The sequence below is a fragment of the Brienomyrus brachyistius genome, chromosome 19 (genome assembly GCF_023856365.1).
Source record: "Brienomyrus brachyistius isolate T26 chromosome 19, BBRACH_0.4, whole genome shotgun sequence".
NCBI classification, from domain to species: domain Eukaryota; kingdom Metazoa; phylum Chordata; class Actinopteri; order Osteoglossiformes; family Mormyridae; genus Brienomyrus; species Brienomyrus brachyistius.
In genome coordinates, this window is record NC_064551.1 from 20295238 (window position 1) to 20563964 (window position 268727).

General features: G+C 43.5%; 4 protein-coding genes and 2 long non-coding RNA genes across 13 annotated transcripts; 3 read left to right on the forward strand and 3 right to left on the reverse strand.

Annotated features, from left to right (window-relative positions):
- Positions 1-6615: 6615 nt before the first annotated feature.
- LOC125714683 (uncharacterized) lies at positions 6616-22842 on the reverse strand. Its single transcript, XR_007383823.1, has 3 exons — positions 22692-22842; positions 22309-22435; positions 6616-6875 (listed from the first exon to the last, which is right to left on the reverse strand). It is a non-coding gene; the product is annotated as an uncharacterized LOC125714683 (long non-coding RNA).
- Positions 21583-134294, forward strand: LOC125714682 (estrogen-related receptor gamma). Of its 3 annotated transcripts, XM_048985518.1 has the most exons (8): positions 21583-21846; positions 23578-23718; positions 96735-97150; positions 99569-99685; positions 114762-114872; positions 116402-116563; positions 128218-128487; positions 130552-134294. In XM_048985518.1, exons 3-8 carry the CDS (start codon positions 96748-96750, stop codon positions 130794-130796), a joined length of 1308 nt encoding a protein of 435 aa, XP_048841475.1. In that variant the 5' UTR covers positions 21583-21846; positions 23578-23718; positions 96735-96747; the 3' UTR covers positions 130797-134294. The 3 variants fall into 3 exon arrangements, with proteins under 3 accessions (XP_048841475.1, XP_048841476.1, XP_048841474.1); XM_048985519.1 differs by lacking the exon at positions 21583-21846 and having other exon boundaries at positions 23328-23718; XM_048985517.1 differs by lacking the exons at positions 21583-21846; positions 23578-23718 and adding an exon at positions 78869-79211.
- Positions 134295-185317: 51023 nt separating this feature from the next.
- Positions 185318-189677, reverse strand: LOC125714826 (uncharacterized). The gene is made up of 3 exons (XR_007383862.1): positions 188161-189677; positions 186643-186821; positions 185318-185895 (listed from the first exon to the last, which is right to left on the reverse strand). It is a non-coding gene; the product is annotated as an uncharacterized LOC125714826 (long non-coding RNA).
- Positions 189678-234806: 45129 nt separating this feature from the next.
- On the forward strand, positions 234807-237975 carry si:ch211-57i17.5 (usherin). The gene is made up of 4 exons (XM_048986222.1): positions 234807-234966; positions 236213-236284; positions 236939-237166; positions 237626-237975. Exons 1-4 carry the CDS (start codon positions 234808-234810, stop codon positions 237713-237715), a joined length of 549 nt encoding a protein of 182 aa, XP_048842179.1. The 5' UTR covers position 234807; the 3' UTR covers positions 237716-237975.
- A 3469-nt stretch (positions 237976-241444) lies between these two features.
- LOC125714856 (nuclear receptor-binding protein-like) lies at positions 241445-252122 on the forward strand. Its single transcript, XM_048985878.1, has 18 exons — positions 241445-242067; positions 243027-243304; positions 243785-243907; positions 246027-246128; positions 246240-246329; positions 246739-246779; positions 247159-247253; positions 247369-247452; positions 247544-247602; positions 247852-247950; positions 248291-248423; positions 248529-248619; positions 248863-248913; positions 249020-249155; positions 249369-249422; positions 249603-249666; positions 250441-250496; positions 251161-252122. The coding sequence occupies exons 2-18, from the start codon at positions 243083-243085 to the stop codon at positions 251254-251256; spliced, it is 1596 nt and encodes a 531-aa protein (XP_048841835.1). The 5' UTR covers positions 241445-242067; positions 243027-243082; the 3' UTR covers positions 251257-252122.
- Positions 252123-252144: 22 nt separating this feature from the next.
- fbxo16 (F-box protein 16) lies at positions 252145-266107 on the reverse strand. Of its 6 annotated transcripts, XM_048985882.1 has the most exons (12): positions 265786-266107; positions 265205-265284; positions 263190-263384; positions 261547-261604; positions 257267-257369; positions 257018-257053; positions 256630-256836; positions 255210-255374; positions 254469-254707; positions 254117-254219; positions 253660-253885; positions 252145-253543 (listed from the first exon to the last, which is right to left on the reverse strand). In XM_048985882.1, exons 5-12 carry the CDS (start codon positions 257360-257362, stop codon positions 253515-253517), a joined length of 1101 nt encoding a protein of 366 aa, XP_048841839.1. In that variant the 5' UTR covers positions 257363-257369; positions 261547-261604; positions 263190-263384; positions 265205-265284; positions 265786-266107; the 3' UTR covers positions 252145-253514. The 6 variants fall into 6 exon arrangements, with proteins under 6 accessions (XP_048841839.1, XP_048841840.1, XP_048841842.1 ...); XM_048985883.1 differs by lacking the exon at positions 265786-266107 and having other exon boundaries at positions 265205-265291; XM_048985885.1 differs by lacking the exons at positions 261547-261604; positions 263190-263384; positions 265205-265284; positions 265786-266107 and adding an exon at positions 257571-258696 and having other exon boundaries at positions 253660-253882.
- Between the last annotated feature and the right edge of the window lie 2620 nt (positions 266108-268727).

Here is a 268727-nt window from a genome sequence, read left to right on the forward strand (position 1 = left end):
AGCAGCGCCCCCCTGCTGCCCAGTAGCGACCCCAAAGGTGCCGGCAGATGTTTCTGCCGTCCCTGCGTCTCCGTGAGACGGGAACACCGGGCCCCCCTCGCAGCCGTCATCCCGCCCTCCTCCTCCTCCTGGCCCCGCCTCCCCCGCCCCCGTGCTCCCCACGGTGAACACACCTGCCACCCTGTTCCCGTGCTCTCAGCGCCGCCACACTGTCCCAAGCGCAAGCTATTTTAGCTCCGAGCCGCACCATAACATCATTACCCCGCGGCTTAATATTTATACCAAACGAGCGGCTTATCAGCAATGTGGGTGTCAAAATCAACCATGCAGCATAATGCCTGGAGGCCTCAGCCATATTTAAACCCTTCCAGCAGGTTGCGTGAGTGCATTTGATATTCTTTGACATTAACATCCGAACGCAGGTTCCGAATGTGTTAAATCTCCCACTATGCTTTGCGTCCGTCAGACTTACACCAGGCTTCTGATTGTGGCAGTTGGGCGGTGTGTCTGTGAGGAGACAGCGGTCCAGCCCACAAGCCGGTTAGCACGTTCCTGCCGACTTTCACAGCTTTTTAGGTGGGAAACCCCAGCTAATAATGCGGGTAACGGGCCAGGGAGAGACTTTATAGACCAGGATGGTAGAGGGTGGGGTTTGACAGTAGAGGTGGTTCCTTTATAAATAGGTGTCAACAATCGGGCATCTGGGTATGCAGGAAAACAGCAGTGTGTGTGTATGTGTGTGTGTGTGTGTGTGTGTTTTGGGGGGGAGGGTCCCGTGGGAGCTGATCTGGGTGCCTGCTGGTCAGCATGGTCCTTCGTCTGCCCGCCCGCCTGTGTGTGCGTGCACTGGCAGAAGGTCTGTGCATAAATAAAGCAACAGCAAATATAGAGGACTGCTGACAAAAATAAATGGCTTCTTAAATAAGACCCCATATATATAAATATGGTGATGAGACTCTGGTCACCCTGTTGTCACCCCTGTTATAAAAAAAAAAAAAAAAACCGACAGTGAAGGCTGCTGGTAGATTTATTACAGACACGTCTTGGCAACGATCCTCAGATTGTCATGGTGGGATGGGGGTGTCGGGGTGTTGGGGGGGGACATAGCCTGGCTGCAGATGGTGGGGGAGGTGGTTATACATTCTTGGGGGGGTCATGCAGGGGTCACAATACAAGGACAGTGAAGATGGCACATTCCTGAGGAGGGAGGCACTCAGCGATCACCGTCCCCTTTTTGCTATTTTTTTGCGACGTGAAATGCTTCTACGGCCAGTCAAAAAAGAGAACATTTTCAAATGAGTTTGGTCTCAGTGCTCTATTTTCACCAGTGTCTCCAAAACACTCTGGGAGTCAGTAGGACACACACACACTGAATGTGATAGACCCAAAGTTTCCTCTACGGGGCACATCGGTTCCCTATTGCTCTTTGCAGAACCTTCCGGAAATTTAGAAAAGACGCATGGACGTTAATCACAAGGGAGTGTCCAGGCGAAAGGCTGTATAGAGCCGTTTTCTGTGGGCTGTGTTTTTCACACTTACTGACGGCTTCCCATCCTCCCTGGCTCGCCACTGTCGCCGCCGTACCCTTGACTCTTCTCGTCCCGCCCCTTGCGTCACTCTCCCCCGAGCATGCTCAGAGCGGCAGACGCGAGACACCGACATTATGTAACGCTCGCACGGCGCCTGAAACCCGATCGGGGGAGGGGCATTGGGGGTGGCGCCATTCGATAACTGTCAGGAGGACTTGGCAAAGTCACGCAGCCGTTTCGCACATCTCACCTTGAGTCCAGACAGGTAACGTGCGGGTGGGGTTGGGCTTGGTCACTACGGTTTCTTCTCCTCAAACCCAGAGCGGCCCCCACCCCTTCCTCTTCCTGGACCCAAAGCTTCTTTAATTGCTCCTGATGTACGTGGGCCAGCACTTGCAAAGCACAGACGCGACGCAGTTTTGTCTGACGGGTGAGGGATGTGATTCACTGTCACCGGGTGGATTGGGAGGAGGAGCAGGAAAGAAAAGGAACCTGACTTTAAGGAACCGCTTCTCCCCCGTTGCTGGCGATCTCTGGACTCAGATGTTGACACCTGGCTAATTCACACACAGTCGGCAGAAACCCCGCAGTCACAGACATGTCTGTCCACAAGCGAACGCTGGTCTGCCTCTCGAACACGGCCGTCTTCCAGCCCGAGGGTTAGTGGGCATTCGTACAAAGTCATTCACACGCTTGCTTTTATTTCGCATGTTTTAACACGTTCTAATTTGGGAGGTTTTATGAATAATTGTATTACTGCCCTGTCGGCTAGCCAGTGGGCCTTGGATGATTTGACGTCTCAATAACTCACCTCTTGCGTTTTGTGCCAGTAAGTGATGCACACCTGCCCCTCCCACTACCGTGTTTAAATAGGCTGTTCTGTTTGTCCTTGTCTCTCAGATGTAATTGCATAGCATATTGAGATTGCACGTATGTTTAACTCTTTCGTTTAAAGCACCAGAATACTATTTTGTGGGGGTTGGGGGGGGTTACTTCTGAAGATTTCAGTTTCACGTGGAAAATAGCATGACATTAATGTATTCATATGTCATTATATTTAACTCATTCATGTGACAGGGGAAAGAAGGGCCTTGAAGATTTTAAAGCTTACAGTATGAGACTTTCTTTGGGAGGGACAGTGAGATAGGGGGATGCAATGGTGATTGTCTTTGGGTTTAGGAAAACGGTGGACATGGATAATAGGAACATGCTGTCAATTTTGAATCAGCAGCTGGGAAATGCAGGCAATGGAAGCAGGAATTGTTGTGAAGGGTCTACAACTGGGTGCAGGATGACAGAAAACATTCTAATATTTCATTGGCAGTTAGGGGCAGGTGACTGAATGGACTCACCACCTGACATCCATGCCCTCTACCTCCAGTGGATGGTTTATTGACCTTTACTTTCACTGAGAAGAGAGGAAAAATAACTGTACCAAAACTAACTGCATCAGGTTGAAGAAAAGTTTGAGAAGCTGTTTCAGCCTTCTGTCTCGTTGGTCCGTCTCTGACTATAAGATTTCCTCCTTTCTTGCAAAAAGCAGTTTTTGACTGAACAAATTCCCTAACGCTCCTCTTTGGTGGGGTTATACCTCAATACTAAATTTCCTCATCCAGAGCCCCACGCCGTGTTGCTTTGGGCATTGTGGGGAAGCCTGGTCCCGTGTAGAGTTGGCACTGTCGATTTCCTGCTATCGATGTTTGTACATCACTCATCCTGTGATGGAAACCACAGGTGCTCCCGATCTCTCCCATCAGCTGAGGTCTATAGAGAACATCACCATCAAGCTACTCAAATTAGACCTCTCTACCTATCAAATGACTCACCATGACCAGCTGTACGAGATGGTGCTTGGGTTGCATCCGGTTTTTAAGTGGGATTGTTATTTTAACTGCATGATGTCTTCTGGGCCTACTAGATATCTCTTGGTCTAATTGGTAGAATAGGGGTCACACAGGGATCATTCATAGCGCCATGGGGAATGTAACATGAGCTTTAATTTGGATGCTAACACAAGGCTCTCTGACCAAGATGCAAAGCAACATGTGGGTAGCTGTAGACCAGTCTCCTCCTTTCGTTTCGCTTTGTCAGTTGTACATAACAAGATTCCTCCTGGTTCTTTGTTACCTTTCTGCTGGTCTCTGTCCAGAGGAACCTGAGAGTCACATCCCAGTACCGATGGTCCATCTCGAGGACCTCCCTGAGGGCACTGGGTTTGCCAAGCTGTAAATATGTTGCATATTAGGGCTACTTTTATAATGCCGCACTGTATTCCCCTTGCATGGGTTTGCTTGTTATAAAATACTGCTTTGTAGTATGACCCCTTAGCAGGTTTCACAGTGACTAGGTAAGTATATTCTGAAGATTCTTCTCTCAAAGATTTTTGGACAATGATTTTTAGAACATTTCCCATCATTTCTTAAATATGAGAGTTGAGTAAGTAATCTGGGACACATTTTAACCTGATCCACATTTCCCACAGTCTATTCTCATTGGCTCCTCAGGCCTGGACAGACCAGCACTGGGAAAAGCTTCACCTTGATATGGGAACGAGGTGACCAGAGAACCAGGAAAAAAAATCGCTATGAGGCAAAATAATAAGGCTATTTTGTTCTGCCTCTGTGTGACCACTGGTGTGTTTGGAGATGCAAGCCATCTATCCTTTAAAAGATTCTCTTCTGCAAATGACTCAAGCTTGGGTGATCCAGCTGGAGATGGCTGGAGTCAGATCTGGAAGCCATTGGAAACTGCAGTGGTTTCATGCTAGAGAACTGGGGACGCATCTGGCGGTATCCCCACCATCGAACACATATTGGGCACCGATGTTGCTCGGTGCGGGGGCACTGTAGTTGCCTTGACCACACGCTGGCACCTGCCTGACAGAAGACAAATAGGCAGGACGAGCCTCACCCCTGGACAGGACCTGCTGGAGAGCCTTAAGCTCCACCATGCCTAGACAGACGGCAGGCAAGCATCAGAGAGCCAAAGACTCATTACAAAGGGCGCATATTAGCATTATAATCAATTTATTCAATTGTTAGCAACTGAAAATGTGCGATATAATGCCTTCGAAATTATTTTAGTATAACAGCATTACAATAACTACTGTTATGATGTGTACTAATACAATTATAATGTGAAAGTGGTTCCACAACTGCCATGATGCTAAACCTCCCAGCCAGCAACGGGCAACTACAGCAGCTGCTAGCTTTACAGATAGTATCTATATCAATAGTAATTTCAGTGATACAGATCATCCATTAATTCCACACAATTCATTTCAGCCTTTGGACTGATCCTGGAATTCTTCTGCATGGTGATCGATTGACGTTCTCCCACCATGATACTGTGTCATTACACCGTTAAAATCTTCCCGTTTGAAGCTCGCCATGGGTATGTAGCGTTCACTGGAATGCCATGCACAATTAAAGCTCCCCTTTTTTGAAGATGCTAGGAGTGAGTGTTTCTTTTCTTTTGTCTGGTGAAGGAGCAGAGGCGACGCGAATTTCACGATGCCGGCAAGCAGCCGGCGGCCCATGACCCGATCGGCTGGAGTGAAAGTTGACAGGGATGTGGAGGGGGGCGGAGCGAGAGTCACGTGGTCCTCACGCTTCCATGCACTGGTGGTCAGCTGTGATCAAGAGCAATTAAGCCCCAGAGCCTTGGCACCCCAGCCAGCCCACAGTGTTCCAGCAAGATCAACCCCAGGGGTCATTTGACTCTGTTTAAATTTGGGACATTCATTGGATTGGACGTTGATGACAGACACGTTTTTGACATTCCCCCTTGTTCTTTTGCTTATTGTCTGACAGCCCACTAATTCACATTGCCCACCCCACCCCCTCCCCCCCATCAATGTCAGCAGTTAGCATTCAGAATACACTTTCAAAAATCCATACGTAGCATAACCGGATCCAAAGTTAGGGCTGGACCTTCATTCTGATGACCACTTTAGACCTTCAAGGGGAATGAATAACTGTTATTCCTTTTGAATACATCCATCAGTCTTCCATCCATCTTATGCAGTACAGGGTCACTGTGGGGCCTGGAGCCTATCCCAGGGAACAAGGCAGTAGGCACCTTTGGCGGGATGCCAGTCCATTACAGGGGACACACTCACCCACATACAGAGATTTTTTTTCTCCCTACTTGGAAGTTCTTGGGTCCTCTTCTCCGTTGTTCTCCGGTGTTCCTTTCTTTCATTTTTTTGTCTTCCCTTTTCCCTGTTTTCGAATTATTCTGTATTACTTATGTAGTACACACAGATGCACATCAATGTAAAGTGCCTTAGGGTGACTCTATTGTGAAAGGCGCTATATAAAAATGCACATCGCACATACAGAGCCAGCGGTGGGATTCAAACCAACCCTGAGGTCCCCTTTGTAATATGCATGTATTGGATGGGCTGGCATCTCATGCAGGGAGTTCCCTAGCCGTGTGCCCTCTTTGTTTGGGATAGGCTACAGGCCCCCTGACCCTGACCAGAAAGAGTGCTTAGAAAATTTGCTGAATTACTAGAGGTGTTTCTTGACTTCCGCATCATAACAGAGTGTCTTTGATATAACAGGAATCTCTTCTGCTACTTCCTTGATCATTTGACACGTTGCATCTTCTATGATCCAGACAATGTTCTCACTTTTCCTCACTTTCTGCTCCCTCATGCCTGCCTCCCCATGTCCTCCTCAGCCCTCTTTTCGCCTTCTGACTTCTCACAAGCCACCCAACTCCCGTGGACAGAAATGGGATGTGACAGGCAGGGGGGGGGGGGCACTAGAGTTTTTGGGCCCCATGAAAGCATATCACATCGGACCCACAATCCAGACCAATCCAATTATGTTCCAAATTTCTTTAGGGCCCCTGCCTCTCAGAGGCCCATGAGATTGTCCTAACTCCCCCCCCCCACCCTCTTACGGCACCCCTGCTGACAGGAACTGAGTTTCTGCTGTGACTGCCACCCAGCTTAGTCCTCCCCTTCACCACTGCCTCCACCTCCTCCCTCCCTGCCCCCCTTGTTGGCATCCACAACCCCCCCCCCCCAACATTTGCCCCAGCTCTGCCAGGGCACTCAAATGTGACTGCACTCCTGGCTTGGGGCATGTTGATTGCAGCACATATATATCACTGTAATTTCTCACGAAGGGACACTTTGCCAAGAGTATTAATTAGAGGGCGACCTTTTTTTTTTTAGGGCTGCGGTGGGGCTGCTTTGTTTCTGCAGCCTCTTTATTATGCCCAGCTGGAGCTGGGGTGCAGCGGCGCAGCACATGACTTCTGTGTCGATTCCAGGGGTGGAGGACAAGCGGCGTTTCTGCGCCTCGACGCCTCAGTCCTCCCTTCTTCTGGGTCCTAATGAGAGAAGAATTCAAGACCCAGGTTTCACTGCTCCAAGGAGCTCTTAGTAATTAACTAATTACAACTGTACAGCCCATTGTGCTACACGATTTATTTCAGAGCTGCGACTACGGTATTCCCCTGACATGCTTTGCACTGTTACTGTTTATTGTTGTTTATTATTTATTGTTACAGTCTATTAATGTCTGAGTTTCTTTTTTACTATGTGTATTGTGCGACTGTAAACCTGCAAGTATCTATCTATCTATCTATCTATCTATCTATCTATCTATCTATCTATCTATCTATCTATCTATCTATCTATCTATCTATCTTGGCTGCTTCGGATAGAGAGAGCTGTCATTCTCGATGCAGTCCAGAAACTGAATAGAAACAGTCCCCCTCCCAGTGCTTCATCTTCTTGGGAGTGGGAAGGAAGGAGTGAGATTCTGTCCTGTGATGCCTGGGACTAAGAATTCCAAATAAAAATGTTTATGTTGATCACTTTCAGTCTGTTTGTTGCCTGTAGCATCGGGCACAGGTACAACCAGTATATACCCCTGGAGGAAGCCCCGCCCACTCTCTCTGTCATGTGACAGTGGCAGAACACGTGTCACTTTCCCATTTAATCCACTAACAACCAGCACATTTACATAATCTGAGTGATGTGTGATACCTTTCAGTCGTGAATAATAAAGGTATATCATCAAATGTATTTTCCGTGATTTCCTCAGCTTGCAAGCTTGTCTTTACGTGAGACGTAGTAATTTTCATGGTTATTATTCAAAGTAAATAACTGTGAATTCATGCAGTACTAAATACCCAGTACATTCAAACTCTAACAATACAATTCACGTGTTACAGTAGGTTAGACATTCAGAGAATGTTTATTATTATCCATCAGCAAGCAAATCATGTGTCAAAAGTAGTATTCTGAGGGATGCTATGTTTAAACTGAACACAATGGGTCTCATCGGCAGTATTCCTTGCGACCTGCTTGATTTAGCTAAGAATGCAGTTCACAGCTTGGGCTCAGGTGTGGTGACTGCGGACACAGCCGTGAGGGGTTAGAGCCCTGAAGAGTTAAGACTGTCAGCTGACATCTCTACCTGCTGACACGGGCCAAGGGAGCTTGTTTCAGAATCAGCCCCTAAAACAACAGGCTCCCTTCACTCGTAAACAGGTTACAGGCACACGGGCGGTTCTTGCAGAGAGCCGCTGAACCGTCTGTTAGCCTGTTAGCCTAGTGTGACTCCGCGGCTAATTCCGTGCCCATGCCCCCCTCTGTTTTCCTTGTTATCGTTCATCCTGAAAACCAAATAGGAAGCTTGGGGGGTGGCGGGGCAGGGTGGGGGAGCCACTGACTCAGAGCCAGGGACCCGGCGCGTGCCGTGGAGCCGTCGTCCTCGAGCGCAGCATTCGCTGCCCTCGTTAGCGCAGCTCTTTGCATCTCGGCGCTCCGGGGGAAGAGGGATCACTGCGATCACGGATGAGGGGTTTGGCAGACCCTGGCAGACCGGGTGCTGGTGGCAGGCAGGAGCTAACGGCCTCCATCGCTGCTCTTCAAGGAATCTGTTCCCAGCCTGCTTCGGAGGTCCGGGAGGGAGGCACGCATGCGGAAACTGGGTACGCACCCAGGTATTGCGTCCCTCGCGGTAGCAGCCTGAAGCGTTTTGACTGACGCTGTGTTGTTTGATCTGACGCTACAGTTTATCTGAGGTTTAGAGGAACAAACATTTTTATTGTCAGTATTTCACTGGTACACATTACGGGGGGTGGGGCATTACATTACAGGGTTACTCAGGAAGATTTGACTGATGTGAAAACTGCATAGCGCAATGGTGCCTAATCACCTCTATAGGGTTTTAGGGTTTAAAATTCCATCTGTCTAATTGTTTGTAACTCTGTGGATTAAGGAATGTAGGCATATGTCTGGAAGGTTGCTGGTTCAAATCCTGCAGCTAAGAGAGTAATGATATCACTGTCATTATAATGATATCCCTAAAAACGGCCCCAGGGCTGCTCAGACGCCAAGGTGCATTCTTACATGTATCTCATGGAGAGTAAGATATGCAAAAAAAAGCCAAAGAATAAGTATGTAATTGTACTCATACTTTTACAAAAAACAGTGTCACTCAACTGTTATGATTTCTGAAAATAAATATAGCACGTTGTATTCTGAATATAAACTGAAACAGTGAGCATCAGGCCTGCAGCACATAGTCCCAGGGCCCCCATGATGTATGACCCCCTCCTACCTGGACCCTCTCCTACCATAATCCATGTCTGGTTCACTGAGACTCATCAGTTGTGTCCCCTTGTAACACAGCTCTTTCACTAACCCACCCCCCCCCCCCCACCAGGAACAGCCCACCCTCCTCCTCTAATGGACCAATGACTGAATACGCCAAGGTGCTGAAAGTTAGGCTCACAAAGTTAGACAGATGGGCCACCAGGCCACCTCCAAACATGATGCCCTTCATGTATCTAAAACAGTCTTCATTTATCCCGACACCCCCCCCCCCCCCCCCACCCCGCACACACACCCAGCTGACATAGTTATGGGTTGATCCCGTGAATCCCTCCACTAGTCCTCACCTGTTCTTTCCACTCGTCTTATTCTGTGCCAGCTGCCGCTAAGGTCCCCCCCCCCCCACGCTGGAACCGTGTAAACATACAAATGCTGCTGCGTAGTGACTCAGAGGTTCCCTTTCAGGAAGTATTTAAGATCCAAGGAAAGGTCGATGGGCCCGTGAGCAGCGGCTCTGTCTATTTATGAGGCGGGAATGGGTGGGCCAGCGATGCTGGGGGATGTAATGAAATCCATCCCGAAATAAAATGATCCACAGACCTCACTTACTCTTACCAAACAAGATGAGATAAGCGCTAAAGCCAATATCCTTAAATAGGGCTATACTGCATGCTTAATGCAAAGTTATCTATAAACCCAACTGAAAAATGCATAATGTTTATCCGTAGTTTGAAACTAAGTATATATTTTTATTTTAACAACAAAATTTCTGCTCCTGTTGTACTTGATGGATCATTTCTAGTAAATCCCCTCTCAATGTCAATCAACAGGTGTACCTCAGGGAACAGTCTTCAGTTCAATGCCTATCTATCCAAACACCAAGGGCTTTCCTGATTATGTTTTTATTTTATGTTCCTTTAACAGGATATCAATATGCCTGGCTAATAATTAAGAGGCTTACGCATGCTAATAACTTGGCCTCCTCTCACCGTCCTCTAAAGGCTTGTGGCTGGTCCTATTATCGGCACTTAGATGTTTCCCGGCCTTGTGTCCTACAGTCTACTCTAAGCTCACACCTACCTTCAAAACTTTGGCTAATTTTGAAATCCTACCTCTAGTGTTTCCTACTGTTTAGCATCTTCAGACATTCCAATACCATTTTCATGGCTTATCTTTGTTTAACCTGTGGTCCAGTGGCTACCTGTTGATTTCCCCTATATGCTGGTGAATACTGGCCCAAGTCTTAATGCTCTCTGGGCACAAGGACGATCACACAGCTGCACATTACCCAGATCCTCAGGACATTTTCCACATCTTTGTTAATTAAGAACTTCAGATTTAATCTCGATTTATGCAAGCAAACGTATTAACGAAAACCGTAAGTCATGTAAGTAGAATTTATTAATGACAGCTGTGTTGAGTATATCTTTCAGGCTTTAAGCATTTTAATGTTTTGATTTAACTGTGTTAATTTATCATTATAATAGACTGTGTAGATGGTAGAGATATCTCGTTGGTCTATAGAAGGGAGATAGCCTTGACCTAACTGAACTGACCATCTGTGACAGCCCAGTGTGTCGATATTAATTTGTCTGATCAGCACTGTATCGATGTTACTCCCCTGGAACGGGCCCAGCTTCCTGTCGGGGTAGCTGCTAGCGAGCCGCTGTTCTCCCAGTCACATGCTCAGAGTCAGGGTATTACTTTCAGTGACATTTCTTACTGCCATAGAGTAACATGCTTTTTGCGTATGGCAATGTGAGATACTCAGAGGAGACACAAATGAGACACTTATCAATAATAAATTCTTTTTTAAAAAATAGTTTTATGAACATTAACTATGTTAGTAATGTATTATTTCCTTAATATATATATAGGCCTGCAAATTTAAATTCAAACATCACGCGATATAAATGTATAATATTGTGTAAACAAAATATTTTGCTTTTGTTTTTAAGTTGGTTAAGGTTACCTTAATTTGCTCTCTCTCTCTCTCTCTCTCTCTCTCTATATATATATATATATATATATATATATATAGAGAGAGAGAGAGAGAGAGAGAGAGATACATTAGGATTCTGAATTAACACCGTCTATATGGTGGCCTGTAGTAAACAGCTGATGACACCTACTAATTAAGGGTGAGTTTCCCAATACCTTCTTATCGCTACGTATAGTTCGTAAGTTCTATGTTAAAAGATATAACTTACGAACAACGTAGCGTTAAGGAGACTTCGGAAAACTCATCGTATTATTATCATAAAAGATGAGTTTGTTTCCAAATGTACACTGAGTAGGAGAATGAGTACTTGGGCAGAATGATTCATGTTTGTGAGAGACTTCTGCGGTTCGAGCATTTATTTTTTAATAAATTTATTTTTGTGTTTCACCTCCCTGTATAAGACAAAAGATTTCACTGTACAGAATAATAATATGTACCGCATTACATTAAACATTACTACCATAATTTTTACGTTGAAATTCTGGCAACCACAGCTATAATTTAACGGATTTTTTTTTTACAGTGTACAATAAACTGACCAGGTCTCCGCGTTGTTACTGGGCAGCGTTTGTGAATATTTCTGTAGAATTTTAAGTTGAGTTGTTCTACAAAACGTTACATGCCTTTACCAGAGACATTTAAATTTAAACTCCCCCAACTCTCAGGACAGATTACAGTGCTGGGTATAACTATCAGAAAGTGTTATGTACTCTATATTAAAGTTTTTTTTCTCGCAAACTAAAACCCACCCCGCTTCTAGTTATTATTATGGATAGCAACAAAACATGGAAATATAACTTGAATTAAGTCTTCACTGTACAAAAACATGGCTTTGCAAGTGGTTTCTATTCCAACAGCCCGATAACAAAGTGTACGTTTCTTTGCCCTTATGCCTTTGCAAATATATATTCTGTTTAATGACGTGGAATGTCGTAATACACCGCACATGGCACATGTCCCGTCGCGTTTTGTTGTCGCTCTAGTCAGAATTACTTCATGAAGGTCACCCAGGCTGATTCAGCGTAGTAAGGTTATACACAGTAATGTTATGCACATTTTAAAGTATTAAGAACACTCAATGATTAGACGAATACGTATTTCTGTGTGTATTCAGATACAAAGGCCAATAGACGTCATTGTTTTTAGATCAAATGATGCACCTCTTTTGGGGGAACTCGTTGACAGACAGTCCGAATCCATGTTCACAGAGCACGACAAACAGTATGCAGGTGTTTTTTTTTACTAGTTTGCGATAGTTTTACAAACTGAAACAGACTTAAATTTATAATGCATTAGAATAAGGAACATGGACACAAATAAACCGGTATCAGCTCTAAATTGGTCTCGTTGTCCTGAGGACCGTAATGATAATTCTGTAGATTTCTTACGGTGTGTTTTAAAATGAACGGAAACAAACAACCAATGTGAACATACAAATAAGTTTTAAAAGCACCTCTGTATATACATGACTACCAATTTAAGCCGCCATCTCAAAACCTATTTAGATTTTTGTTATTCGTCATACAACTTTCGTATTTCTCCCTTATTTCCCTTAGCAGCGTAACCTTTTCATGAACACCTCCATTTTAACAAGCAACTTTCGTTTAGTAACAATAATTATAAAATAACGCTTAGTAGAAAATCTTCTTACAAATATTAAATAAGCCTAAGCTGTTTTAGTTTCGATATTAATTACGTTTTCATTGGAGTTAACAATAAAAAAAAGATGTTTTTTTTAAGATTAAAGTCAGGAAATCATCTAAATTATACATGCAGATTGCCAACAAAAGCAATGCAGCTTCTTTGAACATTTTAAAGCCTGATCATGCCACAATACAACTTGAATTGTGCTGTCAACACCTTGCAGAATTCAATTGTTCAACTTGCAACACTCTGTCCCCCCAAAATATCAACGATCGAAATAACAGCCTTCCTTTGGAATATTTATTGTAGCAGCTGTATTGTATACTGTGGTTACTTCGTGCGTAAATATGCAGTTTTATTTAAATGTCCCACTATAACTTGTCAGTTGATCTGACTTTAGTTCTTTTACGCGATGCACTGACCAATCAAAGCCGATTTTGTAAAAGGGATCCACGGAAAACTGTAAGCATATTGTTCACTGGACAAGGTGCCTAAACTAAATTTTAAAGTCTTTTTAGTCTGACTATAAATTCCCGGATAATAGTTGTTTGACTATGAATTTAAATGAAAGCGGATTATTAATCAACAATTGTGCAATACGGTGAAGTGTAAGCTGAACTTTCTTCTTCCCGTCATTTCCTCGCTTTGACATACTGCTTCCAAAATGAAGACAGTTAACATGCATCCAAAGAACACCTCTGCTGATTTTTATCGAGAGTGTCTGGACTCTTCCCCCTTCTTTTTAACCTTTATTGGAATATTTTAAAGGCATTGCCATTTAGGTCTGGCGGGTTATAGGAAGAAAACAACCGAATTGATAGTTCATGAGTAGCAATTCGACGTGTCTTCTCTTATCATACATTAATATACATCATAAAAATGCATATTTATAGGTCGCTTATCTAATTAAGCCCCTTAAATGTTCTCGTAACGGTTGAAGTTTCAAAGTGATTGAGCCCGGAGGTGATCAGTATGCGAAATGCGAACAGAAGAAAAGGATCGCGGTCGCCAGTCAGGAAGTCTACCGCGCCGGGACCGACAATCGCCGGCCACCTGAGTCCGGGAGTAATTACTAATCGGGGGGCGGGGGGACGGACCGTTGATTAATTTACGAATGCTATGAAAGATCACAAAGTTGAACATTCCTTCGTTTGATACATAATAATAATAATAATAATAATAATAATAATAATAATAATAACGACCTCAATAATAATGCATAGTCGTTATTTATGTTTTCAGTAGCCTACATCCGAGTTTAACATTTGACTGCTTATATGATAGATACTGCTTATCTGATAGATACAGAACCGCCTTGACTTTCTTTGCGAAAACTGCTTTGCTGATAGATTTATGCGACAAAGGGAATTTCATAACACGCATTCAAAGCGATGACTAATCACACAACTCACCTCAAATAAAGGACTCAGCATGTAAACTAAGTCAATATAGTCTCTGCTTTGTTAAATATATACCTTTTAAGATTAACAATATCAGTAAAATATGACGCGAGATGGATTTTTTAAAATATATATTATCATTCCAGTTGTACAATATGGCAGTCATTCAAAGGAGTTGGTGTTCCTTGCTCCTTAACACTGGATGATACTTATTTGGGGACATTACCAACATACGTGTCCGCTTTATTTGTCTCTATATATTGTAATTCTAACACGTATGATATTTTAACCTTTTTTCCGTGGAACAAACATTAAAAAACTTTTTTTTCGTTTGTTTAAAACATACATCATCTGGTGAACTATATACTATATATATAGTATATATATATATAACTATATATATATTGGATATAACTGAATGTAACTCAACCAATATTTTTTCCTTTTACCTGCAATTGTACCAGAGGTATTAATATAGATTTTGTCATAAGGTACTCACGGACAGTGTGGCTTCGGAGATTTAATATGCATGCCCTAATTGTTCGGGCTAATTGTTTCTAGGCCTGTTACCTTTATTATCTTTTTACAATAAGCTGACAATCAGTCCTTTATTGAAAGTGTATAGGAGAGCTTCTGAAAATGGCACCGCTATTTTGAATGTTTAGTGAAATATGTGAAATGTTGAAAACGATTAAATAAACATACAATAAATACAATTTGTCTAAAACCTCCTATCTCTTCATTAAGTTTTACAGTCCTCAAAACAAAACCCCTTTCTAACTGCGAAGTTAAAAACACGGGGTGTGAATACATCTGCAATAGGTGGCAGTAAAGAGAGACTTTGGCCTCACGGTCTTCGGAGACTATTTTGATATCGCCAGTCTCTCATTTTACTGGAGCTGTGTCTTCGTACTGATTTCATGGGATGGTTAGTGATCTTTTAATAATAGCACAGAGACCAGTATTTCGTCAACGGAGTGATATTTCGGTGAAGTATTTCAAAATAGGGCTACCAATGATTGTAAAATTAAATAGGCCTATATACCACGAATTATTAGCTGAATAGCCTATTAGTGCAGTAAACGTTACGACTCGTCCCCAGTTATTAGTGAATATCATTTTTTAAAACAACTATATTTTAAATAAACAGGTCTACAATTAAGAAATTGAGTGTGACATAGTAGTACCAAAAAAATGTAAATTCAAAAAGGTTTTTTTAAAATTTTTTTATGTTAAATTGTAGAACATCCCTTCAGTATGTCTAAAAAGACAAAGGAAGCGTAAAAATCAGACCAAAAAAAAAAAAAAAATCTGGTTGTTTTGCTGAAAATCAAGGTATAAATAAAATAAAATAAAGTATTAAAATAAAATCCGTGGCAGGGAATGTAACTTAGATGTTTTTGTGTAATTCAGGTATTTGAATGTCTCCTCTCTGACATGGCATAGCTCGCAGAGGTGAGGAGGGACACAGTTGGACTTAGAGGTACACCCAGTGTAACCCCACGAGGCCTACAGCCAACATCTCCTCACCGGCCAGCCAGAATGTGTGAGACCACGCAGAGCAGGACCCGGCTGCCTTTGCTGCGCCCCTCCGTCACCAGTGACGCATGTCATGTTCAGACCCAGGTAAAACCTGTTTTGCTGAAACCTACTTCAGAAGTTATTTTAATATAGAGCTGTCCAAGGTCCTGAAATGTCCCTAGTTGCGTGGAACAAGAAAACAAACTAAAATCAAATATATGAAATCTCATATTTAGAACATCACAGATGTATGTGCATATAAATTACAAAACCCTCCACAGTCTTTGTGAACACTCTGAGGAAATTTGTTGGAAAGGCACTATATAAAAATATTTGAATTAGTTTAAATGAATGTCTTGTATTACTATTTTATGGAAGCGTTAAATGTGTTAGGTATTATGGTGACCCAATGGATAGCATATTGCCTTCACCGTGGTTGGTTGGGGTTCCACCATATTCTCTCCTCCATCTGTGTAGAATTTTTATGTTCTCCTGAAGTCACATGTATTTCATACCGCAGTCCAAAGACAGCCAACCAACTTCATTGGCCTTGGTAAATTACCCTGCGATGGACTGGCATCCACTCCAGGGTCTACCCCTGTCTTGTGCCCTATGCTTGCTGGGATGGACTCAACGATTGGTTAAGAGATAGTTGGATGGATGCTGAATATGTCCAGGAACTGATACTACTCTTTTAATGACACAAAAGGTTAACATCAAAAATAGTGCAGCCGGCAATGTAAGCCATGTGGACAGGCTTGTGGGATTCTGTACGTCAGCACATGTGAAGGGTATGGCGTGGATCCACGCGTTCCGCTTTATGAGCTCAACACAGGCTTGACAGTCCTGGGAAAAGTAGCCACATCTCCATGCTTTTATGCAGTAATAATAAGTTAACACTTTTCCTTACAGCCCCCAAGCTTTTCCAAATAATCAAAAAACTTACTGCAGATATTTTACAAGGGAGAGGTGTTAACAAACACTAAATGGTTATTTTCATTTGCTTTTGGGTGTCCTAATGGATAGATTCAGGCTGAGGTATTCTCTCTGTGTCTGAGTGACAGCCTCCCTGTGAATGTCACCACCATGGTTGTGTAACTGGGTTTTTCCCAGTCGTTCACATTTGCGTCACCTAATGCCACAGTCTGAACTCAAAGGTGAGAATCTGTTCCTTCCTGCTCAGAGCTCAGCTTTGTGTTCTCAGCCAATCAGAACAGAGGGGACTGTGGTATCTGAAAGGGCTGCACAGCCAATCAGAACGGAGAGGACACAGGTATCTGAAAAATCCACTCGGCGTCATCTCATCTTATGCAGGGCTGATCCTTTGCAGACAAAAAGCAGCCATTATACAGAGATCTGCTTCTATGTTTATCCTCTGTATGAGTTTAAATCAGGTACTTTAATACACGCGGCTGCTTCTCGGGGCTGAAGCCCAAGAGTCTCCACTAAAAAAGAGACCCAGCTACCCTTGTTTAATAAAATTTGAACCACTTCCCCTCCCCATCAACAACTTTGCCTGCTGCCACTACCCCCCCCCCCCCCCCCATCTCTGGTTGACAGTTCTACCAATATAATTGTATCGGGGTCTCTCACCATATTAATGTGCCTCTGGTTTAAATACTAAAGCAAACTCAGTGAAGGTATTGAATCACCCAGATCTGTTTCTTTATTTACTGAAGTGCAGTGGCTGATCTTGGTGTGGCTGATCTTGCAGTGGCTGATCTTGCAGTGGCTGTCTTCTATGTCCTGTTTTGCATGTGATGCTTGCTTCAGCTCTATGTACGTGCAGCTTGCATGTATACCGACAATTATAACGCATTATGTATCACAGCTGTAAGTGTTACCTTTTCATTTTTATGGAAAAATGTCAAGGAATTTGACTACTTTTAAGATTTTAAGTTTTTAGTGTTTCATACTAGAATCTCCTAATAAAAAAAGGATTCAAAACATTTAAATGATTAAAATCCAGAGTAGTTTTCAAAAGTGTAACTCTAACTGCTCAGCCTGAAGGAAAAAAAATTTGTTTTGAAAAAGTTGCTACAAACTTTGCATACTAGACTGACATGATTCCCTGCCCGATTTTCTTAACACATTTGTCACAAGTGCTTAAGGAATAAGGCAGAGTTTTTGAAGCTGTGTGTTCAATTCCAGGTGTTGTTTTATTATTATTATTATTGTTATTATTATTATTATTATTATTATTAATAATAATAATAATAATAATAATAATAATAATAATAATAATAATAATAATAATATTGTTTTTATTGTCCTTGATAAACTGCTAATGTCGTTTTTTTCTGTTCTGGAGAAAGTAAAACACTCAATGGAAGTATATAGCGTTTTGGTTCAGGTTTTCTCTACTTTTATTCAGTGATCACCAGTATTTTCCCCACCATTCGAGAGGTACTGCTTGGTTGTCAGGGTGTTTGATGGTAGGACACACTTTTCCTTTTATGAAGAATAAGTGCTCTCAGGTTGCGAAGGTGGGGGGGGGGGGGGGGGGGGGCAAGGCCACAGAGTGAGGTGAAGAGTTACACGAATTGTCATCCTCACAAGTAAGTACCACATGTCATTTAATACTGGTCACCAGTCTCAGGAAGGGTTGATCTGTGCAGGAATATTCAGAATTTTTAAAGTATTTCTGTATCTCCGGATCTCTGCATTTCAATAACTCCAACTGTCTTTGACAGCCCTTAATCTCCATGCCTGGGTCTTTGTTTGAAATCGACTACCAGGGAAGCCTACAGAGATTTATGCCTAGAGATTTTTTCAAATAAAGAAAACCACTATTATTCCACATTAGCAGAATCTATTACAATAACAATGTGCCCGGTTGAAGCACCCATTTTTTTGTGCACCCAGTTTAGGTTTATCAGCAATGGGGTTTAATTCCATATATATTGATTTTATTTACTGCGCTAATGTAAAAATTGTGAGAAAGCACATTTTCCCGCTGATTTATAATGGGCACATCAGAGGTCACGCTGATCAAAAGCGACGCTGCTAAGCTAATGAATCACATAGGCAACAAGCAAGGTACAAGACGCAAGATGGCGGGAGGTCAAAGGGCACATCACACGATAATGATGCTGGTTTTTCACTCTCAGCTGGAAGGAAACACTTTGCAGTTCAAACTGACCACTGATGTAACTCTTACGCGCTCCTACAATAATTATGTTACTATGAGGAAAGCCTGACATGTGCCTTTGGGGTCAATGTGACCCCGGGGTGTGAGAGAGTTGTAGTGATGTCATTGTCGGGCCCCTGAGCGCCGGCCCTTAACCCCAACTGCTGTCCAACTCTGCACTCGGATTCTCACTTGTACGTCTCTTTGGAGAAAGATATGTGCTAAATAAATGCAGTGTTAAATAAACTGTGGATATTATAGTAGACTGCACTGTCTCGCCTGCTCCTTTGCAGTTTGTTGCGCCATGTTATTGCATTGCCAGCTGTAAATGTTACTACATTCCCACTTTTTGTGGGCTCCGTGACCCCCCCCCCCCCCCCCCCGTAAACACTTTCCATGTCACTGTGCTCTCACTCAAGTTGAAATGATGATGAAAATTGACGTGAACTGAATTGTTCCCTGATGAAATCCCAAGGCTGTAGATCAGTGGTGTAGTTAGACAGTCTTCGTCCCCTGAGAAGATCTAGCAGGGCAGCGCCCTTCTGTCGATTTTGGGGCCCCAACACAGTACAGGGTCTGCAAGGGAATCTGCAAGGGTATTGATACCCCCCTGACACCCTTGTAGTGGCCTCAGTGACCCCTCCTCGGCTGCAGTGTTTCCAGTGAGCCGACACACCGCTGCAGAGGTGTATTCACTGCTGGCAGTGTCAGTTTTCTGGGCTTAGGGGTGCAGTGCCATTGTTATTTGGCACCTCTTCGGTCATTGTTCTTCTTGCTATAGGCTCCAAATATAGGGGCTTTGGCTCCAGAGTGTATTATCTTGAAGAGAATTATGGGACAGTCTTTGACAATGAGAATAAGTTACTCTTACCAGCAAAGCACTTGGATACAATAGGCACGTAGCCGCGTCTTTTGGGGACTGGAGCTTAGTGACTGCTCCACCCTTCCTGAAGATGGGTTTTAATCATAAGTAAATAACATTTCCCCCATCCATCCAAATTTGCTGCCTTTCACTGCGCTGATATGCTGTATCAATATGTAGCTTTGTAGGTGATTATTGAGTAAATTTAGGTTTTATAAGAATATAAACAGTATTAATAATTTAACTACCTTTCAGCTAATAATTTTCTTTAGGATGGGGGGGGGGGAGGGGGGTTCCCCAAGGATATCTATTCTAGTATTTTTTCATCTTTCTACATGAAAAGGTTGCTCTAATGTTTTCTTTTTCATAAGCAGCATATAGTTTTTGAAAATTGATTTAATCACTTAAAATAGTTGGATTTAAACTGCACAGAAAGGGGAGGTATCAATACCCTAGGAGATTCAGGAGACCCTATACTCTACTGGGTGATAGAATTGACAGCAGCGTGCCCCCTGGCCGTGGGTCGCGAGGTCGCCTCACTCCTCCACAGGATGAGATTTGAATCCTGCATGTATGGAGCCTGCAGCTTCTCCCAGGCTGTACAGGTTTGCTCTTGTTACTTTCATCTTCCGCTGCCGTGTAAAGACACATGATTTGGTAAATAGGTGTCTCCACCCCTGATTTGGCTTCTTGTCCAGAGTGTCCTGTGCTGCCTGAGACAGACACCAGCCCGAGACCCTCTTAGAGGACAGGTAACATCTTACTGCCTCCTCTGTCAGTTTTTACTCACAATTATAATGAAGATGTGCTCTTCTGTGTTGGTGTGGTGCCTGAGAAGGGTGCACTGCTGCCTCATAACTCCACTGTTGGAGTTTTGAGTCCCAAGTCCCACCTTTGCTGCAGCCTAAAGAGAGACAACTAGACTGCCTGGGGTTGGCTTAACCCCCCCCCCCCCCCCCCCCCCCCCACACACACACACACACACACACGTACACCTCTAACCAGGATAAGCAGCTGTAAGATGGATTGATGATGTAGTACACTATACCTGATGTGTTGTGACACTGTTCCTGTAGCCTGTCCTCTGTACTCAGCCGGGCTTGTCTAACACTTAGCTGCTTGGTTGATCACTTCCTCTGAAAGTGACTTAGCACATTCAGCAGCTACATATTCCAGTTAGCTTTCCCACTCATGGCTGCTATAGGAGGTCCCTGCACGAGGTCCTGGACAGGCAGCTTTCAAGATATGAGACCCCATCTTTAACCACCACACTGCCTTGACTAGGACACCAAAACCCTCATTGGCTCATCCAGCTATGCAGGACATTAAGTGCAGTTCTTATTTTCTGAAACTACACAACAATTTGCAATTTCACTTATTTATACTACCATTTGTACCAAAATATTTCAAGTTAAGGACCTTTTCAAAGTTACTATCAAAATGTGATTTTTCATTAATCATCCTGTATGTATTATCATATGGTCAAAAAAGGATGATTAAGGGAGGAATTCAAATATGCTGCAGTTTTGGGGTTAACTTTGGGGGAAGTTTACCTGTATGAAGAACTACTAAGGTGGTGTTGTTCTGATCTGGTGCAAAAGTAAAATGGTTCTCATTGCACGTTTTCCAGTAAATATGTCATGTTAGTCTTTCTCAAATGTGAAGAAATAAATATTTGCATTAAATCTTACAGTAAGTGAAACTAGTTTGAGTTTATCTATTGAATGGCTTATTAACGTTTTTAGTTTCGCAAGTAAATATATTTCGGCTGAATTGGCTATAGTAGCATTCAAATGTTTTGATACGTTTTAAGAAGAGCGGGTAAATAAGACTGGCGTGGACCGCCGCACTGTAAAAAAGAAGAAAAAAAAGGTATTAACAAGAAGAAACTCGCTCTCTCCCCTTCATCGGCCGTGGTAAATCCTCCAGGATCTGTTTCAAAGCCCGTTAGAGGAGCCGGCTTTTAACGCAAGCCTAGCCGACACAGCGCTTCAACCTGGTTGTCTTTCCGTCAAAACCCTCGTGTGCGCTAAGTGCGGCCGTCCATTTTAAGGAGCTGTGTATAAGATCGGAAAGCCCTGCATGGTGCGAACCCCATAATAAGAGGAACCCGACCTCTGCACCTTTTGACTCTCATGTTTTTACCTGGACAAGCGACAGAGGTCTGAATCACAAGGTAACCGAAACCGTTCTCTCTAAAGTAGGTTAGAATCGCATTGCGTATCCCGTTCAGGTATATGTATCTCGCTGGTTTCGCGCATTTTAAAGGACTAACCCGTTAAAACATCAAACAACGTCAAACTGGGTTAGTAAACAGTTTCGCGTACGTCCCGATTTGTAATATGCTGAGTGGTCTGGATGCTCTGACATGTACAGCTTCGCAGCCATACACATAATGTGGACACATAATCTCTCCCTATGTGTATTACTACTTAGAAAGCATTTTTTTTGGAAACGAAACAATCCCGGCTCTTTCCCACTGGAACACTTATAACTTGGTCGTTTGGCGTTTATTAAGGGGATGCGTATTGCTTTTGCGATCAGCGGGACTTGTCCTTGAGATGTTAGTAACTCCGATGTGTTGGCAGAAACGGCCCACAGAGAAATAGCTTCGGTTCCGATTCGGTTTTATTCTTACCTTGGACATTGCGGAGCACTCCGGGTTGCACGTTGCCGGTACTGTTATCTGCGAGGTCGGGTATCACCTTCTCGAATGTGACACGGTGTGCAGTCCCCCGCTGCGCAGCCGGAATGATTCACTCATTCTTAAGTGAACGCAAATCAGTGCACAAACGATGCATGCATGAGCCCGATTAACAATCGTGTTTCGGAGTTTATATTTATAGAAAATACAACGACAGCAGTTTTTCCGCATATTTCATTTTTAAGGCACTGCTGTAATGAAGTCGCAGAGCCTTGGGTCAATAAACGTTTGATTTTGAAGAGCTGTTTGCGTAGGTTGACACAGTTTGTGATGTCTTTATTTGTGGAAATAAACAAATTGTGGGAAATAGCAGTTACCTGAGAGAGCGAGTGCTGTGATATTGTCCTTCCTTAAACAGACGTTTTTATTCTGAGCGCATCACTGAAGCGATACTCTTTTGGGGATCGTGTCCTTTGCATCTAAGTCAGGTGAAAAACAGTCCTGTACCTAACTGGATTCCACAACACAGCTGAAGAGAACAAGAGTAAATTGATTTACACGCATGGCAGTCACATGTAATGTTAGACATACTGTTTTGAAATGTGAACTTAGTTCAGAAGTACCTCTTCATTTGAAGGTATTGCAATAAATGATTTTAAAACTGATGTTTTTTTTTTATGAAAGCAACGTTCAAAATTAAATAAAGCACACTGCAGTAGGCTAACAAGAGGTAATTTCCCCACATTTCCCCTGTAATACGATACTTTGTAATATTGGTAGAAATGTTACTTGTGAGGTGTGTAAAATACGCGTTAAGGGCATTTTGATGCTTAAAAGGGGACAGCAGTTTGCATCTCCAGCAGGGACCGAGGACGCCTGTCCTCTTTAAATAGATGTATGTTTGTTTGTTTACTCAAGCTGTTCCAGAATTCAATCAGGGCATTTTTCACGTGAGACAGGAAAGCCTTTGGGAACCGTGAGGGGGAAGAGTTGAGACTCCCGCCTCGTTAAAGACAGCTCCTGTCTCTGAATCCGGTTGCGACTTGCCTGAAATGCGATGCCATCGCTTTTCCGTATAGCCGTTCTCTCCTGCAGGGCTGCAATCGGAGCCGAGCCGGTACCGCGTGCTAGTGCCCGAGCAAGGAACGATCCCAGTCTAGCCGCCCCTCGCTCCTCTCCCTCCGGTCCCTCCTTCCTCTGAGCCCGGCTTGCCCAGACCGGTGCCGCTTAGTGATTTTCCCTCCCGTGTTTAATCTTGCGAAGGGAGAAATCAGCCCCTGATCAGAGGAGCGGAGAGGAGGACTGAGGACCGCCGCATCGCTGCTCCGGAGGAAGGAGAGGCAGCCGGCGGACGTTTGTCCTTGAAACTGCACCAAAACTCTTGGAAGACGCCAGGAACCAGGCGTAAGTAGTGTGCTCTCAGACGGCTGCACTGACAGTAGGGAGTTCGGGTGGACCTGCTGCTTGGCAGTGACTTGCCAAGCAGAGAGATAGGTCTCGTTGTCAGATGTATCCTGAAATCTCGTGGTTCTGTTTAAATGCCTAATGCTTTGTGACAGGGGATTATACAATAGGCAAAGTGCCGTATGTTTCACGAAGGAATGCCAAAGTGGCACAAAACTCTGATTCTCGTTGTCTCTCCCGGCCGCGGCTGTTTCCGGACTGCATGACAGCCAGCTTGTTTAGTTAGTGTTGGCTCCACTGCATGAAAAGCATTTTTTAAAAAAGGTTTTTCAGTTATGTGCAGAATGCAGTTTTGTTACTTGTTTATTTATTTTAATAAGTCTGCCAATAACCTGACAGTGTGCATGTGTAACAGTACCTGGCCTGACAGGCCGTGTAATTAAAATGCCTCTTGCCTGTATTTTGAAGACAGAGGGATGAGTTTGACCTCTCTTGCATTTTCCAGCACATTCATGTCCCCGACCACGCGCTTCGGCAACCGTCCCACGCTGTGATGGGAAAAAAAAGCAAAGCGCCCTTCATCTACCCGAAGTGCACGTATAAATGTGTAAAATTACGATCATGCAATTCAAAGTGACATTATGCATTTAAGCGTGATGTTGGGGCATTTGTATAATCCCGGCCAGCGTCTTGTAGATATCTACCAGGCAGTGCAGGCCACATGCTCCCATATTAAACCAGTGAGCGGTGATGTGCTGTGGAAAAGGCAGCATTTTGTGGTTTTTAGATATTAATTTGAAAACTCAGGGTGAAATATAAGAAAGAGCAGCCCTTTGAGAGCGATTTAGTGGTGGTGACTTAGGGCTGGCAGATTCAGCCCTGCTCTTCCTGTGTCTCTCCGACCTGGGAACGCAGCGAGGGAGCCGCGCTTTTCAGAGGAAGCCCGCCCTCCCCCAGCCCCGTTTACAAGCGTGATGGACACAGTGTTCCGGGGCTTCAGGCGAGGTAATCGTCGTGGATCCCGCTCCAAGGTCAATAGCGTGACTTGGAAACGGCACAGACTAGGAGTCTGGGAGTAGTGGCCCGACGTGGAATCATATTTTTTCGATATTTTTTTCCCCGATCCACAAAGAGACCCAGTGTTGACGTATGGCCCTTAGTTCTCCTCCCGATAGGCCCGTTTGGAGGAAAAATCCAGTTTGATCCGTGTTTTAGTATCTGCTGTAGGCCACCTTTACTCAACAATTTTTCCACATTTCTTTAAAGCATACTGCTGCGATGGTCATACCCCTCATGTCTAAGATGCTTAGATCTCATTTCATTGCCGTGCAGCATCTAAATGTTCAGATCATCAAATTTGTTCAATCATCAAAATGATTTTCGTGATGCTGCCCATCACAATAGCTTTATCGTGGAGATATTTTCGTAACATTGACATGCAGGTCGGAAGACTTTTTAAAGATCCTAAATTATCTTTAAGGAAAGAGGGTCAGGTTGTGTAATGCTTCTGGAGGTAGAAATTTGACCAGTGGGGTTTATGTTCGGATCCATATTACAGTACTGCTGCACCCCAGAGTATTGATAGTAATGACATCATGGCTGCTTTGTGGGACACCCAGAGATATAAACGGACCAAAGCGTTTCCTTTTTTAACACTGAGGTCTGAGTTTTCCTGTTTTTGTTTTGGTTTCAGATTCCTGGATTCCTTCCTCGTCTCTCTGTCGATCACACGGTTCTCGGGCGCATTTCGTCGTGCAGGTGTGCCTAAATCGAGAGTGGATTAATAGCATCCAAAGTCCGCGGTCCTGTAGCGTCTCATTCAAACACAGGTGATTTTCTGGGCTCGGATGGATTGGGCCAGTTATATGAAATCAGCTTCAGTACCAGAATTGTGGAGTCATGTCATTTTCAATGAATTATATCCAGTTCAATCACAAACAAAACTTGCATTCTTTGTTTGTTAGGCTGTTTCATGCTTCTGCAAAAATGTACATGTCGGACAAGTCAGATATACTTAATGTTAAGCTTTGTATTCTCAGAAGTCTGTTAGTTGCTGTAACATTATGTTAGTGGGAAGGATAGGGAACTGGGATGTTTTTACCGTAGCTATTAATGGTTAAACTCCGTCTCAAAATTTTACCAAATACTGACTCATCTTTTGCACATGGTAATTTGAATGGCTCCATTGGACGACTCCTAGATGATCTATGGATATCAGGAAGTACCAAGAGGAAGATGGTGAACTTGCCGCTTACATTTATGTTCTGGAAATACAGACGGTATTCCTAAATCTGAAACAAGGGACGACGTGCCGTTCTTAAGGTCCAAACCGCCTTTATTCTGTCTTTTTTTTTTTTAGAACATTAATTTAGGTTTGATATCTCGACTTTCCGAACGCCTCTCAGAAAAGCAGGGATTCACGTGGACGACACAGGCATACCGATACCGAAATGTCTCCCCGTTCGCCCTGCTGTCCGGCACCATTCCCAAAGCCATGCCTCATCCCTCCAAGTGCAGCGGGATCAATAACTGAGATATTCATTTACTTCTGGCCCTATAAGGGTAGCTATTATTTATAATCGCACAGATATTTTGGGCTAAGTGTTGCGCACCGTTTTGGTTTTTCTGTACTGCCTGCCATAGCCACCGGCTTCCCTGAGCTGATCCTGTGTCTCGGCACCTGGCAGGATCTGGAGTCTTGCTTCATTACTTATAAGATCACAGCTGCTTCATCTGGAAGTGAGTCTGCAGTGTGACAGCACTGCTTGGACGTGGGTCGTCTCAGGTTGGGTGTGTAACAGGATCCTGTTGTTGGGGGGGGGGGGGGGGGGTTGGTGTACGGCTGTGTGCTGCTTTAGTATCTGTTGTAAAATGTGTAGCTGCAGTGAGGCAGCTCTGGCTGCAGATGAAAAGGTTCAGATGCGAAGGCGGCCATGTTTGCTCGCCTGCGGATATGTGAACAGCACTCGGAATTCTTATTTCGTGGCTTTAATGTTGGTCGTTATGATGTTTGTATTTGTTAGACTTCATGTTGTAATTACTGTATGAACGTAACAGATTTTGAAAAAACGGTAAACATCACAAATGAGGATTAAATGCGTGTTACCTGATCTTACTTTATGCCCTGAATCTTGGTGGATTTTTTTCTCTTAACATTCCATCCATCCAACTATCCATCCATCCATCCATCCATCCATCCATCCATCCATCCAATCATGTGTCCTTTTAGTAAAATCACAATAATGGAAGTTTAGCACATAAGAATTCTATTGTTTGTATGTCACTACCTTGAAGTAATGTTGGGATTTACCCGTCCATATTACAAAAAATTGAGCACTTGGCGTCGTACCTTGACCCGCGCTCACATCCGCCGAATCACTGCCGGCGGCGCGCCGAATCACTGCCGGGCGGCGGTGGACGTGGGCCTTGGTGGGGTTTTTATTTGGCCGGGATTCCCGTCAAGTGGTGGCAGCCGGGTATGCAGAGCAGGTTTTGTTTAGCCGTGTAAATGGAAATTGCTAATCAATTTTTCCCGCTTATTCATGGCCCGTGGTTTCTTCCCCACCCCTCCAGCTGGTTAATCATGCACAAGCTGAACACTTCATTACCCAGGACATGTTTGCCCTCAGCGCTTTTCCCGCTGGTAAATTACTTCTCTCTATTTATACAGGTACGGTGGGTCAGAGGTCCCTGGGTTTGGGAAGGTGGAGGTGATGATATTAATATAGGACCAGGTTCCCCTGGATCTCAGACCCACAAACGTCCCCTAACTTATAATCTCATGAGGGACGGATGATAATTACTGCCACCAGAGAGGGGGGTGTTTAGCTGCGCACTTCACGGGATGCTATGGCAGGTCCGCGCACGAGCCTCGAACCGGCACTGGAAACCTGTCCCTCGTGACGCTCCATTCTCCTTGCAGCACTGCTTTGTTTGGAGATTGATTGGTTTTCCTATCTTCCACCCAATCTCTGGAAGCCATCATCACCCCCCGGGGTCTGTCTGTCAATAAGCGCTCCCCAGCGGCTCGGAGGACCCTTCATTTCTGAGCGGTGCCACCTGGCCCCATCCATGAGTCTCATTTTTGTTTTTACATAAAATGTTACGTTATAGTTTCAGGCAGGTGCCAAAGATATGTGTGAGGTTCATCAGAACTGGGGTTTCGATTCTTATGTAGCCTTCGAGGTGTAAGTAACCTCCCCACCCAAATTCGGTAACTATAACTGAAAGAGTTTGTCACCTGCACTCAGATGCCGATATCTTTTCACCAGCTCTCCTTCTGCGATGGAAGAGGGACAAGACATTGGAGCTTGGTGTCACCCAGTATTAGATACTAGTGAAGAAGAAGTGCCCAGTCCATAGTGGGCGCTTGAGCAGGCCTACTGCACTGTCTGTCTGCTCGGCAGGGCAGTGGGTGGTGACCCCGAGGGCACGCAGCTGCTCCACAGATGGCAGCTCCACTCGTCGGCCCCGGCCGGCATCGCTGCTCCGCCACGCCCGTTCGGTCCCTCTCCCGAGATCAGCATCCCCGCATCCTAAAAATACCCCGTGCCCTCATCCTATTACCCCGATCCTGTGGCATCTGATTTCGAGCAGGAGGGACGGGGCATTTTTGGGCTAAGACATTCCTGCCTTAATTCAATAACGTCTTGGGCGGCGCGGTGACCCGTGTCACATTTTCCGTCCGTCCGCCCGCCCATGGAGGCGGGGAGTGGAGGGACAGCATCTGTTTGGTCTTGCCCCCGCCTCTGTATCGCATCACAGCGGAGCATTTTCATTGAAACAGGAGCACGTCCGTCACGTGTCTGCGGGTATATATATCCCACACGGTACCCGAAAGTCTGCCTGACACTCCCACCCCCTGTTTTTTTCCATCCCATTCCCAGGGTCATAATGTCTTGACACGGTTAATAGATGATTATCTCATCTTAAAAGGCTTAGCCCCCACCCTCCGTCCCACCACCCCCCCCCCCCCTCCCCGCAACATGCTTGACAACATTCAGGCACACTGTGTGAGGAATGAGATGGAAAGGGGGTGGGGGGCTTGGATTGACAGCGCTATTTGGGGGAGGCGACTCGTGCGGACAGACACTCGCATCTAGGGGTCCTCCGCTCTTCCCCGACGGTCCAGCAGGGTTTTTCCTTCTCCCATTCCAAGCCGTTTTTCTTGCTGGTCCTGCTGCTTTGCCGCTGACCTGATTTCAGGAGCCGCTCTCTTTACAGCCAAGGGCTCCTGTTTAACCTGCAACGTGGCTAAATCCACAAGTCCGGGCCTCAAATCATCGGCGGGACCGGAGGCGGGAAAACCTGCCGCAGTGATTCTGCACACGCTCCCCTTTTTCCATTGTAAATTTCTTAATTTCATTTTCAGAGTGTAAACACTGTCAACATGGTAGCTGTATTAAAATACTTAGTGAGGCAACATTCGCTAAAACAACAAACAATACATGCGGGATGGTGGGTAGTTTATACTGCACAGAATAATGATGGTTAAATGATGTGAAAAATGGAAATATAAGAGTGGAACAATTAGAAATCAAATCGATACTATTGACCATTTCATTCGTAGTGTGATACAGTATAATATAAATGATGGTAGCAGAACTTATTGTAGTTCATGGGGGTGACTGTTTCATCATGTGGAGCTGAAAGTGAGCCGCGTCTTTGGAAGAAGTAGAGACTGAATTCATAAGAGTTGGTGACTGGACTGATCAGCTGGGTAGATGGGTAATTAAGTGGACGGTGAATCAGTGGCAGAATCAAATGGCTTGGCATTGCAGTGATAATTGCCTGTACGGTTTACTCTCTGTAAGCCTGTGTTGTTCATTATTGCTGCCTGTCATGTGAAATTCAGGAGTTCCATGCCTGGGGGGTCCTCGGCGTCTGGTGACCCTTCCCTGGCTCCTGGGGGTGGGTGTGTTTGCTCCCTGTCACCCCTGAGCTACAGTCAGGTAGAAAGTGATAAAACTATAAATCGAACCGGTTAAGCAATTAAACGTATGACAGCCCAATGAAATATTGAGCTGAAGACAAATTAAGATAAAAAATCTATAGGGAGAATGACAACTCTTTTTCTTTGTGTCTAAACAGATGCAACCAATTGCATGCGAGTAAGTGCGTACGGTGGGAAACAGGCCTTAAACGCAGATGGTGGGGAAGGAGACACTGAAGTGGTTATTCCTTCTGAGGTGGTTTTATGAGAGTGAAGCAGCGTGGCTGGGGGCTGTGGGGACACACACAGGGATAGGAGGCACTGTAAAATCGTACGTGATTCAGGTAAAAATGTTGGCCTCTGTAAAGAACAGCGCTCCTCGGTGGGATGGATGGGAAGAACAGGTGTGGAAAGTCAGGAATGGCGGTCGGTTTGAAGTTCGGCGCGATTAATTCAACCGCAGTCTTCAGTGTTTTTAGGGAGGGGTGGGGATATTAGGGAGATAAATTCATTAGACTGATTGTTCTGCATATTGAGGGCTGTCTGTGTGCCCCCCCAGTCTTCCCCTCTCTGTAAGGTGACTGCAGAATGGTCTGCGCCTGTGTTAGCCGCTGATTTGGACATGCCTCCATTGGGCCGCCCGCACCCCTTTTACGATTATCGTTTCGGGGTGGGTTTGATGGGGGGGGGGGAGTCTGTGAGCGTTGCTAATCCTTTCAGGCTGCCCGAGCAGAAAGGGCAAGCAATATTATAGCAAACTGAATCAGTCTGCAACAAATGCACAACAAGCTTTTGCCGTGCTATTTCAATGCTCTGAAGTACAATCACAGCAAAGGAGCATGCAAATTAGGCTCTAAGTCACCCGGGTTTGGTACTGCAGCGCTCTCCTCTCGCTGGTGCTTTTCCACGTTGGGATTGGGGGGGGGGGGGGCAGAAGGAACAGGTGGCCGAAAAATGCTAAAGGACCTGTTTTGGTGGCTCAGATCCAGCTGCCAGCGTTCCTCTTTGTGTCAGCTGAGCCGCGCTGTAGTTTTCAGAGATGAAGTCGTCAAGCTCGCTTCCACTCACTGAATCCAGTGTTTCGTTATTGTTGCATGTCTGTTTGATTGTTTGTTTGTTTGCCTGCTTGTTTGTTTGCTGGGCCAGGGTCAGTGATGCCTGGCAACTGGATTAGGAACCGCTTGCTGTACAAATGCCAGAAAATTGCTTGAGATATGTTAGAGGTGTAAGCACCTGGAAGTGTGGGACACCCAACACAGCAAATGAGATTCACGGTGTACTTTCTTATGTTACGTGTACAACCTGCCCTCAGTGGTACAAAGAGCAGTTTGTCAGCCCAAATGGGTCCCGCTTACCCCCACTGCCTCCACCTCCGATGTTTTACGTCTCTTCTCTCAGTTCTGCCCTGTGAGGATTATTATTATTATTATTATTATTATTATTATTATTATTATCTTGTATTTTGTTTGGTTACTTATGGTTAAGGTTAGGGCTGGGTAGGGGTTAAGGTCGTCATGTTGGGATTAGAGTTTTCCACATAGAAATTAATGGAGAGTCCCCACAAAGATATAATTACAAACCTGTGTGAGTGTGTGTGTGTGTGTATTTGAGTGTGAGTTTTTGTGTGTACACGCTGTCATGGACTGGAATTCATCCTGGGAAAAATGAGGCCCTGGACTTGCTAGGCAGTTAGGGATGATGGATGGAATATTATTATTTTCTTTTTTACAAATGCGTGCAGATTAGGAATTTTGAAATGTAAAAGCTGGAAACTGCCACATTAGAAAAGTTTGCTTGCTGTTACTTAGGTGAGTTTTTTTTTTTTTGGTCAAGGGAACCTCCTTTAGACTTGCCGTCCAATTTTAGAAGAAATCCAGTCAGCAACATTTATGATTGCTCTGCCTTTTTCGGTCTGAATCTCGTAATTGTTATTTTTCATAAGTGCAGCGCGGTCACGCAGGTCGGTCACATGGCCTGATAATTTCCCCTGATGGAAACACCAGCATGTGGCGCAGGATTCGCCGTCTCGGAGATGTTTATCTGTTGCTCCAGCGAAAACAACATTGCGTTCACATCCACTCGCTGCCGCTGTTTTTAGAAATGCACTGCAGGAAAACCTGACTTCACTTCCAGATTTGCGTGCAGACAAGATCAATTTTATTTATATGAGCTTGATTAAACATCTCCCAGAGGAAGAAAACAGAGACAGAACTGAAGAAGCATGAACCTTCTTCTTATTTAATTACAAATTACCAGTAAGAAAACGAAAGCCTGCTATGATTTTCTGCATTTGAAATGTCAGTTTTCCTTGGCACTGAAGTTTTTATAAATATTTATAGCCGCAGCTAATGATGCTTTGATAGCATTTCTGTTCTGATGATTGCATCGATTCATCTGAACACAAAATATCATTCCGCACGTCATTAACTCGGCGACATTTTAATCCGCTGCTGATTGAGGACTAGAATCCTGTGCTTTTATTTGCCTGAAGTGTGGTGTACCGCAAGGGCCAGCGAGATTCCATGGAGGGTAAAGGGGGGCTTGTGGTCCTTCGGTTTAGCGTGCGATTGTCGTGTCACACTCCTGTAAATCTTTTTTTTTTTTACTGTATTCAAAACATGGGATCCGTTGAGGTCCGAGCTGCAGATTTCAGATTTTCCGCTGGTCCAGTTCAAACCAGTCATGCCGGGCTTTGACACCTCAGCTGTTTGTGTTGCTTTCTGATCTCTTCTTCACATCAGCAGTTGTGCTCCGCAGAAGTGCTTACAGCCTGTTTTTTTATCACCCCACCCACCTCCACCCCCCCCCCCCCACCCCCAGCACTGGCTGGTCGGCACGGCAACGGCGACTCTGTGGAGCCTGCGAGAGGGCCGCGGCAATGGGAACGTTGGGGCAGCGGCTCACCGGGGCGGGAACCTGGAGATAACGGTCGGACATGTGAGATGCGGGATTACAGGACGATAAAGCTGTCACCATGCAGCGGGCTGCTCTGCGAGATTCCCGGGGAAAAAGAGGCACCTGGACTCGTTCCCGGAGTCGCCACATGGAAAAGGCTCTATATTTATAGTATGAGGTTTACATTTTGAACCAATGGATATTTTAAGTATTTTGACACTCTGTTATTGCACTATACTGTCAATTTATGCCTTGTCCAGCAAAAATGCTTAAATATATCTTTTATTTACGTTTTTACTGATTCTTAGTCAGACTGCTGAATATTTCATTGCCGTTTGGCTGTGGGTGTGTACGTCTAAACTGAGCGTGCTCAGTGTTTGAGCTAATAACTCGTAGCTTAAGTTTCATCTCCTTAAGAGACCCATCTATGCACAGAAAATAATACCTGTGTTTGGTGTAAATATTTCACGCATACCCTTCGGGGTATTCCGGTTGAGTCGAGCGCTCGCTGTGCATATCAGAAGGCTGGAAAAACTCACTTCGGTCCCCTTCTCTCCTTCTGTCTAGCCACGTTTCTCTCTGTGTATATAAAACTTTACAATGATATGGGTTTTGTTAGTACTTGGGGTCCCTGGCCAGAAGCTATTCAAACAGAAAGCGTCCGGTATAGCGCTGTCTGGCCCCCACAAACTGGCAGCTTCCAGACTCTCACTTTTTTTTCTAAGCAATTTGGATGACTTATAATGCAATGGCACACACACCTGACACACTGCAGTTAGAATAAATACGCAAATAGGTTTCCTGTCTGCCCCACTTCTCAGTTTTTTTCAGAGCCGTTTATTTTGAAAAATGTTTACCATTTTCAATAGGAATGACCCTCATTTGATTTCACACATGCAGCAATACAAGCAGCCTTTTTAATTGCTGTTGTCCTTTTTAATTTAGTTTTTCTGGCCTAACTGGCCGCCAATTGTGACTTGAAAGGCCGAGCCGGTTTCCCTCAGTAAGCACTCGTTAGCGCTGGCGGACCGTCGACGGAATGCACCGCCGCCTGCTGTCGGCCCGTGCGGCGTTCCCGCGTCCGCTCCTTTGGACCGCATCTCTGGGGAGAACATTCCTCGGGAAGCCGAGCTGGCTCGCCGCAGCAGCAGCTTCTAAAATAGCCGGAGTCGAGTGTCACCTGTGCGCCGCCAGTATCATGAATATTCATTCCCGAACTTCAAGCACTCTGTCACAGTCTGCCTGCAACAGTAAAAGGAATTAAATGCAATCCCACACTCTTTGTTCATCTGTTACTTCTTCCCCATGTCCTACCACTTTCCGGACCGGTCGAATTTGCCAGAACAAACACAGTAGCCCATGGAGGGGAAAAAAAAAACATGATTAGTTATCTTCAAAGAATAGCATAAAGCTAACACATCTACGATAAGAGTGTGACATCAAACTGCAAAAACTAGTCATGCCGTTGATGCGTTGTGGACGGTATATCTATCAATTGACTCTTAGGCGGCAGAACGTTAACAGGAAACCTGATTCTGATGCTATTTTGCATCCTTTAAGCTGAGCAGGCATGGCAAGTACCTGTTTGGAAGAGTATTACTACAAGAGCATGATGAATCTAGCGGAATTATAGAGATTAAATCCATCAGGGTTCGGTGGGTGTGTGACCAGGCTGCTCTTTACTGCCGATTGTGTTCTTCTTGCAGGCATCAAAGTGTTTACTGTAGTCAGCTGAGGCTTAGTCGACAGTGATGTTATTTTTGGTGGAACTTTTTTCAAAAACATATGTTATTAAATATTCCAAATAGTTTAGGAATATGATCAGATACTGAAGTAATGGAAATGTTGATATATTATACAGATCTGCCTAATTCTGGGAGGTGTAACTGACGTCTTACTTGGAAGCTATGCAGACAGGTTCTGGGATCTCATATGGTCCCGGCAGCCTGGCTCGACTCAGCGTCCCTGCTGTAGTGTTTGAGGGAGGCAGATGGGCCCGGCAAAAGGCGCGTGAGCATGGGGCTCTGACACTGCGCAGGGATGGAGGCTTGGGGGCCAGATCCAGGCCAGCAGAGGGCCTCAGGACCTATCCAGTCAGCGGGAACTCCAGAAAACGGCACGCGCTCAAGAGTGGTGCAGGGAATGAGCTTGTGAAAGCTGCACTAGTGGTGAAAGGATCATCAAGATTTCCCTCAGAGAAGAGCCGGAGCTGCGCTTGGTTGGCCCCGGTCAGCTGTCCAGCTCCGAGTGCCTGGGGCCCCCTGTTCTTTAGCTGGATGATGGTCAGAAACAGCAATCGCATTCGGAGGACTTTCCAGTGGATGCAGAGAGCCTTAAAGTAAATGCACGTTTGATAGCGTCATAGCTAATTTATGCAAAACTTTGGCCATTCGAGGGTGTGGGATAACATCCCTCAGCAGAGCTTTTGAGTTAAAATCTGGAGCCGTTTAAAATTGAGGCATCCTCCCTGAGTAATATGTATTCTAAAAATACTTCATTCTAAAACATGCTATGTAGTTTTCATCTTTGCATCGAGTGAGGTAAGGTAAGGTACGTAGTAATAAATATATAAGAAATAAGTAAATAAAGGAAAGATGCTAATGGATATCTGGGAAAGGGCATAGACTTAACAGAAGGAAGGTTGCTAACAGCTAGTGGGGTAAGATCTAGATAGCTTTCAGGGTAATATAATAGACTTAAAGAATATGCTAAAGATGCTAATAGCTATGAGGATAAGGGCATAGGCAATGCTAAAAGCTATCACACTTGCACGTCTCCTGCTTCAAACATAGCCTGTCAATATAGTATATGTTTCAGAATCTAATTCTTGAATTACAATCATTACACAGTACAATGTTTAAATTTTTTCTTTTAAGCTGTTAAGAATATTACGATAGTGCATAATCATCAGAGATAGCATTCTTTGGTCAGGAATCCCAGAGTCAGCACATCACAGACACTGGAAAAACACCACGAACCTGTGATTTAAACAATCAGCAGTGAATAAGGGGCATTACCTCATCATGACACCGACGGTTACTGAGTCAATCTCCTCGTTTCTCAAACGAAGCATGCGGTCTCTTAGCATGTTTACATCAAATTCATTAGTAACAGAGTACAAATTATTCGTTGAAAAAATATATATCTGTCAGATCTAACATTACTATAATGAAAGGAGACTTTTAATTTCTTCCCCCCAGGTCTAAAAATGAATTGAAATCAATTAAAGCAGCTCTAGTTTTAGATAATGAGACTGACACTACCTGATATTTTGCAGGTGTGGAGTGCTCCACGGAATAGCTGTATTTTACCTGAATGCGTGGGCCAATGATTGAAAAGAGTGGTGCGTCAGAAGGCAGCCCATTGTCCTCTCTCCTAATTACAGGCAAACGACCTGCTGTAAAGTGGCTCTCAGTTGATGGCGTAACCTCTGGAGTGAGAGCGCGTGCGAAAACATGGGGCAGAGAGGTTGCCGCGGCACATGAGTGGTCGCTAATGAGCCCGCTAACAGCATAGTAGCTCCTCGACTGGACGGGCTGCTCTTTTGGGGATAGAGGAGTCCTCAACTTTGTTCATCTTGTCACCAAATCGATGGCCCTCAGCTCTTCAGAATCCTCCAGCATGTGGATGATGCCGTGTGGAAGACCCAGCCTCACACCTTGTAGGACAGGCTGCAGATGTCTTATCATCCGCGTTTTGTTCGCTCAAACCATCCCTACTCATTTGAGGAGATGAAGCGCTGATGGATTGTAGCTTTGTAAGGTGTTTTTGGCTGGTCAGTGTTGACTGGGCTTGGTGGTTTTTGAGCGACATTATGTAAGGTGTTAGATTGTGAATTGTCACCTGAAATTCACTACCTTACTGGGAACCTTCATATTAGTCCATAATGGCTTTGAATCTTGTTGTATGGGCTTGACTAGAGTGAGAAAATTGCATCATTGTGAATTTTGCAGGATCAATTAGAACAAGATCAATGAAAACTTGTTACGTATGCAGAACATCTGACCCCCCCCCCCCCCTTGACCATCCATGACCTTCCCATCATCTCTTTTTCCTCTCATCACTTCCTGTCTCCCTCTTTTTCCCTTTACCTTCCTCTTCTTCTTCTTATCACGGCTACTGTTAGTGTTACATACAGATGCTTGATTAATTTTGCTTTTTAGCTTTATAATATTTTGTAGCTGGAGGCAGAGAATGGATTTTCCCACTGGTCCTTTGCCAATCTAGAGCCATGAAAATTTGCCTGTTAAAGTTTGCCAGTTGGTTCTTGTTATCAGGGCTGTTTAAACCAGGTAGGATGACACACAATGTGAGGAAAGAGAAAATTGAGGACACGGCCTTGCTCAAGGGCGGAACTTATACCCATAAGAGTAACAAGCTGTTTTCTCTTATAGTGAAATATCGTTTAAATGCCTTTTTAGATTTTGCTTGCTGTTTGTTTTTCCTTTAAGGGTCAGTGCATATTTTGTGTTCAGTGTTTTCGTTAATAAGGCTTTTTTGTCGATGCACACTTTGTCCCACACCCAGTCCCTCTGCTTTGAACCTGCTACCTTTTGAATTTCATTTGGATTCATTCATGTCCAGAGATACCGTTCTCATGTTGTCATGCATGCTTGGTTTGGTTTTTAGAGGTCCTGTTTTGAGAAACACAGGCCCGGTGAGTTTTCCATGACAGTGTAGTTCAGATGTAGTTGAAACAATAATGTGCCAGAATGCGTGTGTTTGACAGCAGCCTCCCTCTCCTACGCTGCATGTCGACACTGGAGGCTGATATTAGCTTGTCGGCCCTTTGTTGCTGGAACCCCTAGATAGCCCCAGGCTCAGGCCATTTGGACGGATTGCCTAGGGTCCCACGTTCGCCATTTGGCCCCCTTGACGTGTCCCAACGCGTCGATTTCTGGAATCCTGCTGGGGGCAGCGACGCAGCGGCCAAATCCCCGAAAGGCCTCGAGCTGGCCCTGGTGGAAACCATCTGATCACTGTGCTCCGCGTTCCTCAGCACAACGGCCAGGGTGTGTCCTACGGGGGACCAGAACTGACCCCAGTGAGTGTTCCGAACCAGTATGCAGAGTTTGTCCCTGCAGATATCTAATGTGGACCATAGCGGCTTCACATTCTTTTTAAGTCCTACTCAAGGGCAGACATATTGCTTGGGCAGCAATGTCAAATATTAGAGTATTAGGGTGAAACGTGCAGTCTGCGATCTCACATGGATGTTCCGTATAATGTTACGTATAGCATTACAGTGCAATTTGTTGCTATGGTGCTTAGTGGAACCTTTACTAGAGAAGTCTTGGAGCAAATTTTTCTCAGTATGGAAGAGGTGTCAATGTATTTTTGTATCCGGTAGTTAATCTCCTCTTGACAGCTTGGAAGCCAGCGTCGCTTCACAAGGCTCCACGTAAGGCTTGTTAGCCTCCATTGACACAAGGGCGTCATCTCCTTAGGTTGTCTCCTTTTGGAACATCTGTCCCGCCTCTAACTGTCCCCGTCTCTTACAGCTTCAAAGTGGACTCAGTGCAGGTGGTCAAAGCTCGGTCAGAACTCTGCTGCAAACAGCTACTGTCGGGGGCATTTACAGGGGACCACAGGTGCTCTGGCTCCAGCTGAAAGCTGATTGGCCTCCGGAGTGCCCCATCCCCTGGTACTAACTGATTCAAATCATATCATTGGCTAATGATAAGGTTGGCACCTCTTATATCACCAAATTTATTATTACTTTTTCTATTCTATTTTCTATATTATTATTATTATTCGCATATGAGGAGTAATGTCGTTTGGAGCGTGAATGATTATTATTATTATTATTATTATTATAAAAGAGCTTTTTTATTGAAAAAGAGACAAAAAGGCTCTGGGAAAAAAGTGGAAGACGTTCTTAATGATTCCTTCAAGGCCTGTGAAGTCTTTGATCAGTTTTGATGTTTAGGGTGTTTTAGCATTTTGAGCCAAGCTGGCCCAGGTGGCCTTTTATCCTCCATACTTAAATCGTGTGTTTTTCCTCAAACAAACATGAATTACGCTGCCCTCCATCCATTCACAGCTCTCTCCTGGGAGCGGCTCATGCATCCTTCCCACAAGAAGGTCTGGCAGCTCTTCCCCACTTGATTTCTCACCTGTTTTGCTTCGCGGCATAAATGTGGCGGAAAAAATAAAATAGAAGCTCGTACTTTTTCATTAATGAACACGAAGCCTTCAGCTGTCAGGTAAGAAAAGGGGGACTGGGCTAATTTTGTGCTCTGCTGCGATTAGTGCCCCGTGCAGCTCTGCTCGGCTATGATTTTTAGCGCACCATTGTGGAGTGTGTCTGTCCTGATCCTGCTGACTCGCTAATCGCGCGGTGTAATCCACGTGCGAAAATCCAGTGGTGAAAACGTGTGACCGGAAGCTGTCTGGTTCAAGTACAAAGAGGAAGCCTGCTGGTCTATATTTGGAGTATAAAATCATAAAAATAGCAAGTTACATAGGCAATTCAGATAGGCAATAAATTATGGTGATGATTATTATTGTTATTATTTAGCATGGGTTAATAACAAGCCCACAGGTTTCATTATTTTTATGAGGGTTAAAAAAACTCCTCTAATACGCATAAATGGCTCTTTAATTCTGACTATTTTCACAGTCCAGTCAAACTGAGCTCTTTCACTTGCATTTTGTGTGCATTGCGGTTCCTATTAAATGCATGCATTGCGGTTCTCATATGAAATGGGCCCAGTCGGCAAGCTGACTGCTCCGGTATCCAGGGCAAGTCTGCACTTTACGGCGGTGTGAGAGGGGCGGTGTTAAGTTATCAACGCGCCGGGGTAACGTTTCCGGCAGGACGAGCGCTTTCTGGGCCCGGGCCCACAGGAAAGGGGCAGAAGCACAGTGAGAGGAGGCAGTGATCCCCCTTGCTGTTCAGCCTGTTATATTTCCTGTGGGTCTCTTTATGAGGCCTCTTTGCCAGGCCCTGGGTTTCCTTTCTCTCAGGGTCTTGAACCTGCTAACCTGACCAACCAATCAGATGTGCTCAGCACCCTAGGGCTGCCCCCCCCCTCCATCTTCCAAGCTAATTCGCAGCCAGGGGCTTCGCCCGGGGGGGGGGAGCACATGGTTTTCTGGCCGTTTGAGTGACCTGTGGAAGCTGAATCATGGGACAGGGGCACAGAGGGGATACTGGTGTAGACAAACACTTATTGAATAATTTAAATCTGCAAATTACTTTTCTTGGTCAGGGGGTGTCCCAGGCAACATACAGCACAATTTTTCTTTTCTCAGTTTATACATGTATTTTCATTTCTGTGACATTCTACTTTAACCTGCCACATGTACAGCTCTGGTTACGATTTCAGACATTTTAAAAAATGCTAATTTGATTGTTTTTAACAGAAAATGCTTTGCTCACTTCCGCGAACCTGCTGACTCCCTTATTATGCAAAGAGTTGAGAGGAACTCAAATCCCTTCGGAAAACAGGGATGTAGGCGACGCCACGGCCAGAATCACTTACAGGAATTCTGCCATTCCAGGACTGTGGTCTGTGGATTTCAAAGCAACGAATATTCCATGGAATCACGTTAGTGTGTGAGTCTCGGTAGGTACTTCTCAGCTCCTGGGAAACATTTCATTGGGATTCGCCGATTGTCAGAGTAAGTTTAACGATGAACGTTACGCGATAGACTGCAATCAGAATAACAGTCTGAAGCGTATCTGTTCCACATGCCCCGGAAAACAGACCAAACGTACTGCCCGGGGCTCCCTCGGAAGGTGCAGGTGCCACCCCCCATTTTTTTAGTTCTGACCGATAGCTCAGCTTTCAGCCCGTTTGAGCTCGAGTTCAATCGCTCTGAGCTGTGCTCTGCTAGAGAAAGGGGCCAAGCGTTTGGAGAGCAGATACCACTGTGGGTCAAGGAACGTGGAGGAGGTCTGCTGGCAGGGCTTATAGGGTCCTGGCGGGAGACTGGCTTCTTGGCTTTGAGGGGTGATTGGGGGTGGGGCTGGGGGGTGTTTGGGAAAGGGGATATACAGACCCACAAGTAAGCAAAAGCGCAGAGAAACGAGGATGGTTGGGTCCGTGGTGAAACTTAGTCACCCGGACACAAATATTTGCTTGCCTTTGTTTGCTCTGACTTTGATAGATACTGTAGATCCTTGGCAATCACATTAAAGTGGAAACCTTCCGAGACGGGTTCCGGAAACAATCTGCGCTCATGTATCTTTGGCAGCAACGATCAACGTCACTGTCAGAGTCAACTGACGTGCCGGTTACCCCGGTGAGAGACTTTTCTGAGGAATTTTGAGTTCCTCTAGGTTTAATGGTTTAGAGGGAGCTCCTGCAGTGCATGGAACCCTCTTTCACTGAGGTGTTTGTGGGTCGGGTCTAGAGCACCAGCTGGACATTGATCACACGCTACTAAAAATTGATTGCAGTGGAGAACTGAATGCCAAGAGTCTGTTGGTGGTCCAGGGTTCTCCGCTTTGGCTGTGAATAGATTGGAACCTGTGACATCTGGACCCTCACTTCCACACAGTCCAGCCCCTGAACCACTGGAGACCAACCTCCTCACCTCATCATCTTCAACAGCCTTTAATTCTCTCATCCGCTCATCTCTTTCTCCTCATATTTGTATCATTTCTGTCATCTGACCACCCTTTCTCCATTTTCTCCTTCACTTTTCTCCATCGCTCGCTCTCTTCCCTCACACCTACCTCCTCTGATGACACACACATACCTGTACAGCTTAAATGTTTGGGGTGAGACGGACGCCCATATCGGGAGAGGACAGTGAGGGCGGGGCAGCGAAGCACCTGTGTTGATTTTAACAAATTACCAGCCACTGTTGCCAAAATAAATATAATCTGGGTTTTGGATTAGTTGTCACACCCAATTTTACCGACTAACTGTGATTAAAGAGGGGGATGAGCAGGCTGCCGCTGTGATGTTCCCCAGCTAGAATGGCGATAGATCCTGGATAACAAATAGAGAAGGAGCTGGTCTGGTAATAAACTGTGACATGCCATACAGTACATAGGGGCCGTTTCACTGAACAGCTTGTTCACACTCATGACCGCTGTGTTGCATGCTAACAGAGCTGAAGGTCCCTATATGTTTGTGGACGTCATTTTATTTATCTGTTTATTTTAATTATTTTTGGCACCTCTGTATTCAGAATGGATGCGTGTATCAGGATCAGGGCTGTAGAGTTTGGGGGCTGTGAGGAGGCACAGTGCTTAAAATCATTGGCTCTGGTAGCGGAAGGACATCGGCTCAAATCTCAGGGGAGCAGACAGGGACTGTGCTCCGTGCATCTTCAATAACCATCCAGCACTATAAATGCCTGCAGGATCTTGACTTGTCCAAAAACTTGTACTTAATCTCATTGCACAAAAAAACGCAGCCAAACTCCCACATTGATCATCACTGCATGGGTATTACAGCTCTGATTGTGTGAGTCTTGATACTGAGATCTGACAATGAAAACCCCGAAATATACAAAGACACAGGCAGCCTCGGAACTAGTCTCTGGAAGGTTCTGGATGCCACTTCCCTTTGAAGGTTAACGATGGGATGGGCCATCTCTCCCACAGTCTATTCTTCTGCATTTTTGATGCGTGCTTCTCTGCAAATTCCTTCTGCCAGTTGCAGTTACCACCAATGAGTACTGCAACCACCAGTGTTCAGCGCAGGGCCACCATGTAACAGGACGGTTTTGAGTGTCGCATTTGGGACTGTTGTGTCGGCTGTGTTTAATGCCATGTGACCCCCTTGCATCAACGGCAGAGCTTCCACTAGAGGGCACTTCCAGGTAAAATATGTAAAAATAGTGATTCAGGGTGATGCGGTTTGCTAAGGCTGTGCTTAGATTGAAGGAGCGATTTGTTTTGATTAGTTTCAGTTTTTCTCAGAAGGACTATTAAGCTCTGACACGTCTATTAATGGCCCCAAACAAGAAAAATGCTCATACCTTATTTTAGAAGTCCCCAGTAGCCTTTTGCCACATTTTGACGATCAAGGGAGCAATAGTTATTATCTGGGTAAGCACATGAACAAGGGCAACGCTGTGTGGGGCTACCAAACCATGTGAGTTTTCTTACCTGTTCACATGGCTTGTGCATATTTTGCAGCTCTGCCTTGCCCTGTCCCACTCTTTGGCCCATCAGTTACAGAGGAGATGGGGGAATTTTTCCAGAACTTTCTCCCCCAGCGCCACAGCAGCCCAGCACTACTGTCAGCTTGTTCTCGGTTTCGCTGTACCCCCCCCCATCACCGCCCTTCCTGTCCAGGTTGATGAAAACAGTTGCCAAAGCAGTAGCCCCTTAGAAATTATTAATTATCCGGTTAATGTGCCCCAGGCTGTGTCTTAACTGATTAATCACAGAAATTGAGGACAGGAGCTGAGAAGCGTTTCCTCCTCAGTCCTTTTCACTGCTCCTCCTCGTTCTCCATCAGCTGTCCTCCTTAGCCTGTGTGTCTTATGTTCACCATCTTTGATCTGATTGGTCAAACGCACCTTCAACTGTGGCTCTACTCATCAATCCTAACACCCAAAAAACCCCCTACCTTTTGTCCAGGGTGTAAGTGAACTCCAGCAAATTAATGAAATTAACTGCCTTTTGAGATCTTTATATTAATTTTTAGATAGCAATATCACACCAAGGTCAAGCACAGGGATAATCTGGCACTAGGATAAAACAAAACGTAGTAAATGATTAAAGAAATTAATTAAGCTCCAGGTCTTGCTATCATGGTGGTATATTGATGGTGTTTAAATCAAACCATCAAGGACCCTTGGATTGGCTGTAAAACATAACGGCGACAGAGGACCCCATCCCAAAATCGTCTCCTTCCGTAGCTGCTTACCTACTGTCGTGAGGAAGAAGGGAGAGAGCAAGAAGGAGGGGACACTCTGATTAGGAAGCCAGTGCTTTGCAGGACACAGACAATAACATGCTATTGGCAAATTAGCGATACTGTTTCAGCTGACGAGCCAAGATTTGGTGTTTATCTGGAGGCTGAAGCAGAGGAGCATTGCGGAGGCTGGAAGGGGCTGGTGAGTCCATTCTTAGGACCAAGCACCCTGCGTTACAATGTTTCCGTTAAAATCAAGTGTGCTTTATTGTCACGTCCTCCACACACAGGTATATAATGGCACGAAATAACACGCCCCCCAGCATGGAAGGAAGGTACAATATGTAAAGTGCAAAACATAAGACTATGCGGAATAAGGGGGCTGGACACGAAGGCTTATATACGCAGTTCCCATTGGGAAGACTCTGATGTGCACGGAAGATCCCAAATGCTTGACTCGATAGCTTATGTTTTATTTCACTATATAATGTAATGCAGTAGATGCAAGGACTCTCTCCTCTGTCGCATGACCTCCATCTTAAAATGAGATCTTGCGTGCTCCGCTGGTTTTGTCCTAAAGCCTTTTAGCTAGTTTCGCGTACCAGTGCAATGGCAGTCCTCCAAAACAACCCTACTAATGATGGGGGGAGGGCGGGGGGTGTTCAGGCGACTAAAAATAAAAGGTTCTATTTCAGGTTCTTCAGTGATTTTCCCATTGACTAGTCACAGTGCTAAACATGTGCTTTGTCTTTAATGGTCCACACTAGTTTATCGTTCCTTTTTTTCCCCCGCAACTCTAGTTCCTGAATTTATCCCTTTATTCTGTTTTTTTCCCCCTGTTTCCTAATTCTTTCAGCCTTGCATCTCTTATAATTACTGTCACTCTTAAAGGCATATTTCAAAGTGGGTGTTCGAAGTGGGTATCCTTATATGTAATGTGTATTGCGTGCCTTTACTGGTCCAAACACCAAAGGTGGCTTTCCGAAGTCTCCATTTGGTCTTTGAACAAGCCCCTTAGCCCCAATGGCTACCCATGATCCTCACTTGTATATCGTTTCTGACAAAAGCGTCTGCTAAAATTAAAACCGTTGAAATCTTATTCTTAGAAACCATTGCAACAGCTGATCCGAAACTAGAGCAGATTTGGGGAGATCTGTTGGAGGATCATGGTGTCTCAAATGCTACCTGTTTTTATGTTATTTGATGCATACGTGTCATACATTCCATTTCAATTCAATTCTCTTCAACTTTATTTGTATAGCGCATTATCACAACATTACATTGCCTCAAAGTGCTTTACATTTTCCCTGCCCAAAACTCCCAGTGAGCAAAACCAGAGGAGACAGTGGCAAGAAAAAACTCCCTATAAGGATGAAACCCTGGGAGGAACCAGACTCAAAGAGGAAGTCAAACGAGTCCCAAGTCACACTCTCCAAATTTTAAGATTTGAGTCTCGAAGCAGGGGGCAGGCAGGTGATGGCAGGCATCTGCTTCTGATATTCTGATAGCACATATTGTGATGTTTTTGATATCTTACATGTATAGACTTACAGTATTTGCAGCAGATCTGAAGACATTTCTCAAAATGACTGAACTAAAAAGTAATCAGCTGAATCATCACCTCTGCTTTATGCTGGAAGTATAAGGTGGAGAGGAGTGGTTTCAATGAATTGGTGTCTGTAGAGTGTGTACTTGTGTATGAGTGTGTGTGTATGTATGTCTCTGTGTGTGTGTGTGTGTGTCAGTCCTTTAATGGCTTGGCATCCGGTCCAGATTGTCCTCCGGGACGGGCTCCAGGCTCACGGTGACCTAGCATTCGATAGGTGGGTTTGAAAAATGGCTGGATTTAAGGCGTGCGAGCAAACAAGCGTAAGCTTATTAATGACAAGCAGCGGCATAACGGAGAGAGGACTAATGGCACGGTGACCGTTCAGGCCCCTGTGAGGCAAGAAGCTCACAGACGTCCGCTATCCCCTTGGCGCTGTAGTGTTGCTAGGGTTCCACACAAAAAAAAAAAAAATAAAAATAAGAGTATTTCGTCTTGAACTCCATCCAGCTTGACTGTCGGCTGTGCCATCTACACCTGTGAGGGTGCCGCAGACTGTGAAGGAAGGTGATTATTACTTAGGGAACTAAATATAAAAGATCTATTGTTTATTTTTAGCTTTGCTTGTTTTTTTTGTCTTTTAAATAAGCAGTTATATAAGTTGTAAGTGCCGATTTTTTTTGTTGTATTGAACCATTTAATACAATACTATTTGCTTACTTAATTGCTTTTGGGGGGGGGGGGAGTAAAGTTTTCAGAATAGAGATGAATATCACCACCACCAACACCATCATCATCATCATCATCATCATCATCATCATCATCATGGATGAGGACCCTGTGATAGGGCAAGCCTCTTTTGCTCTGGGTCAGGTTACATTGAATACCGTGACTTGTATTAAGACAATTGACAGCAGTAGTGATCCATACCTTACGGTGTTACAAAAGGTTTTATTCTTCCTGCTCTCCCTAGGGTATTGCCCTGTACCAGAAACCCCTGACGCACGGGTTTCGGAAGCGTTCGAGGAAGCACATTGTCCTATCTTGGCTGCACTTAGGCTGGGATTATATTCTCATCAATGTACCGCCCAGGTTCCACTAGAGTTACCCTTGCATGCTCCTTCATTGACTGGCCGTCTAATGGCCCATCCCCACCCCCCGACTCTCTCCAAGATCTGCATTGACTGTGCTTCCAATCGATAGCTACTTCCGTCCAGCGGTCGCAGGTGCCAAACAGTGGGAGAATCCCTTGGAAGTGAGGGATGTTCGGGAAGTCTCCCGGTAGATGTCGATGACCTTCTGCTGTGGACTCTGTAGTGGTGCTCAGTCAGTGCTGTTGTGTGGTTTGGTCCTGCTCCTCCACATGCACTCCAAGACCAGATAATAACGGCCTTACAAATCAGCTGAAAACGTGGAATGTGGACTGTTGGAATAAACTAAGAACCGTTCAGTGACAAAGAGCAAGAATTTCTCTGTAAATTGCAAAGAAATTCATGAACGATTACAAAACAACAGCACTTCTATTTCATGTGGTAGATGTGATATGTATCGGATGCCAAAGGATCACAAAGTAACGTTGGAAATCATGAATCATCCTCCCATGTTTCATGGACGCAAACACTGATCTTGTCATTCTTTCCTCTCAGTGGCGTGAATCGTGCCCTTTTTCTATGAAGGCCTCCAAGCTCCTAATGTCTCATAGAGGAGTTTGCTTATGGGTTATTAAAAGCTCACCTTGTTTAATTAGATTTTTTTTAACCACCTTATCCACATCCACAGGCATGGTTCCTCCAGTACTGGAATCTTTGTATCATTATACCATTTGAATCATTGTACGTTAAGTAAGAATCACATCTAACCAATACTTAGCGACAGAGTAACGAGCTCCCTGGAGAACGCTCCATTGATCTGCCTTATTTCTACCTCTCTGTTCCTCTTTTTGTCTTTGGGGGGGGGGTTAAATTTCCCCGGTAAGAGTTTATGCCAGAGATACGCCTGTACGTTTATTTCTTTTGTGACGTTTAATGTGTTTGATTGAAAACCCTTTCGTCCTTCCATGCTTTATGTTTATTAGTGTAACAATGGCCCAGATGGATGATGTACGGCAAACGGCATCGGAAAGCTGATCAGCCAGATTTCGTAATGTCAGCCAAGAAAATTTCCAGTCGATAACGCCTGCTGTTTTCCATAAGTTATTTACGAAGCGCGCATGCTTGCATATGTTTGACTGTCTGTTTGGCGGATATGTCTGGAAATAAATTTGCATTCACATTTAGATGATGTCTTGGGTGTTAAAAAATCAGCAAACCTTCTTTGTAGATCCTGCTGTGACCTTTTTTTTGTTATAAGAGTCGGAGTTCTCCAGGATGACTTTTATCGAAATTGTGTTCAGAACTGTGCACACATCATCCCAAAAATGTCGGAAACGGTTTGAAATTCTGTTGAATTCCTGTTTTTAGTTGCCGCTAAGGACAGGATTTTTGGAGAATCATTTATTGCATCATATGCAAAGGAATGGTGTGTGTGTGTGTGTGGGGGGGGGGGGGTTTGCCAAGGATTCAAATACGCAACAAAATTAGCCCGATAGCATTTAGCTGATAGCATTTAACCCGATAGCATTTAACTGTTAGTTCACTTTCCCATATTTATCAGTGATATAACATCCATAATATCCATTTTGGACTTTCAGCATCATGGTCTCAAGTATATTTTTTAACGTTTGACTACTTATTCGTTGAGATTTCTTCTTCCATGCCTCTTTGCCCCTGTGTTCTACAACCTCCGCTGAAGGTTGCTGTTTGGAAAACTGGGTGAACCTTCCTTTACTGGAAGATTCACGGTAAGCCTTGGCTAACTAGGATTATGAGACCCCAGATGATTTCCGGGCCTTATGGCATGCTTTGACCCTACCTGTCAGTCTAACAAAGTCTTGTTCTTTCTCTCTGATATTCAATCCATCTCCACCGCCAACACATGCACGCTCACACATGTATGGTTATTTCTGTAAGAACTTCACACTGACTCTCTCATCGATATCAACACTGTGTTGTAATCAACCCTAAAGCACCAGAACTCAGACACATATGAAAATCGATATGGAAAAAAACATTTTTTTCCGAAGGTTTTTTCTTCAGAAGTGAAGACCCATAAAAGGGCATCAACAGAAGCACCTCATCTTTTCCAGCTCTGGTTTCTCTATTTCTACCAGATGGATAAATTTATCCCCAGAAGATAGCGGAACCTGTCCGGCGTGCGGACACACGTGAACACCTGCGAGCCTCCATCCGGCTGTTCTGTTCCTTCCCGTTCTTCACATTTCAGATGCCTTCGTCCCTGACATTTTTCCCTAGTGCATCATGGACTACGAACTTCCGGGCCTTAAAGGTGGCTGCAACTGGCACCAGTCAGATTTATAAATTCAGGAACAGAGGCACGTAAATCAGTGATGGGTGCATCGGGAGCAGCCGCCCCCCCCCCCCCCAGCACTCTTTCAGAAAGGGGCCCTGCGGAGAATCAGTGCCTATCAGTCAGGAAGATGGAGACGGGAGTGCTCACGACACCCAGGGCTAGCTGGCTGGCAGATATGTCATATTTGGGGCTGATGTTCCTGGGCCTAATTGTCTTTCATGTGAAGAATGGGGGCGGATCTCTGCTAAGCAGCGCTGCCCAGAGAACGGGGGGCAGCTCTTGCATAGCAATGGCCTTTTCATTATTAGCTTGTGAAATTAGCAGGCTGGAAATCATTATATCCCCCCTCTCTGTCTCTCTCTCTCTCTCTCTGCCCCTTCCCGCAGCACGCCGCTAATTGTAATGCTGGCTGAAAGTGTTTGCTGAGCTATACCCCGAGACAACGGCACCAGTTACACAAAGTTAATAGACTTTTACTTATTGGGGTCTTAATAAGGTGGCTGTCGCCGGGCAGAATTTGTTTGGGATGTGCGGCTATTGATGTGTTTTGTGGCCAGGCGTGAGAGCCGGGCTTTGAGCTGATTAAGGTCTGAGTGTGCTTTTTAAAGTGGCTTAAGGGGCTTCTTAAAGGGATCTTGGGAGACGGACGCATACCCAACTGTAAACTGTCTGGTTTCTAGTGTAAAGCGTACTTGACAATCACTGTTGGCTCAGGGGAGCTTGGCACGCCTCCTCCCCTGATCAGAGGAAACCGAAGTAATACAGTTTTTCGTCAATAATTGCAGTGCTTAAAATCTTACAAAAGGATTTTTTACGGCATTCCCCAGAGGGGAAACTGACTTAGATTCAGTTTCATCCAAAAAGAAAAGAAATCATGGACCTCTGGAAGGAACGCATCCGAAGAAAGGAAGAAAACAAAATGAATCGGTAGCCCAGTGTTGCCAAACGGCCAGTGCTATGTCATGTTATAAATTTTAAATTAAGAAAACCTTTTTCGAGATCATTATGGCTCACTGCAGTTACAAAAGTGTCTGGGTGGGTGGTGGGAGGGTCAGTTTCTAAGTGACGGGTACAAGTGTTGACGAGAAAATGATTACAACAAACAAACAACATACAAATTTATTTTTGTATAGCGAATTATCACAACATTACCACCCAAAGCCCCCAGTAAGCCATAGGCGACAGTGGCAAGGAAAAACTCCCAAGAAGGAAGAAACCTTGGGAGGAACCAGACTCAAAGGGGGAGCCCATCCTCCAGGGGCCGGCAGGGAGAGTCAAATAGGAGAGATGGTTAAGTGCCGAGTCATACTGTCCAAATGATAAGATTTGAGACACAACCAGGGAGCAGGGATGTGATGACAAGCTGGTGCCGACACTCCCTCCAATCGCCAGGCAACCAGAAGTAAGGCAGCGGGTCATACATGGAAGATCACACAGGCAGAACGGCGAGCTGGATGCAGGGACGTCACTGGTAGTGGCGACGTCACATGTAGCAGGGTGTGCTGGACATCTTGATAGGTTGAGATCTCAAGGCAGCACCCCCCAGGAGGAGTAGGGGAAATAAAATGCGCAATTAGTCAAAGTAGGGGAGACAATAGGCAGTGCTAACAGTTAGGTGAGTGCAATGTGCAAGCTCTGGCAGATATGGCTGTGGATTCCTTTTCCCCCCACAAAAGTAAATTATAATATTTGTCTCTTAATGAGAACTGTTTGTTTTCCCTGCTAGTGTGGTGTATGTGGCATAAATTCCACTATTAATATTTATTCCCTGATAGCTGCCTTTACTCTCAATATTTTGATGCCTGAATAAGAAATCCTGACGTGTTGAGTGTCTGCTTGTTTAGCAAGCCATGAGATGATGAGGTGATTAATACATTTTCACTAACATATAAAACAGTAGTAACAGTTTTCATGCATGTGGTATAATCACCTACCAACTGTTGTTTTTCGCCATTTATATGAGCTACCTATCTAACAGAAAAATTTAGTTTTTTTATCCGTTTATTAGTTATCTGACTTCATAATAGAAAATCTTTTGGTAATTAAAACTAAAAGCCATGAAACAAAAAAGAATTTAAAAAGTTTTATTAGTTTTTTTTTCTTACAGTGTTATTCTTAAATGGTTTATTGAAGATAATTTGACTTTGTAAAAAGTGTTAGTTTTGTTTGCATACGTGATAAGAGCCTTTAAGGTGCGTACGGGGCCTGGCAACTCAGCAGTTTCCTAATCAGTGTGTTTGTTTATTCCCCAAATTAAACAGGAGCAGATAGAACTACTGTGGCCTTTGTAGAATTAAAGGAAATGTCTCCTGAGGTGCGTAAATGGCGAATTAGCTTTCCGATAAGGGGCACTTGTGGGAGACAGGTGTCTGGCTGCTATCAGGAGGGAGATCAGGTGCGTAATACTTTACACTGTTAAAAAGCGCGACCTGGAGCGCCTTGTGCTGAGCTGCCCACCGTTACTCAAACTGTGTACGAAGAAAGAACACAAGCAATGTGCTTTTCAATGCAAAAAAGCAGGGAAACATTGAACCTTATAGTAACATTTTGCTTAAGTTTAGTTTTGTTGCCATTAAGCAGCAACAAAAGAATATTTATGGCTGTTGAAGAATTTAGTGGCCCTTAAATAGTATTTTCCATCCATCTATCCATCCATCTATCCATCCATCCATCCATCCATCCATCCATCCATCCATCCATCCAACCATTTTGTAAACCACTTATCCTATGCAGGGTTGCAGGGGTCAGGAGCGGGGAATAACCCAGGATGGGGCACTAAAGAGTATTATAAATTCACTTTATTTACTAAAATTTAAATAAATTTACAATTTTTTTTAAAAACATGGTGAAGATCTATTTGTTAAATGTATTTTTCTGATATTAAACTAAGTGAACAGTAAAGTAATACGCCATAAACATTCGCAGGAGTCTGGGAAGCTTTATAGTACAGTAAGCTGTTTTCTTTCTTTCCATATAGCTTTTCTCTGAATCAGCGCTCAGTTTAAGTATAATCCATTTAGAGTGTAATACGAGGTCCCCTTTTCCTCGTCTCCCGGTGCTTCCCGCGGTTCTCCGTGCGTCCCATATTAGACAGTGTTGTGACTTCTGGGGTGTGTTTTGATACCAGCAATTGGCCACGCGGTACGGATGCGTAAGGAAGGATGACGAACGGGGCCCGGGTGATGTGCCGGGTCGATCGGGACGTCCGCACACATGGCGGATTAAACGCAGAGCTGATTATGGGGGTGGCATCGGGTGGTGGTGGACGGTGGCATGAAGTCTGCTCCTCCCCCCGGTTAGCTTATCAGCCGTCAGCCATTCTGTTAATTATGTAGCTACCAAGAGTCAAAATAACACTGGGTGATATGGTCAGAGAAACCGTAACCTGTTAAATTAATAGCAATGAAAATGATAAAATGTTAGTGGAAAGAAAAGAAACTCACTTTCATAGTTGTGCTGTTACCTGGATAGGTGCTAAATATGGCAGGAAATGAGTTTTAAGTGGTATTTGTAACGCTTTAAAAGCACTTCGAGGAATTGATGTTAGTGCCTCATGATTATTAGCGGCCTAACCATCTGCCTCATGGTGGAGGACCTCCCCTGTCATTTTCAATCATCGGAGTGTGATTGGAGGCGTGGCCTCTGGATTATTTAAGCCTGGTTTTGGTCATACCGGCCCTGGAAGGCTGACCTTTGCAGTGGCCCTGAAGCAGCAGAAAAAATTTGATTTGAAACAATCAGGAATCTGTAAACATCTAAGTGCATCTTTATGTGTCCGTAGCTCATCGGCATGTCTGTATGATTTAACAACCTTTTGATATCTTTTTTTAATCACTATGTCCCAGAAATTTACCATGGACTGGCACCCACTGCAGGGTGTCCCCTGCTATTGCATTCTGTGCTTCCTGCGATAGGAGTAAGGATTGCCATGGTACTGTACTGGATATGAGATTACGGAAATGAATGGATGATTTATTCCATAAATATAATTGGAAAATTATATGTTTTATAAGTTTGTGATTATACTTGCAATTACATGTTTAGTGAGACCAAATTTTAGAGACGCAGTACAAGTGCCACATATATAATGGATTGTAAACACTTGGTTGTACATAATTAGAAAAGGATTTAAATATAAATTAAATGCATGCCTTTTGCAGATTCATGGCTTTATAGCTGTGACATGATGAGGACAGTGGGGGGAGGGGGGGTAGAATATGACCCCAGCACCTTTGAAGACCATCAGACAGTGTGAAAGAGAATCATTACTGTAAATGGCCTCACATTTGTGATCTGTGTCAGGCTTAGTCGCGCTCGAGTGAGCGGCACAGGCCCAGCCCATGAACGGTGGTCTGGTTTGGCAGCTACGGTGTGAAGTGGCCACTAACGCCATCCTCTCAAACGCACCGAGCCCAGCTGAGCCCGCCACCAGAATTTTGACTGGGCTCTTTTTTCCCAGGGTTTTGTTTCAGGGTATTTGGTCCAGAGCCTGACCTAGCAGACGCACCTGTCTGCCTCTCTTTTCCTCTCTTGATTATATCAACAATCTGTGTCAAGAAGCAGGGGCGGTAAATTTTGCTCCCAGTCAGTTTTGACGATCTCAGCAATGGGCTTCCTCTCCACCCCCATGAGAAACACTAGGAGCTCAATGTCATGGGGGTGAAACATGACCCCCCCACCCCCCCACCCCCGGCCATCCCCTGTCTCTGCAGTGAAAGACAAAGCATCGCTACTCTATGGAAGAGTCCTCACGCCCTTCTGCATGCCGACCCCCACGCACCAACCCCCGCTACATGAATGCCTACCGCACGTTACGTGAACCTGACGACCCGCTGTCATGTTTCAGAATGGGATCGCGGAAGCTGCTGTGTGACAGCCTGTTTTAAGCATGTGCGTGCTCATGTGTGGCACGTCCCACGCATGCTGAGGGTTTAGAAACCGGATGATACGGGACCTATAAACAGGACTGGGCTGCCCGAGTCCGGGAGGGAGGGATGAACAACAGGGAAGCTGCTAACTGGGCTAAATGGGCTGGGGCATCCCCAGGGTCCTACTGGACCCCATAGGCCCTGGAAAGATCAAATCTGATTGGTAAATCAGCTGCCCAGCTGTCTCACCCCCCTGTCCTGCCTAAAGGGCCTTTTCAGGTGCACTGATGCGGAGACTGATGTTAACTGAACTCTCCCCAGTATATTCACTCCTGTTCCCCTCGAACATTTATGGCAGCGATAGGAAGCAAATGGGTTTGAATAAACCCCGATATGACAGGTGTCTGCCCCCTGTGATTGGGGAACCCGCCCCATCTGTCTGTCTGTCTGCCTGCCTGTCTGTCTTGTGGGGAAGATGGTGGTGCGGGGGGGTAGTGCCGTTGTTCAGCAACTGGAGGGTTGCAGCTTCGAGCCCTGGTTCCTCCTGACTCCATCAAAAGTGTCCTTGAGCAAGACACTGAAGCCCAAATTGCTCTCGTTGCGCAGGTTGGCACCTTGCACGGCAGCCTCCGCCACCGGTGTATGAATGTGTGAATGTGAGGCCTGAAATGTAAAGTGCTTTTAGTACTGGTAAGAGTAGAAAAGTGCCATATAAATGCAGTCCATTTACCATTTCTGCCATCTTCACTTACTCTCGTGCCATTTCTAACAGCACTTGTCCCCAAATAGCTCCCTCACCGGTCAGTCACCTCCACAATGAGGGCCCTCATTACACTGCTTTCCCTCACCTTTGTATGTGCTTGGCCTGGCGGTGTCAGCTCCCTCTCACAAAGGTAAATACAGTGCGCTGATAAGCACTTAGCTTGGCTTGTGGCTATAGCCAACTTAAAGCGAGAAAAACTACCCAGGACCCACTGACTACTCTTCAAAAGAACTTGGCTTTCAAGATCTCTGTGTCTTTTATCATATTAGCAAGATATGGATGGTTTAATTGTTAACAGCTTTTCTTAAATCAGTTTCCTATTTACTTTGCCGTTTGAAAAAAATAAAATCCATTGAGACTGTTGAAAAATCCGCCACCTTTGTCTTCACAAATCTTCCCCTATTGTTCTCTTCTGTAATTCCCTTGTTAGGCTTCTAGCGCCACACGCTAAAACCACGTAGACCGTAATCTTTTGCACTGGGCATAAATTATTCCCATAGAGTGAATTCCGTATTAGCACACACCAGTTATGGATTGCTATGTTCTGGACTTGACAGGAACATAATTACAGCGCTTGATGGAATCTACAAAATAGTTCCTCCATGTATCCATATTTTTCACAAGGCGATTCAAGGACCAGTTAGCAGGCGGAGGAAGTGCTTTTATTAATTTATTCTTTAATCTGGGGAGAGTCTACAAGGAGTCACTGGGGCAAATAGAGAGGGGGCTGATGGGTGGAAAAGAACTTCAATGAAAAGAAAACATCTTAATTTCACCTCTGCTTGGTGGTGAATGTTGCATTTTCAAAATCTTGCAAGGTTGAAATTGTTATGGTAAATTGTTACTTTGTTCCTTCTTTCTTGTTCTCATTAGATCCAGCCACATTCTTTTAATATAAAGTCTGTGGATATTTTGTATATAAAAATCTTTGGCCACAGGTCATTAAATTGGATACAAGTTCAAAAGCAAGGTTCAGTTAGTCAAACATATCATCTTTTTTATGTCACTGGGCAATAGTAGTAGAACAGAAATATATAACATATACTATGAGACAGTAATGGAAAAATAATATAAAAAATATGGCAAATTATATGTATGAAACAGTAGTTGAAATCCATAATAAGAGAGTAACACTCATCTCTGAACTTATACTTTGTGTGTGTCCAGACATTCCCTACAATGTAATAAAACCCTTTTTTATATATATATTGTGGGGACCATTTTTCCGGTCCCCACAAAGATCTGTGAATGCAATTAAAAAACTAAAAATGCTGAAAATCTCGTATTTTGTTTGGTTACTTATAATTAAGGTCAGGGCTGGATGGAGAGTCCCCACAAAGATAATTCCAAACGTGTATGTGTGTGTGTGTGTGTGTGTGTGTGTGTTTTATATAAATAACATTAGCGTCTCATACATAGTGTGTGCCATGGTGTTGTGTATATTATGATGTTATTTTATTATATTTTGTTCACACATTTTTAGTTTTTGATTAATATATTCTGTTCAAGTGCAATTTGAAAAATCGTAAAATTGTTCCTGTAATTTTCTGCGTCTACAGATAATGCTGGCAAATAATCTGCATAATGAGGTGAAATATATAACCATGTTATTCATTTGTGCCATAGCTTTACGCATATCAAACATACTATACAAGTGTTCAGAAGTCCAGTGCAGTATGGATGCCCTGATTAGAGATTAAACTGAAGAGAGCCAGTGATGACTTGTCAGTGGATCACTTGATCTCGCGATGCATAATTTATTAGAATTCAAGGGAGAAACACTGATTTTGCAACACGATTCTCTCAGAATCTGAGGATATTTAATTAACGCGGTTCTGTCCAGACTGCTTGTTGATGAGTGTGTAATTTTATTTGGGTCGCTCTCAGCTTGGCACAGGAGTGCAGTCACCCCTGTGTATACGAAAAGAAGGGGGTGAGCCGTAGCTTTTGGTGGGAATGGGGACTGAATGCACTGAGGACATAAGGGGAACCAGGAGACCTAGGGGCTGAAGATCCGACTGGATTTGAGGATACGTATTAAGTTATTTCTGTCCCCTTTCCACTGATCGGAGCTTTAGTGCACATTGCTAGACAAGAACTCATAAAATGCTTTAAATGAAAGGACTGGTGTAGGTTTTGACTTCCTCTGTCATGGTCCACCTGTTGGGAGAGAATATTTTTGTGAGCCTTTTGGACTTATTGTGATATCTGTGTCAATGGCACCTAACCTGTGATCTTCATCTGAGTAATAATAATTACTGAAGTCTTATTTAACAAATATCATTGCCACATTTTTGTTGATCAAATGGTATAAACATTCAAGGTCAGGGATGGTAAAAAATATGTAAATGTCTGGGATTGCTGAACTCCTGAAATGAGTTTTTGGTGTTTGTGGTATCATGGTTAGTTCCTTTACACCTTCAGGGTTGGGGTTGGGGAGCCTCCCTCTGCTCTGAGTCTGAGGATTGTGCATGTTCTCCCTGTATCACGCAGATTTGCTCTGCCATTTCTACTTCTCTCCCATAGTACATGCTAATTGGTGTCCCTAAATTGCTCATGAGTGTGTGTCACGTGACCATCTGGCGTCCGATCCGGGGTGTACCCCCGCCCTTGGGTTCTGTGCTGCATCGAATGGGCACCTGCCCCTCCCCCCAAAGCCTAACTGGGATAAACAGTGAGAACATGGCTTGTAATGGACGTGGGACACGAGGCAGGCAGGAAAAAAGGTGACTGGCACTGCCACTGGCAGCTCCGAGAAAAGACGGAACCAACACACACGGTGAAACTGCAAAAGGGCAGGAAGGATCAGAAAATAAACAGGGAAACACACAAGCATTAACTAAAACCATGAAATAAAGCACAACTAAGAACCTAAGCGAAACCACAGGGAGCCTTGAACCCATGACACAAATGAACAGAATCTGAGCTTCGCGCTCAGCCCACTGACCTATGTGGCAGCCTGGGGAACAGAGCAAACACACTAGGGACTGGGCATACTGGGGATGAAGGACAAGAGACGGAGAAGAGGACAGGATGGCCAGCAGCACCTGCTGGCCAAAATGGGAAGGGGACATTTTGGTCTGTTTTTTTATTTGATTTGGTCTGTTTTTCACAACAGAATTCTGTTCAAGTGTAATAAGGGCTGATGAAGAGAGACCCTCAGAAGAACAGTTGATCGCATTTGTTATACTGGAATGGCCAGAAAAGGATTTCTGAAGACTTGGGCCTCTGTCAGTGCAAAGTCAGGCAGATAGTTTATAAACTGAAGAAATGCAGCTCAGTTGCCACTCTCCGCAGGAGTGGATGTCCTGAGGAGATCAGTGTGAGGAGACATCAGAGAATCGTCACAGCGAAGGAGTTACAAGCATCTCTTGGATTTAATGACATCTTTTTCAATGATTGAATATAAGAAGAACACTGAACAAATGTAGTGTCCGTGGGAGATAAACACTGCTCTCTAAAATAAAAAAGACAGTTGCCTGTTTCCATATTCTGTGGACAGATCAGACAGATGTTGAACTTATTGCTAAATGGCGTAGTTTGTGTGGAAAAGACAACAATGCATCACAACACCAGAACCTTATCTCTGCAGCTTAGTGAAGGGAGTATGGTGGTGTGACATCGCTTTGCTGCCTCAGGACCCGGATGGTTCTTGGTCACTGAGTGCCTAGTGGAAGTACATTGGAACATCAGGCTATCTGTCCATGATCTCGGATCATGTCAACCACAGAGGAACTCAAACAGCAGAAATCCCATGTATAGTAATGGACAAGTCAGTATGCTGACCGTAGTTCCACTGAAATGCTGTGGTGCACTCTGAAGCAGTCCATTCAAGCAAGACATCCCAAAATATGTATTCAAAATATGCATCTGAAACTGTTTTTATTAAATAATCAGTCAAAATGCCTCCCAACCACTGAGCAGGTCTGATTCAGTTGAGGTTATTGCCAACAACTGAGGTTCATCTAGTTACTAAAGATAAGGGTTTCCATAATTTTTTCATTAATGACCTTGATTGCGTTAAACTATTTGTTAAATATTGACATACCATAATATGATGTATGTGTTTTTCAAATAAGAACCATGTTTATGCAGCTTCCTTTATCTACTTTTATGACTTGGATGAACATGAGAATACATTTTATGAGCCATTCATGTGTAAATCCAGATAATCCCAAGCTTTTTCTCACAATAGCAAACAACGTTTTTCCTGTTTAATTTGTTCATGCCTTTTGAGTCTAGTAGGAAAAAAAATTTAAAGTAGCACCACTGAAGATATCTGAACGGAAGGCGTGTTAATGGAGGTTCGACAAAGGAAGAATACATTAGTAAATGTTTCTTGTTATTGTACTCAAACTCCAGCCCTGAGCTGCCAAGTCTTTTTGAATTAACCTGAACTTTGAAGTATCCTGCTGGCGATCCTGTTAGCTAACTTGCTGGCTGACAGTGAACATGCCTTGCACACACATCATGGCTCAGAGGTCACAGAGATGCATATCTTCCACATCCAGCTAAAACCTGGAGGACAAAGTGCATCAGTCGGTAATCTGAGAGATCCCAGACAGCTGTGACCGACTGCGTTATTTAATGTGGCCCTAGCTGCCTTCTGCTCTGAGTGTATCACGTGAAAAGAGGTTTCCATCATTCATGAAGTTTTCAGGTTTAGCAAGCATGGTTTAGCATCTGTCATTTGTTTTCTTACCCTTATTTACTTGTATCTGTACAGACAGACTCTACTTTGCAAATGTTAATATACGTAACAGATATGTTGAGGTGAATTTTTACAGCTCTGTAGTAATAGGTTCATAAAGAATTCAAGAATAACATTTGTAATCAACATAATTTTGGTTTAGAACATTATCAACATCTTTGCGGCTATAGAAATGCATGAATTTCGTGTCATACCCAATAGCAGTTTTAAGCATTTGGAGGCTATAAAGATGAAAATATCGAAACACAAAAAGATTAGTTCTGATACGTATTTAGCTAGTTTGTTCAAGTATCTTTGTGTCTGACCATGGGGCCGTCGGTGGGCTAGATTCTTGGTTATGATCAAGTCTCAGTTTCCATTTTTATTTTGTTTATAAACTATAAATGTGGCTGGAACGAAAGCATCATTTTCACAAGAACTCCTGTGAGATTTTTCAAGGTCAGCACATTGAAACAAACCACACACGACTGTCTAAAATTGTCATCATGGTAGGTGGCTTGTCACTGCTTACAGCCTATCCGTTCATGTTTATTTAACAAATAGCAGTGAATTAGGAGTCTAAAATGAATCAGTTCCGCTGGAGTTTGAACAGCATCAGAAGCCCCCCCCGCCCCCCTCCCCCCGTATCCCTTCTCACTGTCCATATTGCGAAATGATTCATTTCTTGCTTTATCCGTAGCAACATCTGTCACAATTACAGAGCAAAACTCCTTCACTGGCATCCAGTTGTCCAAACTCCACCTTCTCTTCAGTGACTGTGGACAGGGGCAGATTAACTTATCTGGGGGCCCTAGGCTGACATAAGCATGGACACTCAGGTGTTGCCAATTTAATTAACTGTACCATTTTTCCCAGAGTGTGGCCCTAATGTTTGCTGGGGGCCTAGCTATAGCCTAGGATAGCCTGTGCTTTAATCTGCCCCTGACTGTGGATATATTTGATGCTGTTAATACTAGGATCAAACCAAACTGGACTGTGTTTCTGCAAACACGACACACAGCAGTGATAATGCGCTCTCACGGCGTCCTTGTAATCGCTGAGCTCTTGCTCCATCTTAGTTTTCATTCATTTTCGGATTTGACCTGAATTCATCACATAATATCATACTGAATATCATGTAAAAATATCATTCCAAAAGAAATATCCTCATTGTCTCTTTGGTTTTAAAGTCTAAAACAATAGGAATTCCTTATTTGGTATTTATTGAATTTTCCTGATTTTCGTGAAATTTAAAGAAACTGGTTTCATTAAAATGGAGCCTTAGTGGCAGATGTGGTGATGGCTGTAGCGTGATAAGCTATGATGGGAGATTCCTGCCCTGAAATGTCCTTCCTTGGCTAAAACCTAAAAAACCTTGAAAGGCAGAGATTTTCTTGGCATAGATTAGCATTTTACCCCCAGGCTACGTGACAGTGGGGTGCTAATTTAGCCCCCTGTTAACAGAGTATTAGTTGTTGGCATCGCTATCCGCTCTCCCACAATTACAAGCCACGGTGCTTTCATGTGAACCCAAGTGAAGAAATGCGCTTTTCTCTCAGATTCCTGCCCCCCCACGATAAATCACCCCTCTCTTTACCTCCCTCAGTCATATCTCTCCATCTCCCCCCTCCCCTGCTCCCGCGTCCGATCTTCCATCCTCAACTGGCTCATCCTGTTAAGACCGAGGGCTTCTTGACTTCTGACCATAAGAGAAAGAAGGAAAGACGGAGATAAGGAGGGCAAACTAGATGGGGCAAGAAGCATAGAAGGTGCAGAAGAGACTCATTTGGGGGTGGGGCTCGCCTGCAGTACTCCATCGTCCCTCCTGCTATCCTCTCCACGTGCTCCATCATGGCGGTCATACTGGGAGTGTAAGACTAGTGTACGTTCCGCAGATGCCGTTAATCAAGCTGTTGATGGCGATAGATCTGTGTACCTTCCGCCACGATAAAAACAACTCAACCTCTGTATACGCTCTGGTCTTGCTACCAGATCTGTGCCAGGGTGCCAACACCCATGCCGGCCGTTCAGTTTACAGTTGGTGTCAGTTTTTGTGTGCGCCCACACACCTCGTCCATGATAGTGTTTATTTGTGAGGGGAACCGACCCGGGGAGCCCAGTTACCAGCGTGTTTGACATTGCACTGGTGTTAGTGTAATGGATGCCTGTGTTTAATTACTGCTGGTGACCTTACTGCCCCTGGCTCTGTGTGTGAGGAGTTTGCATATTCTACATATTATTTGTGTCCTGAAACTCCAGTTTTTCATTGAAGTCCAAAATATTTCGGTAAACCGGCAAATTGCCTTTATTGTATGCTTGTGTGTCCTGCAATGGACTGGTTTCCCATTCAACGTGTCCCGCTGCTTTCTGCTTGTGCTTCCATGGATAGGTTCTAGGATTATTGTCACCCTATATGACAATGTTTCCCAGTCCGGTCCTCGAGGATCCGCATCCGTCCATGTTTTTGCTCCCTCCCAGCTTCCATGGGTCCCCGAGGATGGGATTGGGAAACACTGCTGTATGGGATATATGGTTATGGGAAACTGAAGGATGGATGGATCAACTGATGATAGTGTGTCATACATAAGACCAGGGAAGCAGAAGCAGGGAGATGGACAGTTGTGGAATGAGAGTTTATTAGGAAAAACACCAAGGATCATCACAAGACAGACATTAGACGTCAAAGACCGGACTGTGGAAAACATACCTAACGCAGACTTAAATACATTGAACTAATGACAGAAACAGGAAACAGCTGGTAAACACGGGGAATCCACATGAGGTTAACGAGGGGGCGTGGCATACGGAAGGAGCGGACAATCGGGTGCGTCTAAGGGGAGCAAAGGGGCAGCACAAGGGGTGCAGGGCACAACAGGACAGCAGCTGGGGAAATAAAAGCGAGAACATCAATGGGACACAGGGAACAGCAAGTGCACAAAGGACAAACAAGACAAGAAGCCAGACAACTGCGCAAACGCAGACACCAAAGATGGGAACAACAGAGGAACAACACGAGGGGGCACATAGGGACCAGTTGGGAATGAAGGCACAGAGGGACAGGAAAGAAGCACAGGGGGCACAAAGGGACCAGAAGGGAACAAAGGCACAGAGAGATGGGGAGCAAACACAGGGGGCACAAAGGAACTAGAAGGGAATGGTGGAGCAGGACGGGGAGTGAACACAAGGGGCAAGGAAGCAAAGGGCGAGGGGAAACGAGGAGCTGGAGGGACCCCCAGCGGGGGTGAGGTGGAAGCTGCAGGGGCACTGACGGTGATGCTGAGGGGGATGAAACTGAATCCTGGGGAACCGATGGCAACTGCTGATCAGGAACCAAAGGACCCGCAGGAGACCATAGAGCCAAAGCCAAGGGGAGTGAAGTCGTCCCTGATGTTGGTGTCCTGTCCCTCTCCGGGAGACTGATAGACAGGAGCCTGGCCAAGATCCATCACGATGAGGCGACAGTCAGGGTGCTCTGTCGGAGGGGCATTATGGGGCAGTCAAGGTTATCCCTGAAGGGTCCCACTCGAGCTCCTCCTCCAGTTCCACTAAGGAGGGAAAAGCGATGGTCAGGCCATTTGGGACCTCCTTGGGGACAGGTACTGGGTCCATGGAAGCCAGGGACATGGGAGCAGGGTCAAGAACAAGGGAGATTGGAACCTGGGGGACTAGAACCGGATGGTCAGGAACCATGGGAGCTGTGTTCGAGGGGTCAGGGACTGGGGGGGCTGCAGCTGTAGGTTCAGGAACCAGGGAAGGTGGAGCAGGCACCTCAGGTGCAGGGACCTTGGGCGCCGGAACAGAAACCTCGGTCGTGGGGGCTTTAGACGCTGGAACAGGAACCTCGGGCATGGGGACCTCGGGTTTCGGAGCAGGAATCTCAGGGGCTAGACCGTCAGGTGCCAGCGTGGGAACCTTGAGGCTGCCGGGACTGGAACCACAGAGGGCAGCGTGTCGGCCGCCGGGACTGGTCCCTCGTGGGCGGTGCGTCGGCCTGGCGGCACTGATGCCTCACAGGGCTGCGTGTTGGCCGCCGGGACTGGAGCATCAAGAGTGGGGACTGGAACCTCAGGAACGGGCACCACAGGGACTGGAACCTCAGAAGGCAGTACAGGAGTCGCCGGGTCAGGAACCATGGAGGGGTGGTACAGGAGCCACCAGGACTGGAATCATGGAGGGCGCTGCAGGAACCCCCGGGACGGGAACCTCGGAGGACAGCACAGTGGAGCAGCCTCCTCAGGATCTCCTCCACGTTCTCCAGCAGCTGGGATGGAGACGCTGGAGTGACAGCAGCAAGCTCCCTCTGCAGCTGTTCCAGGAGCAGAGCAGCCCCTCATTACCTGGCAGTAAAGACCATGGAGGGCAAAAAGCCGTCTGGCCAGGGTCTCAGGAGTAGACGACGGCGAAGCTGCGGGAAGACGAGCCCTGGGCGCAGACGAAGCCACAGGCAGACGGTCTTCTGGCGCAGGTGAGGGAGGATTGGAGGCTGGAGGTCTAGGGGCGAAGAACATCACCAGGTCGAGTACCATGGGGTAAGCCCCTTTAAGGGCCACGGGGAAGAAAGCGGCAGAGGGGAATTCCCCGAGGGATCCTCCCTCCTGCATTTCTTACATTTATTCTTGTTCCCCTCCGCTTTTATTGGAGTCGAGGCTGGGCCAGCTGGTGAAGCAGGAGGTAAACCGGATTCCACGGTGATCTGACCCAGCATTACTTCGCCCATTCCGCTCCACAGCTGCCGCAATGTTTGCCGAACTCCCTCGGCAAGGTGCGAATCTTTAAACGGGATGATCGCTTCCAGGATCTCACGTGTGTCGACTGCCAGGGCGAGGTCCTGCTGGACCTTGGACTGTGTCAGCCAGTAAATTACCTCGTCTGCTTGGTCGAGGTATTCTGCCTCGCTCAGCCGAGGCATCTTGTTTCCGAGTCCGGTCATTCTGTGATACATAAGACCGGGGAAGCAGGAGCAGAGAGACGGAGAGTCGGGGAATGAGAGTTTATTAGGAAAAACACCAAGGATCATCACAAGATGGGCGTTAGACGTCAATGGCCGGACTGGCGAAAACATACCTAATGCAGACTGAAATACATTGAACTAATGACAGCAACAGGAAACAGCTGGTAAACACGGGGAATCCACACGAGGTTAATGAGGGGGTGTGGCACATGGAAGGAGCAGACAAGCGGGGCATGACATGGTGGATGGTTGCCTTCCTATAAACATAAAACAAAATGTCAAAATGAACATTTACAGCATATGAAAATTGGCCCAATTGTTTAGACTGAAAAGGTAAGTTCAGTTGACCAGACTCAACGGGATAGTTTATCTGAACAAGGCCCGGATCTCCCCGATGTCATGCCGAGCAGAGGTGTGGTTGAAAATGTGACAGGAAACCCGGTATTCCGGGTGTCCGAGGCCGAGGGCAGCGAGGGGAGGGGCCACACTGCTTCAGGAGGTCACGCACTAAGCGAGCCTTTAATTACACAGGCCCGGGCACTGAGTGCCTCTCATTAAACTGCAGGACTGAAGCGAATATCCTTGGGAAAACCTGGAAAAAATTAATTGGAAGGATTAATGAGGAATGTGCAGTAATAGCAGAGGAGGGAGACGGTTTGAAGGAGTGAGAGGATGGATTTCTCATGGGGAGCACCTAACCAAATCCGGCATGTAGCAAAAAAATCCTGCACTGTGATCTGTGGGAGGCTTACAGGAGTGTCTTAATCAAGAGGTGTCCATACATTTTCTGCAGTTTTCCATGTTTGAAGATTTATGACATACATCTTTTTCTAGACCTGAAAGGGTATTTTTGAAATTTACATTTACCTGGTTAATTACCGGTCATAGTGCCATCATTTGAACCAGCAATTAAGCTCACTAAAGCAATTCAGCACTTTTTGTATTGTTTTTTCTGCTTGCAACATCAACTTACATGGCGATTAACTGTGGCACTTAATTCCTTTAAGAAAGAAAAAAATTCCTGATTCTACAGTTGCCCCACACCTTTCAGAATGTGCAGACAGAAGACTTGATTCAGATATGTTTAGTAGGTTTCCTCCTCTCATACATCTCTGTCGAACAGATTATTTTTTTCTCCAAATAGAGTTAATTATCACCTCTAAGAAAGTGTATGAAAATCTTTAACTTTAACCCAGCTGGTGAACTTATCTGAATTATATCCATCCTCAGACGAGGACTGCCTGTTGCAGCAAACAAACAAAAAAAAAGAAAATGAAACCTTGTCCATTTTGTGACTGATCTATTCAGTATTTTATTTCTATGATGTGACTTCAGCTGAGCTGCCAAAGGTGGTCATGTGACTTCACTTAGTCCTCTTGTTCTTGAGAGCACGGTTGAATGAGGCTCATTTGGTCACATCACCCCAGTAAAAGAAACACATCGGCGTATCAAATGCGAGCAGTAACCGCCGTCATTTTAGATGAAGATGTCTGCTAAGCAAACAGCTAATGTAATGTGCTGTAATGTAATATTCTGTGACAGTGTCCGCCTGCCAGGGTGTATAGAATGTTGCTGAAAATTACAATTTGCTCTTTTTTTTTACTTTTAAATGAGAGGGAAAGTGGCTGGAACTCGATACTGTGCTCTGTTTTGAAATTGTATTCTGGGGGGGGTTTGATATCGGCGGGTACAGTGATGTACAAGCAGATCAAGGCAGCACAACTTTCTATTCTTTATATTATGAGCGAAGTCGCTCATTAAAATGGGGCAGAACTTTAGACCGAAGAGGGGCCCCCTATCTGATCAGATTTTGTCGTCACCTTCCAAGTAGCGACTTGCGGGAACATGGAAGTACAGCCCTTTGTGGCGGCCCGAGGGGACTGCCATCCAGATCGTTCCGGCATCTTCTGGTGCTTGCTGTACATGCTGTTTCTCCCCAGCATCCGTGAGATTGGGAGGGACTGACGCGAGTTGTACTGACGCGGCCTGCTGAAAAGTAATTCCGGGAGCTATAGGAGTCCAGACCGGGTTGTAAAAACTCGTTATTTTGCTGGTCTATGGTCACTAAGCCCCGTTTGAGCATCACGATCAGGGAGTGAAGGTGTGCATGTGTTGTTGTGAGATGATTCCACCATGAAGGCTCGTGACGACGTTTAATCGTTATTTATAAAACTGGTTCTCTGAGTTTTTTTTTAGATTAGGGACCGTCTAAAAACTCTGTTCAACCACCCATCCTTCACAATCAGTCCAGGGTTATTGTGAGCCAGAGGTCTATCCCTGGAAGCACAGGGCATGAGGTAGGGGACATGCTGGATGCCCCTGTTGTGGGTTGTGCCTGACAACTTCCTTCCAGAATTTTTAAATTCTAAAATGTTTTTAAGTTCTAAAATGGCTAATACACCCTGAAAACACTGTTGAATTTTTCACTGTTCAGCATCAGCTGATACTTAACCAGCCACGCTTGGCGATTTGCTAACGTGCCGAAGATGACGGCTGTACAGCTCGTGTTGCTTCCGATGTCACGGCGCATGGAGGCGGCGACGAGTCTTCGGCTTCGGCGGTCAGCGGTGGGGATAACAAGGCCCGGGGCCCCAGGCGGCAGCCGGAAGTTGCCTTCAACGTCAGGAAATCCACACCGATGAAGCTGTAGCTGTCACGCCGTCATGGTTCGAGGTCTCATACCCCGGCGATCAAGGGAACCTTCTGGATAGCCTCCGGCAGGCTTTTCGGCTTCAGCGCTCACGTAATGATCCGACAGGAGTTCCGATGCTGCTGAACGGCAAATAGGGTTAGCGTCAGTGAGGGAGCAGCGCCAAGCTTCCCTGAATGTAGCCTGATGGACGGAAGGAGTCGAGCAGCGGGGAGAAAGGAATGAGCGGCGCGGCCGTGCGCCGGGCCCGCGGGGATCGCGGTAGATTAGCCTCTCTTTCCTGCGGGCGTGGAAGAGGCGCCACGGCACTCTGCAAGCGCTATATCTGGGGCCTCTGCGGAGTGGGGGGGGGGGGGGGGGGGTCAGCAGAGCCTGAAGAAACTGGGGGTGGGGGGGCCAACTCAGAGCCTAGGGGACATTTCACTTTTTTGCTCATGAGTCAGACCAGTTCTAGGTTACTTTTTTTGCTGCCTTCTGCCCCCCTTTCATTTTTTCCTTGTTCTTTTTATGTCTGACACATTTATTTGTCGCGTTCTTCTGTTTTCTTGTGCTGTCACTTTCTATGACCGGTTTTCGTAGGAAGTTCTTTTTTGTATTTGTGCATTTTAAAAGGCTATATTTATAAATATGGCTCCGGAGTCATAGCTGGACCAGGTGTTTCTGTTTTCCAAGGTGTGTTGTACTGGAGCCTGTATTTTTTTGTGAATCATGTCGTTTCCTGTTTTCATAGTGTTGGAGCACTTCAGTTATTATAAGGCAGGCACACAAATTACACGCATGCGTGCGTCTGTATATGTGAACACACTATTCACTTTTTTTTTCATATTTTCTTATTCCCTTAATGGGAAAATATCTGGGAATGTGGCCGTTCCATTTTTATATTGAGATTTGTTTATCCACATTGGTTTTTATTGATGTGGCAATTATCCCCTGAATATCTGAAATCGGACATCAGAGATCTCATAAAGCACATTCTAATTATTACAGCTCCAGAATTAAAACAAAGTTGCCCGGGTAACAGTGTCATTTCCTGGGCCCGTCGTGGAATTATGTTTCAATCAGCGCCACAGACAATAATTACTTTTTAACATTGAAGCGTGCACATTCGCCAAACGACGTGGATTTACAGCAAGCTAGTGCTGTGAAGCAATCAGCCAGGCGCTCATAAATTTCTGGGTGAGGTGCGGATTGCCTGTGTTTGTCTACGCCAGAGCACTGCCAGTGATTCCCTTTCCGCGAGAGCCATTGCTGCAGAGAATCTCCCCTCCACCTCTCAGCTGCAGAGTAGCCCTCTTGTGACACTGTGCCACGTAGTACTTTGGTTTTCCCTTTCGTCCATCCATTTATCCATTTTCCTTCCTGCTTATCTAGTGCAGGATCTTGATGGGCCTGGAGCTCTGGAAGTGCTGGGAATGAGGTAGGGGATGCTCTGGACGGGATGCCAGTCCGTTGCCGGGCATACACTATGGGCAATACTATGGGCAATTTATGAAGACTATTACACTTGAGAACATACAGGGCTCCCACCTGTTCTGGAAAAACTGGAAACCTGGATTTTTTAAATGCATTTTTCAGTCATGGAAAAGTCATGAAGAAAAAAAGTAAAAAATGAGCTGTCCTGAGCTTTTACATGCATGCTAAAATTATAATATAAGTGTTTTCAGTAGTAGAAATGTCAAATCTGAATCCTGCATTTGATTAGATTTGCAAGTGTAGCAGGACTTGCTATATTTATATTTGCTTGAATACGAGAAGAGGCAAAAAATTCCTTAATTTTTTTGTGCAAAAAAAGTTTAGTTCCTTCTTTGACAGTGGCCTGCTTTTGCAAAATTTCAAACTTAAAGGTGACTTCACTGGAAGTCTGCTGTCAAGCATCATGTAAAAATGAATGTGGGTCATAAAAATGTCCTGGAAAATTCCTGGAAAATGATGTCCAGGAAGGAATAGGAACCCTAACATGTTTTGGGAGTACTGGAGAAAAACTGTGATATCATGTATTATTTTAAAATTAATTATTATTACTTAGGGCGCTTTCCCACTGCACCCGGTATCATACTTTTGGTACTTCAAAAAAGTACCAAAAATACGGTACTTCAATGTATTGGTTCTCCACTGATGTAAAAACTAGTACCTGCGTGGTGGAAAAGCACCCTTAGTTTGCTAACGATGTCGTTCACATCATATTTTAAGATAGATATTTAACCACTTAACTTAATATAATAAACCAAGACCACCGCTGCATTCTGCTTTATCATTTAATCTTCATGAGCTTTCCTTCCCCTGACAAGTAAGGTCCATATATGGTGAGAATGTTCTAGAAGTGAACGTTCTATAGCCACACAGCCTGGGAATCAGGGGTTTTGACTGATCCCATTCCAGATAAACAATTACTGTGCCATCCAGAGCTGCACGCTGGCAGCGCGACAGGACCTGGCCATAGCTGCAAGAACCGCCGCACGGAGCAGTGGTGTGGCGTCCCGCAACACGGCCCGCAGTGAACGCAGCCTCCGGCACACACGAGACAGCCTCACTCGTACTGGCCTTTAAGGGCGAACTTTACAGCCAAGTTCAGATCCCCACCCTGTATTTTTTGTTTGTTTATGCATCCACTTGCTCGTTCAGTTACTCGTTCTGGTCGCACAGCGGGTCTGGTGCTCTTTCTGCCCCAGGAAGGACCAAGTAAGAGGCAGGGAGACTAAACCCCCAGGGCAAATTGTAGTCGTGCTTCTGATGCATCTGTGTGAGTGTTTCATGTCGGAAGTGGGGGCGTATGCTTTGTCATTGGAGAGGTCATGTGACTATTTACATTTAGCATTTTAGCTTCTATCCAAAGTTACGCACAACCAAGAAACCACGACTGGACAATTCTTGGAGTATTGAGGGCCTCAAGCACCCAGCAGGATTTGAACCAGCAACCTTTTGATCAGGGTCATCGAATCCTAGCCTACTGAGCCACACACCACTCTCGGGGGAGGGGATGGAGGCTGGTAGAGATCTGATGGTGAGGAGTGATTAACCCAGCTGTGAACTGGGGAGAGGAGGCAATATATGGACAGCTTGAAGTAAAGCAGCTAGTGAGCGACATGTTTCTGCAGTTTGTTCTATGTGCACGTAGTTTGTTCTGTATGATTCAGGTTTTAATGCCGGCCAGCCCAGCGACGCCGTCTCTGCACACAGGGGCACGCGAGCATGTCTGTGCGTTTCACTGCGGAGACCCTCCACACTGCGCCCAAGGTGCATGTCAGCGATAAAGGAATAAGAGGAGGTTTGTTATTCCAGAGCGACCAAGTTGACAGCGAGTGCTGCTTGGATTTACACATGAGGATGGACCTTTCTAGGGAGCGGGGGTCCATTTGCGGGGTTCTGGGGGGCTGTTTTTCATTCCCCTCATTCTCCGTCCAGTCATGTGGACTTGGGGGGATCTGGGGGGAGTTTCCTTATATCCGGACACGGTAATGTTTCGGCGGGTATGTCCCGATCTCATTTTGGTTCCGGTGAGGTAATCACGCCTGGAATGCATGTGCTTGCTTTCTAGCGGGACAGGGCGGGGCCTCTGGGTGATAAAAACAGAACGGCCTGGATGTTTGGGGAGAGGATTCGTCTCCAATGGCCATCTGCTACCCGCCTTCTGCCGCCTCTGCCCGCCGTGGTCCCCGCACTGCCCAAGGCGGTGAGGCGGGTCAGCCCCACACGGCGTGGGCTCGTGGGGGCGATCCGTGGGATGCTCCGTCAGTGTTTCCATGACGCTGGTGTCATCCCCATTGTGCCGTCAGAACGTCAAGGTTCTGGTGCCGGCGTGGATGATGGCTCTATCTAAATGGACCCCTTCCATAGTTCTTAGTTATCACTAGGGTCATAATCCCAGTGGTTTGCGCCATTATGCTGTGTTCCGTCAGAAGGTTGTCATCTCGAGTTTTTAGGCTCTGGGTTCAGTCTTAAATGGCCCACTATCACATTAAGTGAATGGAGAGGTCATGTGATTATTTAACTTTAGCATTTAAGAAATAGCTCCTGTGGATTAAAAAAGTAGTTAAAATAAAGTAGCAGTCAGCTTCAAAGCCAGAAAAAAATAACAATTGCATAAATAAAAATCTTGAATCTTGAATATGCACATAACTGTTGTATCCCTTTAAGATGAACTGTACCTGCAGATGGCTGTAGTATCCCTTTAAGATGAACTGTACCTGCACATGTAGTATCCTTTTTAGATGAAGTATGCATACAGATGGTGGCCTGGTAGCTCAGTGGGTAGCACTGTTGCTTCATACCTCCAGGCTTGAGCCTTTCAATTGCTCCCGTACCTTATGTGTGTGTGCGTATGTGGATTTTGCCTGTTCTTCCCTTATCAGATGTGTTTCCTGCAGGTACTCCTCTTACCTCCCACAGCCCAAAGACATACAGTTAGGTGAACCTCTAAATCGTACATAGCGAGTGAGCTGTGCGTGTGCACCCTGTAATGGACAAGCATCCTTCCAGGGTTTGTTCCTTTATGCCTTATGCTACCAGAGATATGCCGCAGGCCTGTACCTCCAGTGACCCTGTCCAGGACAAGAGGATATATGGGTCCATGCTGATGGCTTACTGTCCCTTTAAAAGTATGCATATATCATATGGCTGAGAATCTCTTTGAGGTGAGGTATGAATGCAGGCTTCATTATTATTATTATTATTATTATTATTATTATTATTATTATATTGTCGTCTCATCATTAGTCATTGTGATGGCTAATGTATTTTATTATGCATACAATAAAATGTGATGGCCTTTAAAATGGGGTATGTATGCAGATGGTTGCAGTATGTCTATAAGATGGAGTATGTATATAGATGGTTGTAGTATCCATTTAAGATGGGTTACATGTGTAGATGGCTATAGTATCTCTATAAGTTGGGGTATGTATGTAGATGGTTGTAATATCCCTTTAAGATGGAGTATGTATGTAGATGGTTGTAGTATCCCTTTAAGATGGAGTATGTATGCAGATGTTTGTAGTATCTCTTTGAGATGGAGTATGTATGCAGATGGTTGTAGTATCCCTTTAAGATGGAGTAATTATGCAGATGGTTGTAGTATCCCTTTAAGATGAAGTATGTATGCAGATTGTTGTAGTATCCCTTTAAGATGGAGTATTTATGCAGATGGTTGTAGTATCTGCATACTTTAAGATGAAGTATGTATGCAGATTGTTGTAGTGTCCCTTTAAAGTGGAGTATGTATGTAGATGGCTACGGCATCCCTTTAATGTCAGGTATGTATGCAGACGACTGTAGTTCAGAGCTACTTAAAAGTTGTCCCGTGCTGTGGAAAAACACACACCTTTGTTATGTTGCCGGGAAACTGCGATAAGCCTTCACCGCAGGTGATGATTTCTTGGGCGACGGCAAGCCGTCCTTTGCAGCCACTGGCACCCATAATGCAATGGGGTGTGTCCATTCTCAGCCAGGTCATGGCTGAACACGACCCTACTTTGAAGCCTGGGCCAGAGCAGAAGCTCTGAGCAGCTGTGTCCTAGCTGCAGAACATTGGCGGGGGAAAGGGCATCTCTGCACACTGGCTTCATTATTATTATTATTAGTATTATTGTTATTATTATTATTATTATTATTATTATTATTATTATATTGTCGTCTCATCATTGGTCATTGTGATGGCTAATGTATTTTATTATGCATACAATCTGATGTTATTTTTAAATGTATTATTAAATTATAATCCAATACGTATGGCTCTTATACAGAAATTTAAAATGAGTTATTTAAAAAACATGAGCAATTAATCAGAAATACCCATAAATACCTGTGACATTTACTCATAACATGGTGCTCCTGGGGCTTCCATCATTATTTTAACATTATTAGCTTAATTAACACCCTGGCTCTGTAGCTAGATATAATTTTATCTTGAAAACATTGGAAGTATTTTTCTTTCTGAGACCAGTCATGCTGGGCAAGCGGAGTCATGTATCCAGCAAACGGAGGATGATGGATGCGCTGAGATGGTCCTGCCTCCTCAGCTGGTCCACAAAAGCCCAGACCTCCTGACGATACAGAAGGACATTCGGCAGATGCGGTTCACGTGAGCGCCAACGTGAGCTGGGGGGGGGGGGGGAGGGAGGGGGAGAATGTCCAGCCTAATGACAGACGGGGGGGGCTAAGAGGCAGCTGCCGTGGCTCACAGGCCGGAGGGGAGGGTGTCCGAAACCGGGCAACCAGCTTTGGACAGGGCAGACCAGGGTTCGAGACGCTACTGGCGGAGACCTGAGAACAGGTGCCGGCATTTAACCCGATGTGCTGCGTCTTTTCTAGACGAAACATTTGCTAAGAGATGATATCTCCGTTACGGATGTTCTCACCGTGGCATTCAGACGACGGGCCCAGGGTGACCTTTTCTGAACCACATGCCGCCATCTGCGAGTAGATACGAGAATAAATTTATACATGTAAACAAATTAATGGTACACGTCATTTTGGAATAATGTATCAGTTTGAATGTTACTGTATGGCCCTGTCTTTAAGTTGGAAAAAGACAATTTCCAGTACTTTTTCCTGTGAGGAGCAAAAGGCGGTACTGGGTAAAACGTTCAGGGATTTATGGTCCCACACAGAGAGCAGGATGCTTTTCTTAACTGGTAAAAAATTGCAAAATCGACTAAACAAAGGATAAAGATGTCTCAGTCATGGCAATGAGGCACACACGTGTCGTGGAAACAAGCCGGCGAGTCCTACTTCAGGTACATGCCAGTGCAGGCTCAGCACTTGTGAGCCAGAATCGCAATCCCTGCGAGCCAGAGCCCCGTGAAGCACTTATCTCTCAATCGGCTCTAAAAAGGTAAATTTGAAGAGAGCAGGTTTCATGTGGACAAAGGAAAACGTTTGTTTAGCATCACTTATTTACTCTTTCTAGTGTTTACATTACTTTATCTCGGGCCCGGGGCTCTGCGTCGAAGCCTGAATAGCGTTTAACATTTTCCAAGCGTAACTTCTGTACCCTCTGGCCCCCACATATGCATTCAGTCAGCCGGCAGCAAAAAGTCAAACAAATGTATCGATAAACAGCCACTTGGACGTCAGCCGCCACATTTAAAGGCTAATTTGACATTAGTTCTCTTGTGGGGAGGGCGTCAGTGTAACAGAGGGCTATCGAGAACCACAAATTATTAATTGCAATCTCTGATAAGACATGAAGCCCCCCTCCCCTTCTTTTCATACAGAACAGTCAAAAATACCTGAAATGTTCTCAAGTAGTGGAAAGCTCTAAAGAATCAGGATATTATTAAGGCTGTAGTGTCGAGAAACATCAGGCCTTTTTACTGTGGTAATTTTTTTTTTATTCATGAGATTCTTGTGCAATATACAATGCAGCGTTTTACTTTTGGGGAGAAACTAGTTCTTTACACATATTTCACTGAAGGGAAGGAGGTTAAAAAGATAGATGTGTCAAACAGAACAGGAGTCAGGTTTTATGGACAGTGATTTGGACAAGCAGAGAGAGTGAGAGTGAAAGAAGAGAGGAAAGACCTCGTTCTGTTGTTTTTTCCTCCGTGAATCAAATGAAATATTAGTTCAGTCTAAAGCATTATTTCATTCATGTTTTAATTTAGTTAGTAACAATAACTTTATCAGTTTAAACCTGCACACACTTTGCATATGCTGAACGCTGTTAAGCAAAGAAAGGCCGTCTTTTACGGAAAACACGGATTTCAGGCAAGGTCTTCACTTCTCTGAGTCAGAGACCAAGAGCTTGCCGTTCAGGACGCTAAGCGGGGAGTCTGAAGGGGAGTATCTAAGCTGATGGGGGGTCGCACCCGCTTCCCGGCGTGCGTCGAGCGTTTCTCATTGCCGGCTATTTGCTGATGCTGATTTCATGAATAAATGTCAGCACGCCGCCCCAGAGACTGTCGATTCTGCATTGTGACAGGAGAAGATCCTTTTTATATATTAATCTGCTGACTGGACACAATTTTATACATTTCAGCCGGTTCACACAGCTGGATGTTTGCAGGAGCCATACAGGTTAAGCTGTTTCCGTCGTGTGCCCCTGTGAACCCGTGACTCCCACCGCAACCAGCATGCCACCCGCCGCCCTTATGTTACGGTGTGAAATAGCAAATAATAAAGCATAATAATGTTTTTTTTTCCAGTGTAACTGATGACAAGCATAGGGAAAAACAGCCCTGCCGGCTTAGAGTCCAGTCACCCTACACAGTGACTCGGTGACCAGATGACAGCCAGTAGCTCCCCCTGTTGACCACAGCGGAATTACAACACTAGATCACTTTTTCATTATCATCCTAGGGGAAGCATCACAACACAACAGCTTCTTTTTTTCCCCTTTTTTTATAAAATATATTAATATACAATTGTTTTAAGTATATAATTTAATGATCCAAGTTTTTCTGCTTGAGTTTTCTTTATAATCTGCCTGCCACTAAGTTTGTCTTTTTGTGGCAGGGATATTTTTTATTCTGTATTGTATTGACATTTAGTTGAAATCTACAGAAGACAGAATGTTCTGGAAGAATGCCATCTCTTTGATTTCCAGCTGCCGGTATGATATAGAGGTATATTCAGGCATTAAAAATACAGCAGAAAGTGAATTAAAAAGATGAAACGTCCCTGTTCCCCGTCAGTTGTGTGTAATTTGCTGCGGAAATCGAGCTCTGCAAGAAGCAGGAGAGGCCGACGTGGAGCCCTGCGAGATGGGCAAGCGATGAGCTGACCTCCAGCGCGGGTGCTTGCGTTGGGCCCACGTGTGGCCTGCCGGGTAGGGGGATTGGCACACTGTCCCTTCGCATTGAACCCTCCCCCCCCCGACACCCCCTGCACACACACACACACACACACACACACACAAACACCACTGCATTCCCTGTCGGGTAGGGCCGGCGAATGCGAAGGGCATCCCATCACTCTGAGGCTTACGTAAATGCACAGTAATGCATCGGCGTGCAATAAACACCCCGGGCTTCACAGGAAAACAACTTGTAAAAATCATTCTAATTTCAATTTTCAACCGTGGTTTTTACTCCTGTAATGCTGTAATCTTAATTAGTCGACTAAATCAAATCTAATAGGTGATGGCAGCTCAATTGTGAAATGATTGTTGTGATGTATTTTTAGCAGGCAGCATTAGCCTTAGCTAATCAATTCTGTATCTACAAACACAATTTTGCTAGCTTTTAGCTATCAGACGCATGGGATGGCATCACACCCATGGGTGTGTAGGACAGAGGTAAATATACAAGCGAAAGAAAGAGCACTGAATTTATTAGCGCTTAATTCTGACAAGCTGATTTTAAACAACTGCGGGGTGACGGCAGTGACAGGCCCCTGGCTCCCAGGCCGGAGCCGCTGACACATGACCTAAATGAACTCACTGTTCTATTGACCCACCGTGATTGATGCCGCCCGGAGCGTGCCAGTTCCTGCGGGAATGATGGCGGTGGCAGTGAGGGGTCGCTTGTGGGGTCAACGCAGGCTGCTTGAAGCCTGGTGTGTGGCACTCTGGTGCTCCGAAATTCACTCGGGAATTCATGGTGCTGCCGTTATTTATTGGTGCAGATAAATTGTTTTCGTTTTGATAAAAAAAATTTCCCCCAAATGCTGCATCACGTTAAACTTTAGCTGACAGATTATCCGTTGGTCATAAATTTGCTGTAGGTGTAACGGGTGTTCCCTACTGAAAGCTGGCTTTTTCACTCAGACGCCATGTTTAGATGATAGCTAGACGTGGAATTACCGATTGTAATAATCACATTGAATGATTTTCCCTGTTTACCCCAGACTCCCTTCCCCCATTAGATTGATTATATTTCATCCATCCATCCATTTTCCAAACCGCTTATCCTATTGGGTCACGGGGGGTCCGGAGCCTATCCCGGAAGCAATGGGCACGAGGCAGGGAACAACCCAGGATGGGGGGCCAGCCCATCGCAGGGCACACTCACACACCATTCACTCACACATGCACTCCTATGGGCGATTTATCAACTCCAATTAGCCTCAGCATGTCTTTGGGGGGAAACCGGAGTACCCGGAGGAAACCCCACGATAACATGGGGAGAACATGCAAACTCCGCACACATGTGACCCAGGCAGAGACTCGAACCCGGGTCTCAGAGGTGTGAGGCAACAGTGCTAACCACTGCACCACCATGCCGCCCCTTGATTATATTTCAATACACCTATTTTCCTTATTTTCAGCAACAACTCATGATGCGAACATGCCGAGGAGAGGGGTGGACATAAAATAAGCACTGGCATCCACGCACATCGACAATGGCCTTGACGCATCGTACATAGCTAATTCAGCATGTATTCATTGGGATGTCAGGATTAGCGGCTAGTGCTAGCGGAACGATGCATTAATAATGCAGGTCTTTTCAGTCCGATTTGCAAGTTTGTGTTAGCGGCAGCATGGAGGGGAATGGAGTGCCAGGTGTTAGTGTAGCTTCTGGGAGTTAGATTGTATTGTAGCAGGCCCATCTGGTATTATTAGAAACAGCAAGGTCATATTGGCTGCTTCTGCTGCAGGTGGAGTCGAGGTGTGGTGTGTTTGTTTTTACAGCCCCTGTTACCTTCCCAGAGGAATAATCACATTGCGAGGGACGTCTCCCCTTCTGGTCCGGCCTTTTTGGTCCACAGTGAGAAAGATGGAGGCGTATTCTCCTTAAAATTCCTCCCCCATACATTCGCAAAGCGGAGTGAGAAGGAGTTTCCTGTCTGTCCCGATGTGGCGGGATAAGGGAACGTTGAACTTCGATGGGCCTCGAAAGGCCAACATTCTCGGCAAACACATTATACACATGACTGTTACCATGGCAGCGTTGTCTTGTCAGGAGACCACGCGTGTTGATGAGTGTTGTTTCAGATTGTCAATTAATCCATTAAAATATATATATTGCTATTGCTTTATTGGCAAAAATAACAAAGCATTTAATCCTGTATCCATGAATGTATAAAAGTTGACATAAATTTTTTTTTAAATCATCAATAACCTCTACAGCAGTAAGTAAAGTGATAGAAGAAAATTTCTCAATAAACACATTTTCTAAATATAAAGTGATGATACTGATTGAGATATAACATTTCATTACTCTCAGTAAGTAAAATTAAAAATAAAAGCTAAAAATAGCTAAACCAATAACTAAAAATAAACCATTCCATTAATGTTTCAGTATGAGTGTTTTTTTTTGTATTTTTGAAATCTGGAATTTTGTGTTTGCCCATTAATTTTATTTTGTTGTACAGAAAATGTCTCACTGTTAGTGTGTCAGCACTTTACATTACTAAGTACTAAAAGGAATAATGTGGTTTTACAGTACAATTTGCAAAAAAGTAAAAAACATAGTGCAAAAATATTTTTAAATGAAAGTGACTCACTGTTTTTTATTTGTGCACGTCATAATTTAACGTCGATTAGCGGGACGCAGATTAAAATCTGTGTCCATTCGGCGAAGCTGCAGCCCCATGACGCCCCGTGCGTTACCCTGCAGTGGGTCGCAACCTGCAGACACTCGCGGTTTCTGTAGCACGTCCAGAGAAATTAACCCGCCTGTCAGGCCTACCGTTCCCAACTCGGAAGATTATGCATTCGAGGAACACCGATTACCATACTGAGAAGGGCATTTTAAGGGGTGGGGGTGGTGGGTGAAAGGGAAATAAAATGCAAGGAAGAATTACGACTATTTATCAACGGGGCTGACGACACGCGGGCCGGGAGACAGGTGTGTTTCCTTTCCTATGGGGAATTCCGTTGCGGCGGGACACGGGAACGCATTCCCACTGCTAGCGGGAACCCAGCTGGCTGGATCGGCGCTCGCAGGAGAAAAACATGGAACAATGTGGGTCAGGACAGTTGGATCGCGGAGGCCTCTTGCTGGTTAAGCTCTGTAAAAGTGACCGTTTATTTTTAAATAAGTTAATGGAGTGCCGTTGCTAAACTCCGTTACCATTCATTTTGATGGGAAGCAACTAGTTTAATTCCAGAATATCCAGCTTTGTGATTATCTTGGCCCATCGGCTGCTGTGAACCGGAATGATGTTAAAGTCTCGCACAAAATTTATCGTCAGTTTGTCTAGACTCTCGGAAATGGCACACGTGCAATTCTTCTGCATGCTTATTGTTTTCATTCAAGGAAACATATCTTATTTTCCTGTTTCTCCTTTGTGTCAGGGTCCCGCTATGTATGTGGTGCGGCACAACATCCCGCTACTTGAAATAATAGCGATGATGAGAATGTGCCCTGAAACTCCCGTTCAAGAGGCAGCTGAAGCTGTTTCTGCCAACTGGTACGTTAATGAGAAAAAGACAATGATGGACAGGAATGAACAATGACTCTCCTGTGAATGAATAGTTCATTCTGTTTTTACATCGCTATTGCTGTGGCCTTTGTGTTTTGTATCAATAAGAGTTTATCTGCACCCCTCACACTGATTACTGATAACCATCGCCTTACGGGGGGGTGAGGGGGGAGAGATGTGTACTGGTTCTTTAAGCTTTCCCTCCTGGTATTCTCTCTCTCTCTCTCTCTCTCTCTCTCTCTCTCTCCCTCCCTCTTTGTCTCTGCCCGCCCTCTCCACCTGCTCAGTTTCTCTGAGCGCATGCAGACACCGTCTACCTCCAATTGGCTGGGAGGAGACCGGGCTGCCACCCCGATAGGCCAGCGCTCTCGCATATTCTGAGGGCTGATTCATATTAATGAGCTACATTTGTGGCTTTAAGTCCCCGGTTTGAAGACCGCGGGAGCTTTTGGTCCCAACTCGCTGCGGCCGTCGGCTCGCCACTGGGAGAGCGGCTCTGACAGTCGCGCTGCTTTTGCCCCGTTGACAGAAGAGGAGGGAAAGGAAGGAAGAGAAAACTTTGATTTACTGAGAGGGTTTGTCCAAATTATGGTCGCTGAGTGCACATGGATTCCGTAGAACTTGTTCTTCCAGAGTACTTCTCCTGTCACTCTGAACAAGAGTAGGTACCTTTCTCATTATTCATGTCTACATGTCTAACGTAACCGTGGCGATGTCCGAGCGCTGTTGTTGACTCTTCATGCGTGTGTATGTCTGTGTATGAATGGTCTGTTGGGTAGCCGGTGGTGTCGGGAGCCGGGAGAAAGCAGGACCTCAGCAAGAGAGAGCCGCGCGCCGCGCTCAGATAGGGGCACCCTTAGCCTGACCTGAATGACCCCCCCCCTCCTTTCCCTAACCCGCACCCTTAACTCCCCAAGCGCAATTCAGGAAATGTGGTGGGGGGGTGAGAGTGCCATGTCTTTTCGTCATGGAGATGCCGGGGGGGGGGGGTGTTGACTTGCCGTCCATCCCTCGAGGACGTGGGCCCCCCCGGGGCAGCCTGAAGGTGTGACAGGACCTTTGCTTGGGGCCACCTGTCCTTTAGATATCGGAGCAGGAGGAGCAACAGTCCTCTGGGGAAGCCTTTCGGAGTGCCGGTGGAGAATCTGTGTAAGACGGACTGAGCAGCGCAGACGGGGCAGGGCGGGCCGGGCAGGGCGGGCCGGGGAGGGTGGACCGGGCAGGGCGGGCCGGGCAGGGTGGACCGGGCAGGGTGGACCGGGCAGGGCGGACCGGGGAGATAGGGTGACGCCTGTGCTCAGTGCTGACTTTACTTCCCTCTGGGCTCCGAACTCATCGTCAGTGTTTATAGAGGTGCTGATGTCGCTGCACTGGCTGTCTGGTTTTTATATAAAATCCTCGCAGTAAGACGCCTCTGTAAAGTGTCTCTGTGTAATATTAGTTCCCGAGAGCACAATTATAGGGATTTCTGTACGGGATAACTATTACTCACCGGTGAAGGACAGTTTAGCGTTTATGGAAATGCATCCACGCCTTTGCATGCCAATCTGTATTTTTTCCAGTAAAGCTAAGAACGTATATTCTAGTCTAATATCTTGTGATTTCAGATGATACTGAGATCGTAGCACTTTTTAAACCTTCTAGCTGCATGTTCGGAATGCGACAAAATAATGGACTCTTGACCCGTCTCTGTAACTTTAATTAAAAATTAAAATCTGTTTGGCTGGGTGGTGGATTTAATAGGGTCCAGTGCCTTCACATTTTCCAGTTTTCAACTGGTTTGTTTTACCTGCTAAGGTTATGTCTGCTATTCCACGCCTTTTGGGGGACGATCACTCTCAAGCTGAAGTCCCTCTTGTGGTTTTTGCTGGTGTGGTTCAATCTTAGATAATCATGCTTAGTTTAGTAATCGGCAAATACTTAACTTTCATTTAAAAAACGCTTTGTTACAAATTTCACTTTGCTTGTTTCTTGCATTTGTTGTTTATTGTGCAAACACAGTGTGCTGTCAAATTTTTTTGTTTTTTAAAACATCAAACAAGAAGGAAAACTTAAGATGTATCATAATTTTCTTCTGCTTGTAATGCATAAACACATACACCTCTTATTATTTAAAGAATGTATAAGTTAATAGACAATTTAAATGTATAATTTATAAATGAAATTTGTGTTTGATATATAATTCACCATACATCTTATACTTTATTGCATATCAAATGAACCTATGAAACAAAAATGTACATTAGGTACACAATGCATAAATATTTTGTATTTTACCTGCGTTACAAGCAGTTCAGCTATAAGCCTGTAATATCTCATAGCCTGCAATATCGTTCCCTGTGTGTGTTGTAAACCTCTGAGAATATTATTGCAAGTGGACCTCTTAAAATGTATTAATGCTGCATGTTTTACTTTAATTTTGGATGTTGTCACTGTTTATTTGTGATTGCATTTCTGAAGACAGAAATTTCAGCCTCGTAATGCCTTGTCTGGGGAATGCCCGAAACTTGCTTTTGAAAAAGAGCGTCCACATAAATTAAAATCTACTTAATCTCCTTACAAAACAGTTCACTTAATATATCCCTCAAAGCGACTCTTTTTGGTTTTTCATTTCCGTGGAGAGCCACCCTCGTTCCCTTTGAACACCGACTCTCTTGGGTCGAGACGAGCTTCTGCGTCCGTTTACACTCCCCCCGTACCCACCACCCGTGTCTGGTCCCCAATTGCTGTCTGGCTGTGAGCTGCCTTTATAGCCCTGTGTCCCATTCGAGCACACCTTCCGCTGCTCGCTTTCCTCCCCGTGGTCTTTGACGGTCTCTGACGCTCGTTAGCTTCATGAAAGGGTAAGGGGGAGACCCCAGTGAGCAGCCAGTCACTCGGGCCATTGTGGCGGTGTAGGGGAGGCAGCGTGGGGGGAGGGTGGAGTGTGTGTTGGTGTCCCAGTATAAACACATAGGATGCACACGCCGGTGCAGGGGCAGTGTAGATAGCAGAGCGTGTTCTGGCGATATGAATCATTAACTTTTCTCGTTTTGTACCCAGTCCCTTGAGCCTTCCTTGGCAGAGATGTAGACATCTGATATGCTTTTTACCAGTGGATTTTTGGACCACACTAACCAAGGGGTTAACCCGGTTAACGTTCACCCCCCTGCCACCATGTCATGACGGCACTCCGATTGTTTGTACAAAGCACCTGTTTTAAACTCTGAATAATTGTGGCATAATCTTATTGTTTGTCGGAGAGCTTCTAATTAATTTTTAGCTCATCTTAGGTCTTAGACCATTCCTCAGCATGTTTAGACCATTCCTCCAGTGCCTGGAGCTCCCAGTTCCACCAGCCATACCCCCCCCCCCCCCCCGACGTTCATGTGCGGCTTTAGCTCCGCCTCTGCGTCCGTTGCACCTGCCAGGCGATTCCTGGGCCCGCATGGATTTCCCTGCGCGTCTGGCCCCTCGGGTTTAATTGCCAGGAACGTCTTTATTCAAACGAAAGCCGTCAGCATCGACTATTTTGCAGGGCTGTGCAAACAGACGTGCGCCATGGGGATGCCCCCCCAACCCCCCACCCACCCATGTAGATTTGTTAGGGTGACGCCAAAAGGTCAGGCGATGTTTGCATGTCAAATCAGGACAGACCCTGTTTGCATGGCAGCCAAAGAGGTCATCCACCAAAGGCCGATGTCCCCTGCCGGCTGCTGTCCCTAATCAGGCTACTGTCCCCAACTTGGCCTCTGTCCCCTGCCTTACGTTGTTCCCCACCAGCCACTGTCCCTCTGAGCCTCTGTCACCCACTGGTTGCTGTTCCCCATTGGGCACTGTCCCCTCGGGCCTCAATGCCCTGCTGGCCGCTGTCCCCCCACTAGATGCTGTCCTTCAGGTCCTCAGTTTCCCACTGGACGCTGTCCTTCAGGTCCTCAGTCTCCCACTGGACGCTGTCCTTCAGGTCCTCAGTCTCCCACTGGATGCTGTCCTTCAGGTCCTCAGTCTCCCACTGGACGCTGTCCTTCAGGTCCTCAGTCCCCCGCTGGACGCTGTCCCTAGCAGACTGCTACGTTTTTGCTGATTCATTGGATGTGACATAACATATGTAAGGAGTCTTCTGGTGCTGGATGCATTCTATCGTTTTCGCTTGTTTTTCCCCTGCATTTCTTTATGCATTTCTCCCCCATAGTACGAACCGTGTAGCGCATTCCAGCACAGGTTTTGGAAGATGACAATATGGCAGTATAGGATGTGCAGTATCGTGAGATGAGCTTTGTGTTTACAAAAGTTTTTACCATCTTTGTGTTAAATTGCCGTGGTCAATAAAGTACAAAGGTGAAATAATTGTCACCCCCCACCCCAGCCATTGAGTGACAGCTGAGTATTTGATCCGCCCCCCACCCTGTTTTTCAGGGTTAGTCTGAGATTGATGCTCAGTCCCTCCTCCTTCCGGACATCCTTCTCCGTCTAGCCGACCTCTGTGATCCTGTCTAGCCCAATCAGCTGTAAAGTCTGCCAATTATCACGGCTGTGGCTGCATCTTCCTTCAGTGCAAACTTGACTTAAACCAGAATAAAACCATAGTCAGGTTTTGGTCCGTGAACTTGGCCCTTGTTGAGTTTGTACTCATGACCAGTCAGACCCGATGAAGTACGCTTAACCTTTGTCATAATTGTGCTCTTTTTATTTTTAAGATAGAATTGATTTTCAGTTAAAGGACAAAACCACTCGTTAAGAAAAAAACATTTCACTTAAAGGATTAACTTTTAAGTAATGAGTAACGCCTTCGCCAATTCTCATATTTGCCGGGATCTTCCGCTTCTAACCCCTTCGTTCGCTCCTAAGGTCTACCCACATCTGACTGCTAGCCTTAACGGTAACATAAAAGTCTGTATAAAAGTCTGTTTATTACTCATTTCTTGTCATGTCCTATCAAGACCTTTTTAAATAACATACAAGCCATCTAAATTATGCCCCTGTATTTTCAATGTTACTACTGTACACACTGGGAGTGCTACATATTGGACCCATTACTAAAAATGTAAAATTAATGGCGCCAATAAGTTACTGCGAGAAACGTGAGATTCACAGACAGCCGATGTTTGCCGAGACAAAGATGCAACCAAGACCAAGACTTGTAATATTAAAGATACAGTATGCACTTCCATTAACAAATATTATGCATCATCTATATTTATACATAATTTTATGCAATCCTGATCATTTTCAGTATTGCTTTTGGCCTATGAATCGTTTGCTTATGCATCGTGTGAAATATCTTTTGGCATGCTTCAAAAATATTCTAGTTTAACTGTTCATGGCCAAATTACGAATAACCAAAACCCCTAATATCATATGTGAGAATGTGAAGGGGCTACTGTATATGTTTTATCACCCACATAGTGTTATAATCTTTAGGATTATAGGAAAGACGCAGTTACAGTGGGGTGGGCTTGCAGTGAACCCCCAGAAGGAGCAGACGGACATGGGCGGATCCCCGACACGCACAGGTCCGCTGTGGAGACGCCTCTTCGCGTCCAGTCCCTGTGGTGAAATAATCCTGACTTCGCTCACAGAACCTTTCGGAAGAAATCACCTTGGGAACATCCATGTGTCATATATTTGCATTGCTCAGTTTTTTCACGCCATGAATTAATGTTCGTTTATTAACCCTTATACTCACTTTTTCGCTGTGTTAATTTCCCTGGGTAAGCACGGCTAATTGCTGAAGACTCCCATTTTGATTCGTAACGACTGCAGAATCGGTTGTCCTGCTGAGATTTTTACTTAGGTTAAAGCCCATAGTTTCCACTTCGAAAGCTCTTTAATTTCATTGCATAATAAAAAGTTGGCTAGGCAGAAAAGAGAATAGATTGTAAAATTATAAATTATCTAGCTAAAAAAAGAGAATATACACGATAGATTACACAGTATGTCCGTTTTCTGTTTTTGAAATTGTCTTGTTTTTTCTCTCCGTCTTCCCCTGAGTCTCCCTCGGCGATAAGGAGCTGACGGAAGCCTCAGTGTTGGCCTGTCGTGTTGGCGAGGGCCACGTCACGTTAAACACTCCATCTGCCGTGCGGCGCCGGCGGCCGCAGTGACAGGAGAGCCAGATATCCAGGCCTTCCCATTAATCATGGGGAACGCAAGAGGTTAAAGTGGAGGCTCCTGTCGACTGGAAACACCGAGACCTGTGCTATTGTCTGTGTTCCTGAACGGGGGCAGAAACACGGCGGGGGAGGGGGGTGATTCCTCACCGATGTGGAACTTAGTCTTCGTTTTCCTTTGCTGGCCATTTAAAAGTCATCCGTTAGCTGTGGCTAACCGAGTTCAGTTTGGGGTCCTGATCAGCTGTCCAACTTTAGACCGCACCCATAGTCATACCAGACAAAACAGCCAGACCGGCCCATCAGAAAATGCGCTGTCACCACTCTGCTGGTGTGATGCGGAGAAGCAGAGTGACTCGCCTTCGCTATGTGCTGCACTCCATCTAAATGAGCTTATTATCGTCTCTGCTAATACTCGACCAGCCTCTGCCAAAACGCATTAAATGAGCTCAGGTAGCACAGGACAGGTTTATAGGTTATCCCGTCTGTCATCCTCCTCATTTCCCATCGTCCTCGATTCCCCCTTTCAGCCGGGTAAATAAACTTCGAAGCCTTTTGTTTTTTCCAACAAATTTAAGTCGCTCCTTACTTCCTCCTTGAAGAAGTACATTTCAGTCTCACAGGTAAAATTCTCAGCCCTTTCCGGAGGGAGAAAAAGCACTGGGAAATAAAATAGAGAAAACAGCAGCGGCCCGGAAGTAGCAGTTTGGTCGGATGTCCTTTCTTGAAGTGTCAAAAATGACATGGCAGTGTGATGGCCAGGGGCCTGGCGAGCTGTGTCGCTGCTTAGGGAAGGACATTACAGCCTGTCTGTCCCTTTCTGCCCCCCAGCCCCCGCCACTCTTACCGTGGCTTGTAAGCCGCGGAACAGACCACCCCACAAAAGGCAGGCACTAGCCCAGGGGCCTGTCCGACGCTCACAAACCACACATCGGATGGGAATTAACAGCTGATGAGAGGGGTGCGAACATGGGGGATGCCAGATGTTTAGAAAGGGGGGGGGAGAGCCAAAGCGGTCGGGTAAAAGGCGTGACCGTGATGTTTACGGTCGTGCGAGGCAATAGATACCGTCCCAAGACTGGCCAAATTCAGGGCTACAAATGACAACCGGAGTCATTCATACATCTCAGATTATATTTTACCGTATTTATATGAAAAATACGGACCTTTTAAAGTTCACCCTATACTTACATATTATATATAAGTATACGCCAATTATTATATCTCTGCAGCATTTCCTCCCCTATTCCACTTGTTTTTTTAAGCTAATGATGAAGTCATTACCGAATTCTCATCTCCTTTGTTAAAAATGCTGAACTGTGGAACAAATAGGCGAACTCTGTGTCAGCCGGTGATAAAATGTTGTCATTTAAAAGCTCATTAATATCTCTCAGTGTTAATATACTTATGATTAAACTACCAAGTGGTGTGAAGTGGATTTATTCTTGAATAAATGGAACAGGGAATATTTAATTCCGTTCAATTAACTGTGTTTTGTGTAGAATCTTTCCCACGGTTTCCCCAAAGCACTTTGCAAAAAAATATAATACCTAAATTATTATTATCTTATTAAGCATTACAAGCATCTGTAGCAAATAAATTAAGAACTGGATCATGGATAGCAGTTACCGTTGCACAACTGTAATTCTGAATTCTGTGTGGAAATATCGTACAATTACTATAGAAATGCTATTATTATATATAGGCCCATTGTACTGCTACACACACACGCGCATATATATATATATATATATATATATATATATATATATATATATATATATATATATGCAATATGTATATATATGCAAAAAAACAACCTTTTGAACTTTTCAAACTTAAGCATAGCTGAGCAAATAAACAATTTTCTTTGTATAACTATACGAAGTTAGGAAATGAAATCAGATTTATCTCTTCTGATAAAAGCTTTCTTATTTGTTTTCTGAAAATGTCAATAAAATCTACCGTATATGCTACCTTAAGTATACATTAAGAGTTAAACTATCAAATAAAATAAATCAAAACAGGAGGTTGGCTCCGCTCTTATCGCGGTGCCGGGGGTGCAAACATTTTAAACGTCTGTCTTGCGGCAACAGTTCAAACTTGAGCCGCATCAGAAAATGTGTCAAACAAGAGGTATAATAGCCGGCTTGTTCACAGAGCATTTGATAAGATGTTGGCACGGTGAAAATTTACAGTGGCGCTTTTCACCTTCCTTTCAACCTTGAGGAGAATAGCACAACATGGCAATGATAACGGGAATAAAAGGATAACTTTCCCTTTCAGATTCCGCGCGAGTTTTATATACTTAGACACTTCGTTCACGTTTTTTGCTTTTTTCACGACAGTATCTCCTTAAAAAAAGCCACTTTTACTTAAAGCATTTTTATTTTGTCGCTGGCTTTACCCACCCGAAGCTGTGTGTTTTGTTACGCAGAGACGCTCCGAAGGGGAGCGAGACGCACTTTCACCTTTGCATATCTTTTCCTCGGTCTTTAACATTCAGCATATTGTATTACTTCGCTCTGTTGTACTTTCTTTAGTGCGAGGGGCTTCCGTTTTGTCACAGAAATAAGACGCGCGTGATATTTTTGTGTCTAGTATGGAAACAGAAATTCATGAGCAATGAAACCAGAAGGTTATTAATTACAGATATTTTTGTTAATCTATGTGTGTATACTTATTAATCATAGTGCTTCACATTTATAACCGTTTCCAAAGCATGTGCACATATATAGGTTGATTGTTTACAAAAACTGCAATAAATAACAGCTCACTTAGTGATAACTGTATTCACACAGCTGCTATGGAGATCTAGCCTGTTGTCTTTTTGCTCCATCAAATGTCTTCACCCTAAACACAAGACCCTGTGTACACACTAAATACACGGACAGCCTTCCCTAAACCAGATTCTGTTTGTGTACTAAATGTTTCACCTGGTTTAAGACAAAGGAATTATGTAGAACCATCCTCCATATACAAACATTCAGCAGTTTGGTAGAATGTCTCAAAAAATGAATTCATCTTCTTATACATAAACATTGCAATAATATGTTTATCAGGGTGCATACTTACAATAGGTTACATGTTTCAGAACATTTCAAAACATATTTTATAGCTCTGTACTGGTGATGCAATATATTTACAGTAGTTAAATGTTTAATGGGTTGGAGTTTCCTACCGAAAAAGTCAAGGAAACTGAATCACCGAAGAAACTCTAGCTATAGTTCTAGAAAATTCCGGTTGACATCAGCATCTGCTATTGAGCGTACGTGAATCGCATATCAAGGATGTTTTTTATGTAAATAAAGTCTGCCGTCCCTCTGCGGTTTTATTACATTTGAATAAAATCTACATTGCGTTCAGTAGTTTTATGGTATTACAATCAGCGCTGTGAGGAAGCTTCATCAATAACGGCGGCTGTTTAAAGTGCCTCTGTCTTCTTTGATGACTGTATACATTTGTTATTACAAGAATAGGAGTATTTCCCAAAACAGGAAGTATTAATTTAGAGTGTTTAGTGTGGCTCATTCTCTTTCGGCTTGGCTCTCCGCAGTGTTTGCATTAACAAACCTCGCCTACTATATGTCTTGTTGTTTGCGATAACCAAAAAAAAAAAAACATTTTAAAATGCATAACATTTTTTAACAAATAATCTGAATGTTTTATGCATCTGTAGCAATTGGTATCTGCAACGTGCATGTGTGTGTGTGTGTGAGAGAGAGAGAGAGAGAGAGAGAAAGAGAGAGAGACAGACAGATAGACAGACAGACAGAGAAGGAAAAGTAAAAAGTAAGATATTCTGCAGTTATGGTGTATTGAGGCCAAAATTAGGAGGACATTTAAGGAGACACTTTATGCGGCAGAGGATAGGCAAGGAGGTTCACATGGAAGAAGACAGAGGACACAAAAAAAGATCTTCAGCTCAAAGACGTTGCAAGACGGACAGGTCAAGCAGAGTATCATCAGAAAGATTAGCTGCGTCACCTGAAGAGCGGCCGGCGATGGGGACTGGCTAATGGCATTTAATGTTTCCGCTGAGATGCAACGGATGGGGGAATTAGGGAGCCTGCTTCCTTAATTAGGAGGACGGTAGGAGTACGATGTGCAACCAGGATTAAAACATGGCCTGCTGCTTGGAGGAAGCCTGCAAAGTTACTCCGGGCAACAAAGTCTGTGGCCCGAATCCCCCGTAAGCAAACTCTTGCTCGCTGAGCTTCTGCTACCTATATTACAGCAGAGTCTGAGATTACAAATGAATCTTTTTTAATGTTGAATTTAACGTTAAATGTTGAACTGATATTTGAATTGTTCTTCATCATATAATTTTCATTATATTTTGTCATTGTTATTATGATAATTGAAAAAACAGCAGTTTTTGTGTGTCCGTTTTAATTGCTCTACCGTAAATATGTAAGTGCATCAGTGTCTGCAGACCCACTCCTGAGACAATCCCTCTTAGTTATGGTGCTTTACTATGTCCCTTTGAGGATTTTGTTGATGAATGGACAGGAAAGATGTAAAATGAGGTGCCGTCGCCTCTTTTCCGGACCCGATCCCTGTCCGCCTGTTACATTGTAGCATTTTCTTCGGTGACGGCTGTGTGGCTCTTGATGTCTGGTCACGTTAGTCTTGTTCCTTGATCACGAGGCCCAGCTTGTATTGAACTCTACAAAGTCGAGCAACGAGCCTCTTTTCTCGTTATTTTGACTTATTAGTTAAGATTGGCATCATCTTTGCTCTCTTCAAAGCTTACTGGGTGACTCTGTGGAGCGGAATTAATAAGCCTAATTGATGTCATCAACAGTTAGGCCCAAAATACCCAGTGTACAAGCATCCCCATGAAAATGCCCCCCTGGTGTCATGGCTATACTCTGTACTGGCTGTTGTTTGTACTGACTGATTAATACCCGCACTTCAAGCAATTGCGTTTCAAAGGATTCAAGTTCAGAACAAGATTGTGGTTTGCATAAGCGTGAGGTAATTACAGCTTCGGTTCCTCACAGTACATCCAAAGGTCGATGGACATACCCACTGTCATTCATAGAACTGTAATCAATAGTCACCAATCTGATACATTTTTACTTGTATTAAAGGATGTATTCATGCTTTAGGGTTACAATTTACCATTGCGAAAAGTAAAGGACTTTACATGGACTCTGTGCACCATTAACCAAAAATTTCCCGAAGATACTGAAATGAGTCGTCGGTAACCGGGTGCTGGAATCTGTCACTGGAAGGACTGAAATTGAGCCCCTGTGGGGAGGCGAAGGTGGGTTCGGGTTCAGACATGTGGCGTTCGGCGGGGTCACCGCGAGGTCGGCAGCTGCACCGCATGCGCCGACCCGCGTCCTGTGGGACCCGCGCCACGCCAGCGGCACCGGCGTTTAGCTTCGTGGCAGCCTGAGGCACCCGCTGGCGGGCGGGCGGGGCCAGACCCGGCCCGAGGCTCGGCGAGAGAGCGGGCGGCCATCTGCCTCACCTGCCGCACGCAGGTGTCCATCTGCTGTGCTCCAGGACAGCGCGCGTGGTGGGGGGAGCATCAGGGAGCCGCTGAGACGGACAGCGAGCCACCTAAATTATTCAGCCTGCCAAAGCAAATAAGAAGGCATGGGTAGAGATGGGGGGGGGGTAGTGAGAGAGCTGAGTGTGCAAGAAAGAGGGTTGGAGAAAACGGACCTGCAGAATATGGGGGGGGTGCATGAGGAGCTGACAGCATTTGCCCCCACAGATGCGGCTGGATCCGTTAAATACTTGAAGGGCTCTGATTAGCATATAAATTTAGATGTTTGAAGATCATTGCCCTGATCACGACTCAGTGAGTTTTATCTAGATTTCTTCCGAGGCTGATTTGCGTATAAAACACAGCCAGATGTGACCAGTTAAGGGTCTCCCCCCTCATCGGGGGTTGCTGCCTGGGCTCGCGGTTTCATCTGGGCCCGACTGGCCACAGCAGTGCAGGTCTGTGTGCTGTCTTCTGTTCTGTCTGTCCGCCATAATGCTACTTTTGCTGTTTTTTTCTTTTACGACAGCTGGTGCAACGAATGAAAGAGCACATGGTCATATTTACTTTTGAAAGAAATCTCTCTTTTTCAAAGCAAAGCCACAAATCTGAAGGAATTTCAGACCTGTCACCCAACAGTAGCTGAGATGATGATCAGCCTTCCTGGGCTTTCCGGGATGACATAACTTCCTTCATTTTTGTTTACCATGTACCAATGAGCTGACCCCTAGAGATCAGACGTGTTTATGTAAGCATGTAACATGTTTAGCCATCATCACACATGAGGGAGCGTACCATCAACAAGGCCTGCTGTCATGCATACAGCCAGACTCGATCATGCCTCCCCTTACCTTTTCTGAATCTGGTCTTGCTGGGGCTATTCCACCAAATAACAGCACATAATCGGGCCTGGAACACACCTAGTTACACTGCTAACAAGCTGCCACGCAAGGATTGGTCAGCTTTTCTTGTGTAGTTTATGTTAGTTGGCCAGCTGGGCAGATAACACAGGCTGGTAGGTAGTAACACATGATCAAAGCAGAAAAAAGCGGAAAGCTTTACATACCACGTGTGCGATATCTGGCTTCTCCTTTGTCTACTGTCAATAGGGTCAACATTACCCCTACAGGCATGTTGGTGGAGGCTTTTGTGCAGTGGTTTGGGTTTGCCGGCTGTTCCTGTTAAAGCATTTGAGAACAGAAACGAAACCTTTCAGGAGGGGGTGGTCACTTTAACTGCAAAAATTCAAAGAGTATTATATCAATTGGATTTTGCAGAGTTGGTCTGGGTTAAACCCATCACACTCAAGGCCGTGGCAACAAGCATATATTTACAGTACTTTAAGCCAGTCAAGCACATGTTTGTGCTGTCATGTTCTCTGGTATCTCATGGTGAAGAGGCTGTTTTCTTAGGCTTTCTGGTCTGTTGGTCAGTGTCAATCAAGTGATTTTACTTCTTGAACTTATTTGTTAACATTTCTTTTACAGTAAACTTCTCATTGAGTTGATTTTACTTTCATCCACCAGGATCCATAAATGCTTTCCTTAGGAGTTAGCAGTGTAGGCTTCAGACTTTAGCTTAGGACTAAGCAGGCAACATATTTTCCTTCTGCCACAATTTCTTCAGTGAGCCTGGGGACTCAGCTTGGCAATTTGGGTCCCTTTGTAGTTGAGAACGGAAACCGTAAAAATAGGGTTTGGAGCAGACCTGAGGAAAATCCAAAGCGAAGGCTGTCCACCGACGTTTCTGATTGTGATGTCATAATTTAGACTTCAAAGGATGTAGGTAACAAAGGAATGTGGATTCACACCCACTTGCATGAGCATGGCGGGGTCACGTCTGCACTCCCGAATTCCGCGTGAGCAATAATCTTCACAGGAAACCGTAGATAGTAAATTGTAGAAGATAACTGCAAATTATATAGTCATTTTGCATGCATTAACCCGACGCAAGAGGAAAAAATTACGTTCTTTTTTTACACACGTATTTCATGGACTCTTACGATCTTCATGGTCATGATATCAGATACTGTATCAGTTCCTGGCTTATCTGGAATCCTAACATGAAGCGGTGCTCCCTAAGTTAGTCTGTTCTTCCTCTAAGCTAGTGATGCTTTTTGACCCCGCTAGTCAGCAGGTTAGGCGGCACTCGCAGTGGCTGGTGCAGGAGCAGGAGACACCTGGAAGCGTGTCTTAGGAGTAACCAGGCCAGAGCTGCCCAGGCCGGACCCCGGGAGCCTTAGCCTGCAGCTGTGTGGGAGAACAGCCTGTGCTGCACATAGACATACATGCTCAAAACACACACACATACATGCTCACAACACACACACGTAGGTGCGCACACACACACACACAAAGGGTCTACTTTCTCCATGGTTTTAGTGGATCTCTGGCTGTATTTGAGGTCATCTAAACAGACCACCGGCCATGTTTCACTCCTTATGTTAAGTATAAATCACCCTCATCTGGACAGAACTTAGTGATAGACAAGTGCTCATAAGTAACAACAACGGTGATAATAAATTAATATTATGCTTTGTTTTATTATAATCTAGCCTTTCACTAAGAACATAAAGAACATAAAGACTCTTAAGAACATAAAGATCTCCTTATAAGAAAAAGATTGTGGAAAATGCTGTATGAATGATATAAATTTGTCCTCAAGTATTATTTTGATTTAGGAATGGTAAATTTAAGGCCTTCATAATGTGTCTTTATTAGCTGCACAGAATCCATGATTTAATACTTGTTGGCCAAGACATATTTACATGGTACCTGTTCCTAAGTGCTTCATGTTTAAGATTTAGTGACAGAAATACCTAGTTTGCCACAGCTTAAGAGGCAGGGATAACAGTCACTAATGTTACACGGCATGAGATGACAGAAAGGAGAGCGAACAGAAGTTCTCTGTTCAGTACGGAACAAATGAAACCTCTGGGGGCCTGAAGCTAACTGGGACCCCCCCCACTCACACACACACACACATGCTGACATACGAGTATATGCTGATGGCTATATTTTGCTCATTGTGCAAATGTTACTTGGACAAGTACAAACGATTCCCAGTCTGCATATATGCCTGTGCTGTACTTTACATATATGTGTTGTGTTTGCCTCCGCATTCATTATAGTTATTTAATTGGGAGGGTTGCCTGTTGGTGCTGGTCACGGGGGTCCGGTTGGCGGGCTGGATCTGCTCTGAGCAAGGCTAGGTATTACAGGAGAAAACCCGATTACGGGGGGGGATGTGAATTAGATTTGGTAACAGATGGCGGTGTTGAAATTTTAAGATGCTTCGCGGTGAAATGCGGCGGCAGGTTGATGCGGCTCCTCGGGGCTGACGGACGCGTATAAATCACAGCCGTCGCCGCCTGACAGCCAATTTCCAGGATCTGATCTGGTTAAAGACACGGTTTTCCCGCTTCACTCTCGCCACACAACAGTGTCTTTTTCGTTTGCTCTTTTTCCCTCGAAGGCAAAAACACATCTCGTATCCGTTTAATAAAACGTGTTGTTAATCCACACTTTCCCATTATCCGGTATTAATTTAATCAGAAACGCGACTCCTTCGCCTCCCCCTGTGGTCCTGCGCCGTCCTCCACCGTGCTCTTTTCCACTTGCTGCTTACGGGGTCGCGTCTAATCCTCTTTCTTTGTTTCACCGGGGAAAGCTGCTGACCGGAGACTGCCTTCGATAGCTCTGTATTATCTCCGCAAATTTTATTCATGCTCCAGATCCCAGCAGTTCATTTGCGCCATTGTTTTTTTCCGTAACTCTAACTAGTATCACTGGGATATTTGCTTAGCCTCCCTACAACAGATTTCATGTTGTCTGACAATATTGTGCCAACATATTGCCACCCAGAAAAAGCTAATATAATGATGCAGTTTTATGGTTACCGTATTCGCTATGCATGTGCATGCATCACCAGCGCCTTCTGAGAGCTTGCTGCGCACTTATAAACTCCCGGTTCCTCCAGCTGTGCGCTTAATCTCCACAAGCCTCATTAGAATCAGTAGTATTAAAACTGCAAAATAAAACGGCATTCTAAAAAATCTCATTCAGTATATTTCTTCATATCTCTTAATTGATCACGGCAGTCATAGGCTGCTTCGTGCATTAATGGGAAGTTTGTGGATGCAGGTGTCCCCCCCCCCACCTGCACGGGGGATATTCCCCCATTCCCACTGTCCGCCTGCATTTCTGCCCCCGATGCATCGATTTCCGTGTAATCGCAGGCGCTCTTTTACAGGCATCCATCAGCACTGAAGTGATTTATGAATTTCTCGCCCGGCGACGTCGCAGCGATTGATTTCATCCCACCGCTGGAATGGAATTTAGATGTAATTTTAGATGCGGAAACAACTGCAATGATTCAGCAGCTAATCTGTGTTTGGGGGGGGGGGTAGGGTGGAGCTAGACTGGGATTGTCCGATCTCACGGAAGAGGGCAAGTCATAAAAAAATTCCTTCAGTGTTTTGCATATGGTTGTATGTGTTTTTAATGACAGGCTTGTCCCTGTTGCTGGCCACGATTTCATATATGGCTCGCACTTGTCATCGGACCGAATCAATGGAACGCTAACAGGTTTCGTCAAAAGTATGATTTTCTTTAAGATGGGTTTTTTTCCTATTTTCCGTCATGCCGTGCTGATATGTATAAATTATAAAGAAAAATATGTTTATGACTGTCACAGTATCTTTTCATTCAGCATTCAAGCTGAGAATCATTAAAATATCTTACGGTATTTTTAAACCGTAAATTTTAAATTCATTTTCAAGAAATGAATGTTTTCTGTCACCTAAACTACTTGGAATATGTATAACTAGGCTTATATAGATTGTTGGACTTTTCGGTTATCTGAGGAATATTACGATAAAAGAACGATTGTAAAATTATATAGCAGTTTGGAAGAACAAATTTTGTGCGACTTAATTAAGTTCATAAATGATTAATTAGTAAGCAGGAAAAATTATGTCAACAGACTCTGAAGCACTTGAACAGGCTTGCCTAATAATAGATAGTATCTAGATCCGACATAGACTTTGCCAAACAGTTCATGGAGTGACCTAAAGTATTTGGGCAAATTGGTTGTAAATAAAACCGAATTAAAAAAAATAATTTCTTTATGTTGAAGGCGAGGCAGCTAAGGATCAGACTCAGAGAAGCTAAATCTTGTTTTCATTGACTTAGCATTTTTCCTAAGACAAAGAAGATATATCTCTTAATTACTGGTCCCATTAATGAAGACTCACTTGGGAACCTGTGAAAGATCGAGGTTTATGTATCGGTTCAGCCAGATTGACAAAAGCAGAATTAACCTAATTTGTCAGTCGTGTGTTTATCTTCGTGCTGTATTTGAGTTTGATTTTGCTGGATTGCTGTCTAAGATCCTGACAAATCTCCATGCCAAGTGTGCGCCTATCACCTTCTTGTTGACCAGCTCGGTATTGACAGGCTGTAGCCTGATGACCTCAGTCTCTGCGCCTGTTCACTCTCGGTTTTATAGCTCTCTCCATAATAGTTTGAGTTGCTCCACCAAACACCACAAAGCCACCTCTGTGGTTTATTAAAGTTTTCAATCTCGTTTTTTTTACCCTGTTATGGGCCTTCACCATGTATTTCTTTGTTTTATATATAACATGCTTTTCAGCAATAAAGATGAAACAATTTTGAACATCAGCACATGACATCATGCAAAGGAGTGGTACATTTTAAACATGTAAATGTACAGTGAGAGAACGCGGCTCTGAAACAATCACAATATGCTCATAATTATCTGTCCTTTAAGCAGAGATCTGGTTCATGAGGTCGTGGGTTCCCTGTCTGCCATCAGGGCTTCCCTAGCAGTGGTTCCTTCTCCTCCTCCTGCAGCTTCAATCGTATGGAAAACACAGCCACCCAGGGTCTTCGGGAAGGATCCTGGGACACAACGGCATTTTATCAGTGTCTCCCCGGTTCGTCATTCCTCGCACATTTGAAGTAGAGACGTTTTATTTCACGGTGTCAGCGATGGGCAGTTTTGACGTTCGGCAGCGCGTGGCAGACGGGATAAGATCGGCCGGCGAGGGGCTGCAGCCCGGCGCGGGGGCTAAACAGCAGCTGATCCGGCACTAGCGCGAGGGAGTTTGTAGTGAAAATAGAAATGACATGGGCTTCGTGCCATGTGAAAAGTAATACCCACGGCTTTTATAAAAGGTCCTCGTTGTCTCTGCTGGGCACCAAGCCACACTAAAAGGTAACGAGACTGACAAGTGGCTTATCCTGGATGGATGGTTCTTTCATGACAAGGGTCTCTGGGAATTTGCTTCCCGAGACATTTAGACCTGGTGTTTGCCGGGGAGCTGACCGGGATTTCTCACTGCATTGACGGTGTACTGGGGTACGCCAGAGAGGGCTGACAAAGACGACGCAGATGTAGACCCCTAGCACGTCTGGACGTCTACGTCGTCTTTGAGAGCACTCTTTGGTGACGATGCACATGTACCCCAGCACATCAGCATCTGTCTCATGTTATTCAGCGACACCTCGATAAAGAGATTGTTGGATTATTACTGTTTAATTTAAAATTTGCTATTCCTCTACTTCCTCAGGCTGCTCTGCAGGATGTCAAGCAAGGAACGGCGCATCGAGTCCAGTTGCCCCTCCTACATCAAGACCGAGCCCTCCAGCCCCGCCTCCCTGGCAGACAGCATCAACCACCACAGCCCCGGGGGCTGCTCAGATGCCAGTGGAAGCTACAGCTCCACCATGAACGGGCACCAGAACGGCCTGGACTCTCCCACACTGTACGGGCCAGCGGGAGGCCTGGGGCCCAATGGCGCTGCCAGCAAGCGCTATGAGGACTGCTCCAGCACCATCGCCGAGGACACGCAGATCAAGTGCGAGTACATGCTCAACTCCATGCCCAAGAGGCTGTGCCTGGTGTGCGGCGACATCGCGTCTGGCTATCACTATGGCGTGGCCTCCTGCGAGGCCTGCAAGGCCTTCTTCAAGAGGACCATCCAAGGTGGGCTTTCACTCTCCTGCAGGGGAATGGTCAAGGGAGGGGGGTAGATCCGTTCTCTGGCATTGTACAGTCCATAAACTGAAGAACACAAGTCTTTGGTACTGGGGATCTGTAGCCAGGCCTATGGGAAGCCCTAGGCATAGTCCACTCCCGGCGTCTCCACCCAGCTCCATCCGTAAACTTCTCTGCCTGGTTTATCTTTGTCTCAGATGGTGTACTGGTAACTTACTAAGTCAACCCAGAAGATGACACCTCAGGCAATCGCCTATGTCTTCAAAAACAATGTTTCTCAAACCAGTCCACGGGGGCCCCCAGCTGGTCCACATTTTTGCTCTCTCCCAACTCCCTGGGAACTGGGAGGGAGCAAAAACATGTGTTGGTTTGAGAGACACTGACCTATTGAGTCGACTGGCACTGTCTGTAGCATTAGGACTTGGTTCCTTATGCATCTTCAGATTCCACCTACAGCTACTTCTTGAAGATTGGACCACCGGAGTGAGCTAATGTGTTTGAGAGTGCGCCCCGCCCTTTGATGATTAAGAGCCAACATATTGGTGTGTACCATCCCATTAGCTAACAAAAGCGCCAGTTATCAGTGGGAGAAAACGGCGATCCGCAGGTGGCTGTGCGTTGCATCCTTGATCAAATGAGTTTGTGGGGATCAGGGGAGAAAACTTTGGGACCTGCTCCCCGTAGGATCATAGGGACAGAGGAAGTACATCTCAGAGATGGCTTTATCACTGAAGCAAGGAGAAAAAGTTGATTTTCAAAAAAAAAAAAACTTACCCAAACCAAAAGTGTGTGGTGAGCAGAGCTGATGCTTTTTATTCACCGGTCAGCCTTTCATGACTCGTCTTTTTAGTTGTCAACGGTTAATCAGTGTAATACGCTTAATAAAGCAACAATTCCCCAATTTACAGTGTAATATTTAAGTTCAACATTAAATGTTATCCTTTTCAGCTTTCCCTGAGGCCTTGGTAACACGAAAGGTAACAAAACTAAATGAATTTGCTGATTCTGTAGACAGAAAATCCAAGGGTGACTCGGATCACTGTAGACCTTTCGCCAGTGTCCCCTGAAATCATGTTTTTTTCTGGTGCGAGTGAGCACTGTATTAACATGGCGGGATATCACAGCCAGTTAAAATTTCCCTAGAATTCCCAGCTCCCTCACATGGCGTCCCACATCAAATGAAGAAGCCGGGCCCTCGTAACTCGAAAGCCCCGGGCGCCTCGAGGAGATTACCCCGCTAATGAAGATCGGACCCCCGTTTAAGGGACATGCATAATTAAAATATTGTTTCGTGCTGAATTAGCGGGCTTTAGTGGCCAGCCTCCCCACATTCCCGTTAATCTGCCTCTTTAATGAGGAGACATCGGCGCGCGGAGGGGAAGTCAATACGGATCAGTGTTTACAGAGTCTGATTAACTGTGAAATATTGCATCGGCACGTGGGTCCAAGGCAGGCCCCACTTTTAATTGCGTGGGTCGGGGGCTGTATCTCAAAGGCCCCCCGAAAGCCAAAGAGAAATACCAGCGAAGAAGATTTATTCATTATCCATGCCATACCCCCCACCTCATATCCCCATGTTTCCCGTTATATTGTAAACTAGCAATGGCATTAGTTAGCCTAAATGGAGGTCTTCTGCGAGAGGTCAGCTTTCATTTTCTTTTATTTTGATTACGGACTGCATCAATCCATTAAAACATTTGTGATGTTCGTAAAAGAATTTCAGATACGCTCTGAATAACAAAAGGACCCGAACGGTTTTCCCACAAGGTCATGTTTTCCTCGCTCGGTGCATTTAAATTCCTCGCCGACGTAGCTGGACGTCTCCTTTCCCAATGCCGCCGCTGGGTTAATTGACTTTGGCATCCAAAGTTCAGTTATCAGATTATGACTTAACCTCCAACATGCTGCTCTTTCTGTCTCTGGGAAGATCTCCGGATGACTGTTTGGGTGAACGCGGATGGACCTGCCAATCAGGAATGAGGAATTTTTTGGATGTTAACTCACAGGGAAGCGTCGCAAGGCAGAATTAACAAATTCTTAAGAAAACTTTAGCAGCGCATTATAATTGCCATATTCTCGTATGATCAAATACCATAAGACTTCAAACTTTACCAGTATTGGTTTTCAGATCTTTTTGAAATTATTATCTGTCAAGTGGTTTATTGTATGTTCCAACCTTAATTTGATCTTCACCTAAAATCTTTAGTTGGAGTTAGATCTTTCTGGAAGCACTGAGATACGTGCACAAAATAATTAAGGAAGGAGATTAATCACCACATGGTGAATCTAATGCCTGACTTGTCGGCCATGAGTCACAGATGCCCCCCCCCCAACTAACCTAAATAAAGTATGACCACAAAAAAAACACAAATCTGGAGTCCTTTCTCTTGGCGTCTCTTGCCACAGGAAACATCGAGTACAGCTGCCCGGCCACCAACGAGTGCGAGATCACCAAACGCCGGCGGAAGTCTTGCCAGGCGTGCCGCTTTATGAAGTGTCTGACTGTGGGCATGATGCGAGAAGGTAAGGTGCAGCCTGCCGCCACCATATCGTCCTTGTCACACTCACAGCTTTCTCATCATGCGCTTCTGTCTGGAAGGACAAACTTGAAAAATGCTGGAGAAAGCTCAGAACTTTCTAGGACATCATTTCAGACCAGGAATTGTAGAGGAAGCTGGTGGACCCAGCTTGTGTAGAATTTTCTGGAGTGAAAAAAGCCGACAGGAGCCATACCGTATACCCCAGTCATCTCCAGTAGGGTTTGAGTGCTGGGATTCCCCAACCAGATGCTCCTTAAGGAAGCTTCCACGTCCCAACAATATTACATGCGACATACAGTATCAGGGATGATTAAACCGGCACAATAACCAGGACTCTGCTGCTTTTGCAGCTCTCCCCGCCCTCCCACCTTTGCTGTTTCCCAGAATAACAGTTTCCGTCGTGACCTTGCGTTCTTGATGCCAGGAGAGACGAGTGGAGCAGGCTCTGTTTGTATTTGGCCGGGATGTACTGGTCACGACAGGGAGCATGTCAGCGATGGGCCTTGTCGTCTCGCAGAGCCCATCCTCATGCTATGCTGCGCATTCATTCTACTTACTTCCTGCTTCCTCTTCTGTTTCCTCCCTCTGAGTCGCTCTTTGGGTTGATAACAGCGTTTCCACAACAAAACTCTCCCTCCCTCCAGCCAGGTGGATGCAGACCTCTCAGGTCACGTTAGATTAGATGAAACTGACGCAGCTGGGACCAAACTGTAAACGGAAAAAACAGCCAGCTTGTGTGTGTGTGTGTGTGTGTGTGTGTTATGGTATCTTTGTGGGAACAAATTTTGAGAAAATCTTCCCACAAATATAGTAATCCCTGGACAAAACAGAAGCTTTGTGAGGATTGTCCCACACAAAATACACATTATATTACATTCAGTCATTTACTTCTTTGCTTCTGAGTTTGGATAGAACTTTGGTTTGGTTTTGCACAAAAATGAGCTGCGGTCTCACGAAGACATTAACATGAATGTGTGCATGTATATTTGTAGCTATCTTCTGGGAACAAATCCGACCATCTTGAGAGCATGCTGACACTCAGCACAAAATTGTATGAGAATTAACAGCAAAGAAGCCTCAAGCTACCTTCAGGAAACTGAATATCAGGTATGCGTGTCACGGTTCAGCATGTGGGCTCCTCACGTGTGATTTAGCTGTGCGTCTGCTAGTGTGACAAGCCAGCAACTGACCAGGGGGGTTAGGGCAGCACCTCGTCCCCTGAGCTCCCAGACAAATGGAAACCCTTTGTTCCTGTTCGGAGCAGACGGTACACACATACATCATCATGGTGCTGGCATTTGTCGCGAAGCTTTGGAATTTAATAGACATGTCCAGTCAGGCTCGTGAGCGTAGGGCATTCCATAAATGGATTCATTCATCCCCCCACCCCCCCCGATATTAATGCTGATGGTCTCTCTTAATAAAAAGAGAGGTCGTCACTATGGTTTAACCTTCAGAGTGGCTATTTTGAAGTGTCCATATTCGGCCTCAGCAGCCTAGCCTGAAGGACGGTCGCGTTTATGTCCCCACCGGAAGACATCCGGGGAATGTTAGTCAGCCACCCGGTTTGGTGCTGCATCAGGCAGAGTCGGCAATCGCATGTATCATCGTTGAGGTTTGTTAATTACGGCCACATCGCCATGGGTTCTGTGGGCGCTAACTCGCATTGACGGTGACGATGCTGAACACACACATCGTTACGCCGCTGGGGGCGGCCATCTTGTGGCTCGATATGCGAGTGTATCAGCCCCTTATCCTCAGGGAGTGCTTTAATAATGTGCAGATGAATTTAGATCCATCTGTTGCCTGTTGCCCCCCCCCCCACCCACACACACACACACACACACACATATACCAGCACATCTGAATTTGGGCTGTTACAGGTTGCCCGTGGGGTAATAGCAGACTAAAACAAGATGATATCATCATCGCATCCCATCACCTCCTGGCACCCCCTCCCTCCCGGATTTCTCCGCTAACTGACTGACCCTTGACAGTCCGTCATGCACAGACAAAGACACACTCCACTGCAAACGCACATGGTCAGATGTTACACGGACCCCTGCCTCGCAACTCCGTTCTTCCGCCTTGGGGGGGAAAGTCGCTCGCCGTCCTCGTGTTTGGGGCCATCCAGCTGTAAAATCTCACGCGACGTAGCCCAAGTGGGGGACCAGCAGCTGCCTGGGAGGGGCCAGCTTACCCCGATGCCAATCCATCCTGCAGAGAATCCCACCCCATCGTCTTATGGAACGCCCACTTTCCTCCCGGTCCCCTCAACGAAATCTAACGACAAAATGGATTCGCCGAGTTTTACATCTGCCATTATGTTTACTGCACCGTTTATTTTGTCTGATAAACACATTTGGGGATTCAGCCATCAGTGACAAGCTTGTGTAAATTCACACTGTTTAAACACTTGTAAATTCACGCCCTTACAGATTTACACTGTTTACCTAAAACTTGATTGTGTGCAGCATAAATAGTGCATGTTTAAAGTGCCAGGAAGTCATGATTCGGATTTGCACTGTGACACAGAGCATCAGGACGTAGTCATATGTTGGGGAAGATCGTTTTGGACCTGCGATTTTCTCGAGGACAGTCCAGTGTAGTTCTACGATCTTTCCTTCAGAGGAAAAAAATCATAAAAATGTAAGAAGACAAGGTTGTAAAGGTCACCGTCCGTTGGCTTGGTGGGGCAAAAGTGATCTGTCTAATGCTGTGATGCTGATGTCTGATTCCACGCGGGATCGGACTCAAAAGTCCCTATCCGGACTCCTTTGTTCATGCCATCGTAACCTCCATGAATACAAGCAAGGTCTACGAAGACGCACCTTGGCAAATGCCGTGTGGAGAACGTCGAGCTGCTAGCGCTCAGTTGTCCCAGTAACAGTATCACTCTCACAAATAAATAATGCCGCAGTTTTATGGAAGGGGGGTATGAGGCTTCTACCCTTATCAACACTTCTCAGAGTAGTAAATTCCTAGAGGCAAGAGGAGGCGAGGAAGACTTCCAGCTCAATGTAAAGGCGGTGGGCATCAAAATACAAGGGGCTTCCAATATACTGTAGCAAAACTGGCTTCTGCACTGTTCAGCAGAGGAAAAACCCCAAACACCAGGTGTTATAGTGGTTAAAGTGTCTTTTGGTAAGACTGCAGGGAAACAGCCAGCCACAGAAATGGATAAAAAAGGCTAAGTCATTTTGGATAAAACTATTAGCTGAAGAACGCAACTACAGCGTTAAATTAGTAAAGGCAGTTCATACTGTACACATTGGCATGTCATCCAAGCCTCAAACATCAACGAACTGACTTAAACAGAAGAGCCTAACTTTAAATATCGATTCAAAGCTGGATCCTTTCCTATTAGCCTGCAGGAGAAAATGAAAAAGAAAGGCTTCCGGTGGGGGTGGGGGGGGGGGGGGGGGGATTTGCCGTTTGTAGCATCTGCGGCTTACAGATGCTCTCACCTTGTCTCGCCTAATCCCCAGCGAAGGTAACTGAAGCGGTACAGTTACCGCGTGTGGGATGAAGCAAGAGGCCCTGATGAAGATGACCACAGGGATTCTGCTGGGAGTGACTCTCTGGGGAGGAGTGACTCTCTGGGGAGGAGTGACTCGCCTGAATGGGAGACGTGCTCTGCTTTCGGTTGTCTCTGCCTCAGACACACACACACACACACACACACAGCATAATGTTAGAGTGCTGGGGGCATAAAACACACAGACAGAGGTGGGGTCCGATTCACTTTCTCCCTGGCTTCCTCTTCCTCTCACACACACACACAGACGTATTCACGCCTGCGTCACCCCCCCCCTCACGCTCTCCTCTCCTCAGACGCTCCCCCACCGCCTCTGACAGGGAGCATAAATCATCCCGCTGTCGAGAGAGAGCCAAGGCCTGCTGCATTACGCTCCACCACTGTTTGTCTGAAGCCGCACGCGGAACCGGAACGGGTGCGAGGCGCACGCGGGATCACCAGACTGTGCCCGCCGCCCGCTCGCCCACGTCCCCCCCCCCCCCCCCACATCTAAATTAGAGAGACCCCGTCTTTACAGAAACTCTCTGGAGGATGGTATGGCCGAGCGGCACCCATTTTCTTTCTCTGTTGCCCTAGTTTATTCCCAGAAATACTGGGAAAAAGTGAGTGGCTGTGAAGCAGACAGCAGCCATGCTGTAAATAGACCGTGGATCTAAGAGATTCGCACAGGTTCTGTATGGAGCGGCTTTGCGTTTCTTCGGTGTGGCTCAATCTTGTCAAGCACACCGCTAAATAATTCTGAAATAATTCTGAAATCCGTTTGGATGGCCTGTCAGCGTTGCCAAAGAAACAAAAAAATATATATCTCTTAAGAAAGCTTAAGTCTGCCAGCACCCTCTTATAAATGATACTATTATTTGATGTAGGAGCAGCAGCGTGCAGAGTGATGCAGCCAATCCCCCTGTCTGAAGGCCTCGGTGATCTGCTCCTCAGCCCAGGGTCATGGCGTGGGTCATGTGACCATGTTCTTCATTATGTGCAGGACTGCCCTATTGGCTTCGCCAACAAAAATATGTGTAATTGGGGCATTAAGTATTCACAATACGGAGGTGCTAGGGGGTGGGGTGGACAAATGCTCTTATGCTGAATGCTCTTCACTTTGACACTTTGGTGCTGTGGTGCCGCTCATCCCCCACCCTAGCAAATAGGCGGGGGGGGGGGGGGGGGGGGGGGCTGGCCTCCATCTTGGAGCCTGTGACGTCTTCAGGTGTTGCAGTCCCCGGATGGGGGTGGTCTGGTTCCAGCTGGAGAGGCGGTCGCCCTGCTGTGTCTCGACTGATTTTGGGGAACCACAGGCTGTCACGTATTGAAATCAGCCCCCCCAGAACACCTCCATGCAGGAGTACTTCTGTGGATGAGGTCACCACATCAGATCTCCACCAGTTTTTCCACTGGCTGGCATAATTTGCCTTTTCCACCAATCAGCTGATCCCCAGATTAACCAATGTATTCTGGGAAATTAAAATTTTTTTAATCAATATCTTTCCCTAAAAGCGTGGGACGGCTTTATGCTGCCATTGCTGGAGGCGTGGAAGAAAAAAAATGCCCTAGAACCTTCAGAGTCAATGTGTGACATGCTGATGGTTAGAAATGCTGCTGTCGCGTTCCTGTAACTCCTGTGCTGGAGTACTGGCCAGGTCTTCAGAAAATGCCCCAACCCCAGTAATGTGGAAAACAACCCCCTGAAATCTGTCCCCTCGATAAACATCTTCCTGCCAGTCTGCAGAAAGGCATTGTGTACCTGAAACTGCTGGTCTGAAATGCCTTTTTGTGGTTCACTAGACGTCCAAAGAGCTTACAGCACAATTTGCAGTTTCCATGTGAAATCGTCAGTTTCCTGTTTCACTGCGTAGGGAAAGCTCCCTGTACCTGGCTGTTCCCAGAGTTTAAACAGAACCCTCGCCTGCTCTTCGACATTATGGGTCTCCTCCGTGCACATAGCCGCCCTATCGTTGCAGTGGGCCTGACGCCCGACCCTCCCGGAACATTTTGGAGTCTAATTCTGGCAGTTTCCTGGGGCATCTCGAGAGCTAAGATAACAGAAATCTCTGAGCGGGAAGGGCTGGTGCGGGCTGAGCGATGAAGCCTTGAATTCCTGTCATCGGGAAATTGTCACGACCCGCGGACGCGGCTCCTCCCCCCCCACACCGTCTCTGCCACCGCCCGTGCTTTGCAAAGCATACAGGGCCAGTTAGCATTTAGCTGCTGCTAACAACAGACATTTTAAAATGGGACGATGCTGATGATACAGTATAGATTTTTTTTTTTTTATTCAGACATTCGTGCATCTGACATTGACGGACTCAGTAAGGGGGCAATGCGATCACAGTCAGCGGTTCTGCATTAAAAAGAGACATAATGGGAAATATGAAATATGCACAAATATGACAAACTATTGACCTCTGCCACACTAACATCTGAATGCAGTACTTGCACTGACCCAGTAAGCCAGTTTCTGAGAAAAGTGTTTGTCCATAGTAATAATAATAATAAAAACATGTGACCGCAAATTTACATACACGTGATTTTGGGTGTGAGGTCATCGGCTCGCCAGGGCTGTGTGCGGTTCCCCGCTCTGCCTGCCGGCCCATCTGGCTTGTGTCTTCTGGTCCGTGGTGAGACAGACCCCACCCCCGACCCCCCCCCTCCTCCCTGCATCTGCCAATCTATAAATGTTTCTCGGGTGTGTCGTAATGGGTTGTTAACGATGCCATTTCCCCAAAGTCCTGTTCCAGAAGAACTTCTGCATTCCTTGACAGCAGAACACCTCATATCGCTGAAACTGAAGGTGTTTAACGGTCATCACTGGAAAACCAGACACAAATGCGGCCTACTTAGAATTTCCTGATTATTGTTCCATCCTTTCTCTCTCTGAAGTCTTTTTTCCCCAAAATATATTAGTCCCTTGACATGCTATTTAATGTACTAGAGCATGTTAGATTAATTCTCTTTCATAGATTTTTTTTTAGCTTAAAATTGATTGAGCTTCACTCAGAGAAGCTTTTCTTGAACTGTGGAATAATTTGCGGAAAAACCATGGACCACGCTACAGCCGTGCCGGGCGATGTCACGTGACTCCTGTCAGACATTCTGCAGCTGACATTATGTTTGAAGAACTGTGCAGTTGAAGTCTGAAGACCTTTCAGAATGAAAATGTCAGCAGCAGTGGGCAGAGCACAGGAGCAACGAGGGTTTAATTAGTACTTTTTGGAAGTAAGGATAACAGAGGCAGGGAGTGTCCTTGAATGAGTGGTTATGAGCCTGCTTTTGTCCCCCAGAACCAGGTTCCTTTGGGTTTTAAGCGTTTTCATAACTGGTCACTTACGGTCAGGATTAACATAAGTTTATGCTGCAGTAAGCGCATCTTTACTAATCAAAAGGATTCTGGCCCCATGTCACATCCTGGAGGCCTATAGGACCTGCATTGGGGTGTCACTTCCTGTCACAGGCATGTCACTTCCTCTTGCAGGAGGAGAGAGGCGTCTGGGGATGTCAGAACCTTGACTTAGCCACTCCAACTCAATAAACTACAGAGCATTTGGAGAAGGGACCGAAAGAGGCAGCTGCCTTCTTGTTTTTGGTTTTACAGTTCTCCTTTTACGGGGCAGGACGTTTTCCTGTTCATGGCTGTTAAGGAGCATTCCGGCTGCAGCGGCTAGAGGAGGAGCCTTGCCATGTTCAGACAGTAAAGCAGTAGATATGGGACCAGACAGGGGGCGCCACCTCACATTACAGGTTTATGGGATCACAGCCAGCCTTCTCATCCTTTAATGTTTGATTAGGGCGCGCAGTTGGCTAAGATAGAGCCCCCCCATCTAGCCTGCAGACTGACAGCTCTGAGGCGAATTCCACCTGCTTTCCAACGGCTCCATCAGTCTCCTTCAGCCTGATTACGCCTCATTTAGGCCAGAAGTGCAAAGCTCCTCCCCCTACATGCCACGGCTTCTGTCTCAGGCTTTCTTATAGCTCTGAATACTGTGAAATAATAGAGTTGCAACTGTATACAACCAGGGCTGTTCTCCAGGAGCTAACCTGAGTATCTAGCTTAGGAATAACTGCAAAGTTCTGGGGTGCCTCACCACTGGCTGAAAACGCCTTGTGTGTTACTGTAACCGATACCAGCCACCCATCTTCCATAGCCCAGTGTAGGGTGACTGTCAACCTGGAACCAATCCCAAGAAGCATGGGAAACAAGGTGGATGGAGCCTATCGCAGGGCATTCAGACTGATTCATGCTCACACACTACGGGCAATTCGGAGATGCCAGTTCAGTTGACGGCATGTTTTTGGTCTGGAGGGGTGAGGGAGCTGGGGGGAGGTGTGAGTCCACTTTGCTATTTAATCAGCTGCTCTACCCCCAATTCCCAAACCGGCAATATCATCCTATATATTAGTAATAATAATTTATTAATCAATATGTGAATCTAAATTAAGTAAATGCCCCGTTAAGCAGGTGCTCCTATGTGTCAGTAAAGCCAGACAGAGCAGGCTGCCGGCCGCTGACGGCGATCTTTATGGGGGGAGCACCCTGGAAACACTGCGTCCCAATAACACGGTCTCATTTGTCATAAAACCACAACAGTCCTGAAAGAATAGTCTGTCTCTGCATAGAGACGTGGGTGGGGGGGGGGGGGGGGGGGGGTGTTCACCAGCCACTGATTTATTTTCTACTTCCCCTCTGTCTTTTTTCGAAAACAATTCTGTAGCCTCAGCCATTCAAGACCCACAGTACTTTTAAATGACGTTAATCTAATCGCATACTAATTGCCCCTTGTTCTTGGTAACACACTAACACCTTTGATTCACGTTCCTTGTTCTTTCCTTTCCATATTTGGATATTTTGCCATTTGAGTGACTTGATTTATATTAATTAGTCTCAGTAGCTATATGAAACCGTTAACGTTGGCTGTAATTTAAGCACCAATAGAATGCCACAATAAAATTCATTTGAAATTTAATGTATTGCATTATTTTAATTGGTATAATTTTTAATAATTATTTATTTCATGTTTTTAAATTACAACATTTTCTAACCGATATAGTGTCAGGTAAAATGTCTGCTTCAATGTTTTGATTTTCGGGGACTGAATCCAAGAGAAATCAGTTCCTGTCTGTTCAATAATGATACAATATGGGGAGATCGCATTACTTTTGTCAGCTGATCTATCACTATAAAGGAAACACCCAATCGATATTTATTAGGCCTGTAACACGTTTGGCAAGCTGGGCTACAATCTGGCAGAGGCGTCCAAATCCCCTGGCGGCTGTCAGTGCCCATCCTGCTGTCCCGTGTTCCCGAGTCTGCTATCCATTTCCTTTCATTTCCTCTCCTCTTTCTTTCTCCCTCCATTGGCTTGGCCTCACTTTCACAAAAGACCATACATAGGTGTAGCGTGGCTCAGCGCTAACCAGATAACACTGAAGTTTCTAAAGAATTCCTAGAGAGACAGTCATAACGATGGTGTATGAGTTCATCCAGCCCCCCTCGTTATTCTAAGTGGACACATTTCACTAGGGTCATCTTTTAATATTTGAAGGATAATTTCTTAATGGTAATTTTTTTTTTCCTGGTTGCTCTGTGGGCTCTGAAAATATGATTTTCAATTTCTAATTTGATTCATTTAGATTAAACTCATTAATCAGGGTAAAAAGTGAGTTAATTGTCTGGGATATAAATGAGGTCGTTAAAAGAGCCGCATTGAGTCTTTATTGATCTTTGTAGGGGAGAGAGAACCGAAAACGTCACTCCTTACCAACGTGTAGGTTCCTCCTTCCACAGCAGTTCTGCCATTATATTTATATTATTGTTTATATGTAATTAAAAACAATGCAAGCAAATGCAAATGCATTACTGCGTATCATTCTCTGTTAATTTTAGCCCAGTGCATTCTGGGAAGACACAGAGCACAAAGTTTGGAATAAGAAGGACGGTGTACCGGGCTTAATCCTGAGATGCGAGGCAGTAATCAAATTCTGTGGGAGCTCTATACCTGGTGCTCTGTCAGAGGCCAAGCTTGAGCTGCACTTCCTTCGAGATACCCACCCACAGCAGCAATCGCTAATTCAATCCTTTTGTTTCTCAGATACAGATATGCGGTAAAGGTTTTTTTTTCCTTAAAAAAATGAAACTCAAGCTGGGCTTTCCACAATGGGAAAAAACAGGGGAAAATACTTGGCTGGTGTCCACGGAGGTACAGCTGAACCCCTCCAGTGAAAACAACTCCAGTGTAAACAAAACCCATTAACTCATGACTCCGGGAGACGTGGAGTCCCCAGCCTACACCGGCGTCACTCAGCATACTTCCTTCTATGTGTTTGACCGTTAGGCATTAAACATAATTGTTCTGGAAATTTGACAGGAACCTCCTGGGGTTGTAGGGTCTGTAATCATTTAATTCCTCCTCAATTTCCTCTCCATATATATGTTTTTTTTTTCAGCCGTCCCTTTAAGGCACTGGGAGGGTCACTTCGTTTAAGGATCTTCTTGGAGCGCGGCGGCCGCAGGGAACCGTAAACTCCTCCGCGCGACAGCCTCGCGGGGCGCCTTCCCTAGCGCGCAACATCGGGGACCCCGCATGTCGTCTGTCTCCTCCAGCCGAGCTCCCGGCTCGCTGCCTCTTTACCCCACGGCGGTTCGGCGTATTTGCAGGATGCAAATTCTCCTGTGCCGAGCGACACCGGGTGGGACGGAAGTGTCCGACCGCGAGATCAGAAATTTAAAGCGTCCGCTGCTGTCTGGCTTTCTGCTTGGCCGGTAATTGCCCAACAGGAATGCAAAGAAAGTTTAATGAGTTTTTTTTTTTTTTTTTTTTAATTATTCGATCAAAATAATAAACGCGTTTTCTCGCTTTTGCAGTTACGGACGATGTAAGCGATATCGAAATGGCTATTAAGAATGGAATGGTTATTAACGTTAGAAGTTTTGTGCAGAGATAACTGAGAATGTTTTTGTAATGTGCTTTTTTATGGATTTAATGATTGCAGCAGTTATGCCAATGTTAACATCTAGATTGGATCATAATCACAGAGACTTTTAGGTATTGGGCTGGGATCATTAACCTACCCTGTCCCAGGAGTTGTGCAAAGCAGTAGTCCTGCCAGCTATGGTAACAATGGTGTCCCTGCACCTTACATTACTCCCTTCTGTGGAATCATAACTCAGCCATCCCCCATACCCTTCACTTGTGTCTTCAAAGCACAAAGCCTGAATCATATTTGTTTACCTTATGCCCCCCCTACCCAGACACAGCAGTTTCCCAGTCCTGTAGTAGATGGACAAAACTATCGACAAAGCATTTTCTAATGAGACTTGTTCAAGAACTTGTTTCTGCATGAGCGTGACTCGTTTGTGTGCCACATGGGAAGCACAGAAAATAAAATGTTTACCAGAAGGGCAGGAGCCTAGTGCATATCAGTACAGGGCTCATGCATGTCTACGATTACCCTACAACAGTCTAGTCCCTTACTGTCGATCAGACAGAGCGACCGGGCAGCTTCTGATGAGATACTTTGGACAAACAGGGCAGGATTTTCATTAAAAAACAACTTCAAAGGAGAATAAAGTTGATCGATAACCTGTTTGGGAAGAATCCCTGTCAATGTAAAAACGCAGACAGTGCTTATCAAGGAAAATAAACATATTTTTGAATATGTAGATTCCATTCATCCGGAAATCAGAAGTCTGCCAGTTCAAATCCCATGGTTGGCAGAATAGTCACATCGTTGTTGGGCCTTTGAGTAAAGCCCTTAACCCCCATGGAAAATGCTGCAGGTGCAATGGATAAATGTGAGGACTAAAGAATTCCATTGTACCTGTACTCATTCTGGTGCAAATGGTAAAGAAAACGTAATTTCACCTTGTAACCTCTCATTCTGGTCAAGGTTGCGGAGTGGGGCATGGAGCCTGTCCCAAGCAATGTAGAACAGGTTGAGGTACACCCTAGATGGAACGCCAGTCCATCACACACCATATAAATAAAAAATAAATCTGTTAGCATAGCATATAGGTTTCTTCTTTCCTGTCATAATCAGATGATTTGCAGATCATTCACGGAGAAGTTATCAATGCATGCTGCATTCCGGCCCCACCCTCATGTGTATGGGCGAAACACTGTGCACTTCGGATGTAAACAGCAAGCAGGCGTTCAGAGTGTAATCTGTTGAGGTAATATTTAGCATGTAAATAAGGATGAGGCCATACCGTGACTGAGCCAGGCAGATAAAGGGTTAGCGACTGCTCGGCCCCACTGACCCTGTCCTGTTTTAAGCGCCTTCGCAGCCAGCTGACTCACGCATTTCCTTCTGCATGGGCCGGTAATCTCCAGACTTAGCACGCGGTTTGATGGAAATCCCACTTCAACATCCAGGTAGGACTTCGGAGGCGGTTTCGATGCCCCCGGAGACCTCTGCTCTGTCTCTTTTTTAGAGGGTGATCTCACACACTGGTGTTATTCTTGCCTTACTGGGGGGTGGGGGGGGGATGGTGAAGTCTCTACTTCAGTAGTGGAACATGTGTTTGGGGGTCTAGGATGCACATACCCCCCGCAGTCCCCCATCACCCACCCCTCAGCATGCATAAAACAAGCTGAAGCGTCAGAAAGAGCCAGGAAGGAGGCAGCAGTGAATCCTATTTCCTGGTCCTTTAAACTTTTGGTGCTTTCTGCTTCTCTCTCTCTCTCTCTCTCTCTCTCTACCCAAGTGGGGAGATCTGGGTCCTGTGAAGATATTGGCGGGAGTAGGAGGGGATTGTGCCGCGTGGCAGGGCGGAGAGAATAACCCGAGAGCACTCAGTCCGGGCCGGCTTCAGTTATCGATCCCTCTGATGTTTTAAAATAGAAGTGTTTATTTGGTGAGAGCGTGGGACACTACGTGGCTTTGCCAGCTGGTCCCTGGAGTTATTTACACATACGTTTTTACGCAGTTTGCGATGCTTTGGGTAGAGTGCGGTTTTGTAGCATGGAGTGTTTTTCATAGTGTTCATTTCACTGGGTTCTTTGTACCTGTTTGAAGTAAGCGATTATAATTGGGAATAATAATAATGAAAATAATAATGATAATCATACTGTATTAATGACTGACTTAAGTGAAGGATTCCATTAATTAGCATCAGATTCCTTAATTTTACACCCCCCCCCCCCCAACCCGCAAGATGTTGATGCTGCCGTGGAAGTAGTCCGAAGGGAATGCCCAGTTGGATCAGTATACTTCCTTGTTGGTGGGGACCGAATGTTGTTACGTGGGTCTCATAAAGCCCACCTGCCGAGACCACCCCCCCACACTCACACACCCGTGAAATTCAGAACAAGCACCTTCAGCAGTTGTCTGGTCATCTGTCGGTTCCTCGTAAACTGTTTTTAAGGAGAGCGAGGTGAAGAATTTTGCGATCCACGGCGCGGGTAATGTGCACAGGCAGGTCGGCAGGCAGGAAACAGGCAGGGCAAGCGCAATGGGGGGAAAACTGGGGTTTAATTGGGGAATAGGGCAGGACAGAACATTGACGCACAGCAACATCAATGACAGACCCGGGATACAGGCAAGACTTGGACTTAAATACACAAGACGAAGCAAAATAACTAGACACAGCTGGGTACGATCAGGGAAGCACACGTGGATGATCAGGGGGGCGTGGCACACACGAGGATCGTACGAGCCGGGCATCACAAAGAAAAGATCCAGCATCGAGCAAGAGAGCGGCGGGTGTGCAGGCTGCACTGATACCTGCAGCTTCTGCTTTTTGGAAACATGTTTCTGGTCATCTGGTCATTGCCTGAATCCTCCTGAATAAATATCTGGAGCCAGAAAAAAGCTCATGGCATTGTGATGCAAAGCTGTGCTTTATTCTACATTTTTTCCAAAAAAAACAAGTTGTTGACCCCTTTCTCACTGATAGCGCGTTCATTAGACGCCTTGGAATAGAAAAAACACGTGTTCATTTTCATCCCTCATATCTTTGCCTGAAGCTTTGAGGGTTGGATGAACGTAACGAGGCAGACGAGGCCAAGCGAACGCCCCTTCCTGTATCGCCTTGCCTGTAATACTACTCGCTTTTGGTTGGGAATGCGTTTCATGTCCCGGTGCAAATGGTGCTCTGCTGACAGGGGGAGAAACCACACGACGTCACGTTATTAGCAGGACCATTTGCTCTGATGCAGCTACAGCACCTTTTATATATTTTTTTTTGGGGCGGCGCCAATCCCTTCTTAGAACCTCACATGACAGTCATGCTGCCTGACGCATCTGCCGCGTAGCCATCCTGCGAGCTGCTTTTAGCGTCCCCCTCTGGAGAGCTTTCAGATGGCGCTGTCCCGCTGAATGCCGAAGGTGTCCTGCCATATTCTGCTGCTATTTCAGGCCCGGGTGAATCCAGCCTCCTCAGATGTTTTTGTCTTACACTCGTGCCGCCCCATCCCCCGTCCTGATGCAGGCCGCCATGTGTCAAAGCACCAGGACCCCTTTATAGCATCCGTTAACTCATCTGCTAATCCGGTTTTCTTTGCCGTGCATTGTTAAAGGTATTGACTTCATGCAAGTCCCAGGAACGCTGTAATTCTTCCGCGGCCTCTCGTCACCTCCATCCTCTCTCCTTCTAGCTCATTCTATGTTTCAACACTACATTCATATTTTTTTGACCTTTTGGATACCAGGAGATCTTTGCGCCATTGTATTGTAGTTGAATAGTGGAACCTCTAAGACAATCGTACAGATCATCAGTTATCTGGAGAGGTGACTGAGAAGGCATGAAACAGTGTATAAAATAAGAAAGCATGCTACTGAATCCACTCCTCCATGAGGATGGGCTAAGCCAGCAGTAGATTAAACATTGCCTTTGTATCAAGGTTGTGACCTTTAAGACTTGGTTTGGGTGCAAAGCATGTCTTCGTATATCAATCATAGACAAACTGCTCTGCCCTTCCTCTGTGGATGCAAGTTAATATCAATACATAACACCAATATACGTGCTGGTTAACCAGAGAGTCGGTTAACTTTGAAAGCTATTTAATGCCGCATAGCCAACAGTTACCAGCTAACCAGTAGTCAGTTCATCCCTTCCCTACAAATGTGTTAGCATTTAGCTGTAGATCTCTGTAGTGCAGGTCATGTACTGCTGGAGCAGCCTTTGATGCTCTGTGATGCATTGCTACTTGAGGGTCCATGCATTTTCTGCGTCTCTGCACACCCAAGTATAAAGGGGACCCTCAGAAAGCTTCAGGAATTGGCTACTTCTGAAAGCTCCCACAGATGTCTTCAGCCATATAATGCTCAGATAAGAAAGCCAGGGCTAACTATAAAAATGTTACACTAACAAAGTAAAACATGAACCAATTCAGCTAAAAATAGGAATGATTAACTCAAACGTTATGATAGCACTCAATTTAGAGATGCCAATCAACATATTCTGCATTTGGAAACTGAAAGTTCCTGTAGGAAATCCACACAAACATGGGGTAGGAAATGCAAACCCCACACGCAGCTCTGGCTCACTCATCAATATGATCCTTTCTTTGTTGGTTTTTCCTCGCAGGTGTGCGCCTTGACCGAGTGCGTGGCGGACGACAGAAGTACAAGCGCCGGATAGATGCCGAGAACAGTCCCTACTTGAACCCACAGCTGGCCCTACCCCCCAAGAAGCCATGTAAGGCTGTTCTTCTCCATCGCTTTCCCTCCATGCCATCGGTGGATAGTGCCGGGGCCCGTGTCAGCCCGTATCTCTCCCCAGAACGGGCCGACACCAGCAGCTGTGTGGCAGGCTAAAATTAATCTGTCGATGTTAGCATTTCTGGGTTCGGTTCCCACGCTGTCGCTGTTAAACCTGCTGCATCACGAGCACAAATACATTTGCTTACAGTACACTTGCACTAGTAAAATTAAAAAGAAACTGTTTGTTATGTATATGTGTAGTAAAATAAAACTCCTTTCTCTCCCAGGACTTGCCTTCGTCTTGTCAAAGTGAAAGGAAAACATTAGAAAATAATTTTATATTAACCTGTTTTGTTCCTGATCACATGCATTTTTTCATGGCAGTTCAGGGCAAAATAGTGTGATTGGAAAATTAATTAATTTATGCTTTTACAACCAGATTAATCAGTAATCTTTGGTATTTAAAATGATTTAAACTTGATTTGTTTTATTTATTATTATTTTAATTTGAGCTTTATGTTTTGAGTGAAGACCCTATTACCAATATCCAGCCTGCCGACTTCTCACTTTTCTTTGATCATTTTTGCACATTGTTGTTCTTTCTGCCAGTCTAACCAGCACACTGCAGTCCAGCTGCCTATTAGGAAGATTCCCAGCCTGTTTTTCTGATCAATTATTAGCGTGAAAACAAAGCTAGTTCAGCTGCATTGATTCTAATTAGGGAAACGTTAAATAAGATTTAGCAGAGATAGCATCCTCCGTTCCGCTGTCCTGGAGTGGAGAGGAGGACACTTTGATCGATTCACTCCGGCCTTTGTCTCCTCTTCCACGGTTGGGATACGAACAGATAGTGGGAGTTAATGCCTTTTAATTCGCTAATCGGTTGCTCCCTTAGGATATCCACCTCTGTCCTGGCTCCGCAGGGCCCAAGCGCTAGGAAAGAGCTGTTACGTTTCGGCCTGCTGTGAAGTTGGATTAGATCGTGAAAGATGACGAAGCAGCCGCAGTGGTTGGAGTAAAGGTTTCGTTTTGCGGTGTTGACAAAGGAGGGCATCTTGGGCTCATAGTGGGGCGGAATTATCCTGCCTCTTATTGGCTAATCAGTTCCTATTGGGGTCAGAACTTGCTTTGTTCACAAAAAAAAAAAAATCACAAAAACAAGTAAAATAAAAAGTTTAAATCGATTTAAAATGTTGTATTTTAGTAGTCTTATCCTTCCTTTGCTAGTTTTACTCAGAATTCAAGCATTAAAGCGCAATCACATTTGACCATACAAGGGAGAAGCCACCTAGACCTCGATTATAGCAGAACTGCAGAGGCAGTTAGATCTGCCCAGAGCAGTTGGGCGTAAATATCATGGATTTTGTAAATATAGAGACAGACGTTTTGGTTCAGTCGGCCCCATACCACAGTCGGCAGATCCTCATGTCCCTGTTAATAGGATCTGACTCTGACTGTATGACTCCATTCTCTCTCTGTATTCTTCCTTGGAGTTGAACACAGTCTCTTCTGCCTGCCTCGCAGATAACAAAGTCGTCTCCCACCTGCTGGTGGCAGAGCCGGAGAAGATCTATGCGATGCCCGACCCGACTGTCCCTGACAGCGACATCAAGGCCCTGACAACGCTCTGTGACCTGGCTGATCGGGAGCTGGTGGTCAATATTGGCTGGGCCAAGCACATCCCAGGTCGGTGCTACCTCTGGTCCCATGTTCCTCCTGGAATATGCTCTAGTGCTTTAGAACATTGCTGCACGTTTAAGTCAAGTCAAATCAGGTAAATCTTTATTGTCATCTCAGCAATGTGCAATCCACACTGTGACAAAATAATATTCCTCAAGAATATTAAGAAAGTCATGGCACTGGGTAGATGGTTTAATGTTGTTCTGTGTCCAGTTTCTGAGTCCTACCTTATAGTAGCCACGTTAGTAATCCCCAAAAAAAACATTCTGGAACATTTCTTCACGGCCGTAAATGTATTTCTTGTCCTAGGGTGCCGAATTTTCATCCTGAATGTGGCACAGTGATCTATCACTTTGCAGAATCCGCTCAGTGACAGAAATGGATGGAAACAGAGTATCGATTTGTACGTTTAAACCACTGAAATCCAACGAAACCATGAGGCAACATCTCCAGAAGCCGTACCTATTGTAATTTTCCGCTGTGCGTAATATAAAATGTGAGGTGGCGTATTGGCAAGGTCGCACTAATGACATTGACAGATAAGTCCAGTCTGATGGCAGTGGTGATGCTTCATTCTGAGGCACGTCCGGCTCCCATCTGTGCTGCTGGACTTACATAAGGAGCAGCACTGGGGAAGGAGGTGATGGGAAGGAGAATGGTTCTGGAGTGAGACACTCAAGGCAGACTGAAGAGTGACAGCGCATGGTGTCAAGCTTTGGGGTTTGGGCGCAGAGCTGAGCCGCTTTTCTCGCTTTTACTTTTATTTTGCACGTTGCAAAGGGGGAATGAGACCTAGGGCTCAAAGTGATCACTCCCCAGCTGTGTGACTGGTGCATGATGGGTAACGTTTCAGCACCACAGCAGCTCCAAAGGAATAATCCTTTGAGCAATTTCTAGACAATGGGTCAGTGCATTCTTGATCAAAAAATTGGGATTTGTCACTTGTCCTAATTCCAGTATTATTTACTAATTTACTTTGCCCGGCTAGGGTAATACTGAGAATACTAACACTAACCCCTAGTTGGAGTTAAGTAAGTATCACTGGTCTGTTTCCTCCTCAAAGACTGGAGTAATCCCTTAATGGAACTGATGAAGTCCGCATCTCGCGGAGCCGGGCGAGCGCCGCCGTCACCCGCCACGCGGCCGGGAGTCGTGACAAACTGTCAGGCGTGAGCGCGGCGGCTAATTTGAAGCCATTAGGCGCACAGGGCACGGGCAGCGATTCGTTACGGCGGCCGAGAGCACGGCTGACATGTCTGACTGCGCCCACTTAAGCCCCGTTCTGGCCGGGGAGCGGGGAAATTGTAAACTAATTTAAACATCACTCAGTATTACCGGGCTCGCTCTGTCACGGGAGGCAGGATAATGAAACAGTCCGTGTTTTTCCCGAATGCAGTTAAAATTCTTCATTTTTGCCAACGTTACTCCGTATTGAGAAAGTACTCTGGAAAATTAGACCATTTCGTGCATTTTTAAGCATTTTTCCATGCATATTGGTTTGCGTGTTTTTTAAGCTATCATTTTATGGTCTGACAGGTGCCCTGAGCGATTCTGACATGGCGTCAAGTGAAATTCTACAGAGCTACGCGAGCAAACCATCGCCTATAATGTTATATTACGGTGCTAAAATGTGAAATATGATGTTAAATACATGTGGGTGGCTAAGAAAGTTAACACAACTGCTTTAAACCTACACAAATTGGAAACTGTTTTGTGGGGTCTCATTGGCAAGATTAATAGATTCAGTCTGAAATTCTTACTGTAATAATAAGTCCAACATATGTTTGTGAAGGTAATGAAAAATGCCCAAACCGGAACATAAATATGTATGATGAGGAAAATAATAGTAAAAATCTAGGACAGCGTATAGCTTACCTGTAAACAGACTGGAGATCTTTACCTATAAACGAAAGCAATTATCTTTTCTGCCCAGCTTCTTAGTAATGCAGCAAGTTTGACTTTGGAACCACAGCGGAAGTGACAGTGCACAAACGGTCCGTTTCGGGATGACGGTTTTTTAGGGGTAATGCAGGGTTACCCCAACGCTTTTGATGTAGCTAATTTTAGATTCATAATGGAATATTATAGATTTGCCATAAGATTTATTGCGTGACCGCGAGAGTTTGAAAACGTGAGTGAGTGCAGATGCGGGAGGGATTGCGCTCATATGTCTGCGTTTTGGTTTCGCGCATCTCTCTTTAGTAAAAACCCCTTACAGCATCTGGAAAATGCAACCAGCTGCCGTCTGATATAAGCTGGACGCAGGAACCTCATTTTGAGATGCCCCTTCTTAAAGGAGAGACAGACAGGATAGGAATGAGCTCTGTCTCTGACTATGGGGATGCTGGGACATTCCACTGGAGGTCTTGGCTGATCGAGTTTTTACTGGTCAAATCAACTGGAAAAGAAGGAATTACAGCCTATGACACGGACATTTTTTACTTTTTTGATTTAACTGTCATGGGGAAAATTCCTGGGAAGGAGTCCTACTGAGATTCAAGATCTGAAAGATTCTTACTCTCCTTCTAAAGGATACAGCATTAACAGAATAAATTATATACGGATAACAATAAAAATATATAAAATATAGGTAATTTAATGAAAATGTAATGTTGTTAAAGGTGAGGATTCATGACACTGGATAAAATTTTCTACTCTATTAAAAACATTTTTGTTTCAAGTGGTTTGATTTTCCCAGAATTAAAAAAAAAATCTTAATTAAAAAGTTAAACTTAATAATTTGCAAAATATTTAACTTCTGCTAAGTCTGAAGTAGTTCCGAAGGTCTTTCAGGGACATCGGTATTTGAAATGGAGTTTGAATTTTCAGTTTTAATTTGAAAGCAAAAGCATCCCGATCCGCAGTCTAATCTGCGGCGATGCGCGGTTCAGCTCCACCTCACCGCGCCTCCCTTCCTGTACCCCGCCGGGCGATCTCTGAGTGTCCGCGACTCGTCACCCGCCCGAGCTTGTCACCGCTGGAAATGCTGATTGATGTATGACCTAAGCCGTCTTCGGCAAAGTAAATGCACGATCTATGTAAGGGCTTATATGCCAATATGCGCGGTGAGTCGGACGCTATATTAACTGCGGACGGGTTTGCGTTTTGCGATGACAGGTATGGGTCTACACGTATCACAGCGTTATTGGAAGGGTACGCAAAAAAAAAAAAAAAAAAAAGAATTATTAAATTCTTCCGTGTTTTGAATCTTGCTAACATTGCTGCAGCATAATCTCACCACCTTGAACTGCTAGGTTGTACAACAATTTGGTAGAACATATTTTCGTTTTTAATACAGCCTCGTGGCTTAACAGACTATACAGCTTGTAGATGAACTGGCAGAATGTTCCCAGTAAATGTGTTTTTTTTTTACGTTTCTCAGTGCAATCGTAATAAGGAGAATAGAGTTTCCATCAGTGCTTAGATGTTGAACAGACTCCCAGCGGTGGGATGGAGAGTGGACTTCTGAACTCTTCTTCTAATTCCCCGCTTGGGAATAGAGGGCTTCCCCATGCTTGACCTTTGAAGGCTCAGGACTGGGGGACTCTTTAATGCCTCTGACAGACATGGGAGCATTCACACGCAGGCCACTCTGTCAAGCCACCCTGAGTCATTGTGCCACGGTGGAGAAGGGAGTGTCACACAGGCCTTGGGGTGTCACACTGAGTCAGCACCTTCATGTCTACGTGTCCTAGCCCCCCAACCCCCATGCACCACGCTGCACGAAAATGGTCCGCTGTCATCACAGTGCTTGGACTCTATACATTGATACATCTGAGGTATTTTTGTTGATAACAGTGTTGTAATTGTAAGCTAATATTTGTATAAAAAAAAGCCATTTGTATCTTGTGTGGAAGGTGTGCAGGCAAGTACAGCACATAAAAATTCCCTAACAAATAACCTAAATGCATAAAGAAAAAGGCATTAAAACGTATAGCCAGGCTGCATTTAGGACACTCATGAGAACTGTGGTCTTAAAATTTAAAAAGGCAAAATCTTAGACCTGAAACAGCTCTGACCACTGCTTAATTGACTGGGACTGAGATTTATAGAGAAAATACGCAATGCAAATAGCTAAACAGGATTTCTGTCTATGCAAGGCAGGGAAATCTTGACCTACAAAGTCACTTTTATATAAGGCAGCATCTGCAAAACAAATAGATATTGTCCCCTGTTCCCCTGTGCTGGTCCAGTTCTCTGACGCGTCTCTGTGCCACAGAGCGATTTCGTTAGAGCTTCCTTTCCTAGCTGGGGTACCTGCACATGACGTCATCTCAGCGGTACAGAGACTGGGAAGCATCTCTGTTCCCTGCAGAGGCTCAGGTATTCAGCGAAATGGAGCTTTTTCCGTTTTGTCTGTGGGACAGGCATGCGCAACCGAGCTACACCTAGCTATTCCCGCGGCCGAGGGGCAGTGTTGGCGATTACGACGTGCAGAAACGGGGCATTATCGCATTTTTTCTCCTCTCCTTAGTTTGATTACATTTGTAAATCAAATCGATCCATCAGGCCGGAGTGAGTGGCGTGGTCTGTAGGCATAGTAATCTCCATCTAATAAAATGTGAATATGTCACATGGGTAAGTAACCGATAAATCAGGGCCGTGTGTTTGCCACTCATTAAATATCAGAATGAGCGGTCAAATTTTTTTTGTATTTTCAATTTTGCGAAGTGCTGCTGGTGCATAAAGATAGATGGATGTAATTATGCAAACCAAACCTCATCCCTGCTCCTTCCGGCGCCACTGCCCATGTCATCCTGTCATCGGCTTTATCTCTGTTCGTTCGTGCGCAAGTTCCCTGAGAGGCACATAGTGGCCAGCATAGCCGCTCCACCTCCTCCTGGATACTCTGACAGCAATAATAATACTCAGAGTAATAATAGTACTTGTTGGTCCTGAATTTGCGATAGTACTGTAAGTGTGCTGTTTATTATCTGTGTGCTTAGGGTCACATGGACAACATGGGATGCATATGTGTGCTTGTGTGCTGTTTGGGGGGCCACAATATGCAGTTAATTTGTCCCCACCCAACCTCTATCTTTGAGTCCATCGAGCAGCAGGATCGAATCTGTGACAATAGCCGTGTCATTTTATTTCAGTTTTTTTTTTTTCAAGGGAACATGTCGGCAACAAGAAAGGGGGTGTGGCTCGAGCAGGTTTAGCATTGTGCGATTGGCCGGGCTTGTCTCTGCGCCACGGCGAATCGTATCCATCTCTCAAGGCCGCATGCCAAATCGCACAGCTGTTCTGTACCAATTCCCCAGCCTTGCTCTTATATATACACAGTACATGTTAATATATTTTCTTTGTTTCCGTTACATTATACGCTGGCAGCTCTTAGGGCAGCCAGGTCAGGTCCTCATGTGGACCTGGTAGGTTTGTACCTGTTCCAACACAGGGAGCCATGTGCTAGTAAAGCCATTCAACCTGGCCGATGATGACATGTGAACCATCAGCCCCAGTAATAGCTGTGAAATTTCATAATTACACAGCCTTTATTACATTGCATAATGGCCCTGAAGCAGTGGTGTAACAATTAATTAACATTTTCAGCTGGTGCCTTTTTCCAAGATGAAAAGGTACATGTTGCCATGAAAAAGAAGTACTGTCTTGTCTTTACAGTTGGTGTGGCTAAAGACATATTAGAACATCTCTCACAGCCCCTCTCTCTCTCTCTCTCTCTCTCTCTCTCTCTCTCTTTCTCTCTCCCTCTCTCTCTCTCTTTTGTTTTATCAAAACCATGCAAGGACAGCCGAGCATGTTTTGAAAATGTTAGGATTTACAAACCCGACTGTATCATAAGCTGTATGTCCGCACATCAAATTTTTCAAACTGAATCAAATACTTCAAACTGAAACTTGAAATAAACATGGTTAAATACATTCTTTTGACAACTTCTTACATACTGCTGGGAAAACCTCAACAAAGCAGACATTAGCATAAGCAAAGGATTGGAGCTGTTGATTACTGTCCTTTGTTGTCATCCGGATTTTTTTCTTTTGACCATATGACATTAGCTGGGCATTCTGCAATACCCCTTTGTTCCTTCTAGGGTGTCCCCCAGAGTTGTGCCCTCTACTACCTTGGATGGGCTCTGGGCCATCCTGCAACACAGACCAGGATAAAAGATTAGAAGATGGATGGATCAATGAATGGATGGATGGATGGCTCAACAAAGCCATTTTTTGTTAAATCTCTGCCAAATGTTTTCGAGGGACTGTGTTGAGTATTACATTATACAATACTGAACTGAAATCTTATTAAACATGGTGGCCTCCTCTAATTAACATGCAATCTGCTGAGTTGGGGAAATGCAGGAGAATTTGGGGAGTGGAAACGATCACATGACATAGGGAGACATCATTTCTCCAGAGGTGACATTCAATGGCCGTAGTCTATGTGTATTCAACTGCGTGCTATTTTAACAGTCCAGAAAATTCTTTAGTTTTTGTTATCCTTTTACATTAAAATGCCTGTTGCTGTTTAAGTTTGATATCTAATCAGGTGGAAGAAATATACAATAATCCGTAACATCTTAACTGGTCGCCTTGGCAATTTTTCAAACGGATCACCGTGATGAAAGTTCGTAATCAGGCGCGTTGCTTGTTGCTAATTATCTGCAGCAGAAGCAAGAGCTTCTGTCGTCGACTTTGTGATTAACAGACAACCCTGCATCCCCGCTTCCCTCCGGCACCTTCCACGATCCTGCCGTTTGTAAAGCAATTATGTTCTGCAGAAAGATCCGTTTTTCCTCCCTGGCACTTTCCATGGCTCGGGCAGTGGGGGTGGGAGGTGGGCTGGGGTGGGGAGGGCTCTTGTACAGTTCAGTTCAGTGAGATTTTGTTAAATTTTAGGCTGCCCAAGTTCCTATTTACTGCAAAACAAGAAAACAGAATAAAGAGAAGCCCAGTTACTTTCTTGAAGTTATGAAAAGATCGAATAAAGGCAGAACTACGTTTTTTTTTTATATAAGCACAAATTACTGGGCAAAATTGTATTAACTCATTCAAATGTAGATTAAACAAAATTGTTAGCATGCTATGAGACGCTCTTCAGGCGAGATGGCAGGCTGAACCACGAGGTGTCGGCATAGCAGGGATGGGGGCTGGTCACAGTTTGGGTATAAATCCTGGGTACGGGGGAGGCCAGAACTGAACCAATTGTTATCAGTAATAAGGCAGAGGTTACGTTAATGAAAGACTGGTTCATTCCACTCTGGTTTTAGCAATAAAAAGTGACTCATGATCTGTCTGTGTTGTGGTGCCCATTATAATTCTTGTGCCGCCCCCCCCCCCCCCCTCCAAACCTATTGAGAAAGGAACAGAGCTACAGTGGGTCTATTAAATGATACTGTAGACAAAACATTTGACATACCTTTGTGCTAAATGTCTCTATATTGTGTTCCTTGCCTCTTACCTCTTATGTTGTGTCTAATACCTTAATTTGCAGCAGCAGTCTGAGTGCCGCATTAGGGGAGGAAGATTAAGCGAGGATCACAAAATGTTACATTTCTGCTTGTGTTCTCCGAGGGCAGAAAGGAAAGTGTAGCCTTAGTGCGGCGTTTTCTCTGAGCAAAGTGGCTTTACGCATTTAATGAGTATGATCAGATGTTTTTGGGCGTATGACTATAGAGATACTCTGCTCAGGCCAGTGTTTTTCAAAAGGGCATTTTACAGCTAAAACATACATTTTTCATACATTTTTCATTTGCATCAAGCACAGCAAGGAGAATATTCGTAGAGGCCAAGGTGAACATACATTAGATTCTCACTGAAACAGAAACACCTCATTTGCTGAATTCTCTGGCGTGCTTTCTTTGGGAATCCTGGCTTTCAGGATGTCGTTCATTGTCTCGTTAGGGACAAGCGTCCTCCGGATTTTTAATTACCCATCCCATAAAATGCTATGTCTTATTCCTCCACGTAATGACATGCATTCTAAGGATGGAACGTAAGATGGAACAAATGTGCAATTAGAAAAACTTCTTGGTCCTCATGAACAGATGTATTATTATATCTGGTGCCGGTGTGGTCGCCCGGTGACCATCCAGACGGCATTTCTTTAGCGTGTGCCGTCTGCTGTCTGGGTTTTCAGGATTCTCAGAGGCATGTTCATTCCTGTGACGACTGAGTCCATCTACCTTCTGGCTGGCTGTCCTCCTCCTCTTCCTATTTTTTTTCTTCAGTTTTAGGCTTATTTCTAACAAACTGGGTCTATGCCCAAAAGAAGGTCCTACTTCTGTCTAGTCATTCCTGGTTGAGCTATAAATGAACGGATGTTTATTTATTAGTGGTAAACAGAGGAACTGCTTTATGTGAAGGGTCACACCAAATGGGAGGTCTGTGTAATAGCAGCACGTTCAGTCTGTTGACCGAACACCCAGATCAAGGCTGGATATACTGGCTAGGGATTTCACATGACTGACTTTACATGTGGAACAACATAAAGGCACGTCACCGTCCCTTTTATGCCTACCAGCGCCAAGGCATATTTCATATTTAATTTTAAATCTAAAGCAAATCCCTATAAAACCATCTACACAATGAAAGTGCAACAGATAAACATGAAACCACAGAAGCAAGAAATATACTGCAAATATACTGAAGACCAACATGTATCTGCCCTGTGAGACGGGTATTACCATCCTGTACCACAGTATATAAAACGTGTTCCCTTAGTAATGATCTACACTTTAGAATAAAACTGTTGAAAGTCCAGCTTCTATCATGTGTACTTTAAGTCTTGCTTCTTGGATGACATTAATTAAAAATGGGAAATTCAGGAAAGTAAGGCATAAGGACCTCAGGTATCTGGGAGGAGGATTTTCTGCAGACACTGAGCATCTGTCATGTGTTTGTACTGTCTGTGGTTGTTGGCCTAATAAGCACAAAACCAGTCGAAAGCAACACAGAGGCCCCAGAGTCATTTGAGGACTGCAGTTCCCTGCATTCCTGACCAGGCAACCCCGTCTCTCACACAGTCAAAACAGATTCGTCACACAGACCGGCCCGAGGCAGTGTGGTGGCCAGCCGCTGCCCTGTCCGCCTGTCCTGCCCAACAGGGGTTAAATCCAAACCAGAGCCCCTTCCTGCCAGCATGCTGGGCCAGAGACAAACATTTATCCAGCGTGGAACCTGCACTCTCCCAGCAAGCTGTTCTGCTCCATTCAGAAGGACGAGAGAACCAAGAATTGTATCAAATGGCTGCAGTGTCTGCCAGCTATGTGTGGTTTTGGGGGGTGGGGCAGGGCGGGGGGGGGGGGGGGGGGGGAAGGTTACCCTGGTCTGTCGATGAGGTCTAGTCCAGTGGAGCATGCTAGAAATGTCAACAGTAAGTTACATATTTCACAGATCTGCACTCAATTTCCTAAATGAGACCAAGTCTCCACAAGTTCTGCAATTAAAAATTAATTATAAACTCCTTCAGACTTTATTCCCAGATTTTGTCTATTTATTTTGATTGGGTTGAGCTGTGGCCCATTTTAATACAGACAGATCATAACTAAGGTAACGCATTTTATATACTGTGGTACAGGATGGTAATACCAGTCTCACAGGGCAGATACATGTTGGTCTTCAGTATATTTGCAGTATATTTCTTGCTTCTGTGGTTTCATGTTTATCTGTTGCACTTTCATTGTGTAGAAGGTTTTATATGGATTTGCCTTAGATTTAAAATGAAATATGAAATACTGTATTGCCTTGGCACTCGTAGGCATAAAAGGGACGGTGACGTGCCTTTATGTTGTTCCACACGTAATGTCAGTGGAGATCCCTCTTCATCATCACCAGTAAATGGACCGCGAGCCTCTTTTTTCTTCTGTGTATTGATCTGGCCATGAGAGTGTAGATTTGTATCTCTTAATTAATGCGCCCTGAAACAGAATTTGTATTAATCATTCCAGATAAGAAAAAATTGGTCCCTCGCAGTCTCAAGACAGCCAGCAGTAAAGACACACAGCCCCCCCCCGATAAAATCACCAGTCGGATCTTGGAAAAAACGGAGGGAAAAAAGTTCCCACCTTCCACTCAATAAACTAATCATCCCGCTTTTAATTATTCGGCGGAGGAATGTGTGGCAATTCCGGAATGTGTAAATCTAATTATTTACTAACAGCAGAGCCTGGGATTGGATCGCCACGGGAAAGTGTTCCAGGCAATAGGCTTCGTCCATCTGCTGCCTCGCGCCCCCCGCTCCGTCCCCATTACCCACGACTCCACCAACACGCCACTTGTCCATTTCGTTCTTCTCGTTCATAATTTGCTTAACCTCAGCTAACCTTTTTTTTCCTCTCCCCACTCCCTCTTTTTTGCCTGTTTTCCCAGCCATGTGTGAGCATCATAGGGGCTTTTTAGACAGGTGCTGGATGCAAGCTCTTGCTATATCGAGTTTCGGCTTCATGTCGTCTTTTAATCCTTGATGCTGTAGATAACCCTTTGTTTTATTTGATGCGGGACATAAGTGCTCTCCTGTTAAGTCTTGACTTCCTGTCCGTTGGCTATCGGTCTACAAGGACTCATAAATACACCCACACGCATCTGCGTGTTTACTTGTATGGGATTTTTCTGTAGGTGCTCCTCACTGAGCTAGCCATCCTCTCTGGAGACGCCCCCCCCCCCCCCCCCCCCCACGTGAATACACAGCAGCCTCAGCCTAAATACCCCCTTTAAGAAGTTCTCCTCTAATTCCCTTTGATGATTTTATTAAGTGGATGTGGGTGTTCTTGCCAATTGGCAGTGCTGAGGCTCCCAGTCAGCAGGCCAGGAAAAGCACCAACTGCTCTTTGTTGTCTGGCTGCCCCTAATGAGATCAGAGATGTTCACACTTCAGGACAGTAAATCAGCGGTGGGAGATAAACAGTAGCGGAAGGAGCGCACGCGATGGCCGCCCTGTGCCACCGGCGACGGCCTCAGTGAGGGGGTCCGGCCTCTGGCACTCCGCTGCAAATGGACCCTGACGCCGTGGTTATCAGAAGCTTTGTGTCCGATCACGTGCCGGAGGAGTCGTGACGGGAAATCGGACCGCGTTCCCACTGGGGAAGTCCGACAGTGTGGAGGGAGTCAGAGGGCAGTCATATTCCCAGAAATACTCATTAATTTGCATTGCGTTTTCCCTGGCTTCAGTGCTGTAATTTCAGTGTTCATTTTTTAATCTTCTTAAAGACACAACTTATAAAAAGTTTAATGTGTGAAATAAATAGGCAATCCACGTCGACAGCTCGGTTCAGATTTGTTTATGCTCATGTGATTTTATTAATTTTTCTGGCCAAGGATCAATAAAATGCTAATAAAAACATTTCTAACTTGCCTTTCCCTCCTAGACTTTAAAAAAAAAAAAAAAAAAAAGAACGACCAACATTATGCTTATAATCGGTTTTTCGGCTGCACTGATTGGTTGGGATTGATCTATGCCGTAGGCTAGGGAGATACAACAGCTCCCCTGCAAGGATGCCCCCCAGGAATTTCGGAGTTTTGGAGACCATTGCAGAATTTTAATCACTATTCCGAGCCGATGCACAACTAGATGCGACAGAGACAGGGCCTGCTTATTGCATGCTGCATGTTAACGGCAGAGTTCCTCAGCGTGACAGGGGATTTGACCGCCTTCCCTGTCCTGTCGTGTCTCACCCCACCCTGCTCTCTCTCTCTGTCTCTTCCCAGGTTTCTCCACTCTTTCCTTGGCAGACCAAATGAGTCTATTGCAGAGCGCGTGGATGGAGATCCTGATCCTGCGGGTGGTGTACCGCTCGTTGTCCTTTGAGGACAAGCTGGTCTACGCCGAGGACTACATCATGGACGAGGACCAATCGAAACTGGCAGGCCTGCTGGACCTCAACAATGCCATCTTGCAGCTGGTAAAGAAATACAAGAGCATGAAGCTGGAGAAGGAAGAGTTTGTGACCCTCAAGGCAATAGCACTTGCTAATTCAGGTTAGCAGATCCTTTTGTGTTGCGCTGTTCATATTTATTGAATGTTTTTTTCTGTGTGGGCTACATCCAACAGACGGAATCCCTTGAGAGTAAATCAAAAAGAATGACATTTCAAATAAGTCCTTAATGAACACACTTTGAAGCATAAAATTGCCATGAAATGAAACGTTTTCCCTTATGGACACCAACATACACATATACCTCCCATTGCAGCCTCTTACTGTATCATCCGGAAAATGCATTTCACTTTCCCAGGAATGCAGTTCTCGGTGTCAAGCACAAGGGGCAGTGTTGCTCACTATTATCATGCATCCAGTACCCCCCCCCCCCCCCACACCCCCACCCCGTCCCCCATCTCCTCCAGTCCTGGCCACATCTTTGAACTTTATCTTGGTTGCCGGCCAGTAGTTTTCCCTTTAATTACAAGAAGGAAATGTCAATAAAATCCGCTAAATGGGACGCGATGAGTGGCACCACTGGGCAGGAGGCTATTTGTTCAAATTCTGCGCTGCTCGAGGTATTGACAGTTTGTTTTCTGGGGCCATATGTGATGATCAATCCCAGGCTGGGCTCAGCCACGCTGAAAAATGAAAAAACAGATTGGTTTTGCCTGCTTGTGGATAACAGCACCCTGTTCGGCCAGCATGGCAGAGGCCAACCAAGGAGTCAGACCCTGACTCTGGACAAATGATTTTTTTTTTTGTTATTGATCTGGCTCTTAATAGTTAATCACTGGTAATCAATGCAAAGGTGAGCATGAGGTTTTTAAATCGTGGGGGGAAAAATGTGATTTCATAAATACATAATTGCATTAGTTTGCTTTCCGTAATGGTTCCTGATGGTGTGTGTGGATTTGGCCAGTGGAACACCCCCCCCCCCCCCCCGTGAGTGTGTGTATGTGTGTGTGTGTGTGTGTGTGTGTGTGTGCGTGTGTAGCTTGTTTATCTTACTGTTATTTTTTCCTAGCTAATTATCCGCCTTTAGCCTTATCAAGATGCCTTTCATATATAGTAAGAGCACTTGATCATGCAAAGAGAGGCGCGTAACGGCAGAGAGGATATTTACATTTTGTAAAGTCATACCATCTGTTACGTGTCCGTCCATAAATCTCCATACTGTAAACTGTAAAGGGTTTTTTTTAGCCTATCAGCAGTTGGCAGCTTATTTTTCCTTGTTTTGATTGGATGACTTTAGGGATATTCAAGGAAAATAAAAAGTACAAAAATCCATTTGTGCATGCAGCTTCCATACTAGTGCACGGTTGCAGTGACCCTGAAGCCTGTCCCCGGAAGCCCAAATCATGAAGCAGGGGCCACCCTGAGGGCGGGGGGGGGCTCCATTGTGTTGTATTGTTTAGCATGCAAAACATCGCACTAGGGGCTAATTAATAATGCCTTCCTATAAATGTGTAATCCAAAGGAGAGTCGGTGCATAGTGCATGAAGTGGGTTTTAGTGAGTATGTTAGTGAGTATGTTAGTGAGTATGTTAGTGAGTATGTTAGTGAGTATGTTAGTAAGTATGTTAGTGAGTATGTTAGTGAGTATGTTAGTGAGTATGTTACCCCCCCATTCTCCAGCATCCATTGAGGTCCTAAGGCTTCATCCTGTCAGCTCTGTCTTGTCAGGTTTGTGCTGTAGCTCCTCTCCAGGGGGCAGCTTGCGCCATCACTCCATGACATCATCTTCGTCATGGGCGTGGAAATGGCCTCCACTGGAAAAATTGTGCAAATCATGTATGTCATTAATGTGGCGCAAGGGTGGGGGTGTCGGAGGTCGGGGGTCCTGTTCGATTATGGTCATGTACAAGACAGGAGTGTGATGCCAGGGCAGGAAGTGGAAATGCTTCAGTGTTGGAGTGTCATTAATTATTAGCCCCTTTCTTAGGGGATGGTCTTGGAGACACTGGAAATTGGTTCTTCTTGCATTCGTTTTCCAGGCATACATTATGCTCTAAGCTTCTAATGAAAAATAATATATGCTTAGTTTATACAATTAATAAAATGCAGGGCATTTGACCTTAGCTTCCCCTGTTTGCCACTCCCCCCCCCCCCCCCCCCCATGAAGATTCCATGCACATAGAGGATGTGGAGGCCGTGCAGAAGCTGCAGGACGTGCTCCACGAGGCCCTGCAGGACTACGAGGCCGGACATCACGCCGAGGACCCGCGGCGGGCCGGCAAGCTGATCATGACCCTGCCACTGCTGCGGCAGACGTCCGCCAAGGCCGTGCAGCACTTCTACAGCATCAAGCAGGATGGCAAGGTGCCCATGCACAAACTCTTCCTGGAGCTGTTGGAGGCCAAGGTCTGACACTGCCCCCTAAAAATGACGCCCCCCGACCCATCTCCCCCTCCTGACCTCTACCCCAGTAAGATGCAGTAGGGTGGGAGAATCTGCCTCTTCGGCTTTCCTTCCATGGAGGGCGCTGACATTTTATCGCCCACCGGAGGAACTTTGTCATCAAGCTACGGAAAAATAACGGCGCGAAAAAAAAAGAAACAACTAACATTAACAGCATTCATTACTACTTACAGCTATACCACTTATAACAGAGATAAATTCATAAAACTGTGACTGCACTGAATGTGAACCAGCTTTTTTGCCCTTTGTTTCTGATGCAGCGTTTTATTTTTTGTTAGTTTGTTCGTTTGTTTGATTGTTTGTTTTATAATTTTTTTTTTCTGCGATCAAAATGAGAATTCTGTGACACTTCTGGAGCAGAGGTGAGGATGAAGCCAGCCCTGCCCAGGAACGGCGATTCATTCAGTGGATGCCAGCGGAGCATTAACCACAATGCAGGCCAGTATCCATCCACTGAACTACAGGCGTCACAGCGAACGTACTGGCAAAGGACAGAGACGGAACACAGTATTAGACTCTACGAGTGCAGTTTAGGAAACTTCGTGCAGGTGGATATCTGAAGTAACTGCAGCGTTTTTCCATCCAGTCGGACAGTTGTTGGATTTGGTAGTGGTTTCCTGTCACGTCTTCCAAGAAAATTATATATATATATAATTTCATGGTGATCTTTTCAGGGAAATCTGAAGCTTTATTCACTCATGCAATGTGAAAAATATATTGCTTGATCGTTTTTCGTTACATTAATAGGGAAACGAGGAACAAAAGCCGAAGTCATATATTAAAGGGAGACGTTTCAGATTTTTAATGATATTTTGTGCGTAATTAAGAACTTTTGTATCAGCTTAATCAATTTCAGACATTGTATCAGTTGTTAATTGTGAAAAAAATGTATCCTTCTACGAGCAATAGTAATTACTGAAAATCTGCAAATACACAAGTAGGCAATTTATGTTTGATCAAGGTCGGGTTTAATATAATTAATTTCTCTGGCATACTGTGGCAGTTTTCATGACCATCAACTCTTAGATTGTATCTACTCAGTTACAGGTAGAAAAAAACATAATAATTGTAAGCCGAATCAGATGAACCAGAAAAAATGCCCAACAATTCCAATGTAAATCGTAAAAATAACAATGTATTTGATCTTTATGGAATTACATGTCACAGTAAGTCACCTCCAAGGAAAGCTGTGATTTCTGAACTTTACATTTTCCCCCTGTTTTCACAGACCTCCTCAGTTTGCATGTCTGTTGTAGTAAGTACACAAGGAATAATCTAATAGTGATGAAATCTTGAGTATTGCCTTCTGGGGACATTCCAGTCAGTAGTCTAAATATACTAAATAAAAAACATAATCCGCTCGACACCACATCACGCATTGACATTAACAAGTCTCTTAGTCTCTTTAATTTCCAAACCTTCCTAACCATTGTATATTGTAAATTTATAGACTGTAAAACTAACCTAAGATATATTAATGGAACAGAGTAAAAGTGAAGAAAAAATGTAGGTAGGCTATTCATTGTGTCTTGTTATCCGTGCTTTTATTTTGAAGTTAGTTTTTTTCTCTTTTATGTTGCATAAAAAAAAAAAAAACCGATGTCTTGTAATTTCCGCGGTGACTCCAGTTCTCGTGCTGTAAGCTTTTTGAAAACACAGGGTAGAATTAGAGACAGTACTGGATGTACGAAGCCTCAGGAGACACCGGTGGTGCATTGTTCTCTAATAATCTGCTAATAAGGCTCTTTTATTAATCGCTAGATCAACACATCCAGAAATATCTCTCTACTGGCTTATAACTGAGTAACTACTATTGAAAAGAATGAAAGATCATCTATAAAAGGAATCATTTGTGTAACCATTTCTTGTAGATTAACAGTGTACATCTTAGGTTTAAAACCAAGAAGCATTTTAATACTTCTGAACAATCAGTTGTATATTTATTTAAACAAACAAACAAAAAAAAAAAAAACGCTGTATATAGAGCCTTCCATACTGATAAGTTATATCACAGTTATATTATACTTTGGGGTCTGAAGGTTATGAAGGACAAAAAAAAAAACCTTTTCTGTTTGGTGCAGGCGAGTTTTATCTCAAAACTTACCGGGAAAAAAAAAAAGTATTTTTAAAGGAAGATTGGGTTTTAGAGATCTTCTCCTATGGACGCGTTCTAGAAATGCTGTGTATGGACTCCCGTGTTGCTGTATGAAACAGCAGGGAAGTGGACTGTGATTCCGTATGTACTGATCGTGCAGTGCATTTTACCGGTTGGTTGTTAGATCGAAGCCCCCTTCTGCTTGTCAGAAGCTACACTATTAGAGAAAGTGCTGTTTTTGCTCTTCTTTTGTATGTTTTTTTTTTGAGGGGGGTTATTAAGAAACATGTTTTCATGTTTGTCTTACTGTTTAACATATTTGCTCAAAGCAAAATTGGAGGGTAGGGGTTATAAACACTAGGGTTTAAGTGTCTCCAGTGTGGGACCGCCCTGAATATCCTTAATGCGTGACTAGTTATACTGTAGATCAACAATGGTGACCATACCCTAGCTTGCCTAATTCCAGATCTACTGTTACGTTGTTTTTTTTTCTTTCTTTTTCCAGTGAAAAGTAAATTGAATCTTCATTTAATAATCAATTTGGAATTTATCATATCCTTCACCACGAAGAATATTTAAACAATAAACCGGATTTTGTTTTGCAGCAAGTTACTGAGGCAGAAATGGGAGACTGTTCAGCTGAGGTCAGAGCTGAAACATTCTGCTGACTTTACACCACCTACTGTTTATCATACGAAAGGTATTATTTAGCCATAAAAAAATCAGAAAAACTTTTAAAAAACATTTTTTTCTTATATGAAGCAATATGATTGTGCAACATGGGGAAGTTGTACTTTGTTGTTTTATTACATCATAATGCTGTATTTATGGAACTATTTTGCATTCAAATTATAGGAGTAACAATTAAATGTAAAAACAACTGCTATTTTTATTATAGAAGAGATTATGGGTGCTGTCCATTGTATTTAAATGATTAACACTTCACTTGCCAGCAAATCGAATCCATCCGTGGCATGTGAGTTCGTGCATGAAAGCCAGAATGGAGGAGTCCCATGCGAGAAGTTTAATTGAGAAGTGAAGGTGAAAAAAAATTTCAATCCGGGAGACGCAGGAACCAGCAGTGAGAAACCATGTCAGTAGATCTAGTTCTGTGCTCTACACCTGTAAAACAATTACCTGTATATTTTTGTGATGTGTATCATAAAGTGTGCGCCAACAATATGTCAATTGTGTAAATGTATTTATTTTACATTGTATATAGTGTTCAATGCAAAGAGAGGTTGACCTTTCCCCCCACCCCAACTGCAGTCGGTTAAAATGTGTAACTGCAATTATGCCTTTCAGGATAACAGTAGAGCAATATTAAACAATGCTTCCAATTTTGATTTGTCTTTGTCAGCTGTGTGTGATTTATTTATTACGCGAGACCGATTTTAATGGTAAATGCTAACAAGGTGACAGACATTACTGATGCACTACAACAGCATAACACAATAAATAGTATTGCATATATATATATATAGACTATGAGCTTCAGAGAATTGTGATCATTTAATGTTCAGTACATCTATATGTATAAATGTATGGCTTACACATACACATACACACATATTGTGTAACCAGCTAATAGCATCTGGGTTTACTGCTTAGACATGGATTTAAAGCATCCTACTTTTCGGTCAGTATTACTGCGGAGTAGTAATTCTGCTGCTGAAATCTGTCTGCTGCTGGTTTGTCAGAAATTAACTTGCACCACATGCACAGGTATTAGGAGCTAAATTTCACACGTGGTTCAAACATGCGCGCACATCAATTACTCTAAAATTCATGGCTATTAATATGTTAATTTGTTATGTACACCGTTAATTAAACAAGGAATGGGTGGCACAAACAACTAGTTCCACTTCAAGTCCTGAATTTAAATTACCTTCCTTCTAACAAGGAAACAAAGAATTCAGAACTGGAAATGCAACAGACCAGCTACAGTTGCCTGTTAAAATGGTCAAGACTGCACTCTGTCTATCCGTTCAATTTACAGATCTTCTGATTTTCAAGACGTAAATCTGAATCAATTTTGTGCCCAAATGTAAGTGCTATGGTGCTTTAAAACATTGCATTAAAAGAACACTACCAGCTATTCACGGCTTTAACAGGAGATATCTGCGTGACCCAGCCACATTTATGGTATTAAAGACATGTTTTTGTACTGACAATAAATGTTTTATGTCGCTTATTTGCTTTCCAGTCGAACCCATGTGCCTCAACACAGAGGAGAAGGTGTTCTGTTATTTCTGAGAATCAAGAGCCAGCCCGTAATACTGGAATAATGAGATAACACAAAAGAGATCTGTTTTCCAGAGAATTAGATAATAAAATACAAGCGTTCACATATGAAACTCTGTGACTGATTCTGATTGGCCCTGTAATTCGCAGGCTGTAATCGCAGAGATCTGAAGCTCCGTCTGAACTATGAAAGACCACTGCTGCTACTAAACTGTTATACGTTGCATGGAGGTGTTTAATGTACTGCAAAAAGAGTATTCTGGGTTTTAAGCAGTGCAACGACCTGGAGGTAAATATTTTTCAAGCTGGCACCAAATGATATGATGGTACCAGACCGGTGGTGGTGCTTTTTCAGAATTTTCTGCCTCTTTTTTCTGCATTTTACTTGTCTCTTCCTCAGTTAATTTATTTTATTTTTATGCAGTTGATTTATTATTATGATACAATTAAAGCTACTTGAGCATTTGAGCTGCTGAGCACCGGCCCCATTAACCTTGCCGGACGCGGAGGGTGCTCCACACCATTTGTGCTCCTTCGTTAACCCTTCTGCGTGACGAGGGTGGGATGCAGAAAGTGCTGTCATCATTCAATACATGGGACAGGTGCTCAAGTGAGGCTTTGGGCTGACTGCAAAGAGCGAGGCTCAGCTAATTTGTTGTACAGAACCTTCCTCAAAAAATGGATTAATCGGCTTCTTTTGATATGTTGATGGTGGTGATGATAGATAGATAGATAGATAGATAGATATATAGATAGATAGATAGATAGATAGATAGATAGATAGATAGATAGATAGATAGATAGATAGGGCTTGCTGAGGTGTTTATTGTGTGAAGCTCAAAGTTTTCTGCCTAGTTTTTACCGGTTTAGACGAGTTTCCTCAATCCCAATGTAAACAATACCTGACAGCAGGACGCAGAGATCCAGAGGATGTTTTACTGTTTTGTCTCATGCCAGCTCTCCTGTGACTGAATGCCCCATCTCTGCCAGAACCACATGAGTGTCAGGTGGCTTATCAGGCCCCAGTGTGCTCGCCATTCACTGGTGGCGCCCCCCTGGGGCAGACTCATGCATAGGCTATTGTAGACTACCGTCTAGAGCCCATCCAAATCAGGGGCACTGCTCGGCAAGACAGAGGCTCTTGTCCGGCTCAAGAAAAATAGATTGCTTCATTTAAGGTTATAGAATTTAGCCAATCAATTTGCCGGTGCAACCTCCCCCCTTTACCCCGATTGGCCAATTTTGTTCAGCAGTACACCCCCCCCCCAAGCATGTCAACCTCGAGCCCCCAGAGAAGCTAATTCCCCCCGTGCATCCTCTTCTTAAATGTGCCTGATTCCTTTCTCGGTTATGTGTCCTTCCACTCCAATGACACGGGGGACACCCAGTTGATGTCCTTTCACGAATCCCCTTCTGCTATGATGACATCTCCAATAGGAAGACGAGTTTCAGGTGACACGCATGCCTGTCCCGTGGCAGTACATCTATAGAATATATATGATGACCAGAGAAGGTAGCTCTTTGTTCCAGCCCTCCTGAGGAGTTTCCGCTGGGTAACAATACATTACAGGGTTTGCGTGTCAGCCGTCTATCTGCCTTTCTTCAGTCAGCTCAACATTTTCTCCGTTTCACTTTACAGAGTTTCAGTCATAAAATACAAATACCAGCTGTTTATATGTTTAGAAACTTATGCCTTAGAAGATGGTGGAGATGTGAGTAGCGCCGAGATGTGTTTGTGTTTAACGGAGATCTTTTTGAGTGACTGAAACTCCTTCTGTTTGACTCAGCTGTGGATAATAAAGCGTATAAGAACATGTTAAACCTGAAAGAAGTCCAACCATCCATCCTCAATCAGACATAGATAGTTCGGGTCCAGAAAGTAAAAATCCAGACCACAATTTTAACCCTGGTCACAATGGCAGGGTTTGGAAGACGTCACCTCTAGCAACTCTATGTTTTTAAATAGACATGGAATGGCTTCCAAAAATGCTACTCCGTGATGAAACTACATATTTTGCATAAATAACAGTTATTCTAAAACATTTGCAGGTAAATAAATGCAAACATAAAAGCTGGAACTGAGACCAACAGCTATTGCGGATATTTGATAATATTGCACGCCGCTAAAAGTTAACAACATTGTGAAAGTAACAGGAAAATGCAAAGATTATGGTCGTCCACAGAGCAATGCACACGCCGAGGCCAGCAGGGCCCAATGAGGAGGCCTAGATGAAGAAGGCCAAGAACATCAGGCAAGGAGTACCAGAACCAGGGGTAGAGACCATACTGTAGATAGGGGTCAACTTAGGGGAATGTGTTGGTGCATGTGTGGGACTATCATCACCTGTACAGGTATGTCTGCAGAGAAAATTCCCTCAGAAAAAGTAAAAGAAGCTCAGGTATGTAAGACATGTTTGATATACTGCAATTCCAGTCTGACCTGTGACCTCTGTCTTTCAAAAGATGGTAATGCATGTCTTTAATGAATCTATTTAAAACTTCAAAAAATGATCTGTTGTCTAGGGAATCATGCTTCAGTTGTACTTGAGATGTTGGACAAACTACATGAGTCCTATTAGAGCAGTGGTTCTCAAAGTTGTCCTCGGGAACCCCCAGATGATCCAGGGAACTGGAAGGGAGCAAAAATGTGGATTTTCTGGGGGTCTCTGAGGGCTGGATTGAGAAACACTGCATTCAAGAACCACCCGAAGAAGGGACTCCTACTGACCAATGGGCTTAGCCCGTAATGCAATGTCCAGTCCCAGCTTTGCATGAGAGGTGATTGTGGAGGGCTTGGATCTGTCGCGTGAAGTTCATCCTGGGATTTGTTCTGCTTCATTACCTCTACCCACCCCCGCTTTTGCTGAGCAGGCTTTGCATTGTGACAGAACATTGTGTAACAGATCCCATGGCTTAGTGCGGTGACATCGAGGGAGGGGGGGCCTTCCCTCTCCGCATACTTCCTGGTTCAGTCTGGAAGTCGAGAGTTAGGCTGTGACATATAGAGCATCGCTGAGCCATGCTGGGGTGTCTGACACCTTTACTGTCCACCCACTATTACGGGCAACAGAATCATACTTCTGGTGGACAGGGTTTTCTAGAATTGTCAGCACATAAATGACATAATACCCTTAAATGACTTCCATATTTTCCTAGATATGGCCTTTTTTGGAGCAAAATGGTAAAGCTTATGAGCCCACATACGAATGCCCAGGTTGCATAGGCGTGAGTTTCACGCAGGAGATCGGAATTAGTGAGTCACCCTCCCACTCACTCTCGCGTGCCGAAGAGCCGTGGCGCGGAGAGGTCTGCAGGTCAGTGGGGCTTAGTTTCATCATCCGCATGGGGCATTAGTTCAAGGTACAGTCCGCTCCGAATGCTGCACTTAATCCTCTCTCCACGAGTCGGTCTGCTGTGATCGCACTGCCTGTTTTAGCTGCATTAAAAATATCCACAGAATTAACATTAGCTGCTAATACATCTGCAGGAAATATCCACCCCCTGTACTGTGTATATATAGGCCTACTCAGATCAACAGACGTAGCATGTATGCAATTTTAATTAACCTGTTAATGATCGCTAAATACAAATTCCAGCTTGTGTTTCAAATTTCGGTTCATTGCATTTGTCCTGTAGAATCTAATTACACAATTAAAAGTCAGTTTTAAACCATAAAGCACACTGGGAAAAAAAATAAATTATTTTATCTTACTTTTTAGTATTAGTCTAGTATCGTTCCTCATCTTATTAATAAAAATACATTTTTCCAGACAACCTTTCTTCTGAAAATGATGCTCAGGTCACATGATCATGGTCCATGGTTGCCTGATATTTGTGGTATGCAGTACCTGTGGCACAATTTGACTACATGCATTGCAGCGATATGCGCGATTTCTCTAAGGGCACATTCTTGGGAATAAATTACGATCTCTGCCACTGATGATCAATGTCGGCATCAGCAATCGGCAGAGAGGATACAGTGCGAGTCCCAGGATTTAGCTGTCAGGGGGCCGAGAGCAGAGCCCAGCAGTGTCGACCACATACGGCTTAATTCTCATGTTATATCCGAGCACAATGGAAATAAAATATTAATGCCAAACTAAACCCTGTCAGCATTAGGTTCACGGTGGAGCACAAGACAGCACATCACAAAATATCAGTATGATAAAACGGATATGCCTTCCTGCATTAGCACTTAATGATATCAATACCCTTATATGGCAAAAAGCAAATATGAGTGGACTGTATCTGTCTCTCTACAAAAGAGAAAATCATTGTGACATGATGAATATCACAGATAAAACCCAAAATCAAATCTGATGTTTTTATCATGTCTCCAGATCTCCAGGAAAATCCCTGCAACTGCACATGGCACCAGACCAAAGAAACAGCTCATCACTCCTGTTTTTGTTAATCCCTGTGCTGTGGATTCCAAACAAGGCCGAGCACGACAAGAAAGTTTTCCATCCGCTAAATATTATAAATTTAATCATTTAGTAAAGCTTGACCTTTCTCTGAATACTGAACAATTTCTTTAAAAATATGAAGATATAAGAAAAAAAATCACATTCAATAAATCTTTTTCGTAATTCATATGAGACCATTATCTATCTGTATTAACCTTGTTGTGTCACATGTTTTAATGGAAAGGCCGTCATTTCCATCAGAGGTCACAATGCACGCTACGGTAATTTAAAACCGTCTCTTGCCAAGCATTCCAGTTCAAGTGAGCTGTCTTTGTAATTGTTGAAAACCTTTTCTCACGCTTATCCAAATGAAACGTTGACTGCTTTCGGCCAATTTGCAGAGTCATGCCAAGATTCACATTTTCATGCTGACTGCCAAGACCCACAGTCCCCGTTGTAATCGATACGATTCTATCAATTAGGGGGCTGGCAATGTTACAGCAGGAGAACAGGCTGTGTTGCACTTATGTTTTGAGCTTATGGTCATATCTGCTGATTTTTATTTTCCTCTTTCATGACATATGGAAGAACAAAATAAAAACAGTTTAATACAACAGTGATATAAATATACTGATTACTTCTTAATAAATCTCCATATTGACTGGTGAAATGATTCTCCTGGTAGAACCTATAGGTCAGACCTCCAACATTGGAGGGTTTTCTTCTGGATTTCAAAGATGTGTGTTGGGATGGACTGGCCTATCTAAAGTGCGCCTATCCAGTGATGGACAGGTTTGCTCTCCAGGGTCCTGTCCTGCTGTGTTCCTTCCTGTGTTTCCAGGCTAAGCACCAGACTGCCCACTGCCCTGTACCGCATGACTGGTTATGGGAGACAGATGGAAGTCATCATTAACACAAGGTATCTCTTGCCCACTTGAGTTTAGCCGTCTTTTCTTAAGCAAAGGTGAGTAAAGTACCGTGGGATTCTGAAGGCACCATATCTGACTCCAGTCAGTTCTTCAACAAGGCTCAGAAGTAAATCTCTATTGCCCCAAGGTGTAAGGGGTACCATTGTTATACGGGGGGACCCCGGGGTTGGCTGTGTAGCGGGTCTTAGGTTCCTCTTCCACTCTGTTGTAGTTTGTTTTGGGTTTTGTACACAATTAGAATGACTTCCATCATCGCAACTGGCACGGCTACAGGAATTGATTAAAAAAAATCAATAAACTGAGGGCAGCATTTAACTTCTTAAAAATGATTTCCCTTTGGAAGGCATGGGATATGTGTGAGGAACCATCCCATGTGACTGTATTATTGCATCAGAGTAATTATTTTAGTAGTGTTTAATTCAACCATATGTACTACCGTTAGTATTGATAATGAATTTGTTCTAGTACCAGGATGGGAAGAAAATCCATTTTCCCCTCAAATTTAAAAGTGTGTGGTAACATGAAGTCATGCTTCCAAGTCATCTGGCAAGGATTTTATTCAGTTAAAGATTCTGACCACTATTACAAAGCTATGGCTTCGATTCGAACATGACAATTAGGCCTTGTGACCTTTCCCATAGCCCTGCACAGTAAAACAGTCACCTCTGACATGATCAGCATTAATTATTTAAGATCATTATATCAGAGAGCTATAGAATTAATTGGCTTCTATGGCAGAATGGTGGTGTGCTTTTACTTTGGGCCTGCTGTACCTCCCTCGATTCTGCAGGTTGTAGGCTTACTGGGGTGGGGTGGGGTGGAGTGGAGCGTCAGTGGGTCCTCAAGAACCGGGATGGGAAACACTGACTTAGAGACTTGGGGATTTATTCCAATAACCTTCCCAAAGACCTCTTCATTCCTGATACTGCAGGAGCAGTGATCGCAGTCCAATTTGGACCCTTACATGAGGAACCAAAATGTTTTTCTGCCTGTGGTTTATTAGTTGGGTCCTACATAGGAATCAGTAATAAGAAAGGAGAGAAGTTTATTTAGTGTTTTGAGCTGCAACCCTCCAATCAATTCAGATGTTTTGCTGTTTCCAGATTTTCAAATATCGAATTAGATATGGGGACCATCTATCTAAGATGCATGTGGCTTCCATTGCGGACTTTCCTGTTAAGTTGTCTTCCCATTCCCCGCATCCCTTACCCAGCGCAGGGACGTGCTGAGCCTGGAGCGTCTCCCAGGAAGCAGGAGGTACAGGACGCACACTCACGCACACCCAACGAGCAATTTAATGACACGTAATTCACCGAACCACACGTGTTCGACCCACGGGAGGAAACCAGAGCATCCGGAGGAAACCCACACAATTACAGGCCGGAAACGCAAACACCGCTCGCAGAACGGAGGCTGGCGTGGTGTCACAGCGCCGCCCGCTTCCTCCAGGCTAACGTCGATGTTCCTCCACCTCGTACCTTCAGCTGCCTGGGACGGGCTCCAGGCCTCCTCGCAACGCTGTTATGGGTAATCGATTGGAAGATGGATGGATGGCTTTATCTAATTATACAGGTATATATCTGATAAAGAACCTGATAAAGATAGGCACAGTCATACACATTGAGATTCCAAGATTTCTACCTATAAATATTATTTGCTCTTTTCTATGTCCTGCTGTTGTTTGATTCAGGTTAAAGGACACCAGTGGTGCTTTCAATACCCCCATGCTGGGGTTTCTTATGTATTGTCATATAATGATTCAGTCATCCAGGGTCTGACAGAGGTTTTTATTGAGAAAAATCACATTGTTCTAACAAGCATTAGGAAGCGCTCACTGCTGACAGACTAAGAACAGAATTCCCTTTGAAATGTAATGAAACGCTGAAAACCCAAAGAAACATTTTATCTTATTTGTCCTGAGAAGAATGTGCTCACCTGAAAAACAGTCCATATGGAGCTATTATTTTTATTACATTACCGCAGCGCGGCCTGCTTGGACGTCTCAAACTCCGCAGCAGGCAGAGACAATCTCCGTTGTGGAATAAACTGTCATGCAAGCTTTAATATACGACTCTCACGCTTGTACACTGCAGCAGATATAAAACACGTATGTGTTGTGCCGATAATTGTGGCGACTCTGAGTAAAACAAATGTTTTTCTTGCTCAGCTGTTGTACAGTGATAAAGGGATATTGGCCGTACATCAGGTCTTTGGTGGAGACAGGCGATGGAGCGAGTCAGGGTGTACCCAGTCAAACAGCGGCAAGGACCGGCTGACAGTTCTATGCCTCTTTGGGACTGCCTCATGGTCACCGTAAAACGCCGCCCTGCGACAATTACAGCCCGGAAATATTTTTTCCTTCATTTAAATGATAAGAGTCAGTCAGTGAGAGCTTGGAGAGAGACATCAATAAAAGAACCACTGTGTGCCTGCGTAGATAGAGGGCCAACTTTCAGTGGGTATCAGAAATTCACTTAAGGAGGTAATTACCAGCATGGATACCCTTGTCCCAAATGAAATGTTTCCAGGCCTTCGACATTCCCTCATACATTGAAATTGAAAGTGTTTTATCAAGAAATGGCCTGCCACTCAATCCAGAGACTAGCGCAATGTAAAACTGCTGGTCTGTAGCTGTACGTGAAATACGCATTATGACTAGTAACTGACAGTTACTTGGATGGCTGTTCGGTTATTAAATTTATCTGGTTCTTCATAAAGGACTTCAAGGTTAAGTATGCTATTTACTGAAGAATACTGCAGGGTTTAGTGTAATATCATATTGCTGGATGTAAAGTTAGGAAGGCAAATTCATGCATCACCTTGTTTGATTGTCCCAGACCCCAAAATCCTCTCTTGATACAGATGATGTTACCGGTGATGCAGCTGACTTCATTCTTCTAAATCTGGAGCTATTGATGGCCGCCATACCCTGAACCTCATAAGTGTAAGGCTACAGTGTAAGGCAGTGTTTCCCAACCGGGTCCCCATTTTTGCTCAATCTCAGCTCACAGGAGCAAAATTGTGGACTGTCTGGCAGAGAGCTGGGAGGACTGCCTGGGGGTCCCCAAGGACCTGGTTTGGAAACACTGATGTAAAGCACTAAGCTACAATGTACGGCAGTAACTAGTTTCTACAATATTAATGAAAAGACAGCAGGGTATATGTAAAATACTAAAATACTGACTGACTGCTGCTTAGGTGTCTTGGATGGGATTTCAGGGGAAAAAAAAACACTGAAAGCCAATCCACAAATGGAAGATATTTTCAGGGAAAAAGTATCAATATTTACAGAAGGAAACTCCACAAAGACAAATACCCTCCAAGGCATGTTCACCTGAAAGGTCAGCTGAACACCTAGCCATGCAGGAGGGCGCTATGTTGCAAACAAGGAACATGCAGCAGTAGCTTATCATAAATGCAGGTGCCCCAACAATACAGCTGGTTCCTCAGCTATGTCGCAGTTTCATGCTGCATGTTGCCATTGGTCCCAATCTAGAACATGAAAGGGTGACCCTAGATAGCGATTCTGCGAACCTACAGTTGGTCAGATTCTAATGAGGGCTTGAGAATGAATACCACAATGTAAGTGAATTATCTAGATTAGTTACGAGGCCTTGAGATGTACATAGCTGCTGTGTGAAATATGCAGATACTTTTTCAGCTGCAGAAATAATTGAAGACACCTCGCTGCCCTTGAAGAGGGTGTTTATGGGTCTGGATTAGATCTTTGTGGAGAAGCCTACAGAAATTGATCAGATTTTACGAGAATCCACCACACGTCTCATGTTAGCCATTGGAGTAGAAAGGAAGACGATTTTGCAGATTGGAAAAAGTGGGAGGTGATTTTCACACCAACTCAGAAATCGGATGCATTTCCATTAGTCCACAACAAGATCAGAAAGACCAGACAATAGTATTGTAGTTTACTGGGGCTGTAAAGCCATATTCCTGGAGAGGGATCATGCAGTAGCTTTACAGCCTGGAATACCATTTCCGGTTTATGATTAAACCACTTATGACATGGGGCAGAGTCCCTTTGAAATCCATTGATGCATGGAGAATAAAATGACCTGTCAAGCTGTTCTAGAACATGATGTAGTTTGACGAGTCATCCTCCACTTGTTTCCTGAAAGACTCCATAAGGATTCAGCTTGCACTCTGGCCCAGGTTACAAGGGTTCAGGAGTGGAAAGGGATGTTTTTAATAGACATATTTTCAATTTAATCACCCCATTAAAAGCAAAGGAGCAAATACAGGAAACGTGATTCTGAAAAATGCATCTGCAACCAAAAGGTTGTCTTCACATTTCTGATTCCTGCTATGACACAAAACTACAAGGAATAATAAACCCAATGAAAAGCTGATTTAATTGGTCTAAGTAGGATTTACAAAGATTCAGAGAGTTTAAAACCCTGACACAATATTACAAAGACCCCCTATGTTTTCCATAAGGAAAAATCAGCAGTCACAACAAAAAGACGATGGTAAGCATCAAACGTTCTTCACCGCCAGGAAAATTATTGCTGTCGCCAGTACATGACACTATACAAGTCATACAATTTCCATGAATACAGACGTAATATGACTGCCTGCTGTACCTCTGATAGGCGTCATACAAAAGTTGACAGCATCGGTCAGTTCTCTGCTCATTGAGTAATATCTCAGATTTTTGAGGATAGACTTAAGAGACCAGTTTGGGCTATGATGCAAATCTGAAAACTTACGGTCTCAAGTTCATTTCCATAGAACCATGACCACAGAGTGCGATTATGGCTCTAAAACTATCTGTCTGCTTCCTGAGAGCCACACACAGAGAAATAACCAAAGTTCCAAACAGAAGACTTCATTATTAATTAAGCACATTCCTTTAATGATGTGTAAAAGTTTCGTTAATGAACGGCAGGCTAAAAATAGGCCCGAATGAAATGTAAGCATGGTCTTAAACAGTTTGTCCTTGAATTTCCCAAAGGGTAGCTCTTGAGAGAGGAAATGCTTTTGCAAACCTTGGGATTTCTTCCTATCCCATCAGCCCCAAGGTGCCATCCTGATTAATTCAGTAGGGATAACTGAATCTCCAGAAGGGATGCAATTACAATTCCTATAGATAATCTTAGCAACCATTCCAGTATTCCAATAAGACTTCTTTTTCATTATATCTGAAGCTATGCTTTCAGCATTCCTGGCTTGATATTGACATGTATCATGAAAAGGCATGTCGCAACTCTATATTCAATTATTAAATCCCAAACAAATCTATCAGTTTAACTTCGCTAAGCTTAGCCAAGAACTATCTTGACGATGTGTTATGTATTCTATGCAACATTCCTAGACAAAGCAACAGGTACCGCAGTTAAATTTTAAACTTTGCATTAACTGAATTATTCAGATGAAGAGAAATGCATTATTCACCCTACGGTCCAACTCTTCCTGAAGTGAGACACTCTGCTTGATGGCGTGTCCGCTGCAACAGACAGAGAGAAATATCAAAGCAGATGGCTGAGAGAGAGACAACAGGGCCAATGAAAAACACTCATCCCTCTTTCCATTCGCAAGCGCAATGGTGAAGACAAGAGCAACAGTTATTTGAGAGCATTTTTCTCTGATATGTTGAGCCCTCAGAATCCCCCCCATTCTGTTCCAGTCCAGCTGATAAAACAACCATTTCTCAAAGCCTGGGGTCTACAGGGCAGGGCAGGGCACACCGTGTACAGAGCACTCTGTGTGTCTGGTGGGTGTTCAAAATGGACACAGGATCGGTGCAGGCGAGGGCACTCGCTGCTATTTAATGACACGCAGAAGGGCTGCCGATCCCGTACTCAGTGGCAGCTTACATTAGCACTAATCTGAAGCCGGTTATGAAGCGGCTCCCCTTTTATTGGCTGTTCCGTTTTCGAAAGCAGTCGATAAAGCCAGAAATGCACATTTATATGGGATGTTTTCGGCTCCTCATCGTCTTTGTTTATCCGCATATACTCGTATGATTTCCCGGTAAATAGGAATCAAAAAACAAATTACCCTGGATGTGAAATGCATAAATAAATAAATCTCTGCAAGGCAGCCACTTGGGGTACAGTTTGAACACACAGAGGTAGCGGATTACTGGAATCAGGCTGGAGGTCTCTGAGTCCCAATATTTGGGACAGACGTAGCTAAGGGTGGCGGGACTCCTGGTGTTTGTCCGCGATTGTTTCTTTTCTTAGCACTAAATAGCTTCCAGGCATGTGTCTTTCACTGCTACGGTAACATAAAATATGCGTGCTCTTGTCCTTTTTCCCCGGATACCAAGAGCCAAAAGAACAGTTTCCCAGTGCTTAAAAAAACAGGTCACTTTGAACAATTTGCATCATTTTTTTTCTTGGCTGACACTAGACTAATCGTGTTTGGTATTTTGTGAAATGATTGTCTCCTTGTGGTATTCCCCTCTCCTCTTCATGCTCCAGTAATTTGATATGCCTGGTTTTTGTCATTGAATCCCTCCGGAAAAGCACTGGTAAAGTGATTTGTGACAAGACTTTCGTTTCTTTGACCAATTAGGCTCAAGGTTCTGTCCAGTCTTTGTGGAGTGATACTCTCTCACAAATATTCCAAATGCAGCAGGAGGAGTCGTGAGCTTTTCTGTTACATATGTTTCAATTTCTGTTAAACGTTATACAAGACAAGGATTCTCCCAACAGCGGGCGCTCCTGGATGACTGATGGTGAGCGATATCTCTGGGGAGTTCAGAGATGCCGATAGTGTCATAAAGCTCTTAATGTTACATATGTAGTAAATGCTTTGGTAAAAGCCTAGATATTAAAGTGCACTTAAGAGCAGTTGAGAGTGTTTGCCCCTCTTTAAATCCAAAATGTATCATCAAACTCCTATCTGACAACCTCTGCAGCTGAAACACTCACTGAGGTACTGAATTCATATCCTTTCAAATCAGCTCTGCTGCTTGGTCAATCTGGATATCAGTTTATGTATTATGTTCCTAAACCTTTAACAAAAATCACAACTATAAACTGCACAGAGACCAGATAAATGAAATTTCAGAGACATTCTTGACCAGGAATGTTTTTTGAAAAGTCACTCCTATGTCACATACTTAAACTGTAATATAATGTACTATAATAATGTTTAACAAATCTTCACACGTCATTCTTCAATCTTGTCTTATTTTTCAGGGTGGATATGTCTGCTATGTTCTATGTCATCCCATATTCTGTGTCGGTAAAAAACAAAAAAGGCATCAAAACAGATCAGAGTCTAGGAAACACAATGAATGATTTTACCTATTTTTGGCTTCACTGTGGAAATCATTTATTCATTTGGTTAACCTTTCAGATATTTGGATGTTACAGTATTACGCTACATTCCTTTGCCAGGTAGTAATTGAGGTACAACCTTGCCACAGGGCTTAAGAGTCGCGTCTCAAATGGGATTTGAACCCCAGACCCTCAAGGCTGCAGTCCCGCACTCTCAGCTCAACAGCACATGCTGTCATAATTGAGAGAGGGAGCGCGCCACTCGCCCGGCCAAGCGTGAGCTGTCTGCGCCTGACACACACTCACAGTACTCTGCACAAGCTGACTAATTGGAGCCCAGTCACATGCTCTCAGCTCCCTCCACAGATTGGTGGGGAGCATAAGTACGCCCGACATGTGTCAGGCCAGACAATGCAATAAGTGCCAAGCCGCGTTCCTTGGCCCGCGGTCCGCATGGTCCAGCGGCTGCCATGCCCATAACTCCAATACCGCCGGGAACACCCAGGCAGACATTACCTGTCACCGGGATTCAGGTCACTGCCAGCGCTAGGCTAACACAATCGCTAGGCACCAGGCCACGCATCTCCCTCTGGTCCTTTTACTGCAAGATACCCATCAGTATTAGAGGAAATTTCAAAAATATAAATATAACAAATGATTGGCTAATTCGCTTGAAAAAAAAAATGGAAAAATAAATATCTGTGTATTTGTTCCTAATATTATTCAGCAATTTGGCCTAATAGCTCCAACGTGATGGATTTGATCCCTGATCTATCCTATGTATAGGGTGAATGCTCTGCCGGTTTGCAAAGCAAGCAGTGACTAACCCCAAGTGTGTGAATATAGAGATGCTATGTAGGGTACATAGGGCAGTCCCAGCCCTCTGTTGCTTGGGACACACTCTGGCGCACTATTAAGTCACTCACTTAACCGTAATATCAAGCTGTGATCATTCGTTTTAAAGGTTAACAGTGTATATAGATACACATCCATGTTTATTTGACCTATTCTTAACACAAATTCAGTGTAGCATGGTCAGGAAATGCCAGCAATCGTTTGGCCTACTTGTGTACGTGATGTGAATCGCGCTGTGCTTCGACTCGGCATCTCCGACCAAGACCAAAAAACGAAACCCAGTGACCCCTTCCGCTCTGTGAGGTTAAGGCTGTTGAGTGAGGCCGACTCGACGGTTAGTGTTACAGCACCGGGTGGCACAGGCAGGGAGAAAGGTGACAATCCACTTACAGCTGTAAGACAAAAGATGTTTAACAAAATAGAACACAACAGGGGTAGCTACTAAATAAAAGGACTATGAGGGGTCAGAAGTAAACATGGGAGAAGAAAGAACTAAAAGAGCAATAAGCCAACATACAAAGGAAGCAGCATAACATGCAGTGACAGAGCACAAAGTAACATCTCACAATGACCAACTGGGGAGCTGAACAAGGACAGGCACTTAAATACACTGATAATGAAGACTAACAAAGGGCAGGTGTGAACAACTAATCAACAAGGCCATGGAACAACAAGACTCAGGTGAAATAACTTACAATTAATAAGACCAGGAACCAGGGAACTTAACAAACACTAAGGCTTAACAATACTAGGGAAGACTAGGAACAAATACAAGCAAAAGCTATGCAGCAGTCCAGGGGACTAAGGAAACACACTAGGGACTTGAAGGACAAGAGACAGGTGGTGAACAGGATGACCAGCAACACCTGCTGGCCAAACAGGGAGGAGACACGAAGGGCGTGGTCAGACAGTACAGACGCTGACAGGTTAGATGGTTATGTAAGATTAAAAACTTACCTGGGACGTAGATGAAGGAGCCCTGTCATGTGTAATAGAAAATGCTGTATAATTTAGATCCTGATATTTCAACAAGGTTTAACTACAGTATAGCTACTCACCTGTCTGGAAATGAAGTAGAGATTTCCTGTTAGAAATAGTTAGGAATAGTTAAATTCCCACCACTTATCTTTGTAGATCTAAATAATCATACATATCATAGTATCTTTTCTTTAGCTTTAGACAAAACTGAAAAGAGTTGCGTTTCAGTCTGCTTGGATTATGTTCTGCTGTTTTTCGTTCTCTAGTAAATTTGCATACAATGCCTGGGGGGGAGGTCATTAGTCGATTTAAAAGGACGCTCCCCACTGAAAGCACAATATTTTTTAACAGTGTGTTACTTTCATATTTTGTTGTTTATTCAACAGTAAATCCAGTGACTGAGCCCTTGGTATAGGTCTGTGCCCATGATAATTCAGAAGGTGGGGGGTGGGGGGGGGGCATTGTTGGAGAATAGAGCACACATCATGGCCATCATGACTGTGCACTTATGTGATGAAAATGTCTAGATGTCCCAACCATATGCGTTTCCCCTAGGTTTGCAACTTTGGGGCGGGGGGCAGACGGACATCAACAGGATTCATGGTGTTCATGTGTTTCATTTAATGACAGCAGTCAATATAACAACTGAACTAAACATCAGAACATTTCTTTTTATGACAATCATCCACAAAGTGTGCAGCTTTTGTCACTGCAGTGTATCTTTCTGGGCTTCTTGGAAGAACATATGAGAAATCAGAAATGTCTGGCCCATTTATTGAGATCCGCATGCAGGCTGCAAGATGGTCTCCTTTCAGCCTATTGTGGATGTTTGTCTTGACCTGCAAATACATTAACTGTTAGGCTTTAAATGTGATAGCTGATAGCTTAAATTAGTGATAGTTTAAAGCAGAAAATCCCATTGTGAAACGTATTTATTACCTTGCTTTTCAGGTGGTTGATGCGACATATTTTCCGACGCGCGCTCTCCGTCCACTGGTGGGAGTGTGCTCACCTGTGTGTGCGTGTCTGTGCACGCGCATCGGGACAGAACTCCGCCATGCGCGATACAGAGAGCAGAGGAGAATTGTAAACGCGTGACCGTGTAGAGACAAAAATGACAACCTGTAGTGTAAATAACATTAATAACACAAAGCTATTTAGTTTGTTTAATCAAAAGACAAGGTAACCTTAAATGACTTCGTTGTGATCTGGCGTTATATAGAAAATAGAAATAAAATTAACTTGACCTTCAAGGGGGGCTGGGGCGGAGCGTCCCCCTAATATAATGGTAGGGGACCTGATAACAGAAGTCTACTACCACCTAGGTCTTCTGATTACATTACGAGGCTCATCACCTGCTGGCTAACGAACAAGCTCACATACCAGCCATCGGCCATTGTTGTGTTTTCATCTAAAACTTGCCCGTCATGGTTTAACAGGACAGTCGCCATGAGCTTGACGCAAACTCCCACACCTGGATCATTTGGAATCATGTCAGAGAATCGAATAGGTTAAGTTTTACCATTGAAGCCTCTGCCCCACCCAGTGCTGTGATGTGTGTTTTGATTAGCGTGGGAAGGGAACTGAATGCCCCATGCTGAAAGAGGCGGGTCGGAAAAATTATAGACCATGCTGCCCTGATCCAATCCGTATGAACAGCTGCAGCTTAGTGTTGCTAATGGATTCTAGCCATTACCACTTTCAATTTATACTCTCCGCAAATCACTCTCCAAAATCAAATGACCAGCGCGACTGTTTAGACAAAGAGCACAACCCTATAGGAGTTAAATGAAACAAATCTTAAATATGGTTCTCTTGGACTATTGATTAAATCATTCATTGGAAGCGGTTCAGTGGGCTATGGCAGTTATTCTTTCTGAAGGGTGGGCAAGTTAAATCAGTATAAAATATAAATAGCTAAATGCAAGTCACTGTTTGAGGTCTGGCGGATTCCACATGGATCTAGAAAGGCTCCTGGGGCCTTACCAAAGAACATACTGGTGAAGAATTCATACATGAACCTGCTTTCTCACCAGCCTCGCCTCTCAATACCACTGAGGCAGTAGACTCCATTGCAGCGAGTATTCTCACAAAAGAAAGCTCATCTCTATTTTCCTTTCATCCCTCTTTTTTCTAGCACTCACGGATACTCCAAAGGCATTCGTGTTCATTAACTGTTCATTATTCAACCCTAATATGTGCTTTTAATCATCATTGAATCATATCTCAGCAAATATTCTAATTATTTTTTTAAATGGCAATAAAGCACTAATTAAGGGTTTATTAAGATATATTTGTTCTCTTTTCAGAGACGGGCATTACTTTTGAGAGATGAAGTCTCCAGTATCTCAAAGGAGCAGGGCTAAGATTCAGCTGGTTAGTTACAAGTCTCTTGTCTGTCCGAACCATCAGGTAAGAATGAAATTTCTGCCAAATGGGACAAGGAACCATATAATATTAAAGAAAATGGTATGTAAGTCATAGCTTTGGGTATCACTTCAGTGTGAGAGGGAGGAAAAGTCAAGAGACAAGCCCCTTTACTCACCTAGAATTACTTAGTAATTACCAGTAATATAATCAGCCTTTGTCCCCTTGAGAGCTAGTGAGAGAGACAGAGATCCTTTAGAGAGATGAAAGAGTGCAGTTGGTCCTTAAATACTGACTCATTTCCACTGTGCATTTTGCTGCCTTGTTAGAGCTGAAACAGCTGTCTTGGTTGACATGAGAATTTCTTTGCCATTCTAACACACATAAAACTTACTCTCAGCTTACGCCCCATGACTTGTGTTTCCAGGAAGATATTGAGTGATACTACAAAGCTCTCCTCATGCTCCACATTATGCCATCCCATGATTTTGCTGGGTGTGCAGTAGTGGTATGCAGCAGAAATATTTAAATATTACGCATTTTAAAGTTACATGTAAAGCCAGTTATTAAACAGTGCCTCCGCATTCTGCGATAACAATATTCAGCAATTTATTTGCGACTTTCATAGTTTCTAAGCACATCAGTGCTTCTTTCAATGTACAGATAGAGATGTTAATTTGATTTTGTCCAGCCTACTCTAACTACATTCAGAGATATTTAAATGTCTTCTGGGAGCAGAGAAAGATCAGAAATCCTCAAGGCAACCTTCGCAGCGTTTTTTGTTTCTGGAAAAGATATTTTGCACTTGGCTTCACCATGCAGTAATAACAGTCAGTGTGTTTCTAATGGAACCACGCTGCTACAGTATTTCCGCATTGCTGCCAAAAATGTTTTATTATAGACAACGTATTGTATAGTTAATTCAAAGTCCTATTATGTAAGTACTTAAATTATTAAAAGTATTTTTTAAATGATCAAGCAAAGTGTCTTAATCTTTGTTGACAGAAATGTATAAGTCCAAGGTAAAATCTTTACTAAGTGAATTTTTTTTTGTTTTTATCAAACTAATGTGTCTGTTCACAGAAATGAATAATGTTTACCCATTAGCACAATAGTTTAATAATAGTACAATAGCAATATGGATTATTTGGTCATATTGAAGGTCTCTGTGTTTCAGTTATTCGCTTAATCGAAGTAAATCACTTCCTGACTGCTCTCATTAGGTCTGCTTTTTAATCACCAAGATCGTAGGAGTAGAATAAAAGGGTAAAAACTGTAAACAAGCGAATATTTATGAACAACCTAATCATGTCTGATGTGTGTATGGATTTTGGGCAGATTTTTGGCATGATACGAAAGTGGGAAAAAAAATCATAATTGTGGAAGCAGTGATGAATGTGTAATTATCTAAGACTTCATTTCTTGTAAATCTCTTGCTCTGAATTAACATAAGAAAGGAGATACATTGTGCTGAATTTAGTGGATAACTGAAGACTTTAAACTGGTTTAAGCAAGTGTCACATCCAACTCAGAATTGGTTTCACAAGTTACCAGCCAGAGTGTTACCTTAACCTTAAACCAGTCTATGGTTAACTCTAAGATCACTCACTCTAACTCTCAGGGTTACTCACAACTGCAATCAATCTGTCAGTCAAGCTCACTATGGTCAATCCTCATTATTGTGATACTGGCATTAGGCTCACTCAAGTTGGGTTTGGATCTGGCTCGACTTGCTTGTTCTGTGATTATCTATGTTTATCTATGTTCCTGTATGTTGATTGCCAAACCTTGTTTAATTCCACGACCTTGTCCTTGCCGATGCCCCTTGTAATTTGGTGCTTGAATCTGTCCTGATGGGTAGCAGACCAAGCTGCATGGGTGTGGGCTATTTGGGGGTGTCATCTTCATTAAAGAATACCTGAAGTCAACTCTGTCCCAGTGTCGTGATGATGGGTTTACCCTCTGCTGTCTCCAGATCAAACCAGATTAGCACAAACAGGAGCTCAAGAGCAAAAATCCCCTTTTTGGCAGAACAAAATTTTTGCGACATTGTGTGTCAGGGTCTGTGGCTTCTGTCAGCCGTCCAAAAGATGTTAAGCTCTTGGCTCCAGGATCAGATAACTCGTCCTTTGGGTGATGGGGTGGCAGGAAACTCACGGGATAACAGGGGGAAGTAGAGTGTTTATGAACGCCACTGACATGGCTGAAGTTAACATAAATGGAAAGAGTCCAGCGGAGATTGGAAATATCCTGGAGTCTTTATGGTGTGTCAGAAACCGCTAAAAGCCGCGGCTGTGATTTGCTGTTGGTGTTTGGGATGTACTATGTAGACAAAAGTATTGAGACACCTTACCGTTGCACCTAAAGGAACTTGCGTCTGTGGGAATTTTTGCCCATTCATCCAGAAGAGCATTTGTATGGTAAGGCACCGATGTTGTATGTGAAGGCCTGGATCACAGTCTCCCAAAGGTGATCAATGGGGTTGAGGTCTGGGCTCTGTGCAGGCTAGACAAGTTCTTCCACACCAAACTCACCCAACCATGTTTTTATGGACCATGCTTTGTGCACTGGGGCACTGTCAGGCTGAAACAGACGAGGGCCTTCCTTCCCCAAACTGTTCCCACAATTTTGGAAGCAAAGAATTGTCCAAAATGTCTTGGTGTGCTGACGCATTAAGAGTTCCCTTCACAAAAACTAAGGGGGCTAGCCCAACCCCTGAAGAACAACCTCATACCATTATCCCTCCTCCACCAAACTTTAGAGTTGGCGCAATGCAGTCAGGCAGGTAATGTTCTCCTGACATCTGCCTTACCCAGACTCATCCATCAGACTGCCAGACAGAGTAGTGTGATTCATCACATCCCAGAACATGTTTCCACTGCTCCAGAGACCATAGAAGCCCATTCCTTGAAGCTCCCAGTGCACAGTTTTTGTGCTGGTGTTAATGCCAAAAGAAGTTTGGAACTCTGCAGTTACTGAGTCAACAGAGCCGGCAATTTTTATGTACTATGCACCTCAGCACTTGGTGACCCCGCTCCGCTTCTTTGGGTGGTCAGCCACTTTGTGCCTGAGTTTCTGCTAAATGCTTCTAAATGCTTCCAGTAATATCACTTACAGTTGGCCGTGGAATATCCAGTGGTGAAACAATTTCACAAACTGACTTACTGCAAAGGTGGCATCCTATGACAATACCACAGTTAAATTCATTGAGCTCTTCAGAATGACCCATTCCTTCATCAGCGTTTGTAAGCCTAACTTCATGGCTAGGTGCCTGATTTTATACATTCGTGGCAATGGGTTTGAATGAAACGACTGAATTCAGTGATGGTATGTCCCAATACTTTTGTCCATATGATGTTTGTCTGCTGATTTATTGGGTGGTTTACCCAAGCATGGTCTTCAAATCAGCACTATATATTGGATAGAACAGATGAAGACTATAAAATTATCTTTTAGAGGCACTGGTGATTCTGGGGTAAGTGGCACTGCGGTTTGGCGGCTTGTGCTGTAGCCTTCCATGTCTGGAGGTTGCGCTTCAAATCTTGCTTCCACTTTTGTGGGTCATATCTATATAAATTTTCCAATGTTTGCCCTCCAGAAACATGTAGTTTGGTGAACCAATATTTACCATGGTGTATACAGTGCTGGAAAAAAATGAAGAAACCGCAGCAACATTTTTAGTTTCACTCATTTCTCAATTTATGGGTCTGCGATTATGTAAAATACACATTTTCCTGTAGACTTCAACGTGGGTCTTCTCTGTTTTGCATTAATGAAGGGCTTCTTTCTTGCTTTCGTAGGCTTCAGTCCTGATTTTAGGAGCCTGTTAAGAACTCGTCGTGCAATGCACTTAACAACAAAACTGTTCCCCGAACCTTATTTAATGCAGTACATAACTTAAATGACACTAAATGTGATAAACCGGAGCCCTATGTTTTGTAGGAGAAATTGATATATGTTGACATTCTGTGAATGTTTGCTATGGAAAGACATTGAACCATAATGTTAAAGCGGTCATTACCAGACTGATACCTGTAGCCTCAGGATTGTTGAAAGTACACGGTAACAGAATCTATTATAGTTGCATTGTAAGGGTCAGGAAATTGTAACTTTAGCTATGTCAGCTTACAGACATAGCAGAACAGAAGAAAATAACATTCAATCAGTTTAGTATGTATAGCTTAATCAATGAATATTGTGAAATTCTTTGCATGCCACTGCTGGAAGTTTTTAGCATGAGAAACGAAGTTTATAGCAAACATTCAGTGCAGAACCAATCATAAAGCATCTGTTAGAATCACAATAGGTGTCTAAGAAGAGGAAAATCATGGGAAGTGCAAAATATCCGAATGCTCTGGAATATTTCGAGTGTTGATTGGTTGTGTAGCCTCCACCATGATGTTTCCACCCCATGATGAGGGTTTCCACCTAATGCTTGTGATCATTTTACTCTTACACTGGCTGGCAGACCACTGATCCATACGTCTGCTGAGAGGGTAAAACAGCCATCTGAGCCCTAACCTTCCACAGATCGATACCATGATTCTATGTTCTCTGTTCAGAATCCAGGCATGACGGCTTCTAGTAGATTGATTACATTGACATCAATATATTTGCCGTTTTGAAAGACAAAACAGTATTTGCCATATAATTCTTTTAGTAAACATATTTTAATCTATACTTTTAAAGGTAATTGTACAGTTATCATTCTGCAAAGATAGCTCAACCCCTACAGACACACCATCAGCACATTGTCTCTGCTAATGCAGATATGAGTGTGACTTGATGCATTAAAACAAGAGAAAATAACCTTCGAATGAATAGGCATGTAGTCATATTTAATATTACGTGAGTGGAAAAATAATTAAGTGCATATGAAATAGAAAGTATTGCCGACATTTAAAGGCACCTTAGGATAATTTGTTTGTGGGGGTGGGGGGGGGTGGTTTACTGGATCCAGACACCTCGCCACTTCATTGCCCCCCCTCACCTTGTATGCCTGTGACGGCACATTCTCTTCCATCTCCTGTCCAAATTAAATTTGCCATCCTTATCTGCTTTGGTTCAAATGAGAATGGAAAAAAGCTGTCAAATTGCCACACATGACATGAAACAATTACGTTAAAATCAGGTGACTCAGAATGTATATTACTCTGTGTATTACTCATATCGGATTGTGGGCTGCTCATGTACAGTCCAGCATAATTATATATGTACATCAGATTGATAGAGGTGACCAGACACACATTGCATGTCCGTGCATAATAGATGAACTGCATCCTTTGCATTTTTCCAACTGAGAAATATAGATTATCTAATGTAAAAATCAATACTTTTCCTGTTAAAGAAACAAATATTACAGTGAGTTTAAGAGATCTGTGATCTGACAGCTCGTAAAAAAAAAAACTGTCCGGTGAACATAAAAACATAAACACTGATGCTGAATTATAAGTGAGGCAGGCCGTCTGCTGACAGCGGACAGCCAGTGATGATTTAGCTTGTTCATTAAGATGTTGAAGGTGGCGTTAACCTTTCTGTTTGACTGTTAACCTCGCTGTCATGCCGCCGTCAGACACACAAGGGGAAAAGCCAGTCTCTCTTACGGGGAAAAAAACCTGCCACATGCCGGGTACAGAGGACATTCGGCAAGGTGTGTCACAGTGCTGTCACCATTTTGAAGGATTTTCTGTTTCTTATTCTCTGACAAAAGTGAGTGACTGGAGTACTGTTGTTTAATTTAAAAATGACTTTGATGCGGAGATACAGCATTCTCATTCACGACTGCAAATCCTGTCACCCTCGTAGGGGGTGGCCCGGCTGCCTGTGGCTGTAATGGATTGCAAACTGAACATGGTCCCTCTTGTATTGCCCTGGATGATAATGAGCAATCAGCCATGTTACTCGGAAGGGTTGTATCAATATGGGGGCCGGGTATGAATGTCCCAAAATCAAGTAAAGTAATAGGCAAAGCTTTCATTCAGAGGCGCACCTAACAAGAACATTTATGACGAGTTCTCTTCCTCCACAATGCATGTAATTCCGAGGTCCGGGACCCAACCGCCTAATTTTCCTATAACTAGAACCCTCAGGTGTAAAGGGACCAGAAGCCAATTTTTAATGACATAAAACTGCACTGACCACAAGTTTGACCCCCTCTACAGGCCCAACTCTACTCTTCTTTTCTGTGTTCATCCTCATTAATGGCAAAACTGCCATTGACTGTCTTTGTTCACCACCCATGGTTTGTAAAATCACAAAGACCGAATAAAGTCACCCCACCCCCGTTCTGCACGAATCTGTTCGTCATCCTGTGTGCATAAGTCTTACTATACCATGCATTGCCATTTTCGAAAACCATTTTTCAATCTATATACTGGGGTTGAATCATCCCGAATTATTTACATTTAAATTTTGGTTAACTGGACTCAATTACTATTGATTAAGTGTGATTTATCACCTTTGTGCACGGCAGGGTCTGAGACCACGTGTCTGCCCCCCTTTTAATGCTAATAATTGTTGTGAAACATCAGATTTTTCTTCCTATTTAAGGAAATCTATAATATGGTTTATTTCAGGCCCCAGGGTGAGGAAGAGGAGCTCGCTCTTTATTTTTGAACATACCTGCCATTACCTTTGGTCAGTGTCTATGCAGCCATCTTCTGACTTCGCAGTGGAACTGAACATAAACTGATCAGACGTATTTTCCAGTGATCCGCAGACATGTTGTACCAGGTTTACCGGAATGTTGATGTCAATTTTATTATTTACTTTCAGTTTGATACCATTGAAGGTGAGATGCCGAGAATCACATGCCCTGACTGCAAGATTTCTTGATCATTGTTGTGATGTAGGATTCGCCATTGCCCTTATTGTAGTGCTTCTCAGAACTGGAACCATCATTGGTTTCTGCCTTTACTATTAATGAAAATGATCAGAATAAATCAAACCAAAGAAGATTCCTCCCGGTAGAAATTATTTCGAATTCATTTCTCGGTTAAGAAGCGAGTGTGTAAATGGACTCCGATTTATGGTACTGCCATTTTAGAAAACGAATCCAAGTTTCTGCTTAATTCTATTAACATTTAGTGCCAGAATTGTGCGGGATAAATAACGACAGATTTATAAATCCTATAAATCACATCCAGGGAGATTTCAGCGTTCTGCTAACTGATAAGTGGAGTGCAGCTTGTTGGAAACTCGTCCTTGGGCCTGGTGACGTCTCAAATTGGCACGGACTCACAGAAGGAGAGAGAAATGAACCTGTATCGCCGTGACATGCCTGTCAGGCCCGGTTCCGGAGTACAAACCGTAGCATTTGGCATTGAACCATTTAGACAGCTTTCCACAACACATGCCAGCTTGTCTGCGGTGGTCGACTCAAAATAATCACAACACATTAAAAACATTGTGCTTATGTAAACAGATTCAGGTACGCCAGTGTGGGAACTACAGGTACACTGCTGCTCCATCCACGAAGACACCTATATGAGAACAAGGGGTCGAGTTGCTGTGTTGTACTTCTAATGTGAATTTTAGTAGTAACTAAAAGGGCCATGTTGTATAATAATGGCTTTGACTTGTATGTAACTTTTAATTACTTCAGTAACTCAGAAATGCTTTTAAAGCTGGAACTTGCTTTGTTTTGTAAAGTTGGAAGCCCACCAATCAGAGTAAAGTGCTGTACAGTGCGCATGGATGTAACTGGAAATATATGTTACGAGGGGAGGAAATGCCACGTGCGGGTTAATATAAAAACTGTTTATTTATATTAATAAATCAATCAATCATTTTTTATATATTTAACGTAACTCGTTTTTACAAGCTGGTTTGCCACATAGCGCTACATCGTGATTTACGGTAAATGTCCTCATTGTTTGCATGGTGTGTTAATGTGTGTTATTTTAGTGTATCTTCAAAGGTCTTCAGTAAGTTAACATTAATATTTCTGCCTATAGCTGTTATGTTGTTTTAACAGATTTTTATTTTTTTATTATTATTATTATTTACAATGGCATCTGACCTACACACAGTACAGTGCTGAAAAATACAACATAAACCAAAAAAGCACTTTATGTGAATATTAATAGAATAAAATTAAACAAAAACAACTAGGCAATAAATGCATTTCATTATGTATATTTTAAAGAATAGAATTCCCTTATATGGAAATCAAGCAAAACATCAAAAAAGAGTTTTCAAAATTTATGTCCGCGTACGGTAATTTCATAACACATGTATCGTTCTGCTTCCATTAGTACCTAGAGGTTTTAGCCATTGCTCGCAATTTGCACAAGGAAAGGTTACAAACTCTCGCTAGGGAGTGGCTGCCTCGGGTCATTTAACAGCCCGTGTTTGTGCGCTTCCGAAGCGGTGACAGAAGTCTTAATCAGCCGGTCTGGATTTACATTCATTTGCTGTTGCGGGGAATGAAAAATGCCTGAGCGGCTCCATTATTTCAGTTTGAAATACAGTGGAGATTTGTTACAGCGGTCGAGAGGCGTTTAAAGCGCAATTTTGATAGTTTGATGAATTGGTGTGCCTATAGTGGCATTGGTTTTCATTTCGGCGTCGCGTCAAATAAAAAGCAGATCTCGTTTTTAGGTTTCCGAAAGACGGATTTGAATGTAGGCTATACAGTTTCTCCGTTTGTGTAAATTTTGTTCTTTTAAAAAGCAATTTACATTTCATCCTGAATTTATTTACTTCTAAGTTAGGCTATACAATTGCGTCTATGCACTTTTAAAATGCACTTTCTACCTCTTTGTTTTCTCCCTCATGTGTCGCTGGATGATGGATGTATGAACAAATAGTTTCTCAACTCTGGTAAAAATGATGCCCGGATAGGACGCTTAGAAAAATCCCCATCCCCATCTCTAAAAGGCCGTACGAGCTGGAGCGATCGCTCTTCTGCTTGCTCGTTAGCGCCTCGAACACCCAGACCACTGAAGTATCGCTTATGACCTGCTGTTTAAAACCCGCCGATTTGTCTTCTTTATAGCTTCAAACGAGACGGAAAAAAACATGCCGTCTTAAAACGTTCATGCATGTGCTATAAATGCTGGATAAAAGACGGGAGACAGGAGGGAAGTTTCGACAAGTAAATTTGAGCGTTGCCTAAAGAGACGTTGTGCGCTGAGGTTAAAAGAAAGGGGCTTTTATTCTAAAAGGAAAAAAAGTCCTACCTGATGGGTTCTACCTGAGATCAGGTGTGGTTCATCAGAGACCAGGTAGGATGGAAAAGCTGCTGGGTACCAGCACTCCGGGATCCGGCTCGCCTTCTTTTAAAAAGAAGACAATGAAAAACCAACTCAGACTTTACAAATGGGAAAACTGCAGCATCTTTGTTTTTGCATTGACTTCATAAATTAAAAGGTCAAATACGAGCTGTATCCCAGTCACTGACTAAATCCATTGCCATTATTTTCTATTTGAAAGGCAGAATAATCACCCTCTGGAGATTGGTTACTGTGGGAATTCATCTGCAACACTTCCAGTACTGATAGCAATACATTTACAGTTTGACTGATTTTAATTAGACTTGAAGCTAGGGCCAAAAAAAGACAAATATTTGTCTCAAAATATGAAAAAAAAAATCAGTAAAGAGATTATATTCGCATTTCTTTACCAGCGATATGTAATTCATTTCATTTAGTGATGTGTTACCTTACTTAGACTACTCGTTTTACATTTTACTTGCTGTAAATCTGAAACCTAACAGATATCAGCTGTGCTCTCTGCGTCACTATTGAACAGCAATATTATTTATACTTATTTATAGGGCAACTTTAATTAAGCATAGCACTGAAAACTGTCGAACCAGTCCTGTTCATAGAACTCATGATAACATTTAATTGGCTGTTTCATTTTATTTTCTGTTGATTTATCAAACACAATTTATCATTTTACAATATTATTACTGTGGATAATAGTACTTTGGGATTAAATCGTTTCTGCTTTACTTGCTTGCCAACAGTCACTGAAGTAACAAATTCAGCACCATGGTCAGCTCTGCGTATGCGACAAAACAGCTAAATGTACTGATTTACCATATTGGCTGCAAATCAAGACGCATTTGAATCTGCTCACTGACTTTAACTCGTCTGTCCGCTTTAACCTGGTGTTTCAAATGACTGCAGTATTGGGCTTTGTTACACGTTGAGGGGATCATGAAGACTGCAGCAGAATTCTTTAGGCAATCCAAGAGCCGGGGCCTTTATCACTAGAACTGCCAAATCTACGCAAATTTGCGTAAATTCCCTGGGCCTAACACCTACTAGCATCCCTGCTGAGAGTTTCTTGGGCCATTGTCCTCCTGCTTTTGTTGTGCAAACACACCCATTACCTGTGAGGCCTGGCACATTTGCATTTTTTTACTCAGAGCAGCTAAAATCCAAGGCAGGCTAAACCTCTGTGTGTGACATGGAAACCTTCACAAAAGTCTGCCATATCTATACCAAATATCCCACATGCTGACTGACCTGCAAATATGAAAGACACACATTCACAAAATATATGGAAGCACAAGTCTGTTTTATTTATAAAAAAAATTTAGTGTTTCAAACTTTGCAGTGTTTGCAGACCCAGTGACCATCATCCCTGCATTTGGCGCAAGTGAATTTGTAACACTTTGCACTGGTAAACCTGCTGCGGTTTCTGTTGCAGTTCTCCTGTACCTGACACTGAGTTGTCCATACAAGTCCTGGCACAGCAGCAGCCTTCCTCTGTCCCCATAGCCTTTTGTGGCATAAATTGGCAATGGAGTTCCTTGGCTAGATGACTCAAAAATAATCTTCTTTTGCCTTCCCACCCTGTACATGCCTTGTACAGAACGTAGGAATTTGCCACCACCAGGTCCAGCATGTTGTAAAATACAGCTACTGGCCACCTGCATGTTGCTGCTCTTACGGAATACATGCGCGCCATTTGGTCCAACACATTTACACCACACTATAACAGCAGAGAGAGAGAGAGTCATGAGTGTATTTGCTTTTTTTCTACCTTCTTTCTATATAGGCCTGTATAGTACATATCAGAAAACATTGTAGCACTGATGTAAAATTATACACACATTCACATACCTTCATGTGGTTATAGTCTGTTATCGTGTTGGGTTTCCTCTTTCTGCCTTCACAGATCGCCACATCTTGGTCCAAGGAACTCAGAACACACACAATCTTGTTTTTTTAGGTGCATAAATTGTCAAGGAGACACTGCCACTTCTAAGCACTGACGCGGAGAATTCCTCTTGCTGTGCAGTGTCCTTTGAAATTGGAGGAAGTTCATACCAAACTTTATTCCCTGTGCTCAGTAGTGATGTTTTGCGCTGAAGCAGTCTGTGTGACAGTGCCAGTGAGGTGAAGAAATTGTCCGTTGTGACATTTCTCCCGTCATCCAGAAATGGCTCCATCAGACTCATGACCATGTTCTCTGCCAGCCTCTCCCTTTTCTGGTGACTGGGGTCCTTTCCCAAGTTAGGGGACACGTTGCAGACGTATTTGGTCTCCAAATCCGTGGCCATCCAGAACTTGATCCCAAATTTGTCCGGCTTGGATGCGATATACCAAGTGACATGGAATGGATCCACATCTACTCCACGTTGTCTTTCCACCGGTGTCCCTCAGGGCTCGGTTCTTGGCCCTCTCCTATTCTCCCTCTACACTAAATCTCTTGGCGAAGTTATATCCTCACATGGCTTCTCCTACCACTGCTATGCCGATGACACTCAACTCATCCTCTCCTTCCCTCCCTCAGACACTCATGTCTCCACTAAGATCTCTACATGCTTGGCAGACATCTCATCTTGGATGACCACTCACCAGCTAAAACTCAAAACTAGTAAAACTAAGTTGCTTTACATCCCGGCTGACTCATCCCCCCTCCAGGACCTTGCGATCTCCTTTGACAACTCCCTGATCCGTCCTTCGGTTTCTGCTAGAAACCTTGGAGTTACCATAGATGATCGGTTGTCATTTTCCTCACATATCGCCAGTCTTTCTCGCTCTTGTCGGTTTCTCCTCTTTAACATCAGGAGGATACGTCCATTTCTTTCCACCCAGGCTACCCAGATACTCGTCCAGTCCCTCGTCATCTCACGCCTTGACTACTGCAACTCGCTTCTAGCGGGTTTACCACTGAGCGCCATCCGTCCCCTCCAACTGATTCAGAATGCAGCTGCTCGTCTTGTTTTCATCCTTCCCAAGTTCTCCCACACCACTCCTTTGCTGCGCTCCCTCCACTGGCTTCCTGTAGCTGCACGCATCAGATTCAAAATACTGATGCTCGCATACAAAGCCAAAAATTCTCTGGCACCATCCTACCTAAAGGACCTCATCACACCCCGCTCTGCACCACGATCTCTCCGATCCTCCAGCACTGCTCGACTGGTCCCACCTCCCCTCATGGCACAAGGAAGACACGCATCTCGGCTCTTCTCTGTCCTGGCACCTAATTGATGGAATGAACTCCCCCTAGATGTCCGAACAGCTGAATCCTTGAATGTCTTCAAGCGACGACTCAAAACTTTTCTTTTTCAGAAATACCTGACGTAGAACTTCTATATTCTTACTCGACTCTTTTTCTGGTGTGTGTTTTAAAAAAATTAAATAAAATAAAAATTCTGCACTACTCAATGGCGTTCTCAGAGATAGTATTCGTAGCTGGGGTCCTTATTGAGCTAGCATCGGAAATTCATTGCAGAGTCTCAAAGCACTTATGTAAGTCGCTCTGGCTAAGGGCGTCTGCCAAATCCTGTAAATGTAAATGTAAATATACTGCATGGACAATGAACCTTGGTTGAGAACAGCTGTACATCTATGTTCATGTGTTCTCCTGGAGTGAAACTTTCAGCACAGTTCTTGGTGAAGGCTGGCAGAGAACGTGGTCATGAGTCTGATGGAGTCATTTCTGGATGACGGGAGAAATGTCACAATGGACAATTTCTTCACCTCACTGTCACTGTCACACAGACTGCTTCACTTTACTGGGCATGGTGAATAACGTTTGCCGTGAACTTCCTCCATTGGCAAAGGACACTGCACAGGGAGAGGAATTCTCCACGTCAGTGTTTAGAATGGCGCGCATGTATTCAGTACGAGCAGCAACAAGCAAGTGGCCAGTAGCTGTGTTTTACAACATGCTGGACTTGGTGGCGGTGAATGCCTACGTTCTGTACAAAGCATCTACAGGGTGGAAAGGAAAAAGAAGATTGTTTCCGATTCTTCTAGCCAAGGAACTCCATTGCCAAATACAGGGATGATGGTCACTGGGTTTTCAAACGCTGCAAACACAGACTTTGAAAGATAGACAGACTGTGTGGGACAGTAACCACTGAGACAAAAGGCAGAAAGATGACGAAGAGATGAACCTGGAACTGAGGCACGGATACATCAATTTTTACATGAACAGCCAAACATGCAAAGCTGGAGAGATCACACAAAAACAAAATTCACTTTTGGTGTTATAATTCAGTGATGGCCAATGAAAATGAAATGACATTTTATTCTGTATGTGTATGAGCATGTCAAAAACCATGGACCATGACTTCACTCAGCTTATGACATTTATATACAAACATGCATTGGAGACTGAAGTGTTAGCATGTTTTCATTTTATTCATTTCATTCTATTAGCAACTTTTCATTCTATTTTCACTCAATTTGTTTTATAAATAACACAGACTTGTGTTTCCATATATTTTGTGAATGTGCGTCTTTCATATTTGCAGGTCAGTCAGCGTGTGGGATATTTGGTATAGATATGGCAGACTTTTGTGAAGGTTTCCATGTCACACACAGAGGTTTAGCCTGCCTTGGATTTGAGCTACTCTGAGTAAAAAATGCAAATGCGCCAGGCCTCACAGGTAATGGGTGTGTTTGCACAACAAAAGCAGGAGGAGGATGGGGCTGAAGACCTGCGAAAATCACAGCAGGGGTGACAAACACCTTGGGACTCTCAGCAGAGAATAAAAACTCGGTAAATCTAGTGTTATTCCATAAAAAGTTGGCCAGAATCGTCAATTTCTTAGGGCTCTATGTAGGCAAACAAAAAAGGGGGGGGGGGGGGCGTCAAATGAATAAATAAATAAATAAATAGATAGATAGATAGATAAACTTTGAAGTGCATTAAATCAACTCGGTGCTTAAAATAATTAAAGTCAGCTCAAAATGACTAGCGGACGGTTGTGCGGCGAAAAATGCATTTTGAAATTGCGGCTGATGGCGTCTCCTTCTCTGAAGGTAAATCAATGATTTTGTGGTTGTATGGCAGAGCCCCTCTGGACATTTCTTGTTTCCGTGGTTTCCTTCCCAATCACAGAGAGAGGCCTTTCGCTGATCCTAGCATGTCGTGGAGCTGCCGTATTTGTACATGCATACGGTTATCGATCGGATAATGAAATTGGCTTCATAGACCACAAGATGTATGTAAAGCTTAGATTGTCTCCATTTTCTGTCCTAATACTAGGAGACCATGCTGATTTTCAAATACAGACGTTACCTGAATTCGTCATAAGCCTCGCAGTGTCCTGCAGGTAAGTGGGCGAGAGAACTGCAAATGCACAAAGCGTTTAATATTCTTCTTTTTTTCAAATATTGACCCTCAAAATAATGAAAGAAATATTTTTTTTAAGTTTTCAGCACAAGGTCATGTGAACAACTACCTTTGACTTTGGCTTCCCAAGTTTCGTGTTCCCTTGGATAATGTGCTGTGTTTATTTATCCAGTTTAGGCCAATTTATCATTGTTTTGGAAGTCTGCATGGTATAATCAGAATACATGTGCTAGGAACAGCAACTTAGTTAAAGAAAATGCAGACACGTTTTTGAAAATAGGTTTATTGCTGTAGTCATCTATACCTCTTTGAAAGTATATTCAAAAATATACATCTTATCAGGGTTCCATAGTTGCAGCAAATTTTGGGCACGATTCCCATGCATTTAACAGATTTTGTTTTGCACATAGTATATACCCATAGTATACCCCCATAATATACATTCGATAGTATACCCGCATAGTATACCCCCCACTCTGTTTTATCCAAAATGCATATTAAAGTATTCAACAGTGTACTCATATATGAAAACCCAAGTTATTCTATAAAATATTAACCCAGAGTAAGATTGTTCTGAAATATAGTGTGAGAATGCTAGAAGATGTATTGTCATATTAAATTAGAGCTAAAAACGCTACAGCTGCAATAAATTGTATTTATGCTAATGGTTAGGTATGATTAACTGTGTCTATTAAAAGTGAGAAACGTGTGTGCCCCTTTTCTCCAGAATGGCTCTTGCTCTCTCTCACTCTCTCTCTCTCTCTCTCTCTCTCGTATGTATTCATAATAACCAGCCAGATTGTGGTCACCCTCCCCAGGGTTCACTCTGAAGGCAGAGTAGCAGCAGCGTGACCCGGGGTGTAATTGGGAGGTGCCTTGTGAGGCACGTGCAGTGGAGACTCTGTTATCCAGACAACTCGATTGGAAGTCATTCCCTGACTCCTAGTCACTATCGGACACAATTAAACATCGTCAGAATGTAGTTTCATATAGGAGAGTCACTGATGATCTCAAGCAGCAAGTTGATCCCAGGTCACTAAAATTATTGAGACAAATGGTCAACTCTGCTAACCTAGGGGGGATCCACTGGATTCAGTGAGAAAGATCTCAGCATTATGGCGTTATGGAGTCATTTTGAGAAAGTTTCATGATGGTTCCATTTATGACAGAACACTAAAAACGAGTTAAACAGGCATTCGGTGGAGAATGTAAAATAAAACCAAACATGCGGTAAATGGGTGGTGAGGTGGGGGTTTTAAATTGATAGCATTTTACACCCCTTAATGACATGCAATTTTAATTAGCTATAATGCAGATTAATTGGCTTTTTAATTGCTGGTACATTGTTCATGCAAGAGCTTTGTCATTAATACAAGGCATGTAAAATATTAATGAAACTCCTCCATTTTAGGACACTAAGGAACTGAATATTGACACAGGCTTGCTAAGAGGAAATAAGTATGATAAAACGTATAAAGCTTGGAGATGCATCTGTTTACTACAATTATACTGTTGGTCAGACAAAATATATATACCAAATATTGTACAGTTTGACGTTTGGATGCCTTCACAACTGCTGGTCTATTGTAAGCATCAATACAATTTTGATGGAAAAAAAAATGAGATCCTTCTGTGTTATAAAAGCAGTAAACCCACATTTTTTTCTTTGCTTGGTTGATTTTTCCAACATATTACACTTCCAGTAGGGAGGCAGGAAAAATATGGACTGTCAGGGGGGCTGGGAGGGAGCAAAATGGTGGACAATCTGGCAGGGAGCAAAAAGGTGGACAATCTGGCAGGGAGCAAAAAGGTGGACTGTCTGGCAGGGAGCAAAAAGTTGGGCTGTCTGTCAGGGGGTCTAGGAGGGAGCAAAAAGGTGGACAATCTGGCAGGGAGCAAAAAGGTGGACAATCTGGCAGGGAGCAAAAAGGTGGACTGTCTGGCAGGGAGCAAAAAGTTGGGCTGTCTGTCAGGGGGTCTAGGAGGGAGCAAAAAGGTGGGCTGTCTGGCAGGGGGCAGGGAGGGAGCAAAAAGTTGGACCATCTGGGGGACCAGGTTGAGAAACATTGTCTTCGCAACTTCTAGGTTACCATCTTCCAGTTCAGATCCCCAACCATAATCAAACTGCTGCTCCATCTTCCGGAAATCATTTCACTGAGGTAAATCCATTTGGTGATAACCAATAACACACATTACGATTTATTTAACAATAGTACTTAATAGTACTTTTGTTGCTAACATGGCTGTCATAATTAGAGTTCCCCATCATAAGGGCTTCATATCATTTGGTAAAAGATCATAATGTTTTGCTTTTTATTTTGTGAAATAAAACCAAAAAATATAAGAATGTTCCATCCATCAATCCATAAGTTTTTATTCTGCGAGGCGGGGGGCACAAGGTACACTGGATGGGAAACCAGTCCTTTGCAGGAAACACATCCATCCATCCATTTTCCAAACCGCTTATCCTACTGGGTCGCGGGGGGTCCGGCGCCTATCCCGGAAGCAATGGGCACGAGGCAGGGAACAACCCAGGATGGGGGGCCAGCCCATCGCAGGGCACACTCACACACCATTCACTCACACATGCACACCTATGGGCAATTCAGTGATTCCAATTAGCCTCAGCATGTTTTTGGACTGTGGGGGGAAACCGGAGTACCCGGAGGAAACCCCACGACGACACGGGGAGAACATGCAAACTCCACACACATGTGACCCAGGCGGAGACTCGAACCCAGGTCCCAGAGGTGTGAGGCAACAGTGCTAACCACTGCACCACCATGCCACCCCGCAGGAAACACATATCCAGGGCAATTTAGAAGCAGGGATGCCCATGAATTAGGCTGAAGTATGATGACAATCGGGGGCGGCATGGTGGTGCAGTGGTTAGCACTGTTGCCTCACACCTCTGGGACCCGGGTTCGAGTCTCCACCTGGGTCACATGTGTGCGGAGTTTGCATGTTCTCCCCATGTCGTCGTGGGGTTTCCTCCGGGTACTCCGGTTTCCTCCCACAGTCCAAAAATAGATGGATGATGACAATCATTATTCTTGTTGTTGGGAAATAAACACTCCTGTAGGCGTGCCTTCGGTGGTGAGAGGTGGACTTACCCTGTACCCTCTGCTCCAGTGGATGGCCAACATCAAAGTTTACAAATAAAGTTACCAGCTGGATCTTCAGAACAGGGACGGAGACCTGGAAAGAGAAGGAAGACGGGTCAGGAGTCAAGGATTTCCAGCCAGTTTCATTTATTGTGATTAAATGCATCTGACTGGTCACCTTGGAGAGACTGTAGACGTTTTACAGTCATTTGGAGGTTTTTAAATACATTCGTTATGCCCTCATGGAAGGCTGTGTCCTTGCAACAGCCTCATCCGTATGTTTGGCAGAGCAAAGACAGGGGGCAGGGTTGTTGTGTCTGGGCCCCCACTCAAAGTAGCTAGTAGCTAGTTAGGAGATCATAGCTCATTGTGAGATAATAGCTGGTTAGCATAATATGCTCCTTCAACATCTCCTAAATTAGAAACATGTTTATTTAATATTTAGTGACTGTTCCTGGCCAACAGGGGGCCCCAAAACTTCGAGGGCCCTGCGCAAATGTGTGGTTTGAGTAGTGGCCAACTCTGGTGCTGAGCAAAGGCTCTGGCAAGGCCTAAACTATTGAGGGATGCATCTCTGTTCTTTGCTCATCCAGCCCTGTTGAATCAGACAGGTGATGGAGCAGGAGGTGTGTCTCACAAGAGAACGCCCTCATTAGTGTCTTCCAGGGCCCATTACCCACACCCCCTGCTTCTCACTGGCCTAGGGGGGGGGGGCAGGCCAGGTGTATCCCGTTCCCTCCTATGTGGTCTGGCCCTTTCAACGTTGAGTTTCCTTTAACTGTAATCAATCCATAAGGAATGGGACAAAGCCTGATAAAAACAGCTTATATGCAGCTTTCTTAAGTCTAATAATAATAACACAACAAATAGTCCCTTTATTAAGTTACATTGTTGATCATAATGCTGAATGGCAGCTTTGTTCAGAATCGACTCGTGAATTTCTTGCACAGTAGTTTGGTCGTTTGTAGATTATGCTTTATAGATTATACCCATATCAGAACGTTATTTTGTCTTTATCATGTGCTCATCTTGTTATTGTTCTGTGCTCATTCTGTGCTTTTAAGTGACACTGATCCGATGTACAGTGTTAGAATCCTGTAAAATTCTCTTTCTCTGGCTCCTCGGATAAATCCTCCTGACTCTGGGATCTGAGGTAAGGGAAGGGGGTTTATTTGGGGTTACAGGCTTTGCAACATGGAGGGGGTGGGATTAAAACAGGTAACGGGAAACGACGACAGGAACACCGAAAGCAGGGAAAGCGCATACTGGCGGAGTGTATGTTCAGGGTCTGGTGTGCGAGGGGTTTTATAACTGAAAACAGGCTAAGAAGGTTGGGCACTTCAGACTCCCCAGCAGAACCAACCACCCTTAGATATCCCTATAATCTTAATTTATTGCTCCCGGTTACTGAGCCATTAACTACTGGTTTCTTGGGGGGACCTTAAAAACATTGTCATATGGTAGACTAATATAATCATTTTGCAGGATTAAGATCGACATGAAAAGATTTACTTTGGTCATGCAAACTGCCCAGACAGAAAGTATTAAGGTTCTTGATCTTACAAAAAGTTAAACCAATAAAATTATCTAAAATCTTGAAAACAACTTTAAATCTTTGCATGGCCTGATCAAAAAAATCCAGCTTGGTCATAAAAATCGTAAGTCTGATTCAGGTGTACAGTAAATGTAGACAGATATGTGGGTAAGCGTTCAAATTTGTGGAATCTACGTTTATTGTGCTCTGACATTAAACTGTTTTTGTTCGATTGTTCCATGGACATTAGAACACTGAAGTCATCCCGCATTACAGGGCGGCAGCAGCCGTCAAGTGCGGCTTCCTGACTCACACCTTTCCTGGTGTCTTTAAATGCCTCAGACCAAGGTTTTGTGGAATGTCAGTCACAGAGTGCTCAGCTGGCTGCAATAAAACCTTGGTCTGGATTTGTACCTACCGGACCTGAACATTCCCCTATCTATAATGGATTACTTTTGTGAGTAACTTTCCCAACACTGACCCCTCACCACTGGGATGTATCTTTCAGGAAGTAGATTCAAGAATCAAGAGTTTATTGTCATATTCACAGTAAACAGTCAACAATTAAACAATTGTAAACAATTATAATAATCGTGCTCTGGATATTCATCTGGCCACTGGTAAACACAGATCAAATACAAAACAGAAATACAAATTAAGATAATAATTATGACAATAAATACATAAACACAGCGAGATGTAAAGTGAACATATAGTGCAGTGTAAATATGTAAACATATAATGCATGTATTGTGAGTGTTGTGCAAAATGCATAAGTCTATGTGCAACAATACCTATTGTGGGGGGGGCGGGGGGGTATGAAGGCCAGAGTGATGTCACAAGCTCTGTGTCATGCACAGGCCCCCTCTCCTCACCTCACCTCACCTCACCATAGGGGCTTCCTCACAGCAACCCCCGTAAAAATCTAATAGGCTGTTCCCTATAATGGTTCCTCTGCAGGGTTTTGGAACAACTGGACATGAGGCACAACGTCACACTGTGTAAAAAAAAAGTGGGACCTCTTCATTGTCGTCAGAAAATCAGGGCAAAGCCCTAGGTCTGGACCCAAGGACAGATGGTGAGAATTTACAGAGCTGTACACTTATACTACAGGAATGGAAAAAAAAGTCAGCTACCATCAAGACTGTATCATCTTATAGAATCAAACTGGTGAAAATGTCCTTTATTAATTATAATTTTGCACAGTCTGACTAAAAAATTAGTTTTGCTTCCTAAATCTGCAATAACACTAATGGAAGATAAAATGAGATGATTTCTTAGAAGGACGCATGTGACTGCGGAGCCAATCTCCCAGTGGCTGGCCTCTACCTTAAGGCAGGCCTTATTTATCGTGGTGGGTGACACGGAGGAAAATGGTTATTGCTGCATTTCCAGGCACTGTTTTCAAATTGATTCGCAGGACGGTCGGGAAAATCCAGCGGTGAAACAAAGAGATAGAGCGGAAATAATAAAATAAACAAATAAAGAAATCGGTGGGGGGGGGGGGGGCTGTCATTTTACATCCAGATGATATCCCCTTCAGTCTCTCATTCTCTCTCTCTCTCCAGGGTCTACCTGGGGGGACTGGGACTGAAGGAGCCAGCTTCTTATTTACAGAACAAAAATCTGGAAGGGGGGGTACAATCGCATCCCCACGTCATTCGTTCACTGTGTTTGTAAGTAAAACTCTTCCCCTTAATGCAAAGACACAGGAGAATAAGATTACTTTTAAAAACTAAATATATGCAGCATTGCATTATAGTAAACTGCTCATTTTTCCCCTTACACCAAATCACTCAATTTACTACACAAAAACAATAAAACCTTCAATGTACATTATTTGTATATGCTGACTTAAACTACAATTCTTATTTTCCCACTTAATTTCCAAACACAAACAACTGTTTTGTTGCTTGTTAAAACTCTATAGTTGCGTATAGGTCAGAATAATGCAATTTAATGCGAAGCTAATAAGATGTAAAATCAAGAGGTTGCAAGCTGCGAGTACTTCCATAGGAAGCCAAAGCAGTATTTTTAGCAGGTTCTTTGTCTGGCTGCCAGGTACGTGCTGTATACCCTGCCCTGGCAGAACTGGGAGAGAGGCGTTTTACTGTTCTTGGAGTCTGCTTTGCTTCCGGTTTTCTGTCCTCCTCCTGGGCTTATTCCCTGCCCCCCCGCCCACCCCCACCCCCCCGTTCACTCATTAGATAGCGGTGCCCTCTGGTCTATATTTAGAGGTGATAGTTGTATAGCACGGCCGATGGCAGGCTGCCTGACGAGCTCTCCCTTTCCTGCTCGCTCCTTCTAAGGCGAGGTCTGCCCTGGTGAACAGCCTGAGCCGGTGTAGGCAGTGCCGGCCCACAGTCGGCTGTGGTCTTCATGCGAAACAAGGGCAGCACACGGGCCTAAAGTGTGGCAATAACAACGGGAGATTGGGTAGGGAGAGATGAGAGTGCCACTGCTGTTGGGAAAGAACCAGATGTTTTAAGGTTCCAGTTCCAACAACTTAGATCCATCCATCCATCTTCCAGCTGTTTATCCTGAGCAGGATCGCGGGGGGGGGCAGCTTGGTTTAAACTATATAGTATCAGCATTAATTATAGTCATCACCTAGCAAAATATCTCTCAGAATAGCGTACCTAGTGAAACATTTGCTTAAGTTTATTCATTATAGAAACCTGCTTTGAAACAACCTGTAGTATGACTGAACTTGGATCATAATTAGTTTGTTGAAGGCTAAGTTTGACCATCAGGAACAAGACGATGACTTCTTTTCCATCTCTTTCCTAGAGACCTGAGATGTTTCACGTTGCATGAGTAGCACGCGGCTTCAGGACAAGAGCGTCGCACATGTATACGCAACAGCAGTTCCAGCACCAACCTGTCTCCTTTATTGATGGCCACGAAAGCCCGGTAAAGCCCTCAGACATCCATGCACAGCTGTTGGGGAGAGCTGGAGGTGAGAGAAGTGCTGGTCAGAGCACGAGCCTGACCGTGGCAGCCGTGAGGTCTCACAAAGACGTGTTATAATATCCTGAGGACAACCTTATCATCCCCCTATAGGGAAGGGTAACGTGACATGCGATTAAAGATTAAAGATAAAGATTTGCTGCTGGTTTTTTATCATTAACGCATGAATAATAAAATACTTTGTCATTGATAATCAAATAAAAGTAGCCACAAATAACCTAATAATAACAATATGTATCAATAATAATGATAATAATTACAATAATAGGGATAGGAAAAATATCCATTATTATTAGTAGTAGTATTTTTAGTGTTATTATTGTCATTGTTGTTATATTTCTATTCATTGTTGTTGCCATGTTTGTTTCTGTCCTTGTCTATTGATTTTTTCTTTCTTCTCCTGTAACGGATGAATCCTGGCCCTTTAACTCAAATTCTTGGTAGAGATGTTTTTCCTGAAAAAAGATTTATTTTTTTTTTTTTACTTGTAGCACTAATCAGAACTTGATTTAAAACTAAGGCTGGAGACAGAATGATATTGGTGTCGCGATCCAGAAGTAAGAGCCGTTAATGGGATCAAGAAAGACTCACCTACACGCTAGGGGGGTGGGTCAGCCCGGGGGGCGGGCTGGAATGGGCTGACCGCTGGTGCGCATGCGGGTGCAGGGGGGGCGCCTCGTCTTCCCCAGCGTTGCGGTGTCTGAAGCCCTTGCTGAGCATGGGGTCATTTACATTATGCTAATGTCAGACGCACACCGCTGTCGTAAAGGTGATCGATTCCTCTGGTTCAGCGCATCACCCTCCTGCATGACATTTGGTAGAAATGCCATTCAGGGTGGCTACCGTATTTTGGACTCTTTCCAGTACCTTAAAAGTCTGCAAAAAGCCCCCTAAAAAGTGTTTAATCCACCGTTTTAAGTCTGACTTGTCTGGCAGCTACCAGGTGCACTTTTACCACTTTTAAATTTCAAGTTTTTACTGTAGGCAAAAATCTGCGCTGATAAAGGTCTGCTTCCCATTGGCAAATGATGTTTCCTTGTTGCTAGGGATCTGTAGGGAGTTAGTTAAGTTATTTAGGAGTTTTGGCTGGAGGATTAGCAGTTAAGACCCAAATTTGTCCCACTCATTGACGGCGTGCCTCAAGGCTTAGTTTTCGGCCCCCTCCATTTTTCTCTGTATACCACCTCTCTAGGTCCAGTCATCACAAGGGCATAGGTTTGGGTGCAACACTGGTAGGGATCAGATCAGCTCCAACCCCCCTGAACACAAACATTGTCAAAAAAAGTAACAATTTGTACCTCTAAGGGTACATTTACTTGTTACTGGGGTTATACCATCCAAAGTCTGCTAATTTTACCATAGTTGTAGGCAAATGTACCTTTTAGTTCAAAGTAAGGCACAGATATGGACCCTTTTTTATGACAGTGTACTGTACTCCCATAATATTAGCTCGGGCATCTACCTACCATCCATACTCACATCTACACCATTCTCTCACAACATTATTGCTGTTACTTTTGACTGACAGGGCTGCCAGCATGTGCTGTGAAACCAGCAGTTTCAAAACATATCAGAACATCTGGTACTGAAACAGCCAAAATGCTCTCAGGTTGCACCTCTCCTTGACTCTTTCCACTGGCTCCCTAAATCTTGGTGCTTCATGTCAGAGCTGTTAATGGAGCAGCATCTGCCTACATCCAGTTGTTCCTTGGGATCATCATCCTTTCCAGTCAGCAAATGGACATTCCCTGGTGATTCCTCCAACATATGGAACTCATGCAGGCAGTCCCCAAGCTATGAACAAGATGCCTTCCCAGAGTCTTTAAGTTGAATTTGTAGGTGTCAGAACAATAATAACATAGTACATAATAACAATATGGGGTGGCATGGTGGTTAGCACTGTTGCCTCACACCTCTGGGACCCGGGTTCGAGTCTCCGCCTGGGTCACATGTGTGTGGAGTTTGCATGTTCTCCCCATGTCGTCATGGGGTTTCCTCCAGGTACTCCGGTTTCCCCCCACAATCCAAAAACATGCTGAGGCTAATTGGAGTGGCTAAATTGCTCATAGGTGTGCATGTGTGAGTGAATGGTGTGTGAGTGTGCCCTGCGATGGGCTGGCCCTCCATCCTGGGCTGTTCCCTGCCTCGTGCCCATTGCTTCCGGGATAGGCTCCGGACCCCCCGCGACCCAGTAGGATAAGCGGTTTGGAAAATGGATGGATGGATGGATATACAGTATCATACTGAACCTTGAGCAAATGATCTGCTGAAACCACGCAATGTTTTCATGAGCGTCACAAAGTAGTGCTTGTCTTCGTTAGTACAAACCATTGTATTAAACTCAAAATTTTCTATAACAGACTATAGCAGCTCGTTTGTAGGTATGAGTTGTCCATAAGGTGGGCATTCTTAACCTGAGGACTGTCCGTAGTAGTGTAACGACTAGGACTCAGAGCTTATGGGTTAAAATATTGATTAGCCTTCACAAAACAAGGTGTGTGACAGAACACGCCAACCTGGACCATCCACCCATCACAGCAGGTCTTCCACTCCATGAGACCAACAGCACTGCTCACCGCTCTGCTTAAATAAGGTTGGGCTCGAATTGAAGGCAGCCTAGTGCAGGCTGAATTACCGGGTTAGTAACGTGAGGGCAGGTGTTCTTCATGCATGGTTCCTTAGCTACCGGAACTACATCAAGTCTACATAGTTTCTGACAACCTTTAAGAAATGTGTTGACGCACCTCCACCGCCCTCTGTCTTTAATTGTTCCTTTAATCGTTTCACTTGGCATCACTCAATGCTTTGTTGTATTTTGCAGTTAAACTTAGTTCCTACTAGACTCTCTTGGTGTTATATGTTTGATATTAGGTTCTGCAGTGTTGTGTATTGCTTCTGTCCCCATAACTACCTTACTTTTGTTACTGGTCACTCACTGGAAGCTCAGCCTAACAGCATTTATACCAAAGTAGGCTTCTTCACGGCTGTATGCTTGTCATGTGTTTTCTGCCTCACTTCAGTTTCAGATAAAAGTGCTAAATATAAAGAATAACAGTCTTTTAGATTCTGTGTTCCCTGACAGAGGTTAGGTCCTCCACCTTTTAACTATTATCAGTGGGGAACAGTCACCTTGTCCATCAAAGTGAGGAAGTATGTGTTTCACGTGCAATAATCCACATTTGGTTTACTGAATATAGTAGCAATTCATTGCTGTTACTGCCTGCTTCCATGTTGCTTTTTCATTTCTAGACTGAACCCTTTCCCCAGCAGAAAGTTGCCACGTAAACGGCAGATAGACCCACAGATGGAGGGCAGACAGGCTGTCCTGGAACAGCTTTGGTGTCATTCCCATATGTCGAGTCTCTCCACTCTAACCCTCATAAAAGTAAATTTGCATCCACTAAAACAGATCTTTTTCTCGATAGAGCAGAAATGATCTTATTTCATGTACCTGTATGAGTAGATCTTACATTGAAGCTGTCCATAGTTTGTATGTATTTATTAATGTTATAATGCATTTGTCCATTTTTATCGTGCTAAGCAACACGGACATTTTGTGACCGTTTCATCATTTTCCTGTATGTGACTTTGCCATGGGATTATATTCAATAAAAATTCAAATTTTCGAAAAGATTTAAATACAGTGAGCACTGCATCACCTTGCTGTGTGCAATTACCCTGAATTCCTAGCTGTTTCATAGGGCCTGTTTATAAAGTAATTAATCCAATTTGTTAAAAAAATAAATCACAGGATGTCTCAGGTTTAGCCCTAACCTGCCATGGCATTTAATCAATAGCTCATTCATATGGGTAAAAGATATAAGTCTGTATGTTTTATAACAACAAACAAACTACCCCTGGATGGAAACAAATTGTTTGCGGTAGCAGAAGTTGTCCCTCCTGCTGATCGTTTGACAGTGCTGACATTTAGTGACGTCACACTGTTTGTTTGAGTTTTTTTTTTTTTTTTTTGGCTCAAACACTTGGCATGTTCCCCTTCCTGTGTAAATAAGGGTCAAAGCAATTAGGATTTATGTGCTCTGATGGCACTGGCAGGACCTGTTAACAGCCGCCCCTCATAACTTGTAGAGTTGCCAGTCTAAACAGCACTAGGCAGATGCTTGTATGCACATCTGAAAGCATTTATTGGCATCTTAGGTCTCAAAATACAGAACTTGTAGGGAGAAACCTTCAGCATGTATATTATACTGCTGAATTAAAGGTGGGAGGTTGTCAGTGCTGTGAAAGACAGTGATTATGTAACGTGCCTGCCAGATAAACCTCTCATTCTTTACATTCTCATCTATTTTGTATCTTCTGTTTGCTTTTTCGTCTCTTAGTGTAACTTTTCTTTTGACACAGAGATGCAACTCGAGGTACAGTGCATTTCATTGGTCACAGGTACATAGAAACAGCATTGCAGTCTGTGTCCGCAGCTTGTGCACTGAAGGTTTGGATCACAAAGTGCCTGCTTCTCACAAACACTGCCTCGTTTCCTCCGCGTAAAAAGAAAAGCTTCATGTGCATTTTGTGGAAAGTCTCTGATTACAGTCAGCAGAGAGATATTCTTCAAAGGAGAATGAAGAACCTTCTGACTTTGTCCCGCATGGTGGTTTATCTGAAATGTACAAATGTATATTACAAAGTTCTATGTCTTAATATACCATCCATGCAAGATTTTTTAATTTTCTGTTATTTTCTATTCTGTTTATTTAATGTTAATTCCCAAACACACCTTACAAAGACCTTCACCAGCATAAATGGTCTGAATATGGATGGATGGACCGGTCACCCTTCTGGGTGTTTTTGCATGTAATGAGAAAACAGGCCTGTATACCTGCTACAGTATCAGTGCTCATTCCAGGCACGGTTCATTTTCATTAATAAGAAATTAGTTTTGCTCTTAAATAAATTTATTCTACCCTTTGGAGTCAGGAATATTGCTGGAAATGCCAGTCGCAGATTAGAATACCTGCAATCAATAATGACTTCCTATATGTTTGCATAACCAGACAATTAATAATTAATATACTTTAAAGTTTGACTTCCGCTCATGGGAACAGCGGGAAAAATCTGAGACGTTTAAACAGCTCCTGTGCTGGTGCGGAGTCTGAAACACACAATGTGGCTTCTGAAGATAGTCAGAGGTGTTCAGCATCTCAGTGCTCTGCTAATATGTGTCATATAATCCGAAAGGCGTGTGCATGTGTATAAAACTGTACTGCTGTCATGATACTATATTATTGTAAATTACTGGGCCAACCTGTGTCTGGGGGGGGGGGGCATCTTCTTGACATGTCTTTCACATTTTTACACTGAATTTATTTATGTATTTGCATTAGCACTTGTGTACTTCTGCTGTTTGCACTATTTCTTGAGTATCAGAATGTGGTTTTGTCTGTTGCAGTTTTGTTTATTTGTTTATTTCATTGTATCGTCTGCCATCGTCTCTAGCACAGCAATTGTCAAGCCGTGGGTCGCAAGCCAAATTTGGGTTGCGGCAAGTTCTGAAAGGGTCAGGAGGCAGAATCGGAAATGTAAGCTTTTTAAATGTAAGCTTTTTAAATGTACGCTTTTTAAAAGCAGCAAGCTCCTACAGTATGCTGATCCATGGTCAGAATTCCCAGCCACAATCCTAGAATTAATCTACATAAACGAGTCTTGGGTCTGCAGCTGCTTAGCACACAACTAGTGAACACTCAACCAAGCCAAACCATAGATGCTTAATTTAAAATTCACTGGCACGTCCAATCAGATTTGTGAGATGGGCATTAATCGGCATAAACTGCACAGTGCACTGCATGCTTGATCATAGCCTTTATTTAGACCTATACTTGATATAGGGTCGTGACTGAACTGGCATGATTGTAGTTGAAGTTGTGAAAAATCCTTTCAGTCCCACATGTCCGTTTTCACACTGCTTTGTGGGTAAAGACAAAGATTTTACCTGAGAGTCGTGATGAATCAGCTGATGGAGAAATTGTACAGAAAATATGAAGAATCAGCACAGTTAATCTTACTTTATATTCTCACCATTTCATTGTTGTTGGCACATGATAAAAGTTGTGAAATCATGGGAGAAAAGCCTTTACATCCTTACAGCATCACATTTTATGTCACCTACTCAGCGTTGGTCCAAATCATGGCTTAGTTGCTGAGAATAAAGCGAAAACAAAAATTTCCTCATCAATTTTCCCCAGGTTTTAAAAAAAAGTATATAAAATTTCCATGCTGCCAGCGCTGGGCTGATGAAAAGGCTGGACATGAACTGCCGCTGGACATCATCTTTCATCTGCTTTCTTCATAAACAGAAGACGGTGGGAAGGAGCTGTAGACAACGAAAGTTAACCTTGACCTCCTGCTGGCCCCGTACCTCCTTCCCATGACCTCACCAAAATGCCCATGACCTTATCAAAGCAACAGGGCACCTCAGCAGATTTGCACAATCAGAGGGGCTATAGTTAGACAGAAAATTTAACAGAATAATTAATTCCCCCGACAGGGATAATATGTCCAGTAGCCCAATAATTCACAATAATATAGTATAATGATGACAACAGTACAGTATATAATCTACAATATACATAGTGATTAGTAATATGCGGCTAATAAAGTTCATAATAAAGTGCAATAATTAGCATGGGGCAAGGGCAGACAAAAGTTATTTCAAAATGAAGGGTATTAATTATTCTTGTTCAATTTATTATTTTACTCTCTCCCTTGATACCAATCTTCATCAATAAAAGATAAGGCTTTTAATTTAGATTGCTCATTTTTAATAAGCTATCTTAGGTTGTTTAGAACGGAAATTGCAGGTGTAATGAATGTTTTTTTTGCCCTGTACAAAAAAATGAAGATTAGCAATGGGTTCTCCCAAGCATGACAAAGAGAATTCGACATGATCTCCAGATAATATTTTTAGTGCGCCTATGACATTCCTGTCTATGGAAACTTCAGTTTCACCCATTTGCTGCTGTATTTTTTTAAAGGAGCAGTTCAAGAGAGCTGCTTCAGTCAAGGGTCCATCAGAAAGGCAATGTTTGTCTTTCGTTTGGGTTTCGTTTGGCTTTTGTTCAGCTCTCGTTTGGCTTTTGTTCAGCTTTCGTTTTCACTCCTTGTATTGAAGCTTTGACCATTTTCGCCTTTAATGGCAAGTGAATCTGATATCTTAAAGGAGTGCCGGTTCACAACATTGTCTAAGGGCTACAATCTATTTATCCTCTCACACTTAATTGTTATAATATTATTTAATTTCCATTTAATTAACTCAGCCAGATGACTTTGCATGGAATTTCCATAATGTGAACAGGACAGAAGTTTCAGTGACAGAGGAAAAGAGTGTACGAAACACTCACATACTCTCTTTTTGCTGGGAGCAAATCAAAATATTTCATTGAAAGATAAATAAATGATTACATGCACAAAATTACATGAAATTGCACTATTATTCAATTGTGATATCTGCACACTGAAAATATAAGATGCATAACCCTATTGTATGTTATGTACTGCACTATATGCGGTAACTAGTTTGTATTGTGTCTGGGTCAACTTTCTGTATTGCACTACTTAAATACACACTAAAACTACTGTATCACATATCTTGTGTTTACGCCTCTCTACTGTCTATCTTGTGTCTCATTGCATTTATTCTCTGTCTGTGTTACAACCTAATTACTAGTTGTCTATTGTCAAGGTATCTCCAACAGTAGTACCAGCCTTGGTCATGTGACACTGAAGAAATACTTTCTGTAGTAACCAAGCGCAAGTATTTAATGACTCATTTAGTCATCCCATGATAAGTGTTTGTACGTTGCGTATTTTATTAACGAGCAGAAGCTTAAGAATGTAAGTCTGTAGTGAATGGTCCGTGTGCCCAGTAAACAGTTAAAGCACTGTAGTCCCTTCTTATTCATGGGCCCTGTAAGTTTTTATATCTGTCTAGACTGCCAATTGATCATGGAGAGAGAGCCGCCTTTCCCCATCTCGTTAAATGATGAAATGAGGCCAAGACGCACCACACATATTAATTTTGGGTTTCTAAAGGTGCGGATCAGTAATGGTCAGCGCTGTTTAAAAGGAATTTACAAAAAAAAAACAACTTTCAGTCCATTTACGCTTTGTATATATTTTTTATTATTTATTTTAAGAAACCTCTTGTCAAATTCAAAGTCCTTAGAAACTGAAAAAGTCAAAACCTAGAGAGTGACTCTGACTGTGAAGCCTATTAATTTGGCTTGGGGTGGACCAGCAGTAAACAACATTTAAAACACAGTCCTTTGTTGATTGCAAAAATGAAGGAGGTGCATCATCAGTCTGAGAGGGTTTTTTTTTAATGTGTAGCTATAAGGGATTACATTAACAAAATTAGAAAACAAACCTTCTACTCTATAATCCATATTTTAAACTCTTAATATCTATGTGTATATTTATTGCCACACCAAAACAAAAGAATTACAAAATCACTGACAAACGTTACAGAGACAAAATATTTTAAGATGACAAGACTCACTTTAGATACCCAATTTATTAATAATTAGATACTGAGGTTGTGGATGTTGAAATTTCACTATTTGGTTATAGATATATATAACAGTACACACACACACACACACACACACATATATATATATATATATATATATATATATATAGAGAGAGAGAGAGAGAGAGAGAGAGAGATAACAGTACAGCTGGCTAGACATCAATCTCTAGTAGTGAACCTGAAGCTTGAGACTTACAGAATAAAATGATATTTGAATTCCCCTCTTTTATGGCATAACTGAGGTCTGAGAGTGACTGCATGACCCGTCTGCATCCGTAAGCCGCTGTCAGTCAGTTCCAGGGGGCTCATCTTTCTGTTCAAGACTATTCAAGGCCTACATAGACGAACCTGGCACTCCAGCTGAACAGCAGTAAGACCAAGGAGTTGGTGGTAGATTTCAGGAGACAGCAGCGCGATTACAAGCTCCTTGTCATCAACGGAGCTCCAGTGGAGAGGATGAGCAAGTTCAAGTACCTGGGCGTCTACATCTCTGAGGTCCCGACGTGGGCTGAACACATCCACGTTCCGGCGAAAAAGGCGAAGCGGCGACTGCACCACCGTAGACAGCTGAGGAGGCTGAGGTCTCCCCTGCTAAGGACTTTCCACTCCGGCGCTGTGCAGAGCATCCTCACTCAGAACATCTCGTCCTGGTACGGAAACAGCTGTGTTTTGGACCAAAAAGCGCTTCAGGGAGAGATCCGTGCAGCGGAATGCTGCTGCAGGTCAGCTCTCCCTTCACTGCAGGTCAGCTCTCCCTTCACTGCAGGTCAGCTCTCCCTTCACTGCAGGTCAGCTCTCCCTTCACTGCAGGTCAGCTCTCCCTTCACTGCAGGTCAGCTCTCCCTTCACTGCAGGTCATTCACACAAGGAGATGTAGATCCAGAGCCATAAGGATTGTAAGAGACCCTCTCATCCTGGTAACAAACTATTTCAGCTTCTGCAATCAAGCAGAAGGTTCCGCAACATTATGGCCAAGACAGAAAGACTCAGAAGGAGTTTTTATCCCCAGGCCATTCGACTCCTCAATCAGGACACGCCCGCCTATCGCTACACTGTATTATACTATATTATTATAGTACTTTCATACTATACTGGACAGCAAACTTCCCAGGGTCTCATTGTCATCATTCCATGCAATGCACATTAACTTTATAACTTATAACTGCATATTGCACATCTGTAAATCTGTTTCAAATCTGTATTATATTCAAAGCTATATTTAAAAAAATGTATTTCTCCTTTTTATTTTTTTCATATCCTTTGTAACTAGTTGCACAGTCAAAAGCGTGGTCCAGGACACTTCTCACTGCATGTAGTACCTTTACAGTATGGCTATGCATGTGACAATTAAAGAATGTTGGATCTATTTCATTCTGAGATTGAAATATCAACTATGGCTTAAAGAAAGTTGACCTGGCCTTTATTCACGTTAAGAAATCCTTAGTGGCATAATCAATTTGCAATAGCTGACAGCAGGATAAACGTTTACGCTTGGCAGATACCTTAATAAATCGTATTATCACATGATTATGCGTCGGAAGGAATGAGACCAAATTGTAGCTAATCTCTCCTAAAACAGTATAATTTCAGATTGCAAGCAAACTAAATTGGTTTGTGTCATTTCAAAGTGAGACAATCAGCAATGGAGTTTGCGACATGATTGAGTCTTCAGAGATGGAAATAAAACAGCCGGTGATTTTGTCAGAAAACTTCTATACTTGTATTAATTAATTTGTTTCTGTATTGCAATGGAGCTTTATTTCCCACTGGTTTGTGCTGTGACTGTCTGTCTGTCTATGATTTTTTAAATAAGAAATATGTTTATTGAATGAAAACATGGCATTAAATTATGAGAGAAAGGCCTATTTCTTGATAGTGAAATTCATTGTGTAATAAAGGGTGTGTGTCCCCCCCTCCAAAATAAAAAAGGATGTGAAGGACTTCTTCAGTTATATCTGTTTTTTGGTACCCAAAGCATTCACTTCCGTCTTACATTCCGCCAGCCCCCCCTGTAGATACACCCACTAGCGATCTCCACTCTACCGACAGAAAACAACTGACAGCGGAGTCGAGGAGCGCTAAATCATCAGGCACAGCGGCGGCCGGTGGCGCAAGCCAGCGATCCGCCAGGCCATTCATCATCGTAACGGGGACCTTCCGAGGGATGCGACACGGCAGCCCGCAAAACTGGTTTCACACACCTAAAAGCACAAGTAATGGCCTGGGTGGGTAAATGGTTTGTAATATTTGAAAACAAACAAGCAAACATGTCCCGCTCTGAATCAATCTGCCATATCTCATTATTAACTCATTAAATTGTGCAGCTCCCAGAACTGCCAGCAGACCAAAGGTTTTAAGCCATCAGAGTTGATGCTTGGAACCACTTGGAGGGCTGTGGTACTGGAAAAATAACGTGTCAACCCATCTGCTTAAAGACATTATTATAACTTTAGATGAAGGCACGTGCATCACTTTTAATGATTTTTATGTAGATTTTAATGTTTTAAAACTAATGAATCTGGTAAATGCAATGTATGAAAGCTGTTTTTACTAAATTAGAGAATAAATCCAAGCCGTTTGGACTTGTCGCAACCAATAAGCATTTTAGATTCTCCATCTCAATCTCATTAAGGCCCAAAATGATGTGTCTCTTGAACGTTTCTCAAAATTAGCTACTGCCCGCAAAAGATTGTCCGAAAAAAACCCATAAAATCAGTCAGCCGACTGTTTAATATACATTATTAAGACTTTGTTGATCGCAAAACTTAATCACTCACTGAATGCAGACCAAATCCACAGGCAGTGAAATAGCAGGAATATATATTAGATTTACTGGTGATTAGATAAAAAGAACAGTCACATTTCTCATGTGTTAAAAACAGACAGCACCAAACCAAGCATTTTGATATAGCGTTCAAACGTTAAAACACAGGGGCAAAAAACAATATAAAACATTTTGAAAATGCAGCTTTTACATTAAAAATCCAGCTTTATGTTGTATTCTGTCTGTGCCTGAGATGTCCTGTAGCTTTTGTGGGTCACGATGAACACAAGCTGCATTCTCCCAGCTGCTTCCTCGATGATCTGGCTGCCACGTTGCTCCCTGTATGTCTGCTGTATCTTCCCTTGTTTGCGCATTTCCAGTAATAATTTCTGCTTTGGCAAGTGTAATTGCTGAAGTAATACCATGGAGAGTATTGAAATGTCCATTTATCTTCTGACTCTTCATCCTGGACAGGGTCATGTGGGTGGGGGAGGGGGGGGGGGGTGGAGCATATCACGGGCAGCATAGGGCACTAGGCAGGGGTGCCAGTCCATCATACACATACATGCATGCAAGGACACACACACACACACACACACACACACACAGCAGGTAATTCAGAGACACCAATTAGCTTAACTGCATATCTTTGGACTGCAGGTGCAATCACATACAACACAGGGAGAATATATCAACTCCGCAAACAGAGTGGGGGGGGGGTTCAATTTGGTAACTACAATTGACCTCTGCATGTTTTTGGACTGTGGGGGAACACTGGAGCACCCAGAGGAAGCCCCATAATAACACAGGGGAAACATATAAACTCCACACACATAGTACCCTGGCGGAGACGCAAACCCTCATCCCAGAGGTGCCAGGCGACAGCACTAACCACTGTGCCACTGTGGTCTAACTCCCCCAAAATGATTTCTGCTTAGATCAGGTGGCCAGGTTTTGCGATGCAACACTCCGTCACTCTTCTTTGTAAGCAGTTTGGTGACTGATACTGTAGATACGCAGGCATGATAATCCTTGATAAGTTGCATTATTTCTGTCTTTAGTTAGTATATTATTATTCAAGTTATTCTATATTGTCATACTTTCATTTAGAATTATGCATCCCCGTATTGTTTTTGGTTACTAGTAGCCTTCTTACATATGGGAATGATAAAGCAAACAGTTAAAACTGCAGCAAACTGGAGTGATGTCTTACCGTTTCGACTTATATACTTGAGAAAATAAGGTAATCCTTGCATAGGTTGGAGTGGATGTATAATGGAGGGATTTCTGGTGCTGTCCTGGGATCTGCATGTCCAGCCACACACAGTGAGCTTCTTCTGCATTCATGGGAGCTCCAGGACCCGCAACAACCGAATCGGTCAAAGTGCCGAGCTGCGCGAGCATAAAAACCAGTTAACCCAAAGGTCAGACGTGTAGGGCGTTCATTTGCTTATTGGAAGGTAGAGCAAAGCACAGCAGGAAGGTCTGCCTTTGGGAATGGGATGGTGCAGAGGCGATCCGCACTTCAGAACCAGCACAGGACGGAATCTCCCAGATGGCAGTTTGGCTCCAATGTCTTGGTTTATCAGAGGTTGACTAAAGCAGGTCCTGTGTGCACAGATGCCTCACAACGCCTCAGTGCCGAATATCCATAGCTGATAGAACATATTCTATTTCCGTCAGGAGGGTTTTTATGGGCTATAATGGACAATTCTGTCCTCAAAAGACTAAAACAGCTCTCCCACAGTCTAAGAAAAAGAAAACCTGCATTTTATCTTAAATGTTAGCATGGGGGCAATGCCCTTTTTGAAAAAAGAATCATGAAAATGTAATAAGTGTCAGATCTGGGTAATCTGAAGCTCCTTGGATTACAGATCGGTACCCATATCCAGATGGTTCTGGATTTGAAGTCCCACGGCTGGCCGAGTCATCATATCACTGTCGGGCCCTTGACCATGATTCTTCCAAACCCCAAAAAGTTTACTTCTTATGGAGAGATGGAGCAAAAAGAACTAAATATGTACCTTACATAAATAAATAAATTAACAAATAAAAAAATATATTTCTTTTAATGGCAGTTAATTTGAATTATCTGCTGCCTTTGACCTGAATGAATAAGGTCAGTTCACCAGTTACTGAACTGTATTTACATTCTTTTAATAACAATCAATTGCTGGTATTAAGACTTGTTTCCTGCTTTTATTTTTTTTCATCTGCATAATTTAATCACTTCCATAATTCACAGGTCAAATACTACATCAGGGTGATTATTCAGTATAATTGTATGTTTCCTGGAATTCTGAAGCTTTGCGTAATATATAATCCCCTATAATTGCTTATTTTGTTTTTATCTTTTGATAGACTGTAAATGAACGATATGTTGGAGGATGGGGGGACTGTATCAGTGGTAAGATGGACGTAATTTGAAGAGGCGAGCTGTCTGGAAAGGATACAGGCAGCTTTGTGGGTGGGGTGGGCACAGACATAATTCATATAGCTGTTTTATGGAACACTAAGACCACAATACAGAAGAATTTAAGGGCAAAGCATTAGGTTCAAATGAGTTTTTACGGCCTGAAAATGTCAATCAGATACCTGGGCCTGGATGGTGACTGCTGAGGTCACGCAGAAGATGAGGCCACCAGCGCAGGAGATTTGGCACATAACCTATTACGGAAAAAAACTGCGTGCACAAACCGACGCATTTTTTTCATAATTTTCTTTAACGTACCCATGAGGTGTCGCGTACACCACCCGGCATGTCTGTCGGACTCCTGTCTTTAGTCGGATGGCGGCTTCCGGGTCAGGAGCGTAGACGCATATCGAGTCTGACGCAGTCCCAGTCGCACCAGAGAGGAGCCGTGACACGGTAATAAGGCGGATACAAGGTCACTGTCCAAATAAGGGGACGCAGTAATGAAGTCAGCCGCTCTGCATTCATGATTAAACTCTGCATGCAGCATTATGCCTGTCTGCAAATTTTTCCCATAGTTTACAAAATCGCACATGACTTTGGGGTAATTCCATACTATTCTCCCTTCACTCAGCCTATTAAGATAATATTTTATAGTGTAAATCCCTTTAAATGTGACCTTGGCATTACTTGAATCTTGCTTGAAGGGAGATTGTTTTAATTCATCAGTCACGGTTTATAACTTCCGATTTGCCTTTAATCATATTTATATTATTGGAATCCCATTACAGGAAAAATGTTTATTATGGGTGCTGTTGTGCTTAGTCCATGATCTTCTTTGATTAATGTTGTGCATTTAAATGCGATGATTGATTAAAGGTGATTGACAAACACTTTTGTTCTCTTGTTAGCCCGCTTTAGCAAATTACACACTGAAATGCAATCCGATTAATTTTCTCCTTCTCCATGATTGCGGGCGGAAGGACAGCGTCTCCGTCCCGCGTTCGTCTTTTGCTGCTGTCTCCTTTCGCGATCCATTTTACGGCTAATGTGAGCGAATCCGCCGTCAAGCCTAAACGACTCAAAGGTTAACAGCTTGAGAGCACGCGTTATTTAATTTTTAGCACAGTTATAAGTAACCTTGTAAGTAATACTTGCGTATAATAGTAGGTTACTTATGACAAATAAGAGAGACTTCCAAGATTTTTATTGCTAAGAGGTTTTCATACGTTTTTACACGTATGTAGTAGATGAAAATCACTTAAATTCTTCACATTTTGTGATCATCCCTGGAAGTTACAGTCACATGGTGATGCACAAACCATTTAAATTAAATCTGCATGCTATCTAAATGAATTAAGAAAAAGATGGAGCCCCTACGTTTTTATCTGCGTAATTTTGTAAATTACCGAAAAGTTATTAAGGTTCGCGCTAGTGACTGCAGTTCAACCTTTTGTTCTTGTATTTGTGTGGTTCAAACGGACACACAGAAACTTCCGATATCAACTTATTTTATCCTCCGACAGCACCAATTAAGAGTAGAACTTACCTTCGCAGCTGTTCACTGGGGGTTCTGATCTCCCGGCTCTAATCGATAGTCATTAAGGTGTCTGTCTTCCGGTAAACACGCAGATGCGGTAAGCGCTCAGGTGTCAGATGAGAATCATGCGCATCCCTGAGTGATGTCGCTAAAAGAAACATAGAGTCGTTGTCTTTCCGCGCTGCACTTCATATTCCACGTTTAATCTTATCAGTGTGGTGAAATATGCATTTAAAACACCGCAAAATTATTAGCTGAATTATTACCTGATAAACAAAAGGTTGTGGCTAATTTAATAAAGTGCTTTCAAGGGTATTTCATCATTCTGTTATGGGTGTTCTTCATTTGCACGACTGTGATGGAAGCGAAGGTATCCGAAGTATCCACGATTTAAGATATATTACTTAAAACATTTGACCTCTAGATGTCGTTTCCTTCAGTCATAATGGCTGCGTTTGGAAAAGGCTTTACTTAGTTAGGATGGGGGGGGGGGTAAGTAAATATAAATGATGCTTAATACTTCCATCCATCTTCTTTAACTCTTTATCCTATTTAGGGTTGTGGATGGGTCTGGAGCCTTTGGGCACAAGGCAGGAAACAACCCAGGACAGGGTGTGAACAGGGTCCAATTAAACTCGGCATGTTTTGTGGAGGAAACCGGAGTACCTGTAAGAAACCCACAATGACACAGAGACAACATGCAAACTCCACACGAGGAGCTAAAGTGAAGACGCAAACCCTGGTCCCTGAGGTGTGAGGCAACAGTGCTAACCACTGGGCCACTCCTATAATACTTCAATAATGTAAATGAAGGGGAAAGGAGAAAGGCATGACCAGTAACAAAATGGGTGAACTGAATTATCACAATGATGGACATCATATTGGGAATTCTGAAGACCCTGGTGGAGGGCAGGGAATTCTGTGGAAATGCTATGTGGCTGCCAGGAGTTAAGTACACCTAAGTGCTTAAATAGACAGTAGGTACATTCCAAAATGCCTGTGGGAAAAGATTGGGTTGTCCATGCTGTACCTCAATGACGGCGGCAGAACTTGTCTCCAAATATTCATGTACAGTGTATCAATGAGAATTTAGCTCCATGAGTTAATGAAAGTTCACGTGAAGTAAAAACAAAAAAAAAAACTCATTTTTATTACTGGATCTTCCTTTACGGATAATCACATCTCATCTCTGATGTCAAAAATGACACATGGAGCTCTTGGAATTATATGCACTTTGCCCCTTAAATGGAGCTGACTGCCACTACTTGTGAAGTCATGATCGCCTGTCAGGTTTAAGGCATTGGCGGCCTTCATTCATTAAGTCATTTAGTCCTCCCATCAAGCAGGTGGCAGCAAACTGTAAGGGATGACATAGAAATGACAATAATGCAAGCTGCTTGATTTAACAACATTATAAAAGAATGTATAAAGTACACAAGGAAACAATGAATGTAATCAAGTTCATACTAATGTGAAAATGAAAGTATTTCTATCTAGACTAGATGAAACAGAGTGTAAACGCCTAATCATCTCCAGCATAAATATGCGTCCTATTATTCCTTTAAACAGCTTGATTTCCCCCCTGTGAAAACCCCATTGACTTCCCATCGACAAAATAAACAACTAACTGCGAGTGAAAACCCAACAGTGCATTTAGTTTAATGGTAAATTAAAGAGCATCCCATTTAAAAAGCTGTAATTACTCGAGAACTCATTGAATGCTGATAGTTATTAACTTTAAACCCATTAATGGGTTCTGAGGTGCGGCACTGGGATCCTATTCAGATCCCAGCCTTTGGGTGTACACAAGTCATTTCTGGTTGCTATAGGGCCAGGGTAGGCACCCCTGATCCTGGAGAGCCGGTATCCTGTAGGTTTTCTGTCCAACTTGATGAGTTACTATCTGCCTGAGATCAGGTGTGATTCATCAGGGACCAGGTAGGATGGAAAATCCAGGGTCCAGTATATGTTATAGTCTAACACAGAACCAGGTTTTGTTAAGAATTTTATTGAGAGCTCTTTAAGGTAGTTCTGCTCTTTCTAGCCTGTAGAAGACCTAGATCTTCTTACTTGAGCTCTTTGTTGCTATGTTTTGTTTTAGTGACCCCAATGACTGATGATTCCAACAAACATGGCTCTGGTATCACCTGTCCTCCTGAAGCTTAGCTGTAGAAGAGAGCAGATTGCTGCTTGCCAGATCAGGCTTCCAAACCCCTCTCTCACAGCGTGGAAGGGAGCATCTCAGCCTCAGAGGGAACATCTCTCTACCTATGCTCCATGTCTTGCAGGTGGAGTCGTCGCCCTCCCTCCCTCATGAAATTCCCTCCTTCTCTCTGAATTCTGAGTGGGCAGGGGTTCTTCTGCAAGCCGACAGACTGAAGTGTCGGTCGCGCCAGAAGCGAGTTTGGGGCGGGACGGCATAAATGACGCCGTCAGGACATGATAGAGCATGCAAATAGATGGATGACCTCAGTTGCTCTTAGCGGACAGATTAACTTGTCTTCCTCGATTGCAGGAATCCTAATGTTTTTGAACGGAGGCCAACTTGGCAAGCGAGCGCAGACTGAAACGTCCCCAAAGTCCAAGTGGGATAATTATACACAAGTGGATCAAAGACAAAGTACAGTAAACAACTTACTGAAGGACAAGGTCCTCTATTGTAATGCGAAACCATAAACAATTTACAAAAACTGCACTCACAAATACTATTCATAATGATCCGATCTGATAAACTGACCTTACTGCTATTCTCAAAGACTGCTGCAGCGGTAGCTGGAACTATGGATTCAAATGAAACTTTAATCTTTCAACCTTCTGTTTTCATGAAGCAACTCAGGCCTCACATTGACGTGCAATAATAGCCCGTAAATAATTTATTGCGCCCCCACACTAACGTTGGTGGTCCTTCAAAAGTCTCCCCACCGAGCTGGAGATGAGGATGCTATCAGTTGCTGTGGGGGAGAGGACAGGCGCACAAGGGATGCAACAAGAGGATCAGGGCAGCGCAGTGGGCAGCCTGTTGTACCGCAGACTTTCCCCAAAACTGAACCGGTTCATCTCCAATACATTTACTATAGTCTTCCTACAAAAAGGAGACACGAGGACCAAAACTCAGAGTTGGGCTGGAAACAGGACCCCCCCCCCCCCCCCCAGTTCACTTGGGATTCACATTGCAGTCTGCTCACCGCTCTACTATAACTTCCACGCCTGCATATTCATACATCATTTTCATCACTCCGCACCACAGATTTCCGTATGATCTGCCTTTAGAAATAATCACTCCCTCCAAAATGGCTGCCTCATATACTGTAGGGCATGTTTTACTGACCACAAGCAATACAGTTTAACGGGCTACTAGCCTTCCTTACTTTCACATAATCATTACTGTATATGGATATTTAACCCCAGGGAACCCAGACCACCTTATCATTATAGGAAAAATATGTCTATTGGCTAAAATGATCATACGGACCCCGCGAACTCAAAAACAGGTGTTTTGTAAAATGAACGCTTTCCAGTCCGTGTTATGAGATGTGCCGTATACGATCCGCTGGTCTGTTCATGCTGTTACAACCTGTTAATTTCATCTATGAAACAAGGACGGAATAGAAAGAAAAACCAAATCTTTGCAACGTTCTCATTTTCGAAATGCATTTATTGAGTTATCCTTTTCATCACCGTGTGCTGGCAATAAAACACAGGCTTCAAACATGCCAACCCATCAAGAAACAGGTCAAGTGAACAGCCCTGCAAAAAGGTGTCAATCTGTGTTTGTCCGAGGCTGATGCTGAGCACATGGATCATCATCACAGCTGCCAGAAAAATGTTAAAACATCCAAAACCTAGTTGTACATGTTCTACGACATCTAAACATGACTGGTGATGCAAAATTTCCGCCGCTTACCTATTCACAGCTTGACTATGTTGTCATGTTAAACTATGTTGATTTTTCTATATTTTTATGTGTTTGGGTTCATTATCTTCTTAATGTATTAAGCTGTGCAATTACAGCCATGTCAGAAGCTTAAATTATGCTCAGGTGCGAAGTCATTAGCAAAGTAACGCCACAAATAGGGCACAAGGTGTTTAATGCTGGACCTTTTATAATAAACGGGGGCATGAATTCTGTGGCTCCGCCCACTGTGCTGTAACAATGTTATTTAAAGATGGATATTGACACTATTGATTTTGTTTAAAGGGCACAGATCTTACAGACGGGTGGGCTTGTGCGTCCTCCTCCCCCAGTTACAGAGATATGGATAGTGAAGAACGTTGAGGAACACGACCCCCCCCCCCGCCCCCCGACTAAAGACAATCCAGAAGGAGTCCCTGGCTGGCTGAAGGTGAGCGTAAGGGTCTGATCTCCTCCTGGGTCACCTGGAGCCCCCACAGAGGTCTGCTGGCATGGGGGGGGGGCATTGCTATCCAGCCAGAAGCTGGAACAGAGCTGGTGGAGGGTGCTGCCAAGAATCTGTGGGCAGAGGCTAAACAAATCACCTCACCCCACCCCACGCAGAATAGCAAAGGGCTACATACAGTAGTGGATAGATAAATACATGAACAGGACTGCATTTGCAACCACTCACACCAGCATTCATTCCTGAGAATATTCCCCTGGAATTGGTCACTTTAATCTATTAATATTCATCTATTTATCCATTCCACATTGTGCATTCTACCCATTCTATGCTGCTGTATTTATTGTTACATATCCAGCCCCCCCCAGGTCCTCACTGTCCTGTGGTTTGCACTGTAAATCTTGCGAATCCCTCCCCCTGGCACTCGCTGTCTGTACACTGCACCGTGGTCCTGGGGGAGTGTTATTCCCTGCCACTGTATACCTGTATATGGATGGTACGGCAGGTAAGGTCCACTTGACTTCACTTATAACAGAGCTATTGCGGGATGCTCAGTAATGTTCACGAGTGCCCAGGATATCTTGTCCGTCTTCGTCAGACCCACACGTCAGTTTACTGATCAGCCGGGCTGGTATCACTTAGCATCTTAACAATGTAGATTATAGTCCTCTCCTGCATGTTTCCATCCCTGATTTTCAGGCACGCCCAAGAACAGACATGTCCCGTGACCAATGGTACCATCAGGACATTTACCAGGGACCCCTGCTGTTAGATCACAGGACAGGGGCTTTAGCTTAAAGTCAGCAGCGTAACAAATAAAGTTAGCAATATACCCTTAATGGGGCAGTCGATTTGTTTAAATGTCCTATTTTCTTTGCACCTTGTTATGTAAATGAACTGGGAAGAGTGTTATTGCTTTGTAAGTTGTGTTTTATTTTGCGAATATGACTAGAAAGGTCCTCAGTCTTTTTCGGGGGATAAGCAGAGCGGCCATTGATATTTAGACCAATTTACACCATCAGCGCCATCTCGAATGGAGAATGAAATTCTGACGGCATTTGTGGGTGTTGACTGAAAGTCTTTATGGGAAGAACCGCATGTCAGAGAGCAGCGATTTAAAGGTGGGGTAAAGGAAAGTGATTCCAAGGAGGCAGATTCAAGAAAAACGAGAAGTTTACAGGACCGATTGCACTGTTTCAATGTCATACGTTTCTGACATCCATCATTGACCCGCAGAGCATCGAGAAGCTCCAGATGTCGAAGAAACGTGTGAGGATTCATGGAGGACGTGAGCTTGTGTTATCCGGGGTGGGGGTCGGGGGTGCTAATAGTGCCTTGGCAGCTCTCGGGGGGGGGTTCCGGATGGGCTCTGGGTTCTGAGTTAGGGTAGGTACTCCTTCATAAACAGCCACAAGTTAATGGTCGCATGTAATGCGCTTTATAAAAACCTGGTGTCCGTACGGGCAAAACAGTCCTGAAGTGGTCAAGGTTAAATCTGAATATTTGCACCACTCAAGTGTTAAAAGCTTTCGGATTAAAAGCGTCACATCGACGGGGCACGGACGCAGCGTGGGGCGCCGGGTGATGTTAAAAACTTAATAATCAAATACATTTTCAAGGGCATGGCGACCATTTGCTTGGGAAAAAAAAATCATCCTGGACGTTAAAGGTTCGCTGGAAACGACCTTCGGTATCTGTGCTGCCCGGTTTTTATGTCTCACGAGTTCCAGCCACGGGCTGCCAAAACTTCCTTTAAAATAATGAAACACCCAATGGCGAACTGGAGTTAATTACCATCTTAACGGTGATCATAAAACAGCGATAATAAGGTTAGCATATGAATATTCATTAATAACGGTAACATTATTTCTCGGAAGCGGTGTAATTTATATGCGGTGAAGCTGTCTACTCTTTGAAAACATCAGAATGTATCCTGTCAAGGCACCAAAACAAGCGATCATCTTACTTTTAAATTGGCAAAAATAGTCCAAGAGAAAACAAGACATTTTAAATTAAAGTGTATTAGTTCAATATGTTGTGACTTTTCCAAACCAATGAAAATATCAGACCCAATTATGAAACTAATGATATTATAAAAATAAAATAAAAATATATATTGTTATTATTTTTTTTTCATTTAATGAATTATTTACCAACCACATATTTACTATCTATTGAACTACTTTCAAAATCAAGGGTCATACTGAGCTTTTTTCTAGTCATCAACTTTTTAGCTAGTTTAACGTTTAGTTATAGTCAGTTATTTACTAGTAATCTTTGTGGGTTTCCATACCAATATTTAATAAGCTTTTTCTCAGTCACATTGCCATATGACTTTGGTGGAGAGGAAGAGGGGAAGTTGGAACTCAAAAAATTCTGAAATTGGACATCGGCCTGCAGAAATCCGAGTCGCTCGTTCACGCGTATTCCACGCTGCACTGCAGCATCGAGGGAATTGCGGCCTCATCAATGTTCCTAGTACAGGCCCATCCCCAAGCGAGCAGGAGAGAGCCAGACCACTTCCTGTCAGGAGGGTCTCGGTGATGGATGCGGACACTGGTTACGGCTGTGAAGGAACCCACTGTGCTGTACAATTACCGCTCAAATTAATATCACTGTCATTGTTTGAAGTAATTAGCCATTCATCTTGCTTTTTATTAAGATCGGCCTGACAGAAAATAATGTGATGACAATGTATCCAGGAAAGTAAGCAGCTTGTGTTCGATATCACATAAACCCCCCGCAGAAGCCATCTCAAAGTCTTGGCGACGTTGACAAGGACTGCGGTTAAAGTCAGAGACAAGTGAACCATCGCTGTTCAGAAAGTGGGGAGGCGTCTCTCCCACGTAATTAAAGCATTTAGCGGGTTTAGCCAGGAGAGGACTGAACCGCGTGGAGGTCACACGAAACCTGAGGACCTGATAGCTTCAAGTCAAACTCTTTTGTTTCCTTTGTCATTGGTTTGGAAGAAAAAAAAAAACGTTCAGCCAACCGTCAAGTCTCAGCTTTGGAGGGTAACTGGTGTCAGACTGAAAAAGTAACATGTCGTGTTCCGGCTGGTGGTTTTTCAAAGTTAGTTTTGCTGTAGAGAAACTTCACGCTTCCATGAAATCGATGCTGTAGGTGGAGGGGCTGACATATAAGCTGAACAAAGGGTCACAGATCACTGGCTAATGTGGACGATGTAACGGGGATGCAGATCAGGGCCCAGCTGTACCGCTTCGCTGGGTCAGACTCCATGGCACGGACATATGTAGGCAGGACCACAGACCAGTGCTCAGACAGTGATGTAGATCTGATGGGACACAGTCCCCTAAAAAATCACCAGCCATCAAAACTGGGGCCTGTGACAGACTCAAGGGTATCAGGGTGTCTGACTCACACCAGAGTCACCTTATTACTGCCAGACAGTATCTGAACTGTGAAAATATTAGATAGATAGATAGATAGATAGATAGATAGATAGATAGATAGATAGATAGATAGATAGATAGATAGATAGATAGATAGACAGACAGACAGGCAGGCAGGCAGGCAGGCAGGCAGACAGACAGATAGATAGATAGATAGATAGATAGATAGATAGATAGATAGATAGATAGATAGATAGATAGATAGATAGATAGATAGATAGATAGGTTGATCATGGAAAATTTGATTGATTGATTGAACATAGACAGATACAAGCAGAGGTGTCACTATGAATTTGTTGGCCTATGAAAGCATATAATATTGGGCCCCCAACCCACACAAATCCAACCCCCCTCTCATTCAGGAATCATCCTGACTTTCCTCCCCTTTACAGTGCCCCTGATAGAACTATCAGGTAAGAAAGTTATTGTCGCAGTCCAAAATGCTGACCCCATCTAATTAGTTTTAATTGGAAGATTCATCGGATCATGCCAGGGTCTCTACGGCTTGCAGAATTCCCAAACTTTGGAAGACTTTTGAGGACAGGAGAACTTTGAACTACAAATAAACCACTGCAGGAATTCTTGTGGGATGCCCCCCCCCCCATACCATAGGAATGTGTATAGATAGATAGATAGATAGATAGATAGATAGATAGATAGATAGATAGATAGATAGATAGATAGATAGATCTGCATATTTCACTCACTCTAGTTACTTACTTACAGGGCGTTAATGAGCTGGTATTATCTGATCCAGATCAGCTGGCCAACAGGGCGAGGACAGGTTTGGCATGAAGTAATTCTAATCTCTGCTGTGATGCCATCTGGGCCGAAGGTACTGACCCCCCCTCCCACCCCCACAAGCACCACCGCCACCCCTCTACACTCAAACAGCTCCAGATGTTTCACATGTTACACCTACACCCTGGGGAAAATTGACAAGGGGTGTTTTTGGAGAAATATGGTTAGTCAAGCATCAATTCTTTATTCTAAAAGTATATTTTAAATAGTACGCCATTAGCTGTGTGTCCGTAACCACTGCATGAGCGTTTTCTGTGGCCCGTACGCATCATTGACAATAAATGACTTTCAGAGCGTATTCTTACATTATGTAAGTATGCCCTTTGGCTAACACAGTGCTCCTAGACTCCAGTATGTCTTATCTAGCCAGCAAAAATGTTTTATATTGGACACCAACACTATATATGATCACACTGAAATTGTTTCTCAACTGAACATTTCAAAAGCCCAAATCTACCAATTGGTGCTCGTTTTCCTTCCCATATAACAGGAAACGATAGAAAATGACCAGCCATTTTTTTTATAAGGAAAGTAAAGGCTGTGAAACGCACGATACAGATATTTTCATATATTTTCATAAATATTATAGATATAATATTTTCAATGAAAAAATTGCGAAATATTCAGGATCAGTGCTGTTACAACTGAGTAATTTTGGCCAAAATATTTTGCTTAATTTACTTATTGAGCTCCCTCTCAACCCCGTTGGAGTGATCATACTGTTGCATCATTAAATCAATTCCTTTTTTTTCCCGTGTTAACCAGAAAGCATTCAGTAAATTACAGGGGAAACTGACTGATTTAATGTTTCATCATTCCCGAAAATGCGCTCTCCCTCCCCCCGTTCTAGTCAATCTGCTTGGTGGAATATAATTCACGGAAACATCCCAATGCACATAAATTCTTGTTAATTGAGATAATACTTTGTAATACTTCGGGCCCTGTTTAATATGGTATAAAGTGTAACGATTTCTCCTTAAAATTTATTGTGGTCTTTAATCAAATGATCTGCGGCTAATCTGAAGTCCTCTGGCTGAAGCTGTTGATCTTCAGAGTGAATGCATGCGAGGGGGAAACCTCTCTACCTCAATGGCTGTGACAGCAGACGATACGTCACATAAATCCTTATCCAGTAACGATCAGAGATTGTGTACCTGTGTATCTATACATATAAAGGCCATTTCTTGCACTAATGTTAAGGTTGATACTCTAAGGTACAATAGAATTTCCCTTCTTAGTATTAATTAATACAGATTTTAAGGTCACATCCCTTAACGTTAAACAAAATCTTATGGTCTATAACGTTTCTTTATGATTTTCTCATATGACTAATATAAAATATCTGTTTAAATGTCTAAATGGCAAAAGGTTTGTTTGTTTCGGGTTAACTTAGCTTTTCTGAGGATAGTGATTTTGTGGGATGCCTTGTTATATGGGGTAGGTTTGCATTGCATCTATTCAATGATCAAGTGTTTTTGCCCAAAGCAACCTGCAACTTGTGGTGAGAAAGCTGGGTCAGCCTGTGTCTTCAACAATTGGGGTTAATGACCTTGCTCTAGGGCTCAACGGTTACATCATTCCATCAGTCATGGGATTTGAACCCACACCCTTATGATCGCAAAGTATTAACCGGAAGAGCCTACATCTATAGTTTCTGTCTCTGGATTTAAACCTGCAGACATTCAGGTAACAAATCCCATTCATGAACCACCATAAACACAACGCATCCACTGTCACAGGACAGGTCAAGTCACCAGGGGCTTTGGAACAAACCCATCAGTCTGTCGCAACGGTGATGCAACGAGAGAAGCGGCAGGTCCCCTTGCTTGGCCCCCTCTTGCTGTAAAACATCAGTGTCTGTAAGTGTCCCGAGCAGCTATAACTCAACACTCTCAGCTATCTTTTTTTTTTGCACCTGAGTGCTTATCAGGCTGCAAATCACTTGGTGACAAGGCAGAGTGAAGCTCAAAGGCGTGGCTTGGAGACGCACACAAATTTGCTGAATTGAATGAAAATTTATGCCTGATGGATAAAACAACTCGATCCATCATTTTTATTTGATATCTTTTTAAAGTTCGTCTCGCTCTCCGTGAGCAGTGTTAAATGAATCCGTGAAGATTCTTTTCACATACTCAAAATAGGTGACTTCCGACAGAAACAAGATAGATAGATAGACAGATAGCTGCTGGTAGTGTGTGCTGTGTGGCTCTGTAGCTTAGCTCTCAGTGTTTGTAATCAGAAGGTTGCTGGACAAATCCCTTGTCTAGAAGAGTGATGACCCTTTTGGGCCCTTGTACAAGGTCTTTAACCCCAATTGCTCCAGAGACATTGGCTGCGTTGTGAACCTCACTTGCATATTGCTTTGCACAAAAGCTACCACTAAATAATAAATGTAATGTAAATGTGGCCCTTACCTTAAGAAGAACAAGAGTTTCCACACACCTGCAAAGTAGAGATGATGTTGCAATCACCAATATACTTCATTAACAAAAAACAGTAACATCTGAGAGTAATCCTGAGCCCACAAGTCAGACTGCACCGCTGTAGCAGCGGAGCTGGCGACTGATCCAAACACGACATCAGCTCAGACGCAAGCCGATTCTCCTCCAGTTGCTAAAAACACACAATCTGTGTAAGATTTACTTCATGGAGAAGATGTCTGAAAAGTACTCTAGATATTTAGCGAGCCAATGTACTAAAAAATGAACATAATATAAATGAAATCTATCTTGGGTTTGAGGGGAGGTTCTGGTATGTTCTGCTACTGGTGTCTCATGCACCCCCAGGCTCTGTGCATCCTGGGTCCCACATGACTCGCGGTGTACAGTTATGCCCGACTCCCACAATGATTCCAGGAAGGCGGGGGCTTTTCATTTTAACTTGCATCTCAGGTGTATCATCATCTCCCACCAGGAAAGTTATGCTTTTTACTGACCGTAGCTTAATGTGAAATTGTTTTTTTTTTTGGTGCCTGTCTTAGCTGTTGCGTACACATGCGTGAGCGTGATGCCCATAGGTGCATGTGGGCAGTATTATGTTCTATAAAATAACCTCCCCGTTAAACACGTCACTGCTAGTCAAAATACTCAGTAGCCACGTCTTTGTACATCTTCCGGTTGGATACAGTGTATTGTTGCTCCTCAACACTTGTGGGTTTTGCAGATTTGGAGAGAAATCGTAAGTGCAGGCATTGGGGTCGTTCATCTTGGTTCTTTTGCCTCACCGCGCTTTTGTCGCTCGTTTGTTCCACTCCTGACATCACATTGATGGCCCTGCCGTAATTTCTAGGTCAGCATATGTCACACTCCTATTAGCACCTCTGGTTGCGGACCGCCTCCTTAAACGGCTAACGAACTAATCGCTCTTCTCAAATAAACACTGCCATCTGTCAAATCCCCACTTTCCCCAATCTCCAGGACGGAAATCTGGACTTTTTATTCTGTGCGTCTGACATTATATCTTAAACAGGAGCGTTGTCGCTCATCACCGTAACGTCGGTTCGGATATTCGTAGGTGGTTGATTTTCCGATTCCCCGGTGTGGAGCTGCGAGCATTGAGCAGATGGGTGGAATGCTTTGAGGAATCCGGAATACCGGGCACCCCTGTAAAGCAGCCTCCTCTCATCTGTCAGGGGAAGCAGCACCCGTCCAGCGGCACTCCCCACGACGGGAGCTGTTCCAGGGAGCAGCTGCAAAAGGGGAAGGGGAACACCACGAAGACGGCTGGCTGGCTGGCACCGAGAGGGCGTAGGAGCTCTGCTAGAGATGCCCAGTGCCACTTTGCGTGCCAGACTCTGGGACAGTTTTGTTCGTTGTTATGCCTGAGAGGAACCCGCCTGGCACAGTGGCAGGGAGAATGCTTTAAGCCACAGCAATGTAAAAAAAATCATAAAATCTTCAGATCTGTTGGCTTGACCCCTTTGAGCTGGGAGTCAATGTCTTCATGGATATGTCTGAATCTATGATGTTCCCTTAAAAGCCAGGATTTAGATATAAAAGGTTAGATAATACAGCTGCATCCAGGGGCTTCGGGGGGGGGGCATGGAATCCCCTGGTAGATTCACGGCCTTGAATATGTAAAATTATATGTAAAATTGGGCAGGATGCCCAATGTTACAGCCCTGGCTACATCCCATAACCTAAGGTTAAGAAAAAAATAATTCCACTTATAGTACACTGTATATCTAAGAGGAAAAAAAGAAAAGCGCTTTGGAGAAATAATCTGCATCTGCCTTTGCATTTGTTGACACAGCAAAACATTCTGGTGGATTGCTCTTGTTTATGGGAAGTAATCCTATCTTGATAAGGAGTACAAAATGGATGTTTGAGTTTCTATGAGCTCCTGCTTATGCAGAGTAAGACAAGGATTTTTGAGTTTCTATAAGCCTCTCTTTACACAAAATACAAAAGGGGATGTTTGAGTTTCTATAAGCCTCTGTTTACACAAAATACAAAAGGGGATGTTTGAGTTTCTATGCGCCTCCATTTATACAGACTATTACAGGGATGTTTGAGTTTCTATACGCCTCCATTTATACAGATTACAACAGGGATGTTTGAGTTTCCTCCATTTATACAGACTACAACAGGGATGTTTGAGTTTCTATATGCCTCCATTTATACAGAGTACGAAAGAGATGTTTGAGTTCCTATGAACATATTCATAAGGAGTATGACAAGAACATTTATATTTGATTCTGTTTACGTGAAGTATGGCAGGGATGTTTGAGTTTGTATAAGCTTCTGTTTGTATGGAGTAAGATAGAGATGTTTGAGATTCTATAAACTTGTTTATATGGAGTAAGACAGGTGTTTGAGTTTCTACAAGCTTTGGATTATATGAAGTAATCGTATATAGTAGGCTTCTGTATAAACAGTGTATGAAAAGTGTTTTGGGGATTTTGTAAGTATCTGCTGATATGGAGTAATATAGGGATTGTTTCAGTTTCAATAATGTGTTTATGCAGGGCAAGAAAGAAGTATCTGATTTTGTGGAAAATGTTTTGGAAAATGGTCCTGGATTGTTGCTTTAATATTACAATTAATATTAGTGTTACTAAAACAGCACTATCAGATACTGCCAAATATGACGAAAATGTACAAAACAAGCAATATAATTTGGAAACATTTTAACAAATTTCATCCTGTAGATGTTTTTCGAGTGAAAAAGTACACAGTTTAGGGTGTATATGAGGCATGTTATGGAAATAAGTTTTTTAAATTGCAGAAAAACTTCCAACATTTTGAGACTGGTGCATAAATTCAGTCTGGGTGCAGATCTGAGGAGCTGTAATTAACCAAGAAGACAGAGTTATACCAACAAACTAGCACATTGCAGGGGATCAAGGGATGTTTGCCACCAGCTGTCTTCCTGGACTTCTGTGAGTTCGCACATCCTGATAGATCTGCACAGCTCTACGAAATTGTCTAATTTAACTCAGCGGAAGACAGTTTCTGACAGATCTTATTCTAATTGTGATGAGTAATGGCTAACTAAACGCTGAAGTCATTATCAGTGATCGACTCAAACTGCTTTTCAGGCCCCAGGGGATAGAAAAGAAAGGAAAAAAGAAAAGAATGGAGGGAAGGAGGGGCATAATTTAACATTTCATGTGAAATATTAGTTTAAATAATTTCTTTGGTTCGCAGTACTTGATGCTCAATCCATTTTGGTTCATTTTCTGAGGATGCATGTTCTGTATTTGAATTTAGTCCTGGAATTTTTTTTTTTTTTTGGGCACAGATATTTAAGTTTGTGATTGGTTTGAACCCATCCCTGTTTGTGACATCACACAAGGGGATTGGTCGATAAATTGGGGTGTGAGGCGAGACGTTACAAGATAAATAAACCAGACAATATTTGTGAAGCACTTACACCTTACATACACAGACAAGCTTTTGTCCCTCACATCCTATGATGAGGTATATTCTGCACTTAGCTATTCATCTCGGATCAGTACCAGTCTATGGAACTTTACTGAAAATATGAAAATCAACCGGAATCTATAAAAAAGAAAAAACGAAAAAGCAATGAGTCAAATGTACGTTTTCTGCTGTACTTTCTCTACCTTTATGTTCTCTGTGCTTTTTGTCTGTACTTCTTCATTAATGTTTATAGTCTCTTCTGTTTGGGGACATACTTGATGGTCACTGGTGGATGACAGATTGCAGCTCCAACCCTTGTCTTCTCTGGTCCCTCAACAAGCGGCCGTAATGGGCCATTTGTGTGCGAGCTCCCGTCTCCCCACGTCTCCCGGGGTGCAGCTTGGGCAGATGACGCTGCACAGGCTCAGCGTGTGAACGCAGGTGAATCCTGCAAAAGCCCATCAGGGCTTCTTTCTTATCCGGTCACTCCATAATCCTCTGCTGACCCAAAGCAGGTGCCCTAAATCCCTGAAGACGGTCCGGCTGCAGAGCTGCTAAAGCTAACAGGCTCTCAACACTCACAGATGCTTGCTTGTCAGACTATCGTCGTGCAATTTGTTCATCGATACACAGAACTGTCAACACTTAAAAAATATTTTCAACAAATGCACAGGCAGTCATATTTACTGTGCATATCATTTTAATACTTTTTATGTGTTTATATATACACTCACTGGCCACTTTATTAGGTACACCTTGCTGGTACCGGGTTGGACCCCCTTTTGCCTTCAGAATTGCCTTAATCCTTCATGGCATAGATTCAACAAGGTACTGGAAACATTCCTCAGAGATATTGGTCCATATTGACATGATAGCATCACGCAGTTGCTGCAGATTTGTCGGCTGCACATCCATGATGTGAATCTCCCGTTCCACCACATCCCAAAGGTGCTCTATTGGATTGAGATCTGGTGACTGTGGAGGCCATTTGAGTACAGTGAACTCATTCTCATGTTCAAGAAGCCAGTCTGAGATGATTCGAGCTTTATGACATGGTGCATTATCCTGCTGGAAGTAGCCATCAGAAGATGGGTACACTGTGGTCATAAAACGATGGACATGGTCAGCAACAATACTCAGGTAGGCTGTGGCGTTGCAACGATGATCAATTAGTACTAAGGGGCCCAAAGTGTGCCAAGAAAATGTCTCCCACACCATTACACCACCACCTGAACTGTTGAAACAAGGCAGGATGGATCCATGCTTTCATGTTGTTCTGCTGCTGTAGCCCATCTGCCTCAAGGTTCTACGTGTTGTGCGTTTGGAGATGCTCTTCTGCATACCTTGGTTGTAACGAGTGGTTATTTGAGTTACTCTTGCCTTTCTATCAGCTCGAACCACTCTGGCCATTCTCCTCTGACCTCTGGCATCAACAAGGCATTTTCGCCCACAGAACTGCCGCTCACTGGATGTTTTCCCTTTTTCGGACCATTCTCTGTAAACCCTAGAGATGGTTGTGCGTGACAATCCCAGAAGATCAGCAGTTTCTGTAATACTCAGACCAGCCCGTTTGGCACCAACAACCATGCCACGTTCAAAGTCACTTAAATCATCTTTCTTCCGCATTCTGAAGCTTGGTTTGAACTGCAGAGGTTTGTCTTGACCATGTCAACATGCCTAAATGCATTGAGTTGCCACCATGTGATTGGCTGATCAGTAATTTGCGTCAACGAGCAATTGGACAGGTGTGCCTAATAAAGTGGCCGGTGAGTGTATATGCATATATAAGAAATATATATCATTTCTGTTGATGGGAAGTCACACAGTTTTCCTTTGTGCATTCCATGCATTTTCTTCCAGGCCTCTGATTATGCACCTAAAATTATAACATGTTTATGTTAAATGTATTTCATGAAAGATGTCTCATATATTTTTCAGTTATTGTGGTCATATGCTTCTAAATGCTGCCTAAATTAGACACTCAGTGTGATATCTTGGCACGTTTTCCAGCAGAAAATGTGATTTTTACTTTGCGACAAGAAGCCATTATTTATAATATACGGTGCAGCAAATGAAGTATCATAACTGCCGCTCACGCGCATACTTAAACGTAATTACTGTGCGTTATGAAAAGCCATCTATAAGCCACAAATAGACCTGTTTCTTCAGTTTCCTTTGTAAACTCACCATGATTTCTTGCGCACAATTAGCCCCAGTGCTGTAAAATAAATCCCCCCCCCCCCTCTTTTTTTGGACTATGCGACATGAGGAGAGTTAGCCTTTAATTAACTAGCCCTCTGTTAAATAAAGCCACACCCCTATGGTCTTGATTGGCTGAGTGACGTGCTGGTGGGACCACTGCCTCTCTATTGTTCGCTGTCTCCTGCAGCTCCTGTGGGCCCCCTGCAGTCTGACTGCATGCTAGCTGCTGGAGGTGGAAATATGCTCCCCATGGCCTGCCTCCTATTGCACAGAACCCGACATGTAACAGTGCATCATTTAGTACAGTCATCTCTTTTCCTAATTAATAGGGAACTAAAAACAAGAGATATAGATTTTCTTAGTGAAATCAGCAGAAGAAATCTTGCCCTCAAAGTCTAGTTCCACATCTCCTGTTTGCAAACTAAAAACATGAAAACCACATTCGGCTAACAAATAACCAGGCAATAATTTATACTATAATAAGGTTAGCAGCCATAGTGCAACGGCATACATTTTGTTTTTTTTTTCTATTTATAAATAATTAAAAATGCATAATGATTTTACATAATGTTAATAAATATAATTAAGTTTGCTGTAGAAATTAGCACTTTTATTGAAAGCAGCTTGCAAGGAATAAGCTGTGGGTCACAATTTCACACTGAAATCCACTAAAGCATTTCTGGTCAAGACGAAAAGCAGTCCTCTTTCTGATCAGCGGGACCCCGTTCCTTAACCATGTATCCGGAACAGCCCTCATGGGCCTACTGGCCCTCCCCCAGAGTTTGGCTGCGCCTTCCTCCACAGCGGATGCTGGGCGGGGACTACTGGAGCCTGATTGGCCAAGCGTCCGACACTGGCTGCTCTTGAGACGGCAGGATATTCCTCCCCGGCGACAGGAGAAACCTGAGTGACATGGATGCTGGCCTGAGTCCCAGGCAGCTGCTCTTATCCATCAACCGTCTTTAACGGGCTATTAGGTCTTGATTATTGATGACACCTTATCCGATGCTCGGCCTCAGTAATCTTTTGACTTTGGGCACAGAGGGAAAACCTCACTGATACGAAATCGTTAGAACTTTTTAAAGGGAAGTCACCGGGGACTTCACCTAATAACTAGCGCCAGGGTCTCTGAAGACGCCCGCTGATTGATCATCTCCTCAGATGCCAGGGATTTGGATGGTGGGAACGCAGCTAGCTACATTTAGAGCAGAAGAAGCCACGTGTGGTAGGCATCCTGCATAGAGCTAATAAACCTGAAAATCATTACTGTATTAATTTCATTAGTAGAAAAATACCACAATAGTATACCTGTATCTAACAGATTCCTTTGAAGAAATGATCTCTCATCTCTCGTTTTCTCTCCCTTCTCCAGACCAGAGCAGTCAGTATGGCCTGCAGTCCCTTTCCCTACTCTATATGCTTTTGCTTCAGCTGTTTATAAAGCGGAATATGCTGTATAATAAAACAATTTAGGTTAAAACCTGTAGTAAAACTTCCCTTCCTGGGATGTAGTAACTGCAGCTTTCTGGCCCCTTAATCATGGAAATGAATGGTCATAAAAACAAGCCTCTTCAGGAAGCTGATATATTAATTATTGAATTTTTTAAATACACCTATATACTGTGTTTCCTTTTTTGAGCTCTTTTTATGATAGATGCTCTTTTTATGCGGATTATTTGTGGTTGTGAATAAAATTCAGTTATAATTCAAATGTGTTTGGTTCTGAATAAATATTTTTGGTTAAATACTGAAGTCCCAATAAAGTACAGCAAGAGAAAAGGGTTAGAGAAACAAAGCCATGCAGGCCGTGATATTTTTAGTTTAATTACTGTACTTTCAGCTTACAGCCCTGTACTGGACGAGAGCGACGAAAGATGGATGGATCTTGTGCTTTAATATCCCATATATATCTAATGTCCAATGAATTCTTCATATCGTTTCATAAGCTGGTGGTTGCTACGATAATGGAATGATGGAAGATAAATTGTGGTTGAATGAGGATATCTGACAAATATGTCACCCGAAGAGTGAGAGTAGGTGGTCCTAACGAGCTTAGATCTTCCACTCTTCAAAGCAGTACCAGGGAAAGCCCATGCCGAGCCTTGGCAAACTTCACCACGGAGCTCCCCACCCCAATGCCAGATTCATCTCCACTGCCACCATCCAATGGTTACACTGTGCCGAGGTCACAAATGCGGTGTGTACGAGGGCATGTACAGCACTGAACAAGACAAAGTGAAATTGACTTGTTATTTCAATGCCTCCTCAGCAGATGGCGCCCTACGTGGTTGCCTATGTCACCTAATGGGATAAATCTGTCACCTCTCATGAGAAGGACATATGAGTCCAGTAGCTTCTCCCCAACATGGGAAGAGTGACACTTGACCACGGTAAACATGGGTGCCGGCTTCCCCTCCTTGAGACCCAGCCAGTTTCTTTGATCACTTATTCCCTAGATTTCTCATGCTTTGAGTTGCTCCCTCTTTATTGGTGGAAATTACTGTATCATTTGTGTTTCGACCAACGGAAGTGCAGGCATGGCGTTGCTGGTCAGCCGTTGGCCAACGCAATCGATCTCCATCGCATAATAATGAGAGATATTAAGGCTTCCTTAACACCTAATTGGGACATTATTGGCACATTACTTAGTAATTATGAAGTGTGATTTTGGTGGTTGTTCATTAACCAAACCAAATCTTTTAATTGATATTTAAAGAGGTTTCATTTTTAGGGGGGCCAAGCATGTAGCCACATAGTAAAAAAGTTTGAACACCTCCATCCAAAATTTAGTTGCTTCCGACTGGGCATGTAGCCAGGTAGAAAATTAACAAGTTTGAATCCCCTTGAAATTTGGGATCTTTGGACCTTTGGGGGGGGGGGGGGATGTATATGATCGAGCTCCACCCTTCCGCCTCTGTGGGTGGGGGTTCTGTAGGCTTCTTCCAGGTGCTCTACTTTCCTCCAACAGACCAAAACTCATGTGATTCAATGAACTGGTATCTCTAAATTGCTTATAGTGGGTATGTGTATGTGTCCTGCGATGGACATGTATTTTCTCTAGCATGTCCCCTGTCTCATGTCACATGCTCCATGGGACAGGTCCAAGACTGTCCCTGTGCAAATAAACATAATGGAAAATGGATAGTTTGCATTTTGAACGCCATGGCTAATGTACTACAACTTCTGAATGACATTGACTTTTGAGTTTCATCGTCAACCCCGGTGAACATGCATTTTAATAGTCTGAAGTTTCAACTGCGCGCATTTCGTTGCGGATGAATGCATGCACAGACTTTGGCGCATTCCTTACCCTTTGGCGCTTGAAGTCCCTGGCGGGATCATACCAGCTCTTTCAGCATCAACCCCCCCCTCATCCCATGGGACATCAAAACAGAGGGGGGGAGGGATTGCTCAAGCAGTAGTGTACAGCTAACCGCCGAACAGTGAACGACATACCCTGCTTATTGCAGATTATTGCATAGAAATTAAAAACATCCCGTTGTTTTTCACTTCGGGGATTTTTTTCATAGTAAACCCTAATAAGTATCACTGTCAACAGATATACAAAATGTTGGTGTCCTCCAAATACAACCAGTATAACTTCAGGATCGTATACATCATCTGTACTGCAAGTTGTTCTCTGTCTGTATAAATGTAACTTAATTTCTTTATTGAAATTCATAGGCAAAAATTGTTATTCAAATTTCTTTGGAATGATAACAAGAAAAGCAATCACGTAACAATACCATTGCTGAAATGGAAACTGGAATCGGCATGCGGAACCTTTGTAAGACAACACTGACTGAACGCACACGTGCATTTACTGCAACACTGGAGGCTGATAATGCATTAAGAAGGCTCTCTGGCTGGGTATGAGGATGGGTTGATTTACGCCCTTTTACAGCCACCCACCTTTGAATGGCAGCAATTCACAAGCATGTCTGCGGAGTATCTAATGTCAGCTTTTTCAGTTTCACTTACACCCTGGGCCCGTGTCTCCCTGACTCCCCTCTTCAGTAAAACTTGCAGGATTTGGCTATAATGACAGACAGCGTCCGTTGCCAAAATAATAAACGCACAAGATATTGCATCAGAAAAATTACAACTGTGGGGGGGGGGGGGAATTCCAGACAACCCGGATATTGAGGAATTCCGGTTAGTCGTCCCCGGTGATGTCCTTTTAGTCCTGGTGTTTCTCATTTGTCACTTTCCATCATTATTTTTTTTTCCTTCTTGATGCACCCCCACCCCCCACCCCGCACACTCACTGTCTAGAGTTTATGGGTTCGGGTTGCCTTGTTCATCCTTTCTCCCGTCCAGCAGATCATAAATTTCCCAACACAATGAGAGAAGTGTCATCTCACCAGTGGGAAGCTGGGAGCGGTTTATGGCTTTGTGAGTGACATCGTCTGCATGCCTGCCGCAATCCTCTGTTTATTTCTCTCTTTTTTTTTCCAGGAATAGCGATTGATCACGAATGCCGATTAACCACTCGGTTCCCATCGGGCACCCAGGCCCCGGAACACGAGATATGAAGAGTGTGGGCCCTATGCAGCATTTATGTTGTACCGGCCTGTCACCCCCCCCCCCTTCCCCCGCAAGGCAAAAGCTGTGGAAGATCTCAGCTCCAATGCCAGTGGTGAGAGCTGACGATCCATCAAGGGGGTTGCTGTCTCCCTCCAGTCGGGTTCGGAGCCTCACAGTGACAAATCAATCGATGGTTGACAGTGCTGGCCCCAGAACTTGGGTGGTGGCGTATCAAAGAGGAGCAGAAGAGGCCCAGTGCTAGAAACGGATGCTGACAGGCAGTAAGGCGCCAGCTGGAGGGCAGGACACTACGCTCCGGGTCTGGCTGAATCCACACTCTGCTGAGAACAACTTAAAGCACCGCATCAAGGAAACGACAGATTCTCTTAATTACTTTTATGTAACAGAAGAACCAAGAGCAACCGCAATTTATATTTTTTGTCGTCTCCTCGAACTATCAGGTAAGAAAGTTATTGTTGCAGTCCAAAATGCTGACCCCATCTAATTAGTTTTAACTGGAAGATTCATCGGATTATGCCAGGGTCTCTACGGCTTGCAGAATTCCCAAACTTTGGAGGACTTTGGAGGACAGAAGAACTTTGAACTGCAATTAAACCACTGCAGGAATTCTTGTATGATGCCCGCGCCCCCCCCCCCCCCCACCCCACATACCATAGCAATGTGTATAAAAGTCTAGCATAAATGCAAGCATCAGTGACACGAAGAAAACTAACATTCAGCACGTATTGCTGAGCTTTGGGTATTACTGAAAGCTAACCGGTGCTACTTTTGGCTATCCTCTCCATACACATCATACACCAAGATACCATGTGTGTGAGCATGCATGGATTATTACCATTATGGTCCAGCTTAAAGGATCGTCACATTATTACAATGTTCCTATTGGCACGTAGATGATTGCTTTGTGCCATCCCAGAAATTGTTCAAAAATAGATAGATAGATAGATAGATAGATAGATAGATAGATAGATAGATAGATAGATAGATAGATAGATAGATAGATAGATAGATAGATAGATAAACTATACACATATATACATATTTTAAATGGCAATGTGAAAAGACCTCAGGCTGCAGCTACAATTGCCGCTCCACAAACACACTCAGGGCCTGGCTGATGTTTCATTGGCGGTAAGTGTTGATTTTCCCCACGTCCAGGATCCAGGGCTGTTAGCTGTGAATATTTCACGGTTCATTAAGTCGGAATGCCTTTTCCGCTACAGGTTTAAAGGTACAATTGCCACTGATTAATCAGATCTGAAAGGGTCTTCCTTTCCCAGGCTGCTGAGCCGTTATTTCCAATGAGCGAGCCTCCTTCTCTAAACTCTGAATTCAGTGATTTGTTGCTAATAATAAAAGTTAAAGCGCTCCCCCTCATCTGAGGGCCCCCGTTTATAGGACAGGCTGCCGTTAGCAGCGGCGCCACGTCCAAAACGGCTCTGTGTCTTTGGTCCACGTCCTACTGAAGGAGACAGCAATGTGGGAAGCGGAATAATTCCGCTTTTTTTTTTTTTCATTTCTAAAGACAATCAACCTGCTCTGAATACATTTTGCCCTCATAAATGTTAAAGAGCCGATCAACCTCCAGTTGCTGCGAATTAGGGAGCGCGTCGGTAATGGGGGTATTAACGGGGCGCGGACACGAGGCCGAGGCAACGCCGGCTGGAAATGCACCATGGCAGGTTGTCAGGCAGATAACGGCGCTGCCATGTGCAGTTAGCGGGCAATGCTGCGGCCATCCGTCTGGTAGCTGGGGTCCTAGTTAGCTGAGTGCGCTACGCTAGTTGTTGAAGGCACATGTAAACTAGCCGCCATGGATAAGAATACTATGCTATAACAGCCGTAGGCAATAGCAGTCGAAGCACATGTGGCGCCCAAGCCAAGGCTCACCACATACGAGACAAACTGAAACTGGTTTGCTAAGTCAGTGTCTTCCCACAACATGGGCACCCTAGGTAGCCGCCTGTAGCACTTAGTGGGTTGACCAGCATTGGCCATAGGAAGTAGCTTCGTGGTTTGTGGTCCATGAGGTTTATTGTTCATTGCATATTATGCTTTTATTATGTAAATCTCCTTCATTTTTCTGACATCAATCCATCATCCTTAGCCTCTTATCCAAGGAAATGTTGCAGCAAGCCTGGAACATGGGCCGCGCAGTATATGTGATGTGGTATTTGCCTCACTTTGTACATCGCTTTTTGACAAACGAATCGGCTAAATAATTTAATGTATCGCAGGAATCGGGGCAGGGGAACACCCTGGATGGGAGGCCAGTCCATGACAGGGCACACATTCGCACGTTTAGAGAAACTGACATGAATCACGGGAATCAGAATTTACCGGAAAAACCCCAGAACTGGGGGCACAGATGAAACTCGCAGGTGTAACTACTTCATATGTTAGTATTTAAAAGCAGATAAGGTTTGTTACCAACTGATGGACTGTTTTGCGCGTCTTCTGCCGGCTGTTCAGAAGCGAGTAAACATTCTGGTTTTGTAATAATTTCCCATTTTTCCTCGTTAATCATCCAGGGGTGTTTTTAACGTTGCAATAATGGGCCCATTATCTCTTAATGAGACTGTATGTCAGTAACAGTGGGGGCTTCCAGTGGCGTTTCCTCCCCACCACCACTACGTCACACATAAGGGATGGAGGACCTGAGGAAGGTGGAGTGAGAGCTGAGGGAGGCTGAAGTGTGACACATCCTGTAAAGAGGGGGGGGGCAGATGGAGTAGTTGTCAAAGGGGGGGGGGGCAGATGTGGTGAGCCGAACCGTGAGCCAATAAACAACAAAACCAGCTGGTCATTGCCGAGTTATTTTTTGCAAGCTTTAATCCTACAGGGGGTTGAGCTAAGCTCACAGAGGGGTATTAGGGATCTATGACGATGAATCAATTAACAAAATCTGGCATGTTAGGAGCTGTAAGCTTGTAATACCACCATTGCTGACTGACCCACTGCTAGCTCCTCGTTTGTTCCCAGACACCTTCCAAATGTATCTCACTGTGACTGCCCCGCATTGGACCCTCAGTACCACCTAATTCCTTCACCCATTCCGTAATTTCGAAATCGCACTATATTTTTGCGAACTGAGCATCTATATCAGATAATGGTTGTCATGAGTGTTAAAAGCCCTTCTGAGCGAAATTTCTTTGTAGATTTCCAAGACTATAGTGCCAAAAGGTTGCACTGCAGTGCAGAAATGCATTCTGGGAAAGCAGCTTACGTAAACTCCACTGGGAAATTTGAATATACGCTTTTGTGTTCACATTATGGTGAAACATTATTGCTAAATGGTTATGTAGTGGTGGACAAACCCACCGAACATTCGGAGCAATCTAAATAAGAAAGTGGAGTTTCACACAGACCCACCCCCCCTTAATATTAAAGTGGTATTACAATGGGGAAGGTGAATTATTAGGAAGGCACAACAGATGGTAAGAACAGTATCCACACAGACCGTGGGGTGCAGTGAATAAGGGCAAATGGAGTGAGGTCACAAAACAGGTGCAGGGAGATACTGCTTAGCTCTGAGAGCCTGAACTGCACACTCTATCATCTGCACATTGGAGAGGAAGGTGAGCAGATGTGTAGGTATGAATGTGTGTGTGTGTGTGTGTGTGTGTGTGTGTGTGTGTGTGTGTGGATTAGGTTTATATTACATTACAGGGACCAAATGTCCCTCACACTGCAATAAAAACCTGTTATTTTGACATTTGGGGACAGTTTTCAGGTCCCCACAAAGCTCTGTAACTGCAATCAAAAAACTATAAATGTTGTTTGGTTACTTATGTTTAAGGTTAGGGCTGGGTAGGGGTTAAGGTCGTCATGTTCGGATTAGGGATTTCCCCATAGAAATGTATGGAGAGTCCCCAAAAAGATATAATTACAAACGTCTGTGTATGTGTGTGCGTGTGTGCACGAATAAGCGGTCCCCATAAAAATATGTTTACCCAACATATGTGTGTGTGTGTGTGTGTGTGTGTGTGCATGTCTGTGTGTCTGTGCGTCATCCAGGAGTTGACGCGCTGTTCCTTTTCTAGCACGCAGTCAGGGTTCCTCTTCCTCACCAGCTGAAAATATTAGCCAGCATATCTCTCCTCAATCAGGCCCACTTCCCTGTCCCCCTGTTACCCACTGTCAGCCGTGACGGGTTGCTGCCAAGGACCCACGGCAGATGTTTATAGTCAGCAAATCTCAGATTCCTCACTGCACTCAAGGATGCGAGCCAGGTGGGATCTGACCCCACGCCGAAAGACACGCTGGCGTGAAAATGGGCAGCAGGTGACGGAGTGGAGAAACGAACTGGTGCCGTGGCCAGGAGAGTTAAGGGTTCTACTCCCCAGAATGCACTTGGTTAAGTTACTCGACACAGCTTAAGAAAAGCAGGGTGCTTTCGCCAAACTTGAGATCAGGTTTGAAAGCTCTGTGTGGTTTGATTTAACAATATCACGGTCCTCAGAAAGTATGCTTTTATGCAGATTAAATCATAATATCCCACAAAAATCTCTGCTACAACCAGCTTGTTGGGAGCCATATCGCCCGTCCCCATCAGCTGAGTAATAATAATTAAGCTTCTCATGCTGAAGAGGTGAGCACTCACACTATTAACTGTGAACAAAAAGAGAATGATATCAGAGATGGGAAATACTTGTTAGGAAGTGGGCAGTTTGTTACATGAACTCTGATAGTGTAATCCAGGGGTGCCCAACCTTTTTTAACCCCAGATCTACTTGTCAAGTGGCCAGTGTGCTGAGATCTACCAGTTCAAATAGGGAGCCATAGCTATTACTCTCTTACTCTATTATTACTCTAGCTATTGCCTTTCTACCTAGTGAACATGCACACAGCAAATCCAGACAAATCCAAGTAATTCTCCAAATTGAAAAAGTGTAAATAAATGTATTTCTCTACCTTAGTGGGGCCGCTGGCACTGGGAAGATGCAGCTAAGTGAAAATCCACTGCTGTGCTGCTGACTGACTTTTCAGTTCTCACACTTTTCGGCTGTGTATGACTGTTTTAGCAGAGAACTCGGTCTCGTAGCTTTTGTGCATCATTTTGAAATGACGCTCCAGATCGCCCTTCTTCGGTAAAGCCGCGCTCGCATAATCCTCTTCCCACTCTGAATGAAAATGATACGTTTTTGATCTTTTGGCTTGGTTTATGGTACACGATTAGTTGCAGACTGAAAAATGGGCGCGCACGTGCACGTGCACGGACGCTTCTGCGGCACTTTGCGATTGATTGAGAATTACTCTGCAATCGACTGTTTGGGCACCCCTGGTATAATCCATTGATCATCTTTTTCACAAGTATAGGTCAGGTTCTTTCAAAAACAACGCATCGTGGCATTACCCTTGGTGAAGATGTTTTAACAGCACTACATACCATTTATTCATTTACATTGTGTTTATGGTCAGGGGTGCCATGGGGGCGGAATCAGAATGATTCCAAGGGCCCCCGAGAAATTTGGAACATTATTCGATTGATCTGGGTTGGGGGGGGGGGCTAATATAATATGCTTTCTTGGGGTCCAAAATTTTTTGCGGCATGCCTGCTTATGATACCTAATTCTTGAATTTGATCAGCATCCATTCAGTGACCTTTTAGTACATGGTTACAATAAGACTGGAGTCTATCCCACGTGGCGCAGAACAGAAGGTAGGGAAGACCCTGGACCCAGAGCATCACTGCGCTCGCCACAAATATAATAAATAAAAAGATGAGCGGATATATATACTTGTTAGAGTGTTTTTTTTTTTTTAATATTTCTTTTTTACACTTTTATTAAAATAGCTCTTTTTATGGTGTCCCGGGGTGGCTTTTTAGTCAATGACTTGTTTCAGCTTAAGCGAAAATTATTTCTGTCTTACTAATGCATAAATTTGCTAGAACACGCCATGGGGAAACCTATATTTTGTTAATGTATGGAGGTGTTTAAAGGAGCACATCCAAAGTCGGAATCACATGGATTATATTTCATATATTTTTCTTCCACATATGTTATATATCTACTCCATATTTCTCACTGTACATTATCCCTGCAAAATGTTCACCTGAAAAAAACGCAATGTTATACATCGATTGCATCACTGTTAGACCCACATGAATAAAATGCATAATTAAATGTGCCTGTTAAACTCTCATAGTGAATCGCATTGCGTATCTGTGTGGAAAACAGACCACAAGTCCCAGTTAAGTCTTCCCCTACAAGACCAGATCGATGCCTGGCTCTAAAAATATTCATTATTTAGTAACAAATTAATATTTTTTTGTGGTTTTCTTGTTCTTCCATGAGATAATGCAGTTAGCACTGTATTCGTCTGGCTGTCCTTTACATTTTTGACCTCCTGACATGTATATACTGTGGAGATCAGGTTGCTGGTGTTAATCACCTGATAATGAATTATCTTCAGACCGTCACCCTCCTGTATTCTGACCCTGCATGGGAAGCAACTATGGCTGATTAATTGCTCACGCTCCTGTGATTTTCTTGGACCTTTTTTCCCTCTCTGAAATCCTATCCTCGGTTCAGAAACGGTGCCATCGGATCTCGATTACGCGTATGAGTCAGGAATCCGAAACCTTACGTGCAGACCTGCCAGAAGAAAATCTATTTTGACTGTTTTGACAAACATACTCAAATGGATAAGTGTCATCAAAGTATCCGTTAGGTCGCCTGAGAAGATATTTACATTCTTTGCACCTGCGATGCTAATAATACTGACGGCTTCATTGTATCCCTGATCAGCAGTTACAGTTTTTAGGGAAACTCAAATTTGTTGTTATTTCGCTTTTTGCGTCTAAGTGGTGAAACGATGTTTTTTATTATTAAGCCTGCTTACAGTACCTTACCAATAGCTGTCTGTCCTTTTGCAATATTGATACATCTCCCTGGCAGTTTAGATTATTATTAATTCATATTCATTCTGGGTATAAAATGAAGCCGCAATTCCTTAAACTTTTAGTCCAGGGGTGTAAGAACCAGGGTGGAGAAAATTAAGGGACCACAGCAATATTATTTGTTTACTCAGTTCTCAATTTATGGGTGCGGGTCTGTGAATAATATGTTTTTTTGCAAACTGCAGCCTGGTTCTTTCCTGTTCCTCATTAATGAAGGGCTTCTTCCTTGCTTTATGGGTCTTCAGTCCTGCTTCTAGGAGCCTGTTATGAACTGTCCTAGCCGTGCACCTCACACCTGCACTTGATGTTTCCCATCAAGGTCTTTTGATATCAGCTTACGAATGCTCGTCTCTGACATTAGAGAGTCGCTTCCGCCTGTTACCTGGCTGGTTTCCTGTCATCAACATTAAACCAGCATTTTAAAATGTTGATTTGTTTGAAAATATAGAGTGATCTCTTACCTTTTTCCAGAGCTGTATATTTACACGTGAGCAAGACAAACACGCAGATAAAAAGCAAGGTTAACTTAATGAGAATATTCAGGCACTTACCAGTCAGGCTGAAATGCCATTGGATCCAGACTAAAGGCTAAACCCCCAAAATGCTGTAAACGCTGCTTTCACCTGTCTTCTGCCGGCCCCCTGTCCTTGACATCTAGATGGATGTTTGGGCTTTTTTATAATATTTCAGTTCTGGTCACAGACGGAATTGTGCCACTCTGGCCGGGCCAAGTGGAAATTGGAGGGTGGGTTTGAGAGGCACACTACATTTAAAATCCATTAATTCAGTTATATCTCTCTGGATAGTCGCTTTGTGCTCCATCCGCAGGCCAGCTGGCTTGTCAATACTTGGCCTGTAGTATTTCTGACTATTGATTTTGCTGTAGCCAACTGTTGAACCTCTAAAGGTGGACATTTTCTCAGGGCGGACATCCGTTCCAGCTGAGGGGAAAAAAATAACCATTCGAGCCACGGTTTAAGGACTAATTCACCCAGGAGAATTGCGCTTTAATAACGTATGGCCAGCATCGGGAATATAATTGCACATGAACGGGAAAAGAGATGGAGAAGGAGCATTCCGTGTCAATGAGCAGTAAAGTTCACGGCTGTTCCCTTTAATCGGACCGAAAGCGTGAGAAATGCAGACGTTAATTTACTGACGCGGAGAAGAGTTTGGGTCAGCACCGACAACAGCAAAGATCTGAAGTGCTTTCAGCAATTTAAACCTCTCCATAAATGCAATTTAAAAATTTTTAAAACTGTTTTGTTTTTTAAATATATATGAATTGTTGAGGCTTCTGTTAAAACGCATCATGCAATTTTATTTGCATTTCTTTGTTATATTTTGCAATAGGTTGAACAGGGTAAGTATATTTTTATATCCCTCGTTGTACGTTTTTCACAATTTTAAGCATTTCTATTGAATTTCTGCAGCAGTCAGCATGTGGATCCCTGTCTGGTCCGTGGGTCAGGCCACCATGTGAGGGCTGTCATTTCCAATTTAAAGCAGAAGGTTGAACTTTCATGGTGGAAACATGTTCTGGGGTTTAAAAACCACAGTGCGGCTGAACAAAGTGCAGCACAGTGACAGTGGTGAGGTAACAGTCAAATGTCCAATATCTGCTGGTGGCCTTTTAGGGGGCTGTTTAGAGGTGTTTGGTGCCCCCCCCCCCCCCCCCCCCCCCGATTCCGAGGGCTGTTGTTTCCCAGGTCGGGGCCGATGACTGACCTGCCCATCAGCAAGCCACCCACATTCAGCACGCCCCTCATTACCGAACACATCCTGGGCTACTTGATAAATCGACCCATCCCATTTTAGGAGGGTGGGGGATGCTTCACCAGGGCTTGCCTCTCCCCTTCTTGAACGTTCCAGATGTTGCACCGCGGCCTTGCGGATCCTCGGCAAAGGGGGACGTATAAATACCTCCTATCGATCGGACCCAGGGCCCCTGACAGTCATTCGCGCCGCCACCATCTGGCCGGCGCGCCACCATCTCCGCTATAACGGGACGCGACACCTCACTCATCGCATCTCCGCCCCCATCTGTAGACGATTCGCTTTTCCCCCAGATCTTCGGCTCTGCTGGAGCACCGTAGATACAGGGTGACTTGAAGGGTGCAAAAAATTAGGGTTATTACACAAATTGTGCCATATGGTCCAGATATTTCCCCATTGAAATTTACTAGGCAGTGAAAACTGTTCCTGCCTTCCTAATGGTCTAAATAGCAGTTTAAACACAGCTCTAATGGTATCCTTCTGCCTCCTGCAACCGGTCTAACATGAAGGACACCGCTTGAAAAATACCCACGAAAACAAGGGAAACGCCATCAGTATGTTTCAATATGTTACGCTCCCATTATGAAAACAGTTAAGACACCATAAACATAATGGGAGATTGCTGGCCCATGTCTCACTCTGGGCGTCGAATGCAGGTTCGGACGGTAAGCATGCAAAGTGTTTCTTCTGGAGTAGCTAATCTAGCAAGTAAAGCAATGAGCGCTAGCAGCCCGATCGCCGAAAGGGCAAACAGACGAGAAACGCTCACCTGAACTTTACACGAAGCTGGTCCGTTTTTCCACTGCAGTCTCATACCACTGCTTTTTCCTCCTTCTGAGAACGCGGAGGAGAATGTGGAGTTTGTGTTAATCGGAAGGAAATCAGCTCTTGTTTACAGTCCCGCAGATGAAGCAATTTACCTGCATGTGTCTGTAAACTGGATGAACTGTATGGTTTACCGTGGAGGTACTATGGGTGGTGCAGCAGGTAGTACAGTTCCCGTGCACCACTAGAGATGAGGGTTTGCGTCCTGCTTCTTCTCCATATGGGTGAAGTTTGCATGTTCTCCCCCGTGATGCAGGTTTCTTCCTACAGTCCAAAGGCTAATTGGCGTCTCTAGAAAGGCTTGTCTTGTGCAATAATTGAAACAGACTAGTATCCAAGGTGGGCTGTGCCCCATACACTAGTGTCTCACCCATTTGCATCAGAATACGAGACGCATGCATATGTAAGATGGACCAACCTATAAAAACGTAATTCCCCAAGATCACCAGGCATGATTCGTTTACTCAAATACCCGGCCTAGAAGCTTTGATTTTATTAATGAAAAATCATTTGGCATTTGGACTGACTTTGTGCCCTTTGGACCAGCATTGTAACAAGGGTCTCCACATGCGTCCACTGTCATCTTTTTAAGGAGACCAGATCTCATATTTCATGGATGGCACTTGTTCCTCATCTGCCCTTGAGAACGTGCTGAGGCTCTTTGCACAATGCTTAGTATAACAGTCCAATGGATGGATAGCCATGTTCACGCCAAAGACATTTCAAAGGTGTCACAAAATATGTCAGTACGCATATAAGGCTTTCACACCAGTCTCTCGCTACATATTTAATTGTCAGAAATCTCATAAATGCAAAATAAAAAAAAAAAAATTACTAAAGGGCCTGCTTTAGCTGTCCTGGAGATACAGAAGACAGTAATATTTTAAATCATTTTAAGTCTAATACGTCTATGTGTATTGTTTACACAAACCTGTCTTTTGTCGTGTAAGCATTTCATCTTTTAGCAAATAAAAAAAATAAAGAATTTTAAAAATAAATATGACTAATCAACACAATTCGAGTTAGGGCTTATGTGATGTTTTAATTTTTGCCTTTCAAGCGACCTTTTGATAATACACCCAGCTGAATGCTATAAACATGAAGTGCTGTTTATTCGGAAACCTACAACGCAATCGGCTGGCGAGGGGTCTGGCTGCGGCAACGGTTTGCTAGCATTGCCATCTAGAGGCAGGGCAGCAAAGCCTGAAACAGATTTCAGTAAACAGCTGTTTCTGTTGACAAAGTCCATATGTTTCCTCCCTCGTAGCCCAAATGTTTCCCACAAGTCTCAGCAGAAAAAAAAAACTCTCCCAAAAGAGATAGAAATGGTAAATAATGGTGCGTTTGCATTCAGGCCCATGGTGTTGAATTTGGCTCAGGAGAAGGTGGCATATTAGAAAAGAAAACACCAGGTTTTTTTTTTATTTGTTTAGTTTGATTTTCGTAACATGAGAGGAATAACTATACAGTAAAACTTTTTATCAGGCCTATTATGCTAATTCAATTGGCAGTAATCAGCCTTTGTGCATCATGTTGTACTCAAATCAACATCCTGTACCAAACTCTGCATCCTGCCTTGGGTGGTAGCAGCTCCATGTAGTTTGAGCCAGATTGAATCTGGAGAACTGACAAGTTATTTCGACTAATAATGGAAAAACACATTGTTAAATATGAAACGTGTTTTGCTTTTGGCAAAAAGGATGAAATAAGTATTTTTTAGCACAACCAGTTATATTTTAGATGCTATTATTATTATTATTATTATATCTATTCATCAGTGTCTGAATATATTTTGTTTACTTGTACCTCTACTTTGCAAATAATTTGTGGTGTCAGTCTGGCTCTTTAATTATTTAAGGCTCTTAAAGAAAATGGGAGCTGAATTTGAAATGGGAGCTGAATTTGAAATGGGAGCTGAATTTGAAATGGGAGCTGTAGATTTGCAAACTGCAGTATGGGTTTTGTCTGTTTGCACTTGTCCAGACAGTCAGCTTAGAGATGACCTCCGGTGACCTCAGCAGTGGACAGAGTGTATTTCCTGCTCGTGCTGGAAAGACACACGGGCCGTACATGCTACAAAACGATAGTATACGTGTACCATACACACCATCATGTGAAATGAGGTGAGCTATGTATGTTCTCACAAGGATTTTGTCTTGGCATGGTGCTTGCGGTGATATAAAACATCCAGCGAACAGAGTACAGGTTTTGCAGTGTCAGCTCTTCTTGGTTAAGCTCATGGGTTGACTCTGCATTACAGACTCCCCATAATTACAGTCTCTTTAGCTAGATTATGGTTTGACTCTACATTACAGACTCCCCATAATTACAGTCTCTTGAGCTAGATTATGGTTTGACTCTACATTACAGACTCCCCATAATTACAGTCTCTTGAGCTAGATTATGGTTTGACTCCACATTACAGACTCCCCATAATTACAGTCTCTTGAGCTAGATTATGGTTTGACTCTACATTACAGACTCCCCATAATTACAGTCTCTTGAGCTAGATTATGGTTTGACTCTACATTACAGACTCCCCATAATTACAGTCTCTTGAGCTAGATTATGGTTTGACTCTACATTACAGACTCTCCATAATTACAGTCTCTTGAGCTAGATTATGGTTTGACTCTACATTACAGACTCCCCATAATTACAGTCTCTTGAGCTAGATTATGGTTTGACTCTACATTACAGACTCCCCATAATTACAGTCTCTTGAGCTAGATTATGGTTTGACTCCACATTACAGACTCCCCATAATTACAGTCTCTTGAGCTAGATTATGGTTTGACTCTACATTACAGACTCCCCATAAATACAGTCTCTTGAGCTAGATTATGGTTTGACTCTACATTACAGACTCCCCATAATTACAGTCTCTTGAGCTAGATTATGGTTTGACTCTACATTACAGACTCTCCATAATTACAGTCTCTTGAGCTAGATTATGGTTTGACTCTACATTACAGACTCTCCATAATTACAGTCTCTTGAGCTAGATTATGGTTTGACTCTACATTACAGACTCCCCATAATTACAGTCTCTTGAGCTAGATTATGGTTTGACTCTACATTACAGACTCCCCATAATTACAGTCTCTTGAGCTAGATTATGGTTTGACTCTACATTACAGACTCCCCATAATTACAGTCTCTTGAGCTAGATTATGGTTTGACTCTACATTACAGACTCCCCATAATTACAGTCTCTTGAGCTAGATTATGGTTTACTCTACATTACAGACTCCCCATAATTACAGTCTCTTGAGCTAGATTATGGTTTACTCTACATTACAGACTCCCCATAATTACAGTCTCTTGAGCTAGATTATGGTTTGACTCTACATTACAGACTCCCCATAATTACAGTCTCTTTAGCTAGATTATGGTTTGACTCTACATTACAGACTCCCCATAATTACAGTCTCTTGAGCTAGATTATGGTTTACTCTACATTACAGACTCCCCATAATTACAGTCTCTTGAGCTAGATTATGGTTTGACTCTACATTACAGACTCTCCATAATTACAGTCTCTTGAGCTAGATTATGGTTTGACTCTACATTACAGACTCCCCATAATTACAGTCTCTTGAGCTAGATTATGGTTTGACTCTACATTACAGACTCCCCATAATTACAGTCTCTTTAGCTAGATTATGGTTTGACTCTACATTACAGACTCCCCATAATTACAGTCTCTTGAGCTAGATTATGGTTTGACTCTACATTACAGACTCCCCATAATTACAGTCTCTTGAGCTAGATTATGGTTTGACTCTACATTACAGACTCCCCATAATTACAGTCTCTTGAGCTAGATTATGGTTTGACTCTACATTACAGACTCCCCATAATTACAGTCTCTTGAGCTAGATTATGGTTTGACTCTACATTACAGACTCCCCATAATTACAGTCTCTTGAGCTAGATTATGGTTTGACTCTACATTACAGACTCCCCATAATTACAGTCTCTTGAGCTAGATTATGGTTTGACTCTACATTACAGACTCCCCATAATTACAGTCTCTTGAGCTAGATTATGGTTTACTCTACATTACAGACTCCCCATAATTACAGTCTCTTGAGCTAGATTATGGTTTACTCTACATTACAGACTCCCCATAATTACAGTCTCTTGAGCTAGATTATGGTTTGACTCTACATTACAGACTCCCCATAATTACAGTCTCTTGAGCTAGATTATGGTTTGACTCTACATTACAGACTCCCCATAATTACAGTCTCTTGAGCTAGATTATGGTTTGACTCTACATTACAGACTCCCCATAATTACAGTCTCTTGAGCTAGATTATGGTTTGACTCCACATTACAGACTCCCCATAATTACAGTCTCTTGAGCTAGATTATGGTTTGACTCTACATTACAGACTCCCCATAAATACAGTCTCTTGAGCTAGATTATGGTTTGACTCTACATTACAGACTCCCCATAATTACAGTCTCTTGAGCTAGATTATGGTTTGACTCTACATTACAGACTCTCCATAATTACAGTCTCTTGAGCTAGATTATGGTTTGACTCTACATTACAGACTCTCCATAATTACAGTCTCTTGAGCTAGATTATGGTTTGACTCTACATTACAGACTCCCCATAATTACAGTCTCTTGAGCTAGATTATGGTTTGACTCTACATTACAGACTCCCCATAATTACAGTCTCTTGAGCTAGATTATGGTTTGACTCTACATTACAGACTCTCCATAATTACAGTCTCTTGAGCTAGATTATGGTTTGACTCTACATTACAGACTCTCCATAATTACAGTCTCTTGAGCTAGATTATGGTTTGACTCTACATTACAGACTCCCCATAATTACAGTCTCTTGAGCTAGATTATGGTTTGACTCTACATTACAGACTCCCCATAATTACAGTCTCTTGAGCTAGATTATGGTTTGACTCTACATTACAGACTCCCCATAATTACAGTCTCTTGAGCTAGATTATGGTTTGACTCTACATTACAGACTCCCCATAATTACAGTCTCTTGAGCTAGATTATGGTTTACTCTACATTACAGACTCCCCATAATTACAGTCTCTTGAGCTAGATTATGGTTTACTCTACATTACAGACTCCCCATAATTACAGTCTCTTGAGCTAGATTATGGTTTGACTCTACATTACAGACTCCCCATAATTACAGTCTCTTTAGCTAGATTATGGTTTGACTCTACATTACAGACTCCCCATAATTACAGTCTCTTGAGCTAGATTATGGTTTACTCTACATTACAGACTCCCCATAATTACAGTCTCTTGAGCTAGATTATGGTTTGACTCTACATTACAGACTCTCCATAATTACAGTCTCTTGAGCTAGATTATGGTTTGACTCTACATTACAGACTCCCCATAATTACAGTCTCTTTAGCTAGATTATGGTTTGACTCTACATTACAGACTCCCCATAATTACAGTCTCTTGAGCTAGATTATGGTTTGACTCTACATTACAGACTCCCCATAATTACAGTCTCTTGAGCTAGATTATGGTTTGACTCTACATTACAGACTCCCCATAATTACAGTCTCTTGAGCTAGATTATGGTTTGACTCTACATTACAGACTCCCCATAATTACAGTCTCTTGAGCTAGATTATGGTTTGACTCTACATTACAGACTCCCCATAATTACAGTCTCTTGAGCTAGATTATGGTTTGACTCTACATTACAGACTCCCCATAATTACAGTCTCTTGAGCTAGATTATGGTTTACTCTACATTACAGACTCCCCATAATTACAGTCTCTTGAGCTAGATTATGGTTTACTCTACATTACAGACTCCCCATAATTACAGTCTCTTGAGCTAGATTATGGTTTGACTCTACATTACAGACTCCCCATAATTACAGTCTCTTGAGCTAGATTATGGTTTGACTCTACATTACAGACTCCCCATAATTACAGTCTCTTGAGCTAGATTATGGTTTGACTCTACATTACAGACTCCCCATAATTACAGTCTCTTGAGCTAGATTATGGTTTGACTCCACATTACAGACTCCCCATAATTACAGTCTCTTGAGCTAGATTATGGTTTGACTCTACATTACAGACTCCCCATAAATACAGTCTCTTGAGCTAGATTATGGTTTGACTCTACATTACAGACTCCCCATAATTACAGTCTCTTGAGCTAGATTATGGTTTGACTCTACATTACAGACTCTCCATAATTACAGTCTCTTGAGCTAGATTATGGTTTGACTCTACATTACAGACTCTCCATAATTACAGTCTCTTGAGCTAGATTATGGTTTGACTCTACATTACAGACTCCCCATAATTACAGTCTCTTGAGCTAGATTATGGTTTGACTCTACATTACAGACTCCCCATAATTACAGTCTCTTGAGCTAGATTATGGTTTGACTCTACATTACAGACTCCCCATAATTACAGTCTCTTGAGCTAGATTATGGTTTGACTCTACATTACAGACTCCCCATAATTACAGTCTCTTGAGCTAGATTATGGTTTACTCTACATTACAGACTCCCCATAATTACAGTCTCTTGAGCTAGATTATGGTTTACTCTACATTACAGACTCCCCATAATTACAGTCTCTTGAGCTAGATTATGGTTTGACTCTACATTACAGACTCCCCATAATTACAGTCTCTTTAGCTAGATTATGGTTTGACTCTACATTACAGACTCCCCATAATTACAGTCTCTTGAGCTAGATTATGGTTTACTCTACATTACAGACTCCCCATAATTACAGTCTCTTGAGCTAGATTATGGTTTGACTCTACATTACAGACTCTCCATAATTACAGTCTCTTGAGCTAGATTATGGTTTGACTCTACATTACAGACTCCCCATAATTACAGTCTCTTGAGCTAGATTATGGTTTGACTCTACATTACAGACTCCCCATAATTACAGTCTCTTTAGCTAGATTATGGTTTGACTCTACATTACAGACTCCCCATAATTACAGTCTCTTGAGCTAGATTATGGTTTGACTCTACATTACAGACTCCCCATAATTACAGTCTCTTGAGCTAGATTATGGTTTGACTCTACATTACAGACTCCCCATAATTACAGTCTCTTGAGCTAGATTATGGTTTGACTCTACATTACAGACTCCCCATAATTACAGTCTCTTGAGCTAGATTATGGTTTGACTCTACATTACAGACTCCCCATAATTACAGTCTCTTGAGCTAGATTATGGTTTGACTCTACATTACAGACTCCCCATAATTACAGTCTCTTGAGCTAGATTATGGTTTGACTCTACATTACAGACTCCCCATAATTACAGTCTCTTGAGCTAGATTATGGTTTACTCTACATTACAGACTCCCCATAATTACAGTCTCTTGAGCTAGATTATGGTTTACTCTACATTACAGACTCCCCATAATTACAGTCTCTTGAGCTAGATTATGGTTTGACTCTACATTACAGACTCCCCATAATTACAGTCTCTTGAGCTAGATTATGGTTTGACTCTACATTACAGACTCCCCATAATTACAGTCTCTTGAGCTAGATTATGGTTTGACTCTACATTACAGACTCCCCATAATTACAGTCTCTTGAGCTAGATTATGGTTTGACTCTACATTACAGACTCCCCATAATTACAGTCTCTTGAGCTAGATTATGGTTTGACTCTACATTACAGACTCCCCATAATTACAGTCTCTTGAGCTAGATTATGGTTTGACTCTACATTACAGACTCCCCATAATTACACGTCTCTTTAGCTAGACTATGGTTTGGGTCTGTAGTTACAGATTCTGTGAAATACGGCCAGTTTAGTTGTATTATAACGCACCACTATATGCACCACATTCCCCCTGTGCTTTTACCCTTATCTGCCTCCCTGTCTCTTCGTTTGTCTCCACCCATCTGTCGCATCTTCTCTTCGTGTGTCTGTCTGTCTGTCTGTCTACTTTCCTCTGACCTCTGACCTCGTCTTTCTCTCCTTACCCCATTTGTCCCTCCACTGTCACTCTCCATGGTATCTCCTCACACTCATCCACACTCCCAAAGAGGCAGAATTACCCACCTATCTCCAATGTAACAAAGTTGATTAAAACTGCCTTTGTTATACTAATTGCCACGCTTGTACATTGTCATGTGCATTCTGGGTGTACACCACACTCACCTCCCCTAATGCTTAATTCATTTGCTTAATACACAGTTTCCCTCACCAGCACCCTGGAGGCATTCTACACAGTCTGCATGCGTAGTGGGGCTGTGCGCTACACGCTTTTCTGCCACAGGGAAAATGTCAGCAGCACCTCTGGATAACAGGGAGGCAGATAAGAAAGACAGACATGGCACTTCATGTTAGAAAAGACTGCTAATACAATCCATTTAGCGCCTTTGAAATGTTCGTAAAACACAATGAGCTGCAAAACAATCATCATCTGTGCTTTTTTAGTTATTCATTTTAATAACCATTGACATCATAATTATTGTTATGACAAGGCGAGATCAATAGTTAAGCATGGAACTGGGAAGAAGCAAAAACATGGACTGTCTGGGGGTCCCGGAGGACCAGGTTGAGATATACTGCTCCAGGCGACCCCCCCCCCCCATATAACCAATCCATGGGACCAATTCATGTGTGTCTCAAAAACCACCCCATTCCCACCTGCAGTTGCCAGCAGTTTCTCAGCACCTTTCCCTTAAAAGGTCCATACCTCCCTGGTGCCCTCTGCTGGCAGTTCTTCTTCTGTAACCACAGCCTACTTGAGAACCATAATGAGAATGAGGTTTACCGGCTATGTATGTTCTCACAAGGATTATATCCTGGCATGGTGCTTGCGGTGATATAAAGCAACCATCGAGCAGAGTACAGATAAAAAAAAAACAGAGAACACAATCGACTTATAACCAACATGAAACAATAAATAATGGGGAAAAAAAAGCTGTTTTTGTCCCTTGAAGTCCTGGTTTTTACTGATGGGAATCTGAGCCCAGAAGAGAGAGTCATAAAGAGGCAGTGGTCTGGGTGAGAGGGTTCAACGGTGCTTGCTCATTTCTTTGGCCTGTAATTGTATAGCTCCTGGAAAGAAGACGTGTCACAGTTTTTCTCGACCTGAACTGGACCGATGCATCTTGCACGGAATAAGTAGAATTGGTAGGAAAAACAGCAACATGTTTTGTGTGAATATTTATTTATATTTTCTGTGAAGCTTAGCAGAGAACATTCCTTCCCAGATGAGTGTAACACCACAATGTGTGTTGAGTCACATGGGACGGTCACCCAACTGAGGCTTCAGCCAGTTCAAACACTGCAGTTTTGATTAACCGATTGAACTCGATGCCGCCACTTAGCCGTATTGGTTAGTACCGTTCATGCTTTCTGTCTCTCCACAGTACGGCTTCTGACCCTGTGTCATCGGTGTAATAATATACTGAACAATTAGTTTAGCGTCCATCACCCTAGATGCGTGTAATATGACCTGAAGGATGAGAATTAATCCTTTGGCGACTACATACAGGCACGGGAGTAGGAACCGGGATGGTGGGGGGGACATGCACCCCCCAGTATTTAATTTGGAATCATTCATTCCTTCCCCCAATAAACAGTCCTTTTTATTTCACTGACTAAGCTCCGTCAGTGATCCTCTAATATCAAACTCTCTCCTACTCTGTTACAAATATCAAAAAATATCAGTAACCTTGGATTTTTGGGGAGAGGAATGTTACTGAAGTGGACTGAAGTTTAATTCGTTTATTTTAATAAGTAATTCCACGTGACTAAACAATGGCACAGATGAAGACTATGGCTTAACTGTATTGGAGTTTAACAGTTTAATCAAACCAATTAATTAAGCTGTAGGCCAGAAGCAAAGCCAGCCTAGTTACCCTCTTCTCAAGGTCTGGTTGGAAACTGTGTATCAAACAGAAGGAGTGTGTGGCTATCAGAAAGTGATACATTTCAAATATGGGTCCCACTGTTTGCTCAGCACCAGTTACTGCTTAATTATTTATTCTGAAAGTAGTGGAATTCAAACCAGGACAATCCTTCCTGGGTCTAATATCATTGGATCTTCTCTCGTGTGTTATTCAGCAAAGCGCCTCCCTTTCTGATGGGATGGTTGCCCTGCTTCAGAGGTAAACCAATCCCTCTGATGACGTAGTTGCCATAGCTGCAAGAGCCGCGAAGCTGCAGGTATCCCATTCGGAGCCAGCTTCGCCCGCTTCCCCTCGCAACGCCGAATTCCTTATCACTCACCTTAGGTATCTGACTCAACTAGGACTGCTAACCCCCCCACCCCCCCACTCCCCAACCCCCTTCACCCGGAGGGAGGACCGCTGAGTCAGCCGTCGCCATTCTCCAGCCAGCAAGGTGCAGCAGATCCCCCTGGAACACCGGAGTCGTGTAAAATATTGATGGAGTGAGAAGAGCTGGTCCGCCGTCCCTCCGCGTCCCAAACCACCAGCTTCAGGAGTGCCAGCACTCCCAACACCGAGGACAACACGGCCACTGGCACCGGTGAGGAGCAGCCACCGCCCTCCTTAATCTGTCCCCCTGCCTTTGACCCGCGCTTCCTGCTTCCTCACCCTCATTTTGGGGTCTGCCTCCCCTCCATGGCAGGTGGGCCCCAGAATTTTCTTTCTCAGTTGCGCAGTCGTAGGAGTGAGCTTGATTTCCGGGTTTTGTTTCGGAAAATGGACAGATGTGTCCAGCGAGTTGCTTAAGGAGGCGATAGGAGAGAAAAGCGGCCCGTGTGACTGAGATAAGCCTCAAATTACTCATTTGGCTGCTGGCATTGCGACTGCCTTGCTGGGAAAAAGTGCGCGTCGATTTTATCAAATGGCACTACAGCTTTCAGATGGATAAGTTATGGGCATTGTGCTTAATTTCAGTGATAAATATCAAATGCAATCAAAAAATATTTTAATCGTCCATGATTAAACCAGGCAAAGAATCTTGTATTGTAATGACAACAAATCCATGATGGATAAAACACAAATGAGAAAATGGAAACTTCTCAACCTTGATCAGAATATGTGGGTAGAAGCTGGCTGGCTGGATGGAAGGATGGATGAATAGATGGATGGACGGACAGATGGATGGATGGAAAAACAGTAACTGGAGAATAACGAATAAGTCGTATTATTATCAGTACTTAAGTACAAATGACAGTGTACTTTATAGTTAACAGTTTTATCTATAGTACGTTTAATAATGCACTAGTCAGACAATAATGCACTTTCACACTAAAGCATGCAGATTCCCATTTAGATTGAACTCATTTGCGATACGGCATATTGCATTTTCCTCCCTTTTGCAACCGCCTATTCTGGTCAGGGTTAGGGGTATTGCAAATCCCATGCCTTCAAATATTTAAATTGCTCTCATACATAGAAATATTTCCTTCACTCCCAAATAAATGAACATCCACAGGTGTTATTTTGCACAGGCAATCACCACAGGCAATCACATACGCACATCTGATATTGCCAACGGCCCTAGGGATGGATGCCATGGCTCTTTCCACGCTCATCCTCATCTCGCTCTCACTCGGTAACGCGATCCTGTTGCTATTGGCTGCAGCCACGCTCCGCAGAGACCCAGCAGTGACACAGACCCAGGGCAGGAAGTCAAGAAGACCACAGCATTGTTTTTCGCCCAGCTAACTGAACCAGGTTAAATTTTGGGCATAACATAGATGGGCTGGTGTGTCAATGGTCTTATTTACACTTTACTGCCAAGAGGTATAATAACTAACAGAATGGCAAATAACACATCTGTCATTGCTTTTTCCAACCGATGAACAACCAGCCAACAACCAAAATAAGCAGTGGTGAGGAGTTCCCAGTGATGTATATTACTGAGACATTTGCTGTTTGACGTCATAAGAACAGCATCTGTGTAGTTGGTAGTAATAATTATCATCCCATCCAATGTTATAGCATGTTTTTCTTGTGACCAGAGGGTGATGGGTAGCTAGGCTAGGTTAGGTTTCAAAAAAGTTGGGACAGGGGCAACAAAAGACTGGAAAAGTTGTGTAATGCTAAAACAAATCACCTGGTTGAATATCTCACAGCTGATTAGCTTAATCGGCAGCAGGTCAGTAAGATGGGTATAAAGACTGGGTATAAAACGAGCCTCCCAGAGAGGCAGAGTGTGTGCAGTGAAGATGAAGAGAGGGTCACCGCTCAGTGAAAAACTGCATGGGCAAATAGTGCAACAGTTTAAGAACAATATTCCTCAATGCAATATTGCAGAAAAAATGGGAATTACATCATCTATGGTACATAATATCATATTTGAATATAAAAGATTCAAAGAATCTGGAGCAATCTCAGTAAGGAAGGCCTCTGCAAGGCCAAAAACCAATATTGTATAGCCGTGATTGTCGGGTCCTCGGGCAGCACTGCATTAAAAACAGACACGATTCTATATTGGAAATCACTGCATGGGCTCAGGAACACTTACAAAAACCACTGTCTGTGAACACAGTTCATTGCTGCATGCACAAATGCAAAGAACCATGCAAAGAAACCATCTAAACATGATCCAGAAACACCGTCAAGTTCCCTGGGCCTGAGTCATTTACGATGGACTGGGGCAAAATGGAAAACTGTCCTGTGGTCTGACAAATCAAAATTTCAAAATCTTTTTGGAAATCATGGACACTGCGTCCATCCAGCTGGTTATCTGCAGACAGTTCAAAAGGAGCTTTAACTCCTACCTCCAGCAGAACTTCACCCATGTCCTGGGGGAGGCGGGGGGACGTTGAGTCCGAATGGGCCATGTTCCATGCCTCCATTGTGGAGGCGGCTGACCAGAGCTGTGGCCGTAAGGTGGGCGGTGCCTGTCACGGCGGCAATCCCTAAACCCGCTAGTGGACACCAGCGGTGAGGGATGCCGTCAAGCTGAAGAAGGAGTCCTATCAGGCCTTTTTAGCCTGTGGGACTCCGGAGGCAGCTGATAGGTACCGGTGGGCCAATCGGAACGTGGCTTCGGCGGTCGCTGAGGCAAAAACTCGGGTATGGGAGGAGTTTGGCGAGGCCATGAAGAACGACTTCGAGGAGATTCTGGTCCACCATCCAGTGGCTCGGGGGGGAAAGCAGTGCAGCAGCAACACTGTTTATGGTGGGGATGTTGTGGGTCGGTGGAAGGAATACTTCCAAGACCTCCTCAATCCCACGACACGCTTTCCAATGAGGAAGCAGAGGACTCACCTATCTCTGCGGCGGAGGTTGCTGAGGTGATTAAAAAGCTCGCGGGTGGCCAGGCCCTGGGGATGGATGAGATCCGCCCGCAATTCCTCAAGGCTCTGGATGTTGCAGGGCTGTCCTGGTTGACACGCATCTGCAGCATCGCATGGACATTGGGCCTCTGGATTGGCAAACCAGGGTGGTGGTCCCCCACACCGGAGGGTGTGTTCCAACTATAGGGGGATCACACTCCTCAGCCTTCCTGGTAAGGTCTAATCAGGAGTGCTGGAAAGGAGGGTCCGTCAGATTGTCCATCCTTGGATTCTGGAGGAGCAGTGTGGTTTTTGCCCTGGCCATGGAACAGCTCTATACTCTCAACAGGGTCCTGGAGGGTGCATGGGAGTTTGCCCAACCAGTCTACATGTGCTTTGTGGACTTGGAGAAGGCATTCAACCGTGGGCCCTGTGGGGAGTGCTCCAGGAGTATGGGGTGCCGGGCTACCTTATAAAGGCTGTTTGGTCCCTGTACAACCGGTGTCAGAGCTTGGTCTGCATTGTCGGCAGTAAGTCGGACTCGTTTCCAATGAGAGTTGGACTCCGCCAGGGCTGCCCTTTGTCAGTGATTCTGTTCATAACTTTTATGGACAGAATTTCTAGGTTTAGCCAGGGCGTTGAGGGTGTCCGGTTTGGTGACCTCAGGATTAGGTCTCTGTTTTTTGCAGATGATGTGGTTCTGTTGGTCTCATCGGACCGTGACCTTCGGCTCTCACTGGAGCAGTCCGCAGCCGAGTGTGAAGCGGCTGGGATGAAAATTAGCACCTCCAAATCCGAGACCACGGTCCTTAGCCGGAAAAGGGTGGAGTGCTCTCTCCGGGTCAGGGAGGAAGTCCTTCCCCAAGTGGAGGAGTTTAAGTATCTCGGGGTCTTGTTCACAAGTGAAGGAAGGATGGAGCAAGAGATCAACAGCAGGAGCCTGGGAACACCTTGGGATTCCCCCAGAAGAGCTAGACGAAGTGGCCGGGGAGACGGAAGTCTGGGTTTCCGCGTTTAGTCTGCTGCCCCTGCGACCCCACCCGGAAGATGATGGATGGATGGAATGATTTGGGTTTATCCGATTTGTAAACAATTGCATTCTGTTCTTATTTACATTTTATCCAGTATCCCAACTTTTTGGTAATAGGGTGTAAGTAATTAGTAATTAACGATGGATGGTGTTGTGGTTTTTACAGTACTGCTTGCAACTAAATATTTTAGCTGATATTTTTCATCTGTATTCCTCTCTGACACGTACATTGTAGACCCAGTACACCTGCAGAGGAGAGGCAGTGGTTGCATTTCCACACTTCAGCTGACGTTTTGGATCCATTTTAAGAGCACATGGCCTCCTGAATGTGTAATGAGCCCACTTTCCCACTAGGGGGCAGCCACCAATAACCCTACCCGTTGTGTAAGCAGATCCCACAGAGCCCACGCCTGGGGGAACAGCGGCCATGCAGGAGTCTGGGTCACGGTTCTACACTGAACTGTGGTTTATCGTCCTGATGGCGGGCGTGGGCCTGATCCTGCTGGCCATCTTCCTGGGCCTGTTCCTGCACAAGGCTCTGAACAAGCCGCCTTTCACCCGAGAGCGTCCTCCACTTGTGCCACTGCCTTTGCAGAAGAGGAATGCTATAGGGGTCTATCCTCCTGGCAATTATTTGGTAAGAAAGTGATCTATAATGGCTTTTTATGCATTACTAAATGCATAAAAAATTGTGAAGATATAGATATTGACCATTTATTTTATTATATTCTAATATTCTTTTATTGTTATTATATTCTAATAAATAATACAAAGGAGTACAAAATAGACTATGACTGTACAGGTCTGGTAAAGTCCCATAATGGTCTTTCTGAGTTCTTAATGATCCGAAAGTCCAATATCTCCTTGTTCTAAACCACTTAGCAGGGAATATTAGTAGTATAGTGAAGTTGAATGTAGTTATTATTAAATCATAAAGTGTCTTGGTGGGAGAACATTGGTAATATTCAATTCTGTTCACAAAATCAAAGTGACGATATGGAGCCTCCCAAGAGTTTGAAGATGACAGAAAGCTGGCCCAGGGCAGGGATATGTTTTAAGTATTTTACTATAAAGGAATTATAGTTGGGGGGGGGATCTCAGTGAATACAGGCAGCAAATTACACAGTGTATCACGCACTAAATGTATGTATTTACACGTTTGTTTATTTATTCAGAAAACACCATTTCTAGAAAAACTTGAACATATGTCACTATACCAAAAATGTCACAAAGGCCTAGCTGTACTCCATAAAAAGGAGCTGCTGAAATAGCCCTGCTTGTATGTTCGAGCGTAATATTTTTTTTACAATCGACTGAAGCTGACCGTTCGTCGGCATTGGTCGGCGCTAATCACTTGCCGGCAGTTTGGTGTGAACCCTACGTAACATTTTCAAACAAGCGATTCAAGCAATTCAAGGACAGACACCGAACTAACCCAGTGATCTCCTAGTATGAATGAGTTCATAACATTTGAAAAAATTTCCTTTTTTCAGGAAGTAAAACGTATTCAGTGTTCTTTTTATTTCCAAAGGTCACCACAAGGTGGCAGGGAAGGATTGTTCTAATGACAGGATAGATAGATAGATAGATAGATAGATAGATAGATAGATAGATAGATAGATAGATAGATAGATATTTAATAATTGACATCTAGTATTATAAATCCTATTTTATTTTTGTCCATCATATAAATTTATTTTGTCTGAATATAGAATTTAGTCATGTCTCCCAGTCTAGCCTCTTTTACAAAGCTACTATAACCAGTATTTATGTTATTCCCTAAAGCCCTTAACTTCCATGATAGCCAAAATGGGGCCGTTTTAATTTTCCCTCTCAGTGGGAGTCTGAAAACCTTTCGATGACTTTTTTTTCTGCACGTTCAGTTCGACACGGTCCCAGACGCCACCAGCTCTTCAAGCAGCGTTACTCTGAAAGGCTTTACAATGCACCTGGAGGTACGCATGCATGGGAAGCCTTAATGCAGCGCAGATGTTAATCACTTACTCTCAGCTCATACTACATACCCTGCTTCAGTCTCATTTTCTGCTTTTCCTCTCTTTGCCGGAGTTTTGCAGGGAGTTTATGGTTTTATATCACAATTTATCTTATCAAGTGTTAAATATTAACCCACTAATTACCTTTAAAAAGTAATTTTTATGTATTGTATGTAAACTCAAACTTCCTGTTAGGGACAGATTAGGAATAGATCTTACAGGCAATTAATGGCCTGTGTAGATAAGCAATGTGGAAACGAGGACGCGAACATCAAACAGCATTTAGAGACATTATGTCTGTTCATTGAATTTTAGAATGAAATTTTAATTCTCAATAACTCTAGATGTTTTTATAATGTTGCTCCACTCTCTTCTGATTCTTATTCTACTATGTCGGGGTGAGAGTACCATCGCTTTTTCCATTATGATTGAGTTTGTGTTGAGCTTCTTGTTCCACTATTTTGGAATGAGAATTCCATCTTTTGCTCCAATGTAATTGCATGTGTGTTCTAGTTATTGTTTCACTATATATGGGGTGAAGGTTCCATGTCTTGTTCCATTGTGGTGAGCGTGTGTTCCATTCTTGCGATCTCCTTGTTCCATCTTCCATTTTAGGGGGTGATAGACAGCAAAGTTGTGGATAGCAGCATCCCTGGTGATGAGGATCTCCCCACACAGGGCATCTCTGTGCTCCACATATCCAGCCAGAGCCAGGTGGCCCATGGCCCTTCCCAGAATTCCCTGCACCGGAGCATCAGTCAGCTCCTTGACACTCATGACAAGAAGTCGCTGATGGATGATGGGCTGTGGGACACAATGGTGCATGGCTATGACAGCGGCATGGTGAGACACTCTTATGTTAGAGGGTAACAAGCTGGCCTCTAACAGTTAAACTTCATGACTTGGTGCATAATAATGAATTAGGTTATTAGTTTTTCCAGGCCCAACACAGTGTGAGTCTCCATCCTGGCTCTATATAAGTGGAGCTTGCATGTTCTCCCTGTGCCATTGGAGAGTTTGCTCCAGGTTCTCAGGGTTGCCCCATCCCAGTCCAAAAATATGCTAAGGAGAACTGAAGTTGCCAAATTGCCCATAGGTGTGAATGTGCATATCAATAGTGTGAGTGTCCTGTGATGGGTTGGCGCCCCATCCTGGGTTGTTCCCTGCCTTGTGCCCGTAGCTTCTGGGATCGGCTCCAGACCCCCGCGACCTTGCATAGAACAAGCGGGTATAGAAAATGGATGCACAGGTGGATCATTTTACCATAGCATAACGCTGATCATATTTTCAATGGTGTTTCAGTTTATGGAAGACGAGGTGTTTGTGGAAACTATCAAAGGCTTCAGTACAGTGAGGAAGGAGCACACCATGTTTACAGACACAAACTTGTAGCAGAACTCCATGTCAATGTGAAATTAGACTCAAGTTGTTACTCCACCTCCCCAAAAGAACATCACATGTTGGTGCTGTCAAGTCCAGCTTCAGAGCCGGGCATCGTGTACCCTTGGAAACGACTATCCCAGCCTCTGATTCACCAAGCACCTGGAGGTGTACAAAGAAACTCTCAAGGACGTATCGTGGAACTGGGGGTGATTTACCAGATAACTGAGACAGCAAGAGATTCATATGCAAATATTTATTCATATGCAAATTAGTGCCTTTCAGAGTGAACAATTGTCCAATCGCTTGAGGTCCATGATGGTTTGTTTATTGCAGAAAAGCCAATTTTTTCAATATATCTGAATTTCATTTTTATATCAAGTTGCAGTATTAACTGTATTTTAGGTAAGTTGAATCATCACGGGCTTTTTGTTATTTCTTGTTTTATTTGAATGACTTTTATTGATGACAGATTTATACTGAACCACACCACAGGGAAAATCGCTGATTTGGTAAATAATTTCTGAAGAAAAAATAATAAGGAGACCTTTTTCACTTAATTTTCTTCCTCATCCTTTTATGAAGAATTGCGGTTGGAGAGTAAATCAAAACATGTGAATTGACTCTCCTCTTTTCCTGTTACGAGGGCTTCAAATATAACTACATAACAGTCGGACAACTGGACTTCAGTGTCTAGCTTTGAGGAAATACACTAACAAGGACATATTCTGCAAAAGCATGCTGTTAGTCATGCCGTAGGGATAGCTGTCTATGAGACGGTGCTTTGTGATTAACAGTGCGTAGATGAGTAATGCTAAAGTACATGCTCCCTGAAATTGTTCTGTAATAGTTCATATTTACGTACAATTTAAACGTATGGCTTGGCCAAAAGTATACATATCATTCGTGTGTGTGTATGCACACTTACTTTTTGCAATGTAACTTAAATGGAAATACAAATTCAAAAAGTAATAAGAGCAAATGCAAAAGGAAACATATTACTCTTTATGAGTAATTTGTTTGCAAACCAACAATTGTGCGAAGTTATAATCTTTTGTGTTTGAAATTCCAATAACAGCATTTTGGATTCCAAAATGTCAGCCGGGTCGTTTTCTAATCATATCGGCCTGGTTTCAGTAGGTCTCTTGCTAAACATTTCTCAAAGATATTTATCAGTGTCTATCAGGTGTATCTCTATATAAATCTGAAGAATTGATTAATAACATGTATGGATTAAAATAACTGCCCATATATTAATATTTCCCATACTTGTCAGTTTTATAGCTGCATCTGAAAATGACATGTCGATTCACTGCTATGTCCTAATGACCTGGTACAGACATACCTTTGCACGTATATGCGCAATTCCTGTCCATTACCATTCCATCTATCAACAGATAGTAGAATTTGTTGTATTTAGTTGTTATTTACAGGAATTGTTTTGTCGGTCCAATTGCCTACAGTCGTGTTAACATTTAAAACCATCAAAGCTGTGATGTAAGTAGGGCTCTGAGATTTTAAATATGTTTCAACACTAAAATATGTCATAACTGTAAAATCTGGCAAGCGTCGTCTCTTTTATTGAATGTTCACAGCAGGGCAGGCCCCTGCTGAAACACGTTTATCAGGCTGGTAAGAATTACAGAGGTGCTCTCTGCCAAAGGCCTCACATCACTTTTATGATTTATGACCACGGGGGTTTTCCTTGCATTTCTCATACATTACGAGCATGTAAAACATACTGTATTTATGCACCCTGTTGCGTGTTGTGGCCTCACACGACCTGCGTTGCGGCTAAAGATTACACTCGCTGCACGCATTCTGTCCATTTGCAGCCAAAACGATCTCAGATAATCATGACATCTGGCTCTCCTGGGGCAGTATAAGCATGACTGGAAATAATTTACATTGGTGGTGGATCCCCTGCCTCTGCTCTCATGCATTTTGGCTTTCTTTTTCTGGGACAGTCTGTTTAGTCTGCAGCTGCTGAGAAAAGTGCTGCAATTCTGGTTTTCAGGTGCAAACTCTCAGCTGTCCTGCGTTATGTTATGCGCTAATATTAACCTAGCACCATATTCGCATTTCTGTAGCATTCCCTCTATTCAACAGCCAAATACAGAAAAAAGTGAGTAAAATGCACACATTGCCAAAAACACGCTTGCTAATCAGACCCCTCAGACTTAAGGGGACAAATTGCCTAGCAGTTTTGTTGAGTGCAACAGACACAAATACCAAAGAACACACCCAGAAAAATAAATACAAGTGAAGGTAAAATCTCAATCTTGACATGGATTCTGCACACAGACCAGATGATTTTTCAAAACCAGATTCCTTGAAGAAGCACATAGTGCTTGTATAGCTGGTGTTTATGTCTCATTATATATTCATAACTTACTTTTGAATGGAGCAAAACTATTTATACTTGACAAAAGAGGTTAGTGATTACACATTACGGTGAACTTCTGGCCAGCTCTCATCTAATAAATCAATTAAATATTGATTCAAGTCCTCTTGTCTCCTGGTCATTCTAAACATTTTATAATTATTATTGTAAGAAAAGGAAAATACAATACTGAAAATGTATGAATGGTTGTTTTCCATTCCCCTTACATTTTACTACAGTGGTTTCCAATCTGGTCCTCAGGGACCCACAGTCAGTCCATATTTTTGCTCCCTCCGAGCTCCTTGTAGAGAGCAAAAACATGGACTGTCTGTGGACCTCTGAGGACCAGATTGAGAAACACTGTTCTATTGTATTAATCTTTACCGTGTGTATATCAATGGTGGTTTCAGTAGCTACTAAAGTTACAGTTGGTGACATCAGTGCCCCTAAGGAACATTTTCCCCAGAACTCAGTAAAAATGACGAAATCTTTTGGAATGCAGTCACAAGGTCTGTTTCCCTTCAAAGTCTGCTGCAGTTAAAGCCGTAAAATAATACTAATGACAAAACTCCTTATGTCTCTTTTTTAGTTAGTGGGTAAAACGAAGCAGGCACGCGATTCTGCATTGATAATTTTTAAGAACAGCTATTCTTGATACTGCCTCAAGGAGCATGTCTCTTAGGGCAGGAACCCAAGTCATAAGGCAGAACATACCCAGCATCCAGAGGGGTGTTCCACAAAGCCGGGTTTCTGAATTAGCTGGGTTAACTTAAACTAGAAGTCACGGCTGTCCAATAGGAATAGTCTTTAACAGGGGAGTTTCTAGCTATTGAAAAGATCTGGAGCTAAATCAAATTTAAAACTACAATTAGCAACATCAAAAGCACTGGGGTAGTATGCAAACCCCTACAGACTATTTTCAAGTGAACGCTGTACCTGTGTCATGAGGATCAAGATGGGATTAAGTGAAAAGATCATTTCAAAACAACAAAGTGTCATTATTATTATTAAACTTTTATTGGACGACCATTACTTCCAGCTAACTGAAAAATCCTGCTTAATTACACAACATTTACTCGTGGACAGAAACATACATTCTGACAGCTAGTTTTACATTTTACTTATTAGGTATTAGAAACTGACGCTGGATCAGTATAATCATCATCACAGTCGCGTGTTTCACTAGTAGGAAAAAATGTAAGCTGATAATGAATCAGTTTTATGGAGCAGGAAGTGACCAGTGCAGCTGCTTCTGACTTCTGCCGGTTTGTAATTTCTTTAAGTTTTTGGACCAATGAAATTGGTCTTACGCCAATCACAACTTCGGAGTTCAAGAAATCTGGCATTTGATTGGTCAAATTAAAAACTCAGACTCTAGCGAAGTTACTGAATGGCGCCGCTGTGTTCATTTAGCGGTCGCCATTGTAAGGCTCTGTAGGCGACAGTGTGAAACGTGTTCTGTCGGCATATAATCGGCTGTAAGAAGGATTTTAGCGCGTTTGTCCGCGCTGAAATTCTGCTGTGATCACGTACAGGTTTAGACTACTGATAAGTTTATTACAAGTGGTCCTCACGGACGACTAGAACGGCAGTCTTGCTTGCTAGCTAACGGTCAGCCTGAATTTAAATACGGAGCGTCGCCCGGACAACCGTGATGATTGACAGGGCTAGTTGCGAGCGGAGAGTTTAATTTCGTAAACTTTTTTTTTAATCTGTGCGCGAGCACGGTCAGGTGACCTGGACATAGCCAACGAGGGAAAGGCAGCCTCCGTCAAACTTCCTGGAAGTGCGTTTTAACTCAATTTAGCTGCTTGCTTGCCTGGTTGGCCGTCAGCTCGTCCGTCGGGCCATACGCACGGTTTGACTGACAGCGGCGTTCCGTCACACTTCTCCGTGGGAAACCTGGATCCGGCCGGCGTCAGGATCGAAGAAGATAGAAAAATAATAGACCCCGGACCTCGTTGAAGGTTTTCCCTGTAAGGTAATGATTTGGCCAGTGTGAGTTCAGTCGAGTTCTACGGCAGAAAAGACCACTTCAGCTGCGGACAAGGGCTGTCCAGGCCCCCCCACGTCTATCGGTGTAATGCGACAGGGCTGGTTTATAGTAGGATGAAGTAAAATCTATAGGGAGTGTCGGAGTCGCTCCGCACCGAGGTGTTGATATCGGTACCCACCATAAGTAACAAGTTGCTTCTGTTGAGCTACATTGCCGATGCTAATGCTTTAGCTAAGCTAGCCGAGTGAGTGTGATGACGGGGAAGAGAGACGGCAGGCTGGCGGCGGCGAGTGGCCGATCGTGCTAAACTGTAAACGCAACTCTGTGTGGAAAACTGTGTCCATTGTAATAACTGAAGGTAACAAAGTTGTGTTCATAATATAGGTCACATCAAACGAGTTGGTAGACAGACTTGGCTGCGTAACTTAAAAGAAAAACTTAAGTTTTTACGCTGGAGCTCTGTGTCCAAGGCGTTTAACACTTTTCACCCATTTGTTCACATGTATGTTGGACCACTTCAGGAGAAGGACTTTGCTTAAGGTTACTGCGACTGCGGCAAGATCCCTTCCGACTGCTAGAAAAAGGATTTATAATAGTACCCGACAGTCGATCTACAAAGGGCAGGAAATTGTTGCAGTAATCTTGTATTATATTTTATAGCAGTAGTCGTCGTAGCACAGAACTGTTAAAAGCAAATGTATCCATTTTGGGGCACATTATTTAAGCTGAAAATAAGTGAAGTGAAAGATACAGATGAGTGCCTTGGAATGATACAATTTTGGTTTTGTGTAAAGTTTTGATAAATGCTTAAGTTGTGTCTGGTTTATTTGTAAACTCATAATCCCGCCCCCCACACGCACACATGCACTCAGTGATATACATGTAGAATTCGGTTCGTTAAATGAATGCATGGTGCTTTCCTTTCCAATTTTTGCTGGCTCTAGGTCTCCAGTACGGACGGCGTTTTGTGTGACTGAGAGGATAGTCCAGACTGGGAGAGATGTCGCAGGGAGACGGGAAGCCGACTCCGGGCCTGGACGGCAAGCCAGAGTCCATAGCATCCGCTCCGGGCACTCAGGGAGTCTCTGTGTCTCCTCCCGTCTCTGCTGTGGCCTCTGGGCCTCCCGCTGCTGCGACTGAGGATGAGGAAGAGGAGAGTGAAGACGAGTCTGAGATCCTGGAGGAGAGCCCGTGCGGCCGCTGGCAGAAACGCAGAGAGGAGGTGCGCACCCCCCCCCCCCCCCCCCAAGGCTGTTTCATTGTCCTTCCTGGTTCATTTAATCTATGTTATTTAGGAAGGGTCAGTACAGCCGCACTAAACTTTTTACTTGGTGCTGCAGCTGACTAGTATGAGGAACCAGTTAGTTGTTAGGGGTGGTGTGTGGCTAAGCAGGTTAAGAAGCGGCACTTGTTATTGGAAGGTTGCTGGTTAGAATCCCAGGGTTGAGTGATTTAACTGTAGGGCCCTAGAGCACGTAAATTGCTCGAGATTCTAGCTGGCTCTGCTTTCTTATTCGTATGTCTCTTTGGATAAAAGTGTCTGCTAAATAAAATGGTAACTAAATTTGGCAACTGTGGCACATTGTTCATAGCCTCAGTTCTGTATTGGTTCCAGTTATGCTCAACAAGTAAGTGTCGTTTCTGCAGCTGGTAAAATGCAGGCTACACAGCTTTTGGTTCACTGAAGCATGTCCACCTCCAGGTGCACCAGCGCAACGTGCCTGGGATCGACAATGCCTACCTGGCCATGGACACGGAGGAGGGCGTGGAGGTGGTGTGGAATGAGGTCATGTTCTCTGAGAGGAAGAACTTCAAACTGCAGGAGGTAGGGCGCACGGCACGCACATGGGCCTGTCATTGCTCACTGTGGCGTTTAGAGGCAGTCTAGCATTCTCACAAAGCTCTATTTCTAAACTTGTACCGATGGCATTCGGTTTGTTTACTTCAAGACAAGGCCTCTGTGGTCTGACTGGCGTGCTCTAAAAATAAAATGGTCTTCTGCTTCATCTAAATTTGCTTTGAATGCTTGAACAAGGCACAGTCTTAGTCTGGTGTGGTGCTTAGTGCAGTCTTTCTCAAACCAATCCTCGGGGGCCACCAGCCACGTTTTTGGTCTGTTCCAAATCCCTGAGTGTTGGGGGCGAGCAAAAACGTGCACCATCTGGGGGTCCCCAAGGACTGGTTTGAGAAACTGGTTTAGAGGACATCAGGAACCTTGTGTTGGTTTATAAAGGCAGACAGACGACTTCTGTCAGGTTTTGTAGAATAAACAGTCTTTGGTTTGTACAGGTAGAATGGTGTAATTCAGGGAGGGGCAGGGGGTGGGAACAGTGCCACAGTCTTAGGGATTCGTTTACACAGCAGGAAGAAGGAAGTCCAGTTTGAGGATAACGAAGAATTAAGAACAACAGTTTAGTCAGGAGTCTGCATTGGCGTGACTTGCTGACTTGTGTAGAAGGTTCTGGATATTGTTAAGGACTCCATATCTCTGAGCTTTAACCAGCAGAACCTGGGTGTCTCCGTGTAGAGCGTTTTTCCTTCATGGAAACACTCCTCACAAAGTGCTAAGCATCTGATGCTTCCAAGCCCAGCCTCAACTCTACATGGTACCCCAGTTAACAACATTTACAAGCAAGTTGATGCTTTCCTGAAGGGATGTCTTTACTTTCTGTGAATTTTGTGAACAGAGCTTTAAACTGCCATGCTGCTTTAGGGAGCTATTTAAACCTGGGTCAGTTGCTGAATCAAGTTATAAACGGTATTGCTGTTGTATTTTTAATGTGGTGACTTTAAGGTCCGAAGTGAACTTTTTCTTTTTCTTGTGACAGTGAATGTGTCTCAACTCCCAAAATCTTTGTGTGTGTGTGTCATGCAGGGGGGTGGGGGTGACAGTCTGGTAAGATTGTCAGAGTTGAAAATGCACCTTGCTTCGAGGTGTTTTTGCAGTATAGCACTCTGACCGGTTTCAGCAGGTTGCCTTCTGGGTTCCATCGTTGGACAATATAATTTTTGAGTCAGTTAGTGTTTAACTCCTGTCACTCAAACTTCAAAGGTGTTTTTCCAAGTATTTCCTGAGCTTTAGTTCAAACCTGATGATCCGAGTCTCAAAATGCCATTTCAAGCAAAAATGGAGCTACTCAAGAAGTTTTTCTGCCGTATATGTTAGTTGGTATGCCGCAGCACCTTCTGCTCAGCACAAGTTAAGGCTAAGTCGGTCTTTGCCCCAAAAGGCAGTTGGCGACCTGCAAGGCTGTTCATGAGCACGTGCTGTGACGTTGCCGGCAGCGAACCTTACCCTAGGCCGTCTGTGGCACAAGCATGCTTCCTGTGACCTGCATGAAGAGCTTACTTTCAGAATTTGCCGGTGAACTCACTTTTGGCCTCATTTAATGGGGAAGCACCTTCTGCCAGATTAGTTTAGGAAACAAAATGACTCATTCTTTTCACGGAGAGTAAGACTTCTGTAATTAGTGGGATGAGGGGGGAAAACCGATTATGCATAAGCAGGAAGTGAAGGCTATTAGCACAAGCCTGGAGGACGTTGCAGGTTTTACAAAATGCTGAGGCATTTTAAAAAGCCCAGCAGACGCGTGCTATGTGCAGTGCCTGTAGTGACACGGACTTCCTTCAAGTTTGCTTTTGCTGCATGCAATTTTAGCATAAATTATTAAATACCCAGTAACACGAACCATTCAGTCAGCCAACAAACTGTCATACAGTCAATGGAGACTCTCTCCAAATAAGGGTCGTGTATAACAAGTGCTATCGAGGTTTAGCATCAGTCAAGATGTTAGTGAAATTAAATTTTGAATGTATTTTTCTTATGCTGATACTTTTAAAAGAGAAGATGTTTCACTATTTACTTTATGCACAGTGCCGTAAGATAACGTTTGGGGAGAATAATGAACTAAATGCACATAGTAAGCTTCACTTTCTCTGAACAGGAGAAGGTCAAAGCGGTGTTTGACAACCTTATCCAGCTGGAGCATCTTAATATAGTGAAGTTTCATAAATACTGGGCAGACACAAAGGAGAACAGGGCTCGGGTAAGTAGGCAATGAAAATAATTTAAAAGGCAAGAGATTTGTTTGTTTGTTTTAAGCAGTTGGTCTTATTGTTTTCTAAAAAAAAAATTGTCTACACATTTCCCTGCTTAGGTGATTTTCATCACAGAATACATGTCTTCCGGAAGCTTGAAGCAGTTTCTCAAGAAGACTAAGAAAAACCACAAAACGATGAATGAAAAGGTATGTTGTGTGACGAGTTTTCTATACTGACTGTGGCTTAAGTGTCTTCCTGTAATCTTGAATGGCGAGGTGGTGTGTAGTTCAGGGTTGGGGCTCTATGACCATATCTGAAAGGTGATTGCTTCATGTTCCTTGCCTGTCAACAATGTATCACTATTGGACTCTTGAGCAAGACCCTTAATCTCAATTACTTGGCTAACCCAATTACGATTGGCTAACCCTGCTTGCTGATTGTCAGCTCTATGTCACTTTGGACAGAAGCCTCTGACATATAAATATTTGTATTATGAATTAGGACACAGATCTCCATTCTTCTGCTATGCAGCACTCTTTTGAGGCTTCGCATTTTGTCTAGTAATGGCATCTTGCACAGCGTTGACACTGCGCTTCTGCACTGTGCTCTTTTCAGGCCTGGAAGCGATGGTGCACTCAGATCCTGTCTGCTCTCAGGTCAGTTCTGCACACTGCAGGTACACTGGCGTCGGTGTCGCCCGTCTGAGGACCTTTTAATGTCAAGAGTGAAGCGAGGGGAACAGTACTTGCATGGTGGTTATTCCTCCCCCTCCTACCCTGACATTCTATGTATTAAAGAGCATAAATATCCAAGTGACTGCAGCTCTGGGTTAATTTTAAATTTGCTCAGTACGCCATGTGTGCTATTGTCATCTTCAGATAAGAACCTTGTTTTGCCCTGCTTGATGTGGAATGGTTTGCTGTGAATAAATTGAGTTTCTGTTCATCATTAAAGCTGCTCTGGTGTGCCAAGAAAATTAATGTTTATCAAGATGATGATGGTCATGACCCAAACCTTTTGGTCTTCTGGTCTTAGTTACCTCCACTCATGTGACCCACCGATCATACACGGTAACCTTACCTGTGACACCATCTTCATCCAACACAACGGGCTGATCAAGATCGGATCAGGTGAGTTTTGCCATAAGCCCGGACGTGGGCTGAGAGTAGCAGATTAGAGTCCTCACTGCGCGCCAACAGCGGCTCCTCTCTGCCACTGGCTTTTCATCTTCTGCACCCCTTGCAGTGGCACCAGACACAATCAACAATCATGTGAAAACCTGCCGCGAAGAGCAGAAAAACTTGCACTTTTTTGCACCTGAATATGGAGGTACAGTTAATTTTGAATAAATTCAAGAGAAACTGAATGTCAAAATACATTGAGGTTTTTCCTTCAGCTCAGATTATTTCCCCCTCTCTAGCTGTAGCTGATGTGACTACAGCAGTTGATATTTATTCCTTTGGAATGTGCGCGTTAGAGGTGAGAAGGAATACCATTTAACACTAATCTACGTTAGGCAATATCTGGTCAGTTGTAGTTTAATAGAAATAATGTAGTGTGTAATCACAATGGAAAATTTCTCTGTCAAGCTAACATTAAGTATCAATAGATGTTCTGTATAAAGGGATTGGTGTTAAAAATGGAACAAACCCTGGTGGAGTTATCAAGCAGATGTGTGCTAGCAGGACAGATGGAGTTCTGAGTCTGACATTAGGCCTTGTTGTGCAGATGGCTGTGCTTGAGATCCAGAGCAATGGAGAGTCATCTTATGTATCACAAGAAGCTATTAATAGTGCTATTCAGTCCCTGGAGGACCCTTTGCAACGGGTGAGCTTGCTTTCTCTGCTAAAATCAAGGTGGTAAAGGGACAGCTAATCAGTGCTGGGCATTTCAGGTCTGGAAGCTATAAATCCAGACCAAGATTTTGTTTCTACCGACCAGATGAACACACTGTGGCTCTTTATGCTCAACTGGTTCGTAATCTACCCTGTCCGGTAATTTCGTGTGATTTTATTTCTGGCAGGGTGTTCAGAGAAGTATTTGTTTACTTCTGGTTTAAATGCCAAATTCATTACTTTTTGAGGTACTTGTGGGTTTGACTTGTATGATTCTTTTGGTAGTGCCCTTGGGGGTGTATGTGTGAGATAGCTGTGTGTTTGCGCTGCAGGAGTTCATTCAGAAGTGTTTAGAAGCAGACCCTCTGAAAAGGCCCACAGCCAAGGATCTGCTGTTCCACCAGGCCCTCTTTGAGGTGCCCCAGCTGAAGCTGCTGGCCGCCCACTGCATCGTCAGTCACCAACGTGAGTGAGCTGGTAGCCCAGATCCCAACACAATCATGCTGACTCAACCTGTATTCCCACAATATCTGCCCATTAAATGTCTTCTGCCCTTTACCGTCTCTGTAGATATGATCCCTGAAAATGCTTTGGAGGAGATTACCAAGAACATGGACCCGAACCAGGTCATAGTTGAGTGCAAGGAGGGGGTGCAGCTGAAGTAAGCACCGCATTCATTTCTGCAAATTGGGTTTCTAAATGTTTTTAGAGTACATTGGTTTGCTGTAATTTTTGTAATGGACTCTGTTGTTTTAGAGAATCTTTTAGAGGCGTGTGTTTTAGAGGCGTCCCATGCTGGATATCCAAAGATTATCTACAGAGCTTAAACTTACATAGCCTGTTTCTTATCAGTGCCCCATTGCTTTTGAATGTGCTTGTTTATGCTTTGATCTGCTGTCCTCAGGCTTTCACAGTTTCCTGCTCTAGAGCTGGATAAGTTCTTAGAAGATGTGAGGTGAGTACTCGGTGTATCCAGCATCCAGTAAGCTTTGGTGTATAGCCACTAGATGGCAGCAGACAATAGACTCCTGAATCGCCACATTCTCATCTATTTCCTACAGAAATGGCATCTACCCCCTTACGGCTTTTGGGGTGCCCTGCTCTCAGCAGCCTCAGCAGGAAGCCGTAAAGTCTCCCATCATACCCCCCTCGGTCAAGACCCCCACCCCAGAGCCTGCAGAGCTAGAGACCAGGAAGGTGAGAGCTAAGGGGAGCAAGTCTAAACTGAACATGCGAGTGGGATAATCAACTGTCTGCCCTTTAGTCAGCATTTGGTCTTTGTGTTTCTAGAGGTCTCTGATCAGAAATAGAAATGCATAAATGGCAATTAACTTTAACATAGGTTTAGCAACATTTTGCAAGGTATCTGAACTTAAATTGGAATGTGTAACTGTACAAACGCTTTTATAGGTACTTCAAATGCAGTGCAATATTGAAACAGTTGAGGAAGGAGCCAAGCATCACGTAAGTTTCTACATGTAGCTCTATACCAGTTGATCCAGATCATGATCTACTGTCAGATAGCTTCTGTTACCCCGGATCTGAAGTTCATCTTTTATTGTTCATTACTGACTTCTTCCTGCATGGAAAGTCTTTCAATTGGGAAATTCTGGTCTAGACTTTGCCCTGCTTGTTTTTTTACAGCTTACATTATTACTGAAACTGGAGGACAAGTTGAATAGACACCTCAGCTGTGATTTATTACCAAGTATGTATATCTTTATATTTTCAAATCATGAAAACCACTAATGAAAAGGCCAAAGGTTTGTATACCAAAATCTTTTTGAGGAACATAGGGGAATAGTTCCTTACATAACAAACCTGTTGCTTTGAAAGCACAAAAAACACTGAAGAGAATAGTTGAAAATAAAAATGGATAAGTCTGAAATCCCACATGCCATGTTTCAGTAGGACTCCAAGTTGGGTATCTGCCAAAACATTAAATAGGTTGTAATTTTTTGACCTGAAGGGTTTGCACTTAAGTCTTGTTAAGTTATAAACCTACATAACTATTTAACACCATAATTGTCATGTACATGGGATGTTCAGGAAAAGCCGTTGCATACCTTTATGTAATTCAAGCCACAAATAACTAACAATGGAATCTTCTGTTGCATACCTCTAGAACAATGTCTAAACAAAAAATAAACAAGATCAAAAATAATTTGAACATAATATAAATTTTATATTGATTTTTTAAATCTTTCCGATCAAAATAATATACAAATATTATATAATGTTCCATAATGGCCTGCAGGCAAAATATGCCTCATGGGAAAAAAAACATATTGGCCTACAAGACTGATCCATAAATGTTACAGATCAATTTGGAATTGGACAAATTATCAAAATGATCATTTTGGGGGGGGGGGGGGGCATTGTTTTTGCGCAACTCTAATGCATGCACATTGCCTTGTACATCTGTTTGTACTCTCTAAGCTTTGAGCTAGTTCGGGTAACAGTGTGATGTCTCCCGTTTTAGATGAGAATGTTCAGGAGCTGGCGGTGGAACTAGTTCAGCTGGGATTCATCAGTGAGGTAAGGACTCCTGGTTGACATCTGTTTTCCAAACAAGTCAGCCCCGCTGAGTTTAAAGTCAGGATGCTACGTGTTTGTTGCTGTCATAATGTTGCTTTTCCTTTTGATGTATGTTCATCACCTTGTTTGACAGGCATGATCATAAATAGCTTGGGTAGATTGTCATGTGACAGTTAACTTGGCTTTGATAATCCCAAATTGTGTTTTTGAGTAGCATTTAAAATTTATTTCGATTTTGGTTTTCAAATTTCTAAACGCAATCCTGATCACTTTAAAGCTGCTTCAGAACTGTAGTTTTTCAATGCCCTACATCAGTGATTCTCAAGCCAGTCCTCATGGACCCCCAGACGGTCCAAGTTTTTGCTCTCTCCCAATTCCCTGGGAGGGAACAAAAACTTGGTCTGTCTGGGGGTCCCCGAGGACTGGTTTGAGAAACTGTCCTATATTACCTGGTGTCCTTCAGATAAAACACATCCTGGAATCTGGAAATAACTATCCATCTAGATGCTGTTACTTTGATTGTGATTGGACTGTATTACAGTTTCATGTTTAGCAGGGCCAATGCATAAACTGACCCAGTAACTGGCTGGCTGACACTGTGTTTCGTGATGACTGCCCTGCCTACAAGCAACATAGTAACTCTCATTTATTCCACCAACTCCAGGGTGATCAGATGAAACTGGCCTCGGTTATGGAGGAAGCTTTCAACAAGTTCTATAACCGCAACGGTTGCCTGAACCCGGTCACTGTGTCGTCGTAGTGGAGCCACGCAGGATTGACCTGCCTGGCAACCGGACCCTCTGTATTCTGCCCCCACGGCAGCAGTATTGGACCCTTGTAGAGGGTGATGGGACACTGTAGCATTGACAGCACTGGTGGATGGTGGGGAGTGGCCCATGTAGATCACAGCTTTTGTTGTACGAAAGCCCAGCACTATTCAGATCAGTATTATCAGCCGTTTGCAAACGTTTTTGCCCTCCTGCGTGATGGTTCGCTGGCTGTAATTTGTGGAGTCGCCTCCGAGTCTCCAAGCGAGGATCTCGCAGCCCTCAGACTGCAGTGTGTGAGCAGACCAGCTCCCAAGCTTACGTTCTTTCAGTTTACAGTGAGGTTTTCATCTTTGAGCATTGTGGAGTTTTTTCTTTTTCTTTTTTTTTCTTTGAGTGAATGAATGAACAAAGGTTTACCAGGGTTCAGCTGTGTGCTCCATGATGCTGAGCCAAGATTGTGAAAGCAAGAGGAGCACAGGCAGACTGCAGAAGATCTTGGTGTGTTCCGGTCTGTCTGTTGCACATGGAATCCCCTGACTATAGATGGGATAGCTCGGCAGGTGGGATAATTCTTGTGAATGTATGCTTCCAGTTGCTGAGTAACTAGCTGTGTATATGGCAGTTTCCGGGGGGTGGGCCAAGGGCACTTGACTCTTCTCTCGTCTTGACATTTTGGCACAGTATACAAGAAATTGTGTGTTGGTTCTATGGTCTGTTTTATCAATTTGGCCATTGGTCTGATTTTTGTCTATGTTCTTTATGGGACTGCATTTTAAACGGATTTATAGAACATTTGCAGTTTGGTATTGCAGAAACACTTTGGTGCATTAAAAATAAACCTTACCATTTCGCCAAACCCTTATGAAGTTTTCATTTCTATAGATGGGGGATTTTTTTTATTTATTTATTTTATATCCGTTTCCCCCTTTTTCGGTAAACCGCCGCAAGAACCAAAAGAGCTGAATCAGCTGGTAAGATGGGATGTGGGTAAATGTAGGCCTGTAATAAAAGCAGCATTTTTCAGTTCTGCTCCTGAAACGTCATCCAGATAACCTACATGTCCTGGGGAAGATTCCCTTTTAATGGTTCTGTGCAGATTCATTAACTGCCCTGAATGCCCCAGTTGTGCCAAGGTGGAGCTTTAAGGTACCTCATTTCTGCGCCTCCCCATGTTTACATTATGAATTGAACAGTGTTATCAAAACCGTTAGCACACATACTTTAACATTTTGACTTGGATTCTTATACATAATCCAGTATTTTAGTTTCTCAAACCAAACAAACAGTTGATACCGTTTTATATTCACTCTGGTTCCCTTTAGGTAAATTCTGCGGGAATAAGCCTGTGGTTTTGTAAAAAAAAATGCACAGGTGACCTGATTAGCCGGTAAGGCATCTGTGCGCTGTTTTGGGAAGTCTGCCACACAGCGAGTGTGTGGTCGCTTAGGGGCTGTATCCTGTGCTCTTAAACCAGACATCCTGTGGCTGCTTCTGCCTGCCACTTGCAGCCTGGAGGAAGTACTACATCTGAAACTGCTCTCGAACCCTCTCCGCACAGGTGTAACCGCAGGCTAGTGGATTATATTATCAGTCTTCTAAAGCACGACAGTGTGCACAACTTGCCGTTTTTTTCTTTTCTCTTTTTAAATGCTCGCCAATGCTCGCTACCCACAAAGCACTGATTAAACACTAAGGAATGAATCATTCAGCGGTTCCAGTAAGTCCACCAAATTCATGGGATAGTGGCTCACCTGTCAGCACGGCATTTTCAAATCGCGCCATAATGCCACTAGAATTAGGAGTGGTCTCTCTTAGGGGCTCTGCTTTTTAGTTTGCTGTTTAAGAGCTGGCAGCAAGTCTATTTCAAATTGCTTGATGAAATAAGGTCATGTCAGGTTTTATTTTTTATTATATATCATTGATTTAATGTCACTTTAAAAAAACATTTGGGAATTGGCAGATTTGTAAGATGGCTCTGTCAAAATTGCTATTGCTATAAAGCGCCCTTCCACCAGACAGCTACTAAAACCCTGAGCAATTCGCTAAACTCTATTTACCTGCATTCCTGAAGCATGACATTCTTTTTCTTTCCGGATCCATTCTGATAGTTGTGCATCTTCCTTTACCCCATACTGTTAATTTGCTACATCTGGGAGGCTGGATGTTTATGGCCTATGCTTCAGGGTGTACTGGAGTATCCAGACCACATTCAGTCCTTGGCTGAACCCTGATTTGAGGCAGGAATCTTCTATGGCTGTCCCTCGAACAACCGTACCGCTGTAAAGTAAACCAAATATTAGCTAATTATATGGCCTTTGACCTCACTTATGGGGGATTAGGCTCTTAAATCAGACTAGCCAATTAGAAATGGTTATTAGGATCCCTGGCCTTACTTGGGGAGCTTCTATGAGAACGCAGTGATGCCTTCAGCCCTCTTTCGCTCATTCTGGGTACCGGGTCCCTCACTGGAGTTGGGCGTATCCCAGCATTCCACTGGGGCACCTGACTCAGCTTGTCTGCTGTGTCCTTGGTAACCGGGTACTCCGAGGACGCACTTGTGGCCCATTTCGGCCTGCTTTGTCTCTGCTGCCGGGAGTTCGGGTCCAAGGACAGGAACTGCTTCAGAGGAGGAAACCAGTGGAGTGTTTCATGTTCGTTTTTTCGAGACTTACATTTTAATAGCAGGTAAGAGATTAAATTCCATAATTTGATTCTCACAATCTAGTTTAGTTCTGCACGTCTCTGTTGGCCATGCATAATGCCTTTGGTTCTGCATGGGCCTGTGATTTGTGCATTATGTCCCTTCAAATTCAGAAGCGAGTCAGTCGCTTTCTGAGGAACCAAGCTTACTAGTGATCTAGCCTTGCGGAGCTTGTAGCTGGGGTCACACAGTGGCTTCATCCTGCCGTTTTCGTGTCTCGTGGCAGTGTCGATCTTCTTAGCTTTTGCTCGTCTGCAAGAGAAGCAATCAGAAGCCTTTCTGGTTGCTGCATTTCTGGGATATACCTCACATCCCTGTCAAACGCGACCAGTGAAGAAGCCCTTCTGGTTTCTAATTTTGTAGGACACGCCCCACATCTCTGTCAAACGTCACCAGGGAGCAAGTCGCGCATGTTGCTAAAATGGATTTGGAAGTACAATGACAAACGGCCCCCATAATGTAGGCTTGGCTGAGTAGGCGAATGTCTCCTGGCGTACTCACGTGAGGTTGGCCTGCTCGATGGGGTCCAGGTTCTCCAGATAGTTAAAGCGCAGTGTGTCCGTCGGGTGTCTGTCAGAGTCCCGCCACGGGGGCAACCCCTTCTCAGCTGAAGCACCCTTCCCCCCACGCCGGGCAGATCCGGCTGATCTAACCCATCCCGTGTGAGTCGCAAGTGACTCCTCCTTCTGACAGCCAATCACCTTCACCTCCGGAACCACAAACTCCTGATGGCAAGGGGCCTGATGAAAGACAGGGCCTCATTATTATGAAGTCCACCTCCCGTGAAGATTTGCACTTCATTACGTTTTGACTATAGATCTTTAAAGAATGTACATGCACTGCTTGTCCATCCATCATCTGATTATGCTAGAGCTTATTCCAAGAAGTGCAGGGGACAGCAGGATGGAAGGCCAGTCCACAGTTCATCACAAATAATCACACTACGGCAATGTACAGAGACTAATTCACCTAACAGCATGCCTTTGGACCGCCAGTAAAGAGGAGTGCCCTATACAAACACATGGAGAATAAGCAAACTCACGCACTCATCCGTCCTGCTTGTGTGATCTCCCAACCCTGGAGGTGTGAGGCTACAGTGCTATCTACCGTAATATATGTAAATGATATACATGTATAAATGTTTCTTATCTAATATAACTTACTTGGCGGGATTTTACAGTATAAGCTGCCAAACATCTAGAAAAAAATGTCAGCTCATTCGGCCCGGGGGGGAGGGGTCACCTTTGGCTTAGTGACGTGCAGCTCCTGTACAGTTTCGATGTAGTGCCTTTTCCACACACCTTGCTCAAAAGGTGAGGGAGCAAAACTGATGCACCAGCCCAAGCGAAGGCATTTGGGCATCCACAGCTGGTCCAGCTCCGCCAGGCTCTTCCAGTGCCAGCTCACCTGTTCATGTACAATGGTTCTAATCAGGTAAGTCATCTTCCACATTCACTGCACTGGAATTACAGGATGGATACTGTAAACACAATTACCTGTGCTTGTGTGTATTCCTTTTATGTTTGTACCAGTTTATATACAGATATGTTGGCAAAATGCAGCTTATAGAGTTGAATAGCAAGTGGCCCCTAGAGTATCAGGTCCAATTTTGGCGTTAATATCATTTGATCTCCAGTTTATATAGTTAAATTTTAACATACGTTCACTCAATCATTTTTGATATTTTCAGCATCAGAATACTTTTTATTACTAATTGTTTTACTAATACTTGCATTATATAATATTGCTAGTGACACTATGCTGACAAGCTGCAAGTGGATCATACAGAGTAAGACACAAATAGGTATCAGCTTTTCTGACACGAGTAGTGATACCAAACCTGTCCTATGAAGAAAACTACTAGGTCAAACAGAAAGGAGAACGAAATGGCTGATATGAGGAAGGAACGCAGAGACATTCATAAGGTGAATAAAACACACTGGGGATCAAGGCTATGGAAAATAAGAGGAACAAATTTATAAATGACATGCAGATCGTCAAAGAGAAGTCTGTTGCACTGTTGCCTATAGTTGGATTTCACCAATATTTTTTGTGAGTATTTCCACATGAACAGTATGTACTATTTTTCATTATGTAACACCTTAAGTGTTCCCTGTATGTTAGCTACTGTCTTAGACAATTGTGATGTTACCGTCTAGTCAATCTTAATGCTGTTAGACTCCCATGTCACAGAGAGAGATGCTTATGTAAAATAAGTAACAACGCTGCCCAAAATGTGCTTCCTGCATTTATTGTGTCTCAATAGACTCTATTGTTTGATACACTTATGCTCTGTACAAACAAGCATGCTACTTTGAGCAGAAACGTCTGCCAGACAAACATACAACCATTGATCATAGTGGCAGTTCTTTAGAATAGCGTTTTCCAACCCGGTTCTTGGGGACCCTGAGACATTTTTGCCACGTTTTTGCTCCCTCACAGCTCTATAGTAAATTACACATTTAGTGGTCTGTTGCCATCTCTACCATTTCAACGTGGATCACCTTTAACCCCAAACCGATACTGATGAACACTCTAGGGCAACACAATGCCCAGCTTTCTCTTATGTGATTTTTGGCCCAAACTGAACAGGCACTGATGTCACTACCAACTGAATAAGGATTTCTTCCTCAAATTTCTGGGACAAGGGTGGCCAACCAACCTGTGCACATCTGCAGAGGCTCCGCGGGTCCAGAAAGGAAAAGATGTAGAGGGACAGCACTCTGGGCAGCATAGCGGTAAAGTCCAGGGCATCTCCTGGGACCCGGCTGCAAAGATTCCTACGCAGAAACTTGAGCTGAGCTGCGGAGCATCTGGAGAAGAAATCCTGCAGCACCAGTTTCCGCTGGGAGTCTGTCCACTTGTCAAACTGAGGGACACAAACAAGAGGACTTACAGAACCGGCTTCAGCAGATACTTTAATTTAGTGATATTACAGTTTGTTACTGTTCATTGTGCGGTTGAACACAGTCTATGCAAGTATGTGTTATGGTACAATGGCAATTTTACTGTTTACAGTACATAATTGCATGAAGGGAATATGGCGTTACCCATTTTCCAAGCAAGGCTCTCCTCTCTTCAAATATCTAGGAGGAGAAAAAACTGTGATACATAACCTTGAAAACTCGACACAGTAAATTAAAAAAAACATCATAATGAGTCAATAAGTACTTATTTGGATAGTACATATTAATTCTTAAATATACTAAACGAAACCAAAAATCACTAGAGCTTTTACTAGTAATCCTGTTTAGCTAAATACAAGTTAGCCTGTTTAAAAAAAACTTCTTAAAAAATACATGATCATTAGACAGCTGGTGGTTCAGCGGCGTCCAAGTGCTCATCGTGGCTTGCATCTTTCCATTTCTGAGGACATTGCTGGGCCCGAAAGACATCCTTTATCTGCAGTAAGGAAGCAGTAAGATCGGAGGAAAACAAAAGCAACAAGACTGTAAATAATCCTTTGCTATCGCATGACATCGATCACTTTCATCGTAAAACGGCATCGTCGATCTCTCACGTAATCAGCATCCGCACGTTATAGAGGCTATGTGGTATAAACGCAAAATACAGCGCCAGCAATTATGTTGTTATTTCGCATACCCTTTATTCCTGCACGTCGGTGTTAAAAACAAAACAAAAAAAGAAGCAAATGCGAGAAGCATGAAAATATAATCCAGTGCTAAGGATATTTAATCGATGCATCAATTTACTACCAGTTCAGTGTTTATTTTGTGCAGACCCAGCCATCTTTTGCGTTTACCGGTTTCCATGGCAGTACTGAATGAGTTGCGGCTGCTCCGCCCCCAGGCTCGTTCTCGCGCTTTGACACCAGCAGGAATGGGACCCGCGCATCCTGTCACGCATAGCCGGTATGCCATTCTGCCTTTTCACTGTTTATCAAGTGATGGTTTTCATCTTCAGATAATTGATAATTAATTATTGGTAAGTCAATGCAGGATCACTCAAAGCTGCTCTTTAAGGTGCTTTGGTTGTTTTATATCTTGTTTCATTATTTTCTCAAAGTTGATCTTCTTCACTGTGGTGGCTTCCAGGCTGACAAAGTTCTCCAGCAGGTTAGATCCGAGTGTCACATCCACAGAGAGAGGAATGGGTTGGATAAAACCGTTCCATTATTGCTGAAGACTGAATAAATGTATTATTTTTATCTGAATGCAACGTTATTTTAAAGATGGTGGTCAATTACAGTATTTGGCAATAAACAAATAAAACATACATATAGTGACAAATTATGGTGTTCAGTAATAAATGTTTTAATGAGTTGTTTAGAATTGATGAAACAACCAAACTACCCTCAGCTTTTGAAGTATTATCTTAATTAACAACAGCTGGCTACATCATTAAACCTTAATCTAATCACTTGTAAATAGCTATGGATGAACAGATATGGAATCAGACATGAGAGAATATGCATGGGAATCCTGCCACATTGCCGTCTCCTTCCCAAATAACACTGAAGGAGGCGTTCTCTGGAATCGTGCATTATTCACTGTTTTTGTACATCCCTTTTGAAACAAAGTAGCCTGCAGCAAATGAGAGGTTACTCTTCTGTAGGAGGTGGGGGGTCAGTTAAATGCTAGTTAATTACATAGACGGATGTGATCTATCAACAAAATGTAAAAACCCAAGTTCTCTTAATTGATGCCAAAACCCTACTTTACCAAGAAGATGATCTTTGTGTGATCGAAGTGATTTTCAATCCTGTTCTTTGTACCCCCACCCTCCTGCTGGAATGTTGCCATTCCAACCCCACCTTAATCAGACTTATATGGTCTTTAATTCGCCAATAATGAATGTGGCAGGTTGAAGGTAGTGTGGGTTGGTGGTGGGGAACAGGGACACCACTGAGAACCACTGCACTAAACTTTTACAAAAAAAAAAAAAAAACTTCCTGAATGTCTAGATTTTCCTCCACCTGCAGGGACAGCCAAAGTACGTGTGTGTACGTGTGTGTGTGTGTGTGTGTGTGTGTGTGTGTGTGTGTATTCATGTGTGAGTTGGTCCTCTGCAAGCTGTTAAGAGGACAGTGAGGTTTTCATAACAGACTATTGTATACCAACACACCCTGAGATCAAGGGGGTATTTTTCGAACGTGGATTACTCGTTTAGGCGGATGTAATTGTTGACAATTTGGCATGATCCTGGATCTGTAGGTTTTTCGAAACTCTTGCTGGATTTGTTGTCATAGCAGCACATCCAAATCCTCAAACCTGCTCGGAGCAGGTTTGTTCTGTGTAAACAAGGATTAGCTCGCGCACGTAATCAGTGTCCGTGAGTGGAAATCCAATCGGCCATGGCCTCGCCAATCGTGAATGAGCGACCAATTGATATCGGTGCGCTAATTATCAGAAGAGAATTTCAAACAGAGAAGGTTTTGCGCGATCGGCAAGATGCTTTATTGCTCCCGGAAGAAATTATTTTCGAAAGATACCGCTTTAGCCGAGGGGAATATTGTACCTCAAATTAAGCGAAGTATATATAAATATATTTTAGTGTGTGTGTGTGATTTCCTATGTTAACAATTCTTTAAACAGTAATATACCTATATTTACCAGTTTGAAGCATATTCTCGTACTTTAACCTGTTCCTATGTTCTCATTGTGCTCATGTTTGATCTGGAATTATGACATACAATAAAATCCCATTATAGTGGACTCGCGTATAACGGAATTTCGCTTATAACAGACAAACGCTTTCAGCTGTAGTTTTGTTCGTTTCTAACTGACATGCAGGCTCCGCCGACAAGGCGCGTGGCGTGCCGGTGATATCCACCGCGGATACCTAGTCGGGATTATTAACCCCCAAGTTGAACCCACAGAGGAATGTTCATTCGTCCTATTTCTCTTTGAAGCTAGCATTGGGAGTCTACTTAACTGTTAGAGAATGTACATGTCAACATGATTGCAATTTAAATCTAAATATAAATGTATATTTGTGTTAATAACTACTCAATACTTATCCTGTTAATATGACAGGGTCATATCCCAGGATGAATAAGTGATGTTACAGAACACACTTTTGATTGCAAAAGATTGTGTTGCCCTGTTTTTAGACTTCAGAAGGATGTTTTGAGTCCTGACAAAACAAAACAAATGGCATAAATACACAAGAGCTACATGGACAGGTTAAAGCCAGCAAATCTGGTAGTCTAATCCAATGAGGCTACCCACAGTGCCCTGTCCATGACAATTCGCCATTAACTAAATATGATCTGAAACCTATTCCATTGTGTACTGGAATAAATGGTTGATGAAATCCCAAATACAAACATTTGCAGAAAATCCTTCCATGGATTTGACACAGCAATGACAAAACCATAAAATGTGTTACCACCATGAAATACATTTTGGCTGATTTCCTTGACATAATAATCCCTGTATAGTTCCATACGATTATCACTGATTGATCCACTAGCCCTCTAATATAATTAGCAAAGCCACCATTGTCATAAATCATGTAAACATAATCACAGAACCTTCTTGTGAGTTTTACAGAATAATCCATGGACTGATGAGTATTTTCAAACTGCATGATGCCTTCTCGCACTTATCAAATAACCTTCAGATAACCGTAACAGATAACAGAAAACTGTACAACTAACATACATTCCTATAAAAATCACATGATAAAACATAAAACAACCATAAATATAGCTTCAGAACCAGCAGTATGGTTGGGTATCTTGTTTTTTGCTGGTCAGTTGAATGTTATCTGAATATGTCACACTTGTAACTTATTTAAATGCTTATAAAGTAAAATAGGTAATTTCCTACTTCTGATAGGGCAATGTTAGGGCAGACATGTTGAAGATAATGGAAAAGCAGAAACCATGATAACATTGTAGAGCGTAGGTGGTGACCTTTTCAAGGAAGGAAAGATGTCAGTTCCTAAGGATGCCTGATGCATGATTATAACTTGAAGGTATCTTGGCATCCAACCAGACGGCATTTTGTGGGAGAACCTAGCCAATCTTTGAGCAAATTTTTTGCATATTCTCGATTTGCAATTTGACGAGATGGAAGGTGAGTTTGCATAGTTTGTCAGTGAGTCACTATGAATATCACAGACAGTCAAAATATATAAATACAACAATGAATGTGACTACATGCCTTGTCAACACTTACTCACCTGATTAGGAAGGATTTAAATGATCCATAACCTTAAAGTGTCTTCCTGCCAAATCACTGTCCTGGCTAATCATTTAATGCTGATTCTTCCCATATAAATTCCCAGCAAACTGCAACCAATGTGTACTTTCTTCATAGGACAAAAGTGATAATATTTTTTAAACATAACGTTTCACCACCCAGCATTTTAACAGCATTTGTACAGAAAATAAATTAAAATCAAGTATAACCCTGGAATGTACTGGAAATAATTTGTAACAAATAACAGGCAAACATAAAAATATAATTTTATAAATGAGCTAAATAAATCTGGTTTCATTTATGATTTAATTTTAGATGTCCTTCCTGAATCTCTAAGTAACATAAAATAGGTGCACCAAACAAAATATATTGCAAAAGAGATGTCATTTCCAGAGTGAGCAACATCTTACCTTGTGTTCCTTGCTACATGTGATGTGATCCAGGGCATGTTGTACTCCATCTGCTGGTCTAAAATAAAACAAGTAAGAATGAAACCAAATATGCCATTAAACATTGTTTTGGCTGTTTAATTAACAATTAAACATTGTTCAGCACTCGGTTTTGGCATTTTGTTTGACTTTTTCACTATTCTATTAATAATCTTTATTGTTTTTTTTTTGTTTTTAGGTTTTTAATGAAATGTTGCTTTAATTGAAAACAAATTTTAATTAATTCTTATATGTATCTTGTATATATTGAACATGAAAGACTGCTTTCAAAGAGAAATTTAAATTGCTAATTTTGTTTGCATGTTTGACCGTAGTTAATTAAAAGCAGGGTCAACATTTTAATTTTATTTTCTAATTGACATCATTACAGCGTTGTCTTCACAGCTTTAAGAAAAAGAAATCAAATCAAATGACATTATAGACAAACCACATTTTAAATAACCTGCCATTATTCCTATTTTTCTTACTATTACACAACAGTGAAATGAATGAAATAAATTAAATGATCTCAAGGTCACAGATTAATTGCATCTTTGCAGCTAATACTAAAATTCTCATTTAAGCACACCCTCAGCCAATAAAGCATTATCTTACTATCTTATTACATTTTTTAGTAAAAACCATGATAAAATGCACAAAACTTGCGTTTTTTTATCTGAGGATTTTTTTTCTGGAAATTAATTGTCTTGTTTTTAAACCCTATAAACCTCAAACATGTTTGCAATCTCATAAATATGCAGTCCAAATCAAATCCTCACAGGAAGAAAAAGCTGACGTCTTGCTTTAGGATTCTGTTTGTTTATTAATACAGGGACATCTGATTAAAATTTATGTTTTTCCAAAGAAATTAAGTTTCTTTTTAGTGTATGGGTGCAGTGTTGGAAAAGGATTTTGTGTCCAAAGAAATTAAATTTCTTTTTAGTATATGGGTGCAGTGTTGGAAAAGGATTTTGTGTAACAAAAATTACGAACAGGTGCCATCATTTTCACAAAATATCTTTTTTTCTTTTTGCCCCTGTGTTTTAGATGGTGTCACCAGTGTGGTACTGCAGTTTGTTGAACATTCAGTAATTACTGGAAATATAACTACAGTACAGATAAGGTTAGGAATGACATTTTCTTATAGATTTTACACAGCATGTACATAGGATTTTCCTGCCATCTGTGTATCAGTGGAACGTGATAGTTTTTATGTACAAATGGGACGTGTTGTGCTAAACTTACTAACACAGTAGTGTCCTTTCTTTCCTCTCTTGTATTAAAATTACAGTCTGGTAAGTCATTCCTGTTTTGAGACAGCCCTGCATTTGAATACTGAATATATCATTTAGATTTATTTTTGTTTACGTAGAGAAGTTCACAATCATGAATGTTCCTTCACACCTTTTAGTCTAGGGAGCAGTGTTGCAATCTGAACTGACGCATCAACAATGATATCCCTTCTATAGGTCACTGAGTTTCCATGGCTGGGACATTGTATACAGTAAGCATCTGAGGAAAGCATGGTATGACAAATTAATGATTCATTAATGTTGCAGATAAGGAGACATAGGGTTTACTCAGTTTTGTGTCTTCATGTTTCTGGTGCCGGTGTCCGTGAATACCTTTGCGATTCCTGATCCTGGAGAGGTGTGCAGAAAAGTGATTGTTTTGCTTTGACGGTAATCAACACCCATCTTCTCAATCCTGCTTCTCCTTCCGCTTTGTTTGAGATATGTCTGGTATTCCCTCGTGAGTGATCCAGTGCTTCTTTCACAAATGACTGCAATCCCAAAATCCAAGAGATGACAAGGCCTGACCTGTCCAATGTACACAAGACGCCCATTGTTTCCAAAAACCCTGACACGCCTGGTGTGATGCAGGGAACTCAAAGTGCAGATATCATAAAAGATACAAGGATCTTTGCTTTAGATTCGGAAAACTTCAATCAGACACTGCTACTGAAAGTGCTCCTAAGGGTTAGTGGGTGAGATATGAGGGGAAAGGATACTGATTTTCTCATGAATTTTCTTGTGCTTTTAGACACGTAGAGTAATACTCAAGTCATGTATTCCGACAGGTGTTCTACCTACAAACAAAACCTACTGAAGCACTTTTCTAAATGTTTCAATGGCTCTCAGACCCAAAGTAACATATGTAATACTTTATACTGAAGACTAATTTGACCTTATTGATCTTCAAATGAAAGTTTCAGATGCCAATAGTATCCAATGTGAGAGGGGTAGACTTCATACTTATATACAAAATACTTTAGAAATTATTTAGTTTCTCTAAGCACTACATCTAACCATTCTTCCCAAGAGCAAGTGTAGTAGAAATAGAGGCTCTTTCCACAATCGCATCATAGAATATAACCCATCCTGGTCTAATGGATGTGGAATTTAAAGCAATAAGTTGCAGGTGATTTTATTTGGATTCTATGTATCATGAAGAATTGAGGGGTTCAAGCAGGGACTAAAAGACTAATGGAACTAGTCTGCAGCGTGATGATGTTTCAGCTTTTGGTGTTAAAAACTTTAGAGTTTGGTCAGAGAGAAAGACAGACATTAGATTTTCCCCAGCAAGAAATTCTGGACACTTCATTATAGACTTAATCCTAAAGCTTAACCTAACCCTAACCTAACCCTAAACCAATCTGTAAAGTGTACCATAATCATTTAGGGGGAAACAAATACATGAAGTGGACATTACTGAAATCATTTCTCAGGAGAAGCCTCAGTTAAGGCAGAACATGTTTTACCACTTGAGTCCTAACAAAGGACCCTCGAACATCATGGAGAAGCCCTAACCCCAACCCAAAGACCAACCCTAACCCTACTAACTCTACCCCTAACCTTAACACCAACCCTAACCCTACTAAATCTACCCCCAACCTTAACACCAATCCTAAACCTAACCACATCCCTAGTGAGAGCCCAGACACCAACCCTAACCCTAATCCTCATCTAGGTGCTGAAAATTATTGATGGAAGAAACAAGGCTTTGAAATGCCAATAAACATCAATTGCTTCCATAATTTAACCCGAAGGTTGTCTGTGATTGAAAAGACAGTAATAATGCTCACTAATGGCTAGCAGAGCCTCAACTGTCCTGTCAATATATGGAATGCTTGTAGTGTACATTAACTTTTCCTAAGAATACCACCCAACTGACTATCGAGGTAGGCAATTGTAATCATTCATCAGGGTACCATGAACATGGTACAGTCTTGTGGGAGTTTCTATCAATGTTACAAAGTGCAAACTGTTTAAAAAAAGTAATCCAGGGAATTACAGGATGTTAGGTAGGTCAAACCATAGACAAGGAGTGTAAAAGGAGTGTAAAAGGAGTGCAGTGAAGGAGGGAAGGTAGGATGATTCCATTCAGGGCCCTAAAAAATGTGGAAAATAATTGGATTGATCTGGATTGGGGATCCAGTAAGATATTGGCACCGCTGAATATGAAGACGTATTACTCATAAAAATGTACTGATTCATGTTATTGGCAACACAAAACCACAGAAAGAAGTCAGTATGTCAAGGCCATGTCTTTTAGCATAAGATTCAGCAGTCATACAAAGATGTACAGTATATATGTGTGCATGTGTAAGTCTGTGTGACTGAGTGGACGTGCTGCTTACCGTATCAGCTGCTTTGTCTGATAGCATAATTTATGCGACGTGACTTTTCAGTCCTGGATTTATGAAAGAGGTTTGTTTCTCTTACATCAAAACAAAGAGAGTAAGGTGAGCGATCGCACTTTTGTAGGGTTATCATGTTTCTAGATATATCTCAGCCTCTGCGTATGTAAACAAACTGCCGAAATCATTTCTTCTACCTGTTATCGGCCTTCTACCCTGCTGTAACATCTCCAAAGAAATATGCTTGATAGGACAAGAGATAAACGTACATGTGATGGATCTACTTACTTTACACATAATAAAAAAGCCAAACACTGTTATTTGTAACACACACACACACACACATTATATATATATATATATATATATATATATATATATATATATATATATAAATAAATGTAACATTCTCTTAAAGTCAGTTCTTCAGTAGTAAAGAAAATTAGTTAATGCCTCACTTACAGCAACATGATCGATAGAGTGGAAAATCAAAGTTTGCATTTGATTGATGGCATGCTGGATGTTTCATGTGGTTCTTGTAACCACTGTCTTTTCCAATGTTATCAACTTTGAATGCTTACCTGAAGTGGCACCATAATAAAGGGGATCTCTGGGAAACACAGTCCATTGAAAAACATCACGGACGCAACCACTGAAACCTGTAAATAGTGGAATACAAAAATTATTATCATTTATATTACACTGTAGTGCTGGGGGAAAAGAGTAATTAGTCTCCTGTGGATACACGAAATAATTTGCCTCTTCCGGGTTCTTTTGGGTGAGTCTGGCTTCGCAGTAAATACATCTTATTCAATTTGATCCCTCACATCACACCAGCAACTAATTGTGCCTGTGCAGTTGTTCTTATAGTCTGATCTGCCCGGGTGAGTCGTGGATCTATGTCCAAAGATGCACTGCAGTAAGACAAGTTAAATGCAACAGCTACAGTATATGGTGCTTGATACACCAGCAAACTGCCTGCCTGTTAAAGGGCAAAATGATGAGGTAGATTAATCATTCTGACTAATTTATCGTCTCATAGATAAGGGGGTGTGAGGAGCCAACAAGCATTTCTCAGGTTAAAAACAAGCGGTAACCAAGCCCGGACCATCATAGCAGCCAACCAAGGGGAACTTTCCGGCTCTGGCAAACTCACCTGCCAAAGAAGTATAATCCATGGCTGGCATTTGGCGTTCAAGACTGTGGCAGGAAGCTCTTCAACCACGGCTCTGACATGTGCAATTTAGAACCATCAGCAGTGACAATTTAAACATGAGACTATGGACCGGGCTCTTTACAACTTTGACATTTATTTATCATATATTTTTATGCGGGAATGCACACCTATTGACAGTTCCCAGGTTATGAATGAGATCTGCTCCCTATGTCTGTCTTTAAGTCCAATTTGCAGGTAAGTCGAAAAAATACTTACTTTTATTATTACTGTACAATAATAACTACATGCAGTTACATTCTGTACAGTGGCATCCTTAACTCAGGGACTGCCTGTACAGTGGCATCCTTAACTCAGGGACTGCCTATACAGTGGCATCCTTAACCCAGGGACTGCCTGTACAGTGGCATCCTTAACCCAGGGAATGCCTGTACAGTGGCATCCTTCACCCAGGGACTGCCTGTACAGTGGCATCCTTAACCCAGGGATTGCCTGTACAGTGGCATCCTTCACCCAGGGACTGCCTGTACAGTGGCATCCTTAACTCAGGGACTGCCTATACAGTGGCATCCTTAACCCAGGGACTGCCTGTACAGTGGCATCCTTAACCCAGGGAATGCCTGTACAGTGGCATCCTTCACCCAGGGACTGCCTGTACAGTGGCATCATTCACCCAGGGATTGCCTGTACAGTGGCATCCTTCACCCAGGGACTGCCTGTACAGTGGCATCATTCACCCAGGGACTGCCTGTAAAGTGGCATCCTTCACCCAGGGACTGCCTGTACAGTGGCATCCTTAATTCAGGGACTGCCTGTACAGTGGCATCCTTCACCCAGGGACTGCCTGTACAGTGGCATCCTTAATTCAGGGACTGCCTGTACAGTGGCATCCTTCACCCAGGGACTGCCTGTACAGTGGCATCCTTAATTCAGGGACTGCCTGTACAGTGGCATCCTTCACCCAGGGACTGCCTGTACAGTGGCATCCTTCACCCAGGGACTGCCTGTACAGTGACATCCTTAACCCAGGGACTGCCTGTACAGTGACATCCTTAACCCAGGGACTGCCTGTACAGTGACATCCTTGACCCCAGGGATTGCCTGTACAGTGGCATCCTTCACCCAGGGACTGCCTGTACAGTGGCATCCTTAACTCAGGGACTGCCTATACAGTGGCATCCTTAACCCAGGGACTGCCTGTACAGTGGCATCCTTAACCCAGGGAATGCCTGTACAGTGGCATCCTTCACCCAGGGACTGCCTGTACAGTGGCATCATTCACCCAGGGATTGCCTGTACAGTGGCATCCTTCACCCAGGGACTGCCTGTACAGTGGCATCATTCACCCAGGGACTGCCTGTAAAGTGGCATCCTTCACCCAGGGACTGCCTGTACAGTGGCATCCTTAATTCAGGGACTGCCTGTACAGTGGCATCCTTCACCCAGGGACTGCCTGTACAGTGGCATCCTTAATTCAGGGACTGCCTGTACAGTGGCATCCTTCACCCAGGGACTGCCTGTACAGTGGCATCCTTAATTCAGGGACTGCCTGTACAGTGGCATCCTTCACCCAGGGACTGCCTGTACAGTGGCATCCTTCACCCAGGGACTGCCTGTACAGTGACATCCTTAACCCAGGGACTGCCTGTACAGTGACATCCTTAACCCAGGGACTGCCTGTACAGTGACATCCTTGACCCCAGGATTGCCTGTATAGTGTTGTATGACCTCAAGGTCTTTCAAATTCCCTGAGATCCAAGTGGTCAAAGATGGCGTCCTGTGGGGTAGCAGTACTGTCTGTGGGCCATCAAGAATACAATACTGTATAGTCAAATAACTGACAGGCCTTTGATAAAGTGGAATATGAGTACTATATATACTATTTTTGCTGGCATAGCGGAATTGTTCAATTTTGTTGTTGAGTTACGATTCAAAATAAGTCATTATAACATTCCTTTTATACTGAAGATGCCATATTCCAACCTTCTGTAAGTTCAGCCTGCATGATCCTTGGGTACTGTAACCGTAACCAAATACCAAGTCTTCAATTGGATTCCGCCATGCCGATAATTCTACGCAGGTAAGGGGAAGCTTAGCGTTGGTTTACCCTGCAACTGTACACAAGCAAAGGTAGATATGGGCCAGACGTTTTGCTGTAAAACTCTAGCTGTTCATGATTTTAAACACAAGGGTGATAGCTAATGTAGCTCTTTTATCACTATTAAGGCAGTAATGGAGTGATATCGTGTGCAGATAGACCCATAGAAGTTATCCGATACCAGGAAGTGTTCTAATTCAAGACACCAATTTAAAACCAAGGAAATAAACGGAATTTCCAGCTGGTGCCTC

What these genes read in the sequence shown, in the direction of transcription:
- LOC125714682 (XM_048985517.1), top strand. Translation starts at nt 79,156, where the DNA reads ATGGATTCCGTAGAACTTGTTCTTCCAGAGTACTTCTCCTGTCACTCT. An exon ending in CTTCAAGAGGACCATCCAAG is followed by an intron (nt 97,151 to 99,568) that starts GTGGGCTTTCAC and finishes CTCTTGCCACAG; the next exon opens with GAAACATCGAGTACAGCTGC. An exon ending in AATAGCACTTGCTAATTCAG is followed by an intron (nt 128,488 to 130,551) that starts GTTAGCAGATCC and finishes CCCCCCATGAAG; the next exon opens with ATTCCATGCACATAGAGGAT.
- si:ch211-57i17.5 (XM_048986222.1), top strand. Translation starts at nt 234,808, where the DNA reads ATGGCGGGCGTGGGCCTGATCCTGCTGGCCATCTTCCTGGGCCTGTTC. An exon ending in GCTTTACAATGCACCTGGAG is followed by an intron (nt 236,285 to 236,938) that starts GTACGCATGCAT and finishes CTTCCATTTTAG; the next exon opens with GGGGTGATAGACAGCAAAGT. An exon ending in ATGGCTATGACAGCGGCATG is followed by an intron (nt 237,167 to 237,625) that starts GTGAGACACTCT and finishes ATGGTGTTTCAG; the next exon opens with TTTATGGAAGACGAGGTGTT.
- LOC125714856 (XM_048985878.1), top strand. Translation starts at nt 243,083, where the DNA reads ATGTCGCAGGGAGACGGGAAGCCGACTCCGGGCCTGGACGGCAAGCCA. An exon ending in CTGCATCGTCAGTCACCAAC is followed by an intron (nt 248,424 to 248,528) that starts GTGAGTGAGCTG and finishes CCGTCTCTGTAG; the next exon opens with ATATGATCCCTGAAAATGCT. An exon ending in AAGGAGGGGGTGCAGCTGAA is followed by an intron (nt 248,620 to 248,862) that starts GTAAGCACCGCA and finishes TGCTGTCCTCAG; the next exon opens with GCTTTCACAGTTTCCTGCTC.
- fbxo16 (XM_048985882.1), bottom strand. Translation starts at nt 257,362, where the DNA reads ATGTCTTTCGGGCCCAGCAATGTCCTCAGAAATGGAAAGATGCAAGCC. An exon ending in ACCAGCTGTCTAATGATCAT is followed by an intron (nt 257,054 to 257,266) that starts GTATTTTTTAAG and finishes TTCTCCTCCTAG; the next exon opens with ATATTTGAAGAGAGGAGAGC. An exon ending in TTCTCATAGAAGCTCCCCAA is followed by an intron (nt 253,544 to 253,659) that starts GTAAGGCCAGGG and finishes TTTACTTTACAG; the next exon opens with CGGTACGGTTGTTCGAGGGA.